Genomic DNA, 281014 nt, shown 5'->3' with positions numbered 1-281014 from the left:
AATATTAGGCATTTTCCTATTTGTACTTTAGAAAAAAGTTGTCCAAGTTGTGCAGGATTCCTACCTCCCTAATAAGCCACCCAATCAAAACAATAAACTACCTTCTGAAGAAAACAAATTTATTTTGTTGATTTAGACTTTTAACGACATACTCTCTTGTGTGCCTTTTTTTTTTTTTTTTGGCCGTGCCTCACGGCTTGCGGGATCTTAGTCCCCTGACCAGGGATTGAACCAGCGCCGCCCTCGGCACTGGAAGCGGGGAGCCGTAACCACTGGACCCCCAGGGAATATGCTCTTGTGTACATTTCTTTTCTTTTGTCCTAAAACTGCATCTAGAAAGGAGGGAAATGGCCAACAAATGTTCACGTATGTCCACGTATTTAGCTTAGAGCAAGGACTCTGAGGAAAAGTGTTCTTTTCTAAATATTATAAAACTATGTTCATTCTGGAAGAGCAAACAAGACTAATAATGATTACCTGCTGCAGAGGAAGGGGAAGTGGGAGGGAGACTTCACCTTTTCATAGTTTGTGATGTTTGCACAAATGTTAATCACCCACCCCCAAATTAAAATATTACTTAAAAAAAAATGTTTACCTATGGGGAAAGAAATTGGCAGCGAAGAATGAGGAGCTGGAGATTCTTTTGTTTAATGGAACCATTCTGATGTTTTTGCATGTTTGCCATGCATATAAGTATATAAGTAAATAAAAATGAATGTATATTCATAATTAAAAAGAACAAACAACAGGAAAAAACAGAAACCTCTGTATTTCTTACTCCCGGAAGAAGAATGGATGTTACTTCTTGTTACTTCCTTACACACTTGAGAGCTTTTTTTGCCTGTGCCACAGAGCTACTCCAGGATTGTGGGATGAAGAGAGAGGCCAAAGTTTGTTTAAAGTCCAAGCCAAATGGTGATTTCCCTGGACAGCTTTCTCTGTACAGACGTAACAGGGTTACACATTCCCTGTGAAAAAGCTACAGACAGATTACACCAGTCAACAGATCACCCTGCACGGAAACTGTAAAACCATTTTAACACTTACTTCAGATATTATTACATGTGACAAAGTATTTGAAAGATCAACCAAATAAACTGTTCCTAGGAAATGTTTCCAATAGAATACTTCTTGAATAATGTTCCTTTTCTTAGGTCACAGGGAACTGAATTAAGATACTGAAACATAAAGTCAGGAGTGAAAACCTACATTCTTAGCTGAATGTGTTTGTAGAAACCTCTAGCTACGATAATGTTTCTCAATCTTTTTTTTGGCATATAGAAAAACTGAAGTAGATTGTCTGCTTTACATGGCAGAGAATACATGTGTGGGATTTATAAATGTGATAAGATTCCAAATTTGACAGTATGTATCTGTGTAACAGGAATCCATTCGTTCAGTCATCAGTCATTTCTCTTACTAGGCATGAGCTCTGTACGAGATGCTCTGAAGATCTAGAAATAATAAGACCCCATTGGACATGGGGAGGCCGATGGGAAAATCAGAGATCCCAGGCTGGTGTGACAAGGAAGGCGTTAGTACTGTAGGCACAGGTGTTCTCTAGAGCAGTGGTCCCCAACCTTTTTGGCACCAGGGACCGGTTTGGTGGAAGACAGGTTTTCCACGAACTGGGTTGGGGTGGGAGTGGGGGTTGGTTCAGGCAGTAATGCCAGCGATGGGGAGCGATGGGGTGCGGCAGATGAAGCTTCGCTCGCTCCCCCGCCGCTCACCTCCTGCTCTGCTGCCCAGTTCCATACTGGGCTGTGGCCCAGGGGTTGGGGACCCCTGCTCTAGAGTCAGGAAGGAAAATAACACCTCTCCTGGAGCAGTGCATACAAAGCCCTTAACCCAAACCTGACACATCATAAAGGATTACTAGGTATTAGCTATTGTAAAGAAGGTAGCAGAGTTATAAAGTATTTTGGGAGCATCTCAGAAGAGTATGTAACTCAGTCTGAAACTGGGGGAGAGAGAAAGAGAGAGAGAGGGGAGAGAGGAAATACTAAAAAGATGTACTTTAAAAGCTAGTTGATAGTTTCTAGACCTGCATTAAGTTCGTAAACAATAAGTTGATGATCTTCAATCAAAGGAAGGCTGGATTTTGTCACGAGCTTGAGTTAAAGCAGGGACACACCACCTACTATACTAGAACGAAAGGAACCAAGGCTTCCCGCTTTTGTCCCCTATCGACATTTTAGACTGGATAGTTCTTTGCTGTGAGGGCCGTGCTGTGTAGCGTAGAATGTTTACCAGCCTCCCTTGCCTCTACCCACTAGATGCCAGAGTCAGCCTCCTGGTTGTGACGACCAAAAACGCGTCCAGCCATTGCCAAATATTCCCTGGGGGTCAAAATCGCCCCCGATTAAGAACCACGGCCTTAGACCAAGATAATTTCATTAAGTGTTTAAAAAGTTTCTTAAGCTATGAAGCTGCAAATGGAAAATTAAGATTAATAGAGAACCAACTTAAATATTTTGCTCTTATTTCGATTGCTGCTAAATATATTGTGACGACAACTATCAAATTAACTCGTCTAGAGACTGGTTTATTCTCATTTCCATTTGCCAGTCATAACAGGGTCTGAGATATAATCCAGGAAAATGGCTCAAATTTGACATGGGCACCACTTACTCAGAAAAGTGAGAGCCATACTAGTTTCTCAATACCTCTATTAACTTAAGCTTTCTTGGCAGAAACTATAAAATAGGGGTTTTCAGCCATCAAGGCCATTAACAAATTATATACCATAGAGGCTATGCCAATTTATTTTCTCACACTGTATGAGAGTGATTCCTTCCCTGTTTCTCTGATGGGTTAAAAATAACTCAGTGTTTTTAAAATTTGCTTTTCTTTAACTACAAGTGAAGATGAGTACATTTTCCTATGTTTAAACCAACGACTTTTTGGCCAACACAATGTCTTTCTCTGTGAACAACTTTTTCACATCTTGAGGGATCTGTTTCTTCTTCCTCCCTCCCCTCGTTTCTTCCTTCCTCACTTATTTTTCTGTCTCTGTCCCTCCTTTCTAAGGACTCTTTAAAATTAGCCATTTTTTCTATCATATCTGCTGCAAATATTTTTTTCTAAGTTTGTTTTCGCTTTTCAACTTTGCTTATGGTAACTTTCCACATAGAAATGTTTAATTTATGTAGTCAAATGTATTCCCTTTTTTCTCTATGGCTTTTGTCTTATGTTTAGAAAGCCCACCCTTACTTTGAGATTAAAAAGAAAAAAATTCTTCCGTGTTTTCTTCTAGTACTGTCTTACTTTTCATCTTTAAATCTTTGAGCTAGCTGGATTTTGTTTTTGAATAAGGAGCGACGTAGGACTCCAAGTTTTATTTTTTTCCATATGGTTAGCCAAGTGTTCCAACACCATTTATTTTCCCTCCAAATAAAACTATTACCTTTACTTACACTAAATATTCATATTTAGGATTATCTCAGAAGTCTTAATTCTTTTCCATTTATCTCTGTCTGTTCACATACTGGTAACAAACTGTTCATAACAGGTTTTAATATATGCTTTTTTATTTATTAATATTTTCTTTTTATGTATTTATCAATATCGCCTTCTAACTATACGTGATTTTTTTTTTTTTTGGCTGCACTGGGTCTTCGTTGCTGCGCGCAGGCTTTCTCTAGCTGCGGAGAGCAGGGGTTACTCTTCTTTGCGGTGGGTGGGCTTCTCATTGCGGTGGCTTCTCTTGTTGCAGAACACAGACTCTAGGCACGCGGGCTTCAGTAGTTGCGGTTCACGGGCTCTAGAGCGCAGGCTCAGTAGTTGTGGCACACGGGCTTAGTTGCTCTGTGGCATGTGGTATCTTCCCGGACCAGGGATCGAACCCGTGTCCCCTGCATTGGCAGGTGGATTCTTAGCCACTGCACCACCAGGGGAGCCCTATATATGATTTTATGTATATATACATTCCTTCAGATATAGTAATAAAGGTACAGGGTATTAGGATACAACCATTTTTGTAGTGGGAAAATTTTGACACATTATTTTGAGGATCCCAACTTAAGCCATTGAATGTTCAGCTAGTTTCTTATTTATTTATTTATTTTTAAATATTTATTTGGTTGCACTGGGTGTTAGTTGCGGCAGGGGGGCTCCTTAGTTGTGGCATGTGTGTGGGATCTCTTTCCTTGACCAGGGATCAAACCTGGGCCCCCTGCATTCGGAGCACGGAGTCCTATCCACTGAGCCACCAGGGAAGTCCCCAGCTAGTTTCTTATTGTCTTTCAAACTCTGAACACGATTTAACCCTTAACACTCAATGTATCTTCATTTATCGTTTCACGTGTCACCTCAAGAGCTTGACACAAAAGTCAGTTTACTGACTACAGTGGGGATGAGACCAGCTGTGACGGGGGTCCAGATAGTGACTGTAAGCAGACGGAAGCCAGGTGGGGTGTGTCACCCAGGGAGCTGCAGTGGCGAAGCTTTTGTAGCAAGTGATCATGGGAGAGGCCCAATCACCCAAGCCTGTCAATTATGGAGACCACAGGAACAAAATTGTCAGGTAATGCAAAGGCTGTTGGTTGCATCAGAAGAAAAAATCCAGACCTGACAAACAGGATCCTAGACCCAATTCAAACTCAACAGAGCAAGGAGTACCGGGCCCTCAGGCAAGTGCCAGACTTGAGTTCATTGAATAATCCAAGGCACTCTTAACAAAAGGAGAGGCTGGTTGCCCTTAAGGAAGGCTGCTATAAAACCACAAATATATGCCATGAATCTTCCTCCTCTTCCCAAAAGAGACCTATTCAGAAACACTTGCCACTGGTCTCATGAGTTTAGAGGCCTCTGTAGACCAGGATACTGTGTGGAACCTGTAGGAAATCTATGTGGATGATCCTGGAAATTTTGGAGCAAGTCCATGCCTCCTGAAACCATTCCCTTGTTCATATGAGAGAGCTCCGGACTTGCTACGAGGCTCACAGGTTGCTTGTAGTGAGGGTGTGAGCTGCCAGGGTCCATTTTTGCGTGTGCTAACATCAAATGGATTCCAGATCTGCCACTTACTAGCCACGTTATGATGAGCAGTCACTTAATTTCTCTAAACCCCAGTTTCCTTGTTTTGTAAATGGGTTTTACAAAATCCATAGGTGTATCTCCTAGGGTTGTTGTGAGGATTAAACGAACAAGGACATATCATGTACTTAAACTTGAACAGGCACATAGTAACCTCTCAATAAATGTTAAGGGTTGTTATTGCTATTGTCATTATTACTGCAACCATTTTGTTTAAAGATCAGGATTCTACAGGGTACAAGCAGAACAAAACTATTTCTTTCCCCTACTGCCCATTCAAACGCACTCTGTAGGGCTAGCCTTCCTTTGTCCCTTGCGTGAAATCTACACTAAGTCTGAGGATGTCTCTCGTCACTCTCAGATACTATAAAGTTATCTGTCATGCGTAGTTGCAGAATAGCCATACTTCAGTTTCATGAACCAGCTGTTTGAATGTAAAGTTTGACTCCATCTAATTGAATTGCTATCCCTTTCTAGATCAGAGCCAGTGGCTAGTTTGGTTTCTCCCAGTGAAGTATTGACAGATAATGAATACATACGGATTTGGTTAATAGATAGCTGTGTTCAGTATTACAGCACATCCCAGAAATTGATTTCAGCATTATGGATCCTGAAAAACAGTGTGGATTTTCCTGAACGACACACAGCAAGGATAGGATTTCTCCTTTACATTTCTCTCATACTAAAAGGAGGGTTGGCCTGGATCAGGATTTACAAACACTTTGGTTTGTCCTGATGAGCAGGAACTTGGAAAGAGCAAGTTTGTTTACAAAGAAGAGACATATAGATTCTGTCAGTGAGTTGATTATAGCAGAAATAGGAGATCAATCGATCAGTCACCTTCATGGTGTAGCACAGGGGTAAAGAACAAGGGACACCTGTCATCAGATGATTATATTCGTTTGTCCTGAGCAACAGCCCACTCAGTGTGGCTGACTCCTATCCTCTAGGCTTCCTGTGTCTCTTCGTAATCAATTGGTATAACTAATATAACTTGAGCATGCTTCTATGTCTTGTAGTCAAAAGAAATGAATACAATCATATTGTCCTCAAATAACAATGATTTAATCTTTCTCATTCCTAATAGTTATGCCTCTTGGTTCTGTTTCTTGTCTTAAGGCATTAGCCAGAAATCCCAGAATTTTATTAAATAATATAGGTAATAGCAAGAATCCTTTTCTTGTTCCTCATATTAATGGTAATGCCTCTGGAGCGTTTTTGGCATGCTCTATCCCTTTGAGACTCTGATAAAAGTTAACTAGAAAAATGCACATACCTATAATTTTTTCTTTCTTACAGTTTTTGGAGGCTAAAGCACTATAGACTACAGGGAAATTTTTGTGAATTTCATTATTAAGTATGAGGTTGGCTCTGGGTTTAAAATAATTTTTTTTTACTGTATTAATAAAGGTTCTTTTTTTTTTTTTTTTAACGTTTTACTTTTCTTTTGGCCATGCCTTGCGGCTTGCGGGATCTTAGTTCCCCGACCAGGGATTGAACCCAGGCCCTCAGCAGTGAAAGCTCAGAGTCCTAACCACTGGACCACCAGGGAATTCCCAATAAAGATTCTTTATAGTGTTAATTTAGAAATAAGAAAAAATATGAATTTCATCAAATATCTTTCATCATCAATCAATATATTTATATATTCTTTCTCTTTAGTCTTGCTGGTGTTGAATTATATTAATATGCTTATTAGTATCAAACCATCCTTGCACTCCCGGAATAAATTTTAGTTGGATTTGATATACGATATTTTTAATATTCTGTCAGATTTAATTTATTAGTGTTATACTAATGATCTAGCATTTGAATTTACTAAAAGGATTATAGTGCATGTTAGAAATATTTTCAAATAAAAAGAATTTTAAGAAAATTATTTGTTGGGTAAATCTCAGTTGGCAAGAAAATAATATCAATCAAATCATCTCTTTTGTAAGCATTCTGGTAGGCATTAAAGAATACAGAAGTTCAGAAAATTACAGGTCTGAAAGAAGCAGCTGATCAAACCCACTCATTTTACAGATTAGGAAGGCGGTTGTTCAGAGAGGTTAAGAGACTTGTGCAAGATCACACTGCTTAATAGTGGCAACACTGGTTGTATAAACAAGTTGTATAAGCAAGTTGTTGAGGCTGAAAGAGAAAATCAGGGGAAAGACTTGTCTCATTTCCAATGGAACATTAATTCTATGGGAGAGTGAAAAGAGTGACTAGATCTGTTTCTGAAACAATGAAGGTTTCACAAAGAAATGATGTAAGCATTTTAATAAATTAAAGATGACTGTCATCTTTAAGGGATTAAAAATATTATTGGGCTTGATATTCCCATATCTTTCAGTTCCAACTCTCTCACTTTCTCTGTATGTGTACTTGGACAGTTCTCCCCAGCACACACCAGGGAAGACTTCCTGCCAAGAATGGGCTAAATGCATTACCAATAGGGATGAAAGAAACACAGAACAAATGAAAGAGGCTTTGAGGACAGATATTTCAGAAAGTCTCTAACTTTTAAAACTATCTGGAAATATACCAACACATATGAAGGGCCCAGGCAAAGTAGAGGCTTCACTTGCTTGCTGTTTGTGCATGTTCAGGCTGCATGTCTTTTAACGTCTCAAACAGGGTCCTGTGTATCCCCATCAGCTTTGTGCTGAACCTATCCACCTAACTGTTCCCTCCCTTTAACCTCATTAACAGAGAGTCAGCTGGAGCTTGCAGAGCTGCTCAACACGTGGTGCCCAGCCAGTGCCTGACTTCACGTGTGGCCAAGGGCTGACTTTTGAGGACTGTGACCATAGGACTGAAACATCTTCTTTGTTTGGATAAGCCAGTGAGAAACTCAGCCAAACTGGTTGTTTGGTGTCACATAGCAGAACAATCAGTTAGATGACTGAATTTTTTCTCCCAACTGCTGTGTTGACACGACCTCAGATTCTAATCTAAAGGTACATTTTATTGAAGGCTTGCTACAAAGAGCACCCTTTAAAAAACTTTTTTTAACGCTTAAGGGGCTGTTATATTTACTATTTATTTGAATCTCCAAACACTCTGCAGCAGATAGAGCAGTTAATATTATCCTAATTTAATAAAAGATGGACTTGATTGATTTGCTCCATCTCATAACTTTTTGTTCTCTTTTTTTCTTTCTTTCTTTTCTGTTTTTTGTTTGTTTGTTTGTTTATTCATAGCTTTTTAGTGGTGGAGCTAGACCTCATCTGCCTGTCTCTCCCCCAGTGCAGCACTGTCCCTGCTTTATTAGCATTTCTTTTCTAAAAATGTATACTTTCTGGAGAGAAAGTTGTATTTGTTAGGGTTTTACAGCTTTAAATACTTCCAAGTATTTGTGGACTACGGAAGCTTTCAATAAATTAATGCTATATAAATTGTAAATACATTTTGGTGAGGAAATTTACTTACATGTATATTTGGAGGAACAGTGAAGAGAATTGTAAATCTGTTTTCAAAATAATTTAATGGATATATGGCGTGTAGAAATATTAATATGTACATAGAAACCTAATCACTCAGAATTTAGGACATTTAAAAACTTTTTTCACTGTGGGAATTGTAAAACGTATACAGAAGTAGAGAGAAGAGTACAATGAACCCATCGCCCCACTTCAGCAATTATCAACATAGGACCAATCTTTTATCACCACCCTCTATGCCCCCATGCCTTCCTTGGATTATTTTAAACTAAATCCCAGACATTATATCATTTCATCCATAATATTTCACTATGTGTCTCTAAAAGATAAGGACCCTTCTTCTTTTTTCTTTTTCTTGGGTGCGCTGCACGGCTTGCAGGATCTTAGTTCCCCAACCAGGGATCAAACCCGTACCCCCTGTGGTGGAAGCAGGGAGTCCTAACTACCGGGCCGCCAGGGAATTCCCAAGGAGCCTTTTTCTTAAATCACAATATTAGCACACTTTCATAATTCATCTAATACCCAGTTAGTTCTCAAATTTTTCTGATTGCCCCCAAAATGTCCTTTATGGTTGGTTTGTTCAAATCAGGATTCAAACAAGATTCACACGTCAAATTTGCCTAGTATATCTTTAAATCTCTTTTAATCTAATTTCTGTCAAGAAAAATATTTAAATAACTGCCCCTGGAAGAATTCTCTGGCATTCGAGGGACTAGTTTCATTTATATATACCATACTTGATTTATTCTAAGGCAGGGTTAATTGTAAGATGCATTATTATTTTATGTAGCACTAAGAAATTTTAAATGCTGACAATTGTAATTGTTAGATGTCACCAGCTGTAAAATATATTCCAATTTCAGAGATATAAAAATGGGGAAAATATGTCTTAAAATCAATGAAACATGGCAGTTGGAACACAGAGAGTTCACATGCCGTTTTTAATTTCAAATGGGGTGTGGAATAAGGCATATGGGATGCGCAAAAAAGTTCCTTAGATAGGAATGGTTCACTTCTATCCCAGAGCAGACGCAGAATGAAGAGTGATTTCTGTCCCTTGTTTTCCTGGCTAATCATCTTGAACTCTTTTCTCCTCTGTGTCCTTTGATTTCAAGTTTGACATAGAACCTGAATTTCTTAGAGTGTTTATACCACATTTACTGTACATCAGGACTTTCACTTGTTACACAAATTATGGTCTCTGAGAAGGCAACGAAATGCTTATTCTTTTGATTACACTGACTTTAGGATGTTAGGTGAGCCCAATTTGAAAAATACATATTCATAATGCCACTCTGGCCTTCAAAATGCTGGGCAGAATGCAGCTGCAGAAATCCTTTCTTCTTGGTTTGTGCCATCCTAGATGAGTGCTTAGTGGACAGTAAGATTCTTTACATCAGCTGGATGACACAGGAGGAAAATTGGCCAAATTGGCCTCAAACATGGTAGTTTTGGTTTTTGTGTCTTAACAATGCTGATGTCACAGATTAGTTCCTGATAAGATGAGTGTCCACTTCAAAGACTTTGGGCTTCAACCTGTTCTCTTTTTGTTAACAGAAGCCTCTTGATAAGGAAAGGCTAGGAGGGTAGGAAGGTGTATAATTGTAGCACAGGTCCTAGTATCGATGAAAACTGTTTCTAAACTTCTTTGCCTCAGGTCACTGACAGTTTTTGAAAGGTAAAAGACTTTGATTTCTCCCCGGAGAGATTCCAACCCATGCTGAAGAATTTTGCTTCTAGCTATCTGTGCTTATAAGAAGAATCTGAGTTGTTTATTTACCAGACCTGAAGTTGCCCAAAGGCAACTTATTCCTAAGGCTCTCAGAAACCTGGGATATAGAAATTTTGTAAAAAGCAGAAATGTACTGCCCAATTCTTTGTTGTACAGGTACCCTCTGAGGTACAGAAATAGGCTTGCTCTAGTATTAGCTTTCTAAGTATCCAGGAAGTTCTAACGTGGAGAATGTAAAACCAGGTTTCCAGGTAAACCTGCAATTTACTGTTGCTCTTGTGTTTCTGCCTTGATTATTGAAAGGAATAAAATCTTTGAATTTCATCATAAGAACTTTGATTTAGCAGATTATTAATCAGATTTTCCTTTCCACCGTTTAAGTTTCAATGATAGTGTGTTTGAAATGTATTTGGAATGCTGCCCTAAACTTATCAATTTTTCATAAGTGACAAGAGAGAAAGACTTAACTGTAGTTTGCAGTAGCCTGGTATCCTGAGAATTTACATCAGCTACTTTGAGTTTGAACCTTGCTACTTACCAGTGAGAATTGTTAGTTAAGGGGAAAGAAAAAAAAATAATGCAAATAAAGTTCAATGAATACATGAGACGGGAGCATTAGAAATTTGAAAACAGACATTCTGGAAATGAATAAATGTAAAAAGGGAGAATTACATATAATATTCAGAAGCAGAAAGAATATAGTAGTGGATATACCTGAAACTAACACAACATTGTAAATCAACTATACTCCAATATAAAATAAAAATTAAATAAAAAAAGAGTATAGGAGTGGGTATATTTTCTTAGTAAAGTCAACAATAAACACTATTCTTTGTCACAGTAGTAAAATAAAGTTCTGATCTTACATTGTTAATTAAAAAGAAAAAATTCAAACCCCATGTATCTTTTTTCTCTTCCAGTGCTTGTAATGTCATAGTCATCATTTCAACAGGGTCCTCAAGAATTTCCTGAAGAACAATTATGTTTATATCCTCTGTTTGTTCCGGCCCATAAATTTCCATAGATCTATGAACCTAGAAATGAACTTCTTTTTCAGTAAATGTTTTATTGAAGTATTATATCTACAGAAAGGTTCAGCCAAATAATTTTTGTAAAGTGAACATACCCATAGAACCACCACTCAGATCAAGAAATAGATTATGACCAATACCATAGAAAGCCCCCTGGCACCACCACTTAGTCATGCCTCACTCCAAAGCTAACTACTATTCTGACTTCTTTCATCATAGCTTTGCCTGTTTCTGATCTTTATAAAAATGTTATCAAAAGTATGTATTATTATGAATCTTATTTTCATTCAACATTAATATTTGTGAAAATCAGTCCTATTGTTGTAGGCTTTCCATCCTCATTGCTGTATGGTATTCTACTGTATGAAAATACTATAATATATGTATCCATTCATAATATACTTATGCATCAAATATTAATGAACATTTGAATTGTTTTGAGTTTTGAGCTATTATGAAGGGACCTGCTATGAACATTTGTGTACGTGACTTTTAGTGCATGTGTGTAAGTTTTCCTTGGCTATACAGTGAAAAATGGAGGATTTGAGAAGTTCAACTTTAGTAGATATTGTCAAACAGTTTTCCAAAGTTGTTATACACACTTACACTTGCACCAGCGGTGTATGAAAATTGAAATTACTTCACATCTTGCCAACATTTGGTATTGTCAGTCTTACTAATTTTAGCTATTTTGGTTGGTGTGCAGTGGTTTTAATTTGCATTTTCCTGGTGATTAATAAAATTGAGCATCTTGTCATATGTTTATTGACTGGGTATCCTTTTTATAATGCCAATGTAAGTCTTTTGCCCATTGTTCTATTGAGTAGTCTGCTTTTTTCTACTGACTAGTTGGAATGCTTCATATATACAGATATGATTCTTTGGTTGAATGTTTGTATTACAAACAGCTTTTTCACTTGGTAGTTTTCCTTTTCACTCTTTTAATGTCTTTTGATGAACATAAATTCTTATTTTAATATAGTCCAACTTATAGACTCTTTATGGTTAGTGCTTTTTATGTCCTGTTTAGGAAATTGTTGCCTGCCTTAAACTCATGAAAATATTCTCATCTATCTTCTTTCTAGGACTGTTATTGTTTCATGTTTGGAATTAAAATTCATCTGCTGTTAATTTTGTGTATGGTGAGAGATAAGATTCAATTTTCAGTTTTTTCCCATATGGATATCAATTAACTTGGCATTATTTGAAAAGACCACTTCTTTTCCCATGACACTGCAGTGGTTCTGTTTCTATACTCTGTTCTGTTCCACTGGTCTATTTGTCTATTTTTGTACCAAAGACACACGAATCAATTATTGCAGTTTTATAAGTCCATTATCCATTAACTTTGTTCTTCTGCATAATTATCTTTGCTATTCTTGGTCCTTTGACTTTCCAAATAAATTTTAGAATCAAGTAATAAATTTCCTTTAAAAAAAACCTGCTGCAATTTGTATTGGATTTACATTGAATATCTTAGATCAATTTGGGAAGAACTACATCTTTACAATATTATCTTCCAATCCACAAATATGGCATATTTCTCTGTGTACTTAGATTTTATTTATTTTTCTTTCAATACAGTTCTGTGGTTTTGTATGAAGGTGTTTTGTATTTCATTAGATTTATTCCTAGGTAGCATGATTTTTTAAATGCTAAGTGATATTTTTGTATTGAAATATAATTGACATATTATATTAGTTTCAGGTGTACAGTGCGATGATTCAATACTTGTATATACTGCAAAATGATCACCACACTGAGTACAGTTAACATCCATCACCATATATAGTTACAAAACTTTTTTTCTTGTGATGAGAACTTTCCAGATTCACTCTGCTAGTTATTTTTAAATATGCAATACAGATTATCAACTATAGTCACCCATGTTGTGTATTACATTCCTATGACTTATTCATTTTATAACTGGAAATTTGTGCATTTTGACCCCCTTCACCCATTTTTCTCACCTTCCCCTCACGTCTCAGGCAACCACCAATCTGTTCTCTGTATCCATGAGCTCATTTTTTCATCTTAAAATTCCACATATAAGTGAGATCACATGGTATTTATCTTTTTCTGTGTGACTTATTTCACTTAGCATAATGCCCTCAAGGTCCATCCATATTGTCACAAATGGCAAGATTTCATTCTTTTTTATGGCTGAATAATATTCCCTTGTATATATGTATCACATTTTCTTTATTCATTCATCAATTGATGGACATTTAGGTTGTTGCCACGTCTTGGCTATTGTAAATAATGCTGTAATAAATACGGGGATGCATATATCTTTTTTTTTTTAAATTAAGATTGTGTTTTATTTGTACATGTTACTTGATCAACATGATTCTCTGTGCCTCATTTCAAGTGAACAACAATTTCCAACATAATTGTCATTTGAACCTTTTTTTTGTTTAACATCTTTATTGGAGTATAATTGCTTTACACTGTTGTGTTAGTTTCTGCTGTATAACAAAGTGAATCAGCTATATGCATACATATATCCCCATATCTCCTCTCTTTTGCATCTCCCTCCCACCCTCCCTATCCCACCCCTCTAGGTGGTCACAAAGCATGAGCTGATCTCCCTGTGCTATGCAGCTGCTTCCCACTAGCTATCTAGTTTATATTTGGTAGTGTATAAATGTCAATGCTACTCTCACTTCGTCCCAGCTTACCCTTCCCCCCACCATGTCCTCAAGGTCATTCTCTACATCTGTGTCTTTATTCCTGTCCTGTCCCTAGATTCATCAGAACCATTTTTTTTTAGATTCCATATATATGTGTTAGCATACGGTATTTGTTTTTCACTTTCTAACTTACTTCACTCTGTATGACAGACTCTAGGTCTATCCACCTCACTGCAAATAACTCAATTTCATTTCTTTTTATGGCTGAAATTTCATTTCTTTTTATTCCATTGTATATATGTGCCACATCTTCTTTATCCATTCATCTGTCAATGGACATGTAGGTTGCTTCCATATCTTGGCTATTGTAAACAGCACTGCAATGAACATTGTGGTACATGTCTCTCTTTTTTTTTTAAATAAATTTATTTATTTATTTATTTGGCTGCGTTGGGTCTTCGTTGCTACTCACGGGGGTGAACAGGGGCTACTCTTTGTTGTGATGCATGAGTTTCTCATTGCGGTGGCTTCTCTCATTGTGGAGCATGGGTTCTAGGCACGCAGGCTTTAGTAGTTGTGGCTCGTGGGCTCTAGAGCGCAGGCTCAGTAGTTGTGGCACACGGGCTTAGTTGCTCCACGGCATGTGGGATCTTCCCAGACCAGGGCTCGAATCTATGTCCCCTGCATTGGCAGGTGGATTCTTAACCACTGCGCCACCAGGGAAGTCCCTACATGTCTCTTTTTGAATTATGGTTCTCTCAGGGTATATGCCCAGTAGTGGGATTGCTGGGTCATATGGTAGTTCTATTTTTACTCTTTTAAGGAACCTCCATAGTGGCTGTATCAATTAACATTCCCACCAACAGTGCAAGAGTGTTCCCTTTTCTCCACACCCTTTCCAGCATTTATTGTTTGTAGATTTTTTGATGATGGCCATTCTGACAGGGGTGAGGTGATACCTCATTGTAGTTTTGATTTGCATTTCTCTAATGATTAGTGATGTTGAGCATCCTTTCATATGTTTGTTGGCAATCTGTATATTTTCTTTGGAGAAATGTCGATTTAGGTCTTCTGCCCACTTTTGGCTTGGGTTGTTTTGTTGATACTGAGCTGCATGAGCTGCTTGTATATTTTGGATGTTAATCCTTTGTCAGTTGCTTCATTTGCAAATATTTTCTCCCATTCTGAGGTTTGTCTTTTTGTCTTGTTTCTGGTTTCCTTTGCTGTGCAAAAGCTTTTAAGTTTCATTAGGTACCATTTGTTTATTTTTGTTTTTACTTCCATTTCTCTAGGAGGTGGGTCAGAAAGGATCTTGCTGTGATTTATGTCATAGAGTGTTCTGCCTATGTTTTCCTCTAAGAGTTGTATAGTGTCTGGCCTTACATGTAGGTCTTTAATCCATTTTGAGTTTATTTTTGTGTATGGTGTTAGGGAGTGTTCTAATTTCATTCTTTTACATGTAGCTGTCCAGTTTTCCCAGCACCACTTATTGAAGAGGCTGTCTTTTGTCCATTGTATATTCTTGCCTCCTTTATCAAAGATAAGGTGACCATATGTGCATGGGTTTATCTCTGGGCTTTCTATCCTGTTCCATTGATCTATATTTCTGTTTTTGTGTCGGTACCATACTGTCTTGATTACTGTAGCTTTGTAGTATAGTCTGAAGTCCAGGAGCCTGATTCCCCCAGCTCTGTTTTTCTTTCTCAGGATTGCTTTGGCTGAGCAAATCCTGGGGTCTTTTGTGTTTCCATACAAATTGTGAAATTTTTTGTTCTAGTTCTGTGAAAAACGCCATTGGTAGTTTGATAGGGATTGCACTGAATCTGTAGATTGCTTTGGGTAGTATAGTCATTTTCACAATGTTGATTCTTCCAATCCAAGAACATGGTATATCTCTCCAACTGTTCTTATCATCTTTAATTTCTTTCATCAGTGTCTTATAGTTTTCTGCATACAGGTCTTTTGTCTCCCTAGGTAGGTTTATTCCTAGGTATTTTATTCTTTTTTTTGCAATGGTAAATGGGAGTGTTTCCTTAATTTCTCTTTCAGAGTTTTCATCATTAGTGTATAGGAATGCAAGAGATTGCTGTGCATTAATTTTGTATCCTTCTACTTTACCAAATTCATTGATTAGCTCTAGAAGTTTTCTGGTAGCATCTTTAGGATTCTCTATGTATAGTATCATGTCATCTGCAAACAGTGACAGTTTTACTTCTTCTTTTCAGATTTAGATTCCTTTTATTTCTTTTTCTTCTCTGATTGCTGTGGCTAAAACTTCCAAAACTATGGTGAATAATAGTGGTGAGAGTGGGCAACCTTGTCTTGTTCCTGATCTTAGAGGAAATGGTTTCAGTTTTTCACCATTGAGAATGATGTTGGCTGTGGGTTTGTCATATATGGCCTTTACTATGTTGAGGTAGTTTCCCTCTATGCCTACTTTCTGGAGAGTTTTCATCATAAATGGGTGTTGTATTTTGTTGAAAGCTTTTTCTGCCTCTATTGAGATGATCATATGGTTTTTATCCTTCAGTTTGTTAATATGGTGTATCACATTGATTGATTTGCATATATTGAAGAATCCTTGCATTCCTGGGATAAACCCCACTTGATCATGGTGTATGATGATCCTTTTAATGTGCTGTTGGATTCTGTTTGCCAGAATTTTGTTGAGGATTTTTGCATCTATGTTCATCAGAGATATTGGCCTGTAGTTTTCTTTTTTGTGACATCTTTGTCTGGTTTTGGTATCAGGGTGATGGTGGCCTTGTAGAATGAGTTTGGGAGTGTTCCTCCCTCTGTTATATTTTGGAAGAGTTTGAGAAGGATAGGTGTTAGCTCTTCTCTAAATGTTTGATGGAATTTGCTGTGAAGCCATCCATATATCTTTTTGAGTTAGTGTTTTCATTTTCCTTGGATAAATACTCAGAAGTAGAATTGATGGATCATACGGTAGCTCTATTTTTACTTTTTTGAGGAATCTCCATACTGTTTTCCATAGTGACTGCACCAATTTACATTCCCACCAACAGTGCACAAGTGTTTCCTTTTCTCCACATCCTTGCCAACACCTGTTATTTCTAAGTGATGTTATTTTAAAATTTTCATTTTTAATTGTTGTCATTATATAGAAATAACATTGATTTTTAAAATATTGACCTTGTATCCAGTGACCTTGCTATATTCACAGCAGATTCTTTTATATTTTCTACATACACAGTCACATCATCAGTGAATAATGACAGTTTTATTTCTTCCTTTGCCATTCTTATAACTTTTATTTTTATTTTTTTGACTTATTGCATTGGCTAAGTACTGTAGTTCAGTGTTTTTAAAAATAGTGATAATGAGTATACATGTTCTGTTCTTGATTTCAGGGAGGAATACTTTTAGTATTTCACCATCAAGTATAATATTTGTTGCATGCTTTTTGTAGATTCTTTTTATCAAATTAAGAACATATCCATCAGGGACTTCCCTGGTGGCGCGGTGGTTAAGAATCTGCTTGCCAGTGCAGGGGACATGGGTTCAAGCCCTGGTCTGGGAAGATCCCACGTGCCGCGGAGCAACTAAGCCCATGTGCCACAACTACTGAGCCTGCAATCTAGAGTCCGTGCTCCTCAACAAGAGAAGCCACCACAATGAGAAGCCCACGCACTGCAAAGAAAAGTAGCCCCCACTCGCCGCAACTAGAGAAAGCCTGCGCGCAGCAACGAAGACCAAACGCAGCCAAAAAAAAAAGTAAATTAATTAATTTTAAAAAAAGAACATATCCATCTATATTTCTAGTTTGCTAAGCTTTTTTTTTTTTTTATCATGAATGGGCATACAAGGAAATTTTTAATCTAACTCCTCTATTCTTAGTTTGGAGTATACCCAAACTACTCTGTAGTTTAGATTTCATATTATTAAGACTAAAAAAAATCCCTTACATTTTAATAATATATTCTTATGGGAGGTCTGTTATGTTTTATTATCTCCATTCAATTTACTATAAAATGGGGACAATAATAGTATCTACTACAGGTTGTTTTGGGGAGATGAAATAATTATATATAAACTGTTTTAACAGTGCCTGAGAGGTACCAAGAATTTTATAAACATTAGTTACTGTTACTTTATACTTCTTTTCACATGTGAAGGAAGCAAGGTTGAGAAAGAGTGAGTGACAACCAGTGGTGGACTTGGTCCTGAAAACTAGATATCTTTTTTTTTTTTTGGACTGCGCGGCTTGCGGGATCTTAGTTTCCTGACCAGGGATTGAACTGCTGTGAAAGCCACTGCAGTGATAGCACCAAGTCTTAACCCCTGGACTGCCAGGGAACTGCAAGAAAACTAGATATCTTGACTCTCATCTCCTGGCTCTTTCCCTTACATCATTTTCCTTCAAGAGAGGATTCAGCGGCCTTTGACTAGTTTTACATTAGTAAGTCTCTTCATCATATTAAATGTTTTCAAAAGATGATAAAATAATGCTTCCAAGCTGTACTGACTGGAAAGGTCCTTCTGTAGATAATTCTAGGTAGTCAGTGTACTTAGTGGACATGGTTCCTAAGTATGTCTCAGAATAGCAGAAGTATTTGAGAAAGAATTTTTTTGTCAAGTTCTTTCTTATATAGACTCTTCTTACAAGTTAAGACGACCACATCACTCATGGCTGCCATGCAAAGAATCTTGTCTTCAATCAGCTCATTAAGGTATCTTTGTAAAGATAGTGTTTTTTTAAAGGCACTTTGCCAGCTCCCTCAAACATAACTTCGTAAATGGACAGCAAGAAAAACATGGCAAATCACTTCCATATGGCTCAAGGCAATGAGAAATTTTTTTGATTAATAACACATTCAGTACAACAAAATAACTTCCAAATCTGCCAGAGAGACACTAACTTATCTGCTACATTTATTTTCTGTTTGATTTTTTCAATGTTTTGACTCTTTAAAAACCCTCCTAAACTCCCAATTGGTTCATTTTTAAACAACAGCCTCTTCCAATATGATCACCTGTTCGTATTTGTCAGTCCTGTCAAGCAAATAGCTGGTCTTAAACTTATTTTAGAACCAGCTGCTTTAAACATATGCTTCAGTATTCAAGGGAAGTTTTTTACACTCATCAGTTGATAAAATCATTAACATGTCATCTGCATATGCAAGTACTAGTTTGAACATCTAAACTACTCTGCTTCCTTCCACACCTGTCTAAATTGTAAATCAAGCAAGTTAGTTCACATCATAAATTCTCATCAAAGAGTTTTTAATTAATACAAAAAGGACCAATTGGGCACCTACCCTTAATGTTTTCATTATCTGGATCTCACCATTCCTCCCAGACAGAAACTAATCACATCATTTTCACACTCTTGACAAATTGGAAAGGTATGATGTAAGCCTGTGCAACTTTAAACATGTCATCTCCCATAAAGAGCTATTTTTTTTCTTTTTCAAATAAAATAGGGTAAAAACTCAACTGTCTTTTATTCTGTATGTTTTACAGTTTCTCTTGGTATAAGGAAACCATCTGCCACCTCTGTCCCTAACGCCTGGAATGAATCAAATCATCTTCCTTGCAAACATTGTTAATCTCACAGTAATCCCTCCTAATCACTTTGTAATCAGCACTCAAAGGGGCTAAAGTTCCTTGATTCTTAATCACGATATTTTAATCATCATTCTTGTGAGACAGCAGTTAGTAATCCCTGAATCTTGGGCTTGTTTCTTCCCAACTTCCTAATTATTCCCTAGAACAAAGAACAGAAGCTCCCTAGATATGAGAAACCAGATCTCTCTGGCTAGAACTGGTTGGGAGAACATGACAGTCTCAAGGTGGTGTTTCTGATGACTATTTGACTATTATTTTCAATTTTGGATACTGAAGACAGCTCCTTATTTTTTTTTTACTTCCCAATTTTCCGTTGTTTTCTTTTATTTCCTTATTTTTTCCCCTTAATCTCTTTTTCCTTTATTGCACTTTTTACCTTAGCAAAATTTTGCATGAGTAACAACTTATTTTTCTGCTTTGCATCCTTAAAAGGCTTTGGTTTCTGGATGTATAATTCCCTTTTTTATTCTTTCTCAAACTGAGAAAATTTCCCTCTATTCCTAGTTTGCTGAGAGCTTTTATCATGAATCAGTATTAAATTTGATCAAATGCTTTTTATGCATCTATCAATATGATCATATAATTTTTCTCCTTGGGACTGTTGATGTGATGGATTACATTAATTGATTTTCGTCTCTTTATATTTTTAAGGTGCAATATTCTTACTCTTTTGTATAACTCTACAATTTATTATTTCTTTTTCTTTCCAGTTTTTTTTCCCTGAAAGGGATGGAAGGAACTCATGACATATTTTAGAGGTTTCATGTCCTTTTTTTTTTTTTAAGTTTTGTTTTATTTATTTTTTTATACAGCAGGTTCTTATTAGTTATCTATTTTTTACGTATTAGTGTATACATGTCAATCCCATCTCCCAATTCATCCCACCACCACCACCATCCCCTGCCACTTTCCCTGCTTAGTGTCCCTACATTTGTTTAGAGGCTTCATGTGTTGTTAAGTAATTGAATATTCCTTTCTCTTCATTCTTAATTTTTCTCCATCACCAAGTTTAAGATTATGTGTTATTTCCTCATCTCACAATGTCTTTCATGGCTGTGTTTATATAACACTTATCATAAAATCTGTTTTTATTCTTTAAATTCATTCATTTATTTAAAAAATATTATGGGGGACTACTATGTGCCAGGCACAAAGCAGAAACTCATTCACCGTTTGGTATGAGGCTCTACATCAGCTAAATACCTCTTACCTAGAATCAAGTTGAAATTCTTGACCTTTAAGTAAACAGTTGGGAAATGGGCCTTTTCCCTTGGTTACTTAAATAATAAAAATGATCACTAAAGAGTTGGGTGCTCCTGTTGTGATCTCCTCTTCCCAAGCCCCATCCTGTAGCATATTTATCAATTTATCAAGTATAGATTTGATAACTAAGAGTGTTCTAATTGCATTGGAAGGGAATGAGTCTGGAGAGTGAAGGAAGAAAGGACCTGAGAAGTCTTCTCTCTAAGAGTTTAGATTAGAAAAGTAATCGCCCCATAACTTGTCTCAGTGCTTTTTGTTTCTCTCCACTCCCATCAGAGTGATCTCCCTCAAACATAGCACTGATTTTTTTAAAAAAACAATTCAGTGGTTTTTAGTATGTCTACAGAGTTGTGCAATCTTCACCACAATCAATTTTAGAACATATTTATCATCCCCCAGAGGAACGCGTACCCCTTAAGTATCATGTCCCAACCCTCCCTTCTCTCCTTCCAGCACTAGGCAACCACAAATGTGCTTTCTGTCTCTATAGATTTCCCTATCCTGGACATTTCATATAAATGGAATCATATACTATGTGGTCTTTTGTGACTGGCTTCTTTCCCTTAGCATATTGTTCTCAAGGACCATCCGTGTTGTAGTGTGTAGAGATACCACATTTTGTTTGTCCATTCATCAGTTGATGGACATTTGGATTGTGTCTACCTTTTGACTGTTATGAATATTGCTGTAAGGACATTCATTTACAAGTTTTTGTGTGAGCATATATTTTCATTTCTCTTGGGTTTAAACTTAGGGGTGGAATTTGTGGGTCATAATATAACCCTATGTTTAACTCTTTAAGGAACTGCCACACTGTTTTCCAAAATGGCTGCACTATTTTACATTTCCACCAGCAGTCTGTGGTGGTTCCAATTTCTGCACATAGTCGCCAACACTCATTACTATCTGTCTTTTCTATTATAGCTAAACTAGTGGGTGTAAAGAGGTATCCCTTGTGGTTTTGATTTGCATTTCCCTTATGACTAATGGTGTTGAGCATCTTTTCATATGCTTATTGGCAATCTGTATATATTCTTTGGAGATATATCTATTCAGATCCTTTGCCCATTTTTAAATTGAATTATTTGTTTGCTATTGACTAATTTTCTTTTCTTGTGATGTCTTTGCCTGGTTTTAGTATCAGGGTAATACTGGTCTCATAGAACAAGTTGGGAAGTGCTCTCTCACCTTCAAATTTTTGGAAGAATTCATAAAGAATTGGTATTAACTCTTCTGTAAATGTTTAGTAGAATTCACCCCGTGAAGTCAGCACTGATTTTTTTAGCCTTTCTGTTAAAAACCCTTTAATGGTTACCAATTACTAATGAATTAGATACAACATCCCATATTGCACCCCTTATAAAGTCTCGATCTGCATTTCCAGCCATATGTTCTACTATTCCCAACTAGTATCCCACTGGCCACTAGTGCTAGGCAACTTGACCACAGGCTGTCCCACTTCTTGCCTTGACTTAGGCTTCTCATGTACTTGTGTATCTCACTAGCCAGACTGCCATCCATCCTTAAGATATTTCAAATCTACTTCCACCTTGAAACCTTTTCTTGACTCTCCTGTTATATTAGTTTGGGTTTTCTTGGAATATTCCAACTAACTTCCTCTAATACCCTTTTTTTTTTTTAACTTTTATTATTTTTTAAATTTTTGGCCACACCACGCTGCTTGTGGGATCTCAGTCTTCCAACCAGGGACTGAACCTGCGCCATGGCAGTGAAAGCCCCGAATCCTAACCACTAGGCCACAAGGGAACTCCCTTTACTAGCCATTAAAAAAAAAAATCTTGATCTCCACAGCATAGGACTTAGTAAAGTCTTCATAATAGGTTTCCATAATTAATTAGTTTTAAAAGCCACCTTAATGGGGGAAGTCCCATTCCAGTTAAATTGGGACCTGTTAGTTACTCTGGTAATAACACTTAACTACCAAATGCTGTATGGAATCCACAGTGAACAGTATTTCTCTGTGAGTTCTTTTTCCAGTGTTCGAATAATTAACAAGAATTTTTGCTTGAGGAACTCATTATGAATGACTTCTCTGTGTGTCACCATATTTCTGAGGAAAATTCGTCTTAAAAAATTGATTCAGTACTGGGGGAGGTTCTGCATGCCTTTTTGCTGACTTTCCAAGTCTCAAAATAATGATCTTCACAGTAGGGAATACCAAAGAAGCTAATGGCAGAGTTACAATGGTAAACGTTTTCTAAAAACTATTTCTTCTTCCAATAGCTAAAAAAAAGTTTTTCAGTATTTTAAAGCTGTGGTATAATTTTCTGTTAAGAAACTGTGTGGCCTTAGTAAATGTAGTATTTTATATATATAACATTGCTTTTCAAGTACATATGAAGATTGCATTTTCTTAATATAGTTTTGAAATGTTTATGAGGGAAAAAAATGCTAAAAGCCTTCTCCTGTTTTGCCATATTTTGAGGGGATTTCTACATGAGTGAGTTAAAATTTATGACAAAGTGAATGCTGTACTAACATTGCTCATGTATATCTGTTTCCTAAATTTCATTAAGATAAAACTTTTTTTTTTAGTGAGGAATGAGTTAAGAAGGAAACTCTTTAAGATAACATTATCAACAAACATGTCATAGATCTATGCTATTATGTAAATGTTGTGACTACAGCCATATCTTTAGCTGACTTCAACAATATTGCCAGTTTTATCTCAACATTAGCTGTGGAGGTATGTTGGTATTGCCTCTATTATTACTATCAATCAAAAAATAATAAGAGCTATATTCATTTATCATCACTTACTGTATACTAGGCAGGATGTCAGGCATTTATATTATCACTTAACTCACAACAAACCAGCAAGGAAGGTATTTAGATTAGCTAGGATTAGGTTCAGTTGTGAGTAACAGAAACCTAAAATAACAATGCCTTAAACAAGGGAGAATTTTATTTCTCTCGCGTAAAAGTCCAGAGCTAGGCAGTCTAGGGCTGGTTTCACAGTTCTGCTCTTGTTGTAGTCTGTAGGGACCCAAACTCTTTCTCCCTGATAAGTGACCACTAGCTGCAATGCCAACAGAGAGGAAAGGGATGAAGAAAAAGGGGGCAAAGGAAATGTACCAGCTTCCTTAGGAAGGTTTCTACAACATGATATTTCACTTAGAGCTCACTGGCCAGAACATAGTCACATAAACACACCTAGGTGGGTGGCCATGTGCCCAACTAAAAGTTGGGGGATCTAAAACATAGAGAAAGGAAGATAAGATATCGGGGGACAACTAGATTCCTTCTCTGAGACAATATTATTAGCTCTACTTTGTAGATAAGAAATCTAACCCTTAGAACTATCAATTAACTTGTCCAAATTCATCGGTTTAATACATGTTTCAGAGAAGATTTATAACTAGATTTGTCTACCTGAAAGTTCTATGCTATTGGAGCAGGAGCAAAGGGGGTGGCATAATAGTAATTTCTTTTAGAAGCCTAGTAATATTGCCTTAAATGACGTCTCAGTTAGTTATTGCTATGTAACAAATCATTCCAAACTTAAACAATATGCATTTATTTTGCTGAGGAATCTATAGGTTGGCTGAGCAGTTCTGCTGATCTGAGGCCATCTCGGCTGATCTCTGCCTGGAGGTTGGCAGGGGGCTAATCTGGAACTGCCTTTGCTCTGATAACTCGACATTGCTCCACACGGCCTCTCACCCTCCAGCAGGCTAGCCTGGGCTTGGTCTTGTAGTATGGCAGCAGTCCAAGAACAGAAGCATGCAAGGCTTCTTGAGGCACTGGTTCATAATCGGCTCAATGTCATTTCCACTGCATTCTATTAGCAAAGTAAGTAACAAGACCAGCCCAGATTCAAGGGTTGGGGAAATAGTCTAAATCTCTTGATGAACTGCAAGTCACATTGGAAAGAGCGTGGATACAGGAGACCACTACAAATACAATATTTTCATCTGCTACACTGAACCTGGATTAAGTCTAGGAAGGGATACAGAGGAGAAGAATCTGTGGCTAAAGATTTCATCATTGTCCTGTGAAACTGTAATTAGTCCTGAAGTGCATTTTTCTCTAAAATAAAATGTCCATGTTAAATCTTAATTAAAAGTGTGTGGAGGGCTTCCCTGGTGGCGCAGTGGTTGAGAATCTGCCTGCCAATGCAGGGGACACGGGTTCGAGCCCTGGTCTGGGAGGATCCCACATGCCGCGGAGCAACTGGGCCCATGAGCCACAATTACTGAGCCTGCGTGTCTGGAGCCTGTGCTCTGCAACAAGAGAGGCCGCGATGGTGAGGGGCCCGCGCACCGCGATGAAGAGTGGCCCCCACTTGCTGCAACTGGAGAAAGCCCTCGCACAGAAACGAAGACCCAACACAGCCAAAAATAAATAAATAAATAAATAAAAGAACATGAATTTCTTTAAAAAAAAAAAAAGTGTGTGGATATCTTCAGGTTCTTGAGAAAGAGAATGGAAAGAGTTAGCTTTGTTTTCTTGATTGTTTGGACCAGTTTGTTTATTCATTCACTTAACAAAAAAGTATTGAGTCCCTACCATGGACTGAGCACCTTGCTAGGCACTGAGATATAATGATCAGCAAATCTAAAAATGGTGCCAACTTTCATGTAGTTTACCCCTGGGGTTGGGGAGATGAGACATTAATTAATTTCACAAATAAATGCATTATGACAAAATGCAAAGAGTGACATGAAGTAAAGGTATATGATGACATGAGACTTTCTAAAACAAAGCTGATCTGGCCTGGGGCATCCAGGAAGGCTTTCTTGAAGAAGAGATGTTCAAGCTGAGATGTGAAGGATAAGTTAGAATCAAGAGTGTAGGGATAGAGGACAGGGTTCAGGTAAAGAAACAGCAGCTGAAGATCCTAAAGTGGCAGCGAGCCTGGCACTTATGAGGACTGAAATGAAGCCACTACAGCTGAAAAACAGAGTGAGAGGAAGCAGGTTGTAAGACGACATGGAAGGGCTAATGGCCGTCAGATTATGTTGGGCCTCAGGTGATTATGAGAAACCTTGTCTTAAGTCAGACACAGAAAGACAAATATCATATAATACTGCTTACATGTGGAATCTAAAAAAAGGGTACAAATGAACTTATTTACAAAACAGAAGTAGAGTCACAGATGTAGAAAACAAACTTATGGTTACCAGGGGATGGGGGGGGGCGGATAAATTGGGAGACTGGAATTGACATATGCACACTACTATATATAAAATAGATAACTAATATGGACCTACTGTACAGCACAGGGAACTCTACTCAGTACTCTGTGGTGACCTAAATGGGAAGGAAATCCAAAAAAGAGGGGATCTATGTATATGTATAACTGATTCACTTTGCTGTACACCTGAAACTAATACAACATTGTAAATCAACTATACTCCAATAAAAATTTTAAAAAAACAAAGAAGCTTTGTCTTTATCTTCAGAACAAAAAAGAGTCATAGTAAATGACATTGTTCTTTGCTGTCAAAGAATTTCATACCAATAAGTATTGGGAAGCTTCAGCGTCAAGCCAAAAGAGGGGCTTTGCCCTGACACGGTTCTGATCAAGTGAGTTCCATTTGTGAAGTGTGTGTGTGTGTGTGTGTGTGTGTGAGAGAGAGAGAAAGAGAGAGACAGAGAGAGAGACAGAGGCAGAAACAGAGAGAGACTGAGACACAGAAGGAGAGACAGAGGACTGGGTGTGGTGGCTCATTCCTATGGCTGAACTGTTGGTTGGTCTGGTTTTTGTTCAACAGTTCTGTGACTGACATTTGACTCTGCCACCTCTTTAGAATAAGGTCTTTTATAATTTCCTCCCATTTCTCTGCATGATTTCTGCCCATCACTGGGTAAAGCAGAATTATTCCTAATGGGTTTTTGATTTGTTCTTTGGAGCCCCCATTTTTAGTAAGCACACACAAAAAACTATTCATCCTCATTGCTACCTTATACGAAATGTTCTTTGTTAGGTTAAATTCTACAGGCTGGGCAGCATCAACAGTCAAGAAAAAAAAAATTCACTGTACGCCATTTCTAAGAATCTGGCACCAAACAGTCCCCTAAGGTTTGTTTAAACAAGAAATGTAGTAAAAGAGAGAGATTTTTCACAGTGATGATCGCCTGGACCACAGAGATCACATGTTTGAGTCCTGGTCACTGCAGGAGCTTTAAGGAGGCTGTCAGTGACGCTTCCCTCTAGGGGTGAGCCAATGGGAAGATTTCTTCATTTTGGAAGTTCTGCATCTTTTTGTTTTTCTAAGGATAGTTTCAGCTTTCTTAGGCTTAGCACATGTCAATACTTGAGAAGAGGGTCGGAGAAAAGCAGCTGGAAGTGAAAATAATTTGTTTTAAGCACTTCAACGGTTCTTCTGTGACATGCTATTCAGTGGCTTTCAATCAGGTCGATCTTAATTTTCTAGCCACTTCACTTCTAATTCGATCTCGTAAAACAACCTCGCAACTTCGGCATTAAGGACAGCACTGGGCAGAGCTGCAGTCAGGACGTTGTTTTTCTGTGCCGCCTGCCCAGGACTTTATTTTTTTTGGCGGGGTGGGGCAGTGCGGCTTCTGGGATCTTAGTTCCCAGACCAGGGATCGAACCCATGCCCGCAGCAGTGGAAGTGCGGAGTTCTAACCGCTGGACTGCCAGGGAAGTCCCCTGCCTGCCCACAGTTGCGTCAGTCTTCTTTCCCCCATCTTAGCTGCCCACTCCCTGCTCAGAGCTCTCTGTATATTCCCACCTGGCTGCAAATTATTGCTCAGGTGTTAATTTAATCACAGAATTTAATATTATACCTCATATTTTGTTCTGAAGCATTCCTAGACTCATAGGATGTTTAGAGCTGAGAGGGTCATTCATTCATTCATTCATTCGTTCATAGTCATCACATATTTGTGCTTTGTGCCAGGTGTTGCTCCAGGCCCTCAATAGCTTCCATTCCAATAGAGGGGGTGGATATGCAGAAAAGCCATTTTAACCCAAACAAATAAATGCTATTATGGAAGTGTGAGTGTGTAATAGTCAAGAACAAATCTGACTCCATATTGGATCTGTTTCTTTTACTTTAACCTTTGTATTCTATTGCTTTGGCTACAAGTTAAGAATGTGGCCTGTAGCCTGAAATATACAGGATAGCCCATTCTCGAGGCTCTGACCTTTAAAGGTGTAAAACTTTTCCATTCATATAGAGATAAAAAGTTGCAGAACAGAGAATAACATTTGTCTTGTTTACAGGAGCATCAGCACCTGACCTAGGCGGACAGCTGCAGGGACAAGGGATTCCAGCACCAGGAAGTCTGCAGCCACCAGCCACACCCCCTCCCCTTTTAGAATAAAAGAAGCCTGCATTCTAACTCGCGTAAGATGGTTCTTTGGGACACGAGTCCACCGTCTCAGTCTGTTGGCTTCCTGAGTAAAGCCACTATTCCTTGCCCCAAGAACTCGTCTCTCAATTTATTGGCCTGTCGTGTGGTGAGCAGTATGGGCTTAGACTCGGTAACAAGCAGAGTACAAGGGAGGCAAAGGAGAAGTAGTTTGTCAGTCTCTCGGGAGAAGGCTGTGAAGGCTTCCCAGAGCTGGCAGTGGGCAGATAATACTCAGGAAACAGGTGTAGGGATAATGTTTCCATTGGAGAACAACGTGTACAAAGACATGGAGAAGCTGAGGGATCACTAGTGGCTGAAGATTGCTTTGAGTAGACTGTGAGCAGGAAAGCCACTGCCAATGGCCTTGAAATGCTGGGGTAACATCTTATTTATTTATTTACTTACTTACTTTTGGCTGCTTTGGGTCTTCGTGGTTGCCCGTGGGCTTTCTCTAGTTGCGGTGAGCAGGGGCTACTCTTCGTTGCGGTGTGAGGGCTTCTCATTGCCGTGGTTCTCTTGTTGCAGAGCACGGACTCTAGGCACGTGGGCGTCAGTAGTTGTGGCACGTGGGCTCAGTAGTTGTGGCTCATGGGCTCTAGAGAGCAGGCTCAGTGGCTCAGTGGTGCCCGGGCAGGGAAGTCCCTGGGGTAACATCTTGAAGGACCTTGAATGTCTGGGTCTAAATGGAAGAGAATTTAGATTTTAAACTAGTAGCAATGGGAAAATCACTGAAGATTTTTTAGCAGATATTTTATGTTAGAATGTTCACTCTGGAACTGAGGGATATGGATGGGGTAGAAGGTGGAATCAGTGAGATTCAAGTCAGGGAAAGCAAGAAAGAGGCTATTGCAATAGTGCAGGCAACAGATGAAGGCCTGAGCTAGGGCAGTGACTCTGGGAATGAAGGGGAAAGATGTTTAGAACAGAAAGATTAACTGGGTGGGACAGGGAGGAATATAAAATGAATCCAGGCTTTTCTGGCTTCACTGACTGGAGGGAAGTTTGCACCATTCATCTATACAAAATCTAGATATTTTCAGAGCAGTTTAAGGCTGAACGAAATGATGAATTCAGTTTTGTGCTTTCTGGGTTCGGACTGAAGACATGGAAACCTGGAAATATGACGTGAGAAAAGTCTGAGAAAGGGTCAAGGACAGAATTGTGCGGTACTCCACACTTAAAGATTAGAGATGATCTCAACTCTAATAGATTCCAGGTCCCACCCTAGATGATTTAGAAGGTCTAGGTGAGCTTTAAGAATCTGTTTATAATAAGCTCCTCAGGGGATTCTGATTGACAGCTAGAGCTGAGGACCACAGATCAAGTCCCACCCTACTCCAAGAAAGCCAGAGCCTGAGGTCAAGAGGGTAGAATGACTTTCCCAAGGTCACAGAACTCCCTAGAGGCAGAGTGCAGCTCAGATTCCCAATATACAATCCTTCCTCTGCAGCACTCACTTCTCCATTTAGATTTTATTGTCTTTGTCTTATTTAGATTTTAAAACCACAGTGGGGCTTCCCTGGTGGTGCCATTGTTAAGAATCCGCCTGCCAATGCAGGGGACACGGGATTGAGCCCTGGTCTGGGAAGATCCCACATGCCACAGAGCAACTAAGCCCGTGCGCCACAACTACTGAGCCTGCGCTCTAGAGCCCGCCAGCCACAACTACTGAAGCCCACACGCCTAGAGCCCGTGCTCTGCAACAAGAGAAGCCACCGCAATGAGAAGCCCGTGCACCTCAACAAAGAGTAGCCCCGCTCGCCGCAACTAGAGAAAGCCCGTGCGCAGCAACGAAGACCCAACGCAGCCAAAAATAATAAATTTAAAGAAACAAAAAACCCCACAGCTGATGGTCTGCACCTCCATCCTCTGTTTATAAAATGCAATCAGTTATAATAGCAAGTCTGGCTGAGTGGTAGATTTGGTGGACTGAGGGAGAGATGTCTCTCATGAGTTCATGCCACGGGTTTCCTAACAATTCTATCTTGTACAGCACTCCCATTTGCAGAGAGAAAACATATTATCAGTGGCTCAGTCTTAACATTCTGCTAGCAGCTTTTTGTTGAATCTGGACTGGGACCTAACAACTTTGTATATAATCTAGACCATGGAAGAGAAAAATGCCCCTATTTTTGTGGGAGATGCTCAGGGGGGAGAAAAATAGACCCAGAATGTACAAGATTTTAAGTATTTATGGATGATGCAGAGATAAAAGACAAGATAGTGGTGTTTAGAAAAGTTGGGATCTCATTGGTTGTGGGAAGCTTTATGTGAATACCAGGATTTCTCTCCAGTTCTTCTCTCCTTTGGGGCATGTATGGCCCTTAGAATGAGTCACAATAACGTGACTTGCTTTAGCCAAAGAAATGTTAGCATAAGCAATGTGCATCACTTCTAGATGGAATAAACATGTGAAACTTCTCCATTCTCCATGATTTGTGCCTCTGAGAATTGGGGATGATTCGTTTACAGCAGCATAGTTTAGTGTAATCTGACTAATGCACTGATCAACAGAAAATATGCACAGGAAGCAGGCAACTAGTAACCCAGACCCTGAAGTGTCACAAAAGGGAAAGATCTCTGCAGGCTACAGTAGTCATAGAAGGCAACGCTGGTCAACTGGAATAATGGGACATAGACCGGATGCAGTTCAGCAGAGAAAAATTCAGGATTATGCACTTGGAGTTGAAAAGAGAACATGTTCAAAGGCAAGGTGCCAGCCACTCAAAGGCAGTTGGCTGGAAAATTAAAAGTATAGCTTTAGTGGGTAGCCAGTTGACCAGGAGGAATTGTCACAGCCCTGCAGTTCTGCTGATTGAAAAAAGTGCAAGCAGAGAACTGTGGCGAATGAAAAGCATGTCTGTATCATGAGGTAATTGCTACACTGCTCTGCACAGACCAGAACTGTAACAGAGCTGGGCTGGCTCTGGTCTCCATCGTTCAATGGGATTGAGAGAATGTGGAGAGAGTTCAGAGCAAAAGCAAAATAGTCATTCAGTGACCAGCAAAGAAGGGCTAAAGACCTGGGATTATTTAGCCTAGAGAGAAAAAGCTTCAGGGTCACTTGAGAGGCATCAGCACTGAACATAAACTTCAGAAGAGCCACGGCATAGAGGAGGATGGCTTTTTTTCCCCTCTGTTGCCAAGAACACAAAAAGAATGGGCTTATTAAAGTTAAACAAAAGGAAGAATTTCCTGACCCCAAGGGTTGTTTGACACCGGATAGGATGGGAGATTTCTCTCTGGAAGATTTTACAAAGATCAATGTTCTTTTGAACGTAATGGATTCACTGGGCCCTTCCTGAAGCCAAGGGATGGAAGGTTCTCAGTCTCTTTTCTGCCATGACCCAGGTGATGGATGATGTCTGCTGTGGGTCACACTCCCATGGGCATGCTGATGTTTTACACAACCCCCAGTAGGCTCCTGGCAGTTGCATTCTTTTCCTTCCTCTCAAGAAAACACATCAGAAAATAAGGGAGAACCGTGTTGTGATCAGGATTACCACAAATCCTCTTTTTTAAAACAGGTAAATGTTTGTAAGTGTCAATATTTTAAATTCCTGTTTGTAGAAATAACCTGTGATATGACGACTCAACGTTGATTTAACAAATGGTAATTGAGTGAGGGGCGTGTGTGTGCGTATCGTGTATCGTGTGTGGGATACTTAAGGCTACGTCAACCTGCAGCAACGATTCAGTATGATAAATGCAGTTATGTGGGAAATGTGATCTGCTGTGAGACCATGGGGAAGGGCTGATTAGCTGGTCCTTGGAGGTCCAGGAAGGCCTCCAAAGGAAGATGTGTATGAGCTGAGGTCCCCAGGGTGAGGAGAAGAAAGTTGGTCAGTAGAGAAGGAAAGGCAAGAAAGTAGGGAGCGCTGGTGTGTGAAGGCTTGGAGGCTGGAAGCGTCTGGAGGAATCGAGATGCATCTGGAGGGAAAATATCTGAACACAGACCTGGGTCCGAGGGGAGTGGGTGATGACAGGAGACAAGGGAGCTACGCGGGACGCAGGGCTCTCGGGGTCCTGCCAGCCATATTGAGAAGCTTGCGTTCCATCCTAGGAGTATCGTGGGGTCAGAGGGCCGTGCTATGCAGGGACGGACATGATCAGGTTGATATTTCAGAAAGTTTGTGCAGTATTCTGGCTGCCATGTGGAAAACTGGTTATTAGAGAGGCTTTGAAATTCATCTGGCCTGTATTTGAATCTATGTTCTCTATGACTAGCTGTAAGATATTTGACAAATTAATCTCAATGAATCTCAGTTTCCTCATCTGTAAAATAGCATACCGCCTGTCTGACAGGGTGTCTCTGAGGATAAACTTAAGTATTGTATGGAAAAGGCCTGTCTGATTCCGTGATGTGGGTGCCCAACAAACACTGGCTCCCTTCTCTACGAATTCATAATCAGTTAGCAAATGATAAAGACACTTGACACAGTACAGAATCAAACAATTTTTTTTCGTTTGAGAGTGATTATCTCATGGGTAGTTTCTACAGTCCTCTGAAAACTATCGAGACCAAACTAGATTTTCCTGCAGCCCTTTAATCATCTTTGTGGTTCTTTGTTGAGCCCTCTCCAATTTTTCAAAACTCCTTTTCAATTGTGGAGACCACAGCTAGATTAGTCACCAGAGAGAATTTGTGATAATTAGATCAACATAGTGCAGTCACTCGCGCTGCTGCCTTAGCCACGAAAACCCAGTCAGCTGGCCCCTGTCGCCGAATAGGTTGTGTTCCAGAAGTTCATTAGTAAGTCCGTTGTTTGGAACACAGAAAGCCTTTCCCCATAGAAACAGAATTATAGATGGTGGCTTGTTTCCCAGGCCAGTGCATAAAAATCTATTTAATGCACATGCAGCTGAACCAGGGCCTGGCAATAATAGTCACTCAAGCCCTTGACTTGCCTAAGCCCCAGTGGGATTCCCAGTCCCATGGAGCCCTGAGAACCTCTGAACCTTGGGCTTGCAAACTTGAGCCCTCTGAGGGAGATGCGAAGTGGGCTGACAGCCTTTGGGGAGACCATTATTTGCAGCATAATTGCAAAGAACACTTCCTTGAACTAGACCTTTACCTGGAATTGGGTCTATTAGCACATAAGCAAGTAATCAAGAGCTATCCGATGATAAACACACCTACAATATGCCGGATACTTTTCCTAAGTCTACCTAAGGTATCTTTAAGCCTCATGATCATCTTGTAAGAAAAATATTCTTCTTATTCTTCCTGTTTTGCTGGTGTCTTGATAAGACTTTGAGTGGCCCAGAAACAGGCAGGTAGAAGGTGGGGGGAGTGATGCGGGAGCCCGGGCATTGGTCTTGCAAAGCTGAGAGCTTTTCCACTGCACAACACTGCCTCCCAGTGGACTGTGCTAGACACATACCCTAACATCGCTAAATCAACTATGTATGATCTCCCAGTGAAGTAACAAGTTCTTCATTCATACATCCAACAAAGAATCTTTGAGTGCTTCCAATGAGCGAGGCCTTGGGAACACAAAATCAAATTAGACTTGGTGTTCTCACAGAGTAGTTGAGAAAAGGAACAAGTAAATCAAGGGTTGAAAAAAAAAGAGAGAGATTACACAGAAACCCAGAAGAGAGAGATTAATCAGGCTAGGGTGGTGGTGATGGTAAGCCAGGAAGGCTTCCTGGAGAAGGTGAGATGAGCTGAGTTTTGAAGGATGAGTTGGAGTTAGATGTAAATCTATATGACAAAGGGTCAAAGGATATTCTTTCTATTCAGAAGGAATAGCATGTTTAAATGCATTGGGACAACAAACACGTTAAAAATAGGTTAAGCATTTCTTTGACCCATCTGCTTTTGTGATATGTCAGCAACATGCCAAGATGGAGTAGCTGATAACTTACTTTGTGGGATAGTAGACAAGTGAAAATAGTATTTATTGTACCTTTAATGTACCTTTCTTTCATAGTGATGTTTTTAGATTCTTTATATATTTAAATATATATATTCGTATTTTTTCTGTGAACTGTCTATATTTTATTGATTTCTCTATTGGGTGTTTTGGTCATTCAAAGATTGATTTGTAAAGAAATGAAAACACTAATTCGGAAAGATATCTGTACCGACGTTCATTGCAGCATTATTGACAATAGCCAAGATATGGAAACAACCTAAGGGTCCATCAATGGATGAATGCATAAAGAAGCTGTCACACACACACACACACACACACACACACACACACACACAGGAAAATTACTCAACCATAAAAAGAGAAGGAAATCTTGCCATTTATGACAACATGAATGGAACTTGAGGGTATAATGTTAAGTGAAGTGAGACAGAGAAAGACAAAGACTATATGATCTCACTTATATGTGGAATCTAATAAAACAAAAACAAAAATAAAAACACCTTGAACTCATAGACACAGAAACAGATTGGTGGTCACCAGAGGCAGGGGCTGGGGAGTGTGCAAAATGGGTGAAGGGGGTCAAGAGCTACAAACTTCCAGTTACAAAATTAATAAGTCATGGGGATGTCATGTACAGCATAGTGACTATGGTTAATAATACCGTGTTGTATATTTGAAAGTTGTTGAAAGAATAGATCTTAAAACTTCTCATCACAAGAAAAAAATTTGTATCTATGTATGGCGATGGATATCAACTAGGCTTATTGTGGTGATCATTTTGCAATATGTACAAATACTGCCACTAATATAATGTTACATGTCAATCATGCCTCAATTAAAAAAACTGATTTGTAAGAGTTCCTAATTCATTGTGTGATCTTTTTATCTTTTGATTTATTTTTTTTATAAAGCCGTCCTACATTGTAACAATCTTTGTCATATTGTCATGCCCAGAACTCCTCCCAAACTCCCCCAGAAGTGTTCATTTCCTTCTTAGTTCATCAAACATGTAATAACCGGTACCAAGTGGCTATCAGTAAACCTAAGTCACACATTAAATTGTGAATAGTTCTTTGATTTCCTTAAGCTCTCTATGATTGGCTATGATTCATTTTAAGACATCTAATTGCACCTACTGGCCTTGATTTTTTTTTTTTTTTAAAGATTGCTTGTATTAATTAATTAATTTATTTATTTTATGGCTGTGTTGGGTCTTCGTTTCTGTGCGAGGGCTCTCCCTAGTTACCGGAAGCGGGGGCCACTCTTCATCGCGGTGTGCGGGCCTCTCACCATCGCGGCCCCTCCCGTTGCGGAGCACAGGCTCCAGACGCGCAGGCTCAGTAGTTGTGGCTCACGGGGCTAGTTGCTCCGCGGCACATGGGATCCTCCCAGACCAGGGCTCGAACCCGCGTCCCCTGCATTGGCAGGCAGACTCCCAACCACTGCGCCACCAGGGAAGCCCTCTTTTGATTTTTTTTTAAATGTCTTTTTCTAAAAACCTTCCCCAACTTGGATTATTTTTTAAAAATTAGGTTCTCTTTTTACCTTCAAATCTTTGATCTGGCAGAAATGTGGTCCAGTTGGTGTAAGGAGTCTTGTAGCGATGCCAGTACGTTTCCCAGCCTGCCTTGTAGCTTTTCATCCTCAAGGCGGGGAGCCGGGATCCAGGCTGCACAGGTGAAACTGGGGCAGAGATGGGCTTCCCCGCATGTGAAAGGGGTCTAAGAAAGCTGGGGCTGCCACACAGGCTGCAGCTGGGAGGAAGGTACCCGTGCCCACTGGCAGCATGGAGCAAAGAGCAGCTCGGACAGAACCAAGTCTAAGCTGCCTGGTGCCCCTTCACCACGTGGCCCTCCCCCCAATTTCTGTTGAATGAGAAAACGTGGTCCTTGACGCAGGCAGCAACAAACCTGCCACAGGAGAGTGAGCTCACACAAAGCCAACCACACACACAAACATGGGCACACACACACGCCCTACAGCAAAAGAAAATAAAACAAAACAAAAAATTTGAAGCACAAGAAGAAAACTAGCACTAAGAAAACCAACACATGGAAGGGGAGAGGGATAAATTGGGAGATTGGGATTGACATATACACACTACTATATAAAAAATAGATAACTAATAAGAACCTACTGTAGAGCACAGGGAAGTCTACTCAGTACTCTGTAATGGCCTAAATGGGAAAAGAATCTAAAAAAAGAGTGGAGAGATATATATATATTTAAAAAACTGATTCACTTTGCTGTACATCTGAAACTAACACAAGATTGTAAATCAACTATACTCCAATAAAAATTAATTAAAAAATAATGATTCAATAGGGGTTTAGACAGGAAAATCAAAACATGTTTTGAAACTCAGTAATTCTATATTTCCAAAGCAAGTGACATTTAAAATTAAAAAAAAAAAAAAAAAGAAAACCAACACACTAAACAGAAGATAATTTAACTACTAATAAAAAACCACTGGCAGCCTCTCCAGCAAAATCTCTTTTCAGTCTATGAGGACTAATTTCATGACACCTTCAGCTGTGCTCAATCACTCCCGGGACGTCCAGGTCACTCCTCGGCTCCTACCCTCCTCATCTCCATATGGCTTCACCCTTCCCTTATCCTGCCCACGTCTCCCATCCCTCCTCAACCCCCAAAACACTTACCCCCAGCCCCTGGCCATTAGAATACCCCCTACATCCTCTACCTCGTTTCTGAATGCTCCCCTCAGCTTCTTGCTCTAAACTAAACGTGGACCTCCCCTGAGGTCACTGCTTCCCCTGTTGTCCTCTTCCCAGCTGCACCCCACCCCCTGCACCCTGGTACCGCTGGGCCTGAAGCTGTCCTTCCTTCTCCTCATTGATGCTTCCAGGCCATTCCCTTCATCCTCCCTCGATTCATGCAGCTTTAACCTCATGTCATCAGACTATGTCACCCACTATCCATAACACCTTATTGCGACATTATCATCTGACCCAGGGTTACTCCTGCCATGGTTCAGTAATTGCAGCTCCTACTTCACTGTCAGTCTCTCCAAGTTCACTCCTGTCTTAATTCTTGGTGATTTTTTTTTCTTTTTTGGCCTCGCGGCTTGCCAGATCTTAGTTCCCTGACCAGGGATTGAACCCGCGCCCCCTGCAGTGGAAGCACAAAGTTTTAACCACTGGACTGCCAGGGAGGTCCCTTGGTGATGTTTAATATACACACTGATGGTCGTTTCCATACCCAGGCTTCTCAGTACCTTCAATCTCCCTTGTCATCTCCTCTTCCCCATCTCCACTTACCTCAGTGGTCATTCTCTAGACTTTGTCACTACCAATCACTGCACCCCCTCCGTCAAGTCCAAGTACCTCACTCTCTGAGCGAGACCTCCTGTCTCTCCAGCTCACTTTTTAAAACATTGAGGTATAACTGACATATATTAGTGACAGGTGTACAACATAAAGATTTGATATTTGTATATACTGCAAAATGTTTGCCACAAGAAATCAAGTTAACATCCATCATCACACAGTTACAATTTTTTTTCTTGTGATGAGAACTTTTAAGATCCATTCTTGGGACTTCCCTGGTGGCACAGTGGTTAAGAATCTGCCTGCCAATGAAGGGGACACGGGGTTCAAGCCCTGGTCTGGGAAGATCCCACATGCCGCGGAGCAACTAAGCCTGTGTGCCACAACTACTGAGCCTGTGCTCTAGAGCCCGTGAGCCACAACTACTGAGTCCACGTGCTGCAACTACTGAAGCTTGCACTCCTAGAGCCCGTGCTCCTCAACAAGAGAAGCCACCACACTGAGAAGCCCACGCACCGCAACGAAGAGTAGCCCCTGCTCGCCACAACTCGAGAAAGCCCGTGCGCAGCAAGGAAGACCCGACGCAGCCATAAATAAATAAATAAATAAATAAATTTATTTTTAAAAAAAGATCTATTCTTTTAGCAACTTTCAAATATACAACACAGTTTTGTTAACCATAGTCACAATGCTGTACATGACATCATGAGGACTTATTTGTTTTATAACTAGAAGTTTGTACCTTTTGACCCCTTTCACCCATTTCACCCACACCCCACCCCTCACCTCTGGCAACCACCCATCTGCTCTCTGCATCTATGAGCTTGGGTTTTTTTCCCTCAAGATTCCACATGTAAGTGAGATCAGATTGTCTTTGTCTTCCTCTGACTTATTTCACTCAGCATAATACCGTCAAGTTCTATCCATGTTATCCCCAAATGGCAAGATTTCCTTCTTTTGTTATGACTGAATAATATTCCGTTATATATATATATCTCAATATATCACATTTTCTTTACTCACTCACTGATGGACACTTAGGCTGTTTCTGATTCTTGGCTACTGTAAATACTGCTGCAATGTACACGGAGGTTCCAGCTCACTTTTTCCAGAAGAACAACCCTAATCTTTTCACCACCCCTCTCTCCCCCATGCCCTCTCTCTCCTTCCCAGGTTAAATTCCATGGTCAAATAGTGTAATTATTCCTTTGCATGTACCCTCAATTACCAAGGCCCTTTCTCACCTTATACTAGAAATTTAATCATACATTAAATATTCTTTTGTGTCTGGCTTCTTTGCTCAACATTGTGTTTATGAAATTTCTCTTTTTTGTTGAGTGTAGCTGCAGTTTACTTATTCTCATCGTTGTAGAGCACCCTATAATATGAACACCCCACAACTTATTTCTTCATTATGCTGTTGGTGGACATTTGCTTCCAGCTTTTTGCTAGCGCTGCTGTGAACATCCTAGTACCTCTCTTCTGTGCATGCATTTCTGCATTGGAGTGGAATTGCTGAGTCACAGGGAATGTACTTCTTCAGCTTTAATAGGTGATGATAAACTGCTTCACGGTGGTTGTACCAACGTATAATCCCACCTGCAGTGTATGAAAGTTTCAGTGGCTGGCATCCTTTCTCACATTCATATTGTCAGTCCTTTTAACGTTAGCCATCCTGGTGAGATTGTAATTGTACAACACTGGGATTTTAAATTTGTATTTCTCTGATTAAGGAAGTAAATCACTTTTGTGTATATCTATTGGCCATGTGGATAACACTTTTGCACAGTGTCTTGCCCATTTCACTAAAGGGTTGTCTGTATTTTCGTGTTGATTTCTACAAATTCTTTTTTTTTTTAATTAATTAATTAATTAATTAATTAATTTTTATTTTTGGCTGTGTTGGGTCTTCGTTTCTGTGCGAGGGCTTTCTCTAGTTGCGGCAAGCGGGGGTCATTCTTTATCGCAGTGTGCGGGCCTCTCACTATCGTGGCCTCTCTTGTTGCGGAGCACAGGCTCCAGACGCGCAGGCTCAGTAGTTGTGGCTCACGGGCCCAGTTGCTCCGCGGCATGTGGGATCTTCCCAGACCAGGGCTCAAACCCGTGTCCCCTGCATTGGCAGGCAGATTCTCAACCACTGCGCCACCAGGGAAGCCCTCTACAAATTCTTTATAGGACTGTGAGTTAAACGTGTTGCACGTAACCTCTCCCATTCTGTTGCTTGCCTTTTATTCTCTTGCTTTTTTGATGAAAAGAAGTCTTAATTTTAGGGAAATCTCATTTATCAATCTTTTCCTCTATGGTTAAGAGTCTACGGTTTTGAGTCCTATTTAAGAAATTTTTTTCTACCCTGAGGTTATGAAGTTAATTTAGATTCTCTTCTAGATTTATTTTGTTGCCTTTCACATTTAAATCTACAAATATTTTGGAATTTTGGTGTGAGGTAGTATTCAAATTTATTTGATTTTTTCCTTATTTGGAAATTGTCCAGAACTATTTAATGAAAAGACTATTCTTTCTCTATTACTCTGTGTGATGTATTACATCTCTGTCATGAATTGCAAGTCCATACATGTGAGGGTCTGTTTCTGTTTATTGAATAAAATTTATTGTTATAAGAATGTATTCGTCTCATCCAAATTTTCAAATGTACCGCCATAAAATTGTTCATAATATCCTTCTACTCTCTTTTCAATGTCTGAAAGATCTGTAGTGATGTTTCCTTTTTCAATTTTGACATTGGTAATTTGTGCCTTTTTTCTTTTTAAAATCAGTCTTACTAGAGATTTATTAATTTTATAAGTATTTTCAAAGACCAATTTTTGGCTTTTCCATTCTTTTCCTTTAACCTTTCTGTATCCTTATGTTGTAAACATACAACTGAGCATATGTGTATCTATGTGTGTGTCTATGTATCCATACCTAATAGCATAAGATCAAATTATATGAAGAAGAAAATATGCTCATATATTCAGTTCATAATATATACATGCAAATTAAATGCCTCAGTGGGGGAAAAAAACGTTCAGTACTACACAATCCATGGTTGGTTGAAACTTGTTTCGTTCAAGGGTCAACTGTAAAATAATATAGGGAAAGCGCTTAGAATAGGACACTGGCACATAACAAGTGCTAAATAGATGATAGCTGATCTTTTTAAATTCTCTTATTTTGGGGTTTGTTTTTTTTTTTTTTTTGCTAATTGTGTTGTCTTGTAAATAGCAAGTCACTGAATGTTGTTTTTAAAATGTGTTTTGGGAATTGCCTGGCGGTCCAGTGGTTAGGACTCAGTGTTTTCACTGCCGTGGCCCGGGTTCAATCCCTGGTTGGTGTTTTTATTGAAAATAAACATTCAGAAAGTGCACAGATTGTAAATGAATGAATATTTATAAAGTGAACAAAACTGCGAAATCAGCCTTCAGATCAAAAACACCCAGAAACTCTCCTTTCGCCTCCTTCCAGGAACTGGCTTCACCAATGAACCACTTCTAACAGCACAGATAGTTTCACATCATTCTGAATTTTATTTGAACAGATTCATACAGCGTGTGGTGCACCTTCGTGTCTGGGCCCTTGTGCTCAACATTATGTGTGTGAGATTCATCCATATGGTGGGTGCAGCTGCAGTTGTTCATTCTTATTGCTGAATAATATTCCACTGGATGACATATCACAACTTATCTTTGTATTTATTGTTTTTTTTTTTTTAATTATTTGCTTTATTATTTTTTAAATTTTATTTATTTATTTATTTATGGCTGTGTTGGGTCTTCGTTTCTGTGCGAGGGCTTTCTCTAGTTGCGGCAAGTGGGGGCCACTCTTCATCGTGGTGCGCGGGCCTCTCACTATCGTGGCCTCTCTTGTTGCGGAGCACAGGCTCCAGACGCGCAGGCTCAGCAACTGTGGCTCACGGGCCTAGTCACTCTGCGGCATGTGGGATCTTCCCGGACCAGGGCTCGAACCCATGTCCCCTGCATTGGCAGGCAGATTCTCAACCACTGCGCCACCAGGGAAGCCCTGTATTTATTGTTGATGGGCTTTTGGGCATTGTCTTGTTTAGGACTATCTCAAACGGTGCTGCCGTGAACACTCTTATGCCTGTATTTCAGTGAACGTCATAAGCATTTTGGTTGGGAATATGCCTTGGGGTGGAATTGCTGGGTCACAGGATATGCATTTTTTCAGTTTTATAAGATGCTGTTAAACAGTTCTACAAAGGAGTTGTTGCAATTTACACTCCCACAAACCTTGCCTTTTAATAAGAGTTTTTAATTGTCGTAACTGTTATGATCAATGTCACGTTATTTTGTGGTTTTGTTTTTGGTTTCCTTGCTGTTCTTTTATATTCAGTTCTCTTTTCAGTATAAATAGAACTTTGTTTTGCTTGCCTTTTGAAATAATTTGGAGGATAAAGAACCTGTTTTTAATTTTACTAATGGTTACTATACAGCAATTCACAATCATTGTCACAAGTTGAATTATCAAAATTACAATAAAAACAATTCTGTTGACTCACTTTTCATGAAAGGCAAAGATTGCAGTGCTTTTACTTTTGCTCCCTTCCCTGATTCCTGTCTTCAAGAAATTAATGTTGTGTCATAAATTCTATCATCCAAAATTTAGCCTATCAGAGAGGTGCTAATCTGTAGGCTTGATATTGTCCTATATTAAATTGATTCAATGGCATGATGCCATTGACCTTGAACGCTGTTGTAAGAAAAGCTATAAACTCCTGATTGTGATTCTGAGGATCTTGTTCATTGCATTACCGTGTTTCCCAGCAAGACATTGTTCTCAGATCTCAGAATGAGAAATAGTGCTTTGCATGAGCATGTGGTTTATTTTTACCTTATGAACCCGGATATTTTCCTTTTTATAACACTGACTCGTAGGAAATTTAGAATATATTTTAGTTCTCTATGTTTATATCTTTGAAAATAATATTAAACCCTTTTGGAAGTGAGATAAAATATGAATCAGTGTGGCAGGGCAAAGATGGCTTCCAGTCGACGGTGGTTATCTCCAAGGAGAGAAGTGAGATTGAGAAGACTAAAAAGTGAAAATAACTTCTACCGTTTACTCATTTGCAATATTTAAGTATGACTTTGTGTGTTATTGGTATAATTTAAAAAACAAACATGTATACATTGAAAAGAAAGAAAATAAAGGCAAATACATTTAGGATCTGGGACAGAACTTCCTAAGACATGTGACCCAGAAAGCATATAGAAATGATGGACAGATCTTACTCAAAAATTCAAAATATTCTCTCCAGCAAAAACACTAAAAACAAAGTACAAAAATCAGTAAACTACTGAGAGACAACATTTATAACAAATGTTTTAGACAAAGATGAATAACCCCCAGATATAATGAGCTCCTACTAATCAATAAGCAAAAGAGAAAAAGACAACAAAAATGAGCAAGGGATGAGACTTCCCTGGTGGTCCAGTGGGTAAGACTCCACGCTCCCAGTGCAGGGGGCCCATGTTCAATCCCTGGTCAGGGAACTAGATCCCGCATGCATGCCGCAACTGAGAGCCCATGTGCCGCAACTGAAGAGCCTGTATGCCACGGCTGAGACCGAGCATAGCCAAATTAAATAAATAAATTTTTTTTTTTTAAATGAGCAAGGAATATAAACAAGCAATTCACTAAGAAGAACTATAAGGGACCTATAAACATATATTAATTAAACTAATAATTTAAGAAATGAAGAAATGCAAATTAGAAATAGATTTTCTATTTCAATCTGATAAATTTTTCATCAATCAGATTGGCAAAAATTCAAAGAATGCATATAATGTAGGTCCAACTGATGTAGGTTAGGGAGAAAAGGGCATGCTATTGATGGTTATATAAAATAGCAAATAGCATTTGGGAAGGATAAATGTGTACTATATGAACTAACAATCCCATTTCTTAAACTCTATTCTACAAATACACAAAGATGTATGAATATATATACATATATACATACTTACAGCAGACACACATGTGCGCTGTAGTATGATTTGGAGGAATACAAATAATAGAAATGGTTTAAATGATCACTTTGGGAGGAATTTATTAATGGAACACTAAGCATCTAATAAGAAAAATATGGTAGCTTTATCTATACTGACCTGAAACAATGCCTATAATATATTAATTGTGGTTGAACGAAAGAATGAGTGGATGGGAACACACTTTTATAATCTGAATGGAAGCTCAAATACTGGGCTCTGTGGGTCAAAACTAGATATTAATCAACCTATGGGCACAGAGGGCACCAGAGGGGTTTCTGGCTTCTTCTGCTTGCCTTGGGGCTTGATGTGGGGTTGTTGTCTTAAAGGGCACTGGCCCTTCAAGATTAGCTTGGGGCTAGTTTGCCTGAGGGAATTATAGTGCCCCAGGGTGTGTGTGTGTGTGTGTGTGTGTGTGTGTGTGTGTAAGAACTTGGTTGCCTGAATCTTTGTTTGGGGTCGGGGAGGGGTGCACAGCAGACTTTGAGTTGGGTTCCGTTTTACTCATTACCCCATCCCTTCTGTGAGCACCCCTACAGACCTAGCGAGTGGAGCCCAACCCAAGGTCTTTGAAGAAGAGCAAAAACTCTCCAAAAACAGTAAGCCTCCATCTCCTCACAAAGACTGCATCCACACTTCTATTACCATTTAGAGGTAAGTAGTACAAAATGGGTTTTAGGATCTTGTTACAATCTTTTCCATTTTGGATCTGCTTCCAAATCCCCAGCTGTGATGAGATAGGAGCACAAGTCCTTGGCAGGGAGGATGTGAGGGAACTGAGGCCTTTTCTAAGAAAGGAAACAGGTGTCTGCTTCTGCGCTTTGGCACAATCCAAACCTCTCATGGTCTGTGTGGTTGCATTGCTTTTTCTCCACTTCTCATTGCAAATGCTCCCCTAGCTAGTGTGTAGGGTGGTTCTAAGAGGTGAATGGAGGAAGTTAACAAAAGATGTCGGGAAGCATCATCTATCTCTCCTCGCCCCTCTGCACCCTCCAAACGCCTATTAACAAGACACATGTCACCGCACAAGCAACTGGGCCTCACTTTAGAAGGAATTAGTTTGTTCCCCTTCAGACTGGACAATTTTTTTCTAGCTCTTTTTTTCTCTGTTTTTCCTTTCCTTTCTGTTTCTTTTTTTTAAAAATAATCTTTTTTTCTATATCCTAGAAAATAACCAATATAACCTATGTGATTGTACCACAGGTATCGAAGTTCTGACTTCAAAAGGAATTGTTGAATCAAGTCCTGCACATGAATGAAGGAGTTAGTGTGCAAGCTTCTGCTTACAGCACATACGCCAAAATCAGGCTACAAAATGCATTTATCAGAAAACCAAACAGAGGAAACAGGAAGAAACAGGCAAAGTCCATCCCCTCTCATCAACCCCAATTCTCAGTTTTCATGAGGTCTTTGAAAAAGGGCAGGATTCTGGAGACTTGGCTCTCTACTTATTTGATCCTAGTTTTCTTGGTTCTCTTTTCCCCGTTTAGCTTCTCTCTCATGGCCGGTGCTCACTTATTACATGAACAACATTGTTACCAAACGGCATTACAGTGGCATCACCAAATATGCCTTTTCTGGAACAAGTTGTTTCAAGAGTCTAAAAAGTGACTTGTGTTGGACAATACCTGACAAGGCAACTTGTAAAATCCAGGCCTGTGATTCTGGACCCGGGTGACCCTACAGGAAATGTTGGTGGTGGAGACCCATATGGCTGGCAGCGGCTGGCACAAGAGGCTAGAACCTGGCCGAGTTACTTGTGCTTTAAGAAATGGGACGGGTCTCCAGTAGGCTCCTGGGATGTGTCGTCCCAAGGACACTGTGACCTGACGTACAAGACCTATGATTTTAGACAGCGCTATGGAACCTCTCCGAGACTCACGCTCCAGGGAGGGGCCCCTCCCCAGGTGGAAGAGAACTGGATATGCGCCATCCTCTGAATGCCAGAATATCTTAAAGATAGCATTTTCCCACAGCCCCTCCCCACCGGAGCCTGTTCTCTGACAATATCCTCTGAGAGACAGCAGGAGAGACTCAGACAAAAGAGAGGAATCCCAGCCTTCACGTTCTTCTCTGTACCCAGTGGGAGGGTTGTGGTCCAATTTATTGTCAATAACAACAAAAATAGTAGCAAAAAAAAAAAGTGACTTGTGATTCTCAAAGGGTTTCGTTAGTATCCATGCAATCTTCCTCAGGGAGGTTGAGATTTACTGTGTTTGAAGAGTTTGGGGTCTTTCTCAAAGGAATTATGGTTCCATTTGCTAGGTTGGCAGGGTGATTACAGAGGCAATGGGGTAACAATTAAAAATGAAACCCTCGATTCAAAACGCAATGGGGGCCACTCCCCACACCCCAGCCAAACAAGTTTCCCCCTTCTATGAGAAGGGAAGTGGGTTTGGCTAAGCAAAGATGGGAGTGTGGTGGGCGAATGCAGGGGAGAGAAGAGACAAGGGGATGAGGGAACATGGAAGGAAATTGCTATGCCCTTGGGGCTGCTGATTCTCTGCAGCTTGGAGCTTGTGTCCGCCGTGGTGGCTTGTGGTTCACCCGTCGACTGGGCTGTCCTCTCTCGGCCCTGTCACCCTCGCTCCCCCCAGGCCCCCTCATACCCCCATAGCTGGGCCGCCAGTCACTGGATGGTGTGGCCAAGAAAGAACACACAGGGCCTTGCTGGATAATTTTCAGGAAATTCAAGAAGAGATGAGAAAACGGAATGCAAAAAACCAGTGCTTTAGTTTCAGTTTTTAATTCCCCTTCAAGAAATCTCATCGGTGGACGCTTCCTCCGATGGGTGGATGGCTTGGATTTTGCCTGAGCTAATTAGGGATTGACTATATTTGCCAAGTTCTCTGAGTGGGCATGATACCTGAGCACATGAGATCCAAATGAACTAAATTTTGCATTATTTTTTTCTATGTTCTTTCATTTTCAAAATTTTAAATCAAATTCATGGAGCCTGGAATACAATGGTATACCAGCAAGGAAAAATAAATGTACCTCAAAAGTGGAAAAAAGGAACCTGCCGTTTGATTTACATCATTTTATTAACGGGTTAGTCAACATTTACTCAGAACCTACTGGGTACAGAATGTAATAGGCGTGTGGGAAAATTACAAAAATATGGGAAGATATTTTTTTCTGCCTGCAAAAATCCAACTAATTTAGCCTAATGGAAGACACCAACTAAGACATATGAGAACAGCTAAGAATACAAATAATGGGAACTGGCCATGTCCACTAAGGACACGTTAGTTTCAACTGCCCATGAGTGCTGAAGGCTGGCTCAGACCCACTGGCAATGAAGTTGGGGATTTTGTGGCATTTCCCTGGCGAAATCTATCCAACAGCAGGCCTCACCTTTCTTAGTTACTCCACACAGGTAATTGCGGTGAACTTGAAGGGCTGGTTTCCTAACCATAATACTTGGTTTTGTTAAGCTAATGATATCATGGTGGCCATCTGGGGATTTATGCCACAGGCTTTGTGACCATATCAGCTCAGGACTCTTCAATCTCCCTTAGAGTCAGAAGAAGCAGACGTGACACTTGGCTCTGAAGACACGAATGGTACCACCCAAACCTTTTGGGCCTCCATCTGGCCAGCTCCTGTTTTGTGGACTTCACGTAAAATCAAGCGTCCGCTCTGGATAAATGGGACTTTTGCGGAGAGTGTGCTCAACTTTCAAATCCTCCTTATCTGTGCTTCCTGCTGGCAGAAATCTGGAAACCTGCCAAGAACCCGGTCAAAGCCTCTATTTTGAATGAGAAAGTTTACAGGGTGGGTCCAAGCTCCCTTCTGACTTGTCAAGAGTGTTTCTGGGTCCTTTTGTGAACTGTCAAGTTTAACTGCCTGTGCTTTTGAGAAAAGTGCCTTTGAGGCCCACTTAGTGGCTCAGAACAAAGCCTCTCAGAGCACCTGTGGGGAAGGACTGATTTTGTTTAAAATCCATTGTGGATCAATATTTTGGAAAATAATAAACTACTAGGAAAATTCAATTTAAATACCCCCAAAGACTACAAAACACAAGCTTAACTTTTTTCTTTAGGTTCAACACACATAAAACTATTCTGTCAAATTGGCATAAAAGTTCTAAATGCTTACTCTGTTTCTGTACTTATTTCATTGCAGATTGGTTACAAACAATTTGCAGGATGGAATAGAAACTACTCCCTGGACTGAAGTTTGAGTGGCCCTGGCTTAAAAGGTGATGGGGGGAAAAAGGTGATGGGGCCGTGGATTATTTTCAAAGTAGGAGCCTTCCAACTAATTTTTAGACAGCCAGAGAGCAGACCCCTTAAGTTGATTCCATAGAGTTTTTGTTCTGACTTCAATCAGAACTTGAACATTTGAAATCAACAATGTTTTTCCCTAAAAGCCAGTTGCCATCTCTCCTGGCCTCCCAGCTGAGACGCAAGCTCTTCTGCCCACTTGCATAGAACTGTTTAGTACATTGTCTTTGTTCTTTTACTAACCTGCAAGGTCCAATTTAACAGTGCTCAATAAATGTGGGGAGGAAGAGTGAAATAATAAAATAATACCAGTTACGTGTGCTAGAAAATAAGCAGGCACCTTACCTATCGGATTTATCAGTGTTGCTCAGTGTCCCAAGATATTTCACGTTCCCTCGCATCTTCACAGGAGAAAGACTTGCTGAGAAAACCAGAGGGAAAACAATGGATGGATATACTCCTTCCCTGGAACCTGCAGGCCACACTTCCCCATGGAGATGGCAGGAACAGAAAGATAGGGAGATACCTTGGTGCCAGGGAAAATGGGTGGACCTGGAGGCCCAAGGCCTGGCACCAACGTCCTGGAGAGACGGCCCCGCCGGCCTCCCCGCCCAATGGCACGTTTGTCCTGGGTGGGCTGTTCTAACTAACGCTTCCCTCACTCTTGGCCTTAATGGTACTCATCCTGGGCTTCTCAGCTTACAGGTAGTTTTCTCAGAGAGGTCTTTCCTCCTCTCCCCTCCATCCTTCTCTCTCTCTCTCTTTCTCTCAAGCATTCGGCGGTCCCCCTTTATAGCACTTACGTGTCCTATTTTTGCACATGGTTACTTGTCTTCACACTTTCAGCTTGGTGAGGGCAGGAATCGTGCCTGTGAGGTCTGTCCCTGTGGATTCCGAGACTTGGCATAATGCTTGGAACGAGGGCACTCACAGCTGTGCTAGCGACAGCCCGGCCACAGCACCCACGCGGCTTGTACAGGCTCACCTCGCTTTATTGTGCTTCGCAGATACTACGTTTTCATGACTTGAAGGTTTGCGGCAACCCTGTGTTGAGCAAGTCTTGTTGGGGCCATTTTCCCAACAGCCTTTGCTCGCTTCCTGTCTCTTTGTCACATTTTGTTAATTCTCGCGATATTTCAAGCTTTTCCTTATTATTATATTTGTTTAGGTGATCTAAGATCCGTGATCTTTGATGTGACTGCTACGACTCGCTGAAGGCTCAGGTGGATGGGTAGCATTTTCTAGCAATAAAGTATTTCCTAACTAAGATATGTACATTTTTTTTTTAGACATAATGCTATTGAGCACTTAGTAGGCTACAGTATAGTGGAAACATAACTTTTATATGCACTGGGAAACCGAAAAATTCATGTGACTCTTTTTATTGCGATATTCCCTTTACTGCGGTCATCTGGAACCCAACCCTGAAATCCCTCCGAGGTCTGCCTGTAATCGATTTTCTCCTCTCCCATTTTTGTCTGTAACCTTTTTATTCAATGAATTGGGTTTGATAGGGTGGAATCATAAAGCAACTTAATTTTATTTGTCTCACTGTCCCTTCAAACCCCCTCTGTGGACTCCTTCCCTTCCTGCCGGCGGGGATGCTCTCAGACAGGTCTTACAGCTTGTAAAGTCCGCCGTAGGTCATGAAAAGTCACTTGTAGTTGCGAGAACTGACTTATGTTAGTAGTTGGAGCCTTACCAGGGCCACGATGAAATCTTCGAATGTTTGCCCACCCCGGCCCCCGGGTCTCTGGGCTGCAGGCCTCGCCCTGGTCCTGACAGTTGGGGGTCCCATCACTCCCATCAGTCCTGGTGGTTGGGGTCCTTAGTGGCGGTGGCAGCCCTGCCCCTGGAGCCCCGTGTGCGGAGCCGTCCCGGGAAGGCCCTCACCCCACTCCCAGCGAAGGGGGCTGGGGGCAGTGGCCCAGCACTCCGACCCTCCCCTGCATTTTCCCACTGTGGATCTTCCGCAGGCTGGGCTTGGGCGGTGGACAGCGTCTCCTCCCTCACGCTGGGAGGGGTCCAGCACCTGCCCTGCTGTGGGATCCCACCAGATCCTTCCAGGCCTTCGGTCCATCAGTGGAAATGAGGCAGAGGGAATCTTTGGTAATGTTACCGAGCCCAAGCCCGCCCTGCTCGCCACAGGACAGGCCAATAAATCAGGAGATGAATTGTTGGGGCAAGGAATAACGACTTTAATTGGAAAGCTAGCAGACCGAGAAGATGGCAGACCAGTGTCTAGAAAAACCGTCTTCCAAATTCGGGCTCCTTTCAAACAGAGGAAGGGAAAGGGGCGGGGCCCACTGCCATGCCAGCCAATGGCTGAGCAGGACTGCTAAGGGTCGCTCGCTGACTGTTGCTCCCTAACCAATCACTTGCTTGGGGGAGGGGCCCACTGTGATGCAGACCAATGACTGAGCGGGACCCCTAACAGCTGTGCCCCTGCCCCACCCCTATCACAGTAACCTCTGTTGTTCTCTTACCAGGACACCAAAGACTTCCTAGGAGACACATTGGAGGTACTCTTTCCAGTCTTTATTTTCTCTTTTGCAGCTTCTGACACCGCTGACCACTTCCCCCTTGAAGCCCTTTTGCTTGGTTTCCATGACTTCTAGCCTCTCTTCACCTCTTTCCCTTCCCTCTCAGGCTCCCTCAAAGATTTGTGTTTCCTTGGTTGCTCCTTACCCATCAGTGTCTCCAATCACGGGCGCAGTTTCTCTCCAGCCTTAGCTGATTCCTTCCGTCACTGATGGATTGATTCATTCACTCCCTTCCTTCATCATCGGGCCCTGAGCACCAAGCCCTGAAGCAAATTCTTCTGATTCACAACGAAGCCTCAGGTCGTTCCTCGGGAAAGCCTCCTCTCAGCTCCCAGACAGAGTCAGCTAGAGTTCAGCCTCGTACCTGAGGCACCTTGTACTTGAGGTGCCTGGTACTTATCCCCACTCTGGAACTTTCCCCATTGTTGTAATGATTGTCTGGGATGTCTGTCTCCTCCACTAGACTGTGAGCCTTTATAGGCAGGGACTGTGTATAGTAATTTTTGTACCCCTGTCATATCCAGAAAAAGTCTATCAGTGTTTATTGAATAAATTAAAATGTTGTGTCTGATTAATATTCTACAATTAGAAATAACTTTATCGGGCTTCCCTGGTGGCGCAGTGGTTAAGAATCTGCCTGCCAATGCAGGGGACATGGGTTCGAGCCCTGGTCCGGGAAGATCCCACATGCCGCGGAGCAACTAAGCCCGTGCGCCACAACTACTGAGCCTGCGCTCTAGAGCCTGCGAGCCACAACTACTAGTGAGCCCGCGTGCCACAACTACTGAAGCCCATGCACCTGGAGCCCATGCTCTGCAACAAGAGAAGCCACCGCAGTGAGGGGCCTATGCACCGCAACGAAGAGTAGCCCCTGCTCTCTGCAACTAGAGAAAGCCCGTGCGCAGCAATGAAGACCCACACAGCCAAAAAAAAAAAAAAAAAAAAAAAGGTAAGATAAAAATTTATTAAGAAAAAAATGAAATAACTTTATCTTCACAAAACTCCCTGGAAGTAAGAACAGTGAACATCAGATCTAATGATCCTCTTGTAAGGACAGGCTTGGGTGGAGGAGGGGCGGGTGGAGAAACAGGTCAAACACACCTGTGTCCAAAGCCTGGCTTTGCCACTTATGTCTCTTCATACCTCTGAGATTCAGTTTCTGTAAAACAGGGCTAAGAATTGTCCCTACCTATTCATATGCTTCTTAGGAAGAGTAAAAATGAGTGGAGGAGCACTTAAAATAATAATTACAACTTAGTAAGCCTTTAACAAATGCCAGCAGTTTTTACTGAATTTTATGCAATCAAAGAATTCACCATTAAAAAAATCCTTATTTTATGTACACTAAGAAAAAATGCTGCCAGTTATTGCATGCCATTGATTGAAAGACCCGTTCTTATTTGAGAGGCTGAAGTATGGGGGTGGGAGAGTACATTTAGAATCAGTAAAGTACAGTATTATTGTGTCTTATGGAAAAAAAGATTCTGGAGGGTAAAGAATGGGCTGCGGGAGGGTATTTTGGGGACTGAGGTGGGAGAGGCTGGTCCTTTGCTCTACCAGGTCCTTTGTTTTACATATCCCCTCCCCATTTCTTTCATTTCAGATGCAAGATGCTAGACATTGGGACCCTGCTGCATGCAGGGAAAGATAAAGATGCCATGGAACGAATGGAAACTATCGAGAGCAGACATTTGCAGAGCTCAAGGGGAGGCAAAGCAGGGTAGGAACCCATTAAAACTAAGCATCTCTGAAATGAGAATCACTCAATATAAAATATCCTACAAAACTGGTAACTTCAGTTTTTTTAGGCAATTGGAAATATCAAAAAGAAACTTTTAAAGCCAGACTTTCAGATCAGTGAGTGAAGTTCTGGACCTGCGTTCAGCTTGGTCCCTCCCATTGGCCATTCTGTTACATCAAATCATAGTAATACGTAGCGCTTCTATTTGGAATTTTGAATCCCAGTGTGTGAAATGGAAGAGGACTCTTTTAGTTGGAAGTATAGCTCCTGCATAAAGAGACAGCTGAAATAATCAATGCAAAAAAAAAAAAAAACCAATAAATAAAATCACAGGCTGAAAGCGTTTCCTTTTGTAGAGAATTTGTGACATTAGTTAAAAAAAGAAAAAAAAAGGTACAAATGTCAAGGGCAGCTGGGTTAATGAGTACAGCAAGTACAGCTGCTCTTCCCAGTGGAGACTAGAGCGCTGACGTGGATGGAACGTGAGCGGGAAATGAGGGTGGTGATTGCAGCAGCCCCTAACGGGTACTTACTCCACGTCAATGCATAATGGGGATGATTGGCACTGCCGGCTGAACAAGAGATGCTGGGCTGTAATTAGAATGTTGGCGCTCATCAAAATACAGTAAAACAAGGAGAGCTGTGATTACTTAAACCTGAGGCTACATTCTGCAAGATGGCTTTGCTATTCAAATTCTTTATTGTTTCAGTGTTCATTGAAAAAAAAAACAAACAAACCCCACAGCCCATGCAAAATTAGGATGCTGTATCATAGAAGAATAAATGAGATGAACCTGCTTTCTGTATAATGGCCAATATTTAGAGATGTGCTCCATAAATGTCAATGACAATCAGTGCAGAATATTTCTCTCTCTTCAGAAAGAGATTTCTTTTTGCTAAATGGCTATTTCCCCATCCCCCTCTCATTCTTCTGTACCATTGTTTCTGCACTGAGACAGAGTTGACCCACTATGCCATGATATCAACAGAGAAATAACTTCTAGGTTTGAACTGGGCTTTCTATTCACTGAGAATGACTGATGTTGTGTAGTTATGCAAGTTCTTTTTGAAGATAAAGTTGAACCAAGCCTTGAGGATTTTCTTTTGAACTTTTCCAAGCTTCCTATGTGTATTAGGATTTAGGTAAATCACCAGTCTTCTAATGTATTCCTGGTAGTCTTCTAGATCTTAATCCTACAGAATTGAATTCACTTTTTAAAAGCCACACTTAATCTTTCATTTTTCATTTATTAGCATAAATACAGTATAGACATTTCTCCCTTCTGCCCTGAGTTACAGATAACCTGTGTCTTACTCTTTTGTTTGTTTGTTGTGAAGGAAATCAGCAAGAAATAGAAAAGGACCACTCTGACTGGTCAGAAGGTCACTAATAACCTAAATTAGTTTGGTAAAGTTGCACTTTTGAAACACTAATCTCTCATTGTTCTCATAAGGAGTTTTATTATAGTTTCTCATATTTGAGGGAGATAAAAGCTATTAGTCCAGAAGTCAATCAACCAATATACAACAGAGTAACAACCTCAGTCTTAAGATTTTGGTCTGTTTCATATATTATCCACACTTAGGTGTACATTCCCACCCCCTGCCTCGCCTGCCTCCACTGCCATATCCAGGCCTTCCAGTCTACTTGTAATTTCTAGGATATTTTATGAGATCTGTTCAAATTTCTTGATAAACTATCTTGTAATACACACTTTTCCTGTCCCAGGTAAATATGCTCATTTACCTGATGGCGTTTGATTCTTTCCATTAGAAGGTAAGGCAACTCTAAGCAGCTAATAGTTCTCTAGAAGTTGTACAAGCCATCTGAACGAAAGTATAGTTTCATAAACCATAGGTATCTAATTAAAAAAAAAAATCATTCTTTAGGCACTTCCCTGGTGGTCCAGTGGGTAAGACTCCACGTTCCCAATGCAGGGGGCCTGGGTTCGATCCCTGGTCAGGGAACTAGATCCCGTATGCATGCCACAACCAAGAGTTCTCATGCAGCAATGAAACATGCCACAATGAGGAAGATCCCGCATGCCGCTACTAAGACCCAGCGCGGCCAAAATAAATTACTTAATTAAAAAAAAAAAGATGTTAATGTTTGCTGTGCAAAGGGCCGGAATACCTTTAAAGAAAAAAATCATTCTTTAGAAACTATACACATGATTTGCTTTTATGATTATTGTGTCACGCAAGTGTGAATGATTCAGTACAGACTTGGAAGTTTGCTTTATGAAATTTCTTGCTGGGGAAGCATGCCTGCAGTCTTCCGGTGATTCAATGGCTGTGATGGTGGCTTGAATAGCTCTTGCAGCATCTTTGGTCCCTCTGCTCCGCAACCATGGAGCACTGTCCTTGTACTGTGGGCATGAGTGCTCATCAACCTTGTACAACGGGGTCTTACAGGGAAAAGTAGCAACAACTAAAACTACTTAATACTTACTATGAGCCATTCAGCCCCTGTGCTGTTTGTCACAAACTTATGAGCTAACAACTAACATTTAATAAACATCAGGCGTGGAGCTATGCACTATCCGTTATTAGAACTACCTTGTGGGGTAAGTGCTAACATTATCTCAGGAAACTGAGGCACAGACATTAATTAGATCACACAGAGCTGATTGGTAGAGGAGTCAAGATTTGAACTCTGGTCTGCTAGTCTTACTACTTACTATGTACCTATTAATATTTGCAGAAATCAACAAGGTTATTTATCACCTGAAGTTTGGATCTTCAAAATAAGAAGAGATTTCTTTCTCTGGCCGACGTAAAGTCAAAGTTAGGTTACTAGTCGTTATGTGATGGAACCTAAGCCTCTTAAATTTCTTTTCTGATTTGCTTGTTTTCAGAACACAAAATGTTTGGTTTCAGCTTTAAGCAAATACAGTAATAATTTTTTCACTAAAAATAGTTAAGCTAGACAAAGTGGCTTAGCCTTTCCTTGAATGGTATTGGATAAAACTGGTTGACGTGTGACACACAGATACCTAGTGCAGCTTTTTGTAAAGCAAGTCATGCTTAAACTAGTTGTCTGTAAATACTGGGCTCTGTGCTGTCTTCACAGGATCGAGCTGAGCCATAGCGGATGCTGCCTTCTGTAGATGGCTAACGGCTTTACACAGTGCTCAATAACCAGATGGACCTGTTATTGGAGTAGAGTTGATTTACAATGTCATGTTAGTTTCTGGTGTACAGCAAAGTGATTCAGTTATACATATATATTTTTTTTTAATTTTAATTTTTAAAATTTTTTGGCCATGCTACCCGGCATGTGGGATCTTAGTTCCCAGACTAAGGGATCGAACCCACGCCCCCTTCACTGGAAGCGCAGACTCTTAACCACTGGACCGCCAGGGAAGTCCCTATATTTTTTCATATACTTTCCATTATGGTTTATTGCAGGATATTGAATATAGTTCCCTATGCTATACAGTAGACTTGCCTTTTGCCTCTCCTTTCATCCTAGTGTGTTGGCCTGTATACCCAGGGCTTCTAAAACACAGAGACTCAGTCCAACCCCCTTTACTCTCTTCAGGCCCTAGGTTACTAGTCTTTAATTCTTCCAACACTTGCTAATGTCTACTCTGCAACTCCCAAACCTGTCTTGTGTTGAAGTTTTAAAGCAGATGATGCTTCTTAACTGAATTACCTATCACACCTAGGGTGGTCTTTGGGAAAAAAACATGTTTGAGCATTACCCTTGAATTTCCTCCAGGGTTACTTTTAAGGCCACTCTTTAAAAAATGCAAACAGGTGGTCAATATCAATCCATTCTTATAGGTGTCCACGTGTAGACAGGCAGCAGAACCAGTTTTCTGTGAAAACATCTGGCAACACCTTGGAGATATAGGGTGTCAACGGCTATTGCCAACGTCTGTGCAACAACAGTTCTCTCCCATTTCCTCATCTATACAAGCTCTGCTCCAGGATTAGTTCTGAATTTAAGGACTGTGTACGATTAATTTTAGAAGAATGTAGTTAATACATTTGTTCCAGAATAGTCCACCTGGACTACTCACAGCCATATCCCCCCTTTTATGGAGGGAAGGACAACCCCAGAAGGGCAAAGCAACTAGTTCAAGGTCACTCAGTAAGACAGGTGTCCTGGCTCATGGTCCTACCGTGATGCTTCCCATCAGGCTTCGAAATTTGACCAGAGGCCGGGTGACAGCAGCCGCCTCTGCAGGATCTGGGGGGCCCGTAGAGACTTTCCTCGGAGGAGGGGATCTAGGGCTTACTATTTACAATTACACTTGTGTATGTATGTGTTTTGTAAAGTTTTAACTACATACCAAGGGCTTCCCCCCCCCCCAAACCCATAGCATATGTTGTAGAACACAAGAACACATAGCATATGCTGTATGTAATTTCATAGAAAGAAGGTTCCTCAAATGAGTGTGGAGACACTGCATGCTGTGTCCCCGTGGTCGTCATTCTAGGTGCATCAGGAAGCACGTGTGCATATAAAGGATGACTAGTCCTGCAGTAAAAAAGACACCTTTAAGTTTTTTTAACTCAATAGTCCCTGAATTTGGTTATAAACCACTTTCTCTCACAGTTGCCCTCATTAATAATATATGAAACTAATCATCTTTTTTGGTAGAACACACTTTTTAGGAAAGGCTGTCCTAAATGTTTATCAAAAGTACACTCTTTCAATGTGTACATTTTAATGAGATTAGACACTAAAAATAGCATAAAATTTGCTCACAACAAAGAAAACATCCAAGATACAGCTTGTGAAAGTAAAAATTTTTATTCTGATTGATTTCTCAATGTATAGTTCAATATAATGCCAGTTTTTAATGGCAGAGATTTGGTTCCACTGAAACTCCATGATGCTACAGAGAGCTACTACTTTTTCCAGGAAGTAGGTAAACAGCTGGAAACAGAAAGCACGACTTTCTAGCAGCATGGCAACTGATTAAACTGCAGACCTATCAGGTCTGCAACTTTTACACTAAAAATGGCACAAACATTAGCTGGTGACAAAAGTGAGAAGTGGGGAGCAAAATGTGAACATTGAAAGGAGTGATATATGTTCTGTAAAGACGACAAAAACCCAAATAGAGCTATAAAGATTTTAAAGGATAATTATAGAAAAGGGAACCAAATATTTTACCCAAATGTTTTTTAGAGCCTTTCTATAGAGATACAAATATATATATATATATATATTTATCCAAAAATATGTTTTATACAGATAAATGTTTCTCAAATAAGGATGGGACCAAAGCTACAGTTATAACATAAAGCATTGTCTTTTGTAAGACTATTTATCCACCTGAATTTTCAATTTGAGGCTAGTGCATTAAATGTTTTCCAAATATTGACATCTTTTTATATATATAAATCAAGTAGGCATTATTTTTTAAAAGGGTTTTCAGTATTTTTCTAAGCTGCTGTGTGTATCAAACTTATGACAAGCCCCATTAAGAATTATTTATTATTAATAAACATAGCAAAAAGGGCTATGGTCAAATTGTCTTTATAGTAAATATTTAATTTTCTGATTTCCAGTTTACAAGTGTTGAAAATGCACAAGAAAAGATTTTACTTCACAAGTACTTTTATGTTAATATATTTTGATTCAATATATATGGCAATAAATCTTCACACGCCATAACCAAAAGTATGTTTTTTTTCCCCTTAAAAAAATGGGGATGTAAATAACATTAACAACCACTATAAAATAAAGCACACAAGTATTTTGGTGAATTTACAAATCTTTTTTTCCCAAGTGTAAAGGCTACAAAAATTCCTAAAAATTAGAGAACACTGAAAACATATTAAAGTTTGACATCCAACTTTATATTATTTCCATTTTGCCCTGAAAGATAACTTAAAAAATATGACCTCGCTGGAACAGGCCATCTTGTTAATATAAAAAATTGGTGAGAGCAAGAAATTGTATCACTGATATGTAGAATTTTTGTAAATAGTTCTCTCTTCAAATCATTAGAAAAATGCTGAAAGACAAAAAACAAAATAAAATAAAATATGGTGGTGGTCCCTAAGCTATTTTGAAGGCAGGTAGCTTAGTCTAAGCTGAAGTATTTTTTTCAATCATAGTAATCATCCTCCCCTCAAATGCCCTTTAAAAAATGCATGAAACAATAGTAGCAAGAATCAAAGAGCACAAACTGTATTTTCAAGAACAGAAAAAAATCTCTAGTGCTGAAAGATATAAGTAAAAAGCAGATTTCTTTGGGGACATTAATCCATTAGATTATAAGTCATTATGAAGATTTCTCTTTTCTATTCCGCGGAGAGTCTGCTCCATTTGAAGTTACTGTTCCATTTACACCATTTTCTGAAAAGAGAAAAAAATCAGGATTACTTTCTAAGTAAGTGCAAATAAAATTAGCTTTTACACATAAAGGTACCCTCAGAAAAGAAAATTTAAAACCGAATATATACTCTTATGCCCTTAGGTGAAACTTCCTTACTAGTGCTTAACCTTTACTAGTATTTAACCAACCATAAAACCTGATAACATGTTAAACACAAGGAACTGAAAGCAGCAAATTAAAAGTAATTACATATGTCAACTACATCTCAATTAAAAAAATAGTTAAAAAAGGAAAGTAACTATTATTGAAGGTAGGAAAAAAAGAGAAGACAGAAACTCTAAAAACAATTAGAAGAACTATAAAATAGTCTGCAGAGCAATACTTTTGGTAGAAAAAAAGGAACATTTTCACACTGGACAGCAGACAAGGGAAGTTCTTGGGGATACGTTTCTTTCCAACGTATTAAAAAATTGGTGTTTAGGATGGTAACTCTTATGTTTAAGAGTGTTATAATGGCCTTCTTCAAGCTGTGATGGAATAACTGACATCAGACCAACCCTCCCTCCAAAAATATCCACAAAAGGTGAACACAAAAATGGCTATTTGAAGGCACTGGGAAAAAACCAAGTCAGCTAAGTATATTTCTCCCTCAAGGTATTTGCCAACTACTAAACGTGCACGCACCAAGCAAGACTCAGAGAAATCAAGCAGAAAGTAACTCCTAACAAAGAATAAAGCTACAGAGAGAATTGGGAAGTCTCACAATGATAGGGAGACAAAAATATGAATTTGGGGCCCACCAGAGAAGAGAGCCCTTAGAAATAGTTGATGTTCTAGGAATGAGGACAAACTGGAAATAGATCGGCTTCAGTGACACAGAACGATCCAGAGCTTCTACTAATTCATCCAGAGCCTCTGCATGCTTTTACACAGAACACTCAGTATTCAACCTGACCTTAGGGGCATCGGCTTCTGCCTGGCTTTGCTGGAGCCCAGTTGGCCTCCCCGTGGCCTCAGTAACCGCCTTATGTGCCAACAACACAGGCTTACATCGTGTGAAAGCCCCAAGTGGCTTTCTATATTGTGAGCACAGTATTTAGTGTATAATGGCAGAATTCTTACAATAATTTTTTTTTTTAAGTATGAGGATACATGCAGTACTGACTTTTTAAATTTTAAAAAATTGGTATAATGTTGCTTATTTAAAAATAATGTTTGGATGCACTGGCAAATTATTTTTGTTTACAGAGTGTTTTGTTTACAAATCGTCAGTCTTGTTTGTTTTACTTTTAGTGTGATACTTTTAGTGTGACTTTTTAAATGTCTCAGAAATTAAAGTTTTACAAAAAGTGATTTCACCAAAAAAAAAAAAAAAAATTACCAGGTGTGCCAGAAAACAAGACAAAATGACTGAAAACTAAGAGAAAAAAAAAAAATATCAGAAATAGATCCTCAGGTGATCCAGATCTGGAGTTGTCACACAGGGATATTAAAAGAACAATGATTAATAAAAATAAATGAAAAGATAGATAATTTCATCCAAGGACTCAAAAATCTTTAATCCCAGGACAGGATAATACAGTAACTAAAAATATAAATGTAATAAAAGTTTGATAGCAGATTAGGCACAACAGAAGAGATGAGTGAACTAGAAAAAAAATGCTCAGATTGAAACTCAGAGAAAAAAGGATGGAAAATGCAGAAAGCACGAGAAGATATAAAAGGACATGGTAAAAGGGTTTAACACATGTACTGGAATCCCCGAAGGACAGGAGAAAGAGAATGGGGCAGAAGCAATATCTGAAGACATAACGGTGAAGAATTTTCCAAAAATGGCAAAAGAAACCAAGCCAAGATTCAGGAAGCTTTACACAACACCGAGCAGGATAAATACAAAGAAAACCAAACCCAGGCGCATCACAGTATAACTGTCAAAAAAACAAAGATAATTTCGTCAGACTGGATGAAAAAATTAAAATCCAATTACGTGCTGCTTACAAGAGACACCACTTATATTTAAGGACAAAGAAAGGTTTAAAGTAGAAAAACACAGGAAAAGATAGAGCATGCTAACACTTTACCACAATATAGTCGGTGAACTGGAGTAAATTCAGACAAGCTAGAGATGAAGATGGGCACGTGACAATAAAAAAGGACAAATCCCACAGGGATTTATGTAACAACCCTGAATTCTGATGTACCTATAACATATCTTCACAATATTTAAAGCAAAAACTTACAAGCTACAAGGAGAAATGGGTCAATACCTTTTGCAGTAACTGACTGAACAAGCAGAACTCCTTCCACCAAGTCAGTAAAGATACAAACCTGGACATCACAAATGGACCTGACACCCACCTACAGAACAGAATACCTAACAAACACACAATACACATCCTTCTGAAGTCCAAATGGAACATTCATCAACATTGAACACATGATGAGACATAATGAAAGTATCAACAAATTTCAAAGAATTGAAATCATTCAGAGTATGTTCTTTAACCACAGTGGAATTAAGCTAGAAATCAGTAGAAAAAAACCCCCCCAAAACCTAGAAAATGCCCAAATACAGTATTTGTAAACTACACAATTTACTTATAAATAATCCATGGGTCAAAGAAGAAATCACAACTGGACTTATAAAATATTTGAAACTGAACGATAATGAAAGAGATATATCAAAACCTGTGAAATAAGGGTAAAGCATTGCTGAAAGGGAAGTTTGCCCTTAATTGCAAGTAATTCATGAGAAGGGATGAAAAACCAATGATTTATTTCCACAAGGTAAACCACAAATAACAAAACAACAAATTAAACCCAAAGAAAGGGAAATAAGAACAGAAATCAATGACACAACTGAGACAATCAGCAAAAGAAGACAAATGTTGGTTCTTGGCTGATGGAAGAAAAGAGAAAGGCATAAATTACTAACACAGGAAACGAAAAATGGGAATTGCTGCTGTTCTACAGGCATTAATGAGGTAAGTGGATATTATGAGTAATTTTACATCAATACATGTTGCAAATTTAAATGAAATGGATAAATCCTTGAAAAACACAATTTACCAAAAGAGAAACAATAAGAAATAGAAAATCTGAATAATCCTATTATCTATTAAAGAATGTGAACATGTAGTTAAAAGTCTTCCCATAAAGAAGGGTCTAGGTTGGATAGCTTCACTGGTGAATCCTTCCAAACATTTAAGTAAGAAATAATGCTAGCATTACAAGAAGGACAAAACTGCCCAATACTTTTTATAAAGCCAGCATAACTCGTATCAAAACCTGACAAGGATATTACCCCAGAAAAGGGCTAACTATAGCCCAATCTTTTACATAAACACAGATGCAAAAAATCCTATTTTTACAAAATATTGAAAAAACCCATCCAGCAAAAGTGATATATTGTCATCATCAACTTGGGTTTATGCCAGGAATGCAAGACTGGATTTACATTTGAAAATCAATACATTACCAAAAAATACATATCAATATCCTTTATGAATACAGATGTAAAAAATCCTCAACCAAATACTAGCAAGCCAAATCAAGCATCATCTAAAGAGGATTATATACATGACCAAGTGAGATTTATCCCAGGACTGCACTGTTGGCTTAACATTAAAAAATCAATTAATATAATCCATCATATCAATAGAATAAAGGACACAAACCACTTGATGATCTCAATCATTGCAGAAAAAGCACGTGACAAAATCTAACATCCTTTCATGATAAAAATTACAAACAAACTAGGAATAGAAGGAAACTTTCTCAACCTGAAAAAGCCCATTTAGGAAAAACTCACAGGTTAACATCATACTTAATGGTGAAAGGCTAGATGTTTTCCTGCTAAGATCAGGAATAACATGAGGATATCTGTTCTCACTAATTCTATTCAAAACTGTTCTGGAGGTTCTAGCCAGGATAATTTGGCAAGAAAATGAAATAAAAGGCATCCAGACTGGAGAGGAAAAAGTAAAACTATCTCTAGTTGTAAACGACATGATTCTGTATGCTGAAAATGCAAAGGAATTCACAAAAGTACTAGAATTAAATAGTAAAGTAAAATTTAAAAACCCTAATAAGCACAACAATGTTGTGGGATACAAGATCATTATGCAAAGATCAACTGTGTTTCTATACAATGGCAATGAACAATCCAGAAATGAAATTAAGAAGACAATTCTATTTACAACAGCATTGAAAAGAATAAAATATTTAGGAATAAATTTAATGAAGAAGTGCAAGAATTATACACTGATAACTATAAAATTTAATTGAAAGAAATTAAAGAAGACCCTAAAAGATGGAAGGACGTCTATGTTCATACTCCCCAAAGCAATCTACAGATTCAAGATAATCCATATCAAAGGCCAGCTGGCTTTTCTGCAGGAATTGACAAGCTGATCCTAAAATTCGTATGGAAATGCAAGGCACCCAGAATAACCAAAACATGAAAAAAACAAAACTGGTAGACTCACATTTCCTAATTTCAAAACTTACTACAAGAGCATAAGAATAGACATAGAGATGAAGAGACTAGAATAGAGAGTCCAGAAATATTAAATTCTTACTTTTATGATCAACTGATTTTCAACAAGAGTATCAAAAGACAATTCAATAAAGATTAGTCTTTCCGGGCTTCCCTGGTGGCGTAGTGGTTGAGAATCTGCCTGCCAATGCAGGGGACACGGGTTTGAGCCCTGGTCTGGGAAGATCCCACATGCCGCGGAGCAACTGGGCCTGTGAGCCACAACTACTGAGCCTGCGCGTCTGGAGCCTGTGCTCCGCAACAAGAGAGGCCGCGATTGTGAGAGGCCCGCGCACCGCGATGAGGAGTGGCCCCCACTCGCCGCAACTGGAGAAAGCCCTCGCACAGAAACGAAGACCCAACACAGCCAAAAAAAATAATAAATAAATAAATAATAAATTAAAAAAAAATTAAAAAAAAAAAAAGGCTGAAGAGAAAATCATGGAAGATGGATTTATAAAAAAAAAAAAAAAAAAAAAAAAGATTAGTCTTTCCAACAAATAGTGCAGGGACAACTGGATATCAACACGCAAAACAATGAGTGTACAATGGTGCACTTTGGAAAACATTTTAGCAGTTCCCACCAGATGTTAAATATACGGCTATCATATGACCCGGCAATTCCACTCCTAGTTATATACCCCAAACAGCAAAAAACAGGCGTTCAAACAAAAACTTGTACATGAATGTTAACGGCATCATTCACAGTAGCCAAAAAAAGTGGAAACAACCCAAATGTCAGTCAACTTATGGATAAACAAAACATAGTATATCCATATGCTGGTATATTATTTGGCCATAAAGAGGAATGAAGTATCGGTACATGTTACGACATGTATGAATCTTAAAAATATGCTATGTGAAAGAAACAGCTGCAAAAGATCACATACTGTATGATTCCACTGATAGGAAATATCCAGAAAAGGCTAATCTACAGAGACAGAAAACAGGTAAGAGGCAGGCAGGGGCAGGGGAATGGAGGGAATGGAAAATGACTGTTAATGGTGAATATACTTAAGAACCACTGAAACTTGCACTTTAAAGGGTGAACTTATGGTGTGTGAATTATATTCCAATAAAGCAGTTATTAAAAAATATTACTGAGAGAAATTAAAGATAATCTAGATAAGTGGAAGGTATATATCACGTTCATGGGTTGATATACTCAATTCTCCCTCAACTGATATACAGATTCAATGTAATATCAATCCAGTACCCCAGTGAAGCTATTTGTGTATGTGAAAATTGACCAAGATGCAGTAAAATTTATATGACATGCAAAGGGTCAAGAGTTGCTGATACAAGCCTGAATAAGGATAGGACTGGAGGACATAAACTACCAGCTATAAAGATGTATAAGGAGCAAACCACAGTTGATATATATTTTAAAATGGAACTCCTTGTGCTACAGTTCCAACTATTAACACTCGAAGTTGAAAATAAATTACTCCACTGTCAATGCATTTTCAATCAAAAGCCAGAAGGAGAAAAGAGGTGAGATGCAGACTCAAAGATGAAGAATCAAACAATCAGGATCAAACAATCAGAAGTTATTAAAAAAAAAAGGTGTTCCACTTGGGACTAAAGGGCAGATGGGAAGGAGCTGAAAAAAGGTTTTGTTTTTTAAATATGAGTAAGATGCTTGAAAGTGCAATCACTCCCCAGGTTAGTTATTCACTAAAACTGCCCATGTACACATTGGTCTATAGTGGCTCAAAGTCATCAAGTCTGGAAAACTTGTCAGAGAGAACTTTAGCGGACAGCTTTTGAGGAGAATAACTGAACAACAAACTGTAGGATGGGGCAAAATGATTTTGTTTTTAATTTTGCTAATAAGTAGAATAAACTTTCCTTTATAAGATTTTAAGTCTTAACAAGATTATAAATAAGACACCAAAACATTAAAAAAAAAAAAAGTTTCCTACTTCAAGGTTTTCATTGCTTACTGAATACAAACCTGTTCCTTTTTTAGAAGACCTGCCTTTAGTCACTGTTGGTTTCTTCTTCACAGTCGGTGCCTGAAAAGCAGAATGTTCTCTCCACCTCCGAAGCTGAAAATTAATGAACTTCCACATCATGAATGCTTGGGTAATGCAAATGGATGCCAGAACAGCAATTCTGAGAATATGAAGGAATAAACAGAAAATGAGAGTGCACCCATACAATGCCATTGAATAAAGCAGTCTATCCTGCTTTGACAGGATTAACTTAGTGCTAAATTCCCACTAAGTTGACAAGATTATGTTAATAAATAATTATCCCCGCTAATGATTAATCCCAGAAGCTAAATAAATGCTTTAGTACTTCAGTTTGGACATGAAATCGTTAACAGGTATGAAATCAAATCAAATGAATATTTACCCTAACCCCTGTATTTATCCCTTTATTTTTAGATGATTCATATTGTAAACTGATAATACATACTATATAGTAGTGCAAAGTGAGAAAAATATTAAATCAACTCTACCTAACAGCCAACACATTGAAGTTTCCAGTACTGAAATCCAGCTTCTGATTCTCTGCTCTTGCAAGGCCAAAGCCAACAGTGAGTACCGAAAGAATTAAAGTCAGAAGTCTTCCCAACACAAACAGAACTGCCCACAGAGAAAATCTGGGAAAAATGTCACAAGTCAGATTCACAGAATTGCAAAGATAAGAAAAGATCCTAGTAGAAACCAGGTTCCTGTTAAGTAAATGCATATTAAAACAGCATTTCTTATTGTTCTGCAAAAAGGGTTCTGAAATTAAAATGTTAGGGAAATGCTTCATATTATATCACATTCTTGAAGATATATAACATATCAGCATTATTTCAGGTTCTAGAAGTCCAGTAAAGAAATGTTTGATATTTTTTGTTTAGCTGATCTTTTTTTTGTGTAACAACTATTAATGATTCTCGGAACTATTGGTATATAGAGCAATTTTGGAAAATGCTGGATAAAACAAAAGCCGTGTACTCAATTCTCATGAGAGTCCCAGTTTTACTTTTTTTTGTTGTTGTTAAAGGCTTTACACTCTTTACCAGTCATATCACTTCAATTCTGTTCCAGTTCAATTTTCCCATCAAAGTATTTTAATATCTTTAAGGCTCTATAATCTATTATTTCAATTTCTTCTGAAAGTTCATTCTTCCTCATTCTTCCTTCTCCAAAAGAAAAACGTGCACTTAAACAAGATAGAAGAAGTTATATCAGAAAAGTAAACCCTCAACCCTCAAAATTACAAGTTCCAATTACAGCATCTCTCTAGCTAAGACTCTATTTTAGAGAAAAAAATACCAACATCAATAGCTAAGCAGGGTCATTTTATTTAAAGCTGCTACTAACAGGTTACAAAACAATATAATCACCAATAGCATGGTCCTTGGCAACACAGAAACTGACTTTAATTACACAAGAAATAGAACGGCTCAATAACTTACCCTTTCTGATACTTTTCATCACTAAAATAAAACAGGCGGGAAATGTGGAAAAGAAACTCGACAAAATAGTGCAGCACCAAAAGAACAAGTCCTAGATGATTCAAGCTGTTAAAAGAACACATTTAAAATGAAAAGATTAATTATGAATTAAGACAGATTAGCATACGATCTGCCCAGTCCATATACACATCCAAGAAAAATCCCAACTCACTTCAAAAGATAAGCTCCAGCAATGTGAAAGAGGTAAAGACCAATGTAGACGAGCTGACGAGGAATATCTTCCTGTAAACAGAAAATTGCACAGTAGATTAAAACATGGGGAAGCAGTTCTGTTCTTAGGAGCAGTGTGGCAGAGTGAAAATGCACTGTCACAGAGGAAGACTTGAAGGCCACTCTGCCCCGCACCCTTCCCGAATGCTCACCCCAATTAACCACAGTTCTTTAACCTCTCCTGGCTTCAGCTACTCATATAAATGTGAGTAACAGCTGGGTCTGCCTGAATCAGATGAACTCCAAATCCCTTTCAGTACTGAGTGGTTCTTTTTATAATAAACATTTATTAAATGACACAATATTAATAACCATAATGTCCTTGTACTATTAAAATTGCTATGTTTATACCAGCAGAGATGCTTTTGTTTACCTAAATAGTATTCACATTGTTTAGCTCATGCTTTTAGTCCCTTTCATTTCATTGTCAGTCAAGTCATTAAAATCGAAGGTTAAAATTTATCTTCTCACTTAGGATACCATCTGTTTGTATATTCTTTCTCCTCTTAATAACCTGTAAGCCAGGTATCCAGATTTTACTTTTGCTTCTCTTTTTTTCTTCCATAGTCCCTAGTGACCTGGTTATCTTAGAAACAGTGGTTTTCAAAGACATAAGTCAAGTGAATCATGAAATCAATTTAGGGGGTCACCCTAACATGTTCTGAAATATGAAATAGAATAAAAAATGCTAGAGTGTATAGCACATTGCATTGTTTCATGAAAATTTTAATCCAGATTTTACACACACACACACACACACACACAGAATTATGATATAAACTCTAGTTTTTCATCTTGGGTTGCAGTAAAAAAATGTTTGCAAAATATGAACAGTGATAGGCCCAATAAACACTTGTTAATTTATGAAATGCCTGTAGCTCTCATTTCTGCTCTCTCTTTTTTTGGCAGTTTACCACATATATTGATACATATATGTCTCTATTAGCCTGGCACATATGTATTACAAGGCTCTATTAGCCTGGTTAGTACTATTCACGTACTGCGGCTCTAATTAAAATGACTAAAATGGTGGCTGATGTCGGCAGACTGAGCTGCCTTCATCTGGAACCTCACCAGACTCGTCTCTGGCATATAACAAGAGTTGAGCACAGGCCTCCACTGGTCTCCTTTTTGCCGCCTACATTTCAAGCAGGGAGTTACCTGACCAAATCTTCCAAGAAAGAGTAGAGTTTACAAGTATAGTTTTGAAACTAAAAACTCTTTTCTAGTAAGAATGCTACAAAGATCAAGTGTTAGAAAGGCAGAACATACAACAGTTCACTAGAACTATATAGAGTCCTACGCTTTGGGTCTCTCAGGGAAAACTCCCAAGACATAATACCAAGTTTACAGTGGAGTTTCCAACTGGAGAGAGAAGTATCTCTGAAAATAGGCTGTCTGAAGATTCTCTCCACATAATTTTCAAGCTTCTAATGAACTACTTCTCTTTACCAAAGGAGAGAGGGAGAAAGGTGTCGAGACAACATGGTGAAGTTCAACCACAAGAAAGCCTCTTTGTTCTCTTATAGTCATTTCAGACCAGCTCAGCTGTAGGGTTATAACTGCAATTTGATATGCTACGTGGTGTGTATATCACTGGCACTGCACAAAATGATTTTAGATAGTATACAAGAAAACAAAGTTCCATTATAATTTTAAATAAAACATTTTAAGTTGCAGCAAGGTGGCATATAAGTGACTAAATATGGGAAATACTGCCATATTCCTTCCTTCAGATGTGTTAAACAATGCTCCAAATTTCTGAGGGGAAAGCAACACTAGGGGGACCCCCAATACTTATAATAAAAGCTTTTTTGTTTTTTAATTGCTGATTGAACACTAAACTCATTTTACTACATGACAACTTGTGTAAATTGATGTAAAAAACTAATTTGCTGGAATAACTTCTGGAAAAACCAGAGCAGTGTAACTGCTTGGGAGGATTAAAAAAAAAGATTTTTTTTTTTTAAGAAGAAACACAAATAAGTTTTAAAAATACGCCATTTAGCAGAGAACATAAGATGCCTATCTTTTCTCCTCTCTGACAAAAAACACTATTATAAATTACAAACACACTACATTTCAAAAAGCCATTCCATTTCTTTTATATTTCTTGTCCTTAAATCTCACCCTAATTAAGTGAGGCAAGGTTGTGCTTGCCATTAGGTAAAGAAAAGTCCAGAGCTTCTTCCCTAAATTCAGGTTCAACTTTGCATTTCAGCCCTGCCTTTCCGATAGCAGACCAGATGAGTCAATAATGGAAAGTAAACTACTATCACAGCTTCCATCTTCACAACCATCAAATGCCTAGCAAGAGCTTTTACAATAGTCTCTTCAACTTTCAAAAGGACAGAGTATTAAGAAACCTTTCTCTAAGTAACGGAAACTTCAGCCTTATACAAACTGACCAGTGTCTCTAAAGCAATGTTTGCACGCTCAAAGCCTAACCAGAGACAGTGTGTCAAGATAAATGAGTGCAGAGAGGAGCCCAGCACAAGAAGTGGTGGAGAACGTAAGCTAAAGGCATTCCCGTGTTAACAATACAAAGGTAATGTGCATGATGCAGCGTGACTTTTAAAATGAGAAATTTTATCTAGATTTCATTTAGAAAATGGCTGCTTTCAGACTCCTCTGACATTCTTCAATCCTCATGGGGTTACAGCCACTCTGGGGCTTACATTGTCTATGGCCAACAATAAAGACCTTGCCCAGCACCAGGGTCTCTGGGGCCTACACGTTTCCCTGGGGTGTGGGGCTCAGGGAGAACAGAGAAGGCTGGGTGAAGTGCTGGCACATATCAGTTCACTGGCCACGTTAGGTTTCAATTAGGGAGTCAGTAAGCCATCCATGGGCAGTTCATCACTGTTCTAGAATCTAGAGTCCAGATGAATATAAACATGGCTGAGAAAAGGCGATTTTGGTTTTTCAAGACATTTTCACACATCGTCCTATGATTTTGTTACCAGGAGCCAGAAATGAGGTTTTGTGTATTTGTTTGTTTAAGGATTAGCAAATTTTTTTTATACTTGAATGAAAAAAATATATAATGAAACTGAATTATTAGAAAAGCATTGCCAAGTTTGCATCTATATTTAATGCTAACGTTCAAGTAGTTTATATAAGGATGAAGTCACAGAGTGATGACTTAAAATTCTGATAGCTTCATTTTTCATGGACAATCTAATAAACATAGTACACTTAAATCAAAACAAATTCTAAAATTATAAATAACTTCAGGTGACATTTTCGGTTGTTATTCCAACATGTTTTTATTAAAAAGGTCAGCAATATACTTTAGTAAACTTCTGTTTTTTAAAGAAAATGCTTTTCTTAACTACACTGTACTAAAAAATTAACTTTAAACTGAATATCTCATATATGCCCAAATATAAGGCAAAGATTTGCCCCTAAACAACAGATGGAGCTGTCTCATCTGTAAATTTTTTCAAAGCTCTCATACTACAGGGATCTGTATCAATTATTTTACTCTGAACAACAAATAAATGTTTGGGTAAGATACATAGCCTGAGAAACCTCAATCAATGTCACTTCTAAATGCTTAGAGAGGTGTAGTGGAGGAATCAGTAAGACAGAGGTAATGATGTACTCTGGAAAAACTGACTTAGATGAGTCAAAGAGTAGCTCTAGTGATGAAGGACAGATGTTAACAACAAAGTTGAAGGGTGAACATAACCCTCATGAAGTAGGAAAAAGCATTTTTCTAATTTAATATACTTTATATGATATACAATTATATGTATGGATAATTAAACCAAATAAACTGATATTAGAAATAAAACATTTGGCTATTTCATCCACACTTCCCTGAAACTTCATATATTCAAGTTGGCTAAAAAATTACATTTTGAATCCTGTTATGGGCAAAAAGAGAGGACTATTTGTACTGAAACATACATATTACATGTAGTTATAATATCCTTCTTAAAAGAAACTGAGTTATTTTTGACTAACACACGTCTTGAACTGCTACTGTGTTCCTTTCTTCATTTCTCTGTAGGATCCGTTCAAAACAATCACTGTACAAGTTTTTTCCAGTAAAGAGTTCTTCCAAAAATAATTTTTATAGAGTAAATTTTAAGAAACTGTTTAACACACATGCAGCTGTTACTTTCAAATTATGTTAATTACTTGCAACAGTTACTTTCGACTGTCATATGTAGGTGTTAAAAATAGTTTCAGTTAAATTCTAAGTTATGCAAATTATTCCATAAAAATTAGATTGCATTTCTGGAGAAATGCCATCTGGCAGGAATAGATAAGAAAAGAGCTTTGAGAATGAAAATGAACAATTACTTTGAAATGTCCCTCTCTACTTACGTGGTCAATGAACAAGATATAGACATATGAATTAATAATGAAACCCAGAGGTATTATGTCCGCAGGTATAAAAAGTACACGAAGAAAGCTTTAAATATTGGGACCACGGTATTAAGACAGCAAGGAACTATGATGGTCTCAGCAGTGTTTTGCAGAACCTTCTGTAATGATGGACATGTTCTCTATCTCTGATCCAAGATGGCAGACAGTGAAGCCACGTGTGGTGAATGGGCACTTGTAATCGGGCTAGTGTGACCAAGAAAGTGAATTTTGTTTTTGCTTAGTTAATTTAAATGTGGCTTGTGGCTTGTGGCTACTAATTTGGACAGTGCAGCTATGGGACATGTATGGTTCACAGTAGGTGCTTACTGAATATGGGAGCGTTATTGGAAACTGTGAGCCTAAGAATTTTACCTTAAGACAGTTCTAAATCAAAGGTTTTATGCACCTTCACCCTAATCCTTACAATCAACTTAACTGGAAAAACATTCTACTTTACACGGCCTAATTTGGTGTTGTTTTCTAATCGTGGCAGACAACATCCATGATGACAGACACACGGGACATGAAAAGTCACAGACACAACACAATAATAAATCAAGTGCCTATACTCATGAATTAACTATTTAAGAGTATATATAGAAATAAGTGTTTGTGGCTTTTGAGAAGGCAGAGGAAAAATGGTTGCTGGATGGGTTGGTTCCTCTGCTATTTTGGAAAGCTTCTCAAAGTAAGGGGATTTTAAAAAGAGTGTTTTAAACATGGAAAAATGTGAACTACATACAACAAGCAGACAGTATAACGAATCCCCAGGTACCTATCGCCCAACTTCGCGGTTGTTAACTCGTGATCAGACTTCTTTTATCCACAGCCCTACCCACGTCTCAGTTCATATATAGGGATAGTTAAACGATCTCTCCCCAAAAAAGAGAACAAAAGTGCTTGATTAATTTATCAGAGGGAAAAGGTATTCCAGAAAAAAGAACTGATGTGTTGGGATTATAAAATTAAGAGAATGTCAGTGTGAATGAGGCATAAGGAGAGAGCAGAAGAAAAAGGGACCAGGGGAGGGGGCACAGACAGGAGAAACCCTTAGAGCACAGGTGAGCAGCTTTATTTTAGTTTAAAGCAACAGGGAGCTAGTAGAGTTTTTAGAGGAGAAAGAGTTAAATAAAGGAAATAAAGTTTACTTTGTGACATCACAGAAGCCTGACTTCAGAAGTACTGAGGGTAAAACTACACAGGAGGCTACTGCAGTGCTCCAGTGGTTTACTCTTTGTTCAAACAAAACAAACAAACATCTTTCCCACCTATTTCACCAGGAAAAAATTCAAGGTGAATATTTAACTATGGTTTACTTTTCTCAATACTGAATTTTTCTTTGGGTCTTATACACAGTACCATTTAGTTGTACAGTAATCTAATTAATCCTTTTGGTCTCGCTTGTGAAACTGCTAAGAATATCAGTAACACAAAACTAACATTACATTGCAAAATTTGTTTAAATTTTAATTTATTTTAAATTACCACTAACATAATTTTAAAATGAGAAACTAACATGTCAAATGTAAAATCCCCCTCTAAGTTAAAATGACTGAAGGTTTCTTCAATAAATACTTAAGGATACTTAGCCTCTGTGGAAAGGGGAGAGGTGAGAGAATAGTGGGGGGAGAGTTGAGGTGAGAGGGAGGTTAGAGACATGAGGAAATAATTTTAAAAAGACTTCCAAAAAAGGCAAAAAAAGGCAAAAGACAATTTTTAAAATTATAAAACCCCTGCTTACTTTTTTGGTTTTCTGGAAGTAGAGTTCAGGAAAAGCATGAAACCAGTATGCCAACTGTGATATGTAGAAAAACTTCATTTGAAATCTGTACCAACACAAGAAAGTAAAAAATACCTTTTAAAGCATACCATTTTTAAAGAATAAAGTACAAACAAACACTGGAAATCAGGATATACTAAGTAGCCACCTTTGCGTTATCACTTCAGGTCCCCTCACGATACTCCATGTACCGTACTCTCCAACAGCCACTTCCCCCGGCCCCCCGGTCCCCCAGCATCAGTCAGCTCCTCTGGATTAAACAGCAGAAGCAGAGACATGATCTACAGAACACTGTGAACATGCAAGCGAGCTGCGAGGAAACAGAGCCCCTTGTCTATTAGTTACTTAATACTGAAGAGTATGCCTGTCAGCTACTGAAAACATAACGGACCATGACTCTAAGGGAATCAAACCACAGATCGGTAAGGTTTCGTCAAAAGGGAAGTGGGAAGAGCAAACAAGATGGATAGAAAAGAGAAGGCACACAGATTAACCAGCACCTGAAACCGGGATAATCCCAATTTCAAACAATCCCTGGATTTTTTCTTAGGGAAATATGGTAACTCTACCACGTTGAGACACTGAGAGCCCCCAATAAATGGAGGCAAACCAGGATTCCAGAGAAGAATAAACAAGGCACTGACGGACTCCCCAGGAGACGTATCATATTCAGTCTAGAATCCAGTCTCCTCCTCACATCACACCCCTCCAGATCTTCCGCTTTCTCTCTGTTCTCCCTCCCCCTCTCCTCCAGAGGTCTAAAGCAGAAAACACAAAGCCAATCTGAATAACTCCAGGGGGGTGGGGAGGGGGAGAAGATACAGTTCCACATAAACATGTTTATATCTCCAGTTTACACAAGTGCATTGAATTAACAATTTTTAAAAGTTAGAATGGCTCAGCAGAGCATGGTAATATTGCAGGGTCATGTTATATTCCCTTCATACTTTTTCACCAATCCTCACATCACAACACATTTATTGACTACTTTCTACCTGATAAGCACCTACAGCCTGGCACAGCAAAGGATATAAAAAGAGACAGTTTTTCTTGCTGTCAAGGCACATATAGCCTTGGTGGGCATGGGCACAATTTAAGACTTACATAAATGAGACAATTACAGAACAGCCAAGACAATGTATAGATAAACAGAAAATACTGCACACCAAAATGACAAATTCAGGAAAGCAGAAGCCAATATAGGCTAAAGGAGCAAGGAAAATATGGAATAGATGTTCTAGAGCTGGGCTTGAAGAATGAATAACTTAGCTGGCTGACTTTGCAACCCCTGAGCTTCTTACAGCACTGTACAGAAACCCTGGGGGCCAGAAAAATAAAAAAGGAACAGTCCCTACCCTCAGGCTTTTAGTGTAAGAGAGTAAGAAATGGAAGGAGTGAAAAGAGACTGGGGCAAAGAAAAGGAGCAAAAGTATGTAGAAGACGGAGCAGTGACGAGGAGAAGCGTTAGGGAAAAGAAAGGGAAGACAGAGGACTAAATTAGAATTACTGTTAAAATCAGTCTTCTCAAGGTAACAAACATGCCGGAAAGATTATATACATGAAAAAAGCACACAGGAATTTTTTGTCCTTACGGCAGTGAGACTGCCAAAGACATATCTATTGTTTGAATTTCCCTAAGGTCCTAAAGAGAATAACAAGAACAAATCCTGCTTAAAAGTGACATGACCATGGTCCTTAACTAAGAAAAACCTGCTGAAAATGACTTACGTCATCAGGTTATGGGGATAAGCTCTCCACAAGATAGTTGGGTCTGAGATATAGTTTTCCTAAGAGAGAAGATACAAAAATTAGCCTAATGAGCATGGAAACGTCTTAGAAAATAAGACAGTATTTTCATTCCTTGCACATTTACATCTCTCCACCTCAAGTTCCATTGAAGTCCAACCTTTTAGATGTTTCAGTTATTTTCCATTCAGTCCAACTGCTTACTTTAGTGAAGTGAAAATCAATATGAGTGACTTGAAGTCAAATAAGACATAATTCCTGGCTTTCGAAATTCTTTCAATCCAGTAGAGTAAAAAAGACACGTATGCAAACAAATATAACACAACCAAAAAACAGTGATGGCGCATAACAGAGTTACAACAGCCACTGGAGGGATGAATTCTGTCCTGGGTAATCAAGGAAACGGTTCAGAAAGAGGTGGTGCCTGACAGGAGACAGAAGATCAAGGTGTTGCCAAGTTTTACAGGATTATGTCCACATAGTAACCATGTCTTTTTCTTAGATAACCAGATCTATTTAGTGAGAATTACTGCATATGTATATAAAAAAAAAAAACCTGAAGCAACTTATCCTAAATATTTTCCCATGGAAGTTCAACACATACGTTTTTTAAAAAATGTATAAGATAGAACTTTTGTACATCAACAATAAAAAATTTTTTTAATGTATAAGAAAGATTTTAAGCTGAACTTTAATGTATCTATAAAGTATCATTAAAGCAGCAGTTTACAAAGCAACAAGCACTGGACTGAAAGGCTGAGTTTTAGTCTATCTCCAACCATAAGTGTCATACCCTGGAAAATTCTCTTTACCTATTTATTCATCTCTAACATAGCGATTAAAAAAAATATACTGTGTCCTGACAAACTTAAAAATATGTAAACTCTGGGGTTCATATAAACTTAAAGGACTGATATTACTAATATTAGATACTCTCTTCCCCCTCATTAGTTAGAATGGTACACTTAAAGGTTTAGATAGCCTTAATAAAAAGTTAATCAATATTTTAATTTGCTCAGAAAATACCCGGACTGTGTTTAAAGAACGAAATGACTGGAAACACTACAACTCATGTAACCCAGTGAAAGGATCACTGATAACTTACCCTTTCTGCTACTACAGAGATACCTGCAAATGACTACAAGATGTGAAGACAACACTCAGATCGACTAAAAATGAGTAAGGCTTTCTGAAACATTAAACATAGTTGGCAATTTTTGCTGTATAAAAACTAACTAAAAGAGAGGCTTACTGATGAAACTTGATTTATACTAGTTCAACAGCAGAACTCCTGATCTTAGATAAGAAGAACAAGAGACGAGGAATTTTTCTAAGGTTCAGGGTTTGCTTATGAGCATTAAAAATAGGACATCAATTTCTGTTCTGGGTATATAATTAAATACTTTGAGAGGTTAAGGATTTCAGCACAGTACATACTTACAGATATGAGAATGAATGTGCCCCAAACACAAGAAAATAGGTAGAATGCACTCAGCTGACCAGATTCATTAAACTTGCTGTGTTTCGTTTTGGAAAAGTGCATTCGCCTGTTAATTTTCTAAAAATAAAAACAATCGTTAATAATTAAGATTATAAAATATATTTAATATGACTATCATAGTATGGAGAGCTAGTATTTTACAAAGTATAAATTTCTAAGATTGCATACTTACATCCAACACATATTCTTGAATTATGGCATGAATAATTATCGCCACTAGCATGTAGAAGAAAACTGTAGCCAAATCTTTGATACCATAGTAATAAAGGAACGCTGATTCAGTAGCTTGTTCTTCTGAAGGTCAAAAAGGACAGGACACACATACACAAAAATATACATAAGATTATAAAAACAGCACTTAAGTACAACATAGTTATGGAAACAAACAAGAGAAGACTAACCTAATAAATAAGTTTACAGAAACATCATGGTAATTTGCTTTTGGACACCTTCAGTCTTAGGAACAATGAAAACTGAGGAGACTATCTAGAAGTCTAAAACTTCAGAAATTATTTACAAAGACTTGACACATGTTAGTTACAGCCATTAAAGACCAGAGAACAGGGAAGGGGAGGCCACACTGAGATACTTGGGGACTGTAAAATTGATATTACCCCAGGGATAGGGGTTAGATTATACTTAGGTTGTATTAAAAGTTATACTTCGCCCATTTGCCTGTCTTTTCAAAGAACTTTTGAAACTTTCAGCTTTCTAGCTCTACTTTCAAACTAGACACCACATTTATGATTCTGCTGGAAAAGCTGACTCAACTTTGATTTGATTTAGTTTTGAATTCTAAGCAGGAGAGACAGAGGCAACTGCTACAATTGTTTTCAATCTTTAAAAGTGCTAAGATTTTTTCAGAACAAGACTTAATCAAATACTTGTGAATTGATAAAAGAGCTTTGTTTTTTTCTGGCATACTCAAATTTCAAAACAACTTTGTGGTTCTGAGTACTGTGATATCTAAGTTACTACATCAAATATTTACAAAATGATATAACTGAACAAAAACCCAACTCCATGTTGTATAATTGATCTTACATTCTAAATAGAGACACTCGGGGCTCGGGGCAAGTTTACCACCTGAATATGGTAATATTTTGTTAACTGAATACCCTACTCCTCACCCATGCTAGTTAATTATATTACTGTATTCAACTACAATCAACTTCCAATAACAACTTGATTTTCACATAGCATCATTCAGAAAAACTTTTCGAAATAAAACCTAAAAGCGTAGTTTGGATGTTATTACCAGATGCTTATTGACATTCTCTCTAATCAAATAACTGATAGGATGGTAGAGCACAACCAAAAAGTGAAAATAAAATGGGCTTAAGAGGGTTGTTATTACAGGTCCAAAATAGAACCCATACAAGTCAGAAAAACTGAACCTGAACATTGGGCCTTTAGAAACCTTGACTGAACAATGACACTTCAGACAAATGTAAAATGTCTATTCTTAGGATTTTCTTATGAAAAGATCAGAGGGAAGAGAAGGCAAAAAAAAAAAAAAAAAGTTCTTCATTGGAATTTTAAGCCCATTTACAAAAATACACAATAAACATTAAACACATAAAAACTGATTTTCATACAATACATAGGGTGAAGTCAACCAAAAACATCAGATTTTGCATTACAAAATCATCAAAATAATATTCAGTCTAATCACGAAGGAGATCTGTGAAAATAATGAAGAACCTAGTGTTTATGGAAATTTCCAAGTCTGTCCTACTGAACTCTTTTACTTAACCAGAAAATTCCAAGAGAAAACTACCTACCTGTTGCAGGGAGGGTAACATTGTACTGAAGAGTAACAAAAATTATAGAAGCTTTTGCTGTTATCTAGAAAGAAAAAAAAAGAAGATCAAGTCAATTTGTGACCCTCTCCCAAATAGCAAATCGGGGGGAAAAACATTCCAAGTTCTGTCCCCACATCTAAGAACCAAGGGCACCCTAGTTCCAGCTGCACCCTGACAGGCACGACTGGACTTCCCGATCACCAAGGAGTTGAGCTTGAAAGTTAACATAATTCACCAGTGTAGTCTGCAGTTTAGATGGGATTGTGTAATTCACTCCTAACTTTAAGATTTCAAAAGAGATACTGCAGTTCCAGTAAACAGTGTTTGGACAAATAATGTTTCTCTACTCTAAACCTGTACAATGAACACAAAATTTCCATCAAGAAAAATTTTAAATGTAAATTAATGAAAGAAAAGGAAGCACAGTTACCATGACAAAAGGTAGATCAAAGGTAGGATCTGTGGTGTGTGTGTTAATCTCCCACACACCTGGCATAGTTACATTGTCGATAAATATTTAACTGACCTGACTACTAGCAAAAGCAAAGTAGTCAGAACAGAAAAATGGAACGCTTACTCAATATTTATAGGCACCAGGCACTGTGCTAGACAAGAAAGGATAACAAAGGAATGATATAATCCTGATGGCTAGCAACTTAGTCCAGTCTGGAAGACAGGTAAACAAATTGCTATAATACCACAGAATCAATGCCAATGTGAACTCAGGATAAACAACCAAAGCATTTTTTTTGTTTTTGCTTTCTTCCTGGGGTGAGGGATGAGGCATGTTCTGGAAAGGCTTCGCAGGCGATGTGGTGCAGAAAGCTGTCTCCTGTTGGAAAAGAAAAGTTCCCTAGGCTCACGCAGTGGGACCGAGAGGGCAGCATATGGGAGAAACAGAAGCGCAAAGGCCAAGGAGCGGTAAACAGGAGGTCAGGCATGGGCACACATCAGGAAGGGGTAGAAAGGCCTAGAAAAGTTACCAAGTGCTAGAAAGGACCTAGTCTGCTGAGCTTAGCAGTTTAGATTTTATTTTAGTCCGACCAGACAGTTTTGGGGAGGGGGAAGTTATTCGTGCTTTTCAGAAAGATCGCTGACCGGGGGCACAGTGCTGGCCTCTCAAGCCCCCTCGGACCCACGCTCCACCCCACAATCAGTACCCCCTCCTGATCATGTTAACGCCACTCCCCACACCCATCCTCCCTCCACCCGCGCCCCAGAGGTCCTTCACCGATTCCCATTCTCTCCAGGATAAGAACAAACTCCACGGTCTGACCCCTGCTTCTCCAGCCCCCCTCCGGCCACTTCTGCCCCATCCCTTGCCTCCTGCACTCCTCCCACCATAGCTCCGTGCACCCGCAGTGTTATCTAAAACACTGCTGGAAAACCTCTCCACTTCGGATCTCGGGTCAACTACACCCTTTCAAGGAAGCCTTCCCCCTCTCTTAGGATAGGTCATTTCCTTTGTTAGATTGCCTCAGAGACCCGTGTTCCTTTCTTACAAAACGTATACTCTTGGCGTGATTGTATGAATCGCTGCTGTCTCACCCATCAGACAGACGGTAGTCTCCATAAGAGCTGGGAGCACGTCTGTTTCTGCTCACCACTGTATGCTTAGAGCCCAGCATGGCGATTGTTCAATATTACTGAACAAATATTAGATAAAATATAAATTGGAGTAAGGATGCAAGTCAAGTACGAGTTTTGCAAGAGACCCTGTGAAAAGTAATAAGGCCTGAACGAAGGCAGTGGTAGTGGGTAGAGGCGGAACTTTTGAGGCAGAATAAGGCTTGGTTAGCAGGATAGAATCAGATTATGTACTGATGCTGCAACAACTGGGTGAAAAGCAATACTACTAATAAAAATGTGGAATATACAGGAGGAACCGCAGGTCTGAGGGAAAGAAGAAATTGCGCTTTATATAAACTTAGATTTCTATGAGATATGCAGGTGGCAAGACCAACAGGTAGGTAAGGCCCACGTCTGGAGCTCTGCAGGGAGACCGGGGCTTAAGGATTTGGAAGTCTCTGTTTACACACAGTACATGGTACATAGTCGAGGCTGTGAAAGTATATAAATCCTCTACAGAGAGTGTACAGGATTCGATGAGAAGCAGGACAACATCAGAACCACGGAGAGGGCAGAGAAAAAGGCTGGTGGCAAAATAAGAAATGATCAGAGAGGAGAGGCAGAGAGAGAAGGAAGAGAGCTAGATGCCCCAAAAGCCAAAGGGGAAACATTTCAAAAAGGTGTGGTTAATAAAGTCAAAGTTTCAATAGAGATGTGTCAGGAAAGAGTGCAGCGGACCGGACGATTTAAGAAGTCATCAGTGGTCGCAGCTTGAGTGATTCCAATGAAGAAGTGAAAGCAAAAGCCACCTCACAGCGGAGCGCAGAGCACAAGGGGAACAACGGGGTTCCCAGCGACAGATGCCAGGTCAAGATTTATGTCGTTTCGTGATGGGAGGCACTGAGCTGGTGTGGGGGCAGTCAGCAAAGGCACCAGGGAACAGGGAGAATTTCACATGTAAGGGCATAATGGATGGAAAGATCTGGTAGGGATGAAATATAAGGATAGAGCTAAAGGTTGATCTTGAGCAGTTTTCCTCTTAGATCAGGCAGGCAGAAGGTAAAAATGATGAGATAGATAAGTTCCATAAAAGGCAAGAAACTGAAGAAATTCCCTGTGGCGGGGGAAAAGCAATGTCATCTGTTAAGCATAGTTGGGGGCTCAAACGATGAGTATTTTTATAGTTCCTTTAGGGAAAGGAGCTGGCCAGGGAAAAGTAAAAAGATCCCTGGGTATTACTTTTGTCTGAGGTCAGAAACCCTTGACTTGTAATATCTATCAGCAAGAGTGCATGACTTCCTCTGACAACACTGAGCAATCCACAAATGGGGAGGCACGGAAAAGGCAGACGGCAGGCTGGACCCACGGTGGGATACGTGCAGGCCAAGTAAGGAGAAAGACCAAGAGGGAAAGGGAGCTGAGGGCCTGGGGGGAGTGTGGACAGTAGTTAAAGTCTACAGGAAGGAAAGCAAAGCAACAAGGGCCTAATACACTGGAGAAAAGGAAAGGGAACCAGGCCCCATAAAAGCCTGGACTAGGGGGAGAGCTGGCATACGAGCAGTAGAAGCGGGGAGATGAACAGCATGCAGGTTGCAGCTGAGTTCTGCTATTCTGGAAGTCAGGATCTGGAAATATGGCAGGCTTGTGAGATAAAGTCAGGGTATGGCCACCACAGGGAGTTGTTTCACTGGGTAGATACATAAAGATCACTTCCCTAGAAAAGCCAAGTAAGGCTTTTCTGTATTACATTTTGGGTCATTCACACGGATGCGTGAGAGCAGAACAATGACATGAGTTTCCAGGGTAACACTGCTTTCACGTGATTCTTTTTAATAAAGTTGACTGATTACTAAATTTTCTGTTTTAATATCTTTGTTTAGATTTCATATATAAATGCACACACACTCCACATCGCTGTTTCTAATTTAGAATATGAGGTCACCACTACCATAGCTAAAAAAACTTTTAAAGTTTTTTTTTTTACAAACGACAAGTGAAATTCTTCAAAGATAAATTTAATATCAAATTCCCAAAGCAACAAAAATTAGATTATCCTTTAATGTTAGGCTTCCAAAGAAAATTAAAATCTGGCTTCCAGCTAGCTTAGCATGTGACAGTAAGCAGAATAAGAAGAGGAAAAATACAAACTACACACCCTAACAAATGTTTATAGAAAAATTTTTTAAAAAGAAGAAAAATTAAACCAGTAATCATGCTCTTAGCCATTTCTAGGTGTCCTAAGCCTCATACCACGGCCAGCACTGCTTTAGTTAAACTAATATTACAGTTAATCAATAGTAGGACAAGTTAGTTTGGAATAAAATATGCTACAGAAGTATACAATGCACTCAAAAGTAAAAATGAGTTTATGACAATTTTGGACATTTAAAGCACTGCTCTCCATTTATAAGAAAAATATGAGACTTATTCAGATACATCTTAAACAGGTTACCACGACTCTAATGAATTATTTAATTCTGCATTGTATAGAGTATCATGAATATCATAATATTTCTTTAGTGGTCACCAGCTGGGGCTTGGTATCTTTTCTTGTCATACAGAGATGTTAACTATTTTGTACTTGTCAGAGGGAAGTGTGACTACTACATTGACTGAGTGTCTCAAAGATAAAGGCAATTTCTGAATATCAAATCCCACTTTCTCACCAGCTTATATAAAATTAAGTTCTTAAAAAAAAGGAGGAAAGAAAATGTTGGCATTAAGATAAGCCATGCTTAAAAATAAAACAAACCCCCAAGACTGTTCTACATAGTTGAAATTGTAAAGGTCCCCCAAACCTGGCATGGCACAAACAACCTGGACTCCTGAGTCTCTGAAAAGTAAATCCCTCCCGGAAGGAAATATTCCTCGTGGAAACCCCTAACTCCTCTTCTATATCCTCACTTTCAGAAAGCTTCCCAAGTATCTTTACATCTTTCAACTGTTAAATTTTCCTAACTCCAATATGAAGTCATTAATTATAGACCATGATGTGCAGTATGTGGACAGAAACTGTCTGTACTAAACACATGATTTCAAAATTCACAGCAATTTCTGATAACGCAAACTTCCCTGGAAATTAAACTCTTCCATATCTCCCAAAAAAACTATTGCTTTATCAACCTTATCAGTATATATAATCTCTTTAGATGCTAACTGTTAGAATTTTCTCACGTAAAAGTGCTGTCTTCTGTTTTTCGACTTTGATAAATACCTAAGGAATAATGAGCTACCATTTATGGTATGCCTCCCGTAAGCCACACTTTGAACTAGCCATTATAAAACTTAGTTTAATTCTCAGAGTAATCTGATGAGCCCTATTTTACAGAAAAAGAAACAAGTTCTAAGAAGTTATATGACATGCCCTATGCCACCCAGTTAGCAAGCAGTAGAGTCCTAACTCCCTTTAGCTTCAGCGTCTATATTGATTCTTCATTTTGGCTAGTAATACAGTATCTGTTATTGCTTTGTCAATTTCACCATAAATCCTCTGACATTTCCTCAATATATTTACACAAAAGGCTGAACAGTTCTGTTGCAAAAACATTAACTTCTTTATTATTCTAGCACAAATACTGTCATTCTATAACTACGTTAACGTTGAGATTCAGCAATTACTTTATTATTATTTTTAAATTAATTAATTAATTATTTTAAAATTATTGGCTGTGTTGGGTTTTCATTGCTGCACACAGGCTTCTCATTGCAGTGGCTTCTCTTGCGTTTTGGAGCACGGGCTCTAGGCGTCCTGGCTTCAGTAGTTGTGGCACATGGGCTCAGTAGTTGCGGCTTGCGGGCTCCGCTGCTCTGCGACCTGGGGGATCTTCCTGGACCAGGGCTTGAACCCATGTCCCCTGCATTGGCAGGCGGATTCTTAACCACTGCACCACCAGGCAAGTCCCGCAGCAATTACTTTAAAAGTCAAGTAGCAAAACTAATCCAGTGAATTTTTTCCCATAGGTAGATAACATGCTTTCAACTCCTAAAACTTTAACATATGGTAAGAAAAATGTAGTACAACCTGCACAAACTTCCTTCTGTCTACTACTTCAACATTCTTTTTTGAACTGACTTTAAAAACTTCTATTTAGATCTTTGTTGTGTCTATTTAAATTGATAAATTTTACAGATGTAAAGGTGAAAATCCACTCACTGTTAAAAAATCACTGACATGTGAGGCAAGGTATAAGTGGTGAACTTCTCTAGAAATGTGGTAAGAGAACATGAAATATTTTACATAAAAGCAACGTTATAACATTTCTAAGTGTCAGCACTTCTGATTTATATTCCATTTCATTCAACGCATTGCAAATATACCTTGCAGGTAATATTACTCCTAAATTATATCTTTAAAGACAGGGATTCTTACCACGTGGAGATGGGTTATGGCAAGCTTTACGGAACTGTTCAGTATATTGTACACACAAAAGTATTACTTCTAACACCAAAGCAGAAAGTATATACAAGTATAAAATTCAGAAACAGAGTACAAATGTTTAGCATTTGCATTTCTAATATCATATACATTCATGTAGTGCTGTATAAACCGTGAGATGCCTTCTCACCATATCATCTGATCTCTGCAAACAATGGCTGGGAGAACAGCACAGGTGATGTTATTTCCTTATATAGAGCAGAAAAACTGAGGCTTAGCCTTGGGTCATTCAGTAGGTAAGTAGCACAGGCCCAGCCTAAATCGAACGATGTGACATATGTTAGTTCCCTTTTACATTCAGTAGGTAAGTAGCACAGGCCCAGCCTAAATCGAACGATGTGACATATGTTAGTTCCCTTCTACCCTCCCTTTCAGGATACCTACTACCTCCTTAGCAGTGGACTAAGTGGACGTAAATGACACTATCAAGAATCAAAAAACCTGTATCTAGATCCAGAAAAACCCATTTGAAGAGAAGCAAAAAATTATTAAAATATTAAGTTACCTAATCATAACATTTAAAAAATCCACATGGGCTCCATTTAAACTATTTATTCATCTTTCGGTCACTGGCAGTCTCATTACACCAGTTTTTCTCAAGAATTCTTAATGTCACTTATTAAGCAAGTATTTTGTAAGCATCTCCTAAATTTAGGCGTTGGAAATAGATTAGGAAAACCCCAAAATTTCTGCCCTCACTGAGGTTACATTCCAGGAGCAGGGAGACAATAAATAAGTAAAATAATTAGTGTATTTGGTGGGGCACAGGAGCTACAGAGAAAGATTAAAAAGGGAAAGAAGATAAGGAATGGGCGTGTGTACTGGGGAGCGAGGGAAAGGAAGCCGTAGGATGTTACACGTTCACCTTGCAAAGTTTATTACCCACATTCAACAGCTGTTAAGTAAGTCATCACAATACTCGCTACGTGGGAAGAGAATTTACACACTCCTGACATTTCCATCCTCTCCTATTTCAAGAAACAAAAAGAAAATTATCCGACGCCTCGGCACTGCTGTTCAGAACCCCGATTTCTGTATCAGACCTTGTTTCCTTAAGGAAAGAGCAAGCGCCGGGGCAAAAAGTTCGATCACTGGTAACAATACCAGCTTGGGAGACAGGAGTTAAAACAATCGGGTGGGTGCGACTCGGAGAGCCGACCCCGCGGAGATCACTCGCTGCCCCGCGGCCAACGCCCTTCCAGTGGGCAGCGGACGCCGGGCTCCGTCGGTTTCACCCCAGACTCGGTGCCGCCGCGGCTCCCGCCGCCGGCACCGGGCGCTCTCCGGCCCCCGCGGCCTGGCCAGCCGGGCGCGCCGGCCATTGCCCAGCCCGCCCACCGCCCGCAGCCAGCTCGGCGTGCAGGGGCCGCCCCCGCCGACCGCCGGCCCCTCGCCGGCTGCCACGTAACCCTTCGCGGGAACCAGGAACTGCGCGGCGCGGCCGGCGGGAGGGGGCGGCGGCGGCGGGAGGGAGGCGTGCGCGGCGGCCGAGGGGGCGATGCGGCGACCCCGGCCCCTGCGGGCGCACGGCGGCCAGGCTCCCGGGGCTCCGCAGCCCCAGGCCGGCTCGGCGCGGGGCGGGGCAGGCCCGCTCCTCCGGGCCGGGCGGCCGGCACCTCCCCCCCACCCCCACCCCCTCCGGGATCCCCCGCGGTCCTGGGCCGAGGGGCTGAGCTGGCAGCCGGGGCCCGGGGAGAGGACGGCGGGCGGGCGATTGGGGCGCGGGCAGGGCTCACCTCGAACATGAGCCCCAGCAAGAAGACCATCGCCACACAGGAGACGATGTCCGCGTGATTCTGCAGGACGAATTCGTGGCTCAGGACCGGGGGGCTCTTGGTGCTCTTCTTGCGAATCGCCATGGTGAAGCCGCCGCCCGTGCCTGCAGGTGCTCCGCCCCGGCTCCGCTCTTCCCAGCTGCTCACCGACTCGCCGCCACCGCCGCCGCCTCCCCCTGGCTGCTCCTCACAGCCCCGCCGCTGCAGCTCGCTGGGGCTTCACTTCCATCCCACAGCCAGTACGCAGCCGCCGGGGCCGCCCGGAAAAAAAAAAAAAAAAAAAAAGGCAAGCCCACAGAGGAGGCGAGCATGCGCACTGGGGAGACGGCGCTCTCTTGTGCCGCGGCCGCCCCTGCGAGCCCACAGCGCCGCCTAGGGAGAGGAGGCCGTCCGCCCGGGGCCGGGCGAGTGTAAGAAACCTGAGCGGCGCCTCTCCTGCTCCGCGCCAGGGCGGGGGTTGGGAGTCGTTTGAGGCGCGAGCTTCCTGCGCTTACTTAACAGGCTGAGTCCGCGCCTCGGTCACAGGGCGGCCACGTGCTACGGCGTGCACGGGTGCAAGCGTGCTTTCCGCCCTCTGTGCCACCCTGGCCTTGGGTGTCAGTGCCTGCTTCCACATTGATTGTCACTTCTTGAAAGCCACTGCCACCAGCAAAATAATCTAAACGTATGAGTACAGCTTAACTACATAAAGGTAGGGGCGTTCTTCGATTTTAGCAGCTGCCTTAAAAGTTAACTTCAGAGTTATTTTAAACACGCCTGAGGACTTGTTTCCTGTTCTTTGTAGCCTTGAGCTAGTTTTCAAAAAAGAACAATTCCTATTTGGTCTCACCTACCCATCCCTCAACGGGCATGCGGCTGAAGTAAGTTCATAAGTTTGGGTTTACTGGCTTCATATTTATTATTAACAACACTTCTTGGTAATCTAGGGAGATGATTTTTAAAAGTCTGTGGATTAGACATGTCTTCCTCTTCCATATTTCTGCCCAAACCAAGACTCCTTGTATTCTTTCAATCCAGATGAATTGTACCACTGTTTACCCATTTGCCAAATCTAGAAACCAGAGTCATCCTGGACTGATCCCTTCAGCATCCTTCCATATCCAAACTATTACAAAACAAACCCAAGGCCATTCAGTCCCCCCTTCCCTTTCCCACTGCTGCACCCTCAGGAGGGGACTCACTGCTCGCCTACAATATTACAAGTCTGGTGAATCCCTTAGTGGTTTAAGAACATGGGTTTTTAAGTCAGAATTCTGTCACTCATTATCTGTATGATCATGGTTACTTACCTCCATGAGATTCGATTTCTTCATTTATTTATGTATTCATGTATTCAAAAAACTATTTATTGGGCAGCTACCATATGCTAAGTACTGGGGATACAGAACTGAAGGAAAAGTACAATTGAACCTATTCTTATGGGCTTTCATTTTAGTATGGGAAGAGGATCTTCACACAAGATTTAAAAAGTGAAACATGTCTTAAATTTGAGATGAGGGTCCTGGAGAAAAATAAAGCAAGGGGAATAGGGAAAGTGTGGGAAATTGCATTTGCCTGAAGACTTGAAGAGGTGAGGGAGCAAACCATATCATCAATAAAAAGGAGATAATTGTAGTACCTGTAGCCTACTTTAGCAATTAAATGTGATGATTCAAGGAAAGTGCTTAGTAGAGAGTTAGGTATAAATGTTAGCTATTGTTATTATGTTTTCTTTTTGGCCACACGGCTTGCGGGATCTTAGTTCCCTGACCAGGGATTGAGCCCGTGCCCCCCGCAGTGGAATCAAGGAGTCCTAACTGCTGGACTACCAGGGAGGTCCCAAATGTTAGCTATTGTTATTTTCCTACTTTCTGATCAAACAATTACTAGTTTTACCTACCTCCAAATCACCTTACAATTTCATATTAGAATGATGCTTCTAACAAAATTTTTCAAATTTTTTTGGTGGTTTCCCTTTTCCTTTATGGGAAGCTAGCATGACTAAATAGTGCTTTACGGTTTGGCTTCTGCCTACCCAGACATGCTCAAACCCTGCCTCTATAGGCCCCAATCTCTTAGTACCAGCACTACTGGCTTCCCACTCTATACACATGATAGTCTGCTCTCTTTCCACGCTCTCCCTGGCTTTGTGCTTGCTGCTGCTTCTGTCTGGGATGTTTTCTCCTCTCCCCTCATCTACCCAGCACATGCCTACTGTTCCTTCAAATCTCATTCACAGGTGACTTCGCTGAAACCTTTACTGACTTCTGTGGCCATCTCTAATGATTCAATTGCATTTTTTAAAATAGCTTTTTTTTTTTTTTAATTTTTATTTATTATTTATTTATTATGTTTATTTTTGGCTGTGTCGGGTCTTCGTTTCTGTGTGAGGGCTTTCTCCAGTTGCGGCGAGTGGGGGCCACTCTTCATCGCGGTGCGCGGGCCTCTCACTATCGCGGCCTCTCTTGCCGTGGAGCAGAGGCTCCAGACGCTCAGGCTCAGCAGTTGTGGCTCACGGGCCCACTTGCTCCGCGGCATGTGGGATCTTCCCAGACCAGGGCTCGAACCTGTGTCCCCTGCATTGGCAGGCAGATTCTCAACCACTGCGCCACCAGGGAAGCCCTAAAATAGCTTTGAGATATAATTTATGTCACGTAGTTCACCTATTTCAAGAGTAAAATTTGATGATTTTTAGTATATTTACAAAATTGGGCAACCACCACCATAATCTAACTTTAGAACATTTTTATTATTCCCCAAAGAAAGACTTAGTTTTTGTTCTTGAAACTCATATACCTGGAATGGAAGACAATAAACAAGTCATTACCAATGTGATGGGTATTTTCAAGACTTGTTTGGTGAAGGGTGACATGGAAATAGCCTAGGTCATTTGGAAATTAATTGTTCCACTAAAGTCAGTTTTTAAACTGAAATGGACTCTTTCAAACCTTAAAATTTAATTATTTTTCACTCTTTTGTGAGAAAATACCCCCACTGGTGTTCTTTCAGTTGCATGAAACCTACCATACTCTGGACAGCTGTAGGACTTGGGATGACCATTGGATTTGGCAAGACAGAGGATGTGAGTTTGTGGCAGTGTGGGTTATCCAGGAAGTAGATGCCAAGACAAAGTTAGAATTGTGAGGGATTCGTCGTCAATAAAATTTGTGAAAAATAAATGGGAGAGGAGTCGGTAGGGAAAGCCTGCAGACCACGATACCTGTCTGACACCTGTGAAAGGAAGGAGGGAGGACCCGGCAGGAAGACCTCAGGCTGAGGTGCAGCCTGAGAACATCTCGGCCAGCCCAGCGGGGCGCTCCAGCAGACTTATTAGGAAGATCATTGGTGACCTTCAAGAGAGTGTTTTTTTCGGAATGATTGATAGGAATAAATAGCTGATTGGAATGGGTTTCGAGAGAGTGGGAGGTGGCAACATGGAGGCGTGAGTATAAGCAACTCATTTGAGGAGTTTTTCCTATAAGATGAGACAGAAATGGGCAAGTAGTTAGAGAGGGGCTGAAGGGTCTAGGGAAAGTTTTTGTTTTCTTTTTGGATATGATCCATTTTTTAAAATTTTATTGAAGTATAGTTGATTTACAATGTTGTGTTAATTTCTGCTGTACGGCCAAGTGATTCAGTTATACATATATACATTCTTTTTCATATTCTTTTCCATTATGGTTTATCACAGGATATTGAATATAGTTCCCTGTGCTATACAGTAGGACCTTGTTCTTTATCCATTCTGTATATAATACTTTGTGTCCACTAATCCCAAACTCGCAACCCGTCCTTCCCCATGGATATGACCTATTTTATGTTTGCACGCAGAGAGAATGACCCATTAGGGCAAGAAGTTTCTTCTGCAGGAGATACCTGCAGGTCTGTAAGAGGTGATGGCATCTTGTGTACAAGTAGAGGCACCCACCGTAACAGGGATGGGGTTCCCACAGTAACCAGAGGAGAGCAGAGTTTGTGGATAGGTTAAGAATGGCCAGATGAAGTTGTCTTCTTGCTGTCTTCCACCCCAGAGGGTGGAGTGCTGGGGATGAGTCCTGAGGTCGTGCGGTCCTTGGCAATGAGACGGGAAGGGCGTGATGGAGGGCGCACGTCGGAAGCGAGGAGTCGAGGCAGCAGGAGGGGAGAGTGCCCTCCACACGCTTTATGGATGGTCTGTCGCCAGGAGGGACTCAGGGAGCAGAAGGGGAAGGGGGCGGGCGCTGACATCTGGCACGAGTGAAGAGGATGAAGAGGATTCAGGCGCCTGGTGAGGGGCTGATGGTCGCGGGGCCGTGGGTAGTGAGTGGGTGGTGTAGTTGGAGGGCATGGGCTTCCAGAAGAGCGCGGGTTTCTGAGCGAGGGGGGAGAGCTGTCTGTCGGCAGCAGGGAGGGGCACGGGCGCACCCACTCCTCCCCTCGGCTCTGCGGCGTGCTGGGGTGGGAGGGAGAGCGGCAGCCTCTTGAGGCTCCGGGGGAAGCAGGTTTCAGTTTCCACTGAGAGCTGCCCCAGGTTTCTGTGCAAGAGGGTGAAGTATGCAGAAAAGGGTGGAGGCTGTGGAGGGCTTGGCTGATGACACAAATGGGGTTCTAGGGGATGCAGTGGAAGGGTGCGGGAGGTTAGCTTAAGTCAAATCAGGGGACGAAGAGCCACGAGGGGGAGAGAATGTGGTGATGGTGGATGACCTGGAGGTTCGCCTCCAAGGGGACTAAGGTGGGAAGGGTCCTGCCGCATGGGGCAACTATCCAGATGGTCTTTTAGGGAAAGTGGGGAATCAATTCTAATCTTAGCTTCCTTTTTAGGATGGGCTGCTTCAGAAGCTTGTAGGGAGGGAGGACTGCCATTAAATCCTCTGAAGGTGGGTCATGGTGGTGGGGAAAGTGGTCTAAGGAGGCCCTCAGGGCTCTGGAGGTCTCTCTTAAGCAGACTGATTGCTCAGGTGTGTCCAGCTCTGGGGGCTGTTATTGTGTGTCCAGCGTGGTGCTGACTCCTATGTGTACAGACACTGTCCTGTGGGTAAGTGATGTTTCCGCAAATGTAGCTTGGATCCCGAAATGTTGGGATTCTCAGGATATTTTTAATAATTTAAAAAAGGACAAAAAGCAGATTGTTTGAATTTGGGTCTATCCAGGAAAATCTGTGGCATAGGGTTGCTGTAAGTATGAGAAATATAAAAGAAACGGAGAGACAATCTTTGCCCTCAAAGAGGTTATCTCTAGTTGGTCACACAAGATATATATAAAAAGGAAAAAAACAGTTCTGAGATGATGCGAAAGTAAGTACAACAAGCATGTGCCTAATAAAAGGAAAAACTAAAATGGGACTGTTGGATTTCAACAGCTCCTAGGGGACAAAAGAATGGAAAAGAAGAAACTAATATTTGTTGTATGACTACTGTGTTCCAGGTATTGATATTTTGCTTTCACATAAGTTACATCATTTAGTTTTCACAGAAACCCTATGAATAGTTGTTATTCTAATTTAAAAATGGGGAAACTGAGGCTCAGAGAGGTTAAGTAATTTGCCCAAAGTCCCAGGGCTGGCAACCTGTTTGTCTGACAAACCCATTCTGTTTCAGTATAAATAGGGCTCTAGGAGCTTCACTTACCAGGATGACCCTGAACTTCCAGACAGCAATGATTCTCAACCTAATCCATTGAAGAGACTGGCTCCTGCTCTGATGGAAACACAACGCCCATTAAAAAAAAAAAAACAGGTCATTTATCTGTTTACATGCTATTGTTAAATCATTTATAGTAAATTTTAAGAATATAAAATTGCACTTGTCTTGTGAGGAAGAAATTGTATTTCTATGAGGAAGTGAAATCATTGCTTTAATAGTTGGAAATGATATAATTTTCTTGAGTATACATTTTACTGCTATGGAAACTATAAGCCAAATTTATAATGCAGTGTTGTTACTCTTAGGAAAGATTGGCAAGAGAGGACATGTCACCCTTGGAGGGAGAGCCAACTGGTAATGAAAAGGCTGTGACCCAGCCAGATCACTCTTGGGTCCCCCTAAGGGCAGGACTGTGATCTTCTGACCTCTAGAAGCTTAAGGAACCCAAGATGGAGTGTCTATCCTTATTGAAACTATAACTTAGTTCACTTTGTTTAGCACACCAGGGGCCTGAGTTAATGCTTCTCTGATAGATGAGAGATCAGTTTCAGAAAGTGGTGAATGCAAAGTGTAAAAATGGAAACAGGAAGTGTAAGTGATTTCAAGAAGTTTAGCTTCAAAGGGGAGGAGAGAGCAGGGTAGGTCACTAAAGAAGAATCAGGGAGTTAAGGTAGGTTTTGTGTTTGCTGTTGAATGATGCGACAGTTGATCATGTTTAGATATGAGAAAAGGGAAGAGAGGAAGAGGTTGAAGACACTGGGGAGATGGGGAGAGGTGTGAAAATTGATGGACTGAGGTCTTGAAGGTTTGGATCCTCCAGAACATAGGTAGAGGATTAACTTTACATAGGAGGAGACACCTCTTTTCACACGGAAACGAAGGAGGGACAAGGCAAGGTCAGCAGAGACAAAGCAGTCATGGACCTGAGTGGAGGTTCTTCCCCGCTGTGATGAGATCAGGAAGGGCAGTGCCAGAAAGACTGTGAGCCACAATCCTGTTTTGAAGGAATGAGAGGGGAGTGACAGCCACAAGGGTGGAGGGAAAGATGGCCACAGGAACAGGGTGGCCCTGGAGGGGTTTGGACAGGAGGAGACCGTCAGCCCCACTAAAGAGGCTTGGTGGTTTGAGGGGAGGGCTAGGGTACAGTTTAAGCAACTGGTCAAGGGAATGCTTGGTGCAGGGTTGGAGGATGTAGGGGGTTTCTTTATACTGGAGTGGATTATCTTATTATAACTCTCCTAGTTGCAAGGGACTGAAAAGAGGATTCACAAGATTCAGCAGATTCAAGAGAAAAGCTTTGGGGAACTGGGACGCTCTGTGGATCTTGGGAGCTAGCACCAGGTACTTGACCTCATCAGAACTCTCTCTCAGTGTATCTTTTTTTCTGTCTTTTGTTTCAGGTTGGCTTCATTTTTCCCTATAGTCAATGGACTTTATTTACACGGCAGAGAACATTGTCACTTGCAAGTTTTATCAGAACAATCCCAAAGGAAGACCTAGACAAAGCTGGCTTGGTTGTATGATCATTTCTGGGTCACGCGGCCTATCTTGATCACATGCATTTCCCATGGGTAGGGTAAGTGTGTCTATTATTAGAAGGTGCAGAGGAAGGGGTGTTGGGCAAATAAGAACGTGAACCAACATAGGTGTCCCAGGGCACATGGCGGGAAGGTTCTAAAGGTAGAGGAACAGCAGGAGGTGGTTGGATCAGGGGAGAAAAATCCAACAGTAGTATGACCATGAGTGAATGAGAAGAATAGATGGATGGGATAGAATAGATGACTCGTATTTCAGGAAACAGCCAATAACTCTGAAGATGTGTAGTAGGATAGATTTCTGAAATAAACTCAGCAGACACAGATAGAGGAGTGGTCTTACTTTGAATTTGCTTCACCTCAAGAGGGCCTTAGTTCTCATGAACAGACAGGAAAATGGTGGTAGGTAAGCGGTTCCTGGGGAGATTGGTACATGAGGACACAGCAGCAGCAGATTGGGGGTATGCTTCGCAAAGTAACTGGAGACTCGCCTCTGCCAGGGAGGCCACCCAGTAGATCACTTCCACCTGAGGAGAATGAAATGATGAGAGCATCATTCTGTGCAAAATGCTTTGCTCAACTGCTTCTGAAATTAGAAGGTCTTATACCTCAGGGAATTTGTGACTGGTGGATCTGACATGATGTCTTGTAGCCATCAGAAAAATGGTGTATGGCTCAGTGCCTAGTAGAACCAAGGTCTTGGGGGTGGTGGCCAAGGATTCTTTGGAGCTGTTTCCTTGTTTGCATCAGCCCTTGTGCTCAAAGACAAAGCTTACAGCACAAGTGAAAACAGTTAAAATGTGTACAGTTCTTTGCAGTCCCCCAAACACTGTTGCTATATACATTATTAATTTTAAGCTCATATCAACCAGGAACATAACGTTTCCCCTACTTCAAATAAGGAAGCAGAGGCTCGGTAAAATAACTTGTTTAAGATTTTACAACTATTAAATGTTAACTCCCAAGATGAAGAATGTGAATTTTTAAAAGTTATGGTAAGATTTTACTAAAAAGTAAATACGGTGCTTTATGGAGCTTAATTGGTGTTAAGTCCAAGTGAAATAATTATAAGGGAATATGTGAATGTGTTCTGTTAACAACAAAATAATAGCAATTAATATTTATTGGGTGCCAAGCACTGTGATAAACACAAAGAACATTTAATACAACAACTCATTGAGTTAGGTACCATTATCATTCTTTTCCTATAGATGAGGAATTGATTGGACAAATAATATTACTAAAGCATCACCACCACCACCATGATGAATGGAAACAGGAATAGGCCACATACTGGGAAATCAATTAGTAGTAGTTTATTTTAACTCAGGAAATGAGCGCTAGGCCAGGGAAGAAAAGAGAAAGGGGATAAATCCCTGAGACTATGTGAGAGAAATGATAGGTTTCAAGCCCCTTTCATTTCCTAGGCAGTTTATCACTCCTGGGCATCTCTCACACCCACCAGCATTTCCTCTGGTCTTCAGATCGCATCTACATCCTCAAACTATGGCATAAATATTGCCTTGCTAAATGGTGTGGGGCTTGAAAGAAATAGGAGTGACCAAGGACAGATTCAGCTGGGGACATGGGGGAATGGTGACGCTATTTACCCAAATGGTGAGTTGGGAAGGAGAGGTAATCAGGAATATGAGACTGTGGAGTAAGCAGAAGAGTTCAGTTTTAGATATACTGGGTTTCTTCACATTGATGTCTGGACTTTGGGAGACAGCTACGTGAAGAGTTCCTGCAGATAGCAAAAGATTCAAGCTCAAGTATACATTTGGTGATGATGGTTAACACGACTAAAATGGATTAGCTCTTTGAGGTGGTGAATAAAAAGAAAGAAGAGCAACGAATTTAGTCTTGAAGGTGCCCGTAGCGAAGAGACTAAAGGGGGTCAGGATCTTAATTATATATATAGCATTTAATAACAGTGGTTTTCAGAGTACTTTTCTAACAGTAATTTCCCACGAAGCCTCCATATACTCTGGATGATGAAACTTTTAAAAGCTCACAACATTCTTTCACTCTTTAATCCTAATAACGGATTTATTTTAGGCTTAAATGCTATTGCAAGGAATGTGCTGGTCCAAAGGACAGTATTATTAGAAATTATTTCCTCTGAAGTTGAAATTCTTTAAAAACATACTAAATAAGACAAGTAATAAAATGGGGGAAGAAAAGGACAATGATTATATTAAAAATTGAATTCCAAGAAAAATTACTATAAGACTAGCTTCCGGGAAGTCAAGGCAAAATGTGAACATGCTGAATTAACTAGATGTTTGTCCGATGCAGAGTGTATGAAACATGGTGAGTTATCAGTATCACATGGATCCTCCCTAACCTGGAGATTCTGGTGAGTGTGTCTGGCTTGGGGTCTGGGAAGCCGTGCATGTTTTCAAAGTTCCCCAGGTGATTCTAATAGTCAAATTTGACAAGCCCTAGTCTCATAAAGGAAATAGACCAGTTCATAGGAGAGAAAAACTTTTTTTCTAGCTCTGAAATCTGAAAGAGATTTCGTTCCATGAGCACTGAAGAACACTGAATAATAAAATACACAATGCCCTCAATAGCATTACAAAAAAAACAGGTAGAGTTTGTTTTTTTTTTTAATTTTTTTTTTTGATGTCTTTCTTCCATTGAATTCTTTTTTTTTTTTTTTTGATATTTATTTATTTATTTGGTTGTGCCAGGTCAGTTGCGGCTCGCGGACTTCTTAGTTGTGGCATGCAAACTCTTAGTTGCGGCATGCATGTGGGATCTAGTTCCATGACGAGGGATCGAACCTGGGCCCCCTGCATTGGGAGCGCAGAGTCTCATCCACTGCGCCACCAGGGAAGTCCCAGGTAGAGATTTTATATGTGTGGATCTCACACTGACCTTTGATAAAATAAAAACCAACAACATAATACTAAATTATAATTCTGTTCGTGTGAATAAAGAACTATCTGGGTCAATGGGAAAAATGATATTCCTTGGTCCTTTTCAGGAATTCTGATGCAGTAGATCTGGTTAGGGACCAGAAATTTGCTTACTTGTAATAAGTACCCCACTTGATAGTGATGGAAGTGGCTCAAGGCCATATTTCTGCACCACGAGAATGGATGGTTAACAATATTCCTTAGAGTTTCAGGTTTAGATATAAAATCTTGAGATACACCACTTGTGGTCAGCGTGTTCACCATTTTTGAAAATTGAAGCAGGGGAAAGAAGCAGGATTAATCTGCTTCCACAAAGTAGGCTGGGAACACTTCTGTGGTATAAAACCAGAGAGCTTCTTTCAGTGAAAAATTTTCTTCAACCCTTGGGAAAATGTTAAAAGCATGGGCTGCATCATATGCCATTAGAATAGATGTTGGTCTCACTAAAAGGAAGAAATGGGTAATAGAATTGACATTCTATCATCACAGGTGACGATTTAGCATTCTCGACCTCCCATTTCCTTTCCTGCATTATCCTGTAACGCAATTTTTAATCAGCGTTTACGTTATTGCCTATGTAAAATTGAAGAGTCAGATAGTATTTCATACTTATTTCTTTCCTAGCATCATTCTTATTTTTTGGAATCAATAATTGCCTCATTTCCCCCCTCCGCCACCAGTATAGTTTTCTATTAACTGATTGTCGTTTCAATTGCTCAGCTAGAGTTGTTGTCTGACTACCAGCAGTTTTTCTCCCCCAAAGCCTCAACCATCCCAGATAATGTTTCATTCCCCCCGCCCCGGAGATCGCTCTCTGAAGCCTCCTCTTCCTCTTCCTCCAATCTGGAGCAGGCTTTGGAGACCCCTTTGTCTTAGAACTCACCTTTTTTGTTTTTGGCCACGCTGTGCAGCTTGTGGGATCTTAGTTCCCCAACCAGGGATTGAACCTGGGCCCTTGGCAGTGAAAGTGTGAAGTCCTCATCACTGGACCACCAGGGAATTCCCTTAGAACTCACTCTTGACAATTTTCTGTATTGGATCTTCTGTTGCACCTTTGGGCCTTCCTTTTTCTTGTTTCTCTGGAGTGCACTATCCAGCAGTTCCCTAAAGAGAGGTGCATGGCAGATACACTTTTTGAGTCCTTACCTGCACACGTGACTGATAATTCGGTTGGTTATAAACTTCTAGGACACAAATAATTTTTCCCTCACATAGTTGAAGGCATTATGTCCTAAAACACCTTGTTACATTTAAAAAGCCAGTGCCATTTTTTATTTATTTTTAAAAAAAAAAATTTTTTTTTTTAAATTTATTTATTTATGGCTGTGTTGGGTCTTCATTTCTGTGCGAGGGCTCTCTCTAGTTGTGGCGAGCGGGGGCCACTCTTCATCGCGGTGCGCGGGCCTCTCACTGTCGCGGCCTCTCTTGTTGCGGAGCACAGGCTCCAGACGCACAGGCTCAGTAATTGTGGCTCACGGGCCCAGTTGCTCTGTGGCATGTGGGATCTTCCCAGACCAGGGCTCGAACCTGTGTCCCCTGCATTGGCAGGCAGATTCTCAACCACTGCGCCACCAGGGAAGCCCGCCAGTGCCATTTTGATTTCATGCTCCCTTCTAAGTGATTCTAACCCCCAATCCTACCACCACACCCATAGCCTGGAAGCTTCTAAGGGCTTCTCTTTATTTCTGATGTTCTGAAATTTTGAAATGGTATGACTTGGTATGCATTGTTTTATCTTTTTTTACACTGTTGAGCACTAAGTAGACCCTTTCAATGGAAAGGCTCATGTCCTTCAGTTCTGGGAAATCTTCGTGTATTTCTTCTTTGTTAATTTCTGCCTATTTTCAGTTCTTTTTTTTCTGGACCCCTATTACTTTGATTTTGTACCTCCTGGTTTCCTTTTAAAGTCTTCTGTCTTTTTTCTTCTATTTTCCATCTTTGTTGTTGTTTTCTAAGAACTTTCTCAACTTTGTTTTCCAACCGTTCTATTTATTTTGGTTATATATTTTTATTTTCCAAGACTTTTTCACAGTTACTTTTCACAGTAATCTTTCTTATTTTATAAATTATAATACTTTCCTTTATCTCTCTAAAGATACTAATAATTAAAAAAAAATTTCCTCTACATTGACTTTTTTCTGTAGTTTTGCTTATTTTGCTCCATCATTTCTGATGTTTGATTTCTGTTTATATTAAGAGATACTGATTGGAAACTGTATATGTGGGTGAGTGTATGGGAGGATTTGTCAGATTGTGGGGAGATATGGCCATTGTGTTGGAGAACCCAACACAATGTATATTGTGTATATGCAGGTTTTTTCTCTTCTTTTTCTTTTTCTTTTCTTTTTTTTCCCCCCAACCTGGGAAGATTTGATGAGGGGTTTTATAAGAATGGTTCAAAGTGAGGTCTCTGATGAGATTAGGGTCTTGTGAGCAGGGCTTGTGCAGGTTTTTTCTCTAGATCATTCTCTTTCTCTCGAGAGGAAATTTCCAATCTTCTACCTGGCATTCATCTATTTGGAAGCTACTGTTCTGGGGACAGGTGAGGAAAGGGGAATGGAGGTCTACTGTTCTGACTTTTGCTTAATTTTTTTCTGCCTTTCACCTCCAAGAATAAACTTCAGTCTCTTTTTTGGGGTGGTGGTTGGCTGGCTGTGTAGCACTGGGGTCTGTTGCACATAATAAGCTTTCACTATGGGGACTTACCTGGTGGTCCAGTGGTTAAGACACTGCACTTCCAATGCAGGAGGTGTGAGTTCAATCCCTGGTCAGGGAACTGAGATCCCACATGCTATGTGGTGAAGCCAAAAAAAAAAGAAGCTTTCACCAATCCCACTTTTTAAAATAAAAATTTTATTTATTTATTTATTTATTTATTTATTTATTTATTTATTTATTTAGGGCTGTGTTGTGCGTTCGTTGCTGTGCGTGGGCTTTCTCTAGCTGCGACGAGTTGGGGCTACTCTTCGTTGCGGTGCGCAGGCTTCTCATAGCAGTGGCTTCTCTTGTTGCGGAACACGGGCTCTAGGCGCGCGGGCTTCAGTAGTTGCAGCTCGTGGGCTCTAGAACGCAGGCTCAGTAGTTGTGGTGCATGGGCTTAGTTACTCTGAGGCATGTGCGATCTTCCTGGACCAGGGCTCGAACCCGTGTCCCCTGCATTGGCAGGCGGATTTTTTTTTTTTTTTTTATACAGCAGGTTCTTTTTAGTCATCCATTTTGTACACATCAGTGTATACATGTCAATCCCAACTGCCCAATTCATCACACCACCACCACCACCACCCCCTGGGCAGGCAGATTCTTAACCACTGTGCCACCAGAAAAGTCCCCAATCCCACTTTTAGAGCAGAGCAGTATCTACCTTCTGCAGTATCTGGTGCCTCCAACTCCTCATCTTCTCAAGGGGTTGTTAGGATGAACTGGCCCTCTTCCCTCCTGCAGCAATTTTTGGCTATAGTTTTATCACTACCCTGACTCTATCCTCTGTCTTTCAAAATTTGGTTAAAATCTCTGCAATCTCTTCTTCCACGGTCTTCTCAGGTTTATATCTTTTACTATTATTTTTTATCTGTACCTCTGTAAACTTAATATATATTTTTGGGGGGCTCTTGGAAAGGAGTGGCAATACACATGTGATCCATCTGCCATAAATCAGTACCAAAAATTAATCTTCAAACAATAATGCTTAATATGCTTTTTAAAACTGCCTATAATGTTAATGGCTTTTAATATGGATTTGCTGGGGATTCAGAATTTTAGCATTTTTGAGCAGTCTTTCAGGATAAAATTGGTAAGCAGCAGCCACTTTTTTGAGAATTTAATGTTATATAATTCAGTAATGGATAAAATAAGCATAAACAGCACATAAGAGTCTTCATTTAACACTGTTGACTGTCCCTTTTTGGATGCCTCTCTCCCAGTGATTATCCTATCCTTGATCAAGCTTTCTTAATCATCCTTGCCAATTCTCTTCCTTTGTACCCACCCCAAGGTTGTGTACATTTACCCATTGCTTTCATGGCAACCTCAGGGCCGTGACTTCCTAATCTCTCTCTAACCCAGACCGCCTTCTTAAATTTCTCTGTAGATTGGGGTGCAGGTCAACTTATCATTTTCCCAGTGGGCATGTACCTCCCCTCTGTTCTGGGGGACTAGCCCAGTAGATTCTATGAGACAGACTCAGGCCTTTTCTTTTGATTAAGACATTTTATTATTTATATTTTGAATAAGCAATACATTCAAATAATTCAAAAGTCCAAAGATATAAAAGGGTAGATTGTGATGTTTCCGGTCCTATCCCCGGTTCCTCAGCTACCCATAAGTTCTCCTCTTGGGAGGTAACCAATGTTACTGTTTTTTAAAATTTTGGGGGTGCTTTTCCAGAGATATTGCCTGCATACACAAGTAAATACAGTTATGTAGGCCCCTCCTCCATTCTCCGCTTCAATTCCAAATGTTTCAAAAGGCCCAGCATCAGTGCGGCTGGAACTAAGACTTTCACAATCAGTATTTCAAACATGGAACTTTTTTCCCCAACAAAACCAAGTATCCTTTTAAGCCACCCCCCGCCCCCCCGAATGGAAAAGGGGAAAAGACTGATGAGTTTTCCTGCTCCAACAATGCCTGGAAATTGGTAGCAAGATTTAAGCTTGTGCACTGCACTGGTGAGCACGGGAGACTGGCAAGGGAGAGGGCGCAGAAGTTCAGCACTGGCGGAGTTAAGAAACACCCGCACTTAAATCTTTTCTCATTTTCTCTAGGATTCCAGCCTCCCTGCTACTAGTCAACTTTACTTTTTCTTTTTTAAAAAAATTTTTGATTTTATATTGGAGTATAGTTGATTTATCATGTGTTGGTTTCAGGTGTACAGCAAAGTGATTCAGTTATACATATAATCTATCCTTTTTTCAGATTCTTTTCCCATATAGGTTATTAATTTTACTTTTCCTTGAAGTGACAACCTGGACATATGAAAATAATTGCAAATAACTTAAAAATAGAAAGTCTCCCAGAAACACACAGAAAAGATTCAGGTTTCACAGAGTTGGCCGGGGCATCCAATGAGCTACCGCAGAGAGCTCTGATTTATTTATCATCTATTTTACACACACTGGAAAGAAGGGAGAGCTATTTATGAAGGAATCAGTACTGGTCCCGAACCCTTCTCTGAGCGTCTTTTCCATCCGAGAAGAGATCTCACCCACTGTGGCCACAGGGGCAGGCGTGTGACCAAAGCTGGGCCAAATACAGAACCTCATGTTTCCCTGACCACAGGGACTGGTCCAAGGTATGGGTAATGAGCCAGTACAAGTCATCAAGTCCTTCCCCTAGGATTTTCCAAACTGAAGCTGGAAGAACTAGCTTTCCCTGCTGGTTATGAGTGCACAGCTGCCCGTAACCTTCACCATGGGAAGAAGCCAGTCTGCTGTGGAGGTTCTGACCACCACCCCCCCCAAAAAAAAGATGTTTGGGGTTGTACTGACGGGATCCAAATCTTCATTCTTATTCACAAACCTGGCTTCACCTTCAACCTTCTCAGGTTGGTGAGCTGTGCCAACCAACTTTCCTTTTTGCTTACACTAACCTGCAACAAAATATAGCCTACCTATTTAGCCCCAGCTCTGTATATCTAAGTGCTTACCAGGTATCTCTCTTTGGATGTTCCCTGGTACTTCAAACTCACACGTACAGTACAATGCATTGTCCCTCCCTTACCCACTCTATGTACCCCATTTCCTGTATTCCCTCATCCTGGTTATCAATTCAGCAACTACCCAGCTGCCCAAGCCAGAAATCTATAGTTCTACTGGGCTTCTTCCTTTCCACCTGATCCCATCCCTCAAGACCTAATAGGTCCCTAAATTCTATTCCTCTTCTTAAATATTTCTCATATCTGTTACTCTGTCTTCTACTACCTTTGAGACTCCTTTGGCTTTTTTCCCTCCCCTACCGTGCTGAAAAGGCCATCTCAGAATGCTTACCCTGTGTACTGCCTCTGTCGAATGGGGTACCCTTCTGATAAAATTTCCTGGGACCCCTCTGGTCCCAGATGATTGGTCTAGAGCAGTTACCATAAGGGCTGGTCAGTAACATATAGGACAGGATGGCGGGAGAGCTCTCCAAAAGGGATATAGAAGATTAATTACACCAGTCAGGTCCTCTTGTAATGGGGAGATTTGAATCTGAGACACCTAGAGAGTTACTCAGTGGTTGCAAAACAGAAGCTAAAGTATTACAGGGAGAGGGCAGAGGTGATGATAAGGAGAATGCAAAAACTCTTTTGAGTAAATAGAAAATGAGTAAGCAGAAGTTATGAGTAATCCACAATCTCTGGGTGTATTGAACGGGGGTAAAGTAATTGGCTGGAGTGATAGAAACAAAAAGGGGAGCAAAATTACTATCATGGTCGGGGACAAACTCGCTGTTGAGGAGACAACAAAATACTACTAGTCCTGTCCCGGACCACCACCTGCTTTCCAATTGCTAAATTGTGTATATCCATCCTGTGTGGCCGGATGACAGCACACTGGTTCCTGTGAGTTTGTGTTCCCATGAGATGCTTCTTATTCTTAGGACCTCCACCCACAAATACCATACAGTGTAGTTTAGTCACATAAATCAGTTCCTCAACCATGTGATGCTTTGCCACCTCTCTGTTTATGTGCATACACTATTTCTTCCAACTAGAACAATCTTCTCATCTCCCAAACAGATACCCCTAACTTCGTCACCTGGCTGCCACTGACTCGTCTTTCAAGATTGGGCTTAGGCTCCTCCTCTAAGCAGCTTTCTGTAACCCAACCAGGTTACACACTCTTCCTTTACTCCAAACAGACTGACTGCTACTGCATATTGAGTGTCTCCACAACCAGATGAGCTTCTTTTGAGAGCAGAGATGCTATTTTGTTCCCCTTTGTATCCCCAGCGTCTGGCCCAGTACCCACACAAAGCAGATACTTGGTGGATGCCATTGTTTCTGATAAAGCTCAGTTGCCTAGACTCACTCAAGAACCAAGTTTAATAACCTTCCCTCATCACCACCCCTCTTTCAACAGATCCACCTGCAGCTTAAAGTGTGCCATGGTACCTTAGAAAGATAATGATTCCACAGCTTTGTGTATGCGATTCCCAGTTCAGAATGCCCTTCTCATCCCTGTGCCCTAATTCGTTGTGGTTTTAATTTGCATTTCCCTCATGATTAGAGATGTTGAGCATCTTTTCATGTGCTTATTGGCCATTTGCATATCTTCTTGGGACAAATGTCTTATCAAGTCCTTTGCCCATTTTTGAATTGGGTTGTTTTTTGTTATTGAGTTCACAGTCGTTTTGTAATATGGAATGGTTTCAGGAACACAACAGGTCTCCAGAGTTTAGAATGGTATGAAAATTCTAGGGGCCTTTGGAAAAGGGGCAGGAAGAGGTAAGGATGTTAAAGAAAGTTTTTAAAGAATTTTAAAAAAGTCTTTAGAAAAAAGAAAGTATACTTTCAGGATTCTGAGCTCATTTTTGTATTGTCATTTGGCAACCTTATGGGTTAAATAAGCATTGGTGGGCTACCTTAGAACCTAACCACTATTTTTTTTTTTTTACCACTATTTATTTTAAATAGGTATGCTTGTTGCTTATCTATTTTTTTAAAAATTATTTATTTTTGGCTGCGTTGGGTCTTCGTTGCTGCGCGTGGGTTTTCTCTAGTTGCAGTGAGCAGGGGCTGCTCTTCGTTGCGATGCGCGGGCTTCTCATTGCCGTGGCTTCTCTTGTTGCGGAGCACGGGCTCTAGGCGCATGGGCTTCAGTAGCTGTGGTACGCAGGCTCAGCAGTTGTGGCTCATGGGCTCTAAGAGTGCAGGCTCAGTAGTTGTGGCGCACGGGCTTAGTTGCTCCACGGCACGTGGATCTTCCCGGACCAGAGCTCGAACTCATGTCCCCTGCACTGGCAGGTGGATTCTTAACCACTGCGCCACCAGGGAAGCCCCCTAACCACTATTTAAAAACACTACTTATAAAAAATTCTGTCTTATAATATTCTAATTTTAAAAACTTTGGTATATAATTCATATATATGTTGATGACTATATATGAAAACCTAAATTTGGAAAGTAAGTTGGTTGTACTAATGGATTACAGAAATAATTATTTATATACAATGACTTTAATTGGGAATTTAATATTTTTCTATTACCAGAAGTTGATTTACATGAATCATTTGTGGGATGCCACTATGAGAAAATATACATGATACAGAAGTATAGAACTGATATATAATCATGATATAATTGTTAGAAACATGAAAACAAGCCTGTAATCTACAGATATAGACAAAGGTTGCAGAAAAGGAAGGATTACACTGAAATGTGCTGTTAATTGAAGCAGCTAGAAAAAACAGTATTACTGACCACTGGTAATAGGTAAATAACCTCTAAGAATAATATCCAGTTTAAATGACATAAATTTTATTATTTTATAAGAAACTTATTTTATGTATTGAAAATGGATAAACTGTTGGATTTGGAATTTTTGGTAAAATGTTATAACACCTAGGTGAGACAAATAGCTAATATTATAGGTGTAAAATGTAATTTACATACTTTAGAATAAGTATGATGTTATTTTAAAGTATATCTAGGATTATTTTCAATGTTCCACACGCTATATTCTCTGTAAATAATTAATAGTTAACAAAACATACCATTCTCGAAAAACAAAACAACAACATCTTTCTTTAAGCTGAAACTAAAGATGAGCTTTCCATTTCTTCTCAGGATCCATGTTGCTAACTGTGGAAAGAAAATTATAGAGTAAAAAGTTAACAAAAGATGAGCAAATCACTACATTTTAAGTTATCTTGTAACTAGAAAAAGCATTAATTCCTAAAATAATTTTGTTGCTCAATATAAAGTTGGGGTTTTTCTTGGGGGGGTACATATAAAGATGTTGCTGAAGCTTCTACACAAAGTCCAACTTTGCACCTCTTGCTTTTTAAGGATCAAACGTCTAAGATTATTAATTTGACAAATTAACACTAGGGAACAACTATAGAATTACTGCTTTAATATCTTTGAGTTTGCTACTTTTACTGCTGCTAGACCTTTGGCTGTTCCCAAATCTTCTCTCGATACATGTAAAATTCTTCGTGGTCGTGTGGTCTGGGAGAGGAGAAGCTCTCTTCCCACTACATGCCCGTGACTGTCATTCTGGTGGGTGAGGACTGGAACCCCCATGCGAGATTCTTATTCCTGTGGAAGCTTCTGTTCTAACTTGTGATCCCCTGGCCTTTTGCTACTGACCCTTCCTAGTGACTGTCTCTCCAGCTTATAGTGACATTCAAGGGAGAACTCTGGTGGGTGGTGTTTTTCCTCAAAGGAAACTAGTTCATTTGTTAACAAATATTTTAAGTGCTGGTAATAAAAGAACTAAAATTTGGAAGAATACTTACATATTTTTCCTTCCTTTTCTAATTTTTTCAAATGAAGCAAGGTGTTATGTTCGGCCATTTTATGTAAATGCTCAGGAGTATCCTAAAAGAAAAATGAGAGTGAAAGTAAAGCATTTCTTTTTTAAAAAAGAACAGAGTTAATCTTTTTGAAACTTTTAAAGAAAAAAGGCAAAAGAATACAGTCTTAATTCAAATACAGTTTTATAGAGTAATAATCAACACTGTTTCATCTCATATATGTCTTGCTTTGAGTCACTATATTATTAGAAATATACTTCTAGGCAAAACAGACTGTAAGCTCCATAAAGACAGTACAGTAGCAGCATCTGTTCACTACTGAATACCCAGTGCTTAGCAAAATGGCACATAGTGGGAACTCAATATTTTATAAATGAATGAATAAACAAACATAAAAATTATTCTAGGTAGTTTTGATGATTCTACAGACAGTTGGCCCTATGGTCTATTTATTAGGTTACATGATAATGTCTTTGCACATTTTTATTAAAAGTATGTATGTTTCAACCTTAAAACTTACAATTTTTCCTTTATTTTTGTCAAGCTAGTAATGTAATATTGACAACTATTATCTGAATGGTAAACAAAATAAATATTCCTTTTATTCTTTTTTCTAATGTATATATTTTTAATTTTATTGAAGTATACTTGATATACAATATTAATGTCAGTACAATATGGTGCTTCACAATTCTTAAAGGTTATACTCCATTTAGTTATTATAAGATATTGGCTTTATTCCGTGTGTTGTACAATATATTTATCTTCGTAGCTTATTTTATACATAACAGTTTATACCTCTTAATCCCCTACCCTTTTATTGCTCCTCCCCCTTCCCTCTCCCCACCGGTAACCACTAATTTGTTCTCTATAGCTGTGAGTCTGTTTCTTTTTTTGTTATATTCACTAGTTTGTTGTATTTTTTAGATTCCACATTACAAGTGGGAACATACAGTATTTGTCTCCTTATATTCTTTAAATAAGAATTTTCCTGAAGTCAAGCTTCTTGACTAAATTTACTATCTCCATTTCTCAGCTCCCTGAAAATGTTTTGCAAAGATCACTGAATTATATTTTAATCAAAATTCAAAGAATTCTTTTCAGTCCTCATTTTACCTGAAATCAGCTGGCTAGTCTCTCCGTTTGGAAGACCTCTTCTCTTTTCCCTTGGTTATTCTACCTCTTATGATTTCGTCTTCATCCTGGATATTCTTCCCTGATTTCTCTTCAATACTGATGTTCATGATGAATTGTATCACTGACTCTCTTCTCTTTTTACTTGTTCAACTTGTCACCGCAACACCATGTGTTAATGATTCCCAAGCAGAAACCTCCAACCCCAAACTCCCTGAAGTTCCAGTACCATATATTATATCCACCAGTGTGATTTTCTAGGTCTAATTATGTGACTCCCTGCCTAAGATCCTTGGGTGGTCATTCCCAGCTTATTGGCTGAAGCCCAAATTTTTTTAGCATGGCAACCAAGGGCTTCCCCTGACCTGCCATGCCTGTCTTTCTTGCCTCATTTCCTGGGACCCCCTCCCTGCCCATCTGCAATATACATTCTGGGCTCCAGTCAGATGCGTTTTCTTTGTGGGTTTTCAAACACACACGATGCTTTTGTGACTCCCAGTGTTTGAACACATCTTTCCTTCTGTCTACAATGACTTCTCTTCTCCTGTACTCTGGCCTTACTCCTTCTTCAAGATCCGATTCAATAATTAAGTTTCTGAAGCTTTTCTGGACAAGCCTCATCACCCCGCATCTTCACCAGGCAGAAGTGACTCCTCTTTCCTTTATGCCCTGACGTACTGTGTATGGCCTTGCGGGAAGCTTGGTGTGATAGAACAACACAAGACTTGAGTATCTGACTTCTGACATTTGAGTGTGTGACATCTGCTAGTTTTGTGCCCTTGGAAAACTTACTTAGCTCACCCTTTTTGAGTCTATTTTTAATCTGTTAAGTTGGAATAACAGTATCTTTATGCAGTGAAAAGTCAAGGTACTTGAAATTAAGTACTTCAAATTACAACTGTAAATGTGAAACATTTAGTACAGTGTCTAACACATAATAATGTGCTCAAAAATGGGAGCTATTATGATACAGCCAGAATTACAAGAATCTGTTTAACATGTCTGTCTTTGCTAAACCATGAGTCCTTTGAAGGCAGGGATCTGTAGTTGTCTTTGTGTCTCTGCACCTAGTCCAGAGTGTGGCACATGAAGGCATTCAGTAAACATCTGTGGAATGAATAAATGTCTCTGCAATACCTAATGCTGTTCTATATGTGACAGGTGCTTCACACATGTGTGCAGTGAACACATCTCTGAACACATCTCTGAATGCAGAACCAGCATTTCTGAGGCCCGCATAGTCACTGGATGACCCATCCGTGAGGGTTATCAGAGAGTTCTGCTCTCTGTACTTGGGTTAGAAAAAACTACCCATGTTTCAATGTATAGTCTAGAGTGGCTAAACTTTAGTATTACGAGGAAATGAACTGTTCTGCAGAATTTAAACATTTACATTGCCCTTTTGCTCCTGGCACTTTTTATTGTCAGCCCTTTTAATCATTCATTCCTCCCTTTTAAAACAAAGCACATGGAGATACCTGGTTTTTGATAAATTAGACCCATGGGACATTATAGTCCTTTACTAATTGAAACTGGCCCAGGTTCCTTTTCAAGCTCATCTTTAATTATACTCTCACGTATCCTATGGCCATACAGGTTATGGTAGTGGGAGTTTTAAAACCCAGATAATCTTATTCCATTCTTAACCCCGAAGCAGGTATCGAATAAACATTTGCTGAAAAACTACTGAAGGATTGCCACCCAGTGCTGTCATACAGTGATGTGCTCAGAGGCCACTGAGTGAGGGGCCCTTTCTCTCTATACGAAGTGACTCTACTCATGCTCTTCTTCATGGCCTTTCTCCTTTTAATCTATTGTTAGCATTGCTACTACTTCTCACTGCTATTATCCCAGTAGCTGTCTCTAGCAGATCGCCCCTTACTTGCTGCCGGTCAGGACACCAGATCATCAAGATGGCTAGAATAATACACAAACCATAACAAAGATTAACCGCCAGGCTGTTGGCAATGGTCTCCCCTACAGAGTGGAGGATAAAAGGCTTAATAATGGCTCAGGATGGTTATTTTTGTTCTGTGGGCCAGTGTTTGTCTAACTTCTGTGTTCTAGAAAGTTGAGATTGATGGTCTCAAATCCATACGAGTGACGTTACTTAAAAAATTAACAGACTCATTCTGCTCTGGGGTGTGATGAGTTTACCATATCTATAGTCTACTGAATAGATTATTCTATTAAAACTGTGGCTTTGAACAAATAAGATAAATGAAAATTACCTTGTAAATAACTTTTACAAGATCCATTGCTGTGAATGACTTTTCAAAGTTCTCATGAAATAATGTAAGAATTTGCTGTTCTCGGATATTTCTGTGAGAAATGTATTGTAGAATTTTAGCTTCGGCATTATGGATTACTGGGCCATGTCCTGCATCAGAATAATTACAAAAATGATTTCAACCAGATAAAAAATTTTAAGTACAACTGAAGTTAATTTACTCTATTTAAAAATATTTCATATAGTATATTGAAAAGGCATACTAAACACACGACAAATAAGAATTATCTGGAAAACTATACAGGTAATAAGAGATTTAAAAATTACATATAATGCCAAAAAACATTAGAGAATTATATCAAAATCTATATAAGATATTATTGTGTTCATTAAAAGTTAGAAAATAAAAATTTAACAATAAAAATACAGCCATAAAAACAGTAACTACAACAGTATCAATAGGTAATATTTACAGAGTGTTCATTATTTGCCAGACATTGCTCTAAATGCTTAATATACATTATTCTTACAAGAATCCCATGAAGTAGGTATTGATACTTTTATTATCCTCTTCGTACAGCAGAAACTGAGGCATAGGGAGGGTAAATAATCTGCCCACAGTTCCACAGCTAAGAAGGGGTGGAGCTGGGATTCTGATTCAGGAGCTTTTAACCACGCTGTGCTCTTAACCACTATGCTTATCAAAGATTGAAAAGGGGAATGTAAAAGGTAGCTTCATGTAAGTGACCAAGAGCTATTAAAAATTCACAAGAACCACAGGAGAACTTTAAGAATCTTATGTATAGGCTAGCAATTCAGAAATGTTGATAACCCGGATAAAGTTATATTGGAATTTACTCGCTCCTTAAGACAGTGAAAATGAATATATTACACAAATCTGCAAGAGGGTTGAGAACAAAATACCAGAAGCAGACAAACCTGTTAGGTGAAGAGCACGGGCTTTAGGATACCGACCATCATTTACTAGCTGTGTGGCTGGGACAGTCTATGAATCTCCGAGTTTGTTTCTTCAGCTACCTGCTTCTCTGGGTTTTTGTGAGGACAGCTCTGTGAGGGTCCCTGCACAGTACCTGGCAGGTAGGGTAGCGGCTTTAATATATGGTAGCTATGGCTACAGACCATCATTGACATATGAGCTCCTGCTGTGCCAGTAAGCCAGTTCACTGGATTCACTAAAGCCAACACTCCAAGAACCGGCACCCGGCAGGCTCTCATTAGCTTTGCTCCAATGTGGGTGCATCAAATGTCTACTGTCTTCTCTTTCAAAATGGCTGTCATCCTCCACTCCTTTTATGTCACAATATTAATCCAAATGCCCAGCCTCACTGTATGTTTCCTATCCCCTCAGCAGTGGGAACTCATGAGGGAATATGAAGGTACTGAAGACACTGTATTTACAGATCTTTCCATGGCTCTTTGGTTAGGAACAAGTTGGAAGGACTTAAAAAATTAAGTAATCGAGTCTCTTTTTCCTTCTGGGGGCCTCTTGGGTACCGTATCTTTCTTAGCTTTCAGGATGGAGGAGAGATTCGTATTGTAAAGCAGGGCAGTGATAGCTAATATACTAACAACAGGTTTCTTTTTCTGGAGAACGGAAATAAATACACAATTTTACAGTTGATATAGAAGCTACTGATATTTCCATATAGTGAGTTAAAAAACTAAAGCTCAGACATCAAATGTTACCCAAGGTTGGTTACATGGCTAAAATGTAGTCCACAACAGAAATCAAGTTAACAAAACTGAAGATAGCTTATGGAATGAAAAAAATTTTCTTGTTCCAGTAAGTTTACTTCATTTGTTTAATAGTTCTATTAATAGCTGTGCAGATGTTAAAAAAGAACCCTCATATCTTTTAAAAAAGTTATTAATACAACTCTCAGTCTTCTTTTTAATTGTATTGCTAGACAAGACGTAGGGGTGTAATTTAGAAAGAAGCAATTTATATGTATCTCTTCAAGGCTGAAACCACAAAGAACACACACAGACAAACCAAAATGAATCTTCCTCATCATTTGACACAAATGGTTTGCTAGATTAATAATATTACCCACCTGGATATATAACTTTAGCTTTGATTTTTAATAACTCTTTTAGGGAGCTCATATAATCATAGAGGTCTTCAAATATGGTTGTTCCTTCCCCTAGGATGCAATCTCCAGAAAAGAGAGCATTTTCTTCTTCTAAAAGTAGGGCCATATGATCATCAGTGTGGCCAGGTGTGTATATAACTCTGGTTGAAAGAAGAAATAGTAACAATTATGAACTCTTAGGCTTAGAAGAAATTTTGAGAAGTAAATTATTTTCTGTCTTTATCTCTGCACAAGACACGAATAAATGATGTCAGTAAGTTTTTTAAATAGCTCCTTTTTCTCTTGTGGCCCAGTGCAAATTATCATCAGAAAATTCTCTCCTTTAGCTAAATCAAATTTCTCACTCTGAAGTGCAAATTTAATACTTTTGCCACGTCTTCCTTCTTATTTTGTAAGTAATAAGTACTGATTACAACAAATTTGGAAAACAGAAAAGGAAAGTACTTGAAGGAGATAAAAATCACCAATCATTCCACTACTCAGATAGTGCTTTATTATTTAAGAACACATTTTTTTCAAATCTATGTATGTATATATGTGTATATACATACATACACACTTTATGGTAAGACTATGAGAAGAAAGTGCTTTCATATGTTGCTGGTGGGAGTGAAAAAATGGTATAGCCCATATGGAGGGGAATCTGGCATTTTCTAGCAAAATTACATATGCATTAATCCTTTGACCTATCAATCCCACTGCTAAAATTTACCCTGAAAAATACACCTTTACAAATACAAAAAAATACATACAACTTATTCATTACATTATTTGTAATGACAAAATATTAGGAACAACCCAGATGTCCACCCACAGGGCACTATGGATCAAGTATGGTACATCCACACAATGGAATACTATGCAGCCATCAAAGAGAATGAAAAGATCTCTATGGATTGAGATGAAGTAATTTGCAGGATATACTGTCAAGTGATAAAAAGCAAAACACAAAAGAGTGTTCATAGTATGCTCTTTTGTATCAGAAAGATGGGGAAATAAAAACAGGTATGTATAGAATTCCTTATATTTGGAAGAAGAAAGTCAGGGAGGATAAATAAAAACGTATGAATATAGCTGCCTATACGGGGTAGGCAGGTGGGGTGTAGGGAATAGAGATGCAAGCAAGACTTCCCTGATTAGAACTTTTAAAAAGTTTTAACTTTTAAGCTATGTAAATTTTTTATATTCTAAACATAAAATTAAATAAAAAGAAAAATAAAACCTTAACACTGAATACAAAAAGAAGTGTTTACCTTACTGTATACTAGATAACATAGCCATAGTAATAAACTAATTCAAATAAGTTTTAAATACAACACTAAAATAAGAAATAAATAAATACAACACTAAAAGACATCCTTAATAGAATATATCTTAAGATTAAAAAAGTTGCAAAGGTATCTTGAACTTTACTTAATAGGCTTATTGTTGGCAGTGTTATTGATTATTGTGTTTCTGAAATGAATCTGTTCACTGTATGACAGTACAGGCAAGTAAATAAATTGATGTGGAGAACCAAGGTTTTCACCGTGGGATAAGGGAAAAATATATATGAAATGATGGAATTAAGGTTTGGGGTTTTTTTTTTTTTTAACATCTTTATTGGAGTATAATTGCTTTACAATGGTGTGTTAGTTTCTGCTGTATAACAAAGTGAATCAGTTATACATATACATATGTCCCCATATCTCTTCCCTCTTGCGTCTCCCTCCCTTGGGTTGTTTTTTATTTGAATTGAGGAATCATGAATTCATCATTTCATTTTTTTTCTAGCTCTGTCTATAATGAGGCCCAGAAGCAATGATACTCCAATAGTAATGAGCACACCTCACACTCAGTTCTTTGTTTCTAAATACCATTTCCCACTCTAAGAAACCAGGGCTTCCTACAGACATAGCTGGCTCCAGGTCTTAGGCAGGGAAAGTAAAATGTGACATCAAGGCACTCTGTGTCAGATAGTAAGGAAGTGCTCAAAGATTAAGGGAGCTACATCTAAAGGACAAAGAAGCACTGAATTTAAAAAATACGTATAAGTTTGGAGTAATAACTCAAGAAAGGAGGGGAGAAACTCTTCTTTAAGAGGAATGTCAGCAAATAGAGAAAAAAAAAGAAAGTGGAAGAACTAATAGAATAAAAGTCACAGTTTTGCCACCTTCAGTGTATTAATTGATTAAGGCAAGTATCATCAATAGATGCTAAAACCACCGGATGAAAGATTGTTGGGAAGCAGGACATTCACAAAATCTCAAATATATCAGATTACGAATTTTAAGGGGAAAGTAACCTTAACCATGAAGAGAGCTGGGGTCATCATGTCAACCAAGCGACCAAACTTCATACCATCAGCAGTGGGACAAGCTGACATCAGGTACGTCCCCACTGCCCACAACTACCCATCTGTTTTGTCTCTCTGCGTTTAGTTTTTACAGATTCCACGTGTGAGATCATACAGTATTTGTCTTTCTCGGTCTGACTTATTTCACTTAGCGTTAAGGCCCTTGTCAAGATCTGCCCATGTTGTTGCCAATGGCAGGATTTCCTTCTTTTTTATGGCTCAATAATATTCATATATATTACATATATATACACACCACAACTTTTTTTTTTTAATATTTATTTATTTATTTTGGCTGTGCGGGGTCTTAGTTGCAGCACACGGAATCTTTGTTGTGACATGCAGACTCCTTAGTTGCGGCACGCATGCGGGATCTTGTTCCCTGACCAGGGATCAAACCCGGGCTCCCTACACTGGGAGCACAGAGTCTTACCCACTGGACCACCATTCATCTGTCAATAGACACTGAGGTTGTTTCCATGTCTTGGCTATTATAAATAGTACTGTGATGAACACGGGATACAGATATCCCTTCAACATAATGATTTCGTTTCCTTTGGATATGTACCCAGAATTGGAGTTACTGGATCATATGCTTTTAAGGATATATATTTTTGGATTCTTTGCATATTTATATCTTAAAAACAAAACTGTCATGTTGCTTTAATACCTGATTTTTGAATTTTTTGCTTACTATATTGTATTTTCCTACATCATTAAATATTTTTCTAAAACATGATTTTTAATGATTGCATAGTATTTCACTATATGCATGAATCACAATTCATTTAGTGTCCTATTGTGGGCAGTTTTCCTCCATCAGTAACACTGAATGAGCATCCTTAAAAATGGTGCTTTTGTTATTTTTTGATTTGGTCTCAGAGTTTTTTTTTAACAGAGTAGTTTTCCTATTTACATTGCCCTTCTCTCCTTCCCCCATAATGAATATGTCTTACTCACTTCAGTCATTAACATTCATGATTTCTGGTTTTTCGACTTCCTTGCTGTTACTTTAGGTTATATGGACTGCATTTTCTTTCGTATTTTTTTTTTTTTCTAGTGATTTGTAAGATACATACACTTAAGTAGATGTAAGAAAACTGGGCAAATTAACTTCTCTTAATGTCAGTTTTTCATTGAAATGTGAATAGCATGTGTCTTAAAGGACTGCTGGGAGATTCAAGACAAGCATTTAAGTGCTTAGCATAGTATATGGCACAAAGTTACATGCTTAATAAATGGTAAATATTTTATTTTAGTAGTGGTTATCTAAAAGTTTAAAAGAAACATTATTTTTTCTTTCTTGTTAAAAATTTTAAGAACAAAGCAGGGGCTTCCCTGGTGGCACACTGGTTAAGAATCTGCCTGCCAATGCAGGGGACATGGGTTTGAGCCCTGGTCCAGGAAGATCCCACATGCCGCGGAGCAACTAAGCCCGTGCACCACAACTACTGAGCCTGTGCTCTAGAGCCCGCGAGCCACAACTACTGAAGCCCGTGCGCCTAGAGCCCGTGCTCCGCAACAAGAGAAGCCACCGCAGTGAGAAGCCTGAGCATCGCAACGAAGAGTAGACCCCACTCACTGCAACTAGAGAAAGCCCGCGCACAGCAACAAAGACCCAACGCAGCCAATCATAAATAAATGAAATAAATTTATATATATAAAAAAAGAACAAAGCAGTTTTCATTGATTTCACCCTATATAAGATAAAAAATTTAACATACTTTTATTTCCTTTGTCCTCTCCTCCAACTTTTGGTTTTTGTTGATAAATAAAACTATGATAATAAATACTTTTAAAGCATGACAAATATTTTTATTTCAATAATTCCTATTTATATTTACATGAAGGGTTTTTTTGGTGTGTTTTTTTTCTTCGCCCACGCCGTGCAGCATGTGGGATCTTAGTCCCCCAAGCAGGGATCGAACCTGTGCCCCTGCAGTGGAAGCCCAGAGTCTTAACTACTGGACCGCCAGGGAATTTCCTACATGAAGGTTTATGACTACACCAATAATAAGCCAGATAAACAACTAAGTCTAGGGGGCTTCCCTGGTGGCACAGTGGTTAAGAATCCGCCTGCCAATGCAGGGGACACGGGTTCGAGCCCTGGTCTGGGAAGATCCCACATGCCGCAGAGCAACTAAGCCCGTGAGCCACAACTACTGAGCCTGTGCCCTAGAGCCCGCAAGCCACAACTACTGAGCCCGCGTGCCACAACTACTGACGTCTGCGCGCCTAGAGCCCGTACTCTGAAACAAGAGAAGCCACCGCAATGAGAAGCCGACGCACCACAACGAAGAGTAGCCCCCGCTCGCCGCAACTAAAAGAAGGCCTGCGTGCAGCAACGAGGACCCAACACAGTCAAAAAAATAAAAATAAAAATAAAAATAAAAAAAAAGAAAAAGAACTAAGTCTAAGTAATTTGTTCTGCAGAGCTCTTGATTTCTCAGCCACATACAGACAACCCTCTGTACTGGTCATTTTTTTCTGTTATTACTCCTATACTTTGAATTTTACTTCTATTATTGCAGGTTTCACAGTGTTTTCTTGTTTGTTTACCATTCTACCTCATAAGGCTATGAACTTCTAAAAGGCAGGACTCCTGTCGTATTCTCATCTTTATATTCCCAGTGCTTAGTACTTAGTAGTAGCTAATATTAATATATTGCTTTCCACGTGCCAGGCACTGACTTCAGGGATTTACAGGCATTACACACTTAATCCTTCTACTAGTATGGGGTGGGTAGCATTAATGTCTCCATTTCACATTCTTTTTACATTCTAGATAATCGAATCACAGGAGATAGCAATAAATGTCTGATGGAATAAGGTTTAAATTATATTTTATTTACCTTGAGAGGTTAATTATCCTTCTCTTTGCCTATTCTAAATAGTATTGGATGTTTATGTGCTTGGAATACTTTAAATAAATTTTCTCAATGATGGATTTTTTGGGGGGAAGACAGGGCAAATATAATTGCATGTTTGGATTTACTATTTAGGAATTGAAAGTGTGTTTCTGGTTAAAGACTGGATTGAACACCTGCATCTTTTGTTTTCCTCCTAAAACATCAATAAAATTACCATAAAGGGATATTTGAAAAATGGCATAAATCCACAGGGGTGAGGAGAATGGACCATATCAACAAAATTTTAGAAGCTAGAAAGAAGACAGATGAGTGAGAAGTGACTTATCAGACATGAAAATACTGAAGTCTACACTGGCAGTCGTGAAAGCTGAGACCCAACCAGATTTACACTGCAGAATTCTCCAGTCTCAGGACGTGGGGCACCAGGAATGCAGAAGCAGAGGGTGAAGTGGGGAGCGGAGAATCTTTAGATTCTCTTCCCGTTTTCAGCAGCTTGACAAGCACCCCAACCCCACTAAGGGAAAAAACTGGAGATTTAATCTTTGAAGAGGGTAAAACACAGGCACAGATAGAGGTAGTGACATCATCCTGAAAACAGGAAGACTGTGTGAATATACGCAGATCCCCAAGCCTTCTTTCCACACTCAGCTCCTGTAATGCTGGCAGCCAGGCCTTTATCCAACATGAAGATTAGAAGAGTCTTTTCTGGGAATTTTACCAGCTCAGGAAGAAAGACTCTAAGATTACAATGTTGGAGGTTCCCCAACTAAACAATTCATCTAGATGACCCTACAGTAAGGCTCACAACCTACAGAAGCCCTCCTCACATTTTCAGAGCTCCCAAATAGCTCTAAGGTCTCCCTTAGAAGACATCAGTAAATACCACATCACTATGCATCTGAAGAAAGCCTTTCACACCGAGGAGAGAAAATAAAAACAAACTAGTTTGTAGGCCACAAATTATGAGCAAGAAAATTTCCAAAAAAACCCACAAACCTCCCCTCGATAGCCCCAAGAAAAACAGCCCCACAAAAAACTGTAATGTCCTCAGAGAGACAAGAAGTTGCAACTATGAAACAAGAAAGGAGCATTTAGGGGGCAAAAAGAGCTCCTGAAAGTTAAAAATGTGAGAAGAGGAATGAAAAAATAGGATTAGGAGATAAAGCTGATAAAAACCTCCCAGAAAGTACAGCAAACAGGCAAAAAGATAGAAAATAGGAGAAAAAAAAGTTAAAGGATGAATCTAAGAGTTCTAACAAAATAATAGGGGTTTTAGTAAATGAAACAGAACAAAACAGGTGAGAGAAGATATCAATGAGCAACTGTATTTTTCTGCCCAACAAAGCCATACCATCAAAGGTAATTCTGTACGCCTCTCTTCCTCAAGACCTTGATAAGCCTACTTAATGATCCAAATGTATTTTCAAGTTTGGTTTTTATTTAAAAAAATTTTTTTGGCTGTGCCATGCAGCATGTGGGATCCTAGTTCCCCGACCAGGGACTGAACCTGCGTCCCCTGCATTGGCAGTGAAGAGTGTTAACCGCTGGACCGCCAGGGAAGTCCCTCAAATTTGGTTTTTAGATTCTGGAAGTCAAAATGATAAGTAAACCTTTAACAAGGTAAGTTAGATTACATAACTTTTTAAAGCCTACTCTTGTATTAAAAAGAGAATCCATAAAAAGTACACAAATAAGCTTAAATTTTATGCATTAAGCTTAACTCACAGGACCATATTACTAGTAAGCAACAATAAAGCTTCACTAAAAAGATGTGTAATTATCATTAGCAACTAAAGGCTCAGTATTTTCACGGGCTAACTCTAACAAACATTTAAAAGTCAGATAATTTCACTAAAATCTACCCCAGAGCATAGAAAAAGAAGGAAAATTTATGACTCCCAAACCTGATAAAGGCTGCACAAAAAAACTACCACCCAATCTCACTAATGAATATTGTTATAAAAATATTAACTAAAATATTAACAAATAGAATTCAAAAGCAAATTTAAAAATAATAACATCATGACCAAATAAAGTTTATTCAAAAAATGCAAGGGTGTTTCAATATTATAAGATCCCTGAAAAAAATAATAAAGCTATGGAGAAAGCTGGTAAGATCATCTCCCTAGACACTGCAAAGACATTTGACAAAATTCAACTCTTAAATAACAGCATGTAAGAAAACTGAGGGCTTCCCTGGTGGTGCAGTGGTTAAGAATCCGCTTGCCAATGCAGGGGACACAGGTTCGAGCCCTGGTCCGGGAAGATCCCACATGCCGCAGATCAACTAAGCCCGTGAGCCACAACTACTGAGCCTGCGCTCTAGAGCCTGCGAGCCACAACTACTGAGCCCATGTGCCACAACTACTGAAGTCTGCGCGCCTACAGCCTGTGCTCCACAGCAAGAGAAGCCACCGCAATGAGGAGCCCACACACCACAATGAAGAGTAGCCCCTGCTCACCACAACTAGAGAAAGCCCACGTGCAGCAACGAAGACCCAACGCAGCCAAAAATAAAATAAAAATAAATAAATCTATTAAAAAAAATTGAAATGACTATAACTTAGAAGAGTTTCTCCTTTGCCAAAAGAAATCAAATCCTTTAATATTAAATATTGAAATGTAAAGTCTTTTAAAAATCTGCCAAAAATGTAATAGCTATAAGGTACAAAAACATAAGACACTAGTGTAATGGGAGCAATTATTCTTGAGAGGCATTAAGAACTGACATTAAGAACTATTATGCTTTTGTGGTTTCTAAGTGTATGCTTTATATACTGCAGACAATTACGATTTTATAGTTGCTCCAAGGGCAAATATTAAAGAGATGTTAGAAATCATCTCTTGTCTGATTTAACCTGCTGCAACCTGTTAATGAAAGTATTCGATGTTATATGAAAATGATTCCAGGAAGTATATTTCCAGCAACTATAAAAATATGTGAAGACAATCTACAGAATGGGAAAAAATTTTGCAAACCATGTATTTGATAAGGAGTTAAGGTCCAAAATATATAAAGAACTCATACAACTCAATAGCAAAAAAACCCCCCAATTTAAAAAATGACCAAAGACCTGAACAGACATTTTTCCGACGAAGATACATGAAAGACCAACAGGGACATGAAAAGATGCTCAACATTACTAGCCACCAGGGAAATGCAAATTACTGGGTTGGGCAAAAAGTTTGTTTTTTCCATAAGATAGCACTAGTAGCACTTAGTTGTCTTTAACTTCATTCAAAACAATTTTGTTAGACTGTATTGTGATAGCTGTCATATCAGCATGCATTAAGAAAAAACTTATCAAAATTGGTGAATTTTTGTGTAGCCATTTTAATATTGAAGATGGAAGAAAAAAAGCAACATTTTCGGCATATTATGCTTTACCGTTTCAAGAAAGGTAAAAATGCAACTGAAATGCAAATAAAGATTTGTGCAGTGTATGGAGAAGGTGCTGTGACTGATCGAATGTGTCAAAAGTGGCTTGCGAAGTTTCGTGCTGGAGATTTCTCACTGGACGATGCTCCACAGCCGGGTAGACCAGTTGAAGTTGATAGCGATCAAATAGAGACATTAATTGAGAACAATCAACATTATACCACGCAGGAGATGGCTGACATACTCAAAATATCCAAATCAATCATTGCAAATAATTTGCACCAGCTTGGTTATGTTCATCGCTTTGATATTTGGGTTACACATATGTTAAGCAAAAAAAATTTCTTGACCGTATTTCTGCACACGATTCTCTACTGAAATGTAACGAAAATGTTCTGTTTTTAAAACAAATTGTGACAGGCGATGAAAAGCGGATACTGTACAATAATGTGGAACGGAAGAGATTGTGGGGCAAGTGAAATTAACCACCACCAATCACACCAAAGGCAGGTCTTCATCCAAAGAAGGTGATGTTGTGTATGTGGTGGGATTCGAAAGGAGTCCTCTGTTATGAGCTCCTTCTGGAAAACCAAACGATTAATTCCAACAAGTACTGCTCCCAATTAGACCAACTGAAAGCAGCACTCGATGAAAAGCATCCGGAATTAGTCAACAGAAAACGCATAATCTTCCATCAGGATAACGCAAGACTGCATATTACTTTGATGACCAGGCAAAAACTGTTACAGATTGGCTGGGAAGTTCTGATTCATCTGCTGTATTCACCAGACATTGCACCTTCAGATTTCCATTTATTTCAGTCTTTATAAAATTCTCTTAATGGAAAAAATTTCAATTCCCTGGAAGACTATAAACGGCACCTGGTACAGTTCTTTGCTCAAAAAAATAAAAAGGTTTGGGAAGATGGAATTATGAAGTTGCCTCAAAAGTGGCAGAAGGTAGTGGAACAAAATGGTGAATAGGTTGTTCAGTAACGTTCTTGGTGAGGGGAGAAGCAACTGGAGGAAAGTAGTCAAAAGGTACAAATTTCCAATTATAATGTAAGTATCAGGCATATAATGTACAACATGATGACTATAATTAACACTGCTGTATGATATGTAAAAAAGTTAAGAGAATAAATCCTAAGAGTTCTCATCACAAGGAGAAAATTGTTTTTTCTTTTTTCTTTCTTTTCTTTTTATTGTATCTATATGAGATGATGGATATTAGCTGAATCATATTACATGTAAATCAAACCATCATGGAAAAAAATATGTAGGTGTGGGTGTGTATCCTATCTTATAGCTAATCCTATGAACAATCATACATAGAATGCATTTATGGGCAGAACCCAATCTTTTTTTTTCAATCTACAAAAACTCATTTGGAGAACCATTCTTTTTCAGGGTCTGCAAATTGCCTTATCCGTCAATGTGCCTGCAACACCTCCTTTATTCCCCTCCCACTCTCCACGCCAGAGCTCAGTTATGGCTTTCTTTGATATTTTCCAGGCTGAAGGCAATAAGATTTCTTAAATCAGGGGATCAGAAATTCCAATTCTTCAGTCACCTGCGTGGCTAATGCTTTAACTTGCATAAAAACTGTGTTAAAATTCTCTTCACATAGGCAGGAGGGGAAAAGGAAATGACATCAGAGGTGCTTTAGGAAAGATCTGAGGAACTGCAGTGGTGGCCTTCCCATGCATCAGGTAGAGCACTGATCTAGTTCTGCCACTTCTGTGACAGACAGACTTTATAACGATGGCTGTCTTAGAAAATTTAGAACAGTCAACAAAAGCTGTTGGACTGATTTTTCTCTGAGAAATTAAACTTAGTTCACTAGAAAATTCCTGAAGGTTACATCCAGAATCAAATCCTTACTGAAAAACCTTGCTTTCTACTATTTACTAAAGGGTTCTTGGTGGATATTATCTCTCTGTTGTATTTTTTTTTTTCAAAATTGGCAAGCAGAAAAGATCAACTGGTCATCAAATACTTGGAGACTTAGTAAATTTTAACCTTCTTCTTATAGAACTTTTGCTTAACAATGAGTCTTCTTGTTAATATTTAAAATAATTGGGTTTTACTGACTTGATAAAAATGGAAATTGGAAGCCACGGTCATCAGTAAATTAAATGTTTTATTCAGATTTTAGCATAATTAGAATTCATATTTTGGGAAAATATTATTTACAAAGGCTTCTTAAAAAAGTGAGTTTACTTTTTTGATTCTCTGTATTAGTTTTCCTCCCAAATCTTAAAATAGATAGGTTCTCATACTTTATCTTAATCAGAATGCAGTAAAACAAAACTTAAATAGAATTCAGATAATATGGAGCTCCTTGGCATCAATTCACTCCATGAATCTGAGACAGTATTCCACTGAGAGGGGGTGGTGACGGGAAGCAAGATGTGGGAGGCTTCGGGGCACTGATACTGTTTCCTACTTTTTTTTAGGTTAAAAAAAATCTTTTTTTTCTTTAATTGAGGAAACATTGATTTATAACATTACATACGTTTCATGTGTACAACATTATATTTCTACTTCAATATACCCTACAATATGCTCACCACCAACAATTTATTTTCCATTGTCACGGTACAGTTGATCCCCTTTACCCATTTCAGGCCCCCACTTCCCCTCTGGTAACCACTACTCTGTTCTCTGTATCTACACCATATTGTTGTTTCTTGATCTGCGTGCTGCGCATAGGGTTTGTTCAGTTTGTAACAATTCACCGTTGCACACGGATGATAGGTACGCTTTTGTTTGAATACTCTAATAAAAAGCTTAAAGTATGTGGTCTGTTAATGGCAGATGGGTAGCAGTAACTTCCAAGGACTGAATATTCTTAATCTGCAATTAGGTATAGATCCATAATTCTGTGATAACCGATAAACCAGTACTGTGATACCCACGCCTTTGAGACAGAAGACTCAAGGAACCACCTACTGTCTCGACCCCTTTCATTTTCACTAGGGCTGGTGTGTGATGGGCGAAATTCTGTATTGTCCGAGAATACCGAATACTTTTGGAAGTAGCAGCTATATGATGTTTGTTTTCCTTTGGTACCAGGAGCAAATTATACGAGATACTATCATATTTTCAACAAGAGCATTTAAAGAACATTCCCAGATATTAGTTGGTTTATAAATTAAATTCTGTCAATCACTGCATACTGAAAAAAAGGGAACGCTGGTTTGAAAGGTGGCATGGATACCCATGACTTCATTTTCTCTTTCTCATTCTTCTGTTCATCTACTCGCCTCTCTGGAGCTAGTAAATTTACTATGTGTAGGATAAATACCCATTACCTCCTAAGTGCCAGGGACTGAGGATCTAAAGATGAATCTGGGACCTGCCTGTGTCAGAGTGGCTAGCTTGTCATCAAACCTATTCCCTCTTTTTCCTGGGCACGAAGTTAAGCTCTATTTTCCTGTCTCTGCAAAGTCAGGAGTGGCGCAGGACTGAATTTATAGCCAATGCAGAGATGGCCGGGTCTGTGAAAACCTTCCAGGTAAGATCCCTTTCATGTTCCTTCTCCACCCGCTGGGTTGATGGAGGTGAGCACGGTGACCTTGGAAGCCAAGGAGTGACGTTAATGGAATCACAAGATGCACGGAGCCTGAAACCTCACTTACAGGAGGGTCACTCACTAGTCAGCACCCCGTTTTGGACTTTATGTGACTGAGAAGTAAACTTCTTTCATGTTTGAGCCATTATGCATTTCTGGGTTGGTTGACCATAGTGACTAGAATTAACTAATACTGTGAAGCTAAGGACTTGATTACCTTTTCAGGTACTTACATACAAAATTTAATACAAAATAATAAAAGGTTATAGGAAAGTTAGTGGAGGGAATAGTGAATTATGCCTGGAAAGGGTTCTTGAAGTAAGTAACATGTGGATTAGGTCTGAAGCACGAACAGATAAGAGTCTGTCAGGGAGACGAGTTGCGGGGAAGGGGCAATGCCTAGTACAGGGGAAGGCACGAGCAAAGGCACGGCCGCACAGAATGTCCTTGCTAACTGTGCCTGTGAGGGGAGTGATGGGAGCGAAGACCAGAGAAGTCTGGGGCCAGACTGTGACACGGTCAGGAGAACAAACATTACCTTGTGTGCAGTGAGGGTTGTTCCAGGTTTCAACTGACACGGGGAATGAAGGTCAGGTTGGAAAGGCGGGAGCCTGCAGACAGGAAGACTGAGCAAGAAGTAGTGGTTGTGGACATGCAGAAAGAGAGGCGACATTGCCAAATATTTCTGAGGTTAAGAACCAACCTGATTAGATGGGGAGGGCCGCGGGGAGGGACGCAGGGGAGTATACGGGTGAAGAGGAGTCAGCTTCTATCTTAGAAGGAAAAAAAAATCTTAAGTACTGAGAAAGTAGATGTTCTGAACTCAAAAAACAAGTACAAATTGTGGGGGAGTGAGAACCAGAATTAGTTAGTTCAGCTTTAAAGTTGACGAGTTTGAAACACCCTTTTGAATCCCTCTGATAGGTCACGGGGGATTATGGGTCTGGCCTGCAACGTGTTTACTTCAGGGATGGGTCACCTTTTGGAAGTGAGAGCACGAGAGAACCCTGAATTTAACTGATGGGTAGAAATCCCTAAATCACCCTAGCAGGAAATGCTAATCTATTTTTTTAAATTTAAATTTTATTTATTAAAAGAAGGTAATCAACTAATTCAAACAAATAATTTTAAAAAGGCGGATAGAGTGAAAACTCCTTCTCTTTTCCCCTCTTTCTCAAGCAACCCAATTTCTCTTCCCAGAGAAACAAATGTTATCAGATCTTCTGGATCTGCTGAGATATTTTCCTGAGGTATTTTCACTCAGACAAGCAAATATGTCTTGTCTTTTTACAACACATATACATAGACCCCTCCAACCCCCAGCCCCGCCTTCCCTGGCTCAAGGACGTTCACGTACCTTAGCGTGGCGCCTTCAGTCTTAATCACATCTCCATCTTTCACATAAACATACTGTTGCTCTCCATCTCCTACAGTTTCTTTTCTCTCGGGATTCCGTGGGAGTTTTTTAATGCAGTATGTAGTGTCTAGTCACAAAACATGTAAAATATATTAAGTCACACTTTAAATGATAATTTAGCCTTTTACGAGATCAACTTCCATAGAGCGAACACTTGAGATTGGCTGCAAAAAATCTTAATGGTAAGAGGCAACAGAAAATGGGATGAATTGTAGCAGCATATCTCTGGGATGGTAACTATTTCCTCCACCTTAACAAAAGAGTTTTTTATTCTCTCATGTCCTTCCAGGTCTACATAAAAGCCTTTGTGTTTTTCTAATCACTCCTCTTTTATATAAAAATTTGGAAGTGGCACTTCACAGTCTCAGCTAGGTTTGAGATCAAGATGGGTGTTGAATACTGTATAGCACTGGGAACTTTACTCAATATTCTGTAATAACCTATATAGGAAAAGAATCTGAAAAAGGATAGATATACGTATATCTATAAGTGAATCACTTTGCTGTACACCTGAAACTAATACAACATTGTAAATCAACTAGACTCCAATAAAAAATAAAGATTAAAAAAAAAAAGATGGGTGTTGAAGAGGCAGTAATACCAAAACTGGGAACTTTTCCCTATCTAGGTGCCTAACATAGAATAAAAGAGGTTATGGCATCATGGCAGTACTTAATAATAAAAGGATAATAGTATAAAGTTCTCTCTGTGAAAGCTGAAAGGAAGCCCCAAACCCGGGGCTAAGATATGAAACCATTAAAATAAATGTAACCCACAGTACCCTCACTGACACAAAGAAAATCAATTACTTAACCAATCAATAGCTGAGTGGCAATCATCTAACCAGTATACTATGCACAGTGAATACAAGCACCATGACACCAAAATGCTTAAAAACTGTCATAGTTGGGGGGAATAAAACACAAACAGGCAATAATTAGAGAACTATACTCAGTCCCATTTAAGGGATACTAAATGGACAATTCAGCTAATAAAAGCAGCAGGTGTTTAGAGAAAGGAGAAACAATTAGAAAGGGATTCACAGATATGATAGAACTTGAGGTGTGACTTACAGGATGAGTAGGATGGCAAAAGGTTCAGAGAAAGACCTGTAGGTAAGGGAAACAGCATTAGTAAAGGCACAGAAAGGAGGATGAGCGTGGCATATGTGCCAAACAATGCTACCAACTTGTCTAAAGCAAAACCCTGGCTGGAAAGAGTGGGACAAGTAAGGTGAGCTCAGATCATGGAGGGCCTTAAAGTGCCTTTCAGAGAACAGGGGGATTTAAACTTGACAGTATGTGGCTACCATACACTCTTTAGTAAGAAACTGAAATAGTGTTAATAGGTGGATTAGTATGGCAGCTGTAGGTGGGGAGACTGGAGAGGGAGAGATCAGAAAGACCAGGACGGGGTGACTGCAATAACCCAGCTGGAGGGTAATGAGCCTCAGGGCTACGGTGGTATCAATGGAAATGCGGAGGGAGAAAAAGACATGCAAAGGAAAACTGACAAGGCATAGAAATCTGGCTAGTAGGAAGGATAAAGGATAGAAATATCTCAAATATAATAAAAATAAAACAACAGCAACTAGACCTTCCCTCTCCAGCGCCAAATTCCATTACTTTGTATCTTGAGAGGCTGAAGCAAAAAATAATATGCTATTCTGGGAACTGACATTACACAGTAAGGCTGTCTTCATTCTAGAGTGAGATAGCAAGGTTTTTTTGTTTGTTTTTATTTGTAATCTGCATAATTTTGTTTTTCAGTAAAGAAGTGGAGATACTACATCTCTAGTTGTGAGGCAGATGATCCTTCCAGAAAACTCACAACTATCTCAAAATTACAAAACAAATGTCACACTATAAAATAACTCCGTGCCAGTTTTTAAAATTATGTGCAAATTTGAAAACACATATCCTATTCACAGTAGCAATCTACACAGGCAAGATGGAGAAGGGCATGCTGAAATCAATCATATAATAGTAATTATTATTTTAAATAAAAGCTTATTGAGATGTAATTCACATACTATAAAATTCACCCTTTTGAAATGTACAATTCACTGTTGTTGCTGGTTTTTTTTTTAGTGTATTCAAAGAACTGTACAACCATAACCACTATAAAATTTTAGAACATTCCGAAACCCTATACCCAATGGTACTCACTCCCTATTCTCTCCTTCTCACAGCCCTTGGCAACCACTTATCTACTTTCTGTCTCTATCATGTAATTATTTTAACAGGAGGAAACCCTCAGTCATTTAAGGTTTATGGATTATAATATCATTGCCAATGCTAATTATTTAAGCTGATACAAACATGTGATATTGCTCACGTATAATACTTTCTAATAAAAACACATTCTAATTGAATAGCAAGAAGCAAACATTTGACTCCTAGGACTCGGAGGTTAAATACATGGCAAAGGCCCAACTTCAGCTGCAAAATAATAATTATTAGATAACAAAATATATTTTACAAAATTTGCCCAAAACCAAGCCCAAACAAAAAACTTGAGCAGCCTGGGGCTATACAGTTCTCATGTCTGGTAAAATTCTGGCTCCCTGTAAGCCACTAGGAGTTCCCAAATCATACACTGATCATAGTTTAAATTTTTGTAGGCAGATTGCTTCAGAGTTACTGTAACTTCCCATAGAAATCTTATAAATGGCATTCATAATTTTGGTGTGGGCTGTAAAAACACAGGATGTTAGCATTGTAGAGTACTTGAAAAATTCTGCCACACTAATAGTTAAACAAAATTATAAAAAATTTAAACTAATAATTAAAATATGGCATAAAAAGAAATCATAAAGCAAAATGGAACAAGAATGCTAGCGATTAAGGATTTAGAGAATGAAGAAATACATGGAACTTTTGGGGGGAGATCCTGAAAGGTAACCCTGAACAATTTCAGTGCTGAGGGACTCAAGGTCTGCATGTAGCTGGTCTAGCTTCAATAAAGTTCAGAACGAAACACAACAAGCCACTTCTCAAACAAGTATTAAAGTTTTTGTGGCTATAAAGCATTGTCAAATTTCTTTTTGATTTTCTTTAAATCAACATAATAGGTATTCTATCATATAAGTATTCATTATTTGTAGGGAACCCCAAACTATTTTAATTTTTAATTTAAAGAAAGTGGGTCAGATGTTCAGTAACAGGTGAATGGATACACAAATGGTGGTATATTTCTACCATGGATTACTACTTGGCAATAAGAAAGGAACAAACTACTGATGCATGAAATGGGTGAATCTCAAAAACAAGGTGCTAATGTGCAAGAAGCCAGACAAAGAGTGATGCCGTATCCTTCCATTCTAGGAAACTTTAGAACACAGGCAAAACTAATCTATGGTGGTATAAAGCAGATGAGTGGTTGCTGGAGCTGGAGGGGGAATCACTGCAGAGGGGCATGAGGGGACCTCTTTTTGGGGTAGTGGGAGCGTTCTTTATCTTGATTGGAGGTGTCACATAGGTGTTTGCCAAGCTATACATTTTATGGGTACATTTCATGTATGTAAATTCAAGCTCAATAAAGCTGATTTATGAAGGAGAGAAAGGGGGCCATAAACATTTCAATTTTTCAAGCTGACCCGCATGCTAAAAGAACTGGCCAAAGCTAATTAAGGATCCTCAGCATAGTTTTTTAATTCACAAAATTTAATGATGGACAAGAGAAAGAAAGGTGAGGACAGGTCAGACTAAGAGAGAATGATTTCCTGCGGAGGGCAGTCCCTTCGGATTGGAAGAAAGGAGGTTAGAGGGTAAGAGAGTGAGGGGAGACAGGTCTTTACAATGGGCCGCCTGGTGATATTGGGGGCTGTGCCTGAGAATATCTTGGTGTCCCAATTATAGTCTCAAGGCCTAAAAAGATAGTTACAAACATTAAAACATACTAGTCAAATGCCTACATGCAGCCCTTTTGTGAATGAACGTTCTTGACCTCCTTGTCTTTCCTGTGCCTTGGACACACACAAAGTCCCACTCCAGTGTCTCTGCCCCGGCAATGCCCTCTGCTGGGTGTGCCCTCCTCTCAGACACTGTACAGCTCACCCCCTCTCCCTCCACCCCAGACACCACTGCTACCGCCCTCCTCTGCTTTACTCTCTCTCCCCTTGCCTTCATGTAGCTTCATTTTTCTTCATAGCACCTGTCACCATCTGACCTAAGATTCATTTACCATTTACCTTCCCAACTAGAACGAAGCTCCATGAAGGCGGTCTTTGTTTTGCTCACTGCTAGGTCCCGTGTGCCAAGAATGACACCGATTTAGCAGTGACTCCAGTATTTACTAAAAGAAAGAATGGATGGATGAATGAGTGGATGAATGGATGGATGGATGGATGAATCTATGTGTGTGACGGTGGGATGAGGGAATAAGGGAGATGGTAAGGTGTCAGTACTGAATAGGTTTCAGGGACAGAGAATTATCAATACAATGATCTTTCCCTAGTATTTCAGTTCATTGTGGTAATTGCCTTATGTTATGGAAGACGTGAGGTCACATTTAGAATGTGGACAAGAACATATCCACCTCACAGTACTCAGGCCAAATGTTCAGCACAGTGCCTGGCACACAGTAAATGCTCAACAGTAGTTAGTTATTATTAAATCTGAAAGAGTAATTGTCATACAAACTAAATTAAAACTGATCTTCATCACTGGCCAAAGGGGAAAAATAAGAGGGAAAAGAGATCTGAAACAGAAAATAGGACCTTTCCTTTCCTCCTCTGTTAAAACTGGGGATAGTGTTCAAGTTACAGTAATTTCTGAAAGTACCATTTAAATATGTAAGTAAGCTAGTAAATGGTTTACTAGCTTACTTAGCTCTGTTAACTGAAGTAAATTATTCCGAAGACACAGTTTTCTTCAATGAGCTTAATGAATGTTTTCTGTTTACCATTATTGATGTTTTTACAAATATCTCCTATGCCTCCGGTATGATCACGGTGCCAGTGGGTCACTATGATTTCCTGGATTGCTGTGTTAAATTCTGTCAGAGCCTGCTTTAAACAGATGATATATTCTGGAATTGCTGGTTCTCCAGTGTCAATGAGGATTCTCCTGAAAATTAAATGGAAGATAATCATACAGTCGGAACAGAGTTTGTATCAGCATATTTCTCACACAGATAATTTACATTACATTTAAGAAACTGCACAAATTGCCTCGCTTCCAACGTGCTTGAAAACCAGCTGTATGTTATTTCAGCTTAACTATAATCATCTCACCTTCAGAAAGTTCTTTGAAAAAACCTTACAAATGTGAGTCTGAACAAGGAATAATAGCAATGGTATTGAACACTTACATAGCACTTAAAAGAAATAAGGCACTGTTCCAAGCACCTGACATATTTTAACAATTGTATTTCTCGTAATACCGTTTTGAAGTAGGCTTTTCATTATTATATCCAGAAATTAAGTAACTTGCCCAAGGTTACTCTGCAAAGATAGGGCAGAAGCAGCATTTGCACCCAGGTATTCTGGCGCCAGAATACACGCTTTTATCCACGCTGCCTTTGAGATCTTTTACAACATCCTCAAATGTCTCAGAGATATGAAAGAATCTGATTCGATGGTATCCCTAAGGAAACCTAGTCTTCTGCACTATACACAAAACGGATCACTGAAGTTTTACACAGGCTGCCCTATGTGAAAGTGCAGGCAGCAGGGAAGTGTTGGGGAGTGTCTGAGCTGCTTCCTTTCTCTACTCAGACCACCTCATTAGCTATCTTTTTCTGCTTGTGGCTCTGAACCCACCTTCTACTTTGTTTGCCTTTCCTCACTATTTTATGGGATGATGGTCTTTCTCTCTGAAGTTTTCTGGAAGAAATCAGGGTGACATTTTCCTCCTCCAGCACCAATTCACTGACTTCTTAAATTCACGCTGTTTCACAGGAATCCCTCCTGAATTCAGGCTGGGGGAGAGATGATTCACCTTGATGCAAAGTTTCAGTCATTCAATTTGTGTATTAATTCATGAATAACTGTTTACGAATGATCTGCTATGTGCCATGCCTTTCTTGCAAGACAAAAACCCATCTTGCTCTGGAGAAACAACCTGACTTTGTACATTAATGATGATATCTGTAACAGCAATTTTAGTACATGAACGATGTTGTTAACAGCAATTTCAGTCATCTGACTCTGGTGGATGAATATTTAGGTAGCACAGGACTGAGGGCAGAGGAGACAAGAAAGGGAATAAAGTTTTCGATAGAGAGATTAGTCATAAACTCGGTAAGGAAGCGTGGCTTTAGGGGGACTCAGTTTCACAGTCACTTGTCCATTCAAGACACACTGTGCGTCTCTGGAGGAAGTGGACTCCATGGGAAACACCTAGAATCATTCTTCATGTGGCCTAAGTACAAGCTCAGCTGTAAACTGGAAAAAAAGGTTGTTCCCTCCTTAACAAACAGCAAGTCTATCAATGACGTCTGTGAAGAGTTGGTGCAGAGTATCAGACACTGTCATCTCTAGGTGGGCTGTGTCCTTCACAGCCCCAGACAATACCCCATCTTAGGATGTCATTTTGCAAATGCGAGTTATGCTAATCCAGGGGACAAGAGAAGAGTGCAGAAGCATCTGTACAGGTCTGTGACCAATTTATTCACCAGAGCACAGGGCCTGGCACGCAGTAACAATCTGCTACGTGAATGGAGAAAAAAATTCTTCAACTAACGGGAGTTAGTGGCATCAACTTCCTCATTTAGGTATTTTCTATCAACATTGAGATAGCTATTAAATGGCCTCTGTCAATTTGCTGTCCCTCTTACAAAATCATTAAGTACTTTCTGAGCACCTACTATAAACCCAGTATTATCTGGATGCTATAAGGGAGGAAAAAGTGAGTAAAGTAATAGCTGACGTGCTTTCCCCGTGCTAGAATTTAAGTACTTTAGATATGAATTTTCACTGAATCCTCATAACATCCGTCTGAAGTGAGTACGATACAACCCTCACTGTATAGAGAAGGAATCTGACGCTTAGCGAATCAACTGTCTTGTCCACAGCCATGAGCCAGGTACTGGGACCTGATAATCAGAGCCCAGCGTCTTAACCCCAACTAGTCCCCTAGACTGCCTTTTCCTATTAAGAAGAAATAGTATACTCACCCTCAAGGTATTTACAATTTTGATAGTAAAGATTAAAAATCCATCTTTTAGAGGTTCTTAGGCAGAGGAGGAACGTGGAAATACTCTTTGGAAGATCTGGCTATTATTGGTCCATTCAAATGTTTACTGAATACCTCTGTACTAGGCATCACAGTAAGTCTGAGTGCTTTAGGGAAATTCATTAGGCATCTATGGGCTGATCAGAAACGGGAAGGAAGACTGGTTAAAACTGCAGTTATCCAGCAGTAATAGAATCCTAACAGAGCAAATGAAGGGAAAAAGAGAATGCTCATTCATTCAGCAAATATTTACTGTACTATGTACAAGGCTCTGTGCTAGGTGCCAGAGATATGGTAATAAATAAGCCTTCATTGAATTTATATTCTAGTGGGGAGTGGAGTTGGGGAAAGACATTAAGCTTCTTCCTACACACAAAAAAATCATTTTATTGTTGACATAAGGGCCATGACAAGTATGGAATGCTAAGGCAGTGTATTACATTAACCTAACACAGTGTAAGGCGTCAGGGAAGGCTTTATTGAGGAAATGATATTTTAACAGAGCTCTAAAGGATGAGTGACGGTGGCTGGGTGAAGAGAAGGATAAGTGGGAGACAGAGAGGAAAGCAGGCATGAAAGCTCTGAGGCGGAGTGGATAGAGCCCATGTGGCCGGGATGGGAGAGAAGCTTGACTCAGGGTGATGAGATAGATCGGAGATCAGAATATCACAAGGCCTTCTAGTTTCCATTTTCCAAAAAATCCAACTCTGTTATGTTGGTGAGTCACAAAGTTTTAAATGCAGCCAGACACATCTCTTCTGTGACTTCTGATGTCAACTGAATTGCCACACCCTTACGAAACCTCTCTTGACAGTGACTAGATTAAAATCTTTAATTATATGGTTCCAGAACTCTAGACTTACTCTTCATCGGCCTCGTCAAATGGTAAATTATATATCCATCTTGGGGGCTATATGTTTTTTGTTGTTTTGGGTTTTTTTGGCCACACTGAGTCTAGTGGGATCTTAGTTCCCCAACCAGGGATTGAACCCAGACCCTCGGCAGTGAGAGCATGGAGTCCTAACCACTGGACCACCAGGGAATTCCCTGGGGGCTATTTGATTTATGGTATCTACAATTCGCCAAGCCAAGTGAAAGCAAAACTATTGTTATGTGTGTATTTTTTCTACTAAGTCCATAGGAGACTCCTAGTATATTGCCTGAGACACAGTAGGCACTTAGAAATTTTTCTACTATGAATGAAGGCTTTCTTTTTTTTCAAATCACATTTAAAACAGTCAGTAAGGAATATTATGTCTCCAAAAACTTTAAAAAAAATACCAGAGGTGTTTTATTAAAGGGCAACTTAATCAAGACCAAGTTGTATTACTACTTTACAAACAGACCTCATTTAAAGCATACTGCAAGGAAAAAAAAGTTTCAAGTTTCACCTACGTATAATAATGTCCCTTGAAATGTCACTTTGAAGCTCCTCCCATCAAGGATGGCAGTCTGTTTCCTCATCCTTTGGGTATGGACTTACACTGGGTTTTCCTACTGAAAACAGACTGACATGAACGTGATGGCTTGCCATTCGTAAGCCTCAGCCTCCGGGTCTTTCCGTGCTTCCTCTCACTCCACTGGAACCCTGAAACTAGCCAGTGAATAAGCTAGGCTACCCTGCTGCAGGATAAGAGACCAGAACACAGAAAACAAGAACCCCACAATACTCCTTTGGCTACGTGGGGGAGAATGGATTGAAGAGGGACAGAAGTAGATGCAGAGAAGCCAGACTATTTTAAAAGCCTAAGCAAGAGTTGTACTGGCTTGGACTGGGTGACAGCAGTGAAAATGCTGAGATCTTAATGGCTTGGATATGTGTGTGCAGGAAGCAAAGAAAAATGTCAAGGAGGGTACTTAAGTATTTGCCTTGATCAAACGTGGGGATGGTTCTCTTTACCAAGATTTGGATGACTGGAAGAAGACCAGTGGGAAACAATGAGTTTCAAGTGGCTGTGAGGCATCCAACTAGAGCTTTAAGAAACCAGTTGGCCATCCTAGTCTGAAGATGAAGCTTGGATTTGTCTACATTGGAGCTGTAAATTTGGGAGTTATTAATGAATAAAACAGGTGAAGCCAAGGAAGTAGACAAGATCCCCTAGGTAAAGAACATAACAATGAGAACAGAAGAAAGAGTAGGATTGCCTTGTGAAGGGCTCAAACACTTAAAATACCTGGTATAGAGGATGATTCTATTAAGGAAATTGTATAAGAGTAGCTAGAGAGGTGAGAGGAAACCAGGAGAATGCGGTGTTAAGCAAATCAAGGAGGGAGTGGTCAATAGCATCAAAAGATACTGAAGTTCAAATAAGATGGGAATGGAAAAATGCCATTGGGTTCAGTGATCCAGGAGGCACCTGTGATCTTAGTGGAGCAGATGGATACCATTATCAGAACCACTTACTTGGACCCAATTAATATTCATTTCTAGCCACCTAACATCTACTTTATACAGCAGAGCAGCAGCACCTGTACATTAACTTATTCTAGTTCAACTACATGGGTTCATCATCACCTCTCTCTCATCTATGAGTGATTCCACTGGCCGTTCCACTCCCTACGTTTTTGTGGGTAGTAGTCTAAGCAGTGTAAGATGGAAGGCCGTGAATCTGCTCTTCCCTCGATCAGTTTCAGGTTCCTCATGTCTTTTAGCACCAGCACCTTGCCACGCGGAGTGTGATTCTAGTGTTTAAAGACACAGTATGGATTTTTCATACAACATGGCCCCTAAACCTAAGCCAACTTCTTCATCTGGTTTTCAAACAGAACCAGTCATCTGTTTCACCACTGGAAGAAAAGCAGGCTGTGTTGAACTTACTGAGAGAGTACACTGATCTCCAACATGGTGTTTTCCTGAGAGACTTTCTAGGATAATTTTGACTACATGCAATTTTCATGTTAGGTACTGTCTTTTAGAGCTCGTTTAAGATGACACACTGAAAAGTGAAAAGCATACCTATGGACTTCCTAGGGTGAGGGAGTCTCAGCTAACCCAGACTCTACGCTAGATATCAGGTGTTTTTTCTGCTTAATTTTCTGTTCTCCTCGATTCCGGAGGCAGCTCAAAGCTCTGACCCTGCCTTGTTTACCCTGGACTCAACTTGTTGCTTTCTGCTTGATGTGCAGTACTTCCAGACCCTCCATCCTGCTGTTTCTAAAATTGTGATTTACTGGAAAAAGCCAAATACAGTGGATACTTCAAATGAAAGCCCAATAAACTATACTTATTAAACCGTTTTTAGTAATCAACTATATTTTACTAATTGTAACACGTCCGGACTGAACAATTAAATTCTGGGCTCAAGCGGAACTATATCTTATTTTCATTTTCTATTATCTAGAGTATACTAAAGACTAAGTACTATACAAAAATTGCTCAATGCACTTATTGTGCAGTAAATCACATGTTCCCATTTCTGCATAATTCCACTAAAACAGAATGCATCTGAACAAGAGAAAAATCTTAGAAATACAGACAGGTTATTCCCTCCGCAGAGCAATTTAAGTAAGGCCACACAACAGCAACAAAAACAAAGTTAGCTTCTCTTTCCCAAGACCTAGGGGGCTCTTCAACAGACTCGAGCAATTTGAAGCAAGAAAATCCTGCCCTCTGCTGCTGAGTTAAGAAAAAGGCCTCAGCACAACGAATCGCTTTTGCGAACCGAAGTTAAACTCCGGGCCAAACACCAGTGAAAGTCAGGTGTGGAAAGTAAACGCTTTCCTGGATTAACTCCAGGCGATTCTAGTTTCTCAACAGCTTAATCACGCTCATCCTGGCATTCCATATCATGCAAAGTAAATTAGGTCTCAAAACCACGAAGTGATTTTTTTCATTAGCCAGCTGTAAGCTAGACAGTTGACCACCCAGGGTGGTCGTGATGTGGGGGAGGTCCTGCACCTGGGCGTCTGCGGGTGGTCCCGCCCGGTTGGGGCAGGACGCCGTGGTGCCGGCTGCGGGCGCACAGTCTCTCCGCCCGCGGCGAGCAGCCCTCGCAGCCCCGGCTCCGTGCGTCCCGCGGGTCGGTGTGTAGGATGCGGGGTGGGAGGGGAAACGTTTACCTGGGGCCGGTCCCCACCAGGTAGGTGTTGGTGCCCTGCAAGGTCATGGGGCCCGGGTTACAGCCCAGGACGCGAATCACCCGACTGGACAGCCGTTCGACGCGCTGCAGGGCGGCTGCCATCTCCACCTCTGCCGCCCGCCCGCGCGGAGCGAGAACAGCCGCCGGAGCGCGGAACAAGCAACCAGGCCCTGGGGGCCGGGGCCAGCGGTCACGTGACGCTGCGCTTGCGGAGCGGGGTGGGGCTCTGCTGCTGGGCCAGGGGCAGAGGTCACGTGAGGCGCGGGGGCGGGCAGGGGAAATCAGCCGCCGTGCCGCGGGCGGGGCCCGGGAGCACGTGACGACGCGCGAGCGGCGCGGGAAGGGAGGGGGAGTCGGTTGCTGCGCGAGGGGCGGGGCCAGCGGCCACGTGACGCTGCCCGGGTTTGGCGGGCCGCAGGGCGAGGGAGTTCGCGGGTGTGTGGTGTGAGGCGGCCTGAGGCCAGGCTGGGTTCCCGGCCTGCGGGCGCTGCCGCCTGTCATAGAAACTGGTGCCTTCGCAGGAGTTTGTGTTCAGGCAGGCGAGTTCATTCAAGTGCACGAGAGACCTTTTAACCGGGGAAGTCTTGTGATGGAGCGAGGGGTTTGGGGTTAGTTACTGAGGACAAAATCCCGGGAAGGATCGCTCGTAGGGTTCTCAGGCGAGGGTGAGGGGTGTGTGTGTGTGTGTGTGTGTGTGTGTGTGTGGTGTGTCCTGTGTGTGTGTGTCGTGTGTGTGTGTCCTGTGTCCTGTGTGTCGTGTGTGTGTGTGTGTCGTGTGTCCTGTGTGTGTCCTGTGTGTCGTGTGTGTCGTGTGTGTGTGTCCCGTGTCCTGTGTGTGTGTCCTGTGTGTGTGTGTGTCCTGTGTCCTCTGTGTCCTGTGTGTGTCCTGTGTGTGTGTCCTGTGTGTGTGTGTGTGTGTCCTGTGTCCTCTGTGTCCTGTGTGTGTCCCGTGTCCTGTGTGTGTGTGTGTGTGTCCTTTTACAATAAACAGCAGTAACGAAGGCTTATTTAGCGCTTACCGCTGTGCTGAGTGCCACTCTCTCATTTAAGCTTCCCAACGTGAAGAGGAAGGCACTATTTTCATGTCCGTTTTACAAACGCAAGACGGAGACTTGGGGACTTGCCCAGGTGAGCGTTCTGGGAGCCCAGCGCCGCGTCTGAAGCCGTGTTCGTCTCCCTGCCGTGCGCCCGCACCGGCCCCGCGCCCGCGGGTTCAGGGAGCTCCTCTCCCGCCTCGCGCCGCTCGCCTACCCAGAGGAGCGGGGCGGCCTGCGTGTTGGGGGCTTGGGTCCAGGACGTGAAGGACTTATCTTTGTAAGGAGTCCTTTTCTAATCTGCTGAGCGTTAACTACCCCAGTGTTAACTAACCCTCCCCATTAAAAAAAAAAAAATCGAGTTACAGTGTACTTGAAAGGAAATGCACGGATCCCACGATCACTTGTATCCAGTTACGGCAAGTATGTAACCGGCACCCCAGACCCCTTTTTCAAAACAAGTGAGAACTTGACACTTGAGGTGCCTGTGGTTCTACAATTTGGACATGAGTTTTTTTTTAATATACAAAGATTAATTTTATTTTTATTTATTAGCAATAAACATGGACATGCATTTTTAACATCCTTTTTTTGTCAGGAATTCCTGAAGAAAGGACTCTTGCTATTTATACAGTATTTATTTTACAAATCATCAGTTTAATACTCCAAATTTCTTGAAAACACACCTGGATTATGTGTGACAGATTTCTTTGCCTGTGTCTCAAAGGTCTATTCTTCATGTGTTTCAAAAACCTTCACTGAAATAATCACGTAAATTATCCCCTTTGCAATGAGAAGGCAAGCAGTAAGTCCTTTAAAAATTGCTTGGAATAACCATCAGAATTCCCTACATCAGGTATTTTCAGCTCAGCAATATTTATATATTTGTCTGCTATCAGTTAATAGCTCTTCAGGCAAGAAGCTATTTTCCCTTTCTAAAAAATCTCTGCTGGAAAAGTCAGCAAACCTTTGAGAAGAGGGTGGAACTAATTACATGGGCAGCTCCATTCTCTTGTCCCTTAGCTTTTTTTTTTTTTAATTAAAATTTCCCTTGTGCCTTCCATCAAGATTTTATTGAATTCATTGTCAAGCTCTTCACTGGGTAGATGAAGAAATGGGCCCAACAAATAATTTAAAAGTTAAGTGACTCGAGTAGAGTCATAGAAGGAGACATTAGACACTAGCAGAAGAGGAGGAACAGAGGGTAGGTAATGAACTTGGTTTAGACTAGTCTAAATTGAGGTGATTGTGGGATATCCCCATCAAGAAATCTACAGACAGATATAATGGGTTGAGCTCAGAAGAAAGATACAGGCTACAGAGAGAAAATTGAGTCTTTGTGAATATGTTTAGCAATGAGACTTGAAGTTTAAGTTCCTCCCCAAGAAATAAGACCAATGATTCTTACATTCTGTTCAGTTACATTTACAATAATTTATCCTCTACCTATAACATGTAAAGTATTGTAGATGTGTGGGTGTGTGTTAAAATGAATAAGATAGTTAGCTTTCTAGAGGTGTGTTAACCAGGAAGGAGATGTATATGATCTTATTTTAAAGCATATGTGGGTAAATCCTAGAGAAGTATAGCTAAAGTGATGGGATTGCAAGGAGGAAGGAGAGAATCAAATTGATTGGAAAGATCTGGGAAAACTGAGAGGGGGTGGGTTTTGAGCTGATTCTTAAGACATAGAACTTCAGGAAGATGGAGGTAGAAGTAAATAGTAAATAACCTTGAGCAAAGGCTTGGAAATAGAAGAACTGTAGTGTTTATTTTCAAAATAGAAACCAACAATTATATGTTCTTGGGGCATAGGGTTTGAGAAGGTATATACAGTTTGAAAAAACAGGTAGGCTCTGTTAATGATAAATTCTTTATTAGAGTATTTCAGATTCAAGAATCTCTCTCTCTCTCCCTTTCAAACATGAATTGTCCACTTAGATATACTGTGAGGCAAATTGTATCTTCTTAAAACTTAATTGATAATACAGTAAAGGCTTGTAACCTAGTCAACCTGTAAAAGGAGGCATGTAATTCCTTCCCCCAATGTGATGGTTAAAAAGGAGTGTACTGTGGTCACAATGATACAGACTCTGTTTTCACTGGATTAGAAAATCCCACATATGACTAACAAGTGATTTCAGTTTCATTTTAGTTTCGATGTTCAAGGTTTACACATCCCTTAATTATGCTTATTTTCAGTGAAGAAGAAATAAAAGATTCCCAGGATGAAGATTTTCCAGAAGGGACTTTGAGTTAAAGAAGACTTCTTATATGTAACAAGTAAGCCCGTATTTTACGTGTTAAGTTTGATTGATAAATGAAAGTTTGCTCGTTTGTATTTCTTTCAGGTATCTTCTTTATTGCGAAGAGATCATCTACAGTGGGCAAAGGTTATGTATTTTGGCTGGCAGCCAGGTAGCCACACAGCTGGGTTGACCTCTGAATTAAATTGTATTGAAACTGTCCTATTACGTCAGTAAGTGTCCTGAATTCTCTAAGTGAAGTCAAATTTTGTAGGTGGCATTATTTCTGCTAAGGTGGTATTGGAACAGTGATCAAGTGTAGGGATAAAGATGAACTATCCTTCATACAAGTTATACTACTATGTGGTTACTGAAGGAGCTGCAGGCCCTTTTTTATGACAGCTGCTATGTTTATTATGTACTTTGCTGTGTAGTTTTCTTTCTAGTTGGCGTTATGTTCTGTTTCACTAAATTAGGAATTTAGAAGTTGCCAGATCAGATTAGTTTATTGAGTCTGATGTTCTGCCAGTAATGCAATTTCTAAGTTTCTTAGAAATTATTTTTTCCCATCTTGTAAATCTTGTCTCAAAATGGCTAGTGTTTTCCTTATCTATGCCAGGTAAAGGAAGCTCTCTTTGTGGGGAGAGTGATTAAGAAAGGCACACATGGAGGTCTACCTCGTTTTATTGCACTTTGCTTTATTGTGCTTCTCAGATATTGTGGTTTTTACAAATTGGAGATTTTGGCAACCCTGCATTGAGCAAGTCGACCAGCACCATTTTTCCAACAGCATTTGCTCCCTTTGTGTCACTGTCACATTTTGGTAATTCCCACAATATTTCAAACTTTTTCATAATTGTTATATTTGTTATATATTGTTATAGTGATCTGTGATTAGTGATCTTTTACTTTTTTTTAAAAAAACCCCATTTATTTATTTGGCTGCGCTGGGTCTTAGTTGCGGCACGGGGGATCTTTTAGTCGTGGCATGCGAACTCTTAGTTGCGGCATGTGGGATCCAGTTCCCCGACCAGGGATCGAACCCAGACCCCTGCATTGGGAGCATGGGGTTTCACCCACTGGACCACCAGGGAAGTCCCAGTGATCTTTTACTCTTGCAAAAAGATTTTGACTCGCTGAAGGCTCAGATCATGGTTAGCACTTTTTAGCAATTAAGTATTTTTAAATTAAGGTACATACAGTTTTTAGACACAGTGCACACTTAATGCACAGGCTTTTAGACAGAATTGCACACTTAATAGACTACAGTATAGTGTAAACATAACTTTTATATGCAATCAAAAAATGTGTGTGACTCACTTCTTGCGATATTTGCTATATTGTGGTGGTCTGGAATCAAACCCTCAATATCTCCGAGGTGTGCCTGTATATTAAAATCAGTTTACTCATTAGAGATAACTCACCTAAATACCAACATCTCTAAGCCTCAGTTCCATGATCTGTAAAATGGGACCAATGATACCCTTCTTATAGAAATTTGTGAGAATTAAATAAAGTTTGTAAAACACTTCACACATAGTAAATACTCAGCAGTGGTAGCTACTGTTCTTACTATCTATTCTTCCACTATATATGGCAATATTTTTTTTCCTAGATAGTAAAGCTTAGGAAAGTACGTTTTGTTAAATGACGTTAAAACAGGACTTGGGTACACATTAAACACATCCAGTATAACCATGTTATGGCATCTGCCAATATTCTGTGGAATTTTGTTCTACATGTTCAAAATCTAGTACATTAGACTTCTGAACTCACTATTCCTTCCACCTGGCAATCTTTTTCATATGACAGCCACATGGCTAATTTCATTACTCAAATGCCACCTTCTTAGTGAGGCCTGCTCTGACCATTCTAATTAAAATTGCAACCTGTGGTGCACCTGCCTCTACTCCAACTCCTGATTTCCCTTAACATTGCTCTGTTCTTTCTGTAGTGCTTATCACCTTCTAATATGATACCTAATTTACTTATTATTTTTATCGTTGATTGACTATCTTTCTCTGCTAGGATGTAAGTTCCGTAATGGCAGGGATTTTTGTCTCTTTTGTCACATGATCTATCTCAAGAACTTAAAATAGCACATGGTAGGTTTAATTAAGTATTCAATTAAACAGAACCTTGTGATTAAATCTCATCCTCCTAAGCTCCATGCTTATACTGGGCATGATGTCTTTCATTTTAAGATTAGAAACTTATTGCAGGGAAATTCATGGCCTGCTAGATTAGAAATGCTCAGATTTTAAAATTATATTTCCATCCTGTTTGGCCACAACATTCTTGACAGGAAAAGTAGTGATAATGAGCTTTCGTTTTTTTCTGTAAGAAGAGTGAAATATCTTTTAATATTATTCTGAAGACTTTTAAACAAAATACTTAAAAGTGCTAAAATGACAAGAACACTTAAGTATTAGGTTGTGTGTTTTTTTAAGTAACACTTTCTCCTCCTAGTTTTTAAAGTAATAAATGTTCTTTATAGAACACATAGGGTGTTAGTCTACTCAGGCTGCCTTAACAGAATACAACAGACTGGGTGGCTTAAGCGACAGAAATTAATTTTTCTTACAGTTCTGGAGACTGGAAGTCCAACATCAAGGTGCCAGCAAGCTTGGTTTCTGGTGAGGCCTCTTTCTTTGGATTGCAGATGGCTCCTTTCTTGCTGTGTCCTTTCTTATAAGGACACCAGTCCTATTGGATTAGGGACCCATCCTGTGACTTCTATTAACCTTATTACCTCCGTAAAGACCTATCTCTAGATACAGTCACATTGAGGGTTAGTACTTCAACATATGAGTTTTGGGGGGAAACTGTTCAGCCCATAAATATAGAAAAGAATGAAGAAGAAAAAAATCATCTATAATACCATTAATTCCCCAGATAAAATCACTGTTAACATGTTTTGTATTTCTCCAGTCATATTTCCTTTGCATTTTCAAAGCTTTGAGATTATAACATAGTATTTTTTCACTTAACATTCTTTAAAATGAAGTCAGAGATTGCAAATGCAGATGCTTACAGATATCAGGCAGACAGGCAAGATAATAATGATAACTAACATTTATTAAGCCCTGACTATGCTAGGTACTTTTCTAGAGGTTTGTATGTATTATATATATTATCTTTCTTAACCTTCACAGTAACCCTCTGTCGTATATACCATTATTATCTCCATGTTTCAGAGGAAGAAAATAAGGCAAAGGGAGGTAAAGGAGCATATTTAAGGACACAGAGCTATTAGGTAGGTGAATTGGCATTGAGACCCAGCTGTTGAAATGACTGAAGTGGGGTGGCTGGCTACTGTGGTGAACTTGAGAGAGCCTGTGCCGTTAGGGGCGTGCCCACTGCTCATGAGGGAATGATAGTCTACTGTAGCAGATCTTTGAGTTTTTCAGTAGCAGGGAAAAATCTAGATTTTTATATGAAATGTTGGCAATTACTTAGGGACTTCCCTGGCGGTCCAGTGGTTAGGACTCTGCGATTCCACTGCAGGGGCACGGGTTCGATCCCTGGCTGCACAGCATGGCCAAAAAGAAAAAATAAAAAATTAGGACAGTTAAAGAAACCACTGTTGAGTCAGACAGATCTCATCTGCAGATTGCTTTCAGCTTATGTTTATAAAATAGGGTTCATAATAGTAATATCTACCTCCTAAGTTTGATGTAAGAGTTAAATGAGGACATTTTATGTACAACATTTAGCTCAATGCCTGGCACGTAGTGGTAAGTAAATGTTAGCTATTATTAGTAGAATAAATACTTTCTCCAGTCATCAAAATTCTTTATAAATATCATTTACTATTGTTTTTATTTTAAGAAATTATATAATACATTAGTACATGTCTGTTGTAAAAAACTCAAACAATATGAAAGAATATTTAAAGGATTAAAATTGCATTTGCTTCCTACTCCCAACTCCTTTCCCCTCTCCATGTATAATTAGGAAGCATATATTGCAATATGCTATATGTATCCTTTTGGTACTTGCTTTTTTCACTTAATGTGTCTTGAGATCTTCCGAAGTCAGGTTATATAAAGCTACTTCATTCTTTTTAAAGATTGCATGGTGTATTCTTTAGTATGGATGTACCATAATTTATTGAATTAGGCTTCTCAATTGTCATTTGGGTTGCTTTCAATTTTTTGCTATTTTAAAAAAGGTTCTGCAAAGAGCATATATCTTTGTGCACATTTGTAAGTATTTCCCTATGCTTGATTCTTAGATGGAATTGCTGTATCAAAGCATATTAAGAATTTTTGGGACTTCCCTGGTGGCGCAGTGGTTAAGAATCCGCCTGCCAATGCAGGGGACACGGGTTCGAGCCCTGGTCCGGGAAGATCCCACATGCCACGGAGCAACTAAGCCCGTGTGCCACAACTACTGAGCCTGTGCCCTAGAGCCCACAAGCCACAACTACTGAGCCCGCGTGCCACAACTACTGAAGCCCGCGCACCTAGCGCCCGTGCTCCGCAACAAGAGAAGCCACCGCAATGAGAAGCCCACGCACTGCAACGAACAGTAGGCCCCGCTCGCTGCAACTAGAGAAAACCCACGCGCAGCAACAAAGACCCAACGCAGCCAAAACTAAATAAATAAATAAATAAATTAATTAATTTAAAAAATGCTTTAAGAAAAGCATATTAAGAATTTTCACAGCTACTGTACCTTTGTTAAATATATTTTTAGTAGCTTTGTAATATTCCATTTTATGATTCTACCATTATTTATTAATTCCTTTTGTTGACACATTTAGATGATTTCCAGTTTTTTGCCATTATAAATGGTCCTGTGGTAAATGTCTTTGTGAGCAGGTTATGTGTTTTAAAAGGTAAGTAGTCTGAGAGGAAGTTATCAACTATTAAGTATATCTCTGACACTTTACTTTCCCAAAGCTATATATTATAAAAAGTATATTTAGTGATAATATATTATTTTTAGAATAAGTAGGGCTTTGATAAAGTCATGGCCTAGGGTTTTTAATATTATACTCAAGATTTTTAGAATCTTTTATGATGTTTCATTTTAGGTGTTGTCAGCTGTAATGAAGAACACTGTGAGACAGAAGATTGAATAAAGCCTTGTAACAACTGGATTAGAGGTTTAGAAAAAGTTAAAATTAGTCACTTTGGTTTTAGTGTTCCAATTTCATAATATTTATTCTTTCTTTTAAATAGATTTAGGGAGTAGAAATTAAAATTCAGTGCTACACCAAAGGATGCACTAATATTTGTTCCTTTTTTTTTTCTTTTTGTATGAGAGAAGGAGGTAGATAACCAAGAGATATAGTGATTCATAATGAAATATACTAAGTTAAATTTTATGATGTCGGTTCTTGGCATTGTAATCTATGTAATTGATTTAATTGTGGATACCTGGGTGTCTGTCAGGTTTTTCCATGAGGGACAGTATGTTTTCGGTATTTTAACAGTAAGCTTTATGCTCTTTGGAACACTTGTGGTCCAGTGTTTTAGTTATTCTTGGTTCAAGAACGATTTAAAGGAATCAGGCCAAGAAAGTCAGCATTGTTTTCTTCTACTTCATTGCTTGCAAGGAGGAGTTTTTACAAGGTGAGCATATACTTTTGATCATTAACACTATTATTCTTTTTTTCAGACGGAAGCTACCTTTCTGTATCTGGGTAGTCAAATGTATGAAGGGCCCCTATTTGCATGTAGCACAAGGGTTACTTGCTCCTCACTAGCAGTGCTTGTGTGAGTCATTGAACTTTCAGAATTTTCCAGGTTCATTAATAGAATGTTTTAATTTACCTAATTAAGTTACTTTTTCTAATATGTTATCACTTTTTTTATGAGAAGGAAAAGGACTCATTTCTATGTCTTGTGAATCTTTTCTCATCTATTTTATATTTTAAGACTGATTATGTAAATATAGCCTATCACTTGCAACTCTGATAGAGCACTTAATTTTTTAAGTTACTTGTACCATTCATTTAATGAAGTGAAATTTTTACTGCAATAATGCAGTAACCGTGTGGTTATCTTGGTACAGAATCATCCACAGAACTAAAAACAACCTTAAGAATCATGTTGTTTAAAGCCTGTTTTCTGGTTAAAGAAAACAGAATCTAAATAAGTCCTGAGAATTCTGTGATTCTCCATATACCTAATTTCACATTACCTTTTCTTCATTATCTTAAGGAATTTAATTCTGTTCAAAGCAATATATATATATTAAAGGTAAAGAGAAGAATTAAGGACAGATATAAAATCATTGTTTTTCATATTAAATTTTATCTGTATAAACAGTTGAATTGAAGCCTAGCTGTTATGACAACATGGTAATTATGTTCAGCTTTTGAAAATGGACATTTCCAATGTATAAATGTAAAATTGCAGCTTATAGCTGTTGTCACTTTTTAATGTGTTATAATTGACCTTGCATGGTGTGAAATAAAAGTTTAAACACTGGTGTAAAAAAAAAATAAAGACAAATATTAAGAGGATAATGTACTATTTTGCTACAGTTAGGTTTTGAAGTTGGGCTATTTTAATAGCCATCTTTCCTGAGAAAGATTTTAGTGGCAATAGAATTCTAGATGAGTAGTTATTTTCTCTCTGTATATTATATTCTCTCATCTTTTTGTTTCCATTGTCACTATTGAAGAGTTAGATGTCAATCTTACTGTTGCTCTTTAAAAGTATTTTGTCTTCTTTTTTTCCCTCTGGCTGCTCTTATGATTTTTCTCTTTATCTTTGGGTTTCTACAGTTTATGATATATCCAGGTATATATTTACTTTTATTTCTCCTGCTTGGGATTTGCTGGTTCTCTTGATACTATAGATTATTATCTTCCATGAATTCTGCACAATCCTCAGCCATTATCTTTTCTAACATTTTCTTTACCATATTTCTGTCTCTTTTCCTTCTGGGACTCCAAACAAATTTAAGGTAGACCTTCTTGCTGTATCTAACATGACTGTTACATGTTAGATTGTTTATTTGAGATTTTTCTTATTTCCTGAGATAAGCTTGTATCACTATAAACTTCCCTCATAGAACTGCTTTTGCTGTGTTCCACAGATTTAGTATCATTGTGTGTTTTTTGTTTTTTTTTTAAAGAATTCCTTTATTTTTATTTTTATTTATTTATTTATTTATTTTTGGCTGTGTTGGGTCTTCGTTTCTGTGCAAGGGCTTTCTCTAGTTGCGGCAAGCGGGGGCCCCTCTTCATCGCGGTGCGCGGGCCTCTCACTGTCGTGGGCTCTCTTGTTGCGGAGCACAGGCTCCAGACGCGCAGGCTCAGTAGTTGTGGCTCACGGGCCTAGTTGCTCCGCGGCATGCGGGCTCTTCCCAGACCAGGGCTCAAACCCGTGTCCCCTGCATTGGCAGGCAGATTCTCAACCACTGCGCCACCAGGGAAGCCCCTATTGTGTTTTCATGTTCATTTGTCTCCAGGTATTTTTTGTTCCTCTTTGATTTTGTCAGTGACCCATTGACTGTTTAGTAGCATATTGTTTTTGTTTTTTGCATTCTTTTCTCGTAGTTGATTTCTAGTCTCATGCCATTGTGGTCAGAACAGATGCTTGATATAATTTCAATATTCTTAAATTTATTGAGACTTGTTTTGTGGCTTGTCATGTGATCTATCCTGGAGAATGTTCCATGTGCACTTGAAAAGAATGTATATCTTGCTACTTTTGGATGGAATGTTCTATATATAATCTGTTGAGCCCATCAGGTTTAATGTCATTTAAGCCCAGTGTTTCCTTACTGATTTTCTGTCTGGATCTTACGTCTCTCCACCGATATAAGTGGGTTGTTAAAGTCTCCTACTATTGTTGTGTTACTGTCAATTTCTCTCTTTAAGTTTGTTAATGTTTGCTTTATGTATTTAGGTGCTCCTATGTTGGCTACATATGTATACCCATATTGTTATATCTTCTTCTTTGACTGATCCCCTTATCATTATGTAAGTCCTTTTTTGTCTCTTGTTACAGTCTTTGTTTTAAAGTCTATCTTGTCTGATATAAGTATTGCTACCCCAGCTTTCTTATGATTTACATTTGCATGGAATACCTTTTCCTATACTCTCTCTTTCAGTCTGTATGTCTTTAGATCTGAAGTGAGTCTCATGTAGGCAGCATATATACAGGTCTTGTTTTTGTGTCCTTTCAGCCAGTCTACGTCTTTTGACTGGAGCATTCAGTCCATTTACATTTAAAGCAATTATTGTTAGATATGTCTTATTGCCATTTTGTTAACTGTTTTGGAATTGTTTTGTAGTTCTTTTTGGCTTCTTTCTTCTTCTTTTGCTCTCTTCCCTTGTGATTTGGTGACTATCTTTAGTGTTATGTTTGGGTTTCTTTCTCTTCTTTTGTGTATCTATTATAGATATTTGGTTAGTTATTACCATGAGGTTCATGTATAACAATCTGATCATTATACTGATATGTGATTATTTTAAGGTGATGTTGGTTTAAGTTCAAACACTTTCTAACAACCATGCATTTTTGCTTCCTACCACCCATGTTTACTGTTTTGACATCATATTTTACATCTTTCTGTTTTGTGTATCCCTTAACTACTTATTGTGAATATAGATGATTTTACTACTTTTATCTTTTAACCTTCCTACTAGCTTTATGAGTGGTTGATCTACTACCTTTACTGTATATTTGCCTTTACCAATGAGATTTTTCCTTTCATAATTTTCATATTTCTAGTTGTGGTCTCTTTTCCTTAGAGAAGTTCCTTTAACGTTTCTTGTAAAGCTGGTTTAGTGGTTCTGAACTCTTTTAGCTTTTGCTTGTCTGTAAAACTTCATATTTCTCCTTCAAATCTGAATGATATCCTTGCTGGGTAGAGTATTCTTTTTTTTTTTTAAATTATTATTTATTTATTTATTTATTTTTGGCTGTGTTGGGTCCTCGCCCCTGTGCGAGGGCTTTCTCCAGCTGCGGCAAGCGGGGGCCACCCCTCATCGTGGTGCGCAGGCCTCTCACCATGGTGGCCTCTCCTGCTGCGGGGCACAGGCTCCAGACGCGCAGGCTCAGTAGTTGTGGCTCACGGGCCCAGTTGCTCCGCGGCATGTGGGATCCTCCCAGACCAGTGCTCGAACCTGTGTCCCCTGCATCGGCAGGCAGACTCTCAACCACTGCGCCACCAGGGAAGCCCGAGTATTCTTGCTTGTAGGTTTTTTCTTTCATCACTTTGACTGTATGGTGCCACTCCCTTCTGGCCTGCAAAATTTCTGTGGAAAAGTCAGCTGATAGTCTTATGGGAGTTCCCTTGTACATACAGAGATTCTTCATTCTTACTGATTTCTTTGCTTAGTAGTTAGGGATGTGGGGACAAGTAGGTAGCCATTTGGATAAAAAAATATGTGAATTATAACTGGACCTTCACACAAAGTTCAGGGTTAGCCCATGCTCTAACATGGCACATGATCTTGAAAAGAGTTTAGCCTGTTCTGTGATGAAGTTGAAATCTTTACAAGTATATTGATAGAAACACAGAGATGGGTACAGTATTGGGAGAGTTTTAAAATGTTGTAGTTTATGTCTTCAGCTTCCCAGTCTTTGATATGACAGAACATGGGCTCTAACTCCTCCTAACCAGAAGAAAATCGGAAAGAATAAACTGGCAGAGTTTTGTTTCTGGAGTAGCACTAGGCAACCCCCTCCCCAACCCCCAACACTAAATCCCAAACCACAAGGACAAGAAAATAGTTTTTTCCCCTGTTTGCCATTCAAATGGACAGACCACAGATTGTAGAAATTGACCAGAATGGAAGTAAGAGGAAGCAATAGCCAGTATATGCAGCATAAGAACAGTAACGGTTTTGATTCACTTTAGAGTTGGGATAATTTAAGATCGCATGTTATGGTCTATACATCTAGGTAAAATACCAGACACCAGGATAAATTTCAAGTGAATCAAATATTTAATGTAAAAATATTTATTCTATAAGAAAACATGGGAAAATTCCTTTATAGCCTTGAAATGGGGAAAGCCTTTCTAACCATAACTTAAAATCCCTAAGCTATAAAAATTATAGATTTGATAATAAAAAATGCATGCCAATAAACAAAAGCAAAAATCTCCCAAACAAAAGCAAAGCAAAAAGGAAAACAGCTTTAACAGGAGAAAATATTTACAATTTTTAATAGAAAAAGGGCTAGTCTTTTAGTATTTAAAGAGCTTCTGAAGTCAAAAAGAAGAAGGTCGTCCACCCAATTGAAACATGGGAAAACAGTAAGGATAGTTCAGAGAAGAGGAAATGCAAATGGCTCTTAAGTTGTCTGAAGGATGCTAAGCCTCGTTCATAATTTAAAAATTGCCAACTAAAACTTCACTGAGATATTCTTCACCTACCAGACTGGCAAAAATCCAAATGATAATACGCTCTCTTGGTAAGGCGTGGGAAAACAGGTATTCTCATACTTTGTTGATGGGAGTATGGATTGGTACCATCCCTGTGGAGGGCAGTTTGACCATATTTCAAATGCACATACCTTTAGGCCAGAGGTTCCTCTTCTGGGAATTTATCGTACTTGCAGACATGTAAAATGACATATGCACAGCTTTTCAATTTGTAGTATTCTTTGTAACAGCAAAATATTGGAAACAATTAAAATGTCTGTTGGTAGAGTTTATGGTATACCTATGCAATGGCACACTACATAGCTATTACAAAGAATGATAAAGTACTTTATGTACTGAAATGGAAAGCTCTCCAAGATGTACTTTTAAGTGAAAAGACAAGGTGCAGACAGCAGATATGATATGCTACAGTCTGTGTAAAAAAAAGTGGTGAAAAGGCATATATACTTATACTTGCTTATATATGCATAAAGAAACTCTAGAAGGGTACACATGAAATTAGTAACCGTGAATTCTTATGGTCATAGGGGAGGGTGAAAACTGGGTAGTTAGGTCATAGGAGTGGCATGGAGTTTTTTCAGCGAATAACTTTAAAAATTTTTTTGAATTATTTGAATATTTTGCCTATTCAAACAAAAAAAGAAGAAAAGGAAAAATTGAATTAGGTTTGCTCTTAGTGATAAACAGATACTTGATAAACAGACACTTCCCTCTTTTTGTCTTTCTTTTTCTTTTTCTTTGTATTTTCTTAGTGCAGGAAGTGGCAGAATACTGAGATGAATAGTGAGAAATAAGCAAAAATTAAAACATAATTAATTTAAAACATAAGTTCATAAAAATGGGCAAATTATCCAAGGGTCTGTCTAAACTAAGTATGGAAAAACGTGAGATTTACTGAACTACAGATTCATTTCCCTACAGAGTAGATAAATTGAGCTTGTGTTGGTAGATGAAAGAAAAGGAATGTCAACATGAATTATTTATTAGGTGTAAGTGCCTGTTGCTACTAAGTATGTTCTCACTGCTCAGGGGTCTGTGGAGTAGAACATTTCATTTTCCAGAATATAAATTAGATGACATTTCTGTATTTCTATTTTATGTACTATTTGTGATAAAACCTTTCTCCTTGCCAAAGGAGACTTTTCCTTTGATGGGTATATGAAAGGCATTTGTATTATTTAAAATATGGAAGTTATTGTTGCTCTTTTAAAATAACTGGTAAAAAAAGTTCAAATCGTGTGAAAGAAAGTACAATGGAGATGAGTCTCCTTCCTTCCGCAGGTCCTTAGGCCCTTCCTTATGGAGTTTCTTAAACGGGCATTAAATAGTTGAACATTTTTTCTTACCTATTCTTCTATTTAAAATGCTTTAGAGAGAGGTCATCTGGTAATGTTCAAATTTCCTAGGGTGCAATATTTATGAAACTTGAGGATCTGGCCCCTTTACTTAAATCTCTAAATATTTGAGGATTTTCCTAGGTATCTTATTGTTGTTGATTTCTCATTAAATATTGTTTTGATCAGACAACATAATTTGTGTGATTATAGTCTTCTTACATTTATTGACTTGTTTTATGGCCCAACGTATAGTCTCACTTGGTGAATATTCCGTAAATTGCTGTTGTTGAGTGTAGTGTTCTATAAATGTATAAAGTAGGGCAATATGTTGATAATGTTATTAAAATCTGCTATATTCTTACTGATTTTTTTCTTTTGGCCTACCTTTTCTTTCAATTACTGAGAGATGAGTGTTAAAACACTCTAATATTGTGGATTTATCTTTTTCTCCTTGTACTTTGACAATTTTTGCTTCATGTATCTTCAAACTCTATTATTAGGTACATTCAGATGTCTTCTTGAAAAATTGATTCTTATATCATTGTGATATGACTCTCTTTATCTCTGTTAATACTCCTTGATTTGAAATCTGTTTTGTCTGGGATACTAATATAGCCATACTAACTATTTTTTTGTGATTTCCTTTCAAACTATCTGTGTCTTTTTTTTTTTTTAATTTTATATTATTATTTATTTTTGGCTGCGTTGGGTCTTCATTGCTGCCTGTGGGCTTTCTCTAGTTGCAGAGAGTGGGGGCTACTCTTTGTTGCGGTGCGCAGGCTCCTCATTGTTGTGGCTTGTCTTTGTTGTGGAACACAGCTCTAGGTGCGTGGGCTTCAGTAGTTGTGGCACGTTGGCTCAGTAGTTGCGGCTCGCGGGCTCTAAAGTGTAGGCTCAGTAGTTGTGGCATGTGGGCTTAGTTGCTCTGCGGCATGTGAGATCTTCCCCTACCAGGCCTTGAACCCGTGTCCCTTGCATTGGCAGGCGGGTTCTTAACTACTGCGCCACCAGGGAAGTCCCTCAAACTATCCGTGTCTTTATGTTTAAAGAGAGTCTCTTCCAAATCATATAGAGTTGAATCTTGATTGTTTTATCCAGTTTGACAATCTTTTATTGAAACATTTAATCCATTTACATTTCATATATTACTGTAATTATTGATATAGTTGTCTTCTGGGCCTACCTATTGTTTGGTTTTTATTTTTTCTGTTTGGGTTCGTTGAGCTTTATGTTGTTGTTTTTGATCAAATTTGGAAAATATTTTTTGCCAGTATGTTGTCAAGTTTTTTTTTTTTTTTTCTGCCCCATTCTCTCTCTCTGTTTCTTTTGGGACTTCAATTACACCTTTGTTATTGAGGTTCTGTTAATTTTTTTCCCTAATTTTTTCTCTCTGTGTTTTGTTTGCTAATTTCAATATCTGGGTCATCTGTGGGTATGTTCCTGTTAACTGATATGTTTCTATTAACTGATTATGCTCTTTAGCATAAGTTACATTTTCCTCTTAATTTGCATGTCATGTAATTTTTTATTGTGTAGTGGACATTGTGACTGATACCTTGTAGAGACTCTGGTTTCTGTTATCTTCCATTGAAGAGAAAGCAGATAGTTAAATTATTGGCAGATTACCTTGACGTGATACAGAGGCTTGGTTTAGGCTTTGCTAGGGAAGGTCTATTTTGCTTTTGTCCTTAGTCCTAGGGGAAGTCTTATAGACCTGAAGTATGGTCTTTACTCCTAAAGAATGACCCTTTTGGCGTTTCAGTGGGATGCTTGAAGTATTTACCAAGCCTCTCCAGTTTGGTGGAACTTAAACTCCAGACTCTTCCCTGTGGTAGACAGCTGCCAAAATCTCTGCTCATTCTTGCCATTTTTCCTCAGTTCCTTGAAGCCTCACCCTAGATATACATAGTAAGGGGTTGGGCAAGGACTTAAGGAGGGTATATGCAGATTTGGGAGCTTTTTTACTCTGTGGCTCTCTCTTTTCTAGGATCCCTCTTAATTTCTAACCACTCTGGCAGATTCAACCTCAGTCCTCTCACTCTTGGAGCCAGTAATAATTTGACTTTCTGCTTGAGCTGTATCTACTTTTTGCCATTTGGACTGTGGGATGCTGGTAGAGGAAAAGCCAGATGAATGCATCTCATGCAGTATGGTTCCCTTCTTTCAAGGGTTAAGTGCCCTCATCCTTCTTCCTACTTTCGGTTGCTCTTTAGTGCCTTGTTTTCTTTAATATTTTGTCTGTAATTTATCATTGTCATCAGTAGGAAGGTGAGCTTGATACAAGGGAATCCATCATTACTGGAAGCTGTTGCCTCTTTATCTCAAATAAAAGAATACATTGTGATAAAATATGCTAAGAAAGCTCCTTCTGTTTCTTTTTCTTTGGCCTCTTCACCATTTCTCCCATAAAACTGAAACAATATCCTATTGATTAAAAAATTATATTCATACTCCCCTTCTCATGGAGTTATCCTCAGATAAGCAGAACTTTGTATAGGTTTGCTATTAATTGCTACAAAATTGGAAAATATTCCTCTCTAAAGTCACTGGAAATATTAATGTGCACATCTGTAAACAGCTCCATCTTTTTTTTTGTTGCTGTTGTTGTTTGTTTAACAGGCACTGATATACCACTTAACATGTGCCAGTTATTGGTCTAAACATTTTACATGTATTAACTCCTTTAATCCTCATATCAACCCAATGAGGTAGATATGATGATTACCCCCTTTTTCAGGAAGGAAACTGTTTTCAGTTTTGAGGAAACTGAGGCATCACTAGGAAGTGATGGAGCAAGGATTTGAACCCAAGCATCCTGGCTTTTTTAGAGTCTGTACACTTAATCACTGTACTCTGCTGGCTTTCCCACTCTATGCTGTCTGTACTGATTTTGTTCTAGGTATGTACTTGTTAATATTTGTGAAGTTTTCAAGTTTTTCAATTAGCAGTATCTATCCTCTTGCTTTAAAAGGATAGATACCTTTAAGAACATACTGTATTACATATTAGTCTTACATAATATACATACGGGAACTCCCTATTTTGCCAGATACCCAGAAAAGACTCAAACATAAATTACTTATAAATCTCACCTATAAATCCTAGACAGTGTTAATCATTTTTTTTCCTATACTTTTACAACATAATATTTACATTTCTGTTGAGTGGTTATTTCTTCTGCCTTGTATTGCAGCTAGCAGTTTATAGGCTTGACCTTCCTATTAGGTTGTAAGGTCATTGAAGGTGGAGGTCATGTTTTCATCATTTTTGTAGACATTCTACCCTGGCATCTAGTCCACATTGAATATAATGGACCATGTTATTCTAAAACTGTGATGGTAAAAATATACTTTTATTTGCTAGGTGAAGAATCTTTGCATATCCATATATGTGTACATCTTGTTTAAAATGAGAATATCTTATATTTGTGTTTTACTTTCAACTTTTCAAAGTCCTTTCATATCTACTGTCTCTTTATCTTTATGGAAAGATTGTCATGAGCTCTCATTTATTCATTCATTCAGTAAATATTTTCTGAGAGTGGCTATGTGCCAGGTACTATTTTAGTTTCTCAGGATATAGCAATGAACAAAACAAAGTTCCTGCTTTCATGCAGATTTCATTCTTGTGAGAAGGTACAGATAAGCAAAAATAATGTGTCAAGTGATGATAAAGAAAAATGATGTAGGATAAAGGGATAGAATGCGATGGATGGTGTGATCTGGAAAGACCTCTGTGAGGAACTGGTATTTGAATAGAGACCTGAATGAAGTTAAGGAGTAAACTTGTAAAATCTCTGGGGTTTAGGAGAGTTCCAGGAAGAGGGAGTAGCAAAGACAAAGGCCTTTAACTTGGGAAAAACAGTAAGAAAGGTACACTGAATGTGTGGGAGAAATGAAAGGGAAAGGCAAGGCAGATTATGGAGGGCCTTGTAAGATGGGGTAAATACTTCGTGTTTTATCTAAGTATGATGGAAATCATTGGAACATTTCGAGTGGAGGGATAACATCTAAATTATGGTTAACAGGTTCAATCTAGATGCTGTGTAGAGAATAGGATGTATAGGGAGCAGGAGTAGAATCAGAGAGACCAATTATGAGGCTATCGAAGTAATCCAGGCCAGAGATGTTGGCTGCTTAAACTAGGATGGAGGCAGTGGAAGTGATAAGATGTGTTTAGATCTGGATATATTTGAAGTTAGAACTAAGAACCAACAGAACCTGCTGAGGAATTTTTATAGGGTATGAGAAAAAGAAGTTGGAAATTATTCCCACATTTTTGGTCTGAGCAACATGGTGCATGTTAGTGCCATTTACTGAAATGGGAAACATTGACAGAAGGAGCAAGTTGAAACAGGATATATATCACTGCCCTAATTTTATATATGGGGAAACTGAGGTGTAGATAAAGAGTTTTGATAAGCTTTGGGCTAGAATCCTGGTTGTCTTATTGCTAGCCTCAGATATTTTTGAAATAAGTGTTTCAGTTATTTTTGTTATTAATTTTACTTGGATGATGATAAGTCATGTTCATTTAAAAATTCTTTGTAAAGAAGAGCCTGAGCAAGGATGTTTTAGGAGTCTTAGAAATTTTATGTTTTCCAGGGTGGTAATGGTCACAGAGCCTAGCACCTTGTAGATTATGGAGTACAGTTGACCTTGAACAACATGGGTTTGAGCTGTGTGGGTCCACTTATATGCAGATTTTTTTCAGTAGTAAAGACTACAGTACTACACGATCTGAGGTTGGTTGAACCCACGGATGTGGAACTGAGGATACAAAGGGCCAGCTATCAATTATGCGTGGATTTTTTGACTGCACAGAGGGTTGGCATCCCTAACTCCACGTGCTCAAGGGTCAACAGTAATTATTTGCTAGATTAAATTGAAAGAAGATTCAATCTCATCTTCAACCTTGACATTATCATAAGGGCATGTATTTGTCTTTTAGTGAAGATAAGTTGCATGAAGTGGAAATTGCAGTTTGTCTTTCAGAAAATAGTGGTTAAGACTAGGAATGATAAGATATAGGTTTGGACTCTAGGTCTGCCCCTTACTCTCTGCGTAACTTTCAGCAAATCACTCTACTGTTCTCAGCCTAACTTTTCCTATCTGTGATTTGAGAATAATACCTACTGTGAAGATGAAAGAAGATCATGTATGCTTAACAGTGCTAGCACACACTGGCACATCAGACATGCAATAAAAATTGTGGAGTCTTGAACCTCAATAAAGCTACCATGAAATATTTACAAAGTTGAGAGAAATTTGTAGTAGAGAAAGTTTGTGGGAAAATTCTATTCTTAAACACATGTTGCTTTTTTTTCAAAATTATTATGTAAATTAACACACATGTTATAAAGAATCTATTACTGAAGATAAATATTCTTGTTTACTTTACAGGTATTGGTTTGCCTTGAAAAAGGGTTATCATGTGGCTTTCAAAAACACCAGCAAAACGGATAACTTCGTGGAAGAACAAATCAATCCTCATAAAGAAGTTATAGATAGGGTGACAGATTTGAGCATGCTCAGGCTATTTGAGACCTACCTGGAAGGCTGCCCACAACTTGCTCTTCAGCTCTACATCCTTCTGGAACATGGTCAAGAAAATTTCACTCAGTGTAGGTCTTTCTTAATACCCTGTGTTAGATGGATGCCACTGATACTTTATGTCAACTGTGTAACTCTTTGGCAGGTTTTAGAATTATTTTTATTGTTTTTCTTTTTAGAATTATTTATTTTTTTTTGAAAAGAAGTACATGGTTCAAAGGTACTTTGAGGTATATAAAGGTATATAAAGGTATACTGTCTCCCTCCCCCTTCTTCCTCTCCCTTCCTTTGTCTGCCCAGAAAACAAACTATTATTGTCAGCTTTTTGATGATTCTTTCAGAAAAAAAAATTTAAAAGCCTATCTTTCTCTTTCCCTCTCTCTCTCTCTCTCTTTTTTTTTTTTTATAGAAATGGTAACATAAAAACCATCTTTGGTTTTTACACTTAACATATCTTGGAGATCTAAACATATCAGTACAGAAAGAGCACCCTCATTTATTTTTCTTATCTGCATAGTATTACAAATTATGGATGTATCGTGAATTATTTAACAGTCTCCCTCTTTATGTTAATTTAGGTTGTTTCTAATATTTTACTGTTGCAAAAAAGCTGCAGTGAATAGTCTTATGCATGCATTCTTTTGCATGTGTGAAGTTTAGCCATAGGGTAAATTCCCAGAATCACAATCATTAGGTGAAAGTGCAAGTGCTACAAAACTAATGAAAGTTTTGCAAATTGGCCGAAATGTTGCTCTTTTATAGCAGATTTCCTCATTAGGGTTAAATGTACATTTCTAAAGGACAATTTGGTATTTCCATTAAGAAAATCTTTTAATAGGTGTTTAATTTGAGATGTTAAAAAAACTATTTATTTGCTAAAAATAGTCCCAGTTTTCATTAGTGACTAGGATTCCATGCAGACTTGGATTCACCTCAGAGTAGCAGATTGTCCTCTCCCCTGGAGTTCCCTCTACGCTAGACTCACCTGTGAGAACACTTCATTTCCCCAGTCTTCTTGTTCCCAGTTTCCCATAAACCTCTAGATTGTAGTCCCTTCTAATATTTTTACCTTTACTTTGATTGTTAGTGCACCACTGAAATGAACCTACTGTGTATGAGACCTCTTTTTCCTTGTGATGCAAAGAATTTGTGGGTTGGGACTTATTAGTCCCTGAAGCTAAAGTTCAGCATATAGAGCTTACAACCTGTATTATGGTAGATCTGCTGATGTTAACTGTGGCTGCTTCTGTGTGGTGGGATTGTGAGTGATTTTATCTATTTCATCTTCCTTATACTTTTCTGAATTTCCAAATTTTCTACAGTAACCATGTATTGTTTTGATAATCAGGAAGAATAATTCAAAATGTAAAAAAAAAATCAGTTTATGTATAGAACTACTTCAGAAGACTGAACAAATTCTTTTATCTTTGTTCCTTCTGAAATCATGCTAAAGAGGAGAGTAACAAGTAAAAACAGTATAAACCCATAAGGACGAAGAGAATGCAGAGTAGAACAGCAGATTAGAAATGTCAATAAATATTTAGAAGATGGAAAGCAGATAGAAAACTTGGGTTATTCAAATCAGTTCCACCACCACTAAAAGGCTAGATTATTTGAATCAACTCTCCCCCTGAAATTATCTAAAACAATTGGTTAAGTATTTTCAAAAGTCTTCATAAAAGCTTAAAACAATCTGATACAACAGGCCAAAATATGCATGAAAGTGGGAATGCAGCAGGGTTGAGTAGGACTGTGAAGGCATTTATACACTGAGGGTTTTTACTGAACCTTATAAACAAGCAGATTCAGTTTTGATGGCTTCCTAGGGTATGGAGGACTGGAGACAAAACTCAGGGTCCTCACAAGGGAGGGACATCTGGTAGAAAATCCTAATCCGTAAAACTGGCACTCCAAAAGTCACCCTCCTCAGGGTAAAAGTGAAGTTACCTACCTCTAAGTGAAACTTGACTGCATAAACAAAAATAATACTATGTGGGTAAGAAAAAGATAGAATGAAGACAAGCAGTAACATGCAAGTCAGGTGGAAGATGGATGGAGTTAAACTGTTTTAAATTCCTTGTATAGTTCAGGAGAAAGGTAAAGCAGAAGTGGATCTGCGGTTTTTGAGGTGTAAAACAAAAACAATTAGAGAGACCCAATTTTTGAAAAGAAGAATGTAATATTAGGAAAATAGAATTATGTTAGTCTGCTTGGGCTGCCGTAACAGAATGCTATAGACTGGGCAGCTTAACCAACAGAAATCTATTTTCTTACAGTTCTGGAGACTGGAAATCCAAAATCAAGGTGCCAGTAGGGTTGGTTTCTGGTGAGGACTCTCTTTGGGTTGCAGATGGCCACCTTCTTGCTGTGTCCTCACAGGTCTTTCCTCTGTGTGTGGAGAGAAAGAGAGATCTCTGGTATCTCTTTCTATTCTTTCAAGGATACCGGTCCTATTAGATTTGGGTTAAATGCTTAACCTTACGAACTTGCTTAACCTTACGAACTTGCTTAACCTTACGAACTTGCTTAACCTTAACTATCTCCCTAAAGGCCCTATCTCAAAGTATAGTCACATTGGGGATTAGGGCTTTAACATATGAATTTTGGAAGAATACAATTTAATTCATAAAAGATATGAAAGTAAGCATTTTTAAAAATAAAATAAAGAACAGTAAATTACAGGGATAAGAAAGCTGACCAATACCATAAATTTCACAAGAGAAAGAAAAGTAATATATTTTTATTATTTTAATACTCTTTTATCTAATTTTTTTGGCTGTGCACTCTGATTGGCTTTTGATTTGATACGATTTTATGATTTAATTTCCATAGAAAAGAAAAATTCATTCTTTTTTTCTAGCATAGTTAATAGAAATTAGTTTTTTGTTTATTTTTAATTTGGAGAAGTTTCAACTTCACAAAGTATTGATAATATTATAAGTATATTTTTTGATTGTTGTCACATTTGGGGAAAACTCTACCAATGTCTTCAAAAATGTGGTATAAGATCAGAGTATATCAAGATTTTTTTTTGATGAAGTAACTAATTTTAAATACTCTTTGAATTGACAACACTTGTTTATTGTCAGTGTCTCCTTTAGTGAATAGTGGGAGTCTTTTGTTTTCTTTACTGGTATCAATAATGTCAAATCAGAAGAAATTAATAAGAATCTGTATAGATGTGATTGGGCAAGGTCATTTCATACTGGGAGAAATGCATAAGCAAAGGCGTGGTTTGGCAAAGACAAGGAATACCGTTTGGATAGAGTGTAATGTACAGATTAGATGAGCAAAATGAGCAGAAAAAATATATTGGAAACAGGTAGGTAAGTGGGAAATGGGAAATAATGTCAAACTAATAGTGCCAACTGGATGAGGATAGACCATCATGCCTTAATATTAAGGAATCAAAGGCCTGTTGACAGCAAGATAGTGAAGTGTTAAGATCAGGCAAACTGCTTGAGAATCCTAGATCTGTTACTTACTAATCATAATTATTCAAGCAAATCTTGTAAGCCTATCCCCCTAAACCTAAACTATTCTCAACTCAATTTCCCTTTAGCCAGATCCGCAAAATGACCACAGCTTGCTTCAATACACCTAGGGAAAATGTGAGAGAGGAAAAGTAGGAGACAGGGAATTTTAGCAACTGCAATGAAAATATCTTATTTTTCCAAATTTTATAAAATAGATATGACAAAGTGAACACATTGCCAGGGCTTTGCCAGGCTTGGAAGGAGTCTGGGCAAGTGTGGGTCCCTGAAATTTAAGCTTCAATACCTTCATGATAAGTCTACCTGTGAGGTAAAAATACTGATTAACTTTAAACTTTGATATGTTTAGTATGCATGTTGTGATTTCTAGGGAAGCCATCAAAGAATAAAAACAGCATATCTCTGAAGGATGTGGATTACTAAATTGAAAGGTTGATAAAAATGGCCCATACCAAGCCCATCATTATAACATTTCAGAGACGCAAAGATGAAGATAAGATTCTAGAAGATTTGACAGAAAATAAAGATCATTTAAGGATAGGGAAATTGAATGGCTGAGAAATTCTTGACACTTGAGATTAGAATTTAATAGATCAATGACTTCAAAGTTTCAATGGAAAACATTTTTAAACTTTGAATTCTATTTCTGTTGAAACTGTGTATCAAACATGAGGGTAGAATAAAGACATTTTGAGACATACATGGTCTGAAAAGTTTAGCTTAGGTACAACTTTTCTCAGGAATGTCTGGAGAATGCTTGATCAAACCATGAGAAAGAAGCAAGAAGGAAATATTGCAACAGGAAACAGGAAGTCAGCACTGAAGAGAGGTGAAGGGACGTTCTGGGAAGACAGGAAGCAAACCTTGACAGCAACCACCTTTGAGCAGAAGGATCATATTCTTAAAAAACAAACAAAAAACCCTAATAGATGTAATAGGGGAGTTTAATTAATTAATTTGAAGAATTTGCTGAGAAAAACTGATAAGAGTCATGAAAAACTAAGCAAAGTTAAGTAACAATGAAAAGTTTTAAAAGAAAGGAAATATGTTCAGAATGTAGTATTTGGCTGAGCAGTCAAAGAGGCTGTACTTATGTAGTCATAATAAGGTAAACACTGAATATTGATTTTACCAAAAATTGTGATGTTACTCTTTTGGGTAGAAGGAGGGAGAGGAAAATGGAAGGAGGGTGTGTATATATGTGTGCATGTGCAAAAATTTCCCCTTCCCACGTAGGAAATTAATAATCAGTGTCTAAAGTAGATAAATTAAGAAATAGCACAGTATGTGTTTTATTTAGAAATATGGCAATACATGTCAGAAGTAAAGCTAGAAGAGTTGATAGTAATTTTTTCTGAGGGTCATGGCTAAGAGGTGAGAAGGGGTAGAGCAATCTACTGCTATTTTCTTATAAGTTCTTTAGCACTTATCAACTTTTAAAAACGATGTATATGTACTGGTTTGGTAGAAATTAAAACCAATTATAAAAAAGATATCACAGGGAAATTTAGGGGAAAGTGATGTTTTAATTCAAATATTTTTAAATTAAAGAAGAAAGAAAAGAAGCGCAACTAATTGTGCAGTTCAGAGTGGTATATGCTAAAACCAGGAGAGTGGACAAAGACATTTATAAATGTCTTCAATGGAGGATCTATCTTAAGTCTGCCTTCCTATCCTAGTATATAACCCTCCAGTGAGGCTAAATGGGAATGATGAGCATTCTGTATTTTACTCTAAATATTTCCTTCTAATTCTCTAATATCTTTGCTGTCAGTTTCTAAGTCCCCAGCTTTGAGTTCACGTGCTTCTACTCTACCATCTTGAGCTAATCTCAGTCTCCAGTTTTGAGAGTGGGGCTAATGACATGCCTTTCCAAAGTAGTAATGAACTTACTTTTCTCTTATTTGTTGGGGAAAAAATGGGATAAAGATGCCAAGCCTACAGAAATTTGTAAGTTTTAGATCGTGTTTGTTCATCTGGTCCATCATCTTAAAGATATGGGAAATTGAGCTGTTGATACCTCATACTTACGTTAAATTTTCTGTTTAACCTCTCTCCCTTTCTTCCTGCCCCCTTCTCTCTCATGATGTCATTTCTTAGTGAATTAGGTATATGTCCAAGGTCAAAGCCAAAAAGACTGGAAAAGCTAGGACTATCACTGTAGTCTCTTAGAGAACTTGCAGAGTATGCAGTTTCCATTGTACCAGTTGCTCAATAAAATTTGTCCAGTGAATTTATTCACAGTCTTATAAAGCAGTCTAATGTAGTGGTTAAGCACACCAACTTTGGAATCAGGCAGATTTCAGTTCAAATCTCATCTCTCTGAAACTTGCTGGCTGTGTGACTTGGGTCAAGAAATGTATATATATTCTCTCAGCATTAATTCCCTCATATGTAATACAGGAATATTAATATCTATTTCAAAGGATTAAATGAGATGAGTATATAAAGTACCTGACGTGTTTATGGGTGTGTATATACAGATGAAGCATGTATGGCATATAGTAATTTAATATTGCTATTATTATTCCTATAACTATATCTTTAAAACATTTTTTGTTTTGTAGATGCAGCCATCATGGTCTCTTGCTGTGCTATTTCTTGGTCGACTGTTGATTATCAAGTAGCTTTAAGAAAATCCTTACCTGATAAAAACCTTCTTAATGGACCCTGTCCTAAACTCGTATATCTCTTTTACAAGTTGTTTACATTATTATCTTGGATGTTGAGTGTTGTGCTTCTTTTATTCTTAAATGTTAAGATTGCTTTACTCCTGTTGTTATTTCTTTGGTTTTTAGGTGTATTGTGGGCATTTAAAGAACAGACTGAGTTTTGTGCTTCCATAAGTATGGAATTCATATACAGGATTGTTGTTGGATTCATTCTTGTCTTTACATTTTTTAATATTAAGGGACAGAATACCAAATGTCCAATGTCTTGTTATTATATTGTAAGGGTATTGGCCACATTGGGGATATTGATTGTGTTCTGGTTTTACCCACTCTCTATTTTTAATTCAGACTATTTTATACCTGTCAGCATCACTATAGCTCTTACTCTTCTCCTTGGAATTATTTTTCTTATTGTTTATTATGGGACTTTGCACCCAAACAGAAGTGAAGAAACAAAACTGGATGAAGTTGATGGAAAACCAGTTCAAAGAGACTGTAGAATGAAGTATTTCCTAATGGAATAGGCTATTCACTTAAGAGATATGTTTTCTTATTTTTTGTTTCATTGGTTAGTAAAGAAAAAGTTTGTGTATATGTGTGTTGTGTCTTATTTTTGCCTTCTTTAATTTGAGGGCAGTTCTAGTACATTAATTATGAATGTTAGAGAGTATAATAATGTTTTTATTATCTAAGTTAATTTCTCACTTGGTTTTGAAGATCTTGGGTACTTAGATATATTTGCCTATTGCCTGGTAGAGTTGCCATCTTGAGCCTGAACTGAAAGAAATGGTCTCATTCCCATAATTAGAAGGCTGGAATTGAACTTCCCTCCAACTTTTCCCTCATTGTTTCTGAGCTAAAACTGATGTACTCGTAGTAGGGAAATAAAAGGAAGAGAAGAGCAGGATACTCATTCTTCTTTCCTCTATTTTATTGATTCAGTGAATATATTTTGAGTTGGGGACATACTGAGTAGAGGAAAAGGGAAAGGAGGGAAGAGCAAGAAAAAACAGAAAATTGACCGTCTTAACCCATATTAACCATTTATAAGTATACAGTTTGGTAGTGTTAACTATATTCACTTTGTTGTGCTGCTCTATTAACATTTTTTTTTTTTTTTATAAATTTATTTATTTATTTTTGGCTGTGTTGGGTCTTCGTTTCTGTGCAAGGGCTTTCTCCAGTTGCGGCAAGCGGGGGCCACTCCTCATCGCGGTGCACGGGCCTCTCACTGTCACGGCCTCTCCCGTTGTGGAGCACAGGCTCCAGACGCGCCAGCTCAGTAGTTGTGGCTCACGGGCCCAGCCGCTCCGCGGCATGTGGGATCCTCCCGGACCGGGGCACGAACCCGCGTCCCCTGCATTGGCAGGTGGATTCCCAACCACTGCGCCACCAGGGAAGCCCGTCTATTAACATTTTTATCTTGCAAAACTGAGACTCTGTTCCCATTGAACAATTCCCCATTCCTTTCCTTCTCCAGCCTCTGGCAGCCACAACTCTATTTTCTATTTCTATAAAGTTGGCTACTGTAGATACTGCATATAAGTGGAATCATACAGTATTTGTCTTTTTGTGACTGGCTTATTTCACTTAGCATAATGTCCTCACAGGTCATCTATGTTGTAGCATGTGACAGGATTTCCTTCTTTTTAAAGGATGGATAATATTCCATTGTATATATATATATGCCACATTTTCTTTATTCATCCATCATTGGGTTGCTTCCACCTCTTGGCTTTTGTGAATAATGCTATAAAGAACATGGATTTGCAAATGTTTCTCCAACAATCTGCATTCAACTCTTTGGGATATATACCCAGAAGTGGGATTGGTGGATCATATGGTTTTCCTATTTTTAATCTTTTGAGGAATCTCCATACAGTTTTAGTATAATGTCTGCACCATTTTACAATCCCACTAACAGTGCACAAAGATGACAATTTCTCCACATCCTCACCATCACTTATTTTCTGTTTTTTTGTGTGTGTGTGTGGCGATAGTGGCTATCCTAATGGGTATGAGGTGATATCTCATTGTAGTTTTGAATTGCATTTCTCTAATTATTAGTGATATTGAGCAACTTTTCATATACCTGTTAGCCGTTTGTGTATCTTCGTTGGGGAAATGTCTATATTTGATAAGGGGTTAATATCCAGAATATAGAAATAACTACAACTCAACAACAAAACACCCAAAAACTTGACTAAAAATTGGGGAAACCACTTGAAATAACCAAATCATATTTAAATAGTTTTCTGCATTATTCCATCTAGTAAGAACTAAATTTTGGTCCTAGGGGTAATACGTAAGACAGTTGGGTTAGGTTGAACTCCTGGAAATAATGACACATTTTCCATCAAATTATCCTTTCTTTTTCAGTTCTTTACCCTTTCTTTTCCTTGGGTCAGCTCTTAATGAGTGAGTCCCCAAACAATAGCCTTCTCTATCACCAAGATAAAAAAATGTCCGTTTCTATATTTAGTCTTGTAACTTAGTATAAAATTGCTGTATAGCTTTTGGGAAGAAAGGTTCAACTATCAAAGTTATTAGAAAATAATAAGTATGTATGTTAAGCATTAACTCTGTGCCTAGCATTCTGTTAGGTACTGTTGTGGATACAAAACAAGTGTAGAATAGAGTTATGTTCCTTGAGAAGGTTACGTACTGAGCATTTACAGAAACTGACTTTCTGAATGTTTACTGTTTGCAATTTTGATTTTATAGTAAATGAAACAAATAAATACTGAATAACAGAAGTGGTTATATTTATATACCTACATAGAGTATATAAAACTCAATCAGATGTCCCCTGCACTACTCTTTGAGAAAGTTAGGCAATGTGGAAGAACCATTCTTGCAGGAGCTAGAGAATCTAGAGTTTACTTTGGGCACGTGATCCTTGTATGTGTGAACCCCACTTACTGTATTTCTCCCTCTCTCTGCATGTTTTAGTGTATATGTATACATGTATATTTGAGAGAGTGAAGATGGGAAAAGTTAGGCTCATTTAGCAGCACTTGAGTCAGAGCCTTTGAGTCATAAAGGACCAAAAGACTTTGAGTCATAAAATGAAAGTGCTCTTTATTCCTTCCTAAAGATTTAGATGTCCATGTGTTATTTCTCTTCAGCCACGAGAAATTCTTTTAGCATTTTCTGTTTAGGTTTGTTGATGATGAATTCTTTTTTCTTTTTCCTTTATCTGAACATGTCTTTATTTCTCCTTCATTCTTACAGGATTATTTTTGCTAGATATAGGGTTCTGGGTTGACAGTTTTATTTTCCTTTAAGCATTTTTTAAAATACATTTATTTATTTTATTTATTTTTGGCTGTGTTGGGTCTTCTTTGCTTCACACAGGCTTTCTCTGGTTACAGTGAGCGAGGGCTACTCTTTGTTGTGGTGTGCGGACTTCTCATCGCAGTGGCTTCTCTTGTTGCAGAGCACGGGCTCTAGGCACGCAGGCTTCAGTAGTTGTGGCCCGCAGGCTCAGTAGTTGTGGCTCGCGGGCTCTAGAGCGCAGGCTCAGTAGTTGTGGCGCACGGGATTAGTTGCTCCGCAGCATGTGGGATCTTCCCGGACCAGGGCTCAAACCTGTGTCCCCTGTGTTGGCAGGTGGATTCTTAACTACTGTGCCACCAGGGAAGCCCCTTTTCCTTTAAGCATTTTAAAGATTATTCAACTAATTTCTAGTATCCATTGTTTTTGTTGAGAAGTTAGTAATAATTCAAATCATTGTCCCTTGATATGTAATTTGTTATTTTTCTCTGGCTGTTTTGAGATTTTACCTTTAGGTTTTGGTTTGCAGTAGTTTCACGACTATGTTTATGGGTATAGCTTGTATTTATCCTACTTGGGGTTCTCTGAGATTCTTGAAGCTGTACATTTTACCATATTTAAAGTTTCTGGTATTCTTCACATATTCTTTCTATCACTTTATCTCTCTTTTTGGACTTCACTAACACGTGGTAGACCTACTGATATTATCCCATAGACCCCGAAGGCTCTGTTCATTTTTATCCAATTTATTTTCTCAGTCCTCCATATTAGATTTGTCTTCAAGTTCACTGACTTTTTCATTCATTCATTTAATCTGTTAAGCTCATCCAATGATTTTTTTTTAAAAAATTCAGATATTTTTATGTTCTAGAATTTTCATTTGGTTCTTTTTTATGGCTTCTATTTCTCTGCTAAGATTTTATGTTTTTACTCATTAAGAGCATGTTTTCCTTTATATCTTTGATAATACTTATAATAGATGCTTAAAACCCCTATGTGTTGATTCCAATATCTGGGTCATCTCAGGATTGGTCTCCATTAATCACCTTTTCTCTTGAGTGTGGCTTACATTTTCCTGTTCCCTCGTATGTCCACTAATTTTGAATTGTGTCCTGGATGCTATGAGTGATGCACTTTAAATCCTCTTGATTGTTTGTTTTTTAGAGGAGTATGTTTTGTTTTTTTTTTAGCAGGCATTTAACTTGAACTTTAAACTCTGAACTCTAATCAACCTTTATTTGTTTAACCTTCAGTGTTCTACATGGAGTCTACTCCTCATGTATATATAGTTCAGAGTCAGTCAGAGACTGGGGAAGAGTTAATATATGGAATGAGGCTGTCTCTATGTTGGCTGTCTCCTTTCTAGGATTTTCACCATCACTTTTCAGTTGCTGTGGTCACTCCATACTCTGTCCTCTGGGACTTTAAACCATTAAGACTGCAGCTTTTCTATCTGGGTTTGTGTACGCAGTGTGCTGACTGGGGTCTGTCTTCACTCAGTGCCATTCCTTCTCCCCAATGTTGACCGCTTTCCAATGTCTGCCTGCTTTTTTGCTGTCAAGTGTTTTCAGGTAGTTTTTTTTCATATTTTGTCCAGAGTTTACAGTGGTTGTTTGTGAGAGGGTTTAAACAGTAGGAGTTATACCCATCTTTTTTATTAATCAGTAACATTTTCAGCAATCTTTCTGTGATATTTGCTTAAAATGATGTGTAAATTCCTTTTGTTTAACATTTAATCCTCTCATATCCTTACTTATTTGACCCTCACAAAAAACTGAGCAATATAGTTATTATTATCACTACCCTTTAGCTGGGAAAAGCAAGCCTCAAAGAATTTAAGTAACTCACCAAAGTTCACACAGATCAAATCTCATACTTTTGACGTCAAGTCTAGTTTACTTTCATTCTGTTCTTTATCTGATAAATAGATGAACTGACCATCAGCAGCCTAGAGCTGTACTAAATTAAACATGATTTTAAAACTATTATTAAATTACTTATTTGCCCACAAAACAATTTTTTAAAAGTCTGACCCCAATATTTTTTGGCCTTACTTCAGCATGGGGCTGAGGTTGTGTCACTGATAGTTTGAATAATTCAACTAACAATATATGTAATGGGAAGTAGCAATTTATGTAATGGAAAAATGGGTAGAAAATAATATACATCTACTAAAGAGTCTGAATATTAAATGCCCTATCCAAACCTGTATTGAATATTCATTCCATTCAACAAACATTTTTCCATTGATTTTATAGCAAAGAAACAAATGGATGGATCCTGGATCCTGGTCAGATGTTTTGGCTAGTTAGCAAGCTCTTAAAATGAACTTTTAATATCTAATTAATTTACCTTTATTCATTTTATCCTATTTTCTATATCATTCAGTCATAGATTTATAGCATTTTTAAATCCCCTGCCAACTAAGTGTCAGCTTTTTCTAGATTATTCTGCACATATGAAGGGCCTTTGAAAATTTAGAAAAGCATAGGAATAATTATGAGCAATAATCTCATAAAAGAGCACTCATATGCACTGTCCTAGTCAGGGTTCTCCAGAGAAACAGAACCAGTAGGATATATATGGATACCTGCAAGAGGGGATTTATTATAAGAAGTGGCTCATGTGGTTATGGAGGCTGAAAAGCCCCACCATCTGCCACCTGCAAGCTGGAGAACCATGAAAGCCTGTGGTGTAATTCTGTCCAAGTCTGAAGGCCTAAGAATCATGGGGCTAATGATGTAAATAATGGTCTGAGTCCAAAAGCTTGAGAACCAGGAGCACCAATGTCTGAGGACAAGCGAAGATAGATGTAGTTTGAGCAGAGAGAGCGAATTTGCCCTTCTTCTGACTTTTTGTTCTATTTAGGCCCTCAACAGATTGGATGACGCCCACCCACACTGGGCAAGGCATTTGCTTTACTCAGTTCACCAAATCAAATGCTGATCTCTTCAAGAAACACCCTGACAGACACTCCCAGGAACAATGTTTTACCATCTATCTGGGCATCCCTTAGCCCAGTCAAGTTAACCCATAAAATTAACCATTACATGCACCTATATACTTTCACATTTACTTCAAATACAAATAGAATTCTTCCCTTAGACTAGTGGTTCTCAAATGTTAGTGTGCATCAGAATCACATGGAGGGGCCATTAAAACAAATTACTGTACACCATCCACAGAGTTTCTTTTCAGTAGGTCTTAGGTGGGGCTTGAACTTTGTTATGTCTAAGAAGTTCCTGGATGTTGCTAATGCTGCTGATCTGCCCATCCGGCTTTGAGAACTGTTGCTGACTTTTGATGGCAACCGTTATATAGCACTGTTAATAACTAGTTCTAAAATAGCCACTAGAGGGCAATGGAACCACAGACAAATTGGATGTGCAGCTTAATAGGTTCCCTGGTTTATGCTCTCAGTTACAGTATTGCCACAAGCCATAAGAAAACCGAAGCCAAACATTAATTTCCTGTACAATATTTTGAGGCTCATTCTCAACTGTAATATAAATCAAAGCTTGTCTTTATGATTGCGGGGGTCATAGAAGTATAATGCAGTTCTAACTCTGGCTGATGCCTGTTTTGTGATCACAATTAAAAGTTGGACTTTTCTAAGTGGGCATTTGCATATGTACCTAGTAGTTTTGGGGGTTAACATGAACAATTTGTGGTTTCCCAAAGAGACTACATTTTGATAATAGGTTTAGTTTGTTATGGAGATAATTCTATACTTAAGTGGTATTTATTGTTTTAAGACATGCACTTTTTATTGTGTGAAAATGAGACCTAAGTACTTTTTAAAAAATACTGAACCTAGTATACACTAACCTCAACTCACAGAACATAAAGATTCACAGAGTATAGGGAATTTGTAATTCTTTTCTCCTAGATATATTGTTTGATGGTACAAAAGGACTAGAGAAAAAGCAAAAGATGTAGTTTGCACGTTGTTGTTATGTTTTCTTTTTCCTTTTTGCTTTGAAAGCCCAAAGACCTGAGTTTGATTCCGTGCCTTGACATTATTACCTGGATGACCTTGATGATTTAATCTCTCTAAGTCTCAGTCTCTATATATGTAGAGCGAGAATTATATAATACAACTATCTCTCTGGGCTGCTGTGAAAAATCAGTGAGATACTATATATGATAGTATTTTATAGATTGTAACCATCTCTGAAATTTTCTATTTTTGACATGCTTCCACCAGCATGCAGTATATTTTGAACTTGGTTTTGATGCCATTATTATACCTTTGTAAAATTACTTCCACACATATAAAATAGCAATACTCATATAAAAAGTTTGGAATTATATGGCAAAGAAGTTTAATTTTTTTGCATGTAACATCTTAGTTTTTCATTAGTTTTTTCTTGTGTGGTAAGTATTGTTCCTGATATGTAGAAAATATAATCTACAGGGACTGCTAAATAAAACTAGTTAGTACTGAAATCAGGATGAAGCTTAAATTGCAAATCATTTCCTGGCCTTTGGAAGTATGCATGAATATTTGTGTGTGGTGTGTAGATGTGTGCATGCACTTAATGAATGGTAGGATTTCATTAAATATTTGTTGGTAAGTATTATTTCTCTTATTTTTGGACCGCAGAACCCCTTAGTTATGGTTGCTTTAAGATTAAACATTAGTTTTACTTATAGTTTTTGTTATGTGTCTAACAGTATGCTTGCTAACTCTACTATAAACTTGTATAGATCGGGGATTGTATTTTTGTGCCCCCTTGGAGGTCTTTGCATAGAGTTTTCAGGAGTTTCCAATAGCAACAAAGTACTGTTACTTTTTGTGAACCCCTGGAAAAGTGAATATATCTCATTCCATAGACTACTAGGAAAGTCATCTGATTCCTCTTTGGAGCAATTAATCAATCCAGCAGTTTGTACTTCTGAGCACTGTCTATGTATTCAGCACGGTGGTAGGATAAGGCTTAGTAAATACCTGTTTCTTAATTGATTGATCACCACTCCGGAGAGTGATTTGTGTGTTTTGGTGGTCTATGGATAAAAAGCACTTTTTAAAAAATTGTGGGAAAATTACTGTGGTAGTCTGTTCTTTTTTTTTTTTTTTAACAGCCTTATTGAGATATGTCACATACAACTCACCTACTTAAAGTGTACAATTCAGTGTTTTTTAGTATATTTACAGACATGTTCAACCATTACCACAGTCAATTTTAGAACATTTTCATCACCTCAAAAAAAACTTCAGTACCTTTATCACACCTGTGATGGTTAATTGGTGTGTAGATGTGGCTGGGCCAGAGTGCCCTGATATGTGGTCAAACATTATTTTGGGTTTTCCATGAAGATGTTTTTAGATAAGATTAACATTTAAATAGGTAGAGTTTGAGTAAAGCAGATTGTTCTCCATAACGTGGGTGGGCCTCATCCAACCAGCTGAAGGCCGGAATAGAGCAAAAGACTGACCTCTTCCGGAGCAAAAGGGAATTCTGGCCTTTGAACTTGAACTACAGCATGAGCTCATCTTGCTTCTCCAGCCTGTTGGCCACCCTTCAGATTTTGGACTTATCAGCTTCTATAATTGCATGAGTAAATCCCTTAAATCTTTTTCTATATATACACATCCTATTGGTTTCATTTCTCTGGAGAACACTAACTAATAACCCACCTTCCCCAATCCTGGCCTCCCCATCTTCTCTTCCACTGCTCCCAGCCCTAGGCAACCACTAATCTTTCTATAGATTTTCCTATTCTGAAATTCCATGTGAATGGAATCATATGTGGTCTTTTGTGATTGGCTTCTTTCATTTAACATAACATTTTCCAGGGTCATTTATGTTGTAGCATGTGTCAGTGCTTCATTCCTTTCTATGTATAATAATATTCCATTGTATGAATATACCACATTTTGTTTATCTGGTTGTCCGTTAATAGATGTTTGGATTGTTTCCACTATTTGGCTATTATGAATAATGCTTCTATAAACATTTGGTACAAGTTTCTGTGTAGATGTATGTTTTCATTTCTCTTGGGTATATACCTAGGAGTGGAATTGCTGGGTCATATGTTTAATTCTTTGAAGAGCTGCCAGACTGTTTTTCAAAGCAGCTGCACCATTTTACACTCCTGTCAGGAGTGTATGAGGGTTCCAGTCCCTCCACGTCTTTGCCAACAATTGTTATCTGACGTTTTGATTTTAGCTGTCCTAGTGGGTAGAAATGGTATCTCATTGAGGTTTTGATTTGTATTTCCCTGATGATGAGTAATGTCAGGCATCTTTTCATACAGGTATTATTGGCCATTTGTATATCTTCTTTGGGGAAATGTCTGTTCAGATCTTTGCTCAGTCTTTAACTGGGTTATTTGTCCTTTTATTATTGATGTGTGAGGTTTCTTTATATATTCTAGATTCAAGTCTCTTATCAAATATATGATTTGAAAATGTTTGCTCCCATTCCTTGATGGTGTCTTTTGAAGCACAAAAGTTTTGAATTTTGATAATGTGCAATTCATCAATGTTTCCTTTTGCTACTCATATTTTTGGTGTCATACCTAAGAATCCTTTGCCAAATCCAAGGTCGTGAATATTTGCCATTATGTTTTCTCCTAAGAGTTTTATAGTTTTTGTTCTTACCTTTATGTCTTCAATCCATTTGAGTTATTTTTTGTATGTGGTGTGAAGTAAGAATCCAATGCCATTCTTTTGCATGTGACTATCCACTTGTCTCAGCACCATTTATTGAGAAGACTAGTCTTTCCCCATTGACTGGTCTTGGCACCCTTGTTGAAAATTAGTTGGCCAAAGAGGTATCGGATTATTTCTGGACTCTCAATTCTATTCTATTGGTCTGTATGTCTGTCCCTGTGCTAGTATCACACTGTTGTGATTGCTGTTGCTGTGTAGTAAGTTTTAAAATTGGGAAGTGTGAGTCTTTCTAGTTATTTCTTCTTTTTCAGGGTTGTTTTGGCTATTCTGGGTCCTTTGCAATTCCATATGAATTTTAGAATCAGCTTGTCAAAGAAGTCAGATGGGATTCTGATAGGGATTGTGTTGAATCTATAGATTAGTTTGGGAAGTATTGCCATCTTAACAATGTTAAATCTTCCAGTCCTTGAATGTAGGATGTTTTTCTACTTATTTAGATCTTTAATTTCTTTGAACAATTTTTTTATAGTTTTCAGAGTGTAAATTTAATGCATTTGTTAAATTTACTTCTAAGTATTTTATTCTTTTTGATGCTGTTGTGAATGGAATTGTTTTCTTCATTTCATTTTCAGATTGTTCATTGCCAATGTATGGAAATACAACTGATTTTTGTGTATTGATCTAGAATCCTGCAACCTTGTTAAACTTATTTATTAGTTCTAATAGCTTTTTAGTGGTAGGATTTTTTAGGATTTTCTATATACAAGAGCATGTCAGCTACAAATAGAGATAGTTTTACTCCTTCCCTTCAAGTTTGGATGCCTTTTCTTTTTCATGCTTAATTCCCTTGGCTAGAACTTCCAGTACAGTGTTGAATAGAAGTGGTAAGAGCAGACATTCTTGTCTTGCTCCTCATTTTAGGGGGTAAGAGTTCAGTCTTTCACCATTAATTATGATATTAGCTGTGGGTTTTTCATAGATGCTCTTTATTAGGTTGGAGAAGTTCCCTTCTATGCCTGGTTTGTTTAATGTTTTTATCATGAAGGGGTGACGTATTTTTTTCAGTTTCTTTTGAGATGATTATGTGGTTGAGGTGATTATGTGATTTTCATTTTTTGTTCTATTGATATGATGTACTACCTTAATTGACTTCAAATGCTAAACCAACCTTGAATCCTTGGAATAAATCCTACTTGGTCATGGATCTTCTTTCTCCTCTCCTTCTGGTACTGCCTGTATCTGTATGTTGGTGTGCTTAGGGGTTTCGCACATTTCTCTGAAGCTCTGTTTATTTTTCTTCCTTCTTTTTCCTCTCTGTTCTTTAGCTTACATAATCTCTATCAATCTGTCTTCAAGTTTACCATTTTTTTCTTCTGGTAGTTCAAATCTATTGTTGATCCCTTCTAGCAAATTTTTTATTTCAGTTATTGTACTTTTAACTCCAGAATTCCATTTGGTTCTTTTTAAAAAAATTTCTCTCTCTTTATTGGTATTCTCCATTTGGTACAACACTGTCAGTATTCTTTCCTTTATTTCTTTAAATATGGTTTCCTTTAGTTCTGTGAACATATTTATAATCGTTACTTTGAAAAGTTTTTACGTTGAATCAGGCATCTGGTTGCTCTCATAGGAAGTTTCTGTTGCCTACTTTTATCTTTTTTGGAGTAGGGGGTTATAATTTCTTGTTTCTTTGCATGCCTCATAATTTTTATTGGTAACTAGACATTTTAGATAATATGTTGTAGCAACTTTGGGCACTGGTCCCTTCATTCTGGGGCTTGTTATTGTTATTTGCTTGCTTATTTGTTTAGTGATTGGCTGGATTATTTTAGTGAAGTCTATCCTTCCCCACCCTCCACCCGCAGTATTAAGCCTCTGATGCTGTTAGGCACAGCTTTAGGTTTGCCCACAGTCACCTTGGGATGACTGCAGCTCTCGTAGGGGTCTTTTCCACTCTGTCCCTGACCACACTCAGCTGTTAAAACTCTACTAAGTGTTGGCTGGTTGCTCTACTTTTTACAAAAATGCCCTGGAGCATAAATTTCTCTACAGATGAATCCAATCAAATTATGGCTTTTTGGACAGAATAGTTTCTGAGATCAGTGTTTGATATTTGTTCTGACCCCAGAAAGACTCCTCCTAGCTGTCTTATTCCCCAGCTCTCTCTTCTGCAATTTAGCCAGCCTACACTTTAAGCTTTTTCTTTATTTCACACAGAAATCTCCTCCCAGGTGCCTTTCACCACGGCCTCCACTGTTCTTGAGAGTGCTCTTAGGTTAATTTCTCCAAGCTCTGTTGCAAATGAAGTCAGTTTCTATGGGAAGAGATCAGGAGCTATCTGTTGATGACTGCTTCTCCCCCAGGTAAAATCTCTGGAGCTGAGGTGGGAGGGACAATGGCAAGCCTCTCTGTGTGATATCCCCACTGCCTCAGTTCCATAAGTGGGAGTGGGGTGAAAGTAGGGAGACCCCACCTCTTGACTGCGCTTGCCTGAGACTTATCCCCAGCAACAGGCAGCTGGGTGCAAGATGAGGAACACTGAAGTCTTGCTAACTCTCAGGAAGAAAGCGCTAAGAGGGAGCCCTGTGTTCCTGGCTGCAGGAGTCTTGAGTGGAGTGTCTGCTTCGTTGTGCCGCGTGTGGAGTGGGGAGAGTGGTCTTGATTCAAATACCACAGATTCTCACCTTTCTTCTAGAAACTTTCTTAGGTTTTCTTGAATAGGTGTTTCTTCATTTGCTGTTTACACTTAGGACCACTTCCAGAGGCTTTAATTGCTTGCTTTTTAATAATTCTCACAGTTTCACTAGGGAGTGATTCGGTGGAGCTCTTCATGCTGACATGCCACTATTCACAGCAGTGTGTTGTTCTTGACAACTGTCCACTAGCCTGACATTGTGAAGATTCATACAACTCAAGCCAATAAGAGAGTCCCTTGATTCATTGTGGGAATTCAGGGTCCTTCAGGCACCCATTTAAACATAACTCTTCTTCATATGGAGCTGCTCAGATAATTTGAATCCAGGATGCTCTAGGAGACCCAGCTCCCACTTAGTTCTTTCTATCTTTCTAAACACTTTTCTATGATACAGTGGTAACATTTTTTGTCTTTCACAAATAACAGCTGTATTTAGACAGTGTCCTTTTTAAGTCAGTCAGTCTTGATGACATAATTTCTTGGGCTTAAGATTAGAGTAGTTCAACAGTTAGCATTTTAAGTTGTCGCTCACCCTCTTGTTTATATTATCAGCAATAGCCAAGCCAGCAGGCTTGGGCAGTGCAGTTAGAGTAATAGCAGAGCACTGCATGTGTGGCCTTACCCTACTGGCACTTCACATGGAGCTGCCTGGCTAGTCAAGAGGCAAATCCCTGATGTTCTGGCCTGTGTTACTTGTGATTGTTAGGGATGAATTATGTAGAGGTCTGTCTAGCAGTTTGTGACAGGCAGAGATCTCTGAGTTTCCACTGCTAAATAGTGATGTGTAAACAAAAAGGGCAGAAGCCCTTTTTAACTGTATTGTATAGGGAAACATAAAATTTCTATTTCCATCACGCAATATACTCAAATATCTTAAATCATATGTATCATTCTCTCTATAAAGGAAAAGGTACTTTGCCTACCTAGAAAGCAAAACTGAGTCAGTTAAGGACTTATATAACAAGGAAAGATTTAAAATAGAGATAGTTTTAACAAATTTGGCAATATTGGTAAGAGACAAAATTCTTAGGCTTATGCTAATCACTCAGATCTGATTTTTCTGCATCTTTCACTGGGATTAGAAAATCAAACGTCAAGAAAATTTCCCACTCTTGGTTATAATTTGCAAATGCCTGCTTTCATTAAATACTTCTTCCCCTCCCTTTTCATGATTAGTACATTTGGGCTATATATGGACTTCCAAAAGTGTTTAGAGTTAAAAGTCTTTTCAATTTTCAGTTGAAATGGGTTTGTTGTTCTGCCAGAATTGTCTTGCCAACTGTTTTCTTTTTGGTAATGAAGAATATAAGCTTTTATCACAGAATTTTTCATCCAGCTCAGGTCCATGCAATATACAACTGAATGTGTATTGGCCCAGGTACACTAAGTGTTGTTAACAGGACTCACTTCTTCAGGAAATAACAGCTATTTTAAAAGGGGAGTGGAGTACAAGGAAGGGAAGGAAAAAGAGAAAAAGGAATCACTTTTCTAAGGACATAGTTCAGTCATGGGATATACGCAGATGAGATTTTTTTCCCCTTTTTATTGTGAGGAATGTTTGAAAATCATCTGTCTGACAGATCGTACATCATTCTTAACCTTGTCCTTTTAATCCAACAGTAAATAGAAAACAAATGTTTTTTTTTCCCCTGGAAGGTATGATCATGACATCTTGCAACTTACATTTTTAGTAAGTTAAATTAAAGATAATAAGCTATTTTTCCTTCTGTCATTGTGTAGGAGCGGGACAGCATTCCAAGGAGTTGTTTTAATTACCCTATCGGTATGTACTGTGACATCTGGTGGCATTGGTGAGCTTACCTGATGGACCACAAAGAACCCTGATTTATGAACCCATAATTGGGTTTCCAATAAACATTTGTCAAAATAATGTATTAGTTCAAACCAAAGCCTTCTTTATTTATTCATATAAAAGAGCACTTAACTTTCAACAAAGAATTGCCTATCATCAAAAACACTCTATAAAGGAATCAGATTTATGAAGACACGATTCTAGAGGGTGACTGCTCAAAGACTACAGCTTATTTTAACTCTTTAGAGGACTTAGTGTTCTAACTTGCTTGTTTTCACCATATTCCTTCATATTTTCAAGTTCAAATAAAGTAGATTTTAGTATTCACTTGTTAAGGTACTTGTTACAAAATGAATCTAGTGACTTAAAAATACTTATTCAGTTATGAATCTTTAGCAGGTATCATAGCTACTTCAAATTCTGTTATGACAATATATATCCATTCTTATTCAATTTACTTCTAAGTAAGAGCAAAACATACACTGCCCTCATACTAGTTTGTAAATTGCTAAGGCTTCTGATAAGGGAATCATCATTGATCTTTATTTTAAATTTTACTTGTTTACTCTTTAACAGATTAGTCTTTGTTCCTGTTGGAGTTTCACATCAATAGGTAAGATATGTTATTTACACAGCATGTATGCCTTGGAGCCTTCACTTTGTACATTATTATAAAGCACCTTATGAAGCATTATTCTAGTATTTAAAAGTCATTATCCTCTTTTTTGTTATGGTATACATAACATAAAATTTACCATTGTAACCAGTTTTGAGTATACAATTCAGTGGCATTGCATACTTCACAATGTTGTGCAACCATCATAACTACCTATTTCCAGAACTTTCTCATCATCTCAAACAGAAACTCTGTACCCATTAAACAGTAATTCTTCATTCCTCCCTCACCCTGCCCTGGTAACCTCTATTCTATTTTCTTTATGAATTTGACCATTCTAGGTATCTCATGTAGTTGAATCATACAATATTTGTTCTCTTATATCTGGCTTCACTTGTAATGTTTTCAAGGTTCATCCATATTGTAGCATACATCAGAATTTTATTTCTTTTTATGGCTGAATAATATCCCATCATATGTATATACCACATTTTGTTTATCCATTCATCTGTCAGTGGACACTTGGGTTGTTTCCACCTTTTGGCTATTGTGAGTAATGCTACTATGAACATTCATGTACAAATATCTGTTAGAGTCCCTGCCTTCAACTTTTTTGGAGTGGAATTCCTGGATCATATGATAATTCTATGTTTAACTTTTTGAGGAACCTCACTATCCCCTTTAAAAATTTATTAAAAGTGTCATTCCTTATGCTAAGTATTGGAGTCATCCTAAGTCATGATATTATTTGAAAAAGTTAATTTATAAACAGGTTAAGTTCAGCTGTTCACATCAATAAGTATTTAAAGAACATTGATCATGTTCCAAGTAGAGTTCTAGCCATTGAGGTCACAAAAATAAATAAGATAAGGTCCCTGATCTTAAGGGATCCTTATAGTCCCCGAGTCTTAGGAAATTCAGTCACTAGTAATATTCTCAAGTCTTCTGTACTTTATTTATTTGAGTTACGAACCAGAAATAAGTTTTTCATGCTCTTGTTATCCTTTTAAGAAAAAATATAGAGGCACTACTGAAATTATGAACCATATGTGGTGGATTTTGGGTAAAGAAAGGTTGATCCTGAATAATCTTGTGATCAGATCCAGAATAATTTTGTGATTGGAGGATGTAAAAAGGGATTTACATGAAGGAATCTCAGCTTGGGGTCTGTGAGAAAAAGATTGATTAGAAAGGGAAAATTGTGGGATGTAAGGTAAATTAAGGGATTCCCACTGGTATATTCTCTACCTATAATTTGGGGGAAAGCTTAATACATGTAGGGGTGGAACATGGTTCACCACTGCTTCTGAAGAATGGTGATTAATTTTGAAAAATGTCCCGAGGCAGTGGTCTTGCTTACTTATACTTGGTCATGGGACCTTCTGGGCCTTTGTAGGATAGAGCAGGGATCATTCAGCTGAAGTTCTTTACGAACCTATGGGTATCCTGTCAGTTTGTGCTCTGCTACTTTTCAGCATTTCTAGAGATTTTGGTTTGAGGTCAGAATCCCCCTGTAGGCTTCTCCTGAAATAGAATTTAAGAATTCATGGTTGGCTGCTCTGGCCCTTGGGAGGTCCCAGTAATGTTTTCCTTCTATTTATGATAAATAATTTTCATAAACAGTGCATGCATTCAGTTTATAGGTGCTTGAACTTTTTAGCCTACATGGAAATTTCAGATTAGAAATTAGGAAAAAGCAGATCTAGAACTTATTGAAAAAAAATAAAAAGAAATTCTTTTTCTCCTGCCATCTTATAGTATCAATAGATATAAGGCCAGTGAGCTGTCTCCATCTCCTATTTGAAGCACAAATGCAAACAGTGGTGTTGCTTCGGTTCAAATTAGTCTTCAGGTGTGTTGGGGGAGGGGAACTTATGCCCTAGTCTTGTGTTATCTTGAGTATACACTGGCTGCTAACTGGTGAGCTGGATTTAGTGGACTCCATTTCTGGGTAATATATTGGCATTTGCTTCCGAAGTCTGCAGTGGATACAACTCCTGTAAATTTAGACTCAGCTTTGTCAGGACCCGTTGGTTCATCCTATCGGTCACGGCTTTACCTCAGCTCTCACTGGTGCTGCATTTGTCTCAAGTCTCTTGCCATGAACTGCAGAGAACACTGACTGCCTCCTTGAGCTGCTTCTGTGGGTCTCTTGGCTCCTCAGCATAGAAAGCCCCATCATAACTGCTATCCTGTTAACTTCTCCTTCTTTCCTCAGGCACATGTGGAAATCTTTGGGTTTACTCTGCTAAATCTTTGGGTTTACTCTGCTAAATGGGCTTACTATCCTTTTCTGCCTTTCTTTACCCACCCCCCCACCACTTCCCCCCCTTGGATCTAGAGACTGTCATACAGAGTGAAGTAAGTCAGAAAGAGAAAAACAAATATCGTATATTAACGTATATATGTGGAACCTAGAAAAATGGTACAGATGAACCGGTTTGCAGGGCAGAAATAGAGACACAGATGTAGAGAACAAACGTATGGACACCAATGTTGAACACTTCTATAGTTAGACTTTATTTAAGATGGTCCAGCCAAGCACCAAACTTATATTATACATGGCAAGTTAATGCCATAGTATCATGAGAATACCTCTTTCTTTGCATCATTACAGTATGTTTTCTCTACCAGACTATAAGCAACTTGAGACCAAGACTGTGTCTTATTCACTTTTGTAATCCCAGACTCTAAGGTGATAACTGGAACATTGTAAATATTAACACGTATTTGCTGTCTATTTAGATCTTTGCTGATCTCTGAACAAAAGGCTTGTGAAAGAGAACCAAAAGGAAATGATGTATATCTCTTTTTAATGTTGTATGCTTGGGACAATACTCCATGACAAAGGAACCTAATAATTTGAGTTTTAACTTGTGTTGACCCCAAAATGAATTTGAATGGCCCAACTTAATAATAGGCAGGGCTTTGGTGAAAAACAGATTTCTTGGCAATCTAATCTAGTTTATAACAGCATGAAATGCCTTGGTTACCACAGTCTTCACAAGCTAACAAAGCCAGGAGTTCTATAACATTTATGATACTGATAGGAGTGTAAAAATGTATAAGGTTTCATTTGATGTACTACAAGTACTCTGGATTGTGATATCTCCTGGTCATAACATCATACTGAAGTACCATGGCAACTTAAAAAAAATATTTATACAAATGTTAAAAAAATAAAATTAAAAAAACCTTGTGAGATGAACAGCAAAATCAGTCCTTTGATTTTTAATTTATGAGTTGCAAGTCTTTGCTTTTTAGGACTTGAAAACGTTTCAAATTTCCCCATTTCTAAGGGGAATATTTTGGTATTGAAAGTTTAAAGAATTTTAATGGCAAGAATAAAGCATTGTTAGTTCCAATTGAATAAGTGTTTTGAGAATTGTTATTATTATTGTTTTATATAAAAAGGTTATTTGTGCATGTAAGGGGAACATATTTTTGTGATAAACCTGTCACATAGTCATTGTGCTATAACAGAAGTCTTGTTACTTTGTAAAAAGCCCGAATATTATGATTACTGAGTGCTCAGAAATGTTCCTTGAGTGGTTATAAACAGATCTGACCAATAGATATGGTGAGGTAAGCAGTTCATAACTGTCTTTGAGGGATTTTTAGTTTGGGTTGCCCAACCGAAAAAGGAGTATTATTTGGCATGTCTATGGATATAATGGTATGCTGGGCAGCAGGTCTGTGGCCTAATTCAGCCAGAGAACGTGCATTAACAAATTGGCTCTGTCAATGATGGATTACGCCTGAAAGAAGTTAACTGAATGCAGTCTACTGGCGTGGTCATAGAGCAGCTCAGCTTTTTTTCTTCTTCCCATCAGGCTGACTTTTGGCTCAGCACTTAACAAGCTCCACATGCAAAACTGGATGATCCTGGTTGTCGTAAAGCGCCCTCAACGTGTGCGTTTGGGGAAAGGGAAGAAATACTTGGATTAAATTTTGTGTGTTAATCTTTTGGAATGTGTGTGGATCAGACTCTGGAAAGGAAATTGATAGCTTCATGGTGAAATGTTGGCGTACAATTTCTAACTTCCATTTGTCAGCTAAAACGGGAAGTGTTCAGGGTCAAAAACAGTGATTTATTTGCTACCTACAAAGATAGGGAATGGACAAAAATGAGTGTGTCATTGTAATATTTGGAATTAAAGCCCAGCATAAAGTCAAGCCATTTAGTTAGTCCTTAAGCCAGTTGGTTGCAAGGGACTCTTCATTTCTTTGTAATTTTTGTTAGACTTAGTAAGAAGGCAGAGCATGGCTGTTAGTACGGGGTTGCCTTTATGCAGAATAAAAATATGGAGCTTTAAAATTTAGAGCAGTCGTTCATTAGAAATGACTCCATGCCATTCTTTCGGACTCTTTAATAGCACTTTTCAGTTTTTCTTTGCACTGCCCAGAAGATGAGCACATGTCACCTTTAATAGCACATTTCTTCATTGAGGTTATACTTCTAATTTCATGCTTGATGGAAGTTCTCAACTGATGATATGCCAGCTTTCTATATGAGAAGTGTCAGTAAGTCTTTACATTTCTAAGAAAAATAGCATTTGAATTGTGTAACCAATCCATTTATTACTGATCAGGCTAGAATATGCTTTAGTAACAAAGAATGCTCAAATCTCAGTGGCTTAACAAAACAAAGGTTTAACCCTCACTCGTGCTACATGTCCACAAATGATTGGCAGGATCTCTGACAGAGGTTCCATTTGGACAGATGCTTTCATGATTACATGGAAAAGGGAGCATGTTAAATCATATCCTGGCTCTTAAAGCTTCCTCCTCATATCCATTCACATTTTATTGGCCAAAGCAAATCAGTATTTGCCTACCCCAAAGTCTCAAAGATTTTTCTCCTATGTTTTCTTCTAGAAGCTCTGTAATTTTTACATTTAGTTTTGTGAGCCATTTTGGGTAATTTTTGTGTGTGATATGAGGTAAGGATTGAATTTCATTTCTTCCCATATGGATTTCCAGTTGTTCCAGAATAATTTGTTGAAAAGATTGTCCGTTCCCCATACAATTATCTTAGCACATTTGTAAATAGCAAATTAACTATCTATCTGTCTGTCTGTCTATCTATCTATCTATCATCTTTATATATCCATTACTGGGCTGTCTGTCCTGGTCCATTGCTGTATATGTCTATCCTTAGGCCAGTGCATACTGTTCTGATTACTGTAGCTCTAAGTTTGAAATGAGTAGTGTAATTCCTATAACTTTGTTCTTTTTCAAAATTGTTTTCACTGTTCTCGGTCTTTCACAGTTCCATATAAATATTGTAATTAACTTGTCAGCCTTTGCAAAGAAGCCTCCTGAAATTTTGATTAGGATTGCTTTGAATCTTTGGGCCAATTTAGGGAGGGAAGATTTATATCTTAACCCAGTTGAGTTTTCCAATATGTCCTTATCTATCTAGGTCTTTAATTTTTTCTCAACAATATTTTATAATTTTCAGTGTATATATTCTATTAAATTTATCCCTAAGTATTTCATTTTTCATACTAATGCCAATGGAATTATTTTCTAAATTTCATCTCTAATTTTCATGCTAGGATATATAAATACAACTGATTTGTGTATATTGGCCTTGCATCCCATAAACTTGCTAAATTCACTTATTAAATTCTAGTAGTTTTTGGGGCAGATTTCTCAGTATCTTCTATGTATATAATAATTTCTTTTGCATGGTAAGATAATTTACCTCTTCTTTTTCAAATAGTATGCCTTTTACTTCTTTTCTTGCATTATTTCACTAGTAGGACCTCAAGCACAATGTTGAACAGAAGTTGTTAGAGCAGATATCTTTGCCTTGTTTCTGATCTTTGGGGGAAAGATATTGTCTTCACTATTAAGTGTGATGTTAGCTGTAGGTTTTTAGTAGCTGTAGGTTTTTAGTAGATGCTTTTTATTAAGGTGAGGAAGTTTTCTTCTAGTCCCAGGTTTCTGAGATTTAAAAGTTAAGGATGGGTATTGAAGTTTGTCAAATGTTTTTTATGCATTTTATTGAGCTGCTCAGATGTCTTTTCTCTTTCATTCTGCTAATATGGTGAATTACATTGATTTATTTTCAAATGTTATACCAATCTTGTATTCTTGGGAAAAACCCACTTGGTCATAATGTATTAGACTTTTTATGTATTACTGGATTTAATTTGTTTATATTTTGTTCAGATTTTTGCTTCTGTGTATATGAGACATATTAGTCTTAAATTTTCTTTTCTTGTAATGTCTTTGCCTCGAATTGTTTTTTTTCTTTTACAGTAGACATTCAAAAAACTTTACTTGTATGAAATAGACATTTCAATAGACATTGTGTAGTGTTCAAAGTATATACAATGACTCAGACTTACCACTCAAATAGGATTTGATCAGCCTGCTCTATGGACTATGTAAGATATACTCAACTTTAGTACAATTGTTGAAAGCCTCAATATTTTCTATTTTTTTTTTTAATTTTTTCTTTTTTTTTAATTAAAAAAAAATTTTTTTTTGGCTGCTTTGGGTCTTTGTTGCTGCACGCGGGCTTTCGCTAGTTGAGGTGTGCAGGGGCTACTCTTCATAGTGGTGCGCGGGCTTCTTATTGTGATGGCTTCTCTTGTTGTGGAACACGGGCTCTAGGCACGTGGGCTTCAGTATTTGTGGCATGTGGGCTCAGTAGTTGTGGCTCCCAGGCTCTAGAGTGCAGGCTCAGTAGTTGTGGCACACGGGCTTAGTTGCTCCGCAGCATGTGGGACCTTCCAGGACCAGGGCTCGGACCTGTGTCCCCTGCACTGGCAGGTGGATTCCCAACCACTGCGCCACCAGGGAAGTCCCAGGCCTCAGTATTTTCTTCCACTTTAAAGATTTTTTTTTTTTAAGATCTTTATTGGAGTATAATTTTTTACAATGGTGTGTTAGTTTCTGCTGTATAACAAAGTGAATCAGCTATACATATACATACATCCCCATATCCCCTCCCTCTTGCATCCCCCTCCTACCCTCCCCATCCCACCCCTCTAGGTGGTCACAAAGCACCGAGCTGATCTCCCTGTGCTATGCGGCTGCTTCCCACTAGCTATCTATTTTATATTTGGTAGTGTATATATGTCCATGCCACTCTTTCACTTTGTCCCAGCTTACCCTTGCCCCTCCCCATGTCCTCAAGTCCATTCTCTATGTCTGCATCTTTATTCCTGTCCTGCCCTTAGGTTTATCAGAGCCATTTTAATTTTTTTAGATTCCATATACATGTGTTAGCATATGATATTTGTTTTTCTCTTTCTGACTTACTTCACTCTGTATGACAGACTCTAGGTCCATCCACCTAACTACAAATAACTCAATTTCGTTTCTTTTTATGGCTGAGTAATATTCCATTGTATATATGTGCCACATCTTCTTTATCCATTCATCTGTCGATGGACACTTAGGTTGCTTCCATGTCCTGGCTATTGTAAATAGTGCTGCAATGAACACTGTGGTACATGACTCTTATTGAATTATGGTTTTCTCAGGGTATCTGCCCATTAGTGGGGTTGCTGGGTCATATGGTAGTTCTATTTTTAGTTTTTTGAGGAACCTCCATACTGTTCTCCATAGTGGCTGTATCAATTTACATTCCCACCAACAGTGCAAGAGGCTTCCCTTTTCTCCACACGCTCTCCAGCATTTATTGTTTATAGATTTTTTGATGATGGCCATTCTGACTGGTGTGAGGTGATACCTCATAGTAGTTTGGATTTGCATTTCTCTAATGATTAGTGATGTTGAGCATCCTTTCATGTGTTTGTTGGCAATCTGTATATCTTCTTTGGAGAAATGTCTATTTAGGTCTTCTGCCCATTTTTGGATTGGGTTGTTTTTTTGATATTGAGCTGCATGAGCTGCTTGTATATTTTGGAGATTAATCCTTTGTCAGTTGCTTCATTTGCAAATATTTTCTCCCATTCTGAGGGTTGTCTTTTCATCTTGTTTATGGTTTCCTTTGCTGTGCAAAAGCTTTTAAGTTTCATTAGGTACCATTTGTTTATTTTTATTTTTATTTCCATTTCTCTAGGAAGTGGGTCAAAAAGGATCTTGCTGTGATTTATGTCATGGAGTGTTTTTCCTATGTTTTCCTCTAAGAGTTTTATAGTGTCTGGCCTTACATTTAGGTTTTTAATCCATTTTGAGTTTGCTTTTGTGTATGGTGTTAGGGAGTGTTCTAATTTCATTCTTTTATGTGTAGCTTTTACGTGTCCAGTTTTCCCAGTACCACTTGTTGAAGAGGCTGTCTTTTCTCCATTGTATATTCTTGCCTCCTTTATCAAAGATAAGGTGACCATATGTGTGTGGGTTTATCTCTGGGCTTTCTATCCTGTTCCATTGATCTATATTTCTGTTTTTGTGCCAGTACCATACTGTCTTGATTACTGTAGCTTTGTAGTATAGTCTGAAGTCAGGGAGCCTGATTCCCCCAGCTCCGTTTTTCTTTCTCAATATTACTTTGGCTGTTCAGGGTCTTTTGTGTTTCCATACAAATTGTGAAATTTTCTGTTCTAGTTCTGTGAGAAATGCCATTGGTAGTTTGATAGGGATTGCATAGAATCTGTAGATTGCTTTGGGTATTATAGTCATTTTCACAATGTTGATTCCTCCAATCTAAGAACATGGTATATCTCTCCATCTGTTTGTATCATCTTTAATTTCTTTCATCAGTATCTTATAGTTTTCTGCATACAGGTCTTTTGTCTCCTTAGGTAGGTTTATTCCTAGGTATTTTATTCTTTATGTTGCAATGGTGAATGGGAGTGTTTCCTTAATTTCTCTTTCAGATTTTTCATCATTAATGTATAGGAATGCAAGAGATTTCTGTGCATTAATTTTGTATCCTGCTACTTTACCAAATTCATTGATTAGCTCTAGAAGTTTTCTGGTAGCATCTGTAGGATTCTCTATGTATAGTATCATGTCATCTGCAAACAGTGACAGTTTTACTTCTTCTTTTCAGATTTAGATTCCTTTTATTTCTTTTTGTTCTCTGATTGCTGTGGCTAAATCTTCCAAAACTATGTTGAATAATAGTGGTGAGACTGGACAACCTTGTCTTTTTCCTGATCTTAGAGGAAATGGTTTCAGTTTTTCACCATTGAGAATGATGTTTATGCCTCTTACTGTTATTCGGGAAAGACTTGTGTCGTAAAATCAGCTGAGAAAATGTCCTTCCTCTTCTATTTTCTAAGAATTCTTTTTAAAGAAGTAATATTTCTTTCTCAAGTATTTAAAATAATTCACCAGTGAAGTCATCTGGGCCTGGAATTTTATTTATGAGAAGAGTTTATTCTAATTCAGTGTCTCTAATTGATATGAGGGCTCTTCAGATTTTCTGTTTATTCTAGAATCAGTTTTTGTAATTTGTGTCTTTAAGGAATTTGTCTATTTCATCTAATTGATCAAAAATATTTTGCTAAAATTATTTTACAATAGTCTCTTCTTTTAAGTGTCTGTAGGATCTTAGTGATTTTCCTTCTTTTAATCCTAGCATTAGTAACTGAGTTTTCTTTTTTTTTTTAAACTAGAGATTCTTTTCAATTTTATGAGACTTTTCAAATAACTGGCTTATATTTCATTGATTTTTCTCTTTTGTTTGTCTTCTGTTTTATTGTGTTTCACTCTTATCTTTATTATGGTATATCTTTTTACATGTTTTAAATTTGAAGCTATCAGTGTTTTTAATTTGATGTGAATTTATTGTAGACAACATATAGTTGGGTCTTGGTATTTATTCAGTCTGACAATCCCTGCCTTTTAATTGGAGTGCTTAGACCATTTACCTTTAATGTATTTATCAATATATTTGGGCTTAATTCTAACAATATGGTTTGTTTTCTATTTGTTCTATCTGTTCTTTGTTCCTTTATTGTTTATTTATTCATAAATAATAAAGTTTATTGTTTTAGTACAGTTTTAAATTTACAGAATAATTGAACTCATACATAGAGTTCCATATACTCACTACCTCTGTCCCCACAGTTTCCCTTATTATTAACATCTTATATTAGTGTGGAACATTTGTTACAATTAATGAGCCAATATTATTATGAACAATAGTTTATAGTTTACGTTAAGGTTTATTTTTTGCGTTGTATAGTTCTGTGGGTTTTAACAAATGCATAATGAAATGTATTATTATTACAGTTTCATGTATAATAGTTTTATTACCCTAAAAACACCCTACATTTCACCCATTTACCCCTTTCTTCGTTCCCCCAGAACCCTTGGCAACTATTGATATTTTTCTGTTCCTTTTAAAAAATGTCATGTAATTGATGCAGGATCCAATCAAGGTTTATGCATTGCATTTTCTTATGTCTCTCTAGCCTATTTAAATCAGAAGAGAACTGCTTTCCCCCACCCCTGCCCCACCATGATATTGACATTTCAAAAGAGTTTGAGCCACAGATATAGAGAACAAACCAGTGGGGAGGGGGAAGGTGTAACATAGGTGTTGGGGAGTGGGAGATACAAACTATTGGGTGTAAGATAGGCTACAAGGATGTATTGTACAACATGGGGATATAGCCACTATTTTGTAATAACTGTAAATGGAGTGTAACCTTTAAAAATTGTATAAAATATTTAAAAAAATAAATAAAAGGGAATCTCAAAAAGAAAAACGTCCTAGAAGAAAACATAGGTAGTATGGTCTTTGACATTGGTCTTAGCAATGTTTTTTTGGATCTGTATTCTCAGGCAAGGCAACAAAAGTGAAAATAAGCAAATTGGACCTATTCAAACTAAAAAGCTTTTGCACAGTGAAGGAAACTATCAACAAAATGAAAAAGGAACCTACTGAATGGGAGAAACTATTTGCAAATGATATGACTGAGAAGGGTTTAATTCCAAAATATATGAAGAACTCATACAACTCAAAATCAAAAAAATAAACAGCCCAATTAAAAAATGAGCATAGGACGTGGATAGGCATTTTCCCAAAGAAGACATACAGATGGCCAACAGGCATATGTAAAGATACTCAACATCACTAATCATCAGGGAAATGCAAAGCAAAACCACAGTGAGATATTACCTCACACCTTTCAGAATGGCTATTGTCAAAAGACAACAAATAAAAACTGTTGGCGAGGATATGGAGAAAAGGGAACCTTAATACACCTTTGGTAAGAATGTAAATTGGTGCAGCCACTATGGAAAACAGTATAGAGGTTCCTCAAAAAATTAAAAATAGAACTACCATTCAGTCCAGCAATTCCACTCCTGGGTATTCATCTGAAGAAAATGAAGACAGTAATTTGAAATGATATATGCACCCCAATGTTCATAGCAGCATTATTTACAATAGCCAAGATATGGAAGCAACATAAGTGCCTATTGACAAATGAATGGATAAAGAAGATGTAGTATACATATGTACAATGGAATATTACTTAAAAGAGTATATCATATATATTTTAAAAGACATTATAATATAATACTATATAATATTATATATAATATTCTAAAAAAGAATGAAATCTTGGCCATTTGTGACAACATGGATGGACCTGGAGGGTATTAAACTTAGTGAAATATGTCAGACAGAGAAAGACAAATACAGTATGTTTTCACTTATATGTGCAATCTGAAAACAAAAGAAATGAATAAATATAACAAATCAGAAACAGATTCATATATTAAGAACAAACTAATGGTTACCACATAGGGAGGAGTAAGGGGAGGGGGAAATGGAAGGGGATTAAGAGGTACAAACTACCAGTTATAAAATAAATAAGTCACAGGGAATGTAATGTACAGCACAAGGAATACAGTCAACATTTTATAATAACTGTATGGTGTGTAATCTGTAAGCATATTGAATCACTATGTTGTCCACCTGAAACTAATATAGTGTAGCAAGTCAACTATATTTCAAAAAAACTGTCTTCCTTCACTCATCATAATCATTTGAGTCTTATCCATGTATCAGTAATTTATTATTTTTAATGCTGAGTAGTATTTTATTGCATGGATATACCACACTATGCTTATCCATTTGTGCACTGATGGACATTTGAGTTGTATCCAGTTTTTGGCTTTTCAAATAAAGCTGTTTTGAACATTTGTGTACAAGTCTTTGTAAAAACATATATTTCCTTTCTCTTGAGTAAATACCTATGAGTGAAATGGCTGGTTATATGTTTAAAATTTTAAGAAACTGACAAACTGTTTTCCAACATGATTGTATCATTTTGTATTTCTAACAGCATTGCATAAGATTTTCAGTTGTTCCATATCTTTGCCAACACTTGGTATGTTCATTTTGTTAATATTAGACATTCTAATTGATGTACAGTGATCTCTAAGTGTGATTTAAATTTGGGTTTTACTAGTGATGAATGATGATAAGCCACTTTTTATATGCTTATTTGCCATCTATATATCTTCTCTGTTGATGTGCTTGTTCAAATCTTCTGTCCATTTAAAATATAGATTGTTTTTTTTTATGTTGAATTTTGAGAGTCCTTTATGTATTCTGGATACAAGTTCCTTATCAGATAATGTGCTTTGTAAAGGTTTTTTTTTTCCAGTCTATGTCTTGTTTTGTTATTCTCTTAACAGGGTCATTTGAAGAGTAGAAGTTTTTAATTTTGTTGAAGTCCAATTAATCAATTTATTCTTTTATGGATTATTCTTTTTGTTTCATATCTAAGAAATCTTAGCCTAATCCAGAGGTCAGCAAACTATGACCTGTAGTCCAAATCTGCCCTGCTGATTGTTTTACATGGTCTGTGGGCTAAGAATTTTTTAAAAAATTTGTTTATTTTGTTTATTTATTTTTGGCTGCATTGGGTCTTCGTTGCTGCACGTGGGCTTTCTCTGGTTGCGGTGAGCAGGGGCTACTCTTCGCTGAGGTGCGCGGGCTTCTCATTGCAGTGGCCTCTTGTTGTGGAGCATGGGCTCTAGGCATGCGGGCTTCAGTAGTTGTGGCTCACGGGCTCGGTAGTTGTGCCTCACGGGCTCTAGAGCACAGGCTTAGCAGTTGTGGTGCACAGGCTTAGCTGCTCCGCGGCATGTGGGATTGTCCTGGATCAGGACTCAAACCCATGCCCCTGCATTGGCAGGCGGATTCTCAACCACTGTGCCACCAGGGAAACCCCTAAGAATTTTTTAATAGAAATTTTTATTGAGATAACTATAGGTTTATGTGAAGTTATAACAAACAATAGGGAGGCATCCATGTAAACTTTCTCTAATTTCTCCCAATGGTAGAAGTTTGCAAAACTGTACAGTTTAATATCACAACCAAGCTATCAATACAATCCACAAACCTTATTCAGATTTCCAATCTTACTTTTACACGTTTGTGGGGGTAAATATGTTTTTTACACTTGTAAATGGTTGAAAAAATCAAAAGAATAATATTTCTTGATGTCTGAGTATTATATGAAATTCACATGTCAGTGTCCATAACTAAAGTTTCATTGGAGCATGGCTACATTTATTCATTTTTGTATTATCTGTGACTCTATGATAGCAGAATGGAGTAGTTGTGACAGAGACCATATGTGGTGATCCCATTGCCTTCCACTGCTGCTCAGTGCACTATAAATTGCGGTGATACAGCTATAGCTTGACATCATTTTGTGTATCACATATCCCTGTCCCATGACATTATATTTACTTTTTAATTACCAGGGCATTCCCATCATGTCAGAACAAGAAAAGAAGAGAAAAGTAGAATTTGAATATCATGCTTTTAAGGCACAGTGGAGTTCAACAATTTAAATTAATAAATTGTTAACAAATTAGGTGGTGAAGCATTTATTTATTTATTTAAAAATTTTTTTAACATCTTTATTGGAGTATAATTGCTTTAAAATGGTGTGTTAGTTTCTGCTTTATAACAAGTGAATCAGCTATACATATACATATATCCCCATATCTCCTCCCTCTTGCATCTCCCTCCCGCCCTCCCTATCGCACCCCTCTAGGTGGTCACAAAGCACCAAGCATATCTCCCTGTGCTATGTGGCTGCTTCCCACTAGCTATCTACTTTACATTTGGTAGTGTATATAGGTACATGCCACTCTCTCACTTTGTCCCAGCTTACCCTTCCCTCTCCCTGTGTCCTCAAGTCCATTCTCTATGTCTACATCTTTATTCCTGTCCTGCCCTTAGGTTTATTGGAACCATTTTTTTTTTAGATTCCATATATATGTGTTACCATACAGTATTTGTTTTACTCTTTCTGACTTACTTCTCTCTGTATGACAGTCTCTAAGTCCATCCACCTCACTACAAATAACTCAGTTTCGTTTCTTTTTATGGCTGAGTTATATTCCATTGTATATATGTGCCACATCCTCTTTATCCATTCATCTGTTGACAGACACTAAGGTTGCTTCCATGTCCTGGCTATTGTAGATAGTGCTGCAATGAACGTAGTGGTACATAACTCTTTTTGAATTATGGTTTTCTCAGGGTATATGCCCATTAGTGGGATTGCTGGGTCATATGGTAGTTCTATTTTTAGTTTTTTGAGGAACCTCCATACTGTTCTCCATAGTGGCTGTATCAATTTACATTCCCATCAACAGTGCAAGAGGCTTCCCTTTTCTCCACACGCTCTCCAGCATTTATTGTTTATAGATTTTTTGATGATGGCCATTCTGACCGGGGTGAGGTGATACCTCATAGTAGTTTGGATTTGCATTTCTCTAATGATTAGTGATGTTAAGCATCCTTTCATGTGTTTGTTGGCAATCTGTATATCTTCTTTGGAGAAATGTCTATTTAGGTCCTCTGCCCATTTTTGGATTGGGTTGTTTTTTGATATTGAGCTGCATGAGCTGCTTGTATATTTTGGAGATTAATCTTTGTCAGTTGCTTCGTTTGCAAATATTTTCTCCCATTCTGAGGGTTGTCTTTTCATCTTGTTTATGGTTTCCTTTGCTGTGCAAAAGCTTTTAAGTTTCATTAGGTACCATTTGTTTATTTTTATTTTTATTTCCATTTCTCTAGGAAGTGGGTCAAAAAGGATCTTGCTGTGATTTATGTCATAGAGTGTTCTGCCTATGTTTTCTCTAAGAGTTTTATAGTGTCTGGCCTTACATTTAGGTTTTTAATCCATTTTGAGTTTGTTTTTGTGTATGGTGTTAGGGAGTGTTCTAATTTCATTCTTTTATGTGTAGCTTTTACGTGTCCAGTTTTCCCAGTACCACTTGTTGAAGAGGCTGTCTTTTCTCCATTGTATATTCTTGCCTCCTTTATCAAAGATAAGGTGACCATATGTGTGTGGGTTTATCTCTGGGCTTTCTATCCTGTTCCATTGATCTATATTTCTGTTTTTGTGCCAGTACCATACTGTCTTGATTACTGTAGCTTTGTAGTATAGTCTGAAGTCAGGGAGCCTGATTCCCCCAGCTCCGTTTTTCTTTCTCAAGATTGCTTTGGCTATTCGGGGTATCTTGTGTTTCCATACAAATTGTGAAAATTTTTTGTTCTAGTTCTGTGAAAAATGCCAGTGGTAGTTTGATAGGGATTGCATAGAATCTGTAGATTGCTTTGGGTATTATAGTCATTTTCACAATGTTGATTCTTCCAATCCAAGAACATGGTATATCTCTCCATCTGTTTGTATCATCTTTAATTTCTTTCATCAGTATCTTATAGTTTTCTGCATACAGGTCTTTTGTCTCCTTAGGTAGGCTTATTCCTAGGTATTTTATTTTTTTTGTTGCCATGGTAAATGGGAGTGTTTCCTTAATTTCTCTTTCAGATTTTTCATCATTGGCGTATAGGAATGCAAGAGATTTCTGTGCATTAATTTTGTATCCTGCTACTTTACCAAATTCATTGATTAGCTCTAGAAGTTTTCTGGTAGCATCTTTAGGATTCTCTATGTATAGTATCATGTCATCTGCAAACAGTGACAGTTTTACTTCTTCTTTTCCAATTTAGATTCCTTTTATTTCTTTTTGTTCTCTGATTGCTGTGGCTAAATCTTCCAAAACTATGTTGAATAATAGTGGTGAGACTGGACAACCTTGTCTTTTTCCTGATCTTAGAGGAAATGGTTTCAGTTTTTCACCACCAAGAACGATGTTGGCTGTGGGTTTGTCATATATGGCCTTTATTATGTTGAGATAAGTTCCCTCTATGCCTACTTTCTGGAGGGTTTTTTCCTAAATGTGTGTTGAATTTTGTCTAAAGCTTTTTCTGCATCTGTTGAGATGATCATATGGTTTTTCTCCTTCAATTTGTTAATATGGTGTATCACATTGATTATTTGTGTGTTTTGAGGAATCCTTGCATTCCTGGGATAAACCCCACTTGATCATGTCGTATGATCCTTTTATTGTGCTGTTGGATTCTGTTTGCTAGTATTTTGTTGAGAATTTTTACATCTGTGTTCGTCAGTGATATTGGCCCGTAGTTTTCTTTCTTTTTGACATCTTTGTCTGGTTTTGGTATCAGGATGACGGTGGCCTCATAGAATGAGTTGGGGAGTGTTCCTCCCTCTGCTATATTTTGGAAGAGCTTGAGAAGGATAGATGTTAGCTCTTCTCTAAATGTTTGATACAATTAGCCTGTGAAGCCATCTGGTCTTCGGCTTTTGTTTGTTGGAAGATTTTTAATTACAGTCTCAATTTCAGTGCTTGTGATTGGTCTGTTCATATTTTCTATTTCTTCCTGGTTCAGTCTCGGAAGGTTGTGCTTTTCTAAGAATTTGTCCATTTCTTCCAGGTTGTCCATTTTATTGGCATATAGTTGCTTGTAGTAATCTCTCATGATCCTTTGTATTTTTGCAGTGGCAGTTGTTACTTCTTTTTCATTTCTAATTCTGTTGATTTGAGTCTTCTGCCTTTTTTTCTTGATGAGTCTGGCTAATGGTTTATCAATTTTTTTATCTTCTCAAAGAATCAGCTTTTAGTTTTATTGATCTTTGCTATTGTTTCCTTCATTTCTTTTTCATTTATTTCTGATCTGGTCTTTATGATTTCTTTCCTTCTGCTAACTTTGGGGTTTTTTTGTTCTTCTTTCTCTAATTGCTTTAGGTGTAAGGTTAGGTTGTTTATTTGAGGTGTTTCTTGTTTCCTGAGGTAGGATTGTATTACTATAAACTTCCGTCTTAGAACTGCTTTTTGCTGCATCCCATAGGTTTTGGGTTGTCATGTTTTCTTTATCATTTGTTTCTAGGTATTTTTTTGTTTCCTCTTTGATTTCTTCAGTGATCTCTTGGTTATTTAATAGTGTATTGTTTAGCTTCCATGTGTTTGTATTTTTTGCAGATTTTTTCCTGTAATTGATATGTAGTCTCATAGTGTTGTGGTCAGAAAAGATACTTGATACGATTTCAATTTTCTTAAATTTACCAAGGCTTGATTTGTGACCCAAGATATGATCTATCCTGGAGAATGTTCCATGAGCACTTGAGAAGAAAGTGTATTCTGTTGTTTTTGGATTGAATGTCCTATAAATATCAATTAAGTCCATCTTGTTTAATGTGTCTTTTAAACTTGTGTTTCCTTATTTATTTTCATTTTGGATGATCTTTCCATTGGTGAAAGTCCCCTACTATTATTGTGTTACTGTCGATTTCCCCTTTTATGGCTGTTAGCACTTGCCTTATGTATTGAGGTGCTCCTGTGTTGGGTGCATAAATATTTACAATTGTTATAGCTTCTTCTTGGATTGATTTCTTTATCATTATGTAGTGTCCTTCTTTGTCTCTTGAAATAGTCTTAATTTTAAAGTCTCTTTGGTCTGATATGAGAATTGCTACTTCAGCTTTCTTTTGATTTCCATTTGCATGGAATATCTTTTTCCATCCCCTCACTTTCAGTCTGTATGTGTCCCTCGGTCTGAAGTACATCTCTCGTAGACAGCATATATACAGGTCTTCTTTTTGTTTCCATTCAGCTGGTTTATGTCTTTTGGTTGGAGCATTTAATCCATTTACATTTAAGGGAGTTATCGATATGTATGTTCCTATTACCATTTTCTTAATTATTTTGGGTTTGTTATTGTAGGTCTTCTCCTTCTCTTGTGTTTCTTGCCTAGAGAAGTTCCCTTAGCATTTGTTGTAAAGCTGGTTTGGTGGTGTTGAATTGTCTTAGCTTTTGCTTGTCTGTAAAGGTTTTAAATTCTCCATCAAATCTGAATGAGATCCTTGCTGTGTAGAGTAATCTTGGTTTTAGGTTTTCCCTTTTCATCACTTTAATTATGTCCTGCCACTCCCTTCTGGCTTGCAGAGTTTCTGCTGAAAGACCAGCTGTTAACCTTATGGGGATTCCCTTGTATGTTATTTGGTTTTTTTTCCCTTGCTGCTTTTAATATTTTTTCTTTGTATTTAATTTTTGATAGTTTGATTAATATGTGTCTTGGCGTGTTTCTCCTTGGATTTATCCTGTATGGGACTCTCTGCGCTTCCTGGACTTGATTGACTATATCCTTTCCCATATTAGGGAAGTTTTCAACTATAATCTCTTCAAATATTTTCTCAGTCCCTTTCTTTTTCTCTTCTTCTTCTGCGATCCCTATAATTCGAATGTTGATGCATTTAATGTTGTCCCAGAGGTCTCTGAGACTCCTCAATTATTTTCATTCTTTTTTCTTTATCCTGCTCCACAGTAGTTATTTCCACTATTTTATCTTCCAGGTCACTTATCTGTTCTTCTGCCTCCGTTATTCTGCTATTAATCCCTTCTAGAGAATTTTTAATTTCATTTATTGTGTTGTTCATCACTGTTTGTTTGCTCTTTCGTTCTTGCAGGTCCTTGTTAAACGTTTCTTGTATTTTCTCCATTCTATTTCCAAGATTTTGGATCATCTTTACTATCATTACTCTGAATTCTTTTCCAGGTAGACTGCCTATTTCCTCTTCATTTGGTTGGTCTGATGGGTTTTTACCTTGCTCCTTCATCTGCTGGTTATCTCTCTGTCTTCTCATTTTGCTTACCTCACTGTGTTTGGGGTCTCCTTTTTGTAGGCTGCAGGTTTGTAGTTCCCGTTGTTTTTGGTGTCTGTCCCCAGTGGCTAAAGTTGGTTCAGTTTGTTGTGTAGCCTCCTGGTGGAGGGGACTAGTGCCTGTGTTCTGGTGGATGAGGCTGGATCTTGTCTTTCTGGTGGGCAGGACTGCCTCCGGTGGTGTGTTTTGGGGTGTCTGTGACCTTATTATGATTTTAGGCAGCCTCTCTGCTAATGGATGGGGTTATGTTCCTGTCTTGCTAGTTGTTTGGCGTAGGGTGTCCAGCACTGTTGCTTGCTGGTCATTGAGTGGAGCTGGGTCTTAGCATTGAGATGGAGATCTCTGGGACAGCTTTCACCATTTGATATTACATGGAGCCCTGAGGTCTCTGGTGGACCAATGTCCTGAACTCGGCTCTCTCACCTCAGAGGCACAGGCCTGACAACCGGCCGGAGCACAAAGACCCTGTCATCCACACGGCTCAGAAGAAAAGGGAGAAAAAGAAAGAAAGAAAAATAAAATAAAAAAGTTATTAAAATAAAAAATAAGAAATTTTAAAAGTAATAAAAAAAAAAAGAAAGAAAGAAAGAAGAGAGCAACCAAACCAAAAAACAATTCCACCAATGGTAACAAGTGCTAAAAACTATACAAAAAAAAAAAAAAAAACCAAAATAAAATGCACAGATCGAACCCTAAGACAAATGGTAAAAGCAAAGCTATACAGACAAAATCACACAAAGAAGCATACACATACACACAAAAAGAGAAAAAGGAACAAATATATATATATATCTATATATAAAAAAAAAGGAAGAAAGCAACCAAATCAATAAACAAATCTACCAGTTATAATAAACTCTAAATACTAAACTAAGATAAACATAAAACCAGAAACAAATTAGATGCAGAAAGCAAACCCCAAGTCTACAGTTCCTCCCAAAGTCCACTGCCTCAATTTTGTGATTATTCGTTGTCTATTCAGGTATTCCAGAGATGCAGGTACATCAAGTTGATTGTGGAGGTTTAATCTGCTGCTCCTGAGGCCCCTGGGAGAGATTTCCCTTTCTCTTCTTTGTTTGCACAGCTCCTGGGGTTCAGCTTTGGATTTGGCTCCACCTTTGCATGTAGGTCACCTGAGGACCTCTGTTCTTTGCTCAGACAGGAGGGGGTTAAAGAATAAGCTGCTTCAGGGGCTCTGGCTCACTCAGGCTGGGGGGAGAAAGGGGTATGGATGTGGGGTGAGCCTGCAGCGGCAGAGGCCAATGTGACGTTGCAGCAGCCTGAGGCGCACAGTGAGTTCTCCTGGGGAAGTTGTCCCTGGATCATGTGACCCTGGCATTGGCGGGCTGCACATGCTCCCAGGAGGGGAGGTGTGGATAGTGACCTGTGCTTGCACACAGGCTTCCTGGTGTCTGTAGCAGCAGCCTTAGCGTCTCATGCCCGTCTCTTGGGTCTGCGCTGATAACCATGGTTCGTGCCCATCTCTGGAGCTCGTTTAGGTGGTGCTCCGAATCCCCTTTCCTTGTGCACCCCAAAACAATGGTCTCTTGCCCCTTAGGCAGTTCTAGACTTTCCTGGACTCCCGCCCGGCTAGCTGTGGCACACTAGCCCCCTTCAGGCTGTGTTCACGCAGCCAACCCCAATCCTCTCCCTGGGGTCTGACCTCCGAAGCCTGAGCCTCAGCTCCCAGCCCCCACCACTCCCAGCGGGTGAGCAGACAAGCCTCTCCAGCTGGTGAGTGCTGGTCGGCACCAATCCTCTGTGCGGGAATCTCTCTGCTTTACCCTCTGCACCCCTGTTGCTGTGCTCTCCTCCGTGGCTCCGAAGCTCCCCTGACCCCGCCACCCCCCGCCTCTGCCGGTGAAGGCACTTCCTAGTGTGTGGAACTTTTCCTCCTTCACAGCTCCGTCCCAGAGGTGCACGTCCTGTCCCTATTCTTTTGTCTCTGTTTTTTCTTTTTTCTTTTGCCCTACCCAGTACGTGGGGGAGTTTCTTGCCTTTCGGGAAGTCTGAGGTCTTCTGCCAGCGTTCAGTAGGTGTTCTGTAGGAGTTGTTCCACATGTAGATGTATTTTTGATGTATTTGTGGGGAGGAAGGTGATCTCCACATCTTACTCCTCTGCCACCTTGAAGGTCTCCCCGCATTTATTTATTGTGGAATGAGTCAATAGCTGTGCTGAAAGAATGCAATATACATTGATTATACATTACCAGACTATTCATCACAATATTCCCAACTCATAGGAAAGAATAGTCAGGAAAAATTAGAAATTTTGTTATGAAATATCTCATCATGGCAAAATTTCTTTCCAAAGATAAAAAAATTAGGCTGCAACCAAAGTAAGTTTTCAAGTGGTCCATCCGTTAGCCAAGCAGAGATTTCTGATGGTGAGTTAATTAAATCTTATTTGTAGCTGAAGAAGAAATGTGTCCAGAGAAAACATTTGTTTAAAATAATTAGTTGTTTGGCAAAATTGGTTGCTCAAAGTGTTGAGGACATTAGGAGGAACATCAGTAGTTAAAAAAGAAGGCAAATGATTCCAAGCAGGTTCCCTTGGCTCTTGACGAGTTGAAAAATGTTACTGATATTCCTTAATTGTTATTGTTTTTTCAAAGAATCAATACCAAGTTTGAAGTGATAAAGTATTAGCCCTATGGAGAGTCTGCATGGAACAACTGCAGGTGAGAATATTTTCAAATAAATTATGAAAACACTAATTTAGTACAACCTGAAGGGTGGTATTAGCTAAAATGTGTTACATCTGATGGTGGTAAAAACATGAGTGAAGCAGGAAAGGTTTGGTTGAACAAATTAACAAAGCTTTTGGAAATAAAAGTTGTTTAAAGCCTTTGGTTATTCAGCGGTACTTTGCAGAAAATATTTGAACCTGTTATTTGTTTTTGAAACAGTAGTGTTAACAGTGAACCTCATTCACTCTCATGGGCTTAATGGTTGTGAGTTCTGTGAATTTTTGTCAGAAACAGAAGCAGAATATCCTAGCTTGGCCTTCCACATGATAGTTCAATAATTTAGCAGTGGTAGAGTTCTATTGTGATTTTTCTGAGTTCAGGGCTAAGATTGCAATTTTTCTGGGAGCAAAGAACCTCTTTGAATTGTTATTATCAAACACTGAATGGCTTTGGAAATTAGCTTTTGCTGCAACTTAACAAAGTTTATTAATGAATTTAATTCAAAATTACAAGGAAAACAGTGCTTACATGAGTAACTTATAATGAGGCAAAGTCATTTTGATTTTTGTTGTTTAAATCTCAAGTAATGTCAAACTGCTTTATCCACTTCCTGTACTGTCCAGTGTTAAACCAAGAAATGAGACCTTCATTCCTACACAGATTTGTAGTAGGTATCTTTTCCAGAAGCATTTTAAGACTATAATGCAAATGCAAGAGAAATTCCATGTTTCAAAATCCATTTAACTGTGCAACTGAGGAGCTTCCACCTAACCTTCATTTGGAAGTAATTAGTCTGCAATGTAATGACATGCTGAAAGGAAAATACCAAGAAAAGAATCTAACAGAATTCTGTAAATGCCTTTCAAGTGATGAATATACTCAATTAAAATCACATGATTTTGGATCGCTATCAGTATTTGGTAGTACCTATCATTGTGAAAGACACTTTCAAAGATAAAAATGTGTAAAATCTCATTACAGATTAGCATTAAAAATGTACTATTGCAATTAATTTTTAAAATTTATTTTTTATATTGCGATAGAATTCACATATCATAAAATTCATCATTTTAAAGTGTATATTTTAGTAGTTTTTAGTATTTTCACAAGGTTGTACAATTACTGTCTGTTCCAGAACATTTACCTCGGCCCCAAAAGAAACCCCATACCCATCAGCAGTTACTAATTCCCCCTTCCTCTAACTGCTATTTACTTTCTCTCTGTATGGATTTGCTTATTCTGAACATTTAATATAAATGAAATTGTTTATGTGGCCATTTGTCTGGCTTCTTTCCCTTAGTATATGTTTTCAAGGTTCTTCCAGTTGTAGCATATTTCAGGACTTCATTCATTTTATGGCTAAATAACATTCTATTATATGGATATACCACGTTTGTTTATCCACTTATTAATTGATAGAAACTTGGGCTATTTCTACTCTTTTTGCTATTATGAATAATGCTCCTATGAGCATTCATGTACAAAATTTTGTTTGTACACCTATTTTCAATTCTCCTGGGTATATACCTAGTAGTGGAATTGCTGGTTGTCATGGGTTGAATTGTATCCCCCCAAAGGACATGTTGTAGTTCTAATGTTTGGTGCCTTTGCTATGGTCTTATTTGGAAATATGATTTTTGCAGATGTAATAAAATTAAGATGAGATCATACTGAGTTAAGGTGGACGCTAATCCTGTGATGGATGGCCTTATAAGAAGAGGGGAATTAGGCCACATGGAGACAGATGTACACAGAGGGAAAACAGAAGCAGAAATTGGAGTGATACAGTGACAAGCCAAGGAATGCTAAGGATGCTGGTAACCACCAGAAGCTAGAAGAACCAAGGAAGAATTCTTCCCTAAAATCTTCAGAGGGAGCATGGCCTGAAGTCACAGCCTGATTTTGGATTTATAGCTTCCAGAACTGTGAGAGAATAAATTTCTATTGTTTTAAGTTATTCCGTTTATGTTAATTTGTTATGGAAGCCCTAGAAAACTAATATACTGGATCATATGATAATTCTATGTTTAACTTTTTTAGGAAATGTCAAACTGATTCAACAGCAGCTGTGCCATTTTACAATCTTACCAGCAGGATATGAGGACTCCAGTTTCTCCACATTCTCAACAACAATTTTTTTTTTTTTAATTGAAGCCATCCCAGTGGGTGTGAAGTGGTAGCTTGTGGTTTTGATTTGCATTTTCCTAATGACCAACGATATTGAGCATCTTTTTATGTGCTTGTTGGCCACTTGCATATCTTCTTTGGAAAAATATCTATTGAAATTCTTTGCCCATTTTAAATTGGGTTATTTGTCTTTTTATTGTTGAGGTGTAAGTGTTCTTTATATAATCTGGATATTAGAGCCTAATCAGATATATAATTTGCAATATTTTCTCCCATTCTGCATATTGTCTCTTCACTTTCTTGATAGTGTCCTCTGATGTAGAAAAGTGTCAAGTTTTGATGAAGTCAATGTAACAAGTTTTTGTGTGATTGCTTTTCCTTCTGTTGTCATATCTGAGAAAACCATGCCTAATGCAAGGTCGTGATGACTTACATCTATGTTTTTTCCTAAGAGTTTTATAGTTTCAGCTCTTATGTTTAGGTCTTTGATTCATTTTTTAGCTAATTTTTGTGTATGGTGTGAGGTATGGATCCAAATTCATTCTTCTGCCTGTGGATATGCAGCTGTCTCAGCACCATTTGTTGAAAAATTATTTTTTCCCCTTTGAATGGTCTTGACATCCTCATCTAAAACCAGTTGACCATAGACGTACGGGTTTACTTTTTTTTTAAATTGAAATATAGTTGATTTACAATGTTGTGTTAGTTTTCAGGTGTACAGCAAAGTGATTCAGTTATACATATCTGTCTATCTATCTATCTATCTATCTATCTATCTATCTATCTATTCTTTTTCAGCTTCTTCTCCATTATAGGTAATTACAAGATATTGAATATAGTTCTCTGTGCTATACAGTAGGTCCTTGTTGTTTATCTATTTTATTTATAGTAGTGTATATCTGTTAATCACAAATTCCTCATTTAACCCCCCACCCCACTTTCCCCTTTGGTAACCATAAGTTTGTTTTCTATATTTGTGAGTCTGTTTCTGTTTTGTAAATAAGCTCATTTGTATCATTTTTTTAGATTCCACATATAAGTGATATCATTGATATTTGTCTTTCTCTGTCTGACTTACTTCACATAATATGATAGGGTTTACTTCTTGAATCTCACTTCTATTTCATTGATCTATATGTCTGTCTTTATGCCAGGACTACATTATTGTAGCTTTGTAGTAGAATTTGAAATCAGGAAGTGTGAATCCCCAAACTTTGCTCTTCTTTTTCTAGATTGTCTTGTCTTTTCTGGATCCCTTGTAATTCCATATTAACTTTAGGATAAGCTTTCCATTTCTGTGAAATAAGGCAGTTGGAATTTTAAAAAGGATTTTGTTGAATCTCTGGATCAATTTGGGGAGTATTGCTATCTTAATAATATTGTCTTCCAATCAATGAGCACACAATATCTGTATCCACCATTGATATATTTAATTTCTTTCAATGAGACTTTGTAGTTTTCAGTGTACAATTCTTATACTTCTTATGTTAAATAATACCTAAGTATTTTATTTTTTTTGATGCTTTTTTTAGATTAATTTGCTTTATAAATTTCATTTTCAGATTGTTCATTGCCAGGGTATAACTAATTTTTGCATATTGATCTTGTATCTTGCAACCATGCTGAACTCATTTATTAGTTCTAATAGTTTTTTAGTGGTACCTTAGGATTTTCTATATACAAGATAATGCCATTTGCAAATAGAGATAGTTGTACTCTTTCCCTTCCTATCTGATGCCTTTTATTTCTTTTTTTCTGTCTGATTGCTTTGGCTAGAACTTCCAGTACATTTTGAATAGAAGTGTTCTATTGTCTTGTTCTTCATCTTAGGGGGGAAGCTTTCAGTCTTTCACCATTAATTATTATGTTAGCTGTGGATTTTTCACAGATACCCTTGATTAAGTTGAATAAGTTCCCTTCTATTCCTAGATTGTTGAATGTTTTTATCATGAGAGGTGATGAATTTTGTTAAATGCTTTTTCTTTTTGTACTGTCTTTTAAAAACCTGTATTCTATTATATGGTGTATTATATTGATTGATTTTTATATATTGAACCAACCCTCATTCCCAGGATAAATCCCTCTTGGTTGTGGTGTCTAATCTACTTCTGTTAAATGTTTTTGTGTATATAGTCATAAGAGATAGAGGTCTGTAGTTTTCTTTCTCTTTCCTTATTTTTTTGCAATGTTTTATCTGATTTTGGTATCAATCAGGGTAATACTGGCCTCATAGAATGAATTAGGAAGTGTACCCTTCTTTTTTGTTTTTTAGAAGAGTTTATAAAGAATTCGTATTAATTCTTCATTAAATGTTTAATAGAATTTACCAGTGAAGCCATTTGATCTGGGTATTCCTTTGTGGGAAGTTTTTTGATTACTAACTCTATCTCTTTACTTGTTATAGGTCTATACAGCTTTTGAATTTCTTCTTGAATTAGTTTTGGTAATTTGTGTCTTTTTAGGAAAATTTCTACTTTATTTATCTAATTTGTTAACATACAGTTGTTCATTGTATTCCCTTATAATCCTTTATATTTGTGTATGGTTAGTAGTAATGTTTCCCCTTTCATTCATGATTTTAGTATTTGAATATTCTCTCTTTTTTCCTTTGTTAAAGTTCTGTCAATATTGTTTACCTTTTCAAAGAACCAACTTTCCTTTTCAACTCTAGAATCTCTATTTGATTCCTTTTTATAATTCGTATTTCTTTATTGATAATCCTCTATTTAATGAAACATCATTTTAATACTTTATTTCTTTAGGCATGATTTCTTTACTCTTTGAACATTTTCAGAATAACTGATTTAAAGTCTTTTTCTAGTTTGTCCAATGTCTGACTTCCTCAGGGACAGAATATATTGATTACTTTATTCCTGAGTTTGTATAAATCTTTCTTGTTGTTTGCCTGTCTTGTAATTTTTTTGTTGAAAACTGGACATTTCAAATACTATATGTGGCACTCTGGAAATCAGATTCTGTCACATCTTCAGGATTTGATATAACTGCTACTTGTTGTAGTAGTTTTTTGTTTGTTTCATGGCTTTTCTGAGACCTAATTTTGTAAAGTTTCTATCTTTTCTTTTGTGTGTGGCCACTGAACTCTGCATTGGTTAGCTTAGTGGTCAGCTAGTAATTAAACAGAGATTCCTTAAATGTCTGGAATCATTAAGTCTCCCAGTATTTTTCAAGAGACGATGGGTGCTTTTTGAGGAATGCCTTCAATACTCAGCCAAGAAGTTTACAACTCTACTTTATACTTCGCTTCTTTTCTTAGCATATTTACAGCCCTGGGTATTCATATGGCCTTCTGTATTCTCAGGAATATGCCAGATCTTTTTTTCAAAGCACATATGGACAACTTAATCAAGCTTTCCTCCAGGTTTTCCTTTTAAACCTTTTTGTTAGTCTGTTGTTTGCCCTGACTCTTATCCATTGCCTCAGGCATCTATGATGTTAAACATTTGACAAATACTCCTCAGGGTGAGGCATTTAGTACTGGGTCAGTTCAAGTGAGATTAAACACAGCTGTCCTTTGGTATACGCAGGGGTTGGTTCCAGGAGCTGCTGCAGATACCAAAATCCATGGATGCTCAAGTCCCATAGTTGGTCCTCTATATCTGTGAATTCTGTATCTGTGGATTCAACCAACTGGGGATTGTAAACATGTTAGTATATGTATTAAAATATATCCACGGGGGCTTCCCTGGTGGCACAGTGGTTGAGAATCCTCCTGCCAATGCAGGGGACACGGGTTTGAACCCTGCGGGAAGATCCCACATGCTGCGGAGCAACTAAGCCCATGTGCCACAACTACTGAACCTGTGTGCTGCAAATATTGAAGCCCACACGCCTAGAGCCCATGCTCTGCAACAAGAGAAGCCACCGCAATGAGAAGCTTGTGCACTGCATTGAAGAGTAGCCCCCGCTCACCGCAACTAGAGAAAGCCTGCGCGTGGCAACGAAGACCCAACTCAGCCAAAAATAAATAAATAAAATAAATAAATTTATATAAATAAATAAATAAATATATCCACGTATAAGTGGACTTGTGCAGTTCAAAGCCATGTTTGAGGGTCAACTATAAATACAAGCATTTTGAATGGGGAGCTACCAGACGTCAAATAATAATTCTTTGAGAATGTAATCTGTTCTGCTCCCTCTGGTACTGGGAATGTGAGCTGTGGTTTTTAAAGACTGCTGCTGGGCTGGGTATGGGATGTGTGCAAATTAAGACAAAGCTTAATTTCTTACTGAGATTTAGATATTTTTCTTGATTAAATGCTTCCTGGATTGCTGAAAGCCTTTGGTTAATTTCCAGAGTTAAGAAAAAGTTTATTTTGACATTTTCTGCTACTTTTTTGCTGCTTTTCTGGAGGGGCAAACTTTTGGAGGTCCTTACTCTGCCAGTTTTCCTGATGTTGCTCTGCAATTAATTTTGTTGTTAGGAAACACTAACTTTGACCTCCAATTAAGTGAAATATTATCCTCCTCAAAGAATTCCATTATTCGTATTCTTATCAATATTGTGGACCTGTATTACAAATAAGTTGCACTTCGTTATTTAGTTCCACTAAATTTGTGGAAATATTTTTCTTCCTTATTATGTATGTACCTATAGACTATCCTCATTTTTTCTTCTTGGTCCAAAGCTTAAAATATTTACTCTCTGACCCTTTACAGAAAAATTTTGCTGACCTCTGGTCTAATCCAAGGTACAGAGATTTTCTCCTATGTTTCTTTGAGAATTTTATAGTTTTATGTTTTAAATTTAGGTCTGTGATCCATTTTGAGTTAATTTTTGTATACACTGCAAAGTATGGATCCCAATACCTTTTTTCCTATATTGATATGCAATCATTCTATCACAATTTGTTGTAAAGGCTGCTTTTCTCCACTACTTTGCCTTTGCACATTTGTCAAAAATCAGTTGTCTGTACATGTGTGGGTTTACTTCTGGAATTTTACTCTTTTCCATTAATCTATTTGTCTTGTCTTTATGCCAATACCATGCTGTTTTGATTACTATAGATTTATATCAATTCTTGAAATCAAGGAGTGTGAGTTCTCCAACTTTATTATCAGTTTTTTCAGAATTGTTTGGCTATTATAGGTCTTTAACATTTTTATACATAATTTAGAATTAGCTTGTCAATTTCTACAAGAAAGTCTTGCTGAGATTTTGATTGGGAAGAATTGACATCTTAACAATATTGGGCTTTTGGAACTATGAACAAGGCATATCTCTTCATTTATTTAGGTCTTCTTTGATTCTCTCATAAATATATTGTTTCTAATCCCAGGGCCTTGGAATTTAAGGACTGCACCTACTACAGTGCTAAGTGGGAGCATACGAGCTCTTGACTCTTAGGCCAGGTTGCCTGCTTTTTCATTCTAGCTTCACTACTTACTAGCTGTGTGATCTTGGGGAACTCACTGACCCCACTTTGCTTCAGCTTACCATTTATAAAACAGGAAGGGGGACGATAGTACTTATTCATAGGATTAATATGAGTTAATATATATAAATTGCTTAGAACACTTTCTGGCAGAGTACTATGTAAAGGTCAGCTTTCGAATGCTGTGACAAGAAACTCATGTATACATAATTTAACTAATAGTCTTAATACTGAGGGATGAGTATGCCTAAAACTTTCTTACTGTATAAGGGTAAGTAAAAATGAAATATATATAGCAAGTGGCAATAACTGCAAAAACGTTTTTTTGTGTCAGCACAATCTTTAAATCCACAGGGTGGTAATGAGTCTAAGTGTCAGTAAAGTCCTTTGAGGCTTGTGAATAAAAACAGTTTTATAATAATAATAGTTTACATTTGTAAAGAGCTTTTAGCCTTTAACTACTTTCATGTGTATTATTTGAGCACATGATGACTGTGAACAGCTTTTAAACTACAGAAGAGAAACTCTAGATTGCTAGCCAAAAAATATGAGTTAGACTATTTCTTATTTTGATTTTAAAATAAGCACACAAAAATCCTTAACTTTAATGAATGAATGCTTTGTATATAACAATAGACAAACAGACTGTGATTTATAGTATATGTAGCATGATGGTTAAGAGTACAAGACTCTGAAGCCTGACTGACTGGGTTCAGATATCTGCCTCGTCACTTTCTAGATGTATATATACAGGCAAGTTACTTAACTTCATGTCTTGGTTTCCTCATCTGAAACTAAGGATAAATAATAGTACTAACTTCATAAGGTTGTATGATGATTAAATGAATTAATATATGTAAGATATGTTTATATACTCATAGTTACATACTGTTATTTATTATTAGTATAGTAGTAGCAATCATAGTAGCATGTTGTTGTTATTGCTGTTTATTATTTTTTAAATAATTTTTTTTGCCCAACCCTATCCCCACTGGTTACAGATTTTGCTGTTTCAGTTGTAGAGGATCCTATGAAGTTGTCATCTTTGTAAGAGAGAAATGGTTGAATATCAGAAATTTCAAAAGGTTCAACCTCATACATAATAACATCTAACACTCTAGGACAGCTACAGTTGTAGAGAGGGTTGTGTGTGTCTGTGTGTGTGTGTGTGTGTGTGAAAGGTGGGAGAGAGAAAAAATGGAAATTTGTGAGCATTTTATACTCCTTGGGGAACCCCAGCTGAAAACCTTTATTCTAGCCTGTGGTTTTAGGCATTCAAAATCAAATACAATCGCCCTAGTGTGCTTTCCTACTTCCAATTAATACAGAAAATAACATTTTTTTCTGATTATAAAAGTGATGCCTGTTACTGATGGAAAACGTAAACAATTCTCAAAAAGGAAAAGAAAATCATTTATAGTCCTACCTTCTGAGATAACTGCAACTAACCCATTAGTATATATGCATCCAAACTTTTTTCATTATTATCGTAGGGTTTACTTTCTTAAAAATAAAATATGTGGGATCGCACTATATATTTTCATTTTGTATTATTTTTTTATTCAGGTTTAAACTTTTGGGAGAAAATAAATTTTGGTCTCCTGAGGTTCTCAGCTTCATAGGTTAGTAATTACATGGCCAAAGGCAAGTTTACTACCTTTCTATGCCTCAGTTTCCACATGTGCAAAATAGGGTAATCATTAAAAGAAATTAAATGATATTGTGCCTGTAAGGTCTTAGCCTACACCTGGCATAGCATACACCTGGTATATTGCTGATATCATTAGATAAAAACTGGGAAGTAACTTGGAAATATAAGGTATAGTAAAGGCTGGTGGTAGATACGTTTTCCATGGATAACAAACAGGGCCAAGGAATTACAAAACATACCTTTTTCTCTAAAAATGAGAGTTTTACCCTAAATGGGAAAGGAATTTGAAAAAGAATAGATACTTGTATATGTATAACTGAATCACTTTGCTGTACACCTGAAACTAACACAACATTGTTAATCAACTATACTCCATTATAAAATAAAAATTTAAAATAAAAATAAATAAATTGGAAACATAAATCAATAAAATGAGAGTTTTTAATATAGTAGCTGAACCTAACATGTAATTGCGTAGCAAATTATACCGGTATAGAAGCTAAGTCCTTTGGTTAGTCAAATAACAGGCATTAGTTATTTCAATTTGAGCAACTAGAGAATAGTGAGAGAGATACTCCTTTGAAAACGTTTGGTGAAGGAAAAGTATAGGAGCAAAGTCTATTGGGACACCCTTGAAATGGAATTGAAAATGTGACTGGGAGGTCTGTACCAGGTGATCACAGTGGTGAGGGAGGCTGGGTGTTGAGAGGAAGGAAGGAGGCGTGTGGATGGGACAGATCTTTCTCAAGATATCAGTAGATTCAGAGGCCTTTGTTTCTCTCAAAGGGTGGATACAAGTCTGGTTCTATGCAAGGATATCTTCTGTACATTCAAATCCCAGGCCAGATATTTGGGTAGAGGAGAGGTGTTTGTGATAGAAAGGTAGAGGGTTAATAGATATCCACTCTAGAAACCAGTTGGTCTTAAAAAACATGAAGAATTTCTAAGAGAATAATAATGACCAATATTTACTGAGTGCTTCCTTTGTATAATGCACCATTCTAACTCATTAGAATATGCTTAAGAAGTATTAATTTATTTAATCTTCACTTCAATCCTATGAGATAGCTATTATTGTTGTCCTTATCTTCAGAAGAAACTAAAGCACATGTAGGTTAATCCACTTGCCCAAAGACATACAGAAAGTTTAAAACCATGTAGTTTGGCTCCTTAACACATTCCTTCTATTTTCAGGGTCACCTCATAGTGCAAGATATCTTCTGGAGCTCCAGCTATCTCATGTATTTCAAGAGAGCAGTAAGAGGAAAGGGAGAAAGACACTAAAAGCATACCCCCTCCCTTTTTTTTTTTTTTTACCCCCTCCCTTTTAATGACTCTTCTCACAAGTCTCATACAAGACTTCCACTTGTATTTATTTGGCTTAGAAGTTAGTCAGCACGGCCACACCTAGCTTCAAGGTAAGGATTTTTAATTTTGTTCTGTGTTTTACATCAGGGCAGAAATAGGCTCAGTTAATAATGGCTTTCTATTACTGAGGAAAAAGAGAAGGGCTGAGCAACTAGTAGAGTCTGTAATACCCATCATCCTCAAACCGTATTGAAACATATCTTCCCTATACCCTCCTTTAGAGGACCCCTGAAACTCTTGAAAGGCAGTGTGCACAATGGTTAGGAGTGTGGCTCTGGAGCCAAACTACAACAGTGGCATCAGACTGGTGTTTTTCTTCTTGTCTCATTCCTTCAATCCATTTCCACATACCAATGAGGAGAGCAAGTGATCTTTTAAAAAAATGTAAATAGATTTATGTTAGTCTTCAGCTTAAAATACTTGACTGATTTCCCACTGTGTTTATAAATAAAATCAAAACATTGTGTTGTGGATTATGAGGTCTAACATGTTCTGCTTACCTTTCTAATCTCAATGTTCTTCTCTTTGCTTATTATACTCCATCCACAGCAGTCTCCTCTCAGGTCTTTAGATACCATTCTCTTTTATGCTTAGCACTTTTATTCAGGTCATCTGCTTGGAATGTTTTTAATGTAATTTTTACATGATTATCTCTTGTTCAGCTTAAATCCTCAGAAAGTCCTTCCCTGGTCAACCTAAAAATCATCCCCCATCCAGGCACTGTTAATTCTTGTTACAGTGCCTTATTTATTTATTTATCTTTTGGAACACTTTTCTTACCTTATAATTACATTCTATTAATTTAACAATGTACCTGTTTATTGACTATCTCTTACCTAGACCACAACCTTCATGGATGTAGAGATTATGACTTTTATTTATTGTGATAAACCAACACAAACTATGACTGTTTACCACAGTATAACTAGTGTCTGGCACTGTTTGTTAAATGAATGAATGAATCTATCTGAAGATCCTCAGAGATTCTGGAGAAATCTATGAAATCTGGGGGCAAATGGCCATATGTATTGGTAGCATTAGACAACATTTGTGCTGGGTCGTGCAGAATACATTTGATGGTCTGGGACTTCTGTGTGCACTAAATTGCTATAGGGAAATGTAACTGGGGCTTGAGTGGTCTTAGAGACTGTGCCATTTTGACATATCTCTGCTAAGTCATTAAGAGAGAATTGGGTTACACACTGGTGTATTGACAGTGCGGTTGCAGTTTGGCAAGGCCAAGTCCATGGCCGGCCATCTGTGTCTTAGGTCCTTCTTTAGCTCTGGAATGGTGAGACAAAAACACTCCTGTCTTTCTGAAGCTGATGAAGAACAGACTTCTTCCCTGGCATGGGGCCGAATGGTAATGTGCCTCTAAGGACTGCACTGAGTAAACCTTTAGAGCAAGGTACAGTCAAAACTGATTAAAATCACACTATTTCATAACACTGCTCACAGGCAAAGACATACACCAGGAAGCTGTGAAGAAAGAGAGCTGACTGCCCAATCAACAGCAGCTGGGGTCTGTTCTCTCACCCCTTGAGCGGTTTGTTTAGCACTGCATGGAAACAGATTTCCTGGTTTGTCTATTGCACCTCCAGCTTCCCTCCCTGTCTGACTTACTGATAAGATGCCTGTAGATGTCTAAGAGTTTTCTACCTTGAGATTGAAAGTTGAGATAACACTCTTGTTTCTCTGTTGCCTCCTTGAAAGAAAATATTTAGTGATATCTTAGGAAAATTGAGAAAAAGAATCATAGGTCTTAGAAGTCTTCAGTATGTTACTAATATATAAAAAGTTGCCATTCTTTCTTTGAGAAACTGGACTATGTTTCCAGGAAGCCGTCCACTGGTGTTCTAGTATTCAGTCTTTTCTGAGTGGTGATGAAAAGCGTGTTGTTCCTGGAATTTAAAGAAGGGTTCAAATTATGACTCTGTCACTTAACAATTTGAGGACTTTAGGAAAGTCTCTTAACATCTCTGAGCCTTAATTTCCTTTAGGTAAAATAGAAATAACAGCTGCTCTACCTAGCTCATAGAGTTGTTTTAAGAATCAAAATAATGGATGTGAAGGTACTTTGTATCCTGTAAAGCTCTTTGCAAATGTAAAGTACCATTGTCCTTGCCAAGGCTTTTTTTCTCTCTGTTCATTAAAGAAAATGTTGACATTCTCCAACCATTAGTTAATCATTCCTCTAGGGCCCCACTTTTTTGCAGACAGAACAGGTGTCAGGCTCTATGATGAGATTTGGAGGAAAGTAGAGAAGAAACCCTAGAGTCTTTTAAGTGACCTTCCAGCCTTCAAAGAAAGGAAGGCTGGTTCGTATAAAACCCTTTTCCTTGTCATGTCTCTTCTACCGAGGCCCCTAAGGAAATACAAATTCCAATAGAAACCATACACTTGGAAGAATATCGTTAGTATGTATTTATTAAAGGGGAATTATAAATGCATTAATTTAATTGACTTAACCCATGACTTCATTGTAAAGGAAAACATATATCAACCTGATTAAAAATCACTTTAATTCACTGTATTGTGTAACATTTTAATGTTTTTTTTCCCCAAGCAACAGTATTTTGATTAAAAGCAATCTTATTTTTCTTCTCTAAATTTCATCAGGACAGTTTTAATGGTTTAATTATAAGTCTTGTCCCTTTATCATAACTGTCATAGAAGATCTTGTCAAAATTATTTCATATAGTTTGGGAAGAACAGGAATACTTGTGGCCATGAGTAATACAAGTAGGAGATGAAGGACTCTTTTCTTTATATTTGAATCTGCTAGTTTCCCCCAAGCTATTACACTATTTAAATTTGCCTCAAAAGTTAGGAACATAATTTAGTGATTATATTTTTGTAATAATTAATTTAGTAATATATAATATAATAATTTATATTAAGAAAAGAAAAGAGGAATAGATTAAACTTCTGGCAGCAGGAATATAGGTTAGATAATCACTTTAACTTAATGACCGCCCAGGACAGTGAAATGAACACTTTCAGTACTTAGTGGTTGGTTCTGAGTAGGAAGTTTAGCTTTAGCAGCAAACGTGGCTTGTTTCCATCCATCCCTGCTCCCCACCCCAGACTTCAGATTTTACCTACTCTTAAAATGCAAAGAGAGCAGACCCCTCATCCACCCCACAGCCCCCAAACACACACACACACACACACACTGAGAGGGCCAAGTTCCTGAAAATCTCTGTGACGGGAAAATTCACACTTAAAGAACATAAGACATTACCAGATAAATTGAATTCGAAAGACTGAAGTTTTTAGTACATGAAATAAAGAGAACAGTCAGTAGCGTTTCAACCCTTTGATATGAATAATAATGGATACTTTACAATTAATTCCATCAATCACTGCTTGCTGCTGGAACATTTTCAGGATCTCTATCTGCTAGAGTTTCAATGAGAGGTAAAAAAATATTCAATTTGCCTTATAGGAGATAACACATATACTAAAGGGCTACTTCTTTTGTGTCTGATGCCCTGTCTGGATCCAGAATTGTTGACTCCAGTTTCCCAGACAGTGGTCCCAGAAATGCAGGATAACATAGAGACTTGACATTTCTCAAGCTTTGGGTAGCCTTTATTTTACATATTTGACCTAACTAAATAGATATTTCCTAAATTATGGATCAAATTAAAGATTCTATACCTTGGCTCTAATCACTGCAATTTGCATGAAAACACACCACTGGCTCTTATATGTAACTCAAATTCCTCCCTCCTTACAGTAGAGTGTAGTTTCAAAGCTCAAGGGTACTTTTCCTCAGCTGCCTTTATCTCTGGAGAGGGGTCAATGCAAAAAGTTCTATACCTGCTCTGCCATCCACTCTGTCTTTTCTATTCCTAATCACTAGTTCCTTCTTTTTCTACTTATCGCTAATAGGAATGATTTATAATCTAAGTATTCGGGAAATCCAATTCTAAAAAATGGTTGCTAATAAAACGTATACAGGAGACTAGAATTTCTTGTAAGAGAAGATTGCTGCTGGGAAAAGATTCTTGTGCTTGGGTGAAGATATTTTTATTTAGTATTTAAAAATATTTTCCTAGCTCAGTGAGGTAGGTTTATGAGATTGTCCCTTGAAAGAAGTTGTGGACGGCGATGGGAAGAAAGGTTGAGTCCTTGGCCAAGTGGACAGGGGTTTATATGAAGGACTTGGGGTGATGCTGAAGGAAGGGCACTAGCAATGCTGAAGATCAACTTTGCCCATCTCACTCCTTTGCCTAAAGTAGAAATAAAGTCTTCATTCTCCAAGAACTTGAAATCCAGTTTCTATAGCAAGAATTTCTTGCCGTGGAATTGTGAATTACTAGAATATATTATCAAAATAATTTGTAGTCATTTGAAAATTTTTTTAATGAAAAAAGTTAAAGCACAATATTTTTAGAGGTAGATTGGATTAAATATAATACTGCAGAGAATACTGGAAAAAATGAGCTTGTACACACTATGGCTCTGAGATAGTGACTAAGGAAATACAAAAGATCATTTTCATTTAGGAAAAAACAGACCATTTTCAGCCATGGTGTATTTTAGAGAAGGAATATCTGAATACTTGGTTAACTTTATCCCCTATTTTTTTCCTGTTTTAAATGTCATCATGGTGTCTGGCACATAGGAAGTACACAACACCTATATGTTGTTTCTAGCACAACTATAAGGACAAGATTATTGTTTTCAGTCTAGAATCTAGAGAAGTTAAGGCCTATGTCTGCTTTTCTCTTTTTTTCATTAGGTTTTATAGCTCTGGCCTTTATTTAGGGCTAACCCTTCTTATTTAGCTCTCTGTTTCCTAGCTTAATAATTTTATTCTCAAGTTTTTTCATTAGCATTGTATTAGTTTGTTAAGGCTGCCATAACAAAATACCACAAACTGAGTGGTTTAAACAACAGAAATTTATTTTCTCACAGCTCTGGAGGCTAGGAATCCACGATTCAGGTGTTGGCGTATTTGGTTCTTCTGAAGCTTGTCTCCTTGCCTTGCAGATGGCCGCCTTCTGGCTGTGTCCTCACATGGTCCTCCCTTGGTGTGCATGTATGTTGTTTGTATCCTAATCTTTCCTTCTTATAAGGACACCAGTCGTATTGGATTAGTGCCCACTCCTATGATCTCATTTTACCTTAGCTACCTCTTTAAAGGCCCAATGCAGTTTGGGGTATTGGGGATGAGGGCTTTAACATATGAATTTTGGGAGGACATAATTTGGTCCATAACAACCATCTTGAGCAATGCCTTTTATTGCTTCAGGAGTTCAGATAGACCCCCCCCACAATCGGCCTATGTAAAAGACCAAGATGAGGACTATGTAGATTTGAAAATCTTCTGTTAAGATGATCATATCCTCTTGCCAACTACATACCAAGAACCAAAAGAAATTGAGCACCAAGTCTAAATAAAGTTATATATTCTCATTCTCTCTCTCATTCTATATAGTAGCCATGGGCAGACATTTATACCGTAGAATATTAGGAAGGACAAAAAATGGTGTCTGGTGAATATGATTACATGAAGAAAGCTATTTTACAGTCTTGAATTGTGGTATGTGGTCTTAGATTTTGGTGGGCTTGATTTAAATGAAAGAAGCACTTCTTGAGAGATGTAACTCTTAGGTACAAGGACTCATTAGGGCAACAAATACTAACTAGTATTAATAGAGATGCAAGATATCAGTGCTTTGTCAACCCTCAAAGGAAGATTAAAATGTTCAGTATGCATGGTTTCAGTGGCAAGAGGATTTAATTTTGAGTTGAATCAAGTTCCACATTCATCATGATTCTCTGGGTTCTTCTTTTTGTGGCTCTCTGAAACATGGAGTTCTGATCTTTGAAGTTTTTCTAAGATGTTCTCTTTCCTCTGTTTGAGTTATTTGGCGAATGATAAATTGTTAATCTATAGTTCTTCCCGTGTACCCCTCCCACCTTGGCCCACTCCATTACTGATCATAACCTCAGCTTTTTCCTGCTGGAGTTCTCAGCTGGACTTGGTCGACTATCTTATCCTTACCTCATTGAGTGGCCTGCTCAGATATCTTGAAAATTTGTTAGCCAGCATTCTTCTCTGAGTCCCTTGCCTGGGAGATTTATTTCCTCCTTTTATGCCTTCCCTCAAAGTTTTCCTGGAATAGAATGTTTTAAACTCATACAATTCTCTCACAGAATCCTGACAAGATATCTTACCTTGAAAAAATTATCTTCAGGTTCTAGTAAAAAGGACACTTCCTTGAAGACTGACTTACTGGTTCTGTCTTCAACTCCTGAAAATACCAAGTTTCTATAGTTCTTTCATGGGACCACACTGAAGAGCTTCTTTTGTTGAAGATTCAGTCACTTATGTGTCTCCCAAAGAAACTGCACAGCCATGTCTGTGAATGTCATTGCTGCCCTCTAGAATTTTAATAGATAAGCCATGGGGAAATCTACTAGACACCTGGAAAGTTAAGGATCCTTTGAAAATTGATCATTCATTTGTGGGATCTATGGACACGCTCTATTAACTATCCACTTCCTTCCTCTTTCCTCCTCTCCTGCAATGACCATGCTAGAAAATGGAATTTGCTGCAAAGAGATTTAAAAATGAATTATACTTCCTTCAGAAAGGTCCAGTTTGTTCTTTTGGATATATATATATATATATAATTTATCTTGTAATTGACTTTTAAATTAGGGGATGTAGTAGAATAAATAATTCTTCAGGAAAAAATTGACCTCAGAATGGTAGATAAATGTATGTTGATAAAAGTGAGTTTCTATTACAGCTTGTTTTGGTCTTTGTTTTCTAAGGGAAGACTATTAGCTGTGTGTTGGGCTCAGGCATTTGTATAATAAATGCTCAGATGTTAAATTTTATTCTCATTTCCCAAGTTTTGACTGGGTCTTGAGTCAAAACTGAGTGTGGACTGCAGAAATCAGATGAAATTTGAACTCATCAGTTTTGTGTTGTATCAGAGCTTTGTAAAAGGTCTATTTGTCTTCTATTATTAGTAGAATCAAACACTGACTTCTTTTGGTTTGTCTACTATTTTTTTTCATTGTTGAGCATTCTTCATCCAACGACATAATTAGGTAACAAAAATTTTGCCTGTTTTTTTTTGGATAGAAGACATCAGTTTAGCCTAATTTAAGTCAGACAAAATGGCTTAAATGGTTCTTATATTTAAATTATGAGAAATTTAGAGGCATGGAAACTTGCTTTCTTCTACCCATATAAAGTCTTTTATATTGATTTATGTTATTTCCTTTAAGAATTATGATAGCTCAGGCTGGTTGATTTTGCAGGCTTTCCATTGCCCATACATATAGAGAAGATCTTTTTCTGTTACAGCTAATTTGATAAACTCTTCAGGTAACGTTGCTGTTCTAGTCTCAAATATTTTATAAGTAGAAATGGAACTTAGCTGTTTAATATGTTGATATAAGTAAAAGATTATTAGCTTCTTTTAAAATAAAAGTGCTCATGTTGTAACATTAAAATGAATAAGTTTGTAGTGATACACTTGCATCCTATTCTAAGTGTAGTTTAAGAAGAAAAATAATTCCTTGAAGCTGTTTTTTGAGACCATTAAAAAAAAAGAGGTTAACAAGTAAAACACAATGCAGGCTGCAGGCTCATAATATGTAGCTTCTCTAATGATCCCTCAACTTTTAAAATTTGTTGGACATAAAAGCGGTGCTAATCTGATTAGTAACTGTGATTGAGTAAATCTACTGTAAAAATGGACCGTGTTCTGGTTTTTAACATGATACCATGAAAGTCATTTGAGAACTGCCTCTGTGGAACATAAAAGTCTCTTTGATGGAATATTTATTCCATGATTAAAAACTATGTTTATACATACATATACACATAAATACGTATATGTGTGTATATATATGATTTGTGTTGTTTATTTGCATAAATAGTTATAAAATTTAGTTCTTAGAAACTGATAGGCAGAAAAGAAAAATAGTATGACACAAACAAACATCAGTCAAGTCTGGATGTGAATGTGGTTACCAAAAATTAAGACCCAAGATTATCCAGATTATCCAGTACTCTTTTTAACTTCCATCCTGCCCTTCTCCAGACGTATGTAGAGAGAAGAGAACTAATATCTGAGAGACAGTTGTGTGTAGGCATTTTACATATGGTAACTCATTTAATTAGAAGAGTAAGAAGGACATTTGGAAATCCTGTGATGTTGAAAAAAATCTGTTAGCTATATTGTGAGACCTTGGAAATATTCCTCAGGCCATCTATCTAGTTTGTAGCATATTTTCACATGTCACTTTAGCAGTCACGGATACTTCTTTTAAAGCAAAGAAGTTCATTCCTTGGCCTCCACATACACTGCAATTAGACCTTTTGCAAAATGCCAAAAACCTCCAACAGTTTAATCAAAGTCCACAGAAATGTCAGTACTGCTTATTAATGTATTTATTGGAAAAAAAGGAGTTCATTTTCAAATTGTTAATATGTATGAAAATATACCAAGAGGGGAAGGTTTTAAGGACGTAAAATAAAATTGCTTAATTCATAGTTAATCTGGAGTTTAAACTGAAACTTCCTTTTTATCACAGTAGATTATCTATTAAAATGTCATTCTGTGATCCCATTTTAATATTTTTTATAAATCCAGTGAATACCTTATTTATAAATAAAAATCACTTTATGCTTTTATAAGGCTTTTTGCACAAGAATTTTGTTATTAACCATGTTATAAAACATGAGTGCAGACATCATGAAAGACACTTTATAATATGTGAGATGGGAGCAATTGGCTGAACAAAGTTAGGATTTTGTTTCAACTTGGCCATTTGGCATTTATCCTTAGTTGTGTGGCAATTTTTGAAAGAATTGACCAAGTTTGCTCCTATTTAAGGATTGCAAACAGCACACTGTTTGTTTTGTGCTGGAGTCTTCCATCTTCAAAGAAGATGAAGATTAATGAAAAGTTTTCTGAGAATAAAAAAGTAAATTCCAAGAAAACTTGCATTTTTAGATGCATTTTACTGTCAAATCAGCAATTTGTATATCCCTTAGATCACAGTTATACGAACACATGAATTGTCTCCCTTCTGTTGCTTATGTATATATAAGGAAGAAGGTAGTAGTGGGGACACTATATGGAGATTGGGACAAGAGCTTTCAAGGTTTGCGTGGGGCCTTTGGGTTGACTACGTAAGCATTTGATTTAATGTGTAGGGAGGACGGGTGGCGGCTGGGGATAGTGGTTAGGAGAATAGAGTATATAACAACCATCATGGTTAAATTATCCTTAATTATATTACCCATTGGGTCACTAAAGAGTCCTGAGTGTAAAGGCCAAGTTCCTATTCTAAGATCTTTACATGCATTAATTTTTCCATCTCTACCTGTTACTTCCCCAAGGAAGGATAATTTTCAGTTATCACCTTTTAGAAGAAATAAACTGTTTTCATTGCCAATGAAATTCAATCTGTTTCTATCCAAGAAGGAGAAATTCTCCTATTGAAGACCACCATAACTTTTACCAACAAAATAAATGGCACATATGATAGTTCTTTGGCATTTATTGTCACAAATTCTTGAGTTGTGGTTTATCTTTTAAATAAAAAGAGCCGAATTTATTGTCCAAGTGTGAACTAAATCCTAGCTCTTCTACTTACCAAATGTGTGACCTTTCGTAAATTACTTAATCTTTCTCTGCCTCAATATCTTATTTGGGATAAGAAAATAATAGGGCTTCTGTATAGATTAAACAAGAAAATACAAGTAAGTCACTTCAAACAATGAGAACTAGTTAAGTGCTGGCTACAACTATTATTGTTGTTGTTGTTTGTCATTGCATACTTTAATTTCCAGGAATTTCTGGGGGTCCTTAGGACCGATCTCTGGGTTAGGAAGTAGAACTTTTGGACCAAGGAGTTAACTATTTTTAAGCCTCTTCCTAGGTATTATTGAACTGTTTTTCTAAAAAGATTCTACTAATTTATGTTCCCAAAGTACCTGTGCAAGTTTCCATTTCACCTGTACCAACACACTATTATATGTAATTTTGAATCTTTGCTAAGTAATGCTCAAACATGATACCACATTATGGCTTTAATTTTCATTTCCTTGATGATTAAATAGGTTGAATTTAAAATGAGTTTATTTATTTGTAAAAGGTCGTTGTTCTGTTTTTCTTTGCAGTCTGATTGTTTTGCTCATCTATGTTTATGAGGCCTTTGTTTAAGGATATTAGCCCTTTGTCTTATTTGTTGTAAATATTTCTTCCCTTTAATTTTATATTTCATGTATATGGAAATTTTGTGCTTATATTGTGAAATCTGTTGATCTTTTTCCTTTGTGATTTCTTCCACTGAAAGTCTACCATTCTTAAGATTTATGAAACCTGCTGGCTCAGACTAAGTCCTGATTAGAGTAGTGTAGAGAATTGTTTGCTCATGAGTTTCAAGGACTTGGAGTCATTTATTTGTGTGAGCTTAGGAAGTCACTTACTCTTACTGTAATGAAAACTTATCATCAGTCATCATAGCAAACATTTCCTACTACATATAAATTTATATTTACATAAACCAATTAGATACCCAGTTTATGTTGATATAGCACATTATAGTTTACAAAACACTTCTAACATGCATTTTGTAACTTTATTTCACTCTTCATGACAACTTTATGAAATAGAATAAGATGGGTATTATTACATTATTATATTTCCATATCTCAGAAATGGTTGGCTTTTCTAAGGTTATGCAACTAATAAATGTCAGAGTTTGGACTTGACAAATACACCAAGTAACTTTTTATTTCTTTTTTTTTTTTTTTTCAAGTAACTTTTTAAGGACTTAACTTCTTTGGATTTTAAAATTACAAATTCTTGCTGTTCCAGATACCTTGCTAGAGAAGAGGAAAGGAAACATTTGTTAAGCTAATATTTATATTTAAAATATTTACATTTGAGCCTCTACCTTGATTAAAGTAACCTTTAATTTGTTTTAATATTCCCTTTGGCAGGAACTATATAATTTCCTATTAGTAAAGACTTCTTTTCATTAATCTCATTTCCATGTTAGAAACTGTCTTTTTTTTCTTTTAAATCATCTTTCGGTTAGGCTCTGCATTTTTACTTCTGTAGCAATTAGTGCTCATTTTTGCCAAATTAATCAGACTTCTTCCCCTTTCTTTCCAAAGATGAAACTGATTTTTGGCTCCCATAAATGTTTAGTCACAGGATGCTTTACATAATCATTATCTCCTTTAATTTTCAAAATAGTGTATAAGGTTGATATTATTATTAAGTTTTCCACTTTACTGGTAACGAACAAACTTAGACAGATTACCTAACTTGCCCAAGGCCTCACACCTAGGAAATATCCGTGCTTGAAACCCAGGTATTTCCCTGCTGCATCCTACCACCTCCCTGGCAGGGATGACTGAAATTCTTTTCACCTGTTATGATCCTAGAAGTAGTTTTTCTTATGTGTCTGAGCAGCTGTAAATGCACTTCTTGGTTCCCATCCCATAAACCTAATTCCATCTCAGGGTCATTCTGCACAGCTTGACTTACACATAAAAGTTAACTTTTAAGAGGTTTACTTTAGCTTGATAGCCATCTATTCACTGATCTAGAAAGCAGGTATCCTGAGTGCAATTTCCTTTCTATAAATGAATACATTGCCCCACTCTTCTGTGAGCTCATTCTTATAGAGTATCACATTTGCATTATTGTTCCAGACTAGATGAGGGCATACAGACCTACAGTTCTCAAACCCTCTTGGTCTTCAAATTTCCACAAACAACTGGGCCTGGACATTCCTGGGACCCAGACATTGAATTTTTTTCTCTTTTGGAGAAAAGTAAAAGAAAAGAGAAATGGAAAGTACTTGGCAAAAATAGCCACAAATTGATCTTGGAGTGGAAGAAAAGATTTATAGAAAAAGATGAAAAGGGCTGAATTCCCACAACACAGACAAAAGATGATTGAGGGGGGAAGTCTTTACTTACATGGTTGACATGAAAAAGGACTGCTGAGGAAGTTTAGTTGTAGCAGCGTGTTTAATGTAAAACGTACATATTTATATATATATATATAAACTTGGAATGCTGTGTAATCACTGGATTATTCATATTAATATTACCAGATAACCCCCATACAGTGTTCCTGTGTGCTAGACAGTTAACTTGTTTAATCCTCAAAATAATCTTGTAAGGTATACTTTTATCTCTGCTTTATAAATGAGATTTAGAGAGGTTAATAACTTGCTCAAGGTCACAGAACTGGTAAGTTGTGGAACTGCTAAACAAACCCTTAGTAGCACTTACCATGCTCTGTATTTATTTATGTGCTTTCTGTCCATCTCCTCCACTAGAATGTAAGCCCCATGAGGGGACGCCAATGTTTATCTTTTCACTGCTTCTCAAAGTGCAATCTAAATATAAGAAAAAAATCATAGAATACCTAAGACATACAAACGATTTAAAGAATAACGCAATGGGTATCCGCAGACTCACCACCAGATTAAAAATATGGCATATCACCAAATTACAGTTGAAACTCTCTGCCTAGTTCCCCCAAATGAGCTCACTTCCCCAAAGTAATCATGTATTTCTGTCTCTTTTTAAAAATTATATTTTAAATTTAAAAATTTATATACTTTAAAACTTATATACTCTAAGCAATATATATCATTTTGCACTAAAATTTTTGAACTTTTATAAAAATGTTCATATGTATATATTGTTCTGCAACTCACTGTTATGTTTGTGAGATTCAACTAGGTTGATATATGACACTTTAGTTCATTCATTTTCACTGCTACATTGTATTCTATTATAATAACTATAACTTTGTTTATCATTTCTCTGCTGGTGGACATTTAGGTTGCTTCCATTTATTTTAATGTAGTCCAAATTCATATTAGCTTTTGTTATTTATTTATTTTTTAAATTTATGGCTGTGTTGGGTCTTCGTTTCTGTGCGAGGGCTTTCTCCAGCTGCGGCAAGCGGGGGCCACTCTTCATCGCGGTGCGCGGGCCACTCACTGTCGTGGCCTCTCTTGTTGCGGAGCACAGGCTCCAGACGCGCAGGCTCAGTAATTGTGGCTCACAGGCCCAGCTGCTCCGCGGCATGTGGGATTTTCCCAGACCAGGGCTCGAACCCGTGTCCCCTGCATTGGTAGGCAGATTCTCAACCACTGCGCCACCAGGGAAGCCCTCATATTAGCTTTTGAATAACCAACTCATACTGTTAATTTTTATATGTGCTGTCGCTAATCTATGATTTTCCTATCTTGTTTCAGTTCATTTTCTGAAAAATTTTAATGCAAGACCTTGTATTTTGCCCCAATTATATTTCACATTTAAATTTTTGAGGTAAAATTTTCATTTAAAAATCGATCTTGTTAGCTTCACATAATTTTTCAGCTTGTTAATTTTGGGGGGATTGTGGTTTGATCACCTAGTTATTTTAACTCTCCTTCCATCTGAATGTTATTCACAAATTTGATAAGAAATCCTTCTATATATTTATTCAAGCCATTGATAAGAATTATGTTGAGTAGGATAGGAACTGTTACAAAATGAAGCAGAGTCTATAACTTACCATGCTATTGTCTGGATTTAGCACAGATCAAAGCAAAGCAAAACTGGTGAATTTATTGTTTAGGACTCAATTTGAGGAAGTAAAACATATGCTACTTTAAACTACCACAGATTCAAGAAAGATCCTGAGACTGAATATTGTGCTCTGGATTCTCTCCCAAGTATGATCATTGAGTTGGATCAGATGAATGAGTGAGAATACAGGGAAATGGAGTTAAACAAAGTCATGCTGTTGTTTTTCACCTAAGAGCTAATCCTAATATGATCACATCATTTTGTTTTTTCTTTAACTGTTTCTGTGGTTTGAATTTAAGGCTCTTACATCTGTCAACCACGAGGAGGAGCTATGGTCTAATAAGGAAGAGGCTTGCTTCTTCAGGTTGGGAGGGGCAGCTCAAAAGATGATTTTTCAGAAAAGAGGCCATAGCTTGGAAAATTATCTTTATCAAAAATGACGTTTATACAAGAAAATTTAAATGTGTAATCTAGTCTTTATTTTCAAAAGGAAAAGAAACAAGACAATTACATATGATTAAAATAAAGCCCCTTCCACTAAGAAATAAGTGTTTTCTTTTCTTTTTCAATTGGTTAGATATATGCAACAGATCAATTGGCTCATTCTTTGATTCTTCACCCAGAACCATAGGCTTTAGAGTGGACAGGGATCTCAGCGTCACCTGGTTCAATTCTTTGCTTTCAGGCATTCAGGTATTAAGGTTTTAAGAAATATAGTACGGGCTCAATAATCATTTATTGAATGAATGAATGACCATTCATTAATGTAGGCCAGGTAGGTTAATTAAGTTGACCATGGGCAAACAAGTAGTAGTCAGCCAACGGGATAAGGATTTAGGAAGAGGAGAGATATCACACCAAATCCCAGGTTTCTAATTCCTTGGATTATACTTCATATACAAAATCATGCTATTCCTTCTGCGTTCCCTGCTTAAGTATAGTCTAAACGTAAGTTAACAAACTATTTTTAGCCATGTTCAAAGATGCAGTAGTCTGCCTTGGGATATAGTGATCTTCCAGTCATTGTGCATATACAAATGGAGGCTGGCACAATCTACTTGTTTTGGGAGCTTGTAGAGGAGATTCTTGCATTAGATGTAACTTTAGAATAGCTGACCTCAAAGATTCTTTTCACTTCTAATATTTTAGTTTATTTTATTTCATTCTATTTTATTCTTTAATTTAAAGAAAACATTTTATTATGGATAATTTAAACATACAGAAAAGTAGAAAGAATTTTACAGTGAATACCCATGTACTTAACACGCAGATTCTACCATTAACATTTTGCTACAGTTGTCCTGTATCTATTCATTTCTTTATCCATCTTATTTTTTGGTACATTTCAAAGTAAATTGTCGACATCAGTATACTTCTCCTTAACCACTTCAGCATGTATAATTTACAAGTAGAGTTCAATATTTGTTTCATTGTTTTAGGTAAAATTTTCACCAAAAAAGGCAGAAATCTTAATTGAACATTTGCTGAATTTTGACAAGTGAATACACCTGTGTAACCTAAACTCCCCTCAGATATAGAGCATTGCCATCACTCTAGAAGTTTCTGTCCTGTCCCTTCCCAGTGAATCCCTGTTCCTCACCAAGAGGTAACCACTGTTTCTTTCTTTTAAAGATAAGTTTTCCTGTTGTAGAATTTCATATAAATGGAAGTACACTATGTACTTTTTTGCGACTGGTTTCTTTTACTCAGCATACTATTTTGAGATTCATCAGTCTTGTTGCCTGTATTGGTAGTTTTTTCCTTTTATTTCTGACCAGTATTCCATTGTATAAATACACTACAGGGTTTTTTTTTTTTTTTTAATGCATTCTCCTATTGATGGATACTTGGTTTTTTCCAGCCCTTAGTTATTACAAATAGAGTTGCTATAAACTTTTTTTGTGCCAGTATTTTTTATTCAGGAAACAAACACTTACTGGATACCTTGTATCAGTCATTCTGTTAAATGTATTCCCATCGTTGTTCCATTTCACAGCCTCATGACAACCTGCCAGATAGTTATGATTATCCCTACATTACAAATGAGAACACTGGGGTTCAGGGACTTTAAGTAATTGGTTCAAATTCATACATTCGGTGAACAAAACCAAAACACAACCAGGAGTCAAAAGCAGTCACATCTTTCCTTGAAGCCCATGTGACCTCAAAGATATGGTGTTCTCTCTCTGATATTAATTTGTCCAGGTCACATAGTTAGAGGTAGAGTAAAGTTTCTGACTCTAAGTTTGGCTGTTCTTTCTGCTACATCCTGCTGCTGCCGCTGTGTGGTTTTAGTTTGTCTCTTCATTGTGTCCTCTGCAAAGGTAGAGAAAACAGCTGAAGGGTTTGCTCTTTATGAGACATTTTCAAATCCATGTGATTAAGCGACCTTGTATACTCCTTGCTGCTAGACTCAATACCGTGACAGCAAATCCTTTAACCTTCACTTTATAGATCATATTTTCAGCCTCTAATATTTTTGCTTATCCTTTTTTGTTGCAATAAAATAAAACGTATGACATAAAATTTACCAGCTTAACCATTTTAAGTGTACAGTTCAGTAATATTAAGTATATTCACATTGTTGTGGAAAAGATCTCCAGAACTTTTTCATCTTGCAAAACTGAAAGTCTATACCCATTAAATTCTAATTCCCCCTGCCCCCAAGCTCTTGGCCACCACCTTGCTACTTTCTGTTTCTATGAATTTGACTATACATTAGAAACCTCATATACGTGGAACCATACAGTATTTGCATTGTTAGAACTGGCTTGTCTCACTGAGCATAATGCCCTTAAGGTTTATCCATGTTGTAGCATGCGTCAGCAGTTCCTCCCTTTTAAAGGCTGCTTATTATTTAATTTTTTCACCTCCTGTTACTGTACATTAAAGAAAAAAGCACAAACTGGTATATTCTGAAAGGCTATTTCCCGATATAGAGGTCCTGCAATATTCTCAAAGGGAAGAGGGTTGCTCAGAAGAATGAAATGTGGGTGAAAAAATATGACCTAATTCCATATTCATTAAATCCTATGACTTGAAGATATGCTGGGCAGATAGTGAGAGAAATTTCATAGTCTAAAACCCATATTCTATGTCCTGAAGGACTAAATTTTACCTGCAGAGCTCTACCTACAAGATGAAGAAGTATGCTTCCAAGGAATTTCACTAAAAAAGGGAATTTTAACCTCTGTTTTGAAGGCTAAATTTACAGCTTTGTGCTTGGATGCTAGTGTTTCTTTCTCTTTTCTTTTTATATACCACATGGAAAATATATTCCCTGAGAGATTAGGACTCTCAGGAGATTTTAGGACTTAGGCTTTAAATATGTGCTCAGATAAACCAATGTACTACATTTATGTCTGCTTTTCCCAGGAATAGGAGTCATCATCCCTTTAATAAAATTGTGTTAGTACTTGCTTAAACATGAAGACTATTTTATCTGTAGGATTTTAGTGTAACCACTTGGACAAAAACTGATATTCCTGCAAAATGTGTTTGTCATCTATTTTGTTTCCTTTCTATTTGTTTTTTGAGATACCCTGTTCAGCTTCCTCTGGAGAATCTTATATCTGTCTAATCAACAGAGAAGACCGTCTATTTTTAATCATGAAAAAGAAACTACCACTTGCTGAATAATTGTGTGTGGGTGGGGGGTAAAGCACAGTCCCTAAATTTCAAGGGTCTCTGTCCCTAAGAAGAGAGCCACCAGCAGATGGCAATCCCCCTACATGGAATCTCCTTCCAGACAAATGGCAAGTACCTAAGTAATTTGATACTCCAGTGAAGTCACATGCCATTTCAGAGAAACCTGATAGCTTTGGCTGGGTTGGAACCCATTTAAAATTTTCTCTCAGCTATTATCTCATCTCTTCCTTCCTTCTGACAGTTCTCCAACTCAGCACTTTGTGTATACCATCCCAAAGGTCAAGCATGGCTACTAGGATGGGTGCTTTGAACGTGGTCCCTGGGTTTCATACTTGGAGCAGACATTTTTAATAGGCATGTTACGTTGAGTGCTCTCCACTGCGACCTTGATGGGGCTATTTGCTGTACTCACTTCTGTGATCTCCTGGGCTTGGCTAACCCATGTTTGGGGTTGCTAAGCATTGAAATACAGGAACTTATGAGCAAACCCTGAGGCAGAGAATGTTGTTGACGTTTTATTTAAATAAGAAATGTGGAGCTTCCCCCCCCCCCACCCCCGCTCCCCCCAAGAAAAGCTGTGATTTTGAATTTGATTGGTTGGTTTAACTCTTTCTATGCCCCTCCTTTCCTCTGTGGATTGGGTCTGGTGGTGGGCTTCTACAATAATTCCCCACTCTTTTGCTTACAAAAATCCACCTGCACCATACTGTAACCTTCCAGAAACTGGTTGAGATCTGGAAACTCTTAAGAAATTTGAAGCCTATGGCTGATACTTTATTTTTATGCATATTTTAAGATTTATTCTATTTGCAGGAAATTTTCTCTGATCTTATACCTTTTCATTGATGTATATGTAAGAAGACGCTTTTGGCTGCAACAGAAAACCCATCTTAAATTGGTTTAAATATTAAGGATATTTGTTATTTTCTATAATAGAAAATCCTGAGATAAAGTGGTCTGCAGGGTTGGTTAATTCAGTGGATAAACAATGTTATTGGACACCGAGATTCTTCTATATCTCCACTTGGTCATTCTTAGCTTTGGCTCCATCCTTAGGCTCCTTCTTATGAACATAATATGGTTTCTAGCAGTTCAGCATCATCCAGGAGAAAAAGACTCACTTTTTTTTTAAATTTTTATTTTTTGTTGGGGTATAGTTGTTTTACAATGTTGTGTTAGTTTCTAATGTACAGTGAAGTAGAGTTCCCTGTGCTATACAGCAGGTTCTCATTAGTTTCCTATTTTATACGTATTAGTGTATATATGTCAATCCCAATCTCCCAATTCATCCCACCCCTCCTTCCCCCTCTTGGTATCTATAGTTTGTTCTCTACATCTGTGTCTCTATTTCTGCCTTGCAAACCAATTCATCTGTACCATTTTTCTAGATTCCACGTATATGTGCTAATATATGATATTTGTTTTTCTCTTTCTGAGTTATTTCACTCTGTATGACAGTCTCTAGGTCCATCCACATCTCTACAAAAATGACCCAATTTCATTCCTTTTTATGGCTGAGTAATATTCCATTATATATATGTACTACATCTTCTTTATCCATTCATCTGTTGATGGACATTTAGGTTGCTTCCATGACCTGGCTATTGTAAACAGTGCTGCAATGAACATTGGGGTGCAAGTGTCTTTTTGAATTGTGGTTTTGTCTGGGTATATGCCCAGTAGTGGGATTGCTGGATCATATGGTAATTCTATTTTTAGTTTTTTAAGGAACCTCCATACTGTTCTCCATAGTGTCTGTATCATCTATGACAAAGGAGGCAAGGATATACAATGAAGAAAAGACAGCCTCTTCAACAAGTGGTGCTGGGAAAACTGGACAGCTACATGTAAAAGAATGAAATTAGAACACACCCTAACACCATACACAAAAAGAAACTCAAAATGGATTAAAGACCTAAATGTAAGGCCGGACACTATAAAACTCTTAGAGGAAAATATAGGAAAAACGCTCTTTGACCTAAATCACAGCAAGATCTTTTTTGACCCACCTCCTAGAGAAATGGAAGTAAAAACAAAAATAAACAAATGGGACCTAATGAAACTGAAAAAAGACTCACTTTTATACCCCAAACCCTGAGAGGCCTATATGCATCTTTGAACCAACTACAGGCAAGGGGATAGGAATCAGTATGCTTGACTGGAATCATTTAGACTGGAATGAAGGTTAAGGAGAAATTCCCAATGTTTACTGCAGTATCTATGGAACCCATTTGTACCTCAAATCTGTTTTTAAGTTCATCTATAAGCTCTTTCAGTCTCTGTGAAATTTGAGGAACAAAGTCTTAAAAGAACAGTCATTTCTAATGAAAGATTAATTAAAGACTTTTATATGAGAAAAAAAATTTGAGTAAATTCACAGAGTTTTGGGCAGGTCAGTAACTGAAAAATGTGTATCATTATGTCTATCCTTTACAAAAATTACTCAAGGTATTATTTGATCTGTGAAAAGCAGGCTTTTACTTTAGTAATCTTAAGATATAAAAGAACAACCTCAGATTTTTTAAAAAGGAAATGTTATCTATGTATAATATTCTGTAAGCCTGATAAAATCATATCATTCAATCTTTATTTTCTGGGCCTTAGTTTCCAACTGTGTAAGGAAGGACTGGGTGATTTTTCAAATTTTTATTTATTTATTTATTTATGTGAGAAGAGTGGCATTGTTTTATATTAAGTTCTTTTTACATAAATTTACATCACATTTTTTTTATTCAAACAGAAAGTCACAAAAATTATAATCATCCTCATCAGTTCACTCCCTCAATTTTTCAACTTTTAATAAGGATATAATTAAAAATAAATATTTTTGCTTATTGAAGCATTTACTTTTTTAAAAAATGAAGTATAGTTGATTTGCAATATTTCAATATATGTATATTCTTTTTCAGATTCTTTTCCATTATAGGTTATTAAGCATTTACTTTAATAAAGAAATACTTCATCAGATTTCCATGAACTTCCTGATTAAAGTACAAATCACAATATGGTTTTACGCTGTATCATATTCAACATTATTTCTTCATCTATTTGAGATTTTTAAGAAACAATTTATTTGGTAATAATTTCAAGCTTAAAGAAAAATTGCAAGAAAAGCACAAAAATCTCCTGTATACTCTTCACCTAGAGACCCCATTCAAGTATCACCAACTGTCCCCTTGACGTCCTTTATAGCATAAGGATCCAGGATCACTCCCTGCAACCAGTGGTCACCTCTCTCTAGATTCTGTCAGTCTGGAACAGTTCCTCAGTCTTCCTTTGAGTTTCATATCCTTGACTATTTTATGGTCACAGATCAGTCACTTCGTAGACTGTCCCTGAATTTCAGTTTTTCAAAAGTTTCCTCATGGTCAGATTATGCAGTTTTGGCAATAATGTTACAGAAGTGATGATGTGTTTTATCACTGCATTCCAATTGGATGGCACACAATGCTGATTTGCCCCCTTGCTGGTGGTGTAAACTCTGATCACTTGATTGTCATAGTATCTCCACTGTAAATTTGTTTTGTTATCTTTGCAATTAAGTGTTTTATGTGAAAATACTTCAAAACTATATAAATACCAGGACCTGCTGTATAGCACAGGGAACTATACTCAATATTTTGTAATAAACTATAAGGGAAAAGAATCTGAAAAAAAAATAGATATATATGTGTATATAACTGGATCACTCTGCTGTACAACTGAAACTAACACAACATTGTAAATCAACTATGCTTCAATAAAACATAAATAAAAAAGAAACTATATAAATACGCATTCCTCACCTCACCTTCACTCACTAGTTTTAGCATGCACTGATGTATCATACTTGATATAATTATTACTATGATGGTTTCTAAGTGATGTTTTTTCTTATTCCGTCATTTTTCTACATTTATTAGTCAGTGTTATGCTATAAGCAGAGCTTCCTTTCTCCCCATTTATTTATTCATTTACTTATGTCAGTGTAGGCTCGTTGATTCCTATCTTATTCAATGGTTTATAATCTGTTATTGTCATTATTATTATTATTATTATTTTTGGCCACACCACGTGGCATGTGGGATCTTAGTTCCCCAACCAGGGATGGAACCCACACGCCCTGCAGTGGAAGCGTGGAGTCTTAACCACTAGACTGCCAGAGAGGTCCCTGTAATTATTTTGATGTTCAAATTGCCCAGATATGGCCTAAGGTGTCCCTTCAAGCTAACTTCTGTGTCTTTTTGAAGTGTCTTTTTTGCTGTTTTAGCATTTCCTTATCTCTTGGTGCCAAAATATGTTTCAGGCCCATCTTGTACTTTCCTTGCCCAGCCCTGGATTCAGCCATTACTTCAAGAAGCTCTAGCTCCTTTTCGTATACAGTAGAATTTAGAAACCAAGAACTGGGTGCTAGGTGTGCTCATTGCTATTGGGATACTGCTGATCCTAGGCCAGAGCTAAAAAAAATATGCATAAGTACACACATTCCTTTACATCTATATTTATGTATTCTGAAACTATATTTTCACACCAATAACACCAATTCCAATCCAATACCATAGGGTTCTTCTCAATCATTGAGAAAAATGGCTCCCATTGTCATGAATATATTTACTCATTTGCTCAGTCTTTTGTATGTAACCAGCTACTGACCTTGTAAGACTATCCCTGCTTCTCTTCCCCAATACCATCTTCACATGGGCTGTCATTGCCAAGTGTAGCCAGACTGCCCCTGCCACCTGGTTCTAACACCGTCTTCAAGGGGCACCTTTTCTGAGCTACTCAGGCTGCCTTTTCTCCCCAGCTCTGATATCATCCTTCTACAGGCCACTATTACTGTCCTCATGGGGTCTGCCCCATGAGTTTTGGACTGAAGAAGGAGAGCAAAAAGGAAGGAAGAAAGAAAGAAGAATGGAGAGCTAAGAAATTGTGAGTTAAAATAAATAACAGGGATTTGAACTATCATTAGAGTTAGGATCTATGGCCATGGTTTGCTATTTATTCTTCACTAGTTTTTTAAAGTTTCATGTTAAAATGTACTTTAACAGAAAATTAGCATAATCCCTTCTTCAAAAAGAAATATACAGATTTAAAATACTATTAAAAAAAGCACAGTGAAAATGATTGCATATAACCTGAATTTGGCATATGGTGTCACAAATACAAGTCATACACACACCTAATACAACAGATTAATTCCGGCTTCCACTATGAATATAGTGGAATTATAGTAAGTATAGTAAGTATAGCATGGGTTCTGGCTTAAATTGCCTGAGTTGTTTCATATATGACTTTGGTTAAGTTACTTAAACATTTTGTTCCTTAGTTTCCTCACCTGTAAAATGTGACTCATAATAGTATTTATCTTCTAGAATGATTTTGAGGATTAAATGAGTTGATAAATGTAAAGTCCTTAGAATAGTATCTGATACTTAGTAAACAGTATCATAATCGTCGCTGCTATTATTTTATTATCATTATTTGTATTGCTATATCCCTTTTTTTCCCACAAATATTTGTCATTTGAGTGTTTACTATCATATCACTAACTTCTTTAAAAGTTGCCCTAACTAACCTTTTGTAGACTTTATTTACAGTATTTCCCTTTTCATATGAGCTGGTGATCAAAATTTTCTCCTCCTTTTCCTCTTCCTGCATAGGCATTCTCTTGGCAGTTACTCAATCTAGCCTCCTCACCTCTATAACTCTGCTTTGTTTTCACCTTTTTTTTTTCTCCTGCTTGTGAATAAATGCCTTACCCAAGTTCTGAGGGCTTTGCAGAACTTTAGAAGATCAAATTTTTCTTTTGTTGTGGGTCGTGGACTTGGCTGTGTGACCTTGTGAAAGTTGCTCAACTATCCTGAGCTCCAGGTTTCTTCAACTATAAAATGAAACTACACAGTTTTGCCTCATTGGGCTACTGTATGGTTGGTTGGTTGGTTGATTGATTGATTTAAAAACTTAGATCCAATTGATGTATAACATTATATTAGTTTCAGGTATAAAACATAATGGTTCAATATTTGTATATACTGTGAAATGATCACTACAATAAGTCTAGTTAACATCCACACCATACATCGTTACAAAGATTTTTCTTGTGTTAAAAACTTTCAAGACTTATTCTCTTAGCAACTTTCAAAGGTGCAATACAGTATTATTAACTGTAGTCACCATGCTGTACATTACATCTCCATGACTTATTTATTTTATAACTGAAAGTTTGTACCTTTTGACCCCCTTCACCTATTTCACCCGCCCCCCATCCCCACCTCTGGCTATCTTTTCTCTATGTCCATGAGTTCTGTTTCTGTTTGTTTGTTTGTTTTTCGATTCCATGTAAGAGAGATCATATGGTATTTGTCTTTCTCTGTCTGACTCATTTCACTTGGCATAGTGCCCTCCAGTTCTAACCATGTTGTTGCAATAGCAATATTTCATTCTTTTTTATGGCTGAATAATATCCCATTGAAAATATATACCACATTTGCTTTATGCATTCATCCATCAATGGACATTTAGGTTGGCTCCACATCTTGGACATTATAAATAATGCTGCAAATTAGTGTTTCATTTTCTTTGGATAAGTAACCAGGAGTGGAACTGCTGGATTGTATGGTAGTTCTACTTTTAATTTTTTGAGGAACCTCTGTACTGTTTTCTATAGTGGCTGCAACAGTTTACATTCCCACCAACAGTGCATAGGGTTCGATTTTCTCCCAACACTTGCTATTTCTTGACTTTTTGATAATAACCATTCTAACAGGTGTGAAGTGATATCTCATTGTGGTTTTGATTTGCACTTCTCTGATGATTAGTGCTGTTGAATACTTTTCATGTTGGCCATCTGTATGTCTTCTTTGCAAAAATGTCTACTCAGATTCTCTGCCCATTTTTTAATTGGATTTTTTCTTTTGGCTATTGAGGTGTATGAGTTCTCTATATACTTTGAATATTATCCCCTTATCAGATATATGATTTACACATATTTTCTCCCATTCAGTAGGTTGCCTTTTCATTTGTTGATTGTTTCCTTTGCTGTGCATAAGCTTTTTAGTTTGATGTAGTCTCACTTATTAATTTTTGTTTTTTGTTGCCTTTACTTTTGGTGTCAAATCCAAAAAATCATTGCTAAGTCTAATGTCAAGGAGCTTACTGCCTATGTTTTCTTCCACGAATTTTATGGTTTCACATCTTACATTCAAGTCTTTAATCCATTTTGAGTTACTTTTTGTGTATGGTGTAAGATAAGCATCCAATTCCATTCTTTTGCATGTGGCTGTCTAGTTTTCCCAATGCCATTTATTGAAGAGATATACATTCCTGGTTTTTTTTGACAAATTATTCTTTATTGATTAGAAATGAATGAAACATGCAGCAAAGTACAAAGTCATAAAAAGGGGAGGGGGGATGTCAAATGTTTTTACATCTTTCATAATCTAGCGTATGTCATAAGGAGGAACCTCCATTTATTGATATGCCATTATTCTGTCCTCCAGCTTATTAGGGTATCAGCTGACTCTAGGATTTGATTCAGAACTTAAGCAAAAACTCAAACAAATCCACTAGTCATTTAGAAAGACCATACATTTCACAAATAGCATTGGCACATATTACCTTGTGCTAAGTGAGTCCTTACCCCAGGGACCAGGGGTATATCCCCATTATATATTCTTGGCTCCTTTGTCATAAATTAATTGACCATATGTATGTGAGTTTATTTCTGGGCTGAATATTCAGTTCTATTGATCTATGTGTGTTACTGTGTGGTTTAAATGTGACAATTTGATAAAGCACTTAGCACAGTGCTCAAAAATGCTAGCTATGATTATGATTATGATACTAAATTGGAGGAGTTAATTCTGGCCTTCTCCACTTTGGCTTTCTTCTCTTTTCTTGGATGCCTTTCTTCCACATCTTAAATATTTGCTGTAATGCTGAGAAAAATGGATATATGCAGCTTCAAACAGTTGTTGGTGAGTTGTGTCTGAAAAAACCTGAAATTTTGGATGTTTTAGAGTGATGTGATGAATTTAGGATTGTGGAATCCAAGATGAACAACTACTGAGAGCCAGTATAATGATTTTAAGGGCGTAGACTCTGGAGCCAGGTGGCCTGGGTTTCAATGCTAGTTCTTCCACTCGCTAGTTGTGTCATCTCGGGCAAGTTACTTAACTTCCCTGTGCATCAGTTTCTTCACCTGTAAAGCGGGGTTGATAATAAAATACTTATTCATAAGACTGTTGTGAGAATTCTCCAAGTGAAGATATATGAAAGTACTTAGACTGGTGTCTAGCACTTAGTAAACATTGTAAACACGTAAGCCGTTCAACTACTGATCTGTAATGGCCTTTCCAGGAGCATGGGTGGTTTCCTGGGACCAAAACCAAATCATTCTTATTTCCCATTGTTTAGATGTTGTTTTCCTTTGTATGTAGGAAGTTGAATTTTTGTAGTAATCATAGTACATATATATTACAATTACATACAGATTACAACTATATTAGGTACATAATTTAGTTTTCTTACTTATCCATTCTACTGATATGATATGATGGATTGATTGTGGTGTGGGAGAGATATTTTCTCTTTAGCCTCTATCCACATGACCAAGTGAGAAGGGAGTGGAGGCAAAGCACGTCAGTGATGTGATTCACTGGAGGATGTCTGGATGGCTGAGAAGCAGTGATGGATGTCTGTCCTTTCTTCCATGAGACTCAGTTGCTTAAAGAGCCGTGGAGAACCGAGTCAGCTGAATGTTTTGGCTCAGTCCATCTTGTTTGTGGCATAAAACCCCATAAAGTCTCTTAAATGCCTGGTGCTTTTTTTCCTGCCTAGCTGATTAGTGCACCTGAGGTTAAAGTTTTGTATTTTAGACTTGAAGTCACTAGCAAAAGAGATGTTTTTTTTGAAGGGGTATTGCAATATTTTGGTACAATACCTGTTTTTTGAAAAGTTTTTTTTTTTTTTGGTTTATTTGTTTCAGATAAATTGGACCAGTACAGATTAGGCTTTGAATATGATTGTTCTTTAAAACATAGATTATGATTAATATCTGTTTAGATTTTTCTTAAAGGCAGCATATGATAAAAAGGACATTCATTCATTAAACAAATGTCCATTAAGCTTCTAATAAATGCAGCCAACTACTAACTGGTATTGTGAAACTGTTTTGTGTATGTTATAGGATAAAGCAAATAAGTTCAGTGTAAGAAGTAATAAAACTGTAAAATTAAATATGTTTAAAAAAAAAACAAATAAATGCAGCCAGCTGTGCTGGGTGAAGAGAAAATATGTGTACACACACACATTGCCTCCCCCACTCACCAGATGAAAAGATATTTCTTCTCTTACAACTTCCATCTGGTGGGGAGACAGATATTAATCTAAGAATCATGTAAATAAAAGAATAACTGTAACTGATGTAAGAACATGGTCTTGAGAGAATGTGTATTAGGAGAAATCTATCTACTAAGAGAAGCCACGGAAGCCTTCTTGGAGGCAGTGGCACTTGAGCTGTGATCTGAAGGATGAGCAGGAGATAACACCGCAGGGGCACTGGGGAGTGAAGGAAGGTGAATACTCCAGTCAGGGGCATAGAGGATGCAAAGGCAGGTGGCAGGAGGGAGAATGGATTGTCTGAAGAGCATAAGGAAGGTCAGAGTTGCCCGAATTCAGAGGCAAGGAGGAGTGTGGTTGGGTCTCATGGGCCATGTTAAGCACTTGTGTTATCCCAAGTTTGTTGGAAAGGACCTCTCAGCTGTTGAGAGAAGCTTAAGCCAGGGCTTATGGTATATGAAAAAAAGAAGAAATGCAAAAAAAAGCTAATAATTAGGGATCTCATTTTAATACTCTCAGTATATAAAAATACAATTTAGTATAAGTAGGTTGTTCACAAGATAATTACAGAACTTACAAAAGATCAGTTGAAAGCATACTGTAGGTGGTAGAGGGTGGTAATGGGACACCACTTTGAAGTGGTATGATGAGCACCTTCTCCCAACCCTGGCAGTGTGTCTCTGGACTGTATATACATATGTCCTCATTTGGAGGTAGGGTCAAACTTGAAGTTCGTGGCTTTTCATGAATACGAGGCTGCGCGGCCTGCCTTTATTCAGACATGGTCTGAGTAAGGAACTATTGAAATGTTGCAAGCAGGGGAAAGTGATGTAGTCAGACCTGCATACTGGAAAAAACCCCCAACAACACTCAGTGTAAACTGAGCAGATTTTAAAGGGGACAGTGAGAATTTGGAAAGATCAGTTAGGAGACTACTGCAGGAGTCCTGACAGGAGATGCTAGAGGCAGGTACTAGGGTGATAGCTGTGGAGCTGGAAAAAAAAAATGGATTGTTTTAGTCTTTGTTTAATTTGAAATGTATGGAACAACCATAATTTTGGACTTTATAGAATAATGTGCCCATATTGGTGCTAGAATTAGGTAACGAGTAAAAGTTAAGCAGAAATCTCTAAATTACACCAATACAGTGATTCTTTTTTTTCACATAATAATGTCTTTTCATGTTCACGTATCTAGATGTACTTTAAACTTTTCACTTTCCAAACAGCTATTTGCATCTATAAACAGTCACTTGGGTATGGAAACAACACAATTTGCCCATGTTAATACTTACACTTTGGCTTTGTTTTTAATGCAGAAATTGCCAACCAACACTTATTGAGCACCTACTATGTTTCAGGTAATAAAGGATTTTAGTTTATGATCTGTAAATTTGTATTTTCCCCCTACACTCTTATGACATTTTGATAATTACGAAAAAATTTTAAACTATTTCAACTTAGTTTTAAATAGCTTGGAGGTTAATAGTATGAAAATGTAAAAGGAAAAAGAAGTTAAGTTCTTTAGTTCTTGAATATTGTGTGGAAAATGCCCTGTTTTAAGAATCCTCTTAGCCTTTTCACCCCGCTTTCCCACTGTGTGCCCAGAATAATTGATTATCCATGAGTGATCCTACAAGCATTGCAGCAAAAAAGGCAGAAAACAATGGACAAAGATAATGAAATTTCACATTTTGCTTTGCCTACCTTTTCTTTCCAACTAACCTAAGTTAATAAAATTTCACATAAAAGCCTTTGAAATTTCATCACGGGTTTTGTGAAAGAGGTGAAAGTTGACCTAGAAGCCTTGACCTATAACTTGGCGGCTACTGAAAGTCTAGCCTCATAATTCAGAGGTCCAGTGACAGCTTTGCCTATAAACTCCAGTCTTCATTTCACTGACATTTTCAGGTTTAGTCTCCTTGAAAATGCTAACAAAAGTGAAGCATATCATTCCTCTGCTTGGGATAGCAATGGTGATGTTTATGGAACCATTTGCTGTCTCAGGGGTAATCTCCGGGATAATTTGGATTAACCTTATCGGGTCTCCAGATACCACATTACCCAGGGTGGATGATCTCCAGAATAACCTTTCCAGATCTTAAAGTTTTAACCCCAGCACCATGTTTTATCAAAAAACTTTCAACAGAAACTCATTGAAAACTATCCAAGTAGACTTATTTCAACCCTTCTGGTCTGAAGTGGCCTTCATCCAGTCAAGAAAACTTAACGCTGTGAATAATTCTAATTAGAAAGCGGGACATCCTGACATCTTCTTCTGTAGTTTTTTCCCAAGACAGTTGTTACATATCAAAGTGTCTCGCTCCTCGTATTTGTTTAGGTTTTGAAACTGATTACCTGGAATAAAGGGAGGAGTGCTTTTGTTAGTTTATTTGCTGGTAGAAAGAGTTTGCTTAAAGGAGTGAAGAATTTTCCCCAAGGAAGAATTTGTCTTTTGGGCTGACAGCAGAAAGAATGTTTCATTTGTATTGATCAAAGTCCTTCTGTGTTTGTGTGTGTGTATATCTGTTGTGTGTGTGTGTGAGTGTGTGTGTACGTGTGTGTGTTTGTAGGAAATAGGGAAGTCAAATGCCCTCCCAAACTGGGATCAACCCTGAAATTCTGTCCCACTCAAGATGTCTACATCCTAATAAAGCTTGCTCTTTTTAAATCTAATTTTAATTAGATTAATAAATCTAATAATAAATTAATAATAATAAATTGTTAATAATAAATTACTTCTTAGTACTATAAGGCTAGAGCTTACAGTTCAGTGTAACGCTATGAATTTCACTGTCTCAAAACTAAAAAGTAGAAAAATGAAATAAATTAGCAGTTATGATTGTAATGGGGTGAGAAGGTGAGCCCAGGTGATTCACTGCAGTTTATGTGGAAAATCTTCATCCGATTTGAATGAGTTTAAAGCGGTGGAGCAGCGTGGGCTGGTTGATAAATCTAATGTCCTATCTGTAATGGTTGGAATATTTCATGGTGTCAGTCAAAAAGGATAACAGAAGAAAAATTCACTTTGCATTCTTCATCTTGAAACCTGGCCTATGCTTCTGAAAGTGAGCGGTCTGTAAACTTTTACCCAACGTGCATCCAATTGTTTCTAAAAATGAGAGTCTGAAAGTAAGCACTTGAGATTGACCGTGAGAAAATGTTGGCTGCAGTTGAAGTTCTGTGAAGTCAGTGACGCTAGTTAGGGTATTTTTTACATGTATGGTCAAGTCAAAGAAAGTGTTGAGGTTGTCTTTTTCAAAAAACAAGATCCTATTGTTGATTTACTTTATTTATAAAATAGCCTCAAAGTAGCTGTGTGGTTTTAGACGAGTCATGTAACCTCGCTGGCCTCCAATTTTCATGTTTTTCTTATTTTATACTCAGGTACTAGTGCAGTGCTTGGCAGATAATAGGAATAAAAATGATATATGATATAAATGAGGAAGCTCGGATTGCTAATTTTTAGAATTAGAATTTAGAGTTCTAATTTTTAGAATTTCTTTTCAGTTCTAAATTCTGTGATTCAGGCATAGTAATTTTGGTTTCTTTATTCTTTCAATGAGGAAAATCATGCCAATATCTTTGGCAAGGCTATCATGAGAATTAACTAATATGACATTTTCCAAGATATGGAGGTCCTACAGAAAAAGATAACAAGACCAAATCCTCTTTCCTTTCAAATAGTTACACTTTTTATTCATATTTTGCAAAGAAATAAGAAAAATATTTTGCATTGATCAAATGCCACAATTATGTCAGGTACCATAGAGAAAATAGAACCTTCTTAGCAAGTTCATAATCTGAATACCATTTCAAGGCACTAGTATTAGTCACTGAGCTTAGAAATGACTGCATGCCAATGTCTGAGAGAGTCTGGTCACAAATATCGTAGCACAGGAAAGAATCAGACTGTCATGAGCCCAGGCATGGCCAGAGGGTAGAGAGTTCTCTAAAAGCCTGTTCTATTAGTGGGGCTTTTGCACTGCTTTTTATCTTTGTGGTTTGGAATGGCAGCCACCATTTCGTGGTCTCAAAAAATATGGAAGCCAGTTGCTTTGTGCTCCAGGCCATGAGTGGGTTAATCATCCATCTTGGTTCTCGGTTAATCCACTTCTGAAAAGTTGATAGTAGCATTTACACCATTAGTTTATTGTGGATTCATAATGAATGGCTGTAGAATAATCTGAGAAAGTTTTATTTCTATGACAACTATGTGGATATTACCTATTTTCCAAGTCTGTGAAAAGATCGAAATAATTTAGAAGCTCATATTTACTAAAATATTCCAAGTGGAACTTGAGCCCTGTGATTTTGTCACTCACCTTCCTTTGCTAAAAGCCTTACTAACAAAAGAAAAGAAAAGGAAAATAAGGGGGAGACAGTCTGTTTATCTACTGGCAGTGAGAAGTGTATCATTTGCAAAATCTCCCAAAATCATGGTATTTTCTTCAGCCATAAAAGGGGCTATCTGAAAAAGTGTTAGTGTATGTCCCAGATTCGTACTAATTACACATAGGGATTCCAAATAGCAATTTATGCCTTACACTTTACTTATAGAGAACTGAATCAACAAAGAAATAGTGTTATATGGGAAAAATCCAAGAGTCAGATGTTGGGTAATGGTTTACATTAATTTTTTTTATTCATTTATTCATCTCCTTATTCATTCAACCAATATTATTAAGTTCCAGGTACTGAGCTGGGTGATGAGGATAAAAAGATAACTAGTCTCATGTTTTAAAATTTAATTTCTTCCTTATTAATATTTATAACTTTACTTCAGTAAATAACTTAGGAGGGTTTATAATGGGTTATTCTGATATTTCTATTAATATGTACATTTCTCTTTATTTATGAAGAAGTTTATTCTCTACCAGAAATCTCTATGAATGGGGAAGGCCTTGAATACTCTAATATATCTATAACTAGTAGAACTATATACACATTAAGAAATAAACATAAGATATTAACACAAAGCATGGTGCTTGCAGGAGACTCTCCCTATTGCAAACAGAAGAATTTTTAAGATTGAAACAGAAGCTATGTGACTGTAGTACTGACTCTTCTCAAATATTTAAAAGTGTGAACCATGAGTGTATCTTAGACTAATCCTTTAGAGAGTATTTTCTTTTATTTGATAACTGGCCTAAGGAAAGAAAAAAAAAAAAGGAATGTATTGATTCCATATCTGAAAAGCCTAGGGCTTCAGGCATTGTCTAATCCAGGGACTCAAATTATATCAATAAGGTTAAGTCTCTCTCTTGGCTCTGCTTTTCTCTGTATTGGCTCCGTTTTTTGAGCAGGCTCTTACCTCGTGGTGATAAAATGACTGTTAGTAGTTCTAAAATTATGTCCTATTTTGCCAAGAATTCAAGTGGAAGAGCATGCCTTTTTCCCAATAGTTCCAACCAAAATATAAAATTGAGTTTCATTGACTCTGGTTGGTGTGCCTTGGATCACATACTCAGTCTCAGAACTGTGTTGGTGCCAGTCTCACCCAAACCACATGGACTGGGAATGAGGAAAATCAGGCTTCTATTAAAAAGAGAGGGTGTGAATACCGCTGTCCATTACATTACTTTTAGCAACATCTAATATCTAGAAAGGTCCTGTCTGTCCTCTGGCTTATATCATAGTGGAGGGCTCCATTTCGACCTCCTCTCTCTTACCCCAGAGTACACATATTTTCCCCTATCTCACACATTTAGTTTTGCTCATTAGTCTCTTTATGAGAGCACAGTTTACAACCAGGAATTTTTAGGACGGTGAAATCCTTAAGTGGAGAATGTTTCCATTTATAGCAGAAGAATTGCTCTGTGCTGTTTGACCATATGGCCTGCCTTGGTGTGAAGACACGTATTCTTATGTCATCAAAATCTCTTGATATTACAATAAAATCAAATTTTATAGAGCAGGATATATATTTTGTGTCCTCTTCACAGGAATTTTTAATACTGCATGTCTCCTCAAAGAAAAAGCAGCGTGAATTTACATAGATTATATTAGAAATCCTTTTTCCTTTGAAAATTAAACTTCGCATCCAACTGGATGGTTATACTTAATCTAACGGATTTCTGAGTGTTCAAAAACAGTTAACATCTGCCGATGAACCCATAAGGGAATCAGTACATCATAACAATCAGAAAAAGTATGAAACTTTTAAATATAACTTTCCATGAGGATGCAAGATCAGTATACTCCATTAAAAACATCTATGGAGTTATTTAGTAAAGTTTCATTGTATTGCTGTCCACCCTTCAGTAATTTATTTCTGTATGAGATTCTGCATTCCCAAAGACTAAAACTCTTTGGCTAAACTAGCCCTTGTCATAGTTTGAGATAATTAAGATAAAAAATTCATTATTTAATTTTAACTTAAAAACTCTTATTGGGGGGGTGATCGAAACTGAGCTAGATTTCTAGTATATCAGTAAACCATAAATGTAAGGGAAGAAAAACTCAGAAGGTCTTAAGTAGAACAAAACAGGCACACAAATACCCGAAAATATTTAACACAAATAATTACAACACAGTATAAAGATAATACTCTTAGAGCTGTATGAATTCCATACTCTGAAATAAAGCATAAAGTATCAGAAGTGTTCATGCTATCTGGACTTTAAGAATCACTGAGAAGTCTATTAAGTCTTGGATGAAAGAAGTAGGAACCTCAGAAAGTTTACTTTTATTTATCAGAAGATTTATTCTTAGCAAGTGGGTGTGTGGGCAAGCACCCCTTTTCTTCCTCGACTCTCACATAGATTTGGCTCTTGGTTTAATCTCTCCAGCATGAAAAATGGTCCCTAGTTTATATCAGTAAAAATCCTTGCTTTGAAAAAATCTGGACAATCTTACTACATAAACTCCCTAAAGGAAATAAATCCATAAATGACACAAATTCCAGAAGACTGGTTGAAACTTTCATGAATGAGAACTCTGATTTGAGAGAAACCACAAGAGTAACACCTTCACTAGGAAACTCTGATTTTTTGAGCCTTAACTGTGAGTTGTGCATTGGATTCTCTTACAAGGACAACTGTGTGAGCAGGTTTCTTCTCAAATCCATTGCAATGGTTTCCATTTTGTTTTTCATTTGAGTCGATTTTAGGAAGTGACTGCTAATACTTGTTACTATAGGATATTATTTTCCTTTTCCATTTTCATTTCCTTTCTGTTTGATTTTTTTTTATCACTTTATGTTTTTTACAACCTGTGCTTTTTTTTGTAATAAATACTGGAGGCATTTTGAGATCTGGATTATGCAACATTCCAACTAATAATGCAGTACTGATGTGTGATGAACACAAATTTTATTATTATTGCATATATAATGAGTTACCATTTTCACCATTTTAATGTGCTAGGCATAATGCTAACAGCTTTATCTTTCATAGCAAGTCCAAGAGGCAGATAGTTCTATCCTCATTTTACAGATTAGATGACTAAGGTTTAGGTAATTTAACCAGTTTGATGTTAGCTACAGATTTTCTGTAGATGCCCTTTATCAGGTTAAGGAAGTTCTCTTCTATTCTTACTTTGCAGAGATATTTTTATCATGAATGTTGAGATTTATCAAAGGCATTTTTCCTTCATCAATTGACATAATCTGTGATTTAAAAAAATTTCTTAATGGCAAATTATACAAATATTTGATTTATTCTCAAATATTGAACCAGCTTTACATTCCTTGGATAAGCCCCAGTTTGCTCATAGTGTTGTTTTCTATGTTGCTGGATACAAGTTGCTAATATTTTGTTGAGGATTTATGCATCTGTGGTCATAAGAGCACTGGTTTGTAGTTTCCTTATAATGTCTTATTTCTATTTTTGGTATCAGTGTTATCCTAACTCATAAAATGAGTTGAGAAATGTTATTTCAACTCATTTTCTGGAAGAGATGGTGTAGAATTGATATTATTTCTTCCTAAAATATTTGGTAGAAATCTCTAGTGGAACCATCTGGGCCTGGAGTTTTCTTTGTGGGAAGGTTTTCAACTTCTTTCATAGACATTTTGTTAATTTCTGTCTTTCAAAGTACTGGCCCATTTGATCTCAGTTGTTCAATTTATGGGCATATAATTATTTGTAGTAGTTACTTATAATCCTTTTAGCATCTGTAATCTCTCATTCCTGCTAGAGGTAATTTATGTCTTCTCTTTTTTCTTGATCGGTCTGTCTAGAGGTTTAGAAATATTATTGATCTTTTCAAAAAACCAGCTTTTGCTTTCACCAAATTTCTTTAAAAATTTTATTGATTTCTTTTCTTAGATTTGTCTTTTCCTTTCTTCTGTTTGGTTTGGGTGTACTTTGCTCTTCCTCTTCTACTTTCTTTCCTTATTTCTTTCTTTTCGAACATAAGCATTAACTGCTATGATTTACCCTTTAGGAACTCTTTTAGCTGCATTCTGCAAATTTTGATATCTTGTATTTTCATTTTCATTCAGTCAAAATATTTTCTACTTTTCCCTGTGACTTCCTCTTTGACCCATTTAGAAGTGTGTTGCCTACATTTCAAATATTTGATGGATTTTCCAGATATATATATATATGAAGGATATTTTCACTGGATGTAGAACTCAACAGTACTTTTCTTTCAACACTTTAAAGAGGTCCCAGTCTGCTGGATTCCATGTTTTCTAATGAGAATTCTGCAGTCAAAATTTTGTTCTCCTATATGTAATATGTTATTTTTCTGTGGCTGCTTTCAAGATTTTAAAAATTTATCTTTGTTGAACAGCAATTTGGTTGTTATATGTCTGTGCATGCTTTTCTTTTTTTGTTTTTTAAATTAATTAATTAATTTATTTATTTTTGGCTGTGTTGGGTCTTCATTTCTGTGCGAGGGCTTTCTCCAGTTGCGGTGAGCGGGGGCCACTCTTCATTGCGGTGCGCAGGCCTCTCACTGTCGTGGCCTCTCGTTGTGGAGCACAGGCTCCAGATGCGCAGGCTCAGTAGTTGTGGCTCACGGGCCCAGTTGCTCCGCGGCATGTGGGATCTTCCCAGACTAGGGCTCGAACCCATGTTCCCTGCATTGGCAGGCAGATTCTCAACCACTGCGCCACCGGGGAAGCCCTGTGCATGCTTTTCTTTGAGTTTATCCTGTTTGGAGTTTGCTGAGCTTCATGAATCTCTGAATTTATGACAAATTTCTTCAAATATTTCTTTCTGCATCAGTCTTTCTTCTACCCTTCAGGGATTTCAATGACAAAAAACAACAGGAGAAACAAACAAGAAAAAGTGGGTGTCTTTCATTCTCTTTAGCTCACTGGGATCTTTTTCCTCAGTCCTCTCCCCAGAAAGCCAGGGGTTTTTCAGAGGTTTTGCTTCCTGTATCCACTGCTCCGTTTTGCATTGGGGTCACACTTGGGTCCAAGCTGGATGATATTGGAGAAAATAAAACAGCAAAACTCACTTTTATTATAGATCGTTCTTTAAGCTTTGGCTCCCTTGTGCAATTTGGCTCCAGTTATTAATTCTTCATGATTCCCTTCTAATTGCTTTTTAATTTGCTGAGAGTTTTTAGCTGCAATAGTGGGAGAGAGGGGCTGTAGTAGGCTTGCTCCTACTGGAGCACGTGGCAAGTCTGAAAGTATCATCTTTGATTTTTTTAAAAAAATTAATAATGCGTCATGCATGTGCTTCCATATCAACACATGCAGATTTGCTTTGTTCCTTTTAAAGTGACAGAGCACTCCATTTTATGGATGTATCATAGTTTACTCAATAAGTTGTATGTATATTTTTTTGCTATAAACAAAGCTGAGACAAAGTTTTATGCATATATCTTGGCATTTTTTTGTATGTGTATCTGTAAGGTAAATTTCTAACTAGGGAATAATAGTTCAAAGGATATGTACACACACCTCCACAAACAGTGCCTAAGAATGCCCATTTCTCTACACCCATGCTTGACTAGAAACCTAAAAATGTTTGCAGTCTGATAAGTGAAAAAGGTGTCTTGTTTTGATTTACATTTCTTTCTATAGTGGTCAAGGACGGCTGAGCATTTTTTCATAACTTATTGACCGTTGTGTTCCTTTTTCTGATAATCGCTTAAGGTTTGTATTTAGTTAGAAATACAAACCCACCACCACCCCACTCAGATTTTAAATAAATTCAACCAAATCTTCCACTGGTTTCTTTATGATTTTATTCAGTCTACATTCTTTACCACTGGCAGTCAATGCAAAATGGTGAATTAAAAAGGAACTCCAACATTTAGCAAAGTTGGCTCATGTACCCTTAGGTAGATTTTTCATATATGTCTTTCAGGTCTAAGTCAAATTTTGTAATTGAAAGAACTTGATTGTTTGATTTCCAGACTTGAGTTTTGAATATTGTTAAACTAAGGGTAGCCTATGAAGGCTGACAAAGTGGAGAGAAAAATATACAACACATTCGCTTCTGTCCATGTATGTGGGCCTTTTGGCTGAAGGGCTACAAGAAGGGGCACTGGTGGGACGTATTCTCAAGGCTAAGTTGTTCTGCTTCATTTGCTGACCTGAGGGGATTTCTGCATCTACTTGATGGCTATAGTGAATACCGGCCACACAAGCCATTGGCTTAGAAGGTAAACACTTATCTGCATAAATGATCTGCCACTGAGCTTGAATAGTGAATTGAGGAAAGAAATAGAAATGGGTTTTCTATCCTTTCTCTGTTCTTTCTGTGTTCGTTGCCTTAAGAGATATGCGGAGAATAAATGTGTTCCTTTTAATGGAAATTCTTTTTCACATTGATGTCAATGTAAGTGATATGTCTTTCCTCCAATGAATGAATGAAACATTTTTCCATGATAATTACATTTACATGTAAATAATAGGCAGCATTTTTTTATTTTAAAATTTACATACAGTAAAAGTCACTTTTTTTGGTGCACAGGTCTATGAGCCTTGACAAATGTGTAATTTGTAGAACTACCACCACCAGCAGGGTATAGGTCTATCACGCCCCAAATTTCCCTGTGTTGCCCCTTAGTTGTCAACCCTTTCCCCATTTTCAGTCTTAGCAACCAACGATCTGTTAGCCGTCTTATAGCTTTGCCTTTTCCGGAATCATATACAATATTTAAAAATGGAAACGGGAAACATGCTAACACATTTCAGTCACCACTTCCCATGACAGTCACTATGCTCTGCCTGCTAGAGACCTAGGAGGATTCTATTTGAAATTCCATGGACCGTTTCATCTCTGCCCAATCTCTGTGGACTCATAAATCTTTTCTCACAGAGTTAGTAATCTTAGATCTTTGGTCAAAACATTGTTACGTTGTTTTGTATAAAAGTTTGTTCAGTTAAAAACAGTTAATAGTGATAGAATAGATGATACTTCCTATTTTTACCTTTTCAAAAAGTAGACATGCCTTTAATGACAGTCTGGACTGAAACCGTAGCTGTTGTCATGACTAAGGACTTTCTGTAGATTGACGTACCTGTGTATTTAGAATCCCTCCCTCCCTCTCACCTTCTCTTTCTCTTCCTGTCTCCAAACAGCACATGTATACTGAAGAAAGGTAGAAAATATTTATGAGCATAGCAGGGAGGGAGACATAATTTAACTAGTATCAATTCTTGCACAGTATAGACATGGTTAATTGTCTGTGATTGTTATCTAGACTTACTATGGACACCACAATAATAATTTCTGAAAGGTTGTTACTTTTTATTATACTCAAACATGACTTTTAATTCTGTTTTGATCTTTATTTATTTATAATATCACATCACATTTATTCTTTGCTTTGTAATTTTTGCAAAGGCCCTTGGCCAAAAACAGTAATATTCTGATAAAACCTGATCTGATTTGACTATTTGAATTAGTTTAAATACTAAAACTAGAAAATAATAGAAATAATTTGTGCCAGTTAAAAGGAAATTGTTTCAGAAAATTGAGTAACTTCAAATTAACTTTTTATGATGACTGTCTTGTAATTTTATGCATAATTTTTCCTTAATTCTCTGGAACGTTACTAAATTAGTCTCTGGAGGTCTTGTTCAAGTTCAACCTATTTTTTTGTGTAAATGGACAAGGTCCATTTTTCAAAAATTTTCTGTGGCATTGAAGTAAACATAAGCTATGTCCCTAGTGCCTTCGATGGAGACTGCTTCAATGATGAGTAATTAACTCCTGCATCCCTACAGTAAACTTGTATGTACTAAAAGGTACAAATATTACCTTCACTGCATCAGATTCAATGTTAGGTACTGGGGATATAGAAAGAAGATTTCGTTCTTTGCCTTCAGGGAGCTCATAATAACAATGACAATCCTCAAAAATGTCTTTTTTCCCTTGGTGAACAGTTTTATTTTTACTTTATTTTTTATTGAAGTATAGTTGATTTACAATGTTTTGTTGCTTTCAGGTGTACAGCAAAGCGATTTAGTTATACATACATATATATCTATTTTTTTCAGCTTCTTTCCCCTTATAGGTTATTATAAAATATTGAGTATAGTTCCCTGTGCTATACATTAGGTCCTTCTTGGTTATCTATTTTAAATATAGTACTGTGTATATGTTAATACCAAATTCCTAATTTATCTCTTCCTCCTCTTTCCCTTTTGGTAACCTAAGTTTTTTTCTATGTCTGTAAGTCTATTTCTGTTTTGTATATAAGCTCATTTGTATCTTTTTTTGTTTTTAGATTCCACATATAAGCAATATCATATGGTATTTGTCTTTCTCTGTCTGACTCACTTCACTTAGTATGATAGCCTCCAGGGCCATCCATGTTGCTGCAAATGGCATTATTTCATTCTTTTTTATGGCTGAGTAATATTCCATTGTCTATATGTACCACATCTTCTTTATCCATTCCTCTGTTGATGGACGCTTAGTTTGTTTCTATGTCTTGGGTATTGTGAATAGTGCTGCAATGAATATTGGGATGAATGTATCTTTTCAAATTATAGTTTTATCTGGATATATGCCCAGAAGTGGGATTGCTGGATCATATAGCAACTCTAGTTTTTGAGGAACCTCTGTACTGTTTTCCATACTGGCTGCACCAATTTACATTCCCACCAACAGTGTAAGAGGGTCCCTTTTCTCCACACCCTCTCCAGCATTTATTATTTGTAGACTTTTTTTTTTAATTAATTAATTAATTTATTTTTGACTGTGTTGGGTCTTCGTTTCTGTGTGAGGGCTTTCTCTAGTTGCGGAAAGCGGGGTCCGCTCTTCATCGCGGTGCGCGGGCCTCTCACTATTGCGGCCTCTCTTGTTGCGGAGCACAGGCTCCAGATGCGCAGGCTTAGCAGTTGTGGCTCACGGGCCTAGTTGCTCCGCGGCATGTGGGATCTTCCCAGACCAGGGCTCAAACCCGTGTCCCCTGCATTAGCAGGCAGATTCTCAACCACTGCGCCACCAGGGAAGCCCCTATTTGTAGACTTTTTAATGATGGCCATTCTGACCAGTGTGAGGTGGCACTTCATTGTACTTTGATTTGCATTTCTCTAATAATTAGAGATGTTGAGCATCTTTTCATGTGCCCTTTGGCCATCCGTATGTGTTCTTCGGAGGAATATCTATTAAGGTCTTCTGCCCATTTTTTGATTGGGTAAAAATGTCTTTTAGATCCCTATAATCTTTCTTTCCTTCCCCCATTTCATCTCATCAATCACTAAGTTCTGTCAATATAACTCTCTATCGGTGGTTCTTAACATCGGCTGCACAGGTTAAATCTCACCAGGGAGCTTTAAAAAAAATACCAATGCCTGGGTTCCACCCCCAGAGATCTGACTTGGAAAATGCAGATGATTCCAACGTGCATCCAAGAATGAGAACCGCTGCTCTAGATCAGGAGTTGGCAACTTTTCCTGTAAGGGACTAGATAGTAAGTATTTTAAGCTTTGGAGCCATGTTGTCCTTTTTGCTATTCTGCTATTATAGCACAGAAGTAGTGAGAGAAAATATAATTTTCTGTGTCATGAAATATTCTTCTTGATTTTTTCAACCATTTAAAAATGTAAAAACCATTCTTAACTTATGGGCTGTACAAAAACAGGCAGTGGGTCAGATTTGGTCCACGGCTGTAGTTTGCTAACCTCTGCTCTAGAACAGCTCAGAAACCTAGATGCTCATCAGAATCATCTGTGACTTTTCGAAAAGTGTCTGGTCTTGCCCCTGGAGATTCTGATTTAGGAGGTCTGTGTGGCACCAGGGAAATCTATTGTGTAAGGAGGGTTTAAGAATCCCTGTTCTGAATTTATTGAATCTTTCTTCTCTTCCAAATCCTCACCCCCATTTCCCCCTTTCAGGACTTCATTATCTTACACCTGCACCTTGGTGATCACCTCTACCTATGTTTCTAGTCTAGACTCTCACTAACCAATCTTCTACACTTCCACATTTCTTACCTTGCTTCAAGCCTTCCAATGGCTTCCATTGCCTACAGGACAAAGTTCATATCCTCTAGCAAGTCAGACAATGGTTTTTATTATCTGGCTTTTGCCTATGAACTAGTCTCCTCACACTCTTGGTTCATGGCAAAACAGGCTACTTGCAGTCCACACTACGCTCTCTCTTGTTTGCATGCTTGGGCTCATGTTGGTCTCCCCCTCTGGAAGGCCCTTTTCTGCTGGCAAATGTCTACTTGTCCTTTAAGATACAGGAGCATTCTTTCCCTCCTCTCTTTTCACAGCTGGGTTAGCTGTCTGGATTAGATGACCCTCTGATGAGTTCCCATAGCCCATTAGCTTACCTTTTGCATAACATATATCATATGACATTGAAATCATCTGTTTATAAATGAATTATTTGAAATCAGGAACCCAGTTTTATCTTTATAACATAGCACTTCTTGCAATACTTGATATGTAGTAGGTGCTCAATAAATGCTTATTGACTGGAACCCTGTAAAGAAAGCAGGGCAGGTAATATTTTTCCCACTGTACAAACAAGAGAACTGAGGCTCTGAGACAATGATGACTTCCTCAGGGTTTGCCCAGCTACTAAGTCGGGGAGCCAAAACAAATTTCTAGTTTCTTATTGGCAGCTTCAAGCTTTCTCCCTCACACCCCAGATTCCTCTGAAGCACAGCTGCAAGCCATCTGTGAGCATTCTAGCTACATGTTGTTACATGTTGTTGTGGAAGGTACACTAAACTGGGAGTTATGAAATCTGACCCCAACTCTCAGCTTTTCTAGTAATTGGGGATACGGACCCCAGCTTTCTAGTCTGCAAATGAGGAGATTCAATTGGATTCTTAGGATTTTTCTTAATTCTTAAAGAAAAAGTTCTGTCAAGTAGTTATTTTTACTTAATTTGTTTATTTTCAATTCCATTTATTAGTAGAACCTGATACCAAACTAAAACACAGAAACGTGAAATAATTTGTTCAGAGCCTCCCTGCAAACTGGTGGTAGAATAGGCAACAAGCCTCTGTTACTTTTCTACTGCTGCCGTAATAGGTTGCCACAAATTTAGTAGCTTAAAATAACACAAGTTTATTATCTCACAGTTCTGGAGGTCAGAAGTCTGGGTGGCTCAGCTGGCTTCTCTGTTTAGTCTCTCACAAAGCTGAATAAAACTGTCAGCTGGCCTGGGCTCTTATCTGGAAGCTCTAGGAAAGAATCGGCCTTCAGGCTCAAACAGACTGTTGGCAGAATTCAGTTCCCTGTGGTTGTAGGACTGATGTTCCTGTTTTCTTGCTGGCTACTAGCTGGAGCTGGAGGTTCTCAGCTTCTAGAGGCTGCTCATATTCTTTGGCTTGTGGCTTTCTTTCTTCATCGTCATAACCAGTAACTGCGGTATACTCACTGACCTTCCTCCCATTGCATCTTTTCTGACTCTCTGCTTTCTTCTTTTGCTTTTAAGGGCTCATGTGATTATATTGTACCTGCCTGGGTAATCCATGATAGTTTCCCTCTATTAAGGTCAGGTGATCAGTAACCTTAATTACAATTGCAGTGTCTTTTCATAACACTACCTAGATTAGTGTTTGATTGAATAGCCAGGGGATGGGAATCTTGGGGAACATCTTTAGAATTATGCCTAACACAAAGCCCAAACTACCTGATTTTTAAGAAAAGTTGCTGGCCCTCATTACGTATTTCCTAATACAAGTTTGTTTTTCTTGGTACTTAGTAATTTTTAGCACCTCCTTTATTCACGTAACCTAGTTACAGACATACCCTCCCACCCCCACTAACACACCTCATATGTGACATAACACATATTTAATATAATTTTTGGTAGAGCAATTATTAGAGCCATCTATCTGTTAATTCATCAGTTATTTATTAAATATATACCTTGTGTCAGTAACACTAGTTTTAAGTGCTGAGAATACAATGGTGTAAAAGTTGGAAACTACATACAAAGAACACATTCTTTTATTTGTTCATCACTTATCTATCTAACACTTATGTGTCAGGGACCCTTTTAGGTTCTGGGAATACAGTGGTGAAATAAGATATTGCTCTCACGCAGTGTATATCCTAAGTGAGAAGTCTGAAACTAAACAGATGAACAGGGACTTCCCTGGTGGCGCAGTGGTTAAGAATCCACCTGCCAATGCAGGAGACATGGGTTCGAGCCCTGGTATGGGAAGATCCCACATGCCGCGGAGCAACTAAGCCCATGCGCCACAACTACTGAAGCCCGTGCGCCTAGAGCCCATGTCCGCAACAAGAGAAGCCACCGCAATGAGAAGCCCGCGCACTGCAATGAAGAGTAGCTTCCACTCACTGCAACTAGAGAAAGCCCGTGCATAGCAACGAAGACCCAATGCAGCTAAAGATAAATTAATTAATTAAAAAAGAATAAACAGATGAACAAATGAATGGATATTACATTGTTGGGTGGTTTATTAGTGCCAAGAGGAAGATTAAAGCAGGATAAGGGGGTAGAGAGTAATAAGGTGGGGAAGTGGGGGTGTTGTTGGGTGTTGTTTTAGGTTGGATAGTCAAGGAAGGCTTCTTTTAGGTAGAGACTTGAGTAAAGTTTGAAAACTCTAGTTGGGAAGACAGAAAAATAGGCCAAGAGTGATTACAGTGAAGTAAATGCTATGAGAGAAGTGAACATGCATATGAGAGGATAAGAGCATACAGAGGACTAGCATCCAAGTCAGAGGCCAGGGAAGCCTGAAGGAGTTGATACCTAAGTCAACACTTGAAAGATAGGTATGAATAAAATAGTCAGTTGGAGAGGGGTGTTGAAGGCAGAGTGAGCAGCACATGGGAAAACATGCATGTTATGAGAGGCAGAAAGAAAATTGCATGTGGTTCAGATTGGCTGTGCTTTGAGTTTGGTGAGGGGAGAAATAATGGGAGATAAGCCTAGTGGTGAAGGCTGGGTTAAATATTAGAGGCTGTTGTTTACTATGTTTAGAAGTTTTATATAGAAGACTACTTGGAAGCATTTTGAGCCCAAATATGACATGATCAGATTTATAGTTTTATAACAGCACTAGAAGTCATGTGAAATATGAATATGAAAAGGGCATGAATAGAGGAAGAGAGAAGAGCTATAGCCATACTACATGAAAAGTAGACCAAGGTGGCTCTGGTGGGGAGAAAAGGAAGGGGCAGAATCTAGAGATAATATAGGTGAGATTATCTGGATGTGAATGGTGAGAGGAACAGAATCAAGTGTCTGCCATAGTTGACTGGGTATGGCAAATTCATGGAGATAGGAAATACTGGAGGAGGAATAGATTTGAGGTACAAGTTGAGGTGTTCAGTTTTTGATGTATTGAATCTGGGTTCCCAGGGGATAGCTAAATGGGCGTTTTCAACAGGCAATTTAAAATTCTTGTTTGGAGCTCAGACTGGAGAAATTAAAGACCATATTGATGGTAGTCGTAACCACAGAAATGAAGGAGACCACACACGGAAAATGAATAAGATGGAAAGAGAAAATGGGCTTAAGAGAGTGGGGAAAACAGCCTGCAAAGGAAACTAAGAAGAATTGGCTTCAGGTAAGTAATGTCACAGAAGCCAAGAGAGTTTCAAGAATTCTTTCTCTTTAGTATCTGAAAAAATCACTACATCTTTTGAAATGACAAAATAATTAAACAACAAAGATTAAACAGTTAAATTCCAGTAACAAGGAACACCAACCTTGCCCTGACTCCTCATTCCATTTCCCCCAAGTAATATAGACCACTGGAAAGTTTTGTAGTTCAAGAAAAAAAAAGTAAGAAACCATGGAAAATCTAAAATCACCAAAATGAATGGTCTATAAAAGTGTTTTCCAACAGTCATGGAGGGCACTTTGCATCACAACCAGTTGAGGTATGTGTGAAAAATGAAAATTCCTAGTCTCCATCCCAAATACTACTGAGTTAGAATTTCTGCAGAGAACAAGAAACATGCATTTTAAACAAGTTCCCCAGGTGATTTTTATGTACATTATCAACTGAGAACTACTCAGGTTCAAGAAACACAGCAATTTTTTAAGTGTTGAAAATCTATTCTCTGATAGTTAGATAAACAAAATATATATTAATGTCAGCTTGAATAAAATAAAAAGTATCACCAAATAGTGAAAACTGCCATTGATAATTATTGGAAGTGCTGAAGAAGATCAGTAAAGTAGATTATAGATTGATATAATAATATACCCATCAGGTTTATATAATAATACATAATAATAACATATTGCTGGAAGAAGAAAAATGGCATGGAATTTATGACAAAGTAAAATGTAATAGAAGAAAATTTCCAGTAATTAAAAAATTATTAACTAGAAATAGAAAGGGGTCATAGAGTCTTGGTCATTATTTTTTAATGCATTTTTATTGGGTTCACTTTTATTGTACGTAAAAGTACGCTAATCATAAACACACAGCTTGATGAATTGTTACAAAGTGAGCATACCTGTGTCACTATGGCCCAGATCAAGAAAGAGAATATTACCAGTCCCTCAAAAGTCCTACCCAGGTCCCTCTCTAGTCACCAGCCTCTCTCCTCTCCAAAGGTAATTGCCTTGACTTCTAATACCATGGGTTACTATATTCCATTGTTACTTTCACTCAGATGCATGGTTAGAGAGATAGTGGGGCATTCGCTCATGTCCTGATTAAGCCTTAGTCTTAGACAGGCTCTGTGAACCTGGGGTCATGGGTATGGCCTTCACAAGTGTTCTTGCCTGTTCTGTAGGTGTGATACTGGACCTAATTCTTTCCCCTTCCCTAAGGGTAGAGCTTCTGCCTCACCCCCCTCCCCACTTCCTATCCTCAGAGGCAGTGGGCTTCTACCAATGCTCTCAGGCTACAATTTTGATGTTCTTTCCCCTGAAGTTTAAAGCTTTTTTTCCATAGGAGAGATCAGGGCGATAGGCCTAGATGGAGTTTTGGCAGTGGCTGCTGTTTTTCTCCTTCAGAGATCACCGTGGAGGAAGATTTCTCAGGATTCTCTCTGATCTTCTCTGTAAGTCCCCGGAAACATTTCTGGAGGATCTGCAGAAAGGTGCAGAAGGTGCAAACTCTTCTTATGTCTGTGACCCCCAGGGGCTTCGTACTCTTGCACCAGCCCACACTCAGCCTTTAGCAATTTGTTAAACATTTCTAGCTTAATCTTCTTACTGGCTGCTATGGACTGAATTGTGTCCCTGCAAAATTTATATGTTGCAGCCCTAACTTCCAATGTAATAGTATTTGGAAGGTAATTAGGTTTAGATGAGGTCATGAGGGTGGGGTCCTCATTTAGGATTAGTGCCCTTATAAGAGACCAGAGAGCTTTATCTCTCTCTCTCTTTCTCTCTGCCATGTGACAACACAGTAAGAAGGCAGTCATCTGCATGCCAGGAAGAGTGCTCTCACTGTAATCCAACCATACTGGCACCCTGATCTCTGACTTCCAGCCTCCAGAACAGTAAGAAAATAACTTTCTGCTGTTTAAGCTACTCAGTCTATGGTATTTTGTTAGGGAAGCCCAAGCTGACCAGCACACTGGCTTATATGCTGTTTGCCTGTATCTACTCCAGCTAAGCAAATGCTAAGGTCCTGTTTCTCCCTGCAGGTGCCAATCTCTCTCTCAATTTGGGATTAGTAGTTCTGTGACCTCAGTTCTCTGGCAGATTCAAGATAAAGAATTATTTTCAATTTGTTCAGCTTTTTCTTTTTCTGAAGGTGGGAGTGATGCTCTTTCCAGCTCTTTATTCTCTGAGCTGAACTATGAAGGTTCATTAGTGACCTCTTGGCCACGTTGCCCTAACCCACTTCAGTGACAGGCTGCAATAGAAATTTACTTCAGATTCAGCATTCAGAATAGTAGTGTTATGTACAATAGATCTGCTATGGGGCAACCCTTAACAGAGAGGTAAATAGGGACTCAATTGGCTTTCTCTCTCCTCTTCAAGTATATGTACCACAAACATATTTTCTGAATTAATAATGGGGACATATTGTCTCGCACATGGTCTGGAATGTTACCAAATGCTCATAAATGGGGCTGTCTTGGAAAATCTGTAAGTACACAAGACATAAAGTAGCCTTGTGGTGGATACACCACTTAGATTCCCTTTTAAGGAAGGACTTGTTGCTCGTTGTGGAGAATGCCATCAGTAGGTAGCATCTAGTCATCAGTTTCCGAAGGGTCTGCCTCAGCTTCTGAGGGCTGCCTGGCTTGAGGTCACACCCTTCCCAGGCAGCTCACATCCTGTGACTGAGAGGTACGGGTTATTCTGACAGGCAATGCTCACCCCAGGGCTCCCCACCAGGTTGATCAAGAATTTGTCATCCTTGTATTGCAGTTCAACTTCTTCGTTTGCCCAATCCTGCTTCCCCCTCTTTCCTTTCATGGTGTGGATCCCTAATAAGTAACCAGCACTCTAATCTCCTGTCAGTATTGGCTTCCAGAGAACCCAACCTGAAACATGCACTGTACTTTAATTTTTTCTTTTGTAGTTTTTATCCTCATATTGTTCATAGTAGCCATCACGTTTTAAGTGCCAAAAATATGTGTTGATTGATTGTTGACTGATTTGGTTGATTAGAATCAATGAGAAATGGGGTGGATATCATAATCTTAGTTTACTGTGGGATGCACTGCCTTACATTTTTTCAGCCTTGACTTCATTCTGGATTACTCTCTTTCTCTCATTCCTCACATCCAAGCCTCCAAATGTATTTGAAGTCCTACCTTCAAATTCTTCCATTCTTTCCCACCCTCAGCCAATCCATTTTTCACAAAGAAACCAGAGTGACCTTTTAAAAAATAGAAGTCAGATCATATCCCTTACAAAAAATCCTTTGATGGCTTCTCACTGCACTTAGGATAAAGTCCAAATTCCTCAATGTGGCCAGTAAGGCTTTGCATGAACTGGCTGGGGCTCGCTTCTCTGGTTTCACCTTCTATTATTTTCCCCTTTGCTCCATGTCTGCCTGTGCTTTGACCTCACCTGTTCCTACCTCACAGGGCCTTTTCCTCACAGTTTTTTTTTTAAACTTTTAATTTTATATTGGAGTATAGTTGATTAACAATGTTGTATTAGTTTCAGGTGTACAGCAATGAACTTATTTTCCTCACAGTTTAACTAGAATGCCTTGCCAAATCATTAGCTGGGGCAGTCTCACCTTTCAGTTGAAAAGCACCTTTTCTGAAAGACCTTCCCTGATCATACTACCAAAAGTAGCTTTCCTCTTTTCTTCACATTTTTCCTACATCACCTTTTAAAAAATTGTATTGGAGTATAGTTGATTTACAATGTTGTGTTAGTTTCAAGTGTACAGCAAAGTGATTTAGTTATACATATACATATATTCATTCTTTTTCATATACTTTTTGCATATAGGTTATCACAGAATATTTAGTAGAGTTCCCTGTGCTATACAGTAGGTCCCTGTTGGTTATCTATCTTATATATAGTAGTGTGTGTATGTTAATCCCAAGCTTCTGATTTATCCCTTCCCCCCACATTTCCCCTTTTAGAACCATAAGTTTGTTTCTGATATCTGTAAATCGGTTTCTGTTTTTACATCACTTTTTACTATTTGAAATTACCTTATTTGTTATTTGCTTATGCTCTGTCTCACTCTAGTAGAATATAAGCTGTAGGAGGTCAGATCCCTTATCTATCTTGTTTACTTTTGTGTCCAGTTCCTATAATAGTATAGTTCCTGGCTTTATAAATACTTATTCAAGGAATGAATAAATGCCATGGTTGAATTTACTCAACTTCCTTCAAATTTTGGCACCTTGTAAATGCAGATTCTCATAATCTTTAGAACTATAGCAGGTAAGCATATGGTTTTTTTGTTTGTTTTTTGTTTTCTGTTTTAAGCCAAATTGCTTGGATTCAAATACCAGTTTTACAGATTGCTAAATGGTGTGACACTGAGCAAGTTACACATCTCTGCAAGCCTCTTTCCTCCCCTTCCTGCCCGCATGGGGATAATACTAATTAGTATCTACCACAAGAGTTATGATGAGGAATATATGAGATAATCCATGCAACACAATTAGAACAAAGTATACTTAGAATAGGTACATAGTACTCCATAAATATTAGTTATTAATTGTAGTACAGGGTGTTATATGGAGATATTGCCCTAAATGTGGGTAGAATCCACAGTCCTCTGAGCGCTAAGCTTTCAGAGACAGTGGGAAAGTTCTCCTGCTTCAAAATCTTCTATACATCTGCTAAAACCGCTTGACATTTTACCTTTAGGTTTGTTTTTTTTTTTTTAACAGCTTTTTTGGCATATTATTGCTTTACAATGGTGTCTTAGTTTCTGCTTTATAACAAAGTGAATCAGCTATACATATATATATATCACCGTATCTCCTCCCTCTTGCCTCTCCCTCCCATCCTCCATATCCCACCTCTTTAGGTGGTCACAAAGCACCGAGCTTATCTCCCTGTGCTATGCAGTTGCTTCCCACTAGCTATCTATTTTACATTTGATAGTGTATATATGTCCCTGTCACTCTCTCACTTCACCCCAGCTTACCCTTCCTCCTCCCCATGTCCTCAAGTCCATTGTCTACATCTGCGTCTTTATTCCTGTCCTGCCCCTAGGTTTAACAGAACCACTTTTTTTTTTTAGATTCCATATATATGTGTTAGCATACAGTATTTGTTTTACTCTTTCTGACTTACTTCACTCTGTATGACAGACTCTAAGTCCATCCACCTCACTACAAATAACTCAATTTCGTTTCTTTTTATGGCTGAGTAATATTCCATTGTATATATGTGCCACATCTTCTTTATCCATTCATGTGTCGATGGACACTTAGGTTGCTTCCATGTCCTGGCTATTGTAAATAGAACTGCAATGAACATTGTGGTACATGCCTCTTTTTGAATTATGGTTTTCTCAGGGAATATGCCCAGTAGTGGGATTGCTGGGTCATATGGTAGTTCTATTTTTAGTTTTTTAAGGAACCTCCAAACTGTTCTCCATAGTAGCTGTATCAATTTACATTCTTACCAACAATGCAAGAGGGTTCCCTATTCTCCACACCCTCTCTAGCATTTATTGTTTGTAGATTTTTTGATGATGGCCATTCTGGTCAGTGTGAGGTGATACCTCATGGTAGTTTTGATTTGCATTTCTCTAATGATTAATGATGTTGAGCATTCTTTCATGTGTTTGTTGGCAATCTGTATGTCTTCTTTGGAGAAATGTCTATTTAAGTCTTCTGCCCATTTTTGGATTGGGTTGTTTGTTTGTTTTTTTATATTGAGCTGCATGAGCTGCTTGTAAATTTTGGAGATTAATTCTTTGTCAGTTGCTTCATTTGCAAATATTTTCTCCCATTCTGAGGGTTGTCTTTTTGTCTTGTTTATGGTTTCCTTTGCTGTGCAAAAGCTTTTAAGTTTCATTAGGTCCCATCTGTTTATTTGTGTTTTTATTTCCATTTCTCTAGGAGGTGGGTCAAAAAGGATCTTGCTGTGATGTATGTCATGGAGTGTTCTGCCTATGTTTTCCTCTAAGAGTTTTATAGTGTCTGGCCTTACATCTAGGTCTTTAATCTATTTTGAGTTTATTTTTGTGTATGGTGTTAGGGAGTGTTCTAATTTCATTCTTTTACATGTAGCTGTCCAGTTTTCCCAGCACCACTTATTGAAGAGGCTGTCTTTTCTCCATTGTATATTCTTGTCTCCTTTATCAAAAATAAGGTGACCGTAAGTGCATGGGTTTATCTCTGAGCTTTCTATCCTGTTCCATTGATCTATATTTCTGTTTTTATGCCAGTACCGTACTGCCTTGATTACTGTAGCTTTGTAGTATAGTCTGAAGTCCAGGAGCCTGATTCCTCCAGCTCCATTTTTCTTTCTCAAGATTGCTTAGGCTATTTGGGGTCTTTTGTGTTTCCATATAAATTGTGAAAATTTTTGTTCTAGTTCTGTGAAAAATGCCATTGGTAGTTTGATAGGGATTGCATTGAATCTGTAGATTGCTTTGGGTAGTATAGCCATTTTCACAATGTTGATTCTTCCAATCCAAGAACATGGTATATGTCTCCATCTGTTTGTTTCACCTTTAATTTCTTTCATCAGTGTCTTATAGTTTTCTGCATATAGGTCTTGTGTCTCCTTAGGTAGGTTCTTTAGGTATTTTTTTCCTTTTGATTCAGTCATGGTTTATCCTCACCAAGCAGCTATGCAGGTGGGATGAGGATCGATCAGAGTAGAAGGACAGAAGGGAGAGTACCCAAAGACTGGGGAATACTGATGTAGAAGGAAACCAGCAAAGGTGGGTGCAGGTAGCAGATAGACTGTGTCAGGGAGATCCAGAGAGGGTGAGAACATAAGTGAGAGGCTGGACATAACGAGGGCTCCTATCCTTGGAAGGATTGGAGGAAATAAAGCCCTTGGATACAAAGGAACTGGATCTGGGAACCAAGCCAGAGATTAAGGAATAGATAACATCTAGTTCCCAGACTGGAATATAAGATAGTTAATGCAGCTGGGGAACAGAGCTCCTGTAAAGGGAACAATATTGCTCTCAGATTTGGTCATTTGGTTATAATATAACTAGAGGTATTTAAGAGCTGGAATTCAAAGAGTTCTTGAGATCTTTACAGTGGAGGCGTGGTTGGTACAGTAACAAGGACTTGGGCTAGAGTCAGACACTTAGGTTTCAGCTCTGCTGTTGCAATCTATCTTACTTTGGGTAGGTTACTTAACTCCTCTGAACTTCATTTTCTCTATCTGATGAAAAAGAAAATTATATATCTATATATATATAGATATAGATAGATAGATAGATAGATAGTAGTTTTTCGGGGAAGATTAAGTGAGCTAACTCGTGGAAGCATTCCACTGAGTTCCAGGCATGGCATAGAAGCTCAATGAATGAGAGTTTCTTTCCCTGCTATTGGTCTTTTGTATGTTTGTGTGAATGTTTTTGCATTTGCTCTACTAATAATAGTTCTTTTTGCCTGCCAAGGGCAAAACATTGTAGCAGTGAACAGTTTGATTAAGGGAAGGTGGGAAAAAAAAGGAAGAAGAAATAATAGTGAGTGTCACGCTTGGGTGAAGTATCCAGTGGGGTATCACTGATATGCTCTAGGGCAGGGGTCCCCAACCCCCGGACCACGGACCAGTACCAGTCCATGGCCTGCTAGGAACTGGGCTGCACAGCAGGAGGTGAGTGGCGGTGAGCGAGCGAAGCTTCATCTGTATTTACAGCCACTTCCCATCGCTTGCATTACCACCTGAGCTCCACCTCCTGTCAGATCAGCGGTGGCATTAGATTCTCATAGGAGCGCAAATCCTACTGTGAACTGCACATGCCAGGGATCTAGGTTGCAAGCTCCTTATGAGAATCTAATGCCTGATGATCCGACGTGGAGCTGAGGCCGTGATGCTAGTGCTGGGGAGCGGCTGCAAATAGAGTATCATTAGCAGAGAGGTTTGACTGCACAGAGACCATATGAATTAATTGCTTACAAACTCATATCAAAACCCTATCAGTGAGTGGCAAGTGAAAACAAGCTGAGGGCTCCCACTGATTCTGCATTATAGTGAGTTGTATAATTATTTCATTATATATTACAATGAAATAATAACAGAAATAAAGTGCACAATAAATGTAATGTGCTTGAATCATCCCCAAGCCATCTCCTTCCCTCCTCCCCCTGGTCCGTGGAAAAATCGGCTTCCACGAAACTCCCTGGTGCCAAAAACATTGGGGACCGCTGCTCTAGAGTATTCCAGGGTAGTCCTCTGGCAACTGGGAAGAGGGCTTGCACATGCCCAGTTAACTGCTCCTCGTCTTTCCTTTCACTTACTCAGGGAAGTAATCTCTTTTCTTATTTCCCTGCCATATCACAGTGATTACGGAGTGTGCCTTTATTCTTGTGATTATTTGATTACTAGCTGTCTTCCTCACTGGGCTGCCAGCTCTGTGAGGGGAGGGGACATATCTGTACGCATTGTGTTCACAGTATGCAAAGTAACCACGACAGCACCTCGCACATAGTAAGAGGGCTCCAGGATCGGGAAGCGGAGCACTAAAAAAATTGAAGTGTTGAGATCATTTAAAACAAACTTTTCTTCCTTTATAGTTTTGCCTAGGGCCTTCAGAATTGTTAATTGCTGCAGAGATATTAAGATTCATTTGAGAGATCTTGGAGATTTATAAACTCTTATTATCTACATCATGGGCAAAATTTTCTTTCTGGAAGGTCTTGATATAGTTACTTATAAAATCTGCTGGTATCAGCAGAAGTGCGTGTAAGACCTATGAAGCAACAACTGTACATTATGGCTGCTGTAGGGGTGTGTGTGTGTTTTTAAAAAATAAATTTATTTATTTATTTATTTATTTATGACTGCATTGGGTCTTCGTTGCTGCGCACGGGCTTTCTCTAGTTGCAGCGAGCAGGGGCTATTCTTCATTGTGGTGGCTTCTCTTGTTGCAGAGCACAGGCTCTAGGCGCGCAGGCTTCAGTAGTTGTGGTACGCAGGCTCTACAGCACAGGCTCAGTAGTTGTGGTGCATGGGCTTAGTTGCTCTGCGGCATGTGGGATCTTCCCAGACCAGGGCTCAGAACCCGTGTCCCCTGCATTGGCAGGAGGATTCTTAACCACTGTGCCACCAGGGACGCCCGCTGTAGGAGTTTTAAAGAGAATGAATATAAAGATTGCCTATACCTTGGTAAATTTCAGAAAAATATGATATCTCAATAATAATTATTCCATTCCACCTATTTTTAGGAATACATGGGTTTTTCTTTTTTACAAATAAAATTATATTCATCAGAGTACCTAAGAGTGGAATCTTATTGTGAAAGTTGAATGCATATTACATTAGTGATAAACAAAATTTTTGTCTGAAAATATCGTGTGAAGTATGAGACTTACTGAAGAGTGAAAAGATAAATTTCATCTTAAAAGTATACTTACCATAAATTAAGTTCCTCTATTAACTTTTATTAAGATTTTTTGTTCAATCATGGAAAATAATCTGAAAATTAAACAACACTTTACTTATTAGAACTTTTTTGGGGGCATTGGCACAAAAATGAAGATTGTTAAACTTGAGCTAGAGATTTTTCTTGGAGAGTGGGTATGAAATATGACATCTTCTTTTTTGATAAAACAGCAAAAATAATGATGTAGAATTAAGTGAGTTAACCAGTTTTCAAATGAAAACAGTTCAGAAAAAAGAATGCATAAAAGGTGGACATTAAAGGGAAAAATTTGCATTTACCTATCTCAGATTGTTAGGACATGATTGTGATGTTTTTCTAGGAAACTGTCTACATTTTTGATTAATTGTTTCCATTATTTTGAAATGAAAGAAGCAAAAAAAAAATATTTGAACTCACTAGAGTAAGTGAAATCAGCATTTTCTACATTCTTTCCTTAGCTACCATTTATTGACCCTCTACTGTACATGAGGCACTGGCCAAGGCCTTTAAATATGTTCTCATTGTCTTCACAACAGTTTTATAGATGCAGAAACTGCTGCTTGCCCAAGGTCACAAATTGAGTAGGAACAGCCTGAATTTTCACTCTGATCTATCTGAGTTTCCATTAAAATATGTTGCATCCTCCAAATTAAAATTCTAAAAATATGAACATGATAAATATTATTTCAAATGCTAAACAGAATTCAAAGAATCCAATAAAACAAAGTAGCTTCTTTTCCAAAGTGTTCAATTAATGATAGCATATACGAAAAGATTTTTATATAAATCTTTTGACAAATCTCTTAGATAATGGGTCTCTACAGATAATGTCACTGATTTCCAATGCCCTTATTGGGAATAATTACCTATTGAGCTAATTATAGTGGTGACATTTTTCTTAAATAGAAAGGAGAATGAATACATTTTTATCCGTGTAAACATTCATCTGTTCAAAATCTTTTCCCAACTGATTACGGGGTATTATCATTGTTAATAAGAAGAAGAGGCTGAGATAAATACATTAAAAAACTCCCTAAATTGGCTACTGGGAAAATAGCTTCTCCAACAGAGAGAGGATAAGCAGTTCCTCAAACCAACAATGGCAGGATGCTCTACGGGACAGCGGGATCTCTCTCTGCCCTTGCCTTCTGTGGCACATGACAAACAGTAGTGAAAATTAGCAATTATTGGCATTTGTCAACTCTCTGGTTCCGCAGCAGGAAAACGGAAACAGCAGCAATCATGCTCAATTTAAGTCTCTCGTGATGTCAGGCTTTTCACAGACTCACACGGACATCAGAAGAGACCCAAAAAGGTTTACAGATGTGCAGTCAGCTATGACAGTGATGCTGCCAGCCTGGCTCACGGATCAGCTCACGATTAAAATATCAAAAGCGATCCCTGTAGCTTGCTGACAGCTGGTTCAATTGTTTGCACCTGTTTCCCCGGCATTACACATGTGTCTGGAATGGATTATTCTGGCTTGCGCTAGACACATTTCACCTTTTCTCGCTGTGACATCCTCCAGCAGCATCACTGCCGAAGACTAGGCAGCTCTCTACAAGGGCCCACGAGGGAAGAAGCCGGTGTGCTTCTGGAAATAGCTCTGGGATGTCGGGGCTGACAACGTTATCAGTTAAGGTTGGTTCTTGATAACAGTTAACAGTGATATATGAAGAATGCTTGCATCCTCCACGAATCAGGGAGAGCTCTGAGATCTGACATCTCATAGGGATGCTCTGCTCTCTTCAGATACTAGTGTCACCCTTCAGCTAGCCATCTGAACTCTGTTGTGGAACCGGACAGGAGTATAGGAGCTGTGCTAGGTCTCCTGAACCTTCGTGGTGCCCTGGATACCTCTCTCACGCTCATGGGCAAATTCACCGTGAAGCTGACCAAGCTCAAGCTTCAAATGCTTGCAGTTACATGGGTCCTTTCCCAGGTTCTGAGAGCTGCCCTTGCAAGGCGTTCACATGGTTGTATGTTTTTGTAAAATGTGCAAAAGTAAGGCGTTTTAACCACAGTGGGTTAGGACTGCTGTTTCTTTCCACTTTGACTTCTCCTCTGACATCCTTCCCATCATGTGATGTGGTGCTGGTGTGGTTGTGGGCACTTTTAATGTCTGGCTAGGGGGAAACTGAGTTGGGGACACATTTATTTTGGGTTTGGTGGAATATTTTTTTGCGGTTTTGCAGTCACTTCCGTGTATATTTAAGTTATTGCTGGCTTCCAGGAATACTCCTACTCTCCATTATTTATGCCTAATTTTGAATTCATAGTCTATATTCTTTTTCTTAAGGAGGGTCCCCTAAATTATAAAAGTTTCAGTCCCCACAATATCTGATATCTCCTGCTTGCTCTTTGTATCCGGTCACCGAATCTTGTCAATTCCATCTAGGACCCTAGTACACTGGCTCTTGAAAAACAAAACGCCCTGATTTATAGTGTTTGCTAGTTTCTGTGGCCGATTTCCATTGCTGATTCCAAGCTACCAATGGTTTAACGACCAGGTAACAAAATTTCTGAATATATAATGATTGACCCTTGCAAGCTGGTAGCAGATGGCTCTAGTATGCCACGAATTCTCCCTCAGCAGTAGTTCTACGAACTGGCCTCTTTTCTTGTCTTCATTTCTAATTACCTTCGTTCAGACTTTCTTCTCTCTTCAATCCCATCCTCCCAAGACCATTGTAACAGCTGATTATTGTGTTTCCAGTTACCTGGCTGTTTTGAGCTCAGTCTATCTTCTAAAATATCACCAGATTTACTTCTTAGAATGCAAATTTGACCATGTGAGCCTCTTGCTTTAATCCTCTTCTGGCTTCCCTATTATCCATAGGGGAAAATGTAAACTTCTGACCTTGTTTACAAGCTCCTTCATGTTCTGGCTCTTACCCGTCACCTGGCCTCATCTCCCTCCATAGCACTGGGACTTCCTGAGTGAATGCAATCTTTCCCAAACATGCTGAAACCATCACTTTTCTGTGCCTTTGCTCATGCTGTGCCTCTGCTTGAATTCTGCTTCTTTTCTTTCTCCACTTGGCAAACTCCTTTGTACATGTCTATGCAGTGGTCTGTTTTACAGACTGTAGAAAAATTCCCCTGCGCTAAGGCCACCTCAAGGATGTCTTCTGAGGGGACTCACTGAATTCACAAAAGTCCACTTGAAAACCCTGGACAAAAAGAGGGACAAAAGAATGAAATATCTCCATAATAGTAGCAAATAAGATGTTGTCCCAATATATAAGACTACTCCTTTCATTGCTGGCTCTAAAGTGAGTCAGTCACTATTGCAGGATTAAAAAAACTGTGCTTAAGTATGGGCTCCTCAAGCCAGGAGTCTGAAATTTTAACCTCAGGTTTTCTATCCACATCAGCTGTCAGGGGTACTCATTATAATAATGCTCTCTGCTTGCTGGACCTATAACCTGTATCACATTGTCACATTCAAAAACCATCTGTGTCTCTTGTACTTTCAGTTGCATTTTCTGTGAAGATTACTCACCTTCATAAGGTTCTTGGGTCCTCCAGCAGGATTCTTTCCATACTTTTTATACCACCCTTGAGAACATGAGTAGTCATCAGTTTATGTGCCTGTCTCCTATGACTAGACTATATGCTCTTCAAGAATATGAACGATGTCTTGTTATTCTTGGTATTTTCAACGCCTGAGGAAAGGGGCCCTCAGTAGCATATAGAAACCCTCCATCAGTATGTAGAATAAAGAATGGATGGGTGGGTATATGAAGGAAAGGATGTGGCAGGCAAGTCAGTGGTCAGGGTAGGTGGTATAAGTTTTTCAATGTCCATACACATAGCAATCAGAATACTCTATTGCAAGATGATAGCATTGAACCACAGTTCAGGAAATAACAGTGGAAGCTCTTGGTTTTGTCACTATTAATGTTTATAAGTATAATGTCTTTATGAAATTAATCCTTATTCTTGATATGGTAATATTTAAACATTAAAAAGGAGATATAGTTGAGAATAACAGGAGAAACTTTACTAGAATACAAGCCTGGCTTATGCATGTAGTGGTTAAACCATGAGCACCTAATGCATACTTAGTGTTATTTGAGAAAACGGGATGAACAGGGCCAACTAGGGGAAGAGGTGGTAAGCTAACAGAGGAGAAAAGGAAAAGCAGTGTGCCAAAGAAATGCAGAAGACGCTGTTGTAATAATAAAGAAACACTTGCTACTAAGAAGAAACTGGGATGGAGGACAGGAATGAGGGAAGGAATGAATATTTAGAACAGAAAGGCAGTAAACTAAGTGAAAAAATGATAGGAATTTCTGAAATGAGTGAGAAGATATTGCAGGCCCTAATTGCAGACTGATTTACAGAGCACTTTCTTATACATTGTAAATATACATTATATGTTGATGTTTCCGAACTTTATGACAGTGTTTCCCAAACTATGTTCTGTGGAACACTAATGTCTTCAAGATGGTAATAGTTGTTTCACTGGAAAAATATTCCACATACTTTATAACCAAATCTTTTGCAAATTCATTTACTCAGAGATTAAAGTGTCTGAGAATTTTAAAAACATTTCCCCCTTTTTTAACCCAAATTTCCCCAAACTGATCTTTCGTCACTTCTTTCATGAAACATCTACTGAGACATCAAAGGATGAGAGTTTTCCCCAGAACACAGTTTGATATATTTATTTATGTATTTCATTTAATTCACTTTAAGGAAAACCCCAAGTGTGACATGGAAGTTAACTGTTTATTTCAACCAATCTTAATTTTTAATAATTATGGAAACAAAATATGCACAAGCAACTTACTATTTGAAGCTCAATTTTCTTCTCTTCGGTATGATGATGGATGACTGCCTCACCATCTTGTGAGGATGAAGGGGAATAGCACCTGTGAAAATGCTTGGAAAAATTTAGAACAGCTGCTGGAAGGCAGCATGGCCAGACCACCAGACATGTGTCAGGAGACCTGGGATGCCTGGGTTTGACAACTAATCTTGCCATTAAGGGTGTGGATTTAGGAAAGTTATATGTACTTTCAGAATTTCACTTACACTCATGTATATGTATATGAATATCTCATACATATACAAGGGACCTGGTCTGAAAGAGTTATAAGGTCCTGAGTTGGAATTATTTGACCATAAGCTGAACACAAGATGGGATACAAGATAAGTGTCCAGGGGTGAGAAGTAGAAAGCAGCTGGGAGGGCTACAAAGTAGAAAGGAGAGCTCACAGGGGAGAGAGGAGGGCATTGTTGACCAACTCTTGCTGGGCGAAGAACCTCTTTGGTGCTGGGCAATGAAACCAGGATTGGAGGGCCTTGGGGTGGTGTCTCCTTTCCTGTCACCACCCACATGCTTATCATCCCTGTGTCAGCTTGTCCCTATATTGGCTGCCTGTGATGAAGTCTATCCCTCCTGGCTTAGGTCATGGTCCAGTAGCCACTGACTCTGTGGCACATAGGAAACCCTCTCCACTTCTTTTTAAGGAGAATGGTCTGGAACTGGTCTTGTATCTCTCACTTATCTCAATAAGATTGCACTGAGCTCCAGGGCCCATTGAGCCTGGAGCTGTAGACTTTCTCACCATTAAAACATGTTTATGGCCTGATCGGTGATTTGCATTAGTGTAGGGCCATCTGACTGGGTCTTTGGTGCCTAGTTTCCCAATTTTCTCCATCTTCCCAGGGCCCTGGTATCTAGTTCTTCCTTTCATCTTTCTGGAATGACTCGAGAGATTTGAACTTTCATCTAATTCCTGTATTTTCTTTTTCTGCTAGGACTTAAACCAAAATCTGATTTTCAGGGTTTTTTTTAGGACACTTGGCATTTGACTGTGTGGTCTTGCCATAGCCTAAGGGATACTCCTAAGCACACCCCATGGGGTGGAGATATCTGTTGCAAAATTAAAAAAGGCTTAAAATGTTATTATTATTTTTTATGTTCATGAAATATGTGCAAATGACAAAAATTCCTGATATAACTGGTCAAAATTTATTGCCTTTCAGGAAAGCAATTTTGTGGCCTACCACCTATACTTTAATTGATACCTAGAATCACTGTCACCTTCAAACCTGGGTGCTCTTCCTTGGTTTGTTCCTCTACATTATCCCTACACTATTAGCCAGGGTCAAACTTCCCTGCACTTAGTATTGAAAGACCAGAGTATCCTTTCTGCCAAACTGTCAGGCTCCAAAGTTAGTTCCAGCTTGTTCTCTTCTCCCAGATGGCCCACACGTATGATTGCTAGCCTTCTGCAAAGAAGAAGTATGGAGGGTACAGTGGAATCACATCATATTCACATTTAAGTGAAACAAGTCCAACTCTAGGAGTTCAGAGTGATAGGGTGGAAATAACATCATAGATTCTGCCCACCATTCCACAAATTGTTTATGCATCTGAGTATGAGCAGGAAATGGAAGGGAGAAATCTGTTTCCCTTAATCAGTCTTAGTTCCCTTTTGTTTCTCCATGGTGTGGGCATCTCACAGGGCTGAGTGTGATCACTGTATTAAAGATATAAATTTTACTTACCACATGGTCCTTAAGTGTAATCCAATTTAATATTTGCTGCTCAACCAAAGAAATAGTCACCTGGGCCAAAGCTGCAGGAAAACTGATTCTTTTGAGAGCAGTCTCTGAGCATTCCAGAGCATTCTGTCCAATAGAACATTTTGTGATGATGGAAAATTTCTTTAGTCTATATAGCGTCCAACATGGTAGCAAGTGGCTACATGTGACTATGGCATACTTGATGTGTGGCTAGTGTGACGGAGGAATTTAAATTAATAAAAATTAATTTAAACAGCACAACCTCATGCTACTATATTGAACAATATTAGTTTTCTATTTCTGTTTGGCAGATGACCACAAACTCAGCAGTTTACACACACGCCCATTTATTAGCTCACAGTCCTTTAGGTCAGAAGTCTGGGCTACCTTGGCTGGGTTCTCTGCTTAGAGTCTCAAAAGACTGAAATCAAGGTGTTGGCTGGGCTGTGTTCTTGTCTGCAGGCTTGGGAAGAATCTGCTTCCAGGCTCAATTCTCATTATTGACAGAATTCAGTTTCTTGTGGTTGTGAGACTAAGGTCCTTGTTTCCTTGCTGGCTGTTGGCCAGGGGTCACTTTCACTGGATAGTGGCCAATCTCTGGTCCTCCCACATGTCCCTTCCATCTGCAAGCCAGCAATGGCTTAGCATATCCTTGGGGTGCTTTCAGTCTCTCTGACTTCCCCTTCTGCTTCCAGCCTGAGTAAACACTCTGCTTTCAAAGGGTTCACTTGATTGGGTCAGGCCCACCCAGATAATCTGTGTATTTAAAGGCTAACTAACTAGGGATTTTGCAGATGCAATGGTACTTAGATTCATGTTGGATTGAATAACCAGGAATGGGACTCTCAGGAGGCCATCTTCCAAATTCTGCCTATCACAACCACCTTCTTAAGATTCCCAATGACAATTTTGACCAGGCTTGGTTTTTGTAGCTCACACTAATTTTAGAACCCAACTCCCAAGTAAAATATGACCTCACAGTACATAGAGTAGCTTCATTGCTTTGGTTTTAAATTCTTTTCTGTTCTCAAGAATCACATTAAAAATGTAGACACCTAGGAGTTGGCGGGTGGGGGATGTAGGTTTTGTGGAGTAGGAGAGTGTAAGCCTATGTCTACTAAGGCTTTAACTCTTCACACTCTAGTTAAGATTAGGTAACATATAGGTGAGACAGGCTGGCTGAATTGTGGGGAAGGAGGACCGAGAGCCACCTGAGAGTCTTGGAAGGGAGGAGTCTAAAGGGAGGACATCATGGCTACCAAAGGATGACTTAATTCGTCTCTCTCAAAGTTATCTACCACTTCGTTGTTTGGGCCATAAGTTGCTGCTCCTTGCCTTCGCATATTTTGAGAGCTGTTAAGGTCAACATAAAAACCATGACTTGTTAAAAGAGAGAGATCCCTCAAATCCCTTCGAAGTGATATAGGTCTGTGTTAATGGAAGCATTATGTTCTGAACCAGAAAAAAAAATTATTTCCAGTGACTTGGCACTAGCCTTGCCTGAACATATTTCAACTGCTTTTAGTTTGGGATACCACATGTTGAAAAAGAGACAAATTAGGGAAAATACAGAGAGCGGCAACCAACATGATAAAATGTCTAGTTGAAGGTTCATGGCATGGCTCAGGGGATTGGTAATGGGATATAAATCCTCTCTCGTCAGCACTTCATTTTTAGCAGTGTCTATCTAATGGCTGTCATCACTGCTTAGGCTCAGAGACCCGCCTGGGTGGAACTGACAGGGTATGTTGTTCAGAATGTTGTAATTCATATTCTGAGAGTATCATCATCAGAGCCTTTTTAACCTTTCCGGTGAAGAAGTGAAGGGTTAAACACAGAGGCTAAGTCAGCTATTCACTTTGACCTGAGCTGGTTAGTTCCAAGTTCAGCTGGGTATATGCTAATTACTCGGCATAGTAGACTTTGCTATATTTGAATTAGGATTGAGAGAAATTCTTTTTCTCAAGTTTAAATAAATATCCACAGTCACTGAACTAGTTCAAGAAGTTTGCAATCTGCTTCAAGGTTAAGTTAAAACAATTAGAATGCCAATTTATTTAACTACAATGAGAAATACAATGATAATCTAAACGTCAATGCTTGTGTTGATGAGATCTGTGCCTTCAGTCCCTATGGGAAGATCTCCAGTGGAAGCCAAATCATGATCAGGACGTTGCTCTGTCCTGGCACTGTGTTCTTCAAATGATTCTAAAATAGCTGGATGTATCCATCTACAATTTTTGATCGAGTCTGGATGACTGGCCAGCTTGCTTGGTGGAATGAGGATGAGGCCTAGGATTCACGAGGCGTCGGTTTTAGTCTGTTATTTCATCTGTTATTAGGTGATGCTTGGTAAATAGGTAAAATAAAAACAAAAACTGGTAATAAATGGTCTCTAAGACCTTTTTCATATAAAATTGTTTGATTTTATGTATATGCTCTAAAGACAGCTACATAGATAATTAACTGTCTTAGTTCTATTTGCTAAAGACCTTAAGGCTTTTTACAAATATCAGTCAATTCAATAAACAATTGTTCATGGCTTCCTATGTGCAAATTATTGGAAGTAGGCATGGTCTCTTCCCACAAGGAATTTACATGACTAATTAAAATATGAATATTGTCATTGTGAATTAATGCAAATATTAATAGCTATGAATGATAACATGAATATGATAGTATAGTGTAAATAATGACTGATGACAATATAAGACAGAATTAAATAAAGCCAGCAATAGGGGTGCAGATGTCTGTGGGATAGGATATGGAGTAGGGAAAAATATATTTCATTGAGGGCGATTAGAGGAGAATTCATAGAGTATAATATCTGAGCTGGACTTTTAAGGATGGGTATGTTTAGCAAACCTGGAGAACCACTGTTCTAGGATCAAAGTTGGTGTTGCTGTAATGGGATGGGAATTTCAGCTTGCCTGGTAGGAGAGGAGGATACAGGAAGAGGCTAGGGATACAGCAGCTTCAGGGCCCTCAGTCACACGGACCACTTCTGCAGTCTTCTATTTGGGCTGCCGTAACAAAATTCCACAGTCTGGTGGCTTAAACAACAGAAATTTATTTTCTCACAGTTCGGGAGGCTGGCAATCCAAGATCAAGGTGCCACCCTGGTTAGTGTCTCTGGAGGCCTGTCTCCTCGGCTTGTGGATGGCCACCTTCTCTCTGTGTCCTCTCATGGCCTTTTGTCTGTGCATGTGTATCCCTGGTATGTCTGTCTCTTCTCGTAAGGACAGCAGTTGTATTAGATCAGGGCCTCACCCTTATGACCTCATTTGACCTTAATTACCCCCATAGAAGCCCTATCTCCAAATACAGTCACACTGGGGGTTAGGGCTTCAATATATGAACGGAGGGGGTACACAATACAGTTTATAACAACTTCTAAGGCTCTGAGAGGAGCCCTAACTTTGAATTCACATGATCATATTTTTTCTTCGTGAAAAGTGAGGTTTTTTTGTATTCTTTAAGAACACCCTCTAAATGGGATAGGTTTCAGGGCCCATAAAACCTGGGTTCTCCTTCTGCCTGGGAGCAAGATATTCATTAGGTCTCTTGTTCAGCAGGAGAGGTAGCCCTGAGTAGGTATGCTGTGTGGGGGGAGTGGGCAAGTGAGAGGTTCCGCCATCATCTGACATGGGGGACATCGGGGCTGATGTGAATCCCAAGTTCTGATGAAGCTATGAATACTTTTAGATTGGAGGATCAATACATAGGAGTTAAATGTGTGGGTCCACAGCAATCATCCCAATTTCTTGATCCTATACCACTAGTGTCAAAAGGAATCAACACTAATGGAAATCCAAAGGGAATAAGACATAATGGAGCAACACTAAGGGCATTTAGGGCATAATACTGTTATCAAAGTTGGAGGAAAGTGTGGTCAGAGTTGGTTGGAGATGAAGTCGGAGAACCATTCTGATTCTTTTTTTCCTGACATAACATAAATATAAATTAGATTTAGGAGAAGATTTCTTGGCCTCAGAGTCAGGAGAACAGTTAATGTTAGTAAAGGATGAAGACATTCTGGGAGCAGGGGCATGTATCCTATTTCTGTTTCTTCCTTGAAAGTCCTCTAATCTTCCTCCTGTATCACGACTTCTTTTCAGAATCACTTGGGGGACTTGTGAAAAATAAAGATTCCTATGTCTAATCCCAGACTGAAATGAATCAGAATCTTTGGCGGGTGGGACGCAGAAATCTTCATTTTGAAAGTTCAGACTTGATTTTTTTACTCTTTAGAGATTGGGATTTACTGTCCTACATCCACAGCACAGTAGAGTACAGCTCTTAATTTGTATTTCTATCATTAATATCTATTAATTATAACAACACTACTACTCTTGAAGCACTTATTATGAGCTCCATACTGTTCTAAGCAAGGCTCACCTAATTTTCATGGTAAACCTTCATGGCAGATAATATTACTTTCACCTTGCAGCTGAGAAACCAAGGCTCAGAAAAGTTAAATTTCTCAAGGCTGCATAAGTAGTATTGGTCAGAAAGTGAAGGGGATAAAGGAGAAGGAAAATTTGATAAAATATATTAATTTGCAAATATTTCTGTTATGTAAAAAGTACATGAGATTTATATATTGCCTGAATTGTGTGGCTGTTACAATAAATATTAACTCCTAAGACCCCCACCTGCTTGGGTATTGCTGGGCTATACTGATAAACTGATATTCTGATGAAATGGAATGCCAGGAAATTCCAGGCACTTGTGGCAGAAGAAATAAGATATCATGCACTTCTCTTGCCAATGCTAACATCCCTCTATGACACTTATGAGGCTATGGGGACTTGTTTGGTTGAATAATGTTCACATTTTTGGTTTGATAAGAAATTTGGGTACTTCGAGAATAAGATATATAGTTTTGGAAAATATGAATCAAAACCTATCGTGTGATAATCTATTTTATTTCGGTTGTATATGGATCAATAAGTATGATGTTTTATTTTTGTCAAGCAAAACAAAACAACTCATAGTCAAAATGCATTGGGAAAACTGTAATACTCCATCCTTTAGTCCTCCACAGTTCCACTTAAAAGAAAATAATTTCCGGGCTTCCCTGGTGGCGCAGTGGTTGAGAATCTGCCTGCCAATGCAGGGGACACGGGTTCGAGCCCTGGTCTGGGAAGATCCCACATGCCGCAGAGCAACTGGGCCCGTGAGCCACAATTACTGAGCCTGCGCGTCTGGAGCCTGTGCTCCGCAACAAGAGAGGCCGCGACAGTGAGAGGCCCGCGCACCGCGATGAAGAGTGGCCCCCGCTGGCCGCAACTAGAGAAAGCCCTCGCACAGAAACGAAGACCCAACACAGCCATAAATAAATTAATTAAAAAAAAAAAAATAATAATTTCCATTCAACGGACCAAACAATATAATAAAATTTCTTGAGGCAACTCTTGCAATTACCATGTAAGTTTATAACACAAGCAATGTGTGTATTCCTTCAACAAATTTGCATTTCAAATATACAAAAAGAAATAAAATAGCCATGTTTATTATATTTAGACTGACTGGAAACCAATTATAACAAATGGCAAAAGAAAAGAGTCTAAGTCAATGTAACTCATTTTAACAAGTGTAGTTCTCCTTAAATTAAGAAGTCAATTATTTCATAGATGTTTTATTCTGCAGATGATGAGAATAAATATTTACTTTTTAAAATATTTATTTAAATATAGATTTCTAGTTTCTAAATGTTTTTCTAATTTTAAAATATTTCAAAATATATTGAAAAATAAAAATAAATAGAATTCACCTGCCATCCCTCCATTTATGTTTGGATTTTATAACATAAGGAGCTAGAGACTTCTTCCACCATACATTTTCTCTGCCCAGGGTTAAAAACTATTGGCTAGCTATTTGATGTATATCATTCCTCTTTCCTAGGTTTCTACTTTATATCCATATATATATTTGATACCCTAAATTAGAATATTATTAAATGTATTTAACTAGAATCAGTTTTATTTAATAAAAATGTAGTATGGACATTTTCTAAGTCATTTCATGCAGGACTTTTTAGCTCTTTAATGGCTGTAAATTGTTACTATTGAACCATTTCCCCTATTTTTTTAATTTTAATTTTGATTTTTTCCCCAATTTAATTTCACCCTCTTTTTGCTATTGTAAACATTTTTTCAATGAATAGCCTTGCAAGGTATGCACATTTCAAATTTCAATAGATATTGACAACCAAATTACTTTCCACAAAATTTGTATATTTTCCCCGCATATTTGTATTTGTATATTTTCCCCACGTTTGCTGGCACTGGCTATGAGCAATCTTTTTAATCACTGACAGTCTGCTGAGGGCAAATTATATTCTGTTTTACTTTGTGATAAACAACTGGATGATTCTAAATGTTTTCATATATTTAAATTTTTTTCTGTTATGTTTCTAAAAGGTACATGTGCTGTAGAGTTAAGAATAAGAAAAATAGATGCTTAGGACTAAACAGCCCTTAAAATAACTGCCGTTCACATCTTTGATCTCACATTCCGTGCACCTTTTATTTGCCAGGATGGGTAATTAATTCAAAATATTGTAAACTTTAACCTCAGATTTTGCTTCTTCTATAAAGGGGACTAGATACAAGAGAATAAGTAATTCTGCTTGTTTGAGAAATTCAAGCTGTTTTGTTTTGTTTACCACTTGTACTTTGTTTACTGGGAACAGTCTTCATCTTTATTGCCTCGTATTATATATTATATTTTTAATTTTGAAATCTACATGAAACACCAAAGATTATGATTTTGGACAGTTTCTGACTAGTGTTATTCATTTGAGCTTTTTCACTTGTGTTCTCATAAATTAAAACAAATTTTTTTCTTTAAAATAAGTTATTGGATCTTGGTGGATAAGAAACTGAAATGAGATGCTCTTTACTCAATCAAACCCGCAAATACCTTTGCAGGCTTAGTCATAAGACCCAGCACGGAAATAATACTTGTCTCACAATCAGGTCAGAAATGATAACTGAAACCATGGAATCCTTAAGATAAGCTACCTGTGTAATCAGGGGAAATAGCTGAAAGCCTAATAGAAGGCTTTGTGTTGGAGGACAGTGATTGAAGTTCAAAAGGCTTAGGAGAGGTCAAGTTGGCAATGTCAGGTATTTCCCCAAGTTTACTTCATTCAATTAAGTTGGAACAATCTGCTCCTGTGAAAGAGTTAGTGGCTTTCCTTACACTGGGGGGCCCAGGCAAAGGGATGCTTGGTTTCCTCTGTACCAGAAGCTATGTCTGGGATAATTTTTAAAAAGAGATTGAGTTGATTTTCATGAAGTCTCTGTGGGAAACTTACGTGCAGTACAATGACTGGAAATCTTGTGGGTTTACTAGATACATTTAAAAGGGATGGAAGATGCAGTTATTTATTTGCATGTACTAGCCAACTATCACAACTTAATTCTTTTCAAACTTTTGTTGTTTCTAAATGGGATGACCATTCATGCGTCTGCCACATTAATTGAGCTGGTTTTCTTCCTGTTTAGTCTAAACTACTGTTGATTGCTTTGACCCCTGCCCAGATGAGGGAAAAAATGCCCTGGATTGAGGGCTTTCTTAGGAGTGCCTGTACTCTCAGCTCAAGGCTGCTTGAACTGGGTGGATTTTAGGGTAGAAAAGTGCCTCCAGTTGATTCCTTAAAAAGTAAGTTTCACATGCTTACAATTTTGTCTTTTTTCTTGGTATGTCACTTCTTTTTCCTTTTTGAAATGTACCATCTTATTTTTTAGTTGGAGTAATTATTTTACAAACAAGAGTGAACTTTGTGGAGGAATAGAAATGGGACATACCCTGACTGCAGCAAATGATCAGATTACAGAGATAAATTGATACATGAGAGGTTCCGGAATACTGGGTAATTATGGTACATACCTCCAGGAAATTCACACACACACACACACACACACACACACACCACACACACACACCCCCAACATTAACCCCCTGCATATATGTGTGTATGTGACTATATAGATTTTGATTATAAGAAGGATTTAGGAGATAAAACCTATTTTTAAGTTGAATAGCATTAAATGTCATTATCAATGTGTTTATTACAGTTTAAGATATATTTCTAAAAGCCATAATTCTAATAACTTTTCACTAGTCAGATACTGGGCAAAACAAATATGGACAAAAATGACTTCATCCAGTGCTAACGAAATGATTTCATCCTAAACGTGGCTAATTGTTAGATTCACTTGGGCATACTCAGCCCTCCTGAATCAGAATCTCCAAACCTGGGACCCAGCAATCTATAGTTTAACAAGGTCTCCAGATGATTCTCAGAGTCAGCCAAGTTTCTGAAGCCTAAAAAAAGGTCAGTCTAGAATAATAAGTTAGTTTGTTCTAATTAGTTTGATGTTGAAGGAATTGCACAATTTTCTAAAGAACCATGAATGCATGGTTTTGGTAATGAATATGAACACTATAGTAAAAATTGCCTCATTGGAGCTTCCCAATATAGTCCTCTGACTTATGCATTGTGAGTTCCATTTTACAGATGAGGAAATTGATATTGTTAAAATAATTAATCATAAGGTTAATACCTAGGAAAACCCAGATTCAGCCCCAAGCCTTCTGGCTACATGTCCAGGACTCCCAGCACATTGACTTGAGGCAAAAATCTTTAGAAGCCTTTTCCAGTAGGATCTCTAGTTTAGGTCTAACATCTTGTCTTTCTGTCATCCCCCAAATAACTGTTGAGGTCAGTGTTATTTCAGTTTAGAATACATTTCTTGAGTTGCTATATGCCTAACTTTGAGTTGGATGATGGGTTAGGCCTCAGAGGAATGAGTTTTTCCCTCCCCTCATTGGGGAGATGAGCTTTACTTGGGATAAGAGTAGAAAACAACCGTTTAAAGTGACTAAATGTACGTTGTGGACTTTCAGTGCAATAGCAGTTCAGAGAAAATTATTTGGGGCTAAAATCTGGGGGGAAGACTCCAGGAGAAGCAGCAGGATTTCATCTGGGTCTTGAAGAGTGGGATTTGGGAAGTTCAGAAGACATTACAGGTATGGGGATAGCATGAGCAAAGGAGTGTGTGTGTGTGTGTGTGTGTGTGTGTGTGTGTGTGTATTTAGTCAAACTCAGTGCTCAAGAGAGCACTGGTTCAGCTGAGGAGCAGTGAGAAAGAGGGCACAGGGTGTAGAAGATGCGGCCATGCCTCATCCTTCAAGGAGGCCAGACTCTGTAGGGCACTGAGATTGTCGAGTTAAAAGTGCCTTTGGAGTCATTGCCCTCTTCTTATAGGTGTTATTTATTATTCTCTCATGTATGTGCTCTCAGCCCCCAGAAAACACCTTAACCTAATGCTCCAAAAGTCTTTGTCATTGTCCAGAATCAAATTAAGCACAGCAAATATGACCATTGCTGTGAGACACCCATGGGATTTGGGATGTCGAAAGACACAAAAGCTTCAGCATAATAGGCAGAGAAGCAGCAGGTTCCTGGGATAGGACTAATTTTTCTCTGGCTGTTTAGTAACAGGTGGTATTTATCTAAGCAGACTGCCCTGGGCAGCTGGTTGATGGGTTTTTCCAGCTGGACATCTTCTCCCCATTTAGTGCAACCACACCTGCTTCAGACAGCAAACAAGAGCCTTTCTCATCTCCAGTATCTACATGTGGGGGGCTGGGGTATAGATGAACCATTCAGCTTCCAGCTGTAGTGTTTCATGATGTCCAAGGAGCCCATCTGGCCTCCGACCAGAAAAAAAAGAGGTTTTAGGTTTAGAGGTGGGCTTTTTTTTTTTTTTTCAGGCAGTGGATTTGTCCTGTTGGGTTGCTTTCTTTTAAAAAAGAGATTTCATCATCGGCCGCTATCATGTGATCAGATTTATCCCTCATTAAAACTTCCTTTCCTTGAAACATGCACTGACACGACTGTGGCTGTCCCTTTGAGCTTTTATTGTACTGCATTAAGGAATAGTAGAATAGTCTCATGAAAGATTAATCACTTCCTGTAAGCATCTTGTACCTGCAGACAGGCAATTACTGAAATATGTCCGAAAGAAAACAAGGAAAGACATTAAAATGTATCGGCCAGGTATTTTTTGGCAGTGTGACTACAAAACTTGCTTGGGTGCCAGCTTTTCTGGAGCCAAAAAGAACTTCTGTGCTGAGTTAATGGCTCATAGTTTGTTTTGTACATGGGTAGCAAGGTTTTCTTTGTAATGATAGCCAAAACTTTGACACTGCACAGGTATTTCTCTTGAGGCTGTACAAGTGTGTGTATTCTTATTTATTTCCCTGTCTAAACTGAATGATAAATCAACCATTTGGACTAAATTCAGTCCTGGCAATTTAGAGAACCCTGTGTCCCCAGTGCTGGGGCTGCCAGATAGTAGGTGCTCAATAAATATTTGGTGACCAACAATCTCTATTTTATAGTTGTCAAGGGGTTTACAACAAAAGTGTGAGATTTTAGGGGATGTCGTAGCCTCAGCCCTGAAAATCTCCCTAACCAATATGGTACTGGGTTTACCTTGACTCAAAACCTGCTATTTACCAACTATGTTCCAGCCTCTGTGCTGGAGGCTGGAGATAAGAAAAAAAGACACTATCCTTGCTTTTGAGAAGCTGAGAATTCCTGGCAAGGAAATAGTAGTACAGCAGCAACATCCAAAACAAAAACAATATTTATTGAGCACTTGTGTATTGTAGACACTTAAGCCCTTTGTATATATTAATTCATTTAATCCAGAGTGTTTACTATTATTCTAGTTTTTCAGATGTGTAAACCAAGGCACAGAGAGTTGCACCTTTCTGTAATTTATCCAAAGCTAGTAAGTGATGGAACTGGGATATGAATAAAAATATAAAACCAAACATTGAATTTGTGGAGTGCTCTGATGGGGTAAGGACAAAGTGCAGAGAAACGGCTCCCTCCACTCAGTACAATGGGGATCAGGGAAGTTTCAGCAACAGTTGATGTCCAAGCTTTTTCTTCGTTACCTCTACTTTCTGGCCCTGGGATCTGGGATCTTGGTCATCTGTTTCTCTCCAGATCTGGTCCCAGGTCTTTCCAGGTCCTTCACCACAGACAGGGAGCATTGTGCTCTGTATTGTGACATCTTTCCGCTTATGGCTTAACAAATTATTCAACTTCCAACAGCTCTAATTATGTCCTGCTGTAGTGGCAAGAATGTGGGCTCTGGAGTCAGACACACTTAGATTTGAATTCTTGTCTCTTCCATTTACAAGCTGTGCCATGTTGAGCACGTTACTTAGCTTCATAGGATTAATTATACTCATTGCTTTGGTCTGTTTAAAGAATTAATTGACATAATATGTATAAAACATCCATCATATAGGAGATGCTCAATAAATGCTAATTTTATTCCTCTTGTAAGACTATGCCTTTTTTTGGCCTGTTTCTTCCAGTACCTAGCATGGCTCCCACAAATAGTAGATGAGGAATACATGTTTGTTAATTTGATTTTATGGGAGAGGAGAAATAATGGATGTCAGTGTTATATTGTTAAATCATCACACGCACAACATCTTCCTGGAATAATTTTCTCTTCCCCTCTCTTTCCCCCATCCACATCTGCCTTCCCTACTTAGTTTAAATCCTACTTGGCTTTCAGGTCT

General features: G+C 38.2%; 3 protein-coding genes and 1 long non-coding RNA gene across 6 annotated transcripts; 2 read left to right on the top strand and 2 right to left on the bottom strand.

Moving 5' to 3' along the window:
- Positions 1 to 56496: 56496 nt before the first annotated feature.
- TRAM1 (translocation associated membrane protein 1) lies at positions 56497 to 85545 on the bottom strand. The gene is made up of 11 exons (XM_059901212.1): positions 85233 to 85545; positions 77472 to 77535; positions 75860 to 75981; positions 75628 to 75744; positions 74169 to 74227; positions 72402 to 72486; positions 66222 to 66292; positions 66011 to 66115; positions 65057 to 65200; positions 64547 to 64707; positions 56497 to 58072 (listed from the first exon to the last, which is right to left on the bottom strand). Exons 1-11 carry the CDS (start codon positions 85353 to 85355, stop codon positions 57999 to 58001), a joined length of 1125 nt encoding a protein of 374 aa, XP_059757195.1. The 5' UTR covers positions 85356 to 85545; the 3' UTR covers positions 56497 to 57998.
- Positions 85546 to 92781: 7236 nt separating this feature from the next.
- On the bottom strand, positions 92782 to 135320 carry LACTB2 (lactamase beta 2). 3 transcript variants are annotated; one of them, XM_059901293.1, is made up of 9 exons: positions 135076 to 135320; positions 128744 to 128907; positions 124912 to 124947; positions 123779 to 123905; positions 110223 to 110401; positions 108149 to 108297; positions 104766 to 104847; positions 104019 to 104106; positions 92782 to 92933 (listed from the first exon to the last, which is right to left on the bottom strand). In XM_059901293.1, the coding sequence occupies exons 1-8, from the start codon at positions 135195 to 135197 to the stop codon at positions 104063 to 104065; spliced, it is 903 nt and encodes a 300-aa protein (XP_059757276.1). In that variant the 5' UTR covers positions 135198 to 135320; the 3' UTR covers positions 92782 to 92933; positions 104019 to 104062. The 3 variants fall into 3 exon arrangements, with proteins under 3 accessions (XP_059757276.1, XP_059757274.1, XP_059757277.1); XM_059901291.1 differs by lacking the exon at positions 92782 to 92933 and having other exon boundaries at positions 103511 to 104106; positions 135076 to 135319; XM_059901294.1 differs by lacking the exons at positions 92782 to 92933; positions 124912 to 124947 and having other exon boundaries at positions 103513 to 104106; positions 135076 to 135317.
- Positions 135321 to 136158: 838 nt separating this feature from the next.
- LOC132351522 (uncharacterized) lies at positions 136159 to 143479 on the top strand. Its single transcript, XR_009498366.1, has 3 exons — positions 136159 to 136223; positions 138332 to 138412; positions 143417 to 143479. It is a non-coding gene; the product is annotated as an uncharacterized LOC132351522 (long non-coding RNA).
- Positions 143480 to 143685: 206 nt separating this feature from the next.
- On the top strand, positions 143686 to 162313 carry XKR9 (XK related 9). Its single transcript, XM_059902096.1, has 3 exons — positions 143686 to 143957; positions 155474 to 155694; positions 161685 to 162313. Exons 1-3 carry the CDS (start codon positions 143686 to 143688, stop codon positions 162311 to 162313), a joined length of 1122 nt encoding a protein of 373 aa, XP_059758079.1.
- The last annotated feature ends 118701 nt before the right edge of the window (positions 162314 to 281014 follow it).

The sequence above is a fragment of the Balaenoptera ricei genome, chromosome 17, assembly GCF_028023285.1.
Source record: "Balaenoptera ricei isolate mBalRic1 chromosome 17, mBalRic1.hap2, whole genome shotgun sequence".
Taxonomy (NCBI): domain Eukaryota; kingdom Metazoa; phylum Chordata; class Mammalia; order Artiodactyla; family Balaenopteridae; genus Balaenoptera; species Balaenoptera ricei.
The sequence above is the reverse complement of the archived record's forward strand: the minus strand, read 5'-3'. Positions and strand labels throughout refer to the sequence as shown.

Bases quoted from the DNA above. Each gene is read 5' to 3' on its own strand.
- LACTB2 (XM_059901293.1), bottom strand. From the start codon at position 135,197: ATGGCAGCCGCCCTGCAGCGCGTCGAACGGCTGTCCAGTCGGGTGATT. The intron at 123,906-124,911 runs GTAAGTCACACC...TTTTGTGACTAG, and splicing joins TTTGCCATCCTACTCATCCT to ACACTACATACTGCATTAAA. The intron at 104,107-104,765 runs GTAAGTATTCTT...TTCTTTCCACAG, and splicing joins AGAAAAGGAAGGAAAAATAT to TTAGCAACATGGATCCTGAG.
- TRAM1 (XM_059901212.1), bottom strand. From the start codon at position 85,355: ATGGCGATTCGCAAGAAGAGCACCAAGAGCCCCCCGGTCCTGAGCCAC. The intron at 75,745-75,859 runs GTAAGTATGCAA...TTTTATTTTTAG, and splicing joins TTCAAGAATATGTGTTGGAT to AAAATTAACAGGCGAATGCA. The intron at 66,116-66,221 runs GTGAGTTGGGAT...TTCTTTTAACAG, and splicing joins GCTGGAGCTTATCTTTTGAA to CTTGAATCATCTAGGACTTG.
- XKR9 (XM_059902096.1), top strand. From the start codon at position 143,686: ATGAAATATACTAAGTTAAATTTTATGATGTCGGTTCTTGGCATTGTA. The intron at 143,958-155,473 runs GTGAGCATATAC...TTTACTTTACAG, and splicing joins CAAGGAGGAGTTTTTACAAG to GTATTGGTTTGCCTTGAAAA. The intron at 155,695-161,684 runs GTAGGTCTTTCT...TTTGTTTTGTAG, and splicing joins TCAAGAAAATTTCACTCAGT to ATGCAGCCATCATGGTCTCT.